This window comes from Notolabrus celidotus, chromosome 4, assembly GCF_009762535.1.
Source record: "Notolabrus celidotus isolate fNotCel1 chromosome 4, fNotCel1.pri, whole genome shotgun sequence".
NCBI lineage: Eukaryota > Metazoa > Chordata > Actinopteri > Labriformes > Labridae > Notolabrus > Notolabrus celidotus.
In genome coordinates this window covers 28,135,674-28,408,649 of record NC_048275.1, presented here as the reverse complement: position 1 = coordinate 28,408,649, position 272,976 = coordinate 28,135,674, and the positions used below count along the sequence as shown (strand labels likewise).

At 40.1% G+C, this 272,976-nt stretch overlaps 2 protein-coding genes and 1 long non-coding RNA gene across 4 annotated transcripts; 1 reads left to right on the top strand and 2 right to left on the bottom strand.

Annotated features, from left to right (window-relative positions):
• Window positions 1-3,756: 3,756 nt before the first annotated feature.
• On the bottom strand, window positions 3,757-6,267 carry LOC117811377. Its single transcript, XR_004630990.1, has 3 exons — window positions 6,124-6,267; window positions 4,517-4,656; window positions 3,757-4,336 (listed from the first exon to the last, which is right to left on the bottom strand). It is a non-coding gene; the product is annotated as an uncharacterized LOC117811377 (long non-coding RNA).
• Window positions 6,268-42,788: 36,521 nt separating this feature from the next.
• LOC117811363 (inositol polyphosphate-5-phosphatase A) lies at window positions 42,789-247,918 on the top strand. Of its 2 annotated transcripts, none has more exons than XM_034681599.1 (16): window positions 42,789-43,359; window positions 94,600-94,641; window positions 117,883-117,983; window positions 118,245-118,332; window positions 159,106-159,169; window positions 161,398-161,501; window positions 172,521-172,573; window positions 174,238-174,357; window positions 187,915-187,999; window positions 212,927-213,022; window positions 214,159-214,233; window positions 223,890-223,963; window positions 238,727-238,838; window positions 243,269-243,337; window positions 244,895-244,931; window positions 246,260-247,918. In XM_034681599.1, exons 1-16 carry the CDS (start codon window positions 43,282-43,284, stop codon window positions 246,307-246,309), a joined length of 1,248 nt encoding a protein of 415 aa, XP_034537490.1. In that variant the 5' UTR covers window positions 42,789-43,281; the 3' UTR covers window positions 246,310-247,918. The 2 variants fall into 2 exon arrangements, with proteins under 2 accessions (XP_034537490.1, XP_034537492.1); XM_034681601.1 differs by having other exon boundaries at window positions 42,790-43,359; window positions 244,895-244,982.
• A 1,602-nt stretch (window positions 247,919-249,520) lies between these two features.
• nkx6.2 (NK6 homeobox 2) lies at window positions 249,521-253,141 on the bottom strand. The gene is made up of 3 exons (XM_034681607.1): window positions 252,228-253,141; window positions 251,464-251,636; window positions 249,521-251,136 (listed from the first exon to the last, which is right to left on the bottom strand). The coding sequence occupies exons 1-3, from the start codon at window positions 252,658-252,660 to the stop codon at window positions 250,888-250,890; spliced, it is 855 nt and encodes a 284-aa protein (XP_034537498.1). The 5' UTR covers window positions 252,661-253,141; the 3' UTR covers window positions 249,521-250,887.
• Between the last annotated feature and the right edge of the window lie 19,835 nt (window positions 253,142-272,976).

Here is a 272,976-nt window from a genome sequence, read left to right as displayed (position 1 = left end):
TCAGTGCAGCCCAAATCTGGGACAAAAAACAGGGAGGCACATGGCAGTGGGATGCTGTGTGCAATTACTGCTAATGATATGCTTCCATGCAAGCTGTGGTCATAATTACCTCAGGAGGAAGGCCGGCCTGTGTGAGCTACGTGTGAGGGGACGCTCGCAGGAACAGGCTCAGCGCTGAGAGACAGAGCTGAGAAAGTAAACCTGCGCTGACATTATTCAGACGACATGTCTGCCTCCTCAGATTAGGCATGTTGGGTGGTCTCGTGTGAGGAGTAACATGAGGCGGATGTTAATGGAATTGTCCTCCGGAACTTCAGCTTAGACTGGGTTTACTCAGGAGGGCGTGGAGGAGCAGAATGGTTTGGCTGGAGGTCAGAGAGTGAGTGCAGGACTGGGTGTTGACAAGTCTGGAATAAGAATTCTGCAGGACATGGCGACCAAGTTTTGAAAAATTAAAGTCATCATAAGACATACTGAATACACTGCTATTAAATAACACTGAGAGAAATAATATACAAACAGCGAGCATTGTATAACACCCTGAATTCTTTAGATATGTCCTGGGACATGAACTGAGGTGAACTGGAGACAAAACTACCTCAGTAAGGGATGCTGAATAATCCTGAATGTACCCATTAACAACAAAGACAAAACATTCTTGTGTCTTTGTTTTTGTTTTGTTTTTGCAGGAAGAATTTTTTAAAAATCATAGCTAACACAATATAGGAAACCAGAATACTTTATGAAACTTACATTTTACACCAGCACCTCGATGAGCCCTCTCTCCTCAGCTGTGCCCCTATTTAGTTTTTGCAGTTAAATGAGGAGGCATCAAATAAGTCCCTTTTCATATTGCCAGTTTAAGGCACAATATTGACACCCCTGTAACGTCTCACCTTCAATTTGAATGTCACAGAGGTATGATGGTGGTACAAAGTAACCCACTGCAATGCTGACGTTACATTGGCGACACTGGATCACTGTGAGCTGGCAGAGCAGACAGAGAAGAAGGGTTAGAGCTGTGAAGCGCTTGCTGTGTGCTTCCACTGCACCGTAACACCATGTAAAATCATGCCTGGGGTAACAATATATGTTTTTATATCACCACTGTGAGATTGATATTAAGTACGAAAGTCAAAGGGCTTCCAAGACAAATTCCAAGATAAACCAGGAAAACCTTTCAGTGGCTGTTGGCAGTTGATTGAGTTGTCATATTTTATTCAGTCTACTACAGAACAGCCATCTAGAGGGATCAAAACAATGCAAATAAGTTATGTGGTTTCTCATGTTAGCTTGCATCATATTCAAGTGAGGCTGTTACACAAAATGATGAGGGTAAAAGTCCAAATTAGATCAATGAAAGAGTAAATCATACCATCTACTTAATAATCCAGAGTTTGGCTTTTCATATAATCAACACCTGGTTGGAATTTTTCTTTTAATATTTTCCTTAAGACTTACTTATTCTTGTTTTGTAACAAAATTATGTCTTTAAAGATTATATTTTTTATCAGCTGTTTTCAAATATATCAAAAGTATTGACTTGTCATGAGCATTTTTGTGCACTTTTTTCCATGACACACATTTTGACACAGAAGGGGAATTTTGTCATAATGAGGAAGTAAACATTTATTTTTTCTCTGTTGTTGGTAGAAGTTTCTCTTTTTACCGTAAAGAGAGCTTCTGCACAACCCCTACACCCTTACTCAAAACCTGAGACTTAGTCACAAAGTCATGAAGAAAATCCAGCCTGACGTGTGTACATATGACGTGTTGCACCTGTCTCTGAAGCTGCTTTATGGGTGAAAACATGGTGGCTTGTTTTCATTGCTGTGTGTGTGTGTGTGTGTGTGTGTGTGTGTGTGTGTGTGTGTGTGTGTGTGTGTGTGTGTGTGTGTGTGTGTGTGTGTGTCCTCCTTTGTCCTTGATACCTCAGAGTCATTGCTCACTCCTGTCATCTGTATTGACAGTTTGAGTTCGCTGGCCACGCTTTTCAAAGTGGGTCGTTTTATTGATCTGAGGTAATCATTCAGGGTTTGATTACTTCAGTCTCACATTTACATTCAGCAGTAGAGTCCTCACCCTTCTTTTCTTTAGGCAACTTTTTTTATTTTCCCATGGTTGCCAAATTTCCAGCCTTTCCCGAACGGTTCCAGGAAGACACAGGATATATTTCTCAAGGACCAGGGCGTGGCTCATTTTGACAATTTACACAACAGCCTGTAGGTCAAACCATGTAACCTGCTGTCATCACAGTCTGGGTCCTAACAGGAAGCAGTCATCAGTTATGCTGGACTTCAAAACTTTCAATGTTTAGACAAATAGAGCAATGACTGACCCCTTTAACTCTGCAATGGAGCTTCTTCAGCAGTGCATACATTGGTATTTTTGCTTAGGATGACTTTTCCTGAGAGTATCTGTAATTGCTACACACTCATACACTTTTACAACCAAAGCCAAATGGTTATGTAAGGTGCTTTCACATCAGGGTTGGTTGGATAAATTGTTCTTAAACAGGGTGCCTTTCTCTCCTTGCACAGGTCATTAGGACACATGTGAACATAACCATCACAATCTGAAGCAAACCAAAACAAGCGAGCCAAGCTCAGAACAAATTGCTGCTTGACTCATCACACTCCAGCAGTGATTGAGGTGGCACAGCAGTTGGTGTTGTTAGCAGTCGCAGTAGAAGGGTTGCCAACTTTTTCATACTTAATAAGAGGCAAATGATATTGTTTGGAGCTTCGCGTCACAGTGGTGTGGGTATGAGGTGTGAGTGTAGTGCAAAAACAAGAAATTTGTATTTAATCTGTATTTTTATTAAAACTGTATTATTATGTAAGTTTATGTCAATAATCAACTTTTTTTCCCAAAGGGACCCTGAAACAGACAAATTATACCACAGGCCCCCATTTGAAAATAGTTTTTTAGATATTTTAGCACTTAAAGAACCTCTAACGAACCTTCAAATAAATGTTAAGATGATCTACGGGTTGGGGCCTTTAATGTCCCAACACAAGTTCATAACATTCTGTATCTTTATGTGTGGTGTCCAACATTTGACAAGTGTGCTCATCTGCCCAAATGTTGATGAGCCATTGGCTTTCCCCACTGCTCCAAGTCAACCCATGGCTTATTTTGTTGGTAGGCTAACTAGTTATGATTAGTTAACATCTTTGAGCAAGCTTCCCACAATGCAAAGTGCAACTAGTACGCATGGCCCATGTTTGTTTACCTATGCTATGGTTAAGGAGGCTGTAATGTAATGACATAAGGACAGCCCTGCAATTGTGTCTGCTTTGGCCTTCTTCACAGTAACGCAGTGTGAACACATGAAGACCCAAGGGAAAAATGCAACAATGTATCATTTTATCACCTGAAGCGGAACTAAGCTAAGGAGCTACAGGTGTGAAAGAACCCTTTGTTAGTCTACCAAAGTTATTGTGTCTGAGTAACGTGGTATATAAGACTATACAAAAAATTGACATGCTTTTCATTAGATTTTGCTTAAAAGCACACAAACATAAAACATATTGATCCTAAATGTATGAATTTGTCCATCTAATGGACTTATCTGTGACAGAGACACAAATCCTTTATTGATGTTTCTGTCTATTGAATCATTTCTTTGAGTTTTGTGTAATATTTTAAATCCCTTAAATCTGCAGAAACAAAACATTGTATTCATATGTTATGCTCTAGTAACTTTTACTTCAGATCATTTTAAATGGCAATAATCTCACAGCCCGCCGTGCCTGCCTTTTGCAGTCATTTTCCCATTTTATTCCATATATAACGTCACATAATGATCAACAAATGCACAGTTGAAAACAAACTCTTAGATTCCTGTTGCATTGAGAGTAAAGGCTGTAGTTGTTCAAATTTTTAATGCAGGTCTTTGTAAAATAACCTCTCTCTGCTAAATTACACACAGAAACTCAGTTCTTACTGCAATTTATGTTACGTAACAATGTCATGAATTAATGAACAACCCGGTGTTGCAGAGGAAAGGAGTCTTACTATTCAGCTCTGTTCTTATATCTTTTAAGGCCCGATAAAACAGACTCATGTGAGACAGGGGGACCCCTTCTGTATTTCTGTTTCCAAAGGGTTAACACAAGTGGACAGACTGAGTAAACACTCGGTCGTCTTTGTGTTTTAGCTCGCTGTAGATTTTCCTCCGTGAGCATGCATGAGCTCTGAATCCTGCAGGATGTGGTCGTGGTTCTGCCTGGCGGTGAGCTGCAGCCTCAGGCCTCCCTGAGCAGCTGTCAGCAGACTCCAGAGACTGAAAGAAAGAGAGTCCCCCTCCCCCAACTCCACCAGCCTGCTTGCACTGCAGGGCAGAGGGGGGAGGGGCTCTCATGCACAGAGACAGATAGCAGGCAGAAATTATGAGCAACTCCTCTGCATTTTTCATAAAATAAATGATGTCGACCTGTATGAATCAGACTCTCCTTTACAGACAGGTCTGAACAGTAGAGAGTGTGCTGAATGTTTTGTCTCATTATCTTACCATCTGTCTTCTTCTCTTTCTTCTCATCCTCCTGTTACCACCTCCTCTATTGTCCTCACACTGTAGCTCTGTTCTCTAAAGTCAGGCCAAACATCCTCCAGGGTTTTAAACCAGCAGAATGTCACTGCAGGAAGGAGAGTCTGTAGTGTGACATCAATAAATGTATTACTTCAGACCTGTATTTAAGCTTCAAAATTCAGCAATTTGCCCTGCTTTGCAGTGATGTAGATGAGGAAAAATGGAGAGCTATAACAAAGCAGAGAGGACAACCATGACTGAAAACCGTCTAGCACAGAGGTTCAACAATTTGAGATCAGGACTATTGGTCTTAACGGTGTAATGTATTTACTTCATAATGAGTGGTGCAAAAACCCTACTGAATGACGTGATAATTAAGGGATAATCCATCATCAGGGTTTCATGGACGTCATGGAAGCCAAAACCACCCGATGCATAGCAGAGTTCATAAAACCTGATAATAGACAATTCAAAGGGCATTATTTGGCATACCATAAAATGCAGAGTATAAATTAGAGGCTGAGCTTAGGCTACAATACATTTGATAGTTGTGAGGTAATTACCCACTGACCAATTGACACCAGCCACCTTCACTGGAGTTAAAGAGTATTTTCAATCAAACCAGCACTCCTCTACTTCATCTTGTACCACAGTTTTCCTTAAACACATGATTATGATCTAAAAAGGGACAATAGCTGTTGAAATATGGTTTCTGCTGGCCTGGTCTCTGTTGCTATGTATCACAGTATGCTTCTTGCAGCAAAAAGGCCACATACAACAACAACTGACAGAGGTGAAGTGTCAGTCCTGTGTAGTGGGTGGCAGTCATGACGGTGTTATGTCTATGAGGAAGGTTTAGCTAGTATATTGCCATTGAATTAAATACGTTAAATACCACAGCACAATAAAACACCTCTCTGCATTATATACTGGTATATTGGTCACACATACACAGTGTATAAGATGCAGCCCACTTTTAAGAACTATGTGTAACATAATTTCCCTGTAATGCTAGAGGTCTGCCAAATACCCTGAAAAAAAAGTCTATCAGCGGTCCAATGAGATGAAAACATTGTTCACCACTCCTTTTCACAGAATACTTCTAGCTATGACTTAGCAACATGCTATACTCTTATTGGTTAAGCTCATGGGAAGATACAGCTCAGCTATTAGCTACCAAGCTAATGATATACTAGCATGAAGTCAATAACATCCGTATCTTTATCGTGAAGTAAAATAATGTTAGCTAGCTAAGAGGCTATGTCATTGTCCCTAATAAACACAAAGGTTTTGACCAGCAAATAGTCGGCAATGTTTACTGTCATCGAGTCTGAAGCAGAGAGCTGAACAGGATTCTCAGGATTTAATTGACAACTTTCAACTAGTCTGAATCAAGTATTCACCCATATGATGTACCGTACATAAATCTGCTTGCTGTGGTAGCTGCATGATCAAAGAACGCTCTCTTGTGTTTTATCAAGTGAAAGTAGCATCAAAAAAAGAGCTCTGGAAGGTCAGGCTGTTTAAAGATACCTTGCTGCATCTTAAATGTTAACATATTATAGAATCCTTTATGAGTCATGTCTGACCTTGAATTAGATTGACTTTTGATGCTCTCAAACTGAGACTCTCCAGCCTCCACTGTTGAGCTGTTAGAAATAGTCCTTGGCTTGTCCCTCTATCAATAATGGGTTTCTTCAAGGTTACTGTACATATTTCTGCTTTCAATTCAATAGAAGCTGATGTGAGAAGAGAAAAGATGGAAAAAGATGAGTCATACTTAAACTGAAGATGCAGCTGACACTTAAGATTGCAGCCCACACATACAGTGTATTTAATGAGTGTATACAGGGATAAAATACTAAAAGAACACAAGGTCAAAAAGTGTTTCTAAGTACGGGGAAAGAAGCCAAGTTTTAACAAGTAAAGGTGCATTGCTACAGCACTACTGCAGCATAATTATCTATTGTAAAATGTATTTTCTAAGTAAGTACAAAAAAGGGATCTATAGTGAGCAGGTGGTTATAGCAGATTGGAATCCTGACAGGGTGAGTCGGTCTACAATGTGAAAAACATAATCCCGCTTATAACCCAAAGAAAAAAACTTGATAAAAAATACTGTAATGGATTTTCTTTTATTTGAAAATGATTTGTTTATACAATTAAAAAAATAGTCCTTCCAGATCAATAGTTGGAAGTGCGTTAAATATGTCACTTTCACTGCAGCTCTTGTGTCTTTAAACCTCTCTGGTCGTTTTGTGCTGTTCTTTTTTCTCTGCTGGTGAGTAGTCATTATCCACTAACCAAAAGTTTTGTACTCCCCAAGTACATTAAAATAACACTCTAAATATTATCCTTGTTTTTTCACCAGCTTAGAATAGTCATGAAAAGTAACTTGTTTGCCACAGTGTCAACTGGCGGATATGCCACATCCTCTTTTTGTGTATTTGTTTGATTTGAGGCATGGGATTGAGAGGTCCTTGTCCCTGCAAGATATAACACACCATTGTAGTGTGGTACTGACCAATCAGAATCAAGTATTAAACACAGCTGGGTAATTAGCCAATAGAATAGATGCTTCTGGTGTTTACATTGTGTCGGTGATGACAATAAGGCATACAGTATATTTCGAAAACAAATCATTCCTTTAGTTCTGGGAATAACTGTGATGTTTTTGTCTGATATATTTCTGCTCTCACCAGGCTACACTGTGATTGGCCAAGAGAGACAAATTGGTCAAATGGGACGTTCCATAAATCCTGGTGCCATTGTTTAGAAGAAAGAATGTATACATGTGCAGAAAAACAGCTCAAATCTTTAGAGGAATTTGATATAGATGAATTAGATTTACATTTAGATTTGATTAATTTAGTGGTAATGGGGTCCTATTGGGCAGGAAAAAAGCAAACTAAAGTGAATGTGAGGTTGAAACTTTTAAGCCCTTCAGCAATTTTTTTTTTCTTATGTAATTTATCCAATGCTTAAAGATTGCAGCTGCACATTGATAATTATATACAATTACACAGATGATTTCTGAGCAATATAATGGAACGTCTCTTTCTATTTTGGCTCTGTGTTGTTTTCAGATTGAAGTGAACTAACACACCGTAGTCAAGAGAACAACTCACAACAAATGAGGCAATCCAAGAAGCAGTTAAATGTACCATATTGAACTGCTGTCCTGCCATACGTGAACCCAAATGTTAAATTATATATTTATCTTTTTCTAGAAATAACCAGGTAGTATTTATTTTCCAATCACATACGTCAATTTACATAACAAAGGCTACCTGATCTGTTCTCCATAGAAGTCAGTGGAGGGACTGGAATCTCACCTGCATGCAAAGTTTTACTTTGATGTGAGTTTACACTGCATGCTGTTAGAATGTGTGCAAGTTTTGTAATTCCTATGCAATTCAGTGATGAGGCAGTGTCTTCATTACTTTACTAACAGCAGGCTACCTTTCTTTAAATATCATGTAGCTGCCAATCACAGAATTATGAGCAACGTTTCTTTTTAACCTTCTTAACTTTTGAATTTGTGGTATTTTCATTCCTTGAAAACCCTCAAAGTCTTTAATCCAGGTCTACATCTAATTATACATTCACATCTTAACATTTTTAATTTTCCTTCAGTCCTTTTCTTAATGAGCAAATGCCAATCAAATGATTCTCTGGAGACCCGACCCAGCATTATAACAGGTTGACTGATGAAAACCAGGTCTACATAGGACAGAGTGTGGAAAGAGGGGGAGGTTTGTTCCTTCACTCTGATCAGAGTGTGTTAATATTTTAATATGTGACCGATCACAGCGTCTCTCATGCCACTCTTGAGTCACACATTCCTCTCATAAGCTGGTTTTTACTGCCTTACTTATCTACGGCTATCTCTTTCAAACTTCTCTATTGACTGTGTGTGTGTGCGTGTGTGTGTGTGTGTGTGTGTGTGTGTGTGTGTGTGTGTGTGTGTGTGTAAGTGTGTGTGTATGTGTGTGTGTGAATGTGTGTGTGTGTGTGTGTGTGTGTGTGTGCCCTCTGGCTGCTCCGCTCCTTCTTTATCTGTCCGCTAGTTTGAACCTCAGCATGTTGCCAACATCAAAAGCAGCTGGCACAAAAGAAGAGGACATTCCAAGAGCACTGACTCAAATGCACGTGCGCACACACTCACACACACACACGCACACACACACACACACACACACACACACACACACACACACACACAAGCACACACAAAGGTCCTATTCTCTATGATAACAATGGAAATCGTGTCTGTAAAAATAAATGGTTGAGATGATCTGAGACTAAAATGTTAATGCCGTCTTTACTCTGAGTATGTTCCCTTTTAAAGATGTTAGAAACACAAATTGTGCATTAATGAAAAGACAAAATGTGTTCAGAACTGTTTGTTTCTTCACTGACTAGGAAAAGATATAAACTGAACATTCACATGAGAACCTAATTACTCTGGGATTTGCAAAATTGACATATTTCATCCTCCACAATGGGCAAATAAAAGCCCAACATCATTTTGAAACTTAAGAAGAAAAAAAAACATCTCTCTGCTGGAAGCCTGATTGCAAATCCCATTTAAGTACAGTGAAATAAAGGTAGTGAACCAGAATTAGACTTCTTTTTGACAGTGACCACAACTGCTTTTCAATTGTCTTCTAAATTTGGAAGTGCTATCTGTGATTAAAGTGTGGGATGATGATTTTTAAAGTGTTTATTCAATGCATTTTTTTTTTGTCAATACACTACAGTAACTTCTGGAGTAATTTCTGCAAGTTTTATTTTACTTTCCCGTCAAAAACAGACATCAAACAAACTGTATGTGTCGTAGAATAAGGGAGTCCAGCCAGTTAGGCTCATGTTCAACATTAATAAATATGGATATAAATGCTACTTTTGTTGATGTAGTGCACAGAAAACAAACAGAGGATCCAAAATGCAGACACAAAATAAGATTAAATAAACTAAAACTAAGACCAATTTAAACAGACATATACACACACTGGGTAACGAGACACAGGTGAGAACAACGAGGCACAGGTGAAGACAATGAAAACAGGAGGGAAAATACAGGAAGTAAAACTAAACCAGACACACGGGGAGCAACAACTAGAAAAGTAAAACAGGAAACACATCATACACAAGGATCCAACACAAGACATGAAACACTAAAACAATGAGGAAGACATAAGATCAACTTATAACAAACACAGAATACACACAGGGAGGAAACAAGACTGCAACACAAGCTAAATCTAGAAAATAAAACAGGTGATCAATGACATATGACAAAACAAGGAAAACACAAACTAAGCGAATGCAACTCATGACATTTGTTAATAAAGAGGAAGAAAATGTTTATTTATCTGCATACAATGGACCTCAAGCTTTTAGCCTGTTAAGAGATCAGAGAGCAGGACAATGGCAGGATTAGGAGAAATAATGGGCACAGGACACTTGACGTTTAAGAGCAATGAGACCCAGCTGAGAATGGTGGTGTGTGAGCAGCGTTAGCTAACAATATTTAACACTGTGTTCACATCTCAGGTTGTCTAGGGTGGCCTTGAAATCTCGAACAGCAGTACCTGTAACTTTTGTTTTACATGTATGTCAAAAATGTCTCCCATTGAGATGTCTTGGAAGTTTCTTGATGATGGCAAATAGCCAATTTGAATAGTTTTTAGCAGATAAAGTAAATAAAATAAGTCAAAAGGAAGCAATGTGTCCTAGTGTGGTCCACATTTTCTACCACTTTTGATGAAGGAATAGAACTGTTACTGATCATCACTATCCTTATGCAGACATTAACATATGCAAAAAGACATGTACGTGTGTTAATGTGTACTTATATATATGTACACATTTAATGTATATTTTTGGACACTTGGGGCAACTCTTTTTGTCCCAAGGGTATGTGTGCATGCCGTCATGTGTGTGTGTGTGTTTGTGTGTGTGTGTGTGTGTGTGTGTGTGTGTGTGTGTGTGTGTGTGTGTGTGTGTGTGTGTGTGTGTGTGTGTGTGTGTGTGTGTGTATGTGCAGCCCTGCAGCTACATTCATCCCATCTGTGAACTCTACCTCCTCACAGCTTGAACCCACATCGCCTCCATTGTCTCTCTAATCCTCAACCATTAACACCACAGAACCACGACAGGCCCTGAAACTCTCTCCTCTGAACAGACTGCAATCTAATTAACTCTGGAGAGGGGGTTGCATGGGTCCAGTGTGTGTGAGAGTGTGTCTGTGAGTGTGAGGTTAACAGGATCCAGTGGATTAGCGCCTCTTGATAATGGGGTGAGGCCTGCTGGGCAGCTACAGGTGCCAAATAAAAATGGTCTTCACCAGGATCAAAAACTTGCACTCACACTCCACTTCTGAATGTTATGTATCTATTTATTCAGTTTAACATTTATCAAAACATACAATAACAAACCCTGTGGTGATTCATGTCCAGTAAGATGATGTTGTGACTTAAAACGAGTAGATCACGTTCCACAGTGCATCTCAGATACGTCTCAGCTTTGCTCAGCTAAAATTACACGTAGTCTATTTTCAGCAGAGCCCACATCCAGCACGAGTCAAGTTGAACATAACAAATCCACCAGAACAAGAATTCAGACACAGTAACAGCATAAAGCATTTGACTACATTAGATTGGATAGATTAGAAAGAATGATTGATCAAAAATGTACAGGAAAGACAGTTTACTGATCAGAGGCACTCTCTCTGCTAACCAAAACACACATTACACTCACTTAAAAAAATACAGAGCTCCCTTAGGTGGGTACAGTTCACAGCAGAACAGACTCTTGAGATAATCTGAAGCAGACACTTGTAGCCATTGAAAGTTAAATGACTCTTTTGTCAGTGTTTGTTAAATTTTCTGTCTCTGATCCACGTCTACTTTGATAATCCAGTACTTCAGAACACTGCAGGAGCAGCATTTGTCAACAGAGCTGTCAATCAGTCATCTTTAAAATCAATTAACTCATTTGAAATACACTTCTTAGAATATTAACATTTGAAAAAAAATCTGCTTATAAAATGAATTCGACGTGTATTTCCAATTTATAGTTTGACCTATGTTCCATCTGTTAACATGGGGGAGGTGGGGTTTATTACCTACACTGCAACCAGTCAGCAAGAGGGGGGGGGGGGGCAGCAAACACATATGTGGCATTCACACCAAATGAGAACAATAGTTTAATTTGTATACCAACATCAGAATGTTTTGTGTTCAATCTTAATTCACACGAATAACTCGCTCCATTTGCGTGTACCCAAGAACTCAAAGTTTGCGAGAGCGGATGTTGAAGGTTCCCTTCAAATGCTACTTTGGTCTGTTTTCATCAAACAAGGCTGAGCTTGGTTACATTAAATGGTGAAGCTTGTTGTACTAAAGGGTGCAGTGCTAACTTGCTACTACAACTGATAGCTGGAATCAAGTGACAGATAAAGGTTTTCTCAATTTACTAGATATTTGACCTCCTCCAGCTTCCTCCAAGTGAGCTCCTGTTTATTACTGTTCCCATAATAATAGGTAGTGTGACAAAGTCTGTGAAAGCTGCACAGAGTTACAATCAATTTGTACAATATTTTCCAGATGAATGAACCTCTGGCGAACAGTTTTTCCCATCATACGTCATTGGTGGATCTGTATATTTATTAATTGACTGTTGCGGCACAAATGATTCCGAAGTTCTGATTTTCAACTCTTGCAAACAAGCAAATGAAGTGAGTGCAGCATTGAGCGCATCTTGGATTAGTGCAATTTGCATGTATAACTCGCTTAATTTGCAAACATTCTACAATTTGCACCACCCAATTTTCGTCATTCGGGCCACCCAACAAGAATTTCTCATCTACTCATGTCCTTACATTGACTTTACATGTTATTTACTCACTCAAATGATTAAATTCAGGTTTGGTGTGAACGCCCCATGATGGCTTCCATTTTAATATAAGATCTATGCTAAGGAATACTTAGTAGTATTTGCAGTAAGACGTCAAAGTTGTATGATGAAAAAGGAAGTTAAGTTTTTACAGATTTTATTTACAGCTAGAGCAAGATTACAGTCCCACAAGATGTGATAGGACAGACACACAATCAAAGTCAATCAGGGTCCATTTAGCCCAAGCATTAACATATAAGTTCAGTTATCAAGATAACATTGCCAGATACAGTTGGTTGGGGTTGGTAAAATGATCTATAATTTAAATCACTCCATCAATAAATGGAAAGGGATCACGCATGTTTCATCTCTACGAGCCCTTGTCCTCCTCACAATACTCCACTCATGTCCCTGCATGAGACCAGAAGAAGATATTTATACATCACTGTTTGTCCAGTTCTCAGTATTCTGTAGCTTCAAAGAGAATCTGTGTGGTTTGAGGTTAAATTTTTCTTCAGTGTCCCTGTTTTGTACTTTTGGACACCTGCTTTATTTTACTGTGTCAGGACCGTGATAAATTCCTTATGCTGGATACATGCCATTTTCCTGACATAGCAGGGGATTTTTTTGTGAAATGATGAACATGTTTTTCCTCATATTAAATCAGCTTTAGCAAAGCTACATTTAGTGATGATTTTCAGGAGTTACACTAGTTACAGTCAGAAACATCATGCTTCTTTTAATCAACTTGGACTTGAAACAAGCAAGGTAGTTATCAGCTAAAACATACCTTCAATCAGGTAAACTATGTGTAATGGAGATCACAGCTACACAAGGCTTTAGTCGAACCATCCATCCATCCATTATCTTAACTGCTTCTCCTGTTCTGGGTGGTGGGGTTTAGTCAAACCAGGTTTAAACTGGGAGAGACGGTATCCCGAAATCCATGGTAGAGTGTGACAGTGGTGTACTGCCCACTCCAATACCAATATAAAGTTTGTGATACTAGATTTTGAACGCCAATAAGATACCAGGAAAAATCAAACCATATGGCTACAGACAACAGACATATACTGTATGTAAAGTATTTACTAGACTTCACAAAATGTTGATATTTGCCCACCTGTGGATGGAAACAGTTAGTGGTGTACTGGCTCTGATGGGCGGATAGATAGACATACAGCAGGCAGGAAGAAGTGTGTCATCAGCAGCTAACGAACAAAAACTGACACCCTCATGTATATTTCTGTGAAGGTGTGGAAGTGTTACTCATTTTTTCAGAAAATAACATCTTATTTTTGTCTGCTTCTTCACAGGCCCACTGTCACTCTTATCTTCATCTCTTTGTCGATTGACCACCTCTGCTCTCTCTCTCTCTCTCTCTCTCTCTCTCTCTCTCTCTCTCTCTCTCTCTCTCTCTCTCTCTCTCTCTCTCTCTCTTCTTTGCTTACAGCAGCTTGAAGTTGAAATATGTCAGTAGATCTGTTTGTAAGTATTGAAAAGCAGCAAAGTATCAGACAATTGGACAAATATGTACCACATATATATGAAGCTAGGGTTGAGGTGTCATGGCTTACTTTCTCTCTAGTCTACACAGGGGCTGTTTCCGAAACGGCCTGCTACATACTACTTACTAATGTAGTAGGCAGTAGGTATTGCCTACTACATACTGCATTTGAATTTAGTATGTAGTATGGCTGTTCTGTCCGATCTGTCATGCAGCATGCTGAGCCAGACTTCGCTGGATTTCCGGTTTCGGAAAGCGGAAGTAAACAACGGCGAAGCCGATAAATAAAAAGCTTATTTAGCATCCATTTATGATTTAAAAAGTTAGGAAGTGGTTTATATGTAATTTGATAACTTTCACAGCACCCAAAAACGGATTTCCTCCCGTCAAAAAATGAGGAAAAAGAAAAAGCAGAACGAGCGCTATGCATTATGGGAAACAGTACGCGAGGAAGACTGGTCCGATGCACACTGAGATATTTTCCCGAATCAGTAGACATCCGGGGAGTTTTGGCATACTGCAGATTTTTGCTCTTGTTCACATACTACTTACTACATACTGAATTTTGGACATATCAGTACATACTGCTAGTATAGTAGGCGATTTCGGAAACAGCCAGGGTCTCCAAAGAAACAAGATGGTGATGCCAAAACTAGAGGCTTTAAAAAAAGTAGGCTACGAACGGATGTGTAACAACGCAGTGACTTTGTCCTTTTCTTGAATGCAGTCTAAGTCATAATAACATCTGATGATTTGAGTTATTGTCTCACATTTAGCTGTGTTGAGGAGTTAATTCTGCCTTCACGGTTCTCCGACAACATCCTCTGTCAGCTCGTACCAGCTTAAACACAAACATCTTCCCCCAATGGAGGCCTGTGGTTTTACTGCAGCTTTTTTGCTAACACAAATACTTCACTTAGATAAAAATCCCATAATCAGACGTGGTACAAGCTGGAGAGAGTTTGGCTGTGGAGCTTTGCAGGTTTGTGCTGACGGTCTTCTCTCAGCTCTGCGAGGAAAAGAAAACAGATCTGCACTCAGGTTGTGGTTAAGCCGAGGAGCTTTCTCGCTCACTGTAAGTCAGAGCAGCTGAGTTTGCACAGCTTCACCTCCCGAGGACAGAGAACTGTTGATTCTTCAGGATGTCTTTGTGTGTGTGTGTGCGCACATGGATGTCTGTGTGGATAGATGGGAAAGAGCAAGCTTTTCTTACACTCCCTCATATTTGACATTCTTCGGCCTTGTACGGCAGATCAGCATCAGCTGGGGCTCTGGAGGAGAATAATAACCGCAGACCGCTGAGTTTTCTGCACGCCAACGCCCCCTTAATGCTGCTCGTGTCTGTCCACAACTCTCACTTCACATTCAGGCCCACAGCTGGAAAAACACGCAGACATCAGCACCGAGGACTATGTTTAAACATTTGAACGCCCTCCATATTCTCATAAAGGTAGCATTTGGCTTTGAAGAAATGCTAAACATGCAGAGGAAAATACAACTTCTACCCTCTCCTCCATCTCTCTCTGTGAGTCCTGATGAGTCAGAGTTTCAGGCCCTGATTGCAGCTGTGTTCCCAGAAGGAGGAAATGCCGATGTGTGCATTCATACCCTTAGCTGCACAGTCATTATCTCTGCTTCACCATATGACACGCACAGACATTTTAAAGGGTATCTCTGCCTCATCATCCTTAACTTTGGTGGAATGACAGAGGTGAAGTGTGTTTGTGATAACAAGCTTAATTTGTGTCTGTAACGGGACTTTGTGCCTCAGGGTGGAAGAAATAGTTAATGTAAGGTTTCCATTTACTCTGGTGTGTTCTTATAATAAAGATCATGGTATCACAGCTATGAAAGGGAAAATAATGAGATGAATAGTTGGGAGCAGTCAATCACTTTATACATCCTCTCACAGCATTCTTGAAATTCTGCAGCAAATTGCTCTCTTTAAGTTTTTACAGTCTCTTAAATCTCCAGAGACTTGGATTAATACTGGAATGAGGATGATAATATTTCAAGACTGACTTTCAAACACCCACTGCCTAAACAGTATCTTTTGATTTTTCAGAACCTTCAAATCATTTTTTAGCTTTATAACTTCTTAAATCTTTAGATAAGGTTGTTTTTTATTTCAAAACTGGAACAAAGACGGCCATTTTATTTCCCCTGTGCCATTTTCATGCGTGTTTTGTGGCCTATTGATTAAAGTGTCATTGAAGTCACATGACAGGATGAAGAGCTGATCATCTGTCCTTGACAGCAGTCTGAGACCAATGATGTGTCAAACTAAGACAGGTAATTTATCTAAGACACAGGAGTTCCACTTTTCATACATGACTTCAAGTTTAAGCAAATATACCTTAGTTATGTTAGGTCATGTTGGTTAATTGTTGCTGTAGCATAGATTAATGCTAGCAAAGTTGTTGTGTTTTTATTTGGGCAAAACAAAAAAAAACTGTTCTGTGTTTGTGATATTTTGGTTTCATTGATGGACAGTAGACAAGAAGAGGATGCAACAACCCCGACATCATTCATTGGATTTTTTCAAACAATGTTTTGATGCAAGCAGAAACCCCCAGTGTTGAGAAATGACTCCAATGGTGAAGTGCAACAAAACGCAGTTCCTGGAATGTCCACTTAAGGCAAGATGCAAACATCAAGGAATCTGTCATCTTTGAAAACAAATCAAAACTAAAGAAGAAAAATTAAAAAAGGGTTTAATAAACAAAAGCCAAGAGGAAAGCCAAAACGTACTAGTAACAAAATCCACAAGAAACACTAGAGATCATGAGGAACACAGGAAGACGCAGTAAAGACCCAAACAAGACTCAATGAACTGACAGAGTAGAGGGGAAACAGAGTAACTAAACACACACAGGGTAATCAATGCAGGCGTGACAAAAGACACAGGTAAAACTAATCAGAGTATATCAAACAAGAGGGGAGCACACAAGGGCAGGAAGGAAGACTAAAGCAGACAAACAAGGAGCAAGTAATCGAAAATATAACAGGAAACACAAGAGACTAAAGTAAAAATCGAAAAGTGAAAATACATACACAAGGAATATAGAACACAAGACATGCAACACAGGGAATGGCAACTTATATGCACAACATGACCAATATAAAAGAGAACCACAGTAATGATGAACTAGACAACACAAGGCATGATCAACAAAATAAAACAGCAAGTGACTAGGAAAGACAAAACTAGGAAAATACAAGACTAAACAAAACCCACTCATGACTGAATCCCAAGTAGGTCGCAGGTTAAAACGCCCAACCTCAGAGCACAAATAAACATGTTGACATCATGGTTCAAAGTAGGCAATGTAGCTCAACTCTTTAGCCACACACTCTGTACAGGAGACTTTTTAAAAACACACCAGCTAAGATAATTCAAAGGCTAGGAGTGAAATACTAATTTGCATAATTAGGGGCATGGTTAAGTGACAGGTAGGCGCATTGGAGGCATTTGTAGGGAGAAAGCCCACCTCAGCTACACCTCTTTCTCAATTAGGTTTACTCAGCATATACAATATGTCAGATGCCATCGTTTGGCTCTCCACTGAAACCAATAGGTGACGTCCCTGAGATCCCGTCAATGTTATTTACAGTGTATGTGTTCCATCCTTGATTTTGGCACTTTGCCAACCTGTTAAGTGAGATTGTATTTAAACGAGACATGAGAGCTAGAGAGAATGCAAGGGTTAGCTAACATAAATAATCAGCTGATGCCATCAAATGCTTGGGGATCATGTTGTGTCTGTAATTCACGGTTGACAGGATTTTAATCATGATACTCATTGAGGTTAAGTTCAGGTTGCTGTTGGAAGCACTTCTCAATCACTGGTGGCCTCGCCCTAAATCATCATTTGGCTCTAAATTGGAACATAATTTAGAAAATGAACATCATGTTGTATTCGAAAGACTTGAAACTAGATATTGAAGGATAATATGAATATATAACATAAAGAAATGTTTACTTTGGAAATAAATCACGTGAGAAGTCTGTTCATTTCCTCATACACTTGTTGAAAAGATACAGAGAAGCTAGCTGTAACGTAAAGGCTAAAAACAGCTGCTGAAAAACAGTCTCTCTTTTTCATTGTTGAAGGAGATGGGTGAAATCCAGCAGAGAGGCAGCACATTTCTCACCCGCAATTCCCCTCAGGCCTCGTGGTGTCTAACTGCCACCTCTCTCTGACAGGTTTCCACTCATCTCATTGACAGCTCATAGTGACACACACACACACACACACACACACACACACACACACACACACACACACACACACACACACACACACACACACACACACACACACACTACAAAGTAATCAGCGGGGAAGAAATCAATAGCTTTCTCTGTCAGAAAGAAGCACTGCGTCTCTGCTAAGGCTTTTTCATCTGCTCCTCTTTCTGCTTCATGTATTTGAATGAATGAATTTATCTGTGATTGAGTCTTAATTAGAGCCCAAATTAATGACCCCCTAATTAAATCCAGCACAACCAGTGTTTAATTTGATATCAGATCTGAAATAATTATGTTTCCACCTCCAAGGTTGAGTAGAGAAGGAGTATCTTAATGCAATAAACCCCCTGGTGCACTTATAATAAAATAATAGAATAAAGAATCTGGAAGTTAGCACACATTCAGTCACACACTTAATGCAGCAGACATCACAAGCATGTTATGTTAGAGTTATTCAGGGTCTGATTCACAGTGCTGTAACCTTTCAGACAGATTTGGTGCCAGACTACCTTGATGCCAGCTCGGTGACTCATACAGAGAGGAATTATCCAGGACAAAGGTTCAGTGAACCTGCAAGCACAAACTAAAAAACCTCGACTGCATGACATTTTGCACCTTGACTGGTTCTTATCTTGTACCAGCACTCATTTGATGTTCCCCTTCTTACTGATGAAAGTGGTTTCTTTAAGGTTACAGGATTTAAGAGGTAGTGAACCTTGTCAAAACCACAGGACTTAAATGACAGTGTTTCAATCAGCTGTAAGGTTTGTAATGGATCAGAATTGGTTCATTGTGAGTATAATTAACAGGTGTTCACTGTTTGGACAAATCTTCAGCATGAAATTAAGTTAAAATACATTTTTAAGTTTGTTTTGTCGCAGAAATATAGACTTAACTTTGGTTATTATGAAAAACACATTACTTTTTCTTTTTTAAATGAGCTTTCGGGCTTTATGCGTTTGGATGACAGGATATTGGAAGCAGCAAACAGGGAAAACATTGGCGGAGATATACAGCAAGGAGCCAAGAGTTTGAGTCAGATCCGGGCTGCTTACTCAGAGAAGTAAAGCCTCTGTCAGTATACAATTTAACGGCTGAGCTAAACAGTTCTATGACTGGTTCAGAGCCAGTACCTACTCTGGAACCAGTTCTTTGTGTTTGAACCACCAAAGAAGTGGCTCTCTGCCAGAAAAATGGTCCAAAGATAGTACCAACTCCACACTGTGAAACCTACCAGTAGGCTCAGTGACATCACACACTGGTTTCTGAGGAGGCATTATGAAACCCAAAGATTCTAGTCGCCATGTTGGAAATGCTGACTAACTTTTCAACTAAGCTAGAAAATGGCAAGGACATGTAGTAAAGGTCATCACCTTGCTACCTGGCAAACAGACGTGACCCCCCACCCCCCTGTCAAATCAGCCCCACCCTGATAATGTCTTTTATAAAGGACGTAGTCTCTGTGGCGTCACCCATCCTTCTCTGAAGAGGATTTTGAGACCTATTGTTGGCGGTGGCCATATTGAAATACTCAACCTAACTTTGGTCAATCTAATATTACGCAAAGATTTGAAGTTGAGGCGGGCTCTGTGCCAACAGCTCCAGGGTGCCCACCTGTCAATCAAGTCAGCCTTGTCCTTATTTGGGCAAACTTGTAAGATTAACATCTTCAAAATAAAGAGTTATATAAATATCCATCCTGTATAGTGTGTGCCGATAGAGAAATGAGCTAGTTAAACCAAAACCTTTTTTTTGAACCAGACTGTAATCATGTTTATTATTGCTTCAGAGATTGGCTTTTAAATGGACGTTCAATGGACTGCAGCTTTTAACACTTCCACATTGCCTTCATATTTTAAGTACGGAGGTTTCAGCTTGGTCTTAACCTTATCATAATCAGAACAGATGAGTTATGAAAGAATTCACCCCCAACAGTTTTTATAAACAAGGAAATGAAGTATTGAGACTAAAACTGTTTATTGTAGCAGGCTATAAACATGTTTAATTCTGCTGTAAAAAATGATATTTTAGCAGAAGGGCTACTGGAGATCAACTTGTTTTTAGGGCCAGAAACGTTGTCCCCAAGTCATCAATGATGAGAAAACTTCCTGTTCGACTACGTTAAAATGAAATATGCAATAAAACATTTTATACTTAAAGATTCATGCAAGACTTTACAGGAGATAAACAGTGTTCAGGGTGCGTAGCTTGTTTTTAGTTGATGCAGCAAAATTATTTGGTTAGAATCAGTAGGAAGATCAAAGTTTGGAAACTACTGACACACATTACATTTGTTATGTGAAAATGCCATGTGTTACATAACATTCATTGAGTAATAAACTACTTTAATGACATTGGCTATCGTCTCTTGGACGAAAGTCCTGTTTTTGTTTGTCAGGTCCAGTGCCCTTGGCCTCTTACACAACAACCCCACTTTTACCCTGTTGTTTGCATCATTCCACAGCTATGAGGACCTTGTTTGTCATTAGCAGATGATGGTGATGAACTGCATGAAAAGACATGAGCCGTTTTTTTGCAGGACTTAATTTTGCTTTGAGTATCCTACATCACTGTGAATTATGGACACAAATAAACATACAGACCTCATTGGTGGCCGTGGATAGACTATTAAGACCTGAACACCAAATCAAAGATGGTGTCTGTTCAGAATTGCACTCCTGGGGCAAACTATGACGAGACCTCTGGGTTCACTGGGTATTCAGCCCATAAATACTGGATTTGGAAATCCTATGCATTTCATGGCTACCTTAGCAAAAACAAGAAAGAAAGAAAGGAAATGGTTGTCTCAAATTCCAGGTCAGTGATATTGGATTTATGTGTGGAGTAATGAAAACTGTCAGGCCTGAAAATTTGAGGGTTGAAGTTCATGAAATAAACAATGGACATTTGACCTTAGGAGACAATATTGAAGAAAACAGAAAAGATGTTAACCTCCCCCATGTATGTCATATTAAGAGGAAGTACAGGCGGGGAATATACTGTAGATATATGTATGGAGTAATGAACATTTTATTGCCTCTGGAGCAGACTTATGTGTGTGTGTGGTTGTGTGTGTGCGCGTGGCATAAGGTGACAGTGCCAGGGACTCTGTGGACAGCAGGCCGTGACTCAACAGGACGTCGGTTTGACAGGAAGGACTGTGTCATCGCTTCATTGGATTAACCTCCTCCCTGAATTAACAGATCAAACCGTGACTCATCACACTAACTAACCTTTTACAATATTAACCCCTGTTCTACCTTATTTTAATACACTTTAGAATAACTTCAGATTCTCCTTTACAGTCACTGATTCAAATTCAAGGCGTTAGAAAACAGCGACAAGACTATAAGTTTGTTTGCTCTGTCTTAGATTCAATCCTCATGTATTAATGGAATAAAGAAGTTAAGTTGCTTGTATAGCACATTTATCTAAACTAATAATTAAAGAAAATCGAATGGAGGCAAAATATTATACATGACCCTCTACTCTGTTTTGAATAACAATCTTTCGCAAAATCAATGTAACAAAGTAAGATAATAAAAAGTAAAATAATGTGTTTTAAAAGAAAACTTACATCAGAAGTGTCAGCAGTAGAAAAATACTTTTCAATGAATGAAACAGAGTAAAAAGAAATTCATTACAGGCACTTGACCAGGGGTGTGTCCAGACTTTTTAGACTGGGGTGGCCATGGCATAAGCAGAGGTAGCCAGGGTATGTGTGCGTGTACACAAAATCAAGAGTATATACCTTCTCCGTCTTCACCAAATCAGCATGGGCTTTTGGCCTAATGGTTGAGTCATGCACTCATATAGCAGGCGCCCCGGGTTTGATTCCAGCCTGCTGACCTCCTCCTGGCATGTCATTCCACCACTCTCCTCTCCCAGTTTCCTCCTCCATCCACTCCTGTCCTTTTTTTAACATTAAAAAGAAACAGAAAAATGGTAACACATAAATCTTTCCAGCTTAATTCTTTAAGGACTTAAAAATGATCTAAGTCACAATTGAAGGCACTAACAAATAAAGTGCTACAATTAAATACAAAGAAAGCTACTGCCAGCCTGTTAACACGTCCCAAATGATTGTTTTTTACATAAGTCCCGCCTCTGACAAGATAAAAAGACCACGGTTACCAATCAGATTTCAAGGGGACCAGTGCCACCTGGACACACTCTTGCACCTGAACCCATTGATAAAAAAACTAATTTAACCACACAAAGAATGCAGGAGTTGCTGATCTACCACTGTTTTACAGATTATTTCTTCAAGCTTTTGAAAAGTTTTGGAATCCAAATTAATGATATAAAATGCCAAAGTCAGACAGCAATTCAAGCAAACAAACAAAAAACAGACATATTAAGTCAGCATAGATAAGGAACTCACATAAAACTGATGTATATGTCAATTAAAAACAAAACCACAGTGTGGTTGAAGTCTGTGGCCTTGAAAAAAGCAATGTTAACGGCTGGGTCTGGTTAAGAAAAAACATCCCTCACTTAAAAATAGAGTTCATATCTGTAGAGATTTTTTGTAACGTTGTCAGACTCATATAAAAATAATCTGAGCCTGTCAATAGAAAAAAATTTTATATTGAAAATACGTGACACAAAAGATTACAGTCTCTTTCACAGCACAGTGCCTGTTAGTCTTTTGGCCCATAAATAGGTAAAAAGAGTTATATCAGAATTCCTCTTTCAGTGACAGGCTCCAGTGTTACAGTATCCGGCTGTGTCATCACACTGTGGATCCATAACGATAACAGGAAATTATTCAAATTCTAATAAAAGCCAAGGTTAACATTTTCTGACCCTGTAGCTGTTATGAAATATCTCATTGCTGTATATACGCTGAACATCTGACATGTCCGTGTGTGACTCCTCCTGTAATAAAACACATCTTCTATCTCAAGTGTTGTTCCACTCCACACCTGAACTTCCTCATCATCTCTGCCCAGGTCTTTATTTCCTGTAAAACTACAATGGATGTTATCTAATCTATCAAGCACCTTTATGACAGGCCTCAAGGATGACCCTGCTGTCTAGAGGGGGGAGCATTAAACCGTTTAACTGTTTAATGTGGACATGAGGAGACATATAAAGCCTGATTGTGTTTGAACCTGGACAAAAAAGGAACTCATAACCAGTGACTCCTAACCACAGGTTGTGTACTAACAGTGGATCATGAGAGTTGTGAAATATACAGAGTTTTGGGAATTTTTTTGGGGGGGGGCGGGGAATTGGATAAAAATAAACACAATTCTATGTTTTTTCGACTCATATCTTTAAAAGCTTTATCATAACCAGAATTTCCCCCTGAGGATGAAAGAAGAAAATATCTATCTCTTCACTTGGCTCCAGTAATGGCTGTGTTAGTCTGTCTGCCAGCTGGACTACCATTTCTGTCCACATTACAACATCTAAAAAATTTGTGAAAGAGTGGCATGAAATTTGGACGAGGTATTCATGGGGCCCTGAGGATGAACCCACACACTGATGAACTCTTGGCTTTCCATTTAGTAACACCAGCATGTAACATCTCAACATCTACTTGACAGACTGACGCAACATTTTGTGCAAACATTAGAGCTCACATGAGGAGTTTTAAGCTGGCTTAGAATCAAAATTGAATTAAAATTGGAGGCTTATGTGTCCTTTAAAGACAGACATGAGCATTACTGAAAAGACTTATTACTTCAGTGTTGTTATGTTCAGTGCTTAACTACAGGGTTGTCCTCTAAAGGCACAGTGAGGAGTTTTTTAACTGTTTTTAAAATAGTCTCACTCCTACTCTGATGCCTGTTCATGACTTGGAAAATGGAATTAATATTAAGTCGGACACTGAAGCACATATAGCAATAGGTAACGTCAAACCGGTACCTCTGATCGCCCTCTGTAAGCTAACTAACAGTAATAAATCAGAGTCTACAAAGTTTCATTGTTGTTACGTTACACTTTATCATTTTTCATTGCTACAAACAAAACATGACCCCATCACTCTGCATTACCGGCATATGAACAGAACAAGATCAGCAAAGGGACAAGATAAACCACATTGTCCACAGGGGGCGCCAAAATCAATGTAAGCCACAAGTTCCTCATTGTAGCTTTAATGGCACTTACGCCATGTTCAAAACAAAAGCAAGGACAACAACTGTGTGTGCTTGAAGGCAGGATTACTCTTGTTTAGCATGATTTTGTTAAGCACAACCCTGTACATGTTTATAAAAGTATTCTACTTTGGGTACAACAAGATACTCATTCCTGCTCAATAAATCCCAAATTCTGACTATCCAGAGAAGTAAAGTTTCATAAAATGTTGGTTTTAAAATGGAATGTGTTTTTTAAATATATGTATAAGGAAAAAACTGCATAAATTGAATTATTGGTGAAGGACATCTATTTAACTGCACTTCTCCATTTTTGGGGCTTATTTGCTGCTAAGTGCTTTTCTCTGGGTTATTTTTGATTTACGTCTTAAATGTCACCTGTCCATCAAACTAACTGTGCACAGAGTCACATCTTTCCCCCTGTATTTTCTGTTAAAAAGGTCTAAGCCTCTGCAGAGTTTGTGTGTTTTTTGGCACTCATTATGTCTCCTGCTGGTTTGATTATTCAAAATAAAGTGCTTTGATTGAAGGCTGTGATTAATTGCTTGAAATGTCTGAAGACTTTTTTGATTTTTACTACTTGAAATGTTGTTTGTGTGCAGAGATGTCTCTGTTATTGACAGGTTTGAGGGGACAGCAGGTTGTGTGAGAGGTAATGATGTGGAAATCTGTGCAAGAGGGAGGGGGTGACAGCTGTCACACAGTGACATAGGCCTCTGTGTGTGTGTTTGTGTGTGTGTGTGTGTGTGTGTGGGAGAGGGAGTTGTTGGTCCCTCAGTACACAGCTGCCACAGACCTGTCACTCAGGACGTTATCGTGGCCCCTCATCTGGCTGCTGGTCAGTGAGCATCAGAATGACATCCCCACATGAAGCCACCAACAACTCTGAAACCTTTAAAAACTGTTGAAGCTGGACTCCAACTTCAGAGGGGCCTTGGGGATAATCTGTAATAAACCATATGATTACCAATACTTGATCACTTTGTTGCATCTCTCTAGATTCGTAGGATCACAGGGTTAAATAAAAACAGACTGACCAAATAACTAAGAATGAAATTAGCTTGGCAGCATTACATCAAAAATATATGTTCTTGAATATATCTATAGGTTTCTATCAGCCAATAATCAAAAGCAATATTAGTCCAACACTGCCATCCAGTGGTGCTTTGAAGGTGACTTATAGAGTATAAACGCATCAAGACACAATTCTTTCTAGTACTTTTACTTCTATTTAATGTGAAAAAAATTGTAAGTATGCCCCAAAACACATCAGATGTATGCCATAAACACTAGCATGCAGTCAGGTTTAGGTAACAATGTGATTAAAACTCTGCCAAAGTTGTTCCAACAACAGAAAACATGACACAAGGATCAGCTTGTTCATATAGTGCCAAAGTTTCTTTATAGTGTTTAAGGCATGCTACTTTGGAGGCTTAGATATTAGAGACTGTATTGTCTAAACTCAAGTCTGCAGCCTCAGTCAGCAACTTTGATGGTATTATTCTGTTTTATCATCCCAAAACAGACCAAATCAAACACTAAAGTCAAATACAATAAACAAATACAAACTAATAATAATAATAATAATAAAGTTACAGTTTTTGGCAGTGTAGTCTAGTGGCTTTGAAAAGAGTGATTAGCCTTGAATATATAAAAATAACATGTAATTATGAGGTAGACTATGAGAGATGGTCATAGTGAGGCTCATATAGGTTGACGGTTTGGGATTTACAAAAACAATGACAACATCTAATCAATGATAACAATGTCCCATTGTGAGTTTAAATTGTTTCAGGATTTGTGTTAAAGAAGATCTAAAGGGAAAAAAGAGAGACCTGAACAGTGTTAATACTTCAGAATATGGAGGTTACTTTGTTAATTTGTGATAAATAAAGAAGTGTTGATGTTAAATACAAAAGGTACCTTGATGTCTATTTTCAGCCTTAATGTCGAGACATCTACTAATTCAAATGGTGAATGGACTTTTCTTAGGTAGTGCTCTTCCAGTCTTTCTAACTGCTTTACACTTCTTGTCACAGTATTCATATACTGAGGGTAAATGCTGGAAGGAGTTTTGGGTTTAGTGTCTTGTCCCAAGAACACTGCCGAATGTATATGGACTGCAGGAGCAGGGATTAAACGGCCAATCACAATGCATGAATTCATAAAAGAAGCATCAGCAGAGAGTCTTATGTATGTTTTATATATGTGGGCACAGATATTGCATGAAAAGTTATGAAGTCTCCTCCCTGACAGATTAAAGTGCAGCCCTTTGTCTAATGTGAATAAACCTCATACTCGTTTATTTTTACAAATCCTTCTTAACTATGTAAGTTACAGATTTTGGAATGAAATCAATGCTGCAACATGTTTTTCAAAGCATTAACCTCTACTGCCATCTTCTGGAAGAAACTCAGAATGCTTCAGTCATTATTTTTTCCCTTCACAAGAATTTCTCAATATAATATAATATAATATAATATAATATAATATAATATAATATAATATAATATAATATAATATAATATAATATAATATAATATAATATCATATCATATCATATCATATAACATAATATAATATAACAATATAATATAATATGATAATATAATATAATATATTATAATATAATGTAATGTAATATAATATAATATAATATCATATCATATAATATAACATAATATAATATAACAATATAATATAATATGATAATATAATATAATATATTGTAATATAATATAATATAATATAATATAATATAATATTATATTATAATATAATATAATATAATATAATATAATATAATATAATATAATATAATATAATATAATATAATATAATAATATAATTATAACACTATGGGTGTAACGGCAGATTATGAATTAATGTGTGTGTGACCTGTGTGCGTAATTAAGGCCGTACAGGGGTCATTGTCTATTTAAGGTAGGAACCTTTGTTGTGTGGTCAGGTGTTCCGCCCGGATGATTATACAGTTTTTGACCTCTCAAGCAGTATGGTGCTGCGGGAGTTATGCATGTATGTTCGTCTGTGCAATGTCATGTTTTTGGACACTTTTGGAGCTCATATCACGAAAATTATTCCAGGTGCAGCACCTCGGTGGCTTAAAGCTTTGGCTTGGCCTCTACAATGGGGTTCCAATGTGAGATGGAAATGAAATGCTTTCCTCACAATTTGCATGAGCTGTGCTTTTGAACTACTTTGCTTTTCATTATTTCAAATTTGTGTCATATGGACAAAGGGTTCAGCCCCATCTCCAGTACATTACTTTGTCGACTTTCACTCAGGTTCCGGTACCCTTTCATCATACTGTCTCTAGGCAGTCAGCTTTCTCTGTGAAAGCCACAACTCAGTGGAACGCCAACCTGATGACCTCCACAGCTTCAAATCAAATCAAACAATCAGTTGAAAGATACTTAGCTCTGTAACTATTAATTTAACATCACTGCCTTTAAATTGAAAAGCATGTTCTTGTTGCTGGTGTGAATGTGTGTTTGCATGTGTTGGAGTTTGTATGTATGGGATGTGATTCACTCTTCTGTGTTACTGTGTGTTGTGTCTTATGTTGACGTCCCATTTATCCATTGCTGTTTTATAACTATGTGATGTTCTAAAGCTGCGTTTCCACCAAGCTGTTTGGTTCAGTTCGGTACAGTTTGGTGCGGTATGCATGTCATACAGTCCTTGTGCAAATATCTGACTGTTCTCAGGTACTTGGTTGGTTATAATGTCTCATAGCTTGGTTTAAATCGTACCTAACAGATCGATCTCAGTTTGTTCATATTAATTAAAAGTCCTCAGTGCACACCAGGGTTAGCCATGGAGTTCCACAAGGATCAGTGCTAGGACCAATTCTTTTCACCTTATATATGCTTCCTCTAGCTAGCATCATGAGGAAACACTCAATTAATTTTCATTGTTATGCTGATGACACTCAGCTATATTTATCAGTGAAGCCAGAAGAAACCAATCAGTTATCTAAAGTAGAAGCTTGTCTTAAAGATATAAATGACCAGATGACCAGACATGTCTTACTGCTAAACTCAGAAAAAACTGAAGAGAAGGTCTCTGAATGATGTTGCCAGATGTGTCTCTTCTTGCTGATTTACCTGCTCACAGGCCTGCACCCCAGAGCACAAGTAGTCTAACTGTGCCATCACACTGTTCATTTCTGGTAAGAGAGAGACTATTTTCCTCCTCTAAAACCCATGAAAACAGGGCAGACAAAGTAGCTCTGTTATGATCTTGAAAGCAAACATGTCAGTCACAAGGTGGAACAATTTCATCATTTTCAGTCTGGTCTGAGGCCACCAGTTGATGTCAATTAAGTTGCTCTCTGCTGGGACATTTACATAAGGCTCTGCAGAGCAGCACAGAGCGCGGTCTGTTTCCCAGCTTGGCAGCGGCTGTCTCCTAGATACACACAGGCCTGTTTTCAACACCTTCAGGAGCTTTGTGTTTGACAAGCTGCAAAAAAAGGCCTAATCCACTCAGCTTATATTTAGTCCAGACCTCTTATTACACCAAGAACCACGAGGTCATAGCGTTGACTTATTGCCAGTTATGGTTTGAATGAATAGTGGAATGAGTGGGAGAGGGATCTTGGCCCTGAGTGGGGCGCCTCCGCACCCCCACCCCACCCCCCACACACACACACACAGACACTCACACTTGATGGCCTGCTGCTAAAAAAGTTTTCAGTTTGGTGACTTTAGCACCAGTGACGCACGAGTGTTTCTGAGTCGAGCCAATTTAGTGAAAAACAGTCTGCCTTTGTACAAAAGTGCTTTGTCATCAGGATATAAACACTCAAGAAGCTTTGCCTATTTAATGAAAAAATAAATAGGATTTAAGTTGCAGCCTGTAGTGTAGTCTGAAACTCAAAACTTCATAATAAAGGTAATTCATTCTTAATGACAAAAACAATGATAGCAACACCATGAGCACACACATCATATCAAATCAACCCGCAGAAAGAAGTCCCGGCACATTTCACCTCTGCCTGTTGACACTGTGGTAAAAACATTAGCTTCTGTTTGCACTATTAATCGTAAACATTGTGGCAAAAAAGTCTACGGCTGGTAATGTCAGCTTGGACGTTTTTTAACGCTGAGGTTAGCTGAGTTAAATTCATTATGATGTTTCAAATGTGCCGTTATTTTTCTTTCCCATCACTCTGTTATTATATGACTAAATGAGAATATTTAGCAATATCAAGCGCTCAGATTCCAATTCTTCTTTTTCCTCTTTTTTGAAATGGTGCATTTCCAGCTGCCACCCACTAAGTACACTAACTCATATGTTACCAGTCTGTCCATTCTGTGCTACTGTAGAAATATGGTGGTGCAAAATGGCGACCTCGGTGGAAGGGGACCTGCTTCTTATGCAGATTAAAAAACCTTATTCTAGGTTAAGAAAAGCAAAAGGTTTTTGATTTCAGATAATTATACATTCATTTAAACATACTTATGAATATTGTAGAAATATGGTGGTGCAAAATGGCGACCTCGGTGGAAGGGGACCTGCTTCTTATGCAGATTAAAAAACCTTATTCTAGGTTAAGAAAAGCAAAAGGTTTTTGATTTCAGATAATTATACATTCATTTAAACATACTTATGAATATTTTATTTTGACATGTTCAAAATAAATACACCAAATCAAATCAAATCAAATAATATATTGCATTTCTACCAAGTCTGTTCTACTAAATGGTGCTAAATTCTACATGCGGCACCTATAATAAAGAAATCAATCATTTGTCACAAAATCTGACTTGCACATGTTTTCATGGATTTAAAAATGATGATTTTTTTTTTGCTAAAATGAAGGTGGGATGCAAGGGGCTATAGCAAGTGTAAACTCTAGAGCCTTAAAAACAGTCTAATAATCTGTAATAACTCATATTTAACATAAAGTGTCCACAGGTTGTGAAGTGAGACGAGATGAACAGGACAACAGAAAAACTCTGTGGCACCTGATTGCTAACTTAAAATCTGTAGACATATTCTTGTCCGTTCGTCTTTAAACATGATCATATCTCACAGCATGTTCTGTTTGGACTTTACTTTGTGCATCCTCTTCACTTTGGTCGATTCCATCTGAGCTTCTCTCCCTGGGTGTGACATCATAGGAAAATGGCTTTAGTGTGGATAAGGAGAACATCAAATCATCAAAGGTGGACAGATTTGGGTTAAACATAGCTTATCATGGCTAATCTTTTTGCCTCAACATGGCTCAGGGCAATCAGAGGGCTGTTCACTTACATCAAGTCTATTGAGGCAATTTTGAGATCACTTTTTATGTGGAAGTCCAATCCTTCTTGATGGTCAATGTGGCAAATCTGATGAATTCAGTTAAACATCAAGCTTAAACACTTCAAAGTTTCACAGCTAGTGTGCAATACAACTGAAGTTAGAGACAAGAAGTCCCAGCTAAAACAGTCTTTGGTCTAGACACCTGCTTTGCGACGTGACTTGAGAGACAGATTGAAGAACAACTGCAACAAATTTTGGGATGGTGAGAGAAAACGTAGCTAACACTAAGTCACTGAACTTTCAGCACAAGAGTAGAATCTGTTCAGCTGTGGACTGTATGGACCCAATGTTTTATCTGTAAGTTAAATGTGTGCTTTGGTTTGCAGAAAGGGTGTGACATTAATCCTGCAGCTCTACCAGCCAGATTGCTTTTGTATATACCTTTTTTCCAAACTATGTAACCAGTGCAATACGTCAGCACCAAGTGGCAACCTCCAGTCTCAAAATATGAAGCCCGTGCGGACGTGTTATAAACTGCAGTTCATTGAGCGTCTGCTTGAGGCTGGCTGCAGAAACACCAGACACCACATACACAACAATTCAAAAAGACGATTTTTGCAGCATTAATAAACATGTTTACAGCCTGGTTCAATAACGTTCCGCATTTCCAATATGGCTCCCGCCAACGATTGGTTTCAAAACCGAGCTCAGGAACAGACAGGTGACGTCACGAATACCACGTTCATTAATTACAGTCTATGATCAGCACCCATCACAGTGGTATTTTGGCTTCACATCTTACATGAGGAGGAGATGAAGGCACATCATTCATGTCAATACACAGCTAATGTTATGTACACACAAAACTTGAAAATTAAGATGAGACAGCTTACTGTGACAATAACACCACTGCAATAAAAGTTTATGTTGATGTGAATTGGTCCATAACGTTGATGTCTGAGAGGCATGTGATCTGAATTCAATTCACCACCTCACAATGTGCATGACCAAATCCTCCATGCATCCAAAATGTTTGTACGCATGGATGAATGACTTACTCCAAAAAAATTGTAAAACTAACTACAAAAATGAAGACGAGTTATCCTCACAGCTTTCCTCTTTTATTCTGTTAAAGAATTATTTTTTCTTTTAACCAAAGCACTCATGGAAGACTTAGGGTGCAACACAGACCACTATGTCATCTTATATTTATAGCTTTTAAACAAGAAAAATCCTTAGAGCTTCTACCTATTGAGGGTTTAATCTTCAAATATTCTTATCAAGAACACCACAGCTCAACTCAGCCTACAGTCTGCCTCTACTTTCCCCCAGCATCTAAACCCTCTTATTGTACACATTGAAATGCCTTTCTAGTTGGAAGCACTCAGTTTTCACAGAATTTCAAAGTTATGATTGGAAATGTTCTGAAAATAGTTTGAGTAATGAGTTGAAGCGGGGACAGTCTCACCAGTCAGTCCCCCCTGAACTAAAAAATGATTTAGGCCATGATCGGCCTCTTTCAGAAAATAACTGACCTTTGTCCCTGAAGATTTCTGTGCTCCAAATTAATTGGTGAGGGAGGATAAATTAGTACAGTGGGATATTATAAAGCACCCAGTGGGAGCTCCAAAATAGGCCTCCTCGCTGTGGGATCCACTGTGGCTAAGAGAGAGAGGTGGAGAAATGTGCCAGAGATTTAAGGCTATAGCTCTCTTATCTTTAGAAAGCTATACAGAAGCTATACAGACACTATGTGAACTGACAGAGGAGGAATAATAGGTCAGGACTAACCTCCTCACATAATAACACACAATTGTTCATGTCGCCCTCATGTCTGCTTCATGTACTTGTGTATGTTTTACTTTTCTTCTTTTTTTTTTCATTGGACAGTATTTGGTCCCTGTGTTTCACTACAGCTTTGTACTGCTTCTTGACTTGACAAGCACACGCTTAGAGGCAAATTGTTGAATTATATTCATTTTTTAATGTTTTGGTTTTTTGGGGTTTTTTTTGTAGTAGAAGTAGTAGTAAGTTTGAAGAAAATAACCATTTTCTGAATGAAAAATTTGTCAGTAAGTATTCCTGTACATGGCTGTGCAAACACTGGTGCCTTGGGGCTTCTAATGCAGTTACTTTATTGCAAACAAGAGAAGTTTTATGATTGTGTTGTTGCTTTACCTGTTTAATGATGATGACGAGTCAGGTGACCATGGGATTCAGACCAATCAGATTTATTCTCTGTAGTGGAGGAAGTAACTACATAGTTTTTGTTTTTTAATTGTAATAAAGATACATCGATAAAAAAGTCTGGTTATTTTTGGAAATATATTTAATGTTAGTAACAAAGTATGAAAAGACTGGGGTTTTGGGGTTAGGGGAACAGACTTCTGTGTAAATCAACACAGTATAGCTAAGGCCTGCTAAACAACAAACAACTTTTCACAACAACTCTGCACACACTAAAGCAGCTGCACTCATTCATTCATTCATTCATGAATCTAGTCATCTTATTCACTGTGACCCGGCAACGCAGCTGGTATAGGTGAAGAGAGCTAGCGGTCTTATTAGTTAGCAGTCGGCCCAAGATAGAGGTAACATCAAAAAGCTTCAAGATGAGTCCACCTTATAATGCCAGGTCTCCACGGCCCTATATATCATACATGATAAATATAAAATAGGCACAGCTTACACCAACTCGTCGCTACATGAGAGTCCTCTCTCGGTTGGAACATAACAACGACTGCGGTCTCAGAGAGTAGCAACATGTCTGTATGCAACCAAAACAGAAAGGTGGCATCACCTTGTGGCGCTGCCTGGTACTGCAGCAGTATTACAACAACTAGATTCTGGCTGTTCCACCTTGTGATACTCAATCTTTATAAAATCTTAAAGTTGTGACTAAAAAGCCTTTGTGGTTGAGTATGAGGAGGAAACGAGTGATTGAAATAGTCTTCTAGTGTAGGGTAAAGTAGGGTAGAATTTCCTGAATGGAAATTAAGTCAGTTCTCTGATTTCACAAATTGTGATACATACAACCAGTAGTGATGTTAGCAAACATATTTCAGTGTTATATAGAAATCAGAGACTTAAACTGTCTGCAGAATGACTTAGAGATTAATCTTAATCACACACACTCACTCTCTCTTTACTCTCTTCGCCTCTCTCTCTCTGCATCAGTAAAGTAAAAACAGACCTCCCTAATGAAAACCCTTTCTCAAGCTAAATTCCCATGCTAACAAAGCTGACTCCCTTGGGATCCATATATCAGGTCTACATGACTGATTCCAGTGCAAGGCTGCAGATAAAACTTAACTTCCAGCGAATCTTAGTGCATCATTACACGGCTGGATCCTTACTCCTTCAGAGACATGAGAAAGCCTGATTATTTCCAGGTTTGCCTATTTTTAGATAAGTGAATTTCAGCAGGAGAGAGATTGGGGTCAAAGTGCACATACTTGCTTGCAGTCTGGAATTCCAACATAATTTTTTCCATTACCCAGAGTGCAGCAGGAGGGGTTTCTGGTCAGTGTGTGGAACTTCTTTATCAGCGCACACACACATTTCATTACCCCCTCCTTGTGTTCCCCCTGTGGGATATCCTGCAGAGCTAACAGTGTAGTATTTACTAATCCTCATGGAACACATTACTTGAGCAGTTATCCATTTGAACTCACAGACCTCCACTCATGTTTGTTCTGTTATTTTTAGTTCCATTTCCATTTCCACTTTCTTTCCCTCAAACAGGAGTAAAGTCTCAGAGGTGTAAGCAGAGACATTTTAACTTTTAACCACCCTGATGTCAGTGCAATAACAATGGGGCTGCAGCCAGGAGGTGGTTGCATTAGCCTAGCAGGAGGAAGACTATCAAAAGATTGCTCGTGAGGAATAGTCCAAGGTAAACAAAAACACTTCTAAAGCTTGCAAGTTAACATGTTTCTGCGTTACTTATACGCACAATCAGAAACAAAATATACAAAATCTGACATAGGGCAGAGGCTAGCTGTTTGGCATTGCCACCAGTGCTCATGCTGAGGTTAGCTTGGAGGGGGCTAGGCGAAGCTACATTTTTGTTGTTTTGACATGAGAGTGGATCAGTACTCTAGATAACATTTGGCAAGAGTGTGTTCTACAAAAATGTCAAACTTTTTTTCAAACTATTAGTATCAAACAGAAGCATTTTGGAAGGACAGGAGACAACTTAATCTCTAACCACAACTACCATATAGCAAAATAGCCATAACTGCAGGTTTGTCATCATAGGAGAGTTTGGAAATGATTGGATCAAACTTTGTGGAGATCTTGAAAAATGACTAACTTTGTCTCAGCATGGCAGCGCAGTGTTAGCATACTGAAAGTTATTGCAGAAAAACTGTATACAGACAATGGACTCACAGTTAATGCAGAAAGATCCAAACTCCACTATTACGTACAGTACCTTACATTGCAGGTGGGGGACTTTCTGAGACCACCAGACTTTCAAGAGGTTTTAACGTTAACATTAATGTTAACTTACGTCATTTTGAAAAGGACTAACAAATTAACTTTTTCAAAGTTAACGACTTTGTTAACGGCTAACAGAGTTGATTTTTTGATTGACTGTGCCACCTCTGGTGAGTAATCAGAACTGCAGAGTTTCCCCCCACAGTATCTGGAACTTTCTGTCCTATGGACTACTTTTCAAAGAATACAAAGGTTCCTACTTTTTTGCTTTTTAATGTCATCTTAAAACCCACAAGCATTTGGCGAATGCTTCTGCTGGCACACAAACAAACACCACTTGATTTCTAACTAACATTTTTTCTCTTGACCACTCTCAAACAGAACCCTCGGTCAGAGCGAGAGATCTGACCAGAAATGCAAGACCCATCCCCAATGTTCCCTCCCAGGAGGAACTTTTTGTGGGGTAGCATAATGTCCATTGGACTTTTGGTCCATGCCACAGAGGTCCTCTGAAGGTATCTAGTCCCTTGGGAAAGTTTCTGCTGTGGTAACACTGTTATGTTTACATTTGGAGACAGTGATTTTGTATTGTCATTGAAAATCATTGTGTCAGTTTGTGGTATTTCTGAAAAACACTCTTCTCTCAAAAATTTGATTTATTTGTTATCTCATGCTGACTTGCTCTACTTAATTTTCCTCCCCTCGGCCCTCTGTATCTTTTTTCAAGCCTTCTTCTTCTGCCTATTAAGGACACTGTAAATGGTTTTATTTAGCTTTGCCTCCTTTTAACCTCCTGCTGGTCTTTAAAAAATATATATTAACTCTCAGTTATCCAAACCCGGAATGACTTTCCTAAAGCTCATATGGCAGAATAATGTAAACTTAACGATAAACATGAGTCAGTCAGAATGTTCCAGCACAGTTCCATCAGTTTACATAGCTCTAATGGTTATCTGATTAGTATGAGCTTACAGCCCTATCAAAGACATTATCTGGCTTGGACTGTTTTCAAAGACTGTCTGATTTGGTTTTAATGTAGCACAAACACGCAAATACACACACTTATCACCGCCTCCTCTTCATCCGTCTAACTGATGCCTGATTATAGATATTCTGCATCAAATCATGTTCACACATACTGAATATGGCCAAATCCCATGTACACAAACATGCAAACACAGTTATGACACAAACTCTCTCCAAACAAACACACACACACCTTCGTAACACACTCCCTGCCATGCCAGACACAGCTGTGAGCACTCTCGTTTCAGTGATAATCTCTCAGCCTCTTCAAAGAGTCTCAGTGAGCCATGACCGCTCCTCTCAATACGCACACACACACACACACACACACACACACACACACACACACACACACACACACACACACACACACACACACACACACACACACACACACACACACACGTACACACACACTAATACTGTTAACATAATAGCTACTTCCTTAAGCCATTTGTGGATTCCTGCCTGTCATCTCATCACAGCTGGATGTGCGCTGACATACTAGACAGTTCACACAGATATTACTGAAACATTAATTCAGTGTTTATTTTACCCTCTCAAAAGTTAACACTTACTCTGTTTGGGTACTTGTTTTCTTTAATCCAGCTTGCCCTGCTCTGTGGATCTTGAAATTCATTTTCTTTTTACCTATTTATGGTGCCAGGCTCTCTCGGAACCATCAGTGGAGATAACATCATGCTGCATTAGAAGTTATGTCTCTAAGTGATTGATGATCTTGAAACTATAAGCAACAGACATGTCAGGTTTCTGCAATGTAGCCTCACACAAGGATGTGTGTGGTTCCAAATGGAAATGTGTTCACTTTTTTGTGCCTGACAGATGCAGAGAAAATTTTCATTCCCAAACCAACCCCACCCTGTGGCTTTGTGTACTTTTTAGACGCTGTTTAAGAATACCCTCCATTCCTGATTTAAGGTAGCTACACTGAAGTACTTCAAGCATATTCACGTAAGCTTTAAGTGTCTGTTTTAAGGTACCCTATTGTTTAAAGGTATTTTTTAGTGTATGTTTCAAGATATCTTAAAGGGTACTACAGTTTTGTGTAGCAGTCTTTTAAAAAAAAAAACCTTAAGGTCCCACTGGTGTCTGTTTTAAAGCATTATGTTTTATAGGTGCCTTTCAGTGGTTGTTTCATAGTACCCTTTAATGTTCAGTGATTTCAAGAACCCTTTGAGATTTGTTTTAGGGAACTTATTAGTAAATGATGTAAGGTACGTTTTAGCTAAGTTTAGGGGTACCATTCAACATTGCTTTTTAAGAGGTCTTGATGGATGTTTTCATTAACCCTTTAGCATATGTTTTCTGGTACTTTTTGAAGGCCTGTTTCAAGGATCCCCAATGGGTCTGTTTTAAGGAACCCATAAGATGCTGGTATAATTTTAGCACATTTTTACAATTTTATCACATTTTAAAAAATACTGTTAGCATCTGTTGGATCATACCATTTAGTTTATGTTTTAATGTACCCCTTAACATCTGTTATAGTTTTGACATCAGTTCCAAAGGATCCATCTATGATTTTGTTTGTTGTGCATTCATCAGATGGTTTAAGGCATCTTTTACTGTATGTTTCCAGATTCCCATTGGTGTCAGGTTTAAGTAACCTTTTAGATTTTGTTAATAGTACATTTTAGAATATCTTTTCAGACACATAGTAGCATATCTTTTAAGGGGCCTTGTAGTTATTGTTCCAAGGTTTCCTCTGTTTTGAAGTCCCTTTAAGAAAAGGTTTAGGGTACTTTTGGCATATGTTTCAAAGTAACCATTTATTGGTGTTGAGGTACAGTTTGGACCATTTTAAGGTGTCTTTTAAAGTATAATTCGTGTTTTCCATTGATGTTAATTATAAGTTATGAAAAGTTTTTGATTCAAAGCAGTATTTTTCTTTACTTATAGGTCATGTTAGGAAACAGATCTGGGTTGTGGGTAACCCCAGTCTCCTGTGAGAAAGTCTTGTTTTGTTGACTCAGCCATCACCTCGACTACTAACCCAGAGCAGAGTATGTCAGTCTTCGGTGTCAGCTACCTTCAGTTCAGGTCAATCCTTCAAACTCAGTCACAAATGTTTGGGTTATATTCTAATTGTAGCACACTACTTCTGCTGGTATGACAGTGAGTAAGAGCAACATAGTTTCTGCCAGATGATTGGTTACAGGAGCTTAAAGGTGACAGGAAGCAACATTACTAACCATTTTTCCTCCCAAGATTTGGCAGGGGACCAAAGCTGCCAGCTCACTGAACTCAGCGAGGAACATTTAACATTAAACACACATTTTCAGCTCGACCTTTCGTGAGTACAATCTAACAGTCAGTTTTTCATTATGGTTACTCCTTGGCGCAGTTCTAAGCCTTGTTCCAGTAAACAGGTGAGCTCATGCTGGATGAGCGATTTGTTGTCAACAAACAGGTTTTGTGAAACCAGGAAAACAATCTATTCTCATTCACAATAATCCATTACACATGGGCTTGGCTGCGTCTCTGAGCAACCTTTGGCATAATACGGTCATGCACACTGATTTAGTTTCCAGTCCTTTAATATGAAATTTTCCAAGATCCTGAACCTCCAAGCCTAAAACCTAAACATGAAATCTTTAGATCAAAGAGTGTGTGTCCATATTTGGCAAAGGATGTCTAAGAGCAAGCCATGGAAAGGGCAATTAAAGTCTCTATTCTGAAGCACAACCTGGTAGGACACGTACAGTACATCAGGTCAGGACTATTTTAGCTGTCTGCAAATGGCTGCTAATTAAGCTATTTAACACAGACTTATAATAGCTACAAAAACACTGTGTTATCCTAAAAAAGTGCTCTGATTGCATTGTTTTGTGAATAGTAGACTTCTATAACACTTGTTTTAACCCTTCAGTCAAGCTAAGTGATGTTTTTTCAGGCTTTGATTAACCTGTCATGAAATACATCAGTTTAACACTCATATCCTGACAGATTATTCAAGGAGCTCTCAGGTTACTTTTTATTAATCCATTTATTTCGACAGAGTTGCCAGTACCGCCCATCCCTGTGTAGATAAACACTTCAGGCATCAGCTGTCTCAAACAATAGCTGCTCTGGTTTACTTTACACAATGTGCAGTCATCCTCTCATTACACATGTTAGATTACATTATGTTACCTGTCTAGTGTGACATAACAAAATAGTATCTGATGCATAAAGCAAACTGAAAGAAGACCAAGATGCTTCAATTTCAATTAACATTTGACAAGACATATTTTATCCATATTGCTCTCCCGGTTGAATACTTTTGTCAATCAGTTGTGGGTATTTAGCTGAATGTGCAAGACAACCATAATTCAGTGTGACAAAGAAAACTGTCCTCAGCTGTTCTTGAAATTCTGTTTAAGTTTATGTTGTCAAGTTCCCAGATTCCCAAAAGTCCTCTAAATGTGTCACGCTCAAGATTCCTTATCGCATAACTGAATATTAAAGGGATAGTTTGTTGTTTTAAGTGGGGTTGTATGAGGTACTTGTCTGTAGTAAGTAGATTACCCACAGGGGAGCACAGTCTCAGCCCCTTTTTTGACAAACTGTCTGGAGAACCATCATGGTAACTACGCTATCAGCTAAAGACAGAGTTAACTTTAAGAGACTAAAAAGTGTTCCCTCCAGACATTTTTCAGCTCTTTACTTTGCAGTCAGGAAGCCAATTTGTTTTTGTACTCTTCACGTCAGCACTCAGTAACGGCTGTAGAGTTTGTTATTTCAGCTCAGTCTTCCCCTTCACAGCTAACAGAGTGTATTTTGATAGGGTAAACATATCATGTAGACCATGGATTTAGTCATAATGCAGTATAAAATCAGTGAGAGACGAACATTCTGATGATGCATTTCCATTTGATGTTCGAGTATTTTTCTAATTTAACCTCTGAAAATTGAAGAAGGTCTGTAAAAAAGAGCTGTAGCTCCTAACTTTGAAGATAAAATTATGTTTTCCGGTTGGTGTCAGCAATTAATAGCTTGTGAAAGGAGTACACTTCTAACTACAGATATCACATCATATAGTATTTTAAATCAGAACTTCTACATAACATAATATTTCAGTTAAGGTAGAAGTCAAGGTAAAAGTTATTGTAAATACCACAGCTCTTCTGAAGTAGCCAATTTCCTAGACATTTAGAAGGAAATTTACCACTAATTTTACAGACTAATCAAAAGGGAAGAAAACACTTAGATAACAGTCAGAATTTAGCGCAATTTATTTGACACAGCTAAACACAGGATTACTTAGTCTGCAGGTAAACTATGGTTTATCTTGTGTAGCAGAGCTAGCACCACAAGCCTCTTATGTTCTTTGCAAGTTAACATCCAAAGGCCTGTGCTGGTTACACATTGGTCAGCCTACAGACAACTTCATCTCCATTATTAAGTTCAAAATACTGCCAAACCAAGGGGTGATACAAGATGGCCTCTATCACCTGGCACTACATTCGGGTAGTTGAGCATTGTAGCATTATGGCAGTAACCATTAACCTGAGCTACAGCCCTGGCTAGTGGCAGGTGGCTTTGCTACAGCTTAATCACAACATGAGAGGCTTTTGGGGCCCACAATAATAAAGAAATGTTAATTCTTCTGATAATTATGGTACTGACTGGTTGACAATGTTCAATCATTCTGACACCATTTTTAATGAGTCCTATTGTGATGAAATCAGACCCATTGGCTGTTTTTTGCCCTCCTATTTTACTATACACAGAAAAAAATCTCAAATAATATATGTAAGGAAACTCCTCTTGGCTGGTTGTTTTCTCTCGCTTCACAGTTCCAGCTGGCTTGCAAATTTTCATAAGTACCTTAGCTCATGCAAATACCTGAGTATTACTGAGGGAAACGTTCCCTCTAAGCACCATCACTTGTTTTTACTGCTATACCTTCAGATTTCTATGGCTTCAGTCAGTGGACTGCATGTGTTCTGATGTTTCTTTGTGAAGCATGAAACTGTACGGCTGCTTGTGTCAGATTTAAACCCTACTGTTTGCATTCTCTGAAACATCAGTGGGATTCATCTACAAGTATGCGCTTACAAGGACACTGCATTGTTGTTCTTGTGACCTTGAAGCTGTTAACTGAAATTCAAAAAGGTTCAGGCTTACATTTTTTCTTTTTGAAGCATGCTGTCATTCCATGCTATAAATCCATATATTTCTCTGCTAAACTTTTTTTTAATATTGTCTGTGAATTAAAACTAGGAAGAGGTAAAAGTAAAGCTGTAATCAGAAAGTAACAGGCAAGCTCTGCTTTATTGTCACTGCAATCAGAGATAAGTTGTTTGTTTGTGATCACACATTTATCAAGATACCCTGCAGTTTATGCTTCATATATTTTCAATCACTTGTTTTATCTGACTCTTGGTGAATTCTCTATGTCCAGCTTAATTGTACAAAAATATATTATGTTGGGGCATCAGAAGGTCTTTCCATTATTGTTGTAGAGCAAACCATGACCTAAACCTAATCAAGCTGTTGGGTTTAAAACCAATGAAATGGATGATGAATAAGTCAAAGGTGATTCCTAGATGTTTGGATTTGATTACATCAATGATAAAAGTTTACAAATTGTTAGAAAGTAACACACATCTAACACTTATCAATAATATCCATCATGCATTTGTGGAGTCATAACTGAGAACATTTTGAAGAGAAGAATTGTTACACCTCAATCTTGGTTGTCATGGCAGGTTGTCAATGCTGCACCCTGTCAATCACGGGTAACCTGCTTTATGGTCTATTTTTCTCTGCGGTAATTGAAATAATTATTTACTAAATTAACATTTTGCTGTATTTAAGAGGATCTGAAACTGGAAATTGAGACAATAAACTCAGTAGGACATTTTTTGCAAAATAAATGACTTTAAATTGGGCCATTTTCTTTTAGACTTCAATACAATCAGAAAAAGGTTGATGCCTCCTACTGGACATTAAATACAATGCAGGTTTCATGCACTCCAGCTTTGCCTTCACTTAAAAAAACCAAACTATATCCACTTTTTTTAGAGACTTTGTTTTTCTTTTGTTTAAAATAGCATTAATAAAAATGCAAATGTTTGTGTTGTTGAACCATATTGCAGTCGAAATTTAGCAGAAATACAGCTAAACACACAGAGAAGTAAGAAAAAAAAAGAATAAACAGTTTGAAAAGAAATGATTAGAGAACCTAAGATCCTGTTAGCATTGATAAACAAGCTCATGTTCTCATTTAAACCCTTCTCAGGCTTTATTCCTTTATAGCTGAGACAAATAAGCCAACAGTTACATGCAGCAAGAAAACATCATTAAGTGTTTTTTCACTGACAAGGTCCTTGCAAAGAACATCAAACAGTGATGGTGTATTGTTCCTTATTACATATACGTAAGTTTCAATGTATATATATTCACAGCTGGTCAGAGGATACTGCCGGAAAAAGTCAGAGAACCACTGGTCCGTGCAACAAGAAAACATCATTAAGTGTTTTTTTTTTTACTTACAAGGTCCTTGCAAAGTACATTAAGCAGTAATGGTGTACAGTTGTATAGTTCCTTTTTACATATGCGTAATTTAAGAAATATATATATTCACAGCTGGTCAGAGGATACTGCAGGAAACAGTCGGAGAACCACTGGCCCATGCAGTGCAAACACCCCGGGATAGCCCAACTCTGTCCGACAATGGACACAACGAGCTGCTGTGTTTACGGTGCACGGCCCCTTTAAGACAGCGCCGTGTTTCCATTGGCACAGTGACGTCAGAGCACAGCCTCTCCTCTCTAAACAGTGAAGGCAATGGTCCTGGCTCAGAGTCCTGCTGTCGGAGGGAGACTTTTACACTGCAACATAAAGCCAGGGGGAACCCGGGTCATTGATGTGAACAAGAGCTGTCTGGCGCACGCCGTGGATTAAACCGGAAACTTTTGCGATGGCTCTGAACGGGAAAAAGTGACGCGAGAAGCAGCAGCAGCAGCAGCAGAAGCAGCAGAAGCAGCACGCTAACCAGCGCCAACAGAGGAGCTTCTACTGCAGAGCAACTCCTGCTTAGATGATCGGCCACTGCTGAAAAATATGCTCCAGCCGAGCCGCCTCAGCCCCGGCTTCAGTCGCACATTCCCACTCTTATAACCAGTTTCCTGACACGTTCTCCGGCTTCTTCTTCCTTTTGTTTTTTTGCTCGCTTCTTACCTGTAAAGTCCGCTGTCGCTGTAAGTCCCAGACCCACCTGCGAGACAGAATCATGGCAGGGAAGCTGACAGCAGCGCAGGGCACAGGAATACTGCTGGTGACAGCCAACGTTGGATCTCTGTTCGAGGATGTGAGTTTGTCCATTGATACATTCTCTGTCTGTCCGCTCACACTGATGTTTGTAAAGCTGTCAGTGTGTGTTGTGCTAAACCTGGTCACGACTCGTGTTTGTGTGTGAAGTAAACACTTATACTCTCTCTGCACACACACACACACACATGGGCCTCCCAGAACCGCGCACACCCATGCTAGCTCTGTGTGTAAAAGGTTATGTCTTCTTCGCGTACACTTTTCACTGCATGTCTGAATGAATGACAATGTGTTGTTTATTATCTTTATTTTCTTTGATGCAACCTGTAACTGAGGGAAACATTCGTGCAGCTGCAGTTTACCTCTGCAGAGAGCATCCTCCTTACAACACAAACTAAAGTGATCAAAATGAGGATCTCCAGGTACTTCTCCACCTTTACATCACTGGAAATGCAGTTTTATTATTTTAGAGTTCAGTTATCTCTCAGCATACTGTGTGGTAAGCTGATGTTTTATTTCAGTTTTCCTTAACAGTGAAGCTTTATACTCCTAGAAATGACATTGTTTGCCATTTGATATCAAATAGTGTTTTTAAATCTTGTTTTTAAATTCAGTTCAGCCCTCCTGAAACCTTTGTGTCTGAACTTTTTGATCAAATACGCATTAATTGTGCGTAGAAAAAGCAAAACAGGTATAGGTAACATATGTCATTAGAAGACATTAAAATGACTGATTTAATTTTCAACATTTTCTTTATACTTGAAAGAGACGATCATGATCAAATTCAGGTTGTCAGAGGACCAGAATTGCCTTGTAGTCATTTTTTTCCATTCATGTCTGCAGCATCTCACTGATCAGGAGGAAGGGTATTTCCTAGAGTGGACGCAGTGAACAGAAACACTCACAACATCCTTTTGCAACATCTTGAGAATGCTCACATATTCACTCCAGATAAATGTACCTGCTTGCTTGGCAGCAGAAAGCAAACTGCTATGTGTGGCTGTAGGTGTGTCAGGCCTCATAAGGAGTGTCTGTCTGTGAAGCCTGTTGAATGATATCTTTAGCTGTTATCATGTATTTGGACTCTGTGTTTCAGGCTGTAACTTGGTACCTAAAGGCAAAGGCACTAACTAACTGTTACAGTGACAAGCTTGAAGTCGAAACACTTTTTGTCACTTTTGTGTTGTGTCAATAGAACCCCCCCCCTCCCTACTCCCCTTCCTCCCACCTCTCACCCATGTGAAGAGCTGATCCCAAACATGAGGGAAGAGCCGTCTCCCTCGCTGGAGTAAAGACTATAAATAGCCGCTCACAAGCAGAACACCAGACTTCTAACAGACGGAGCCAAAATGCACATTAGAGCATGTTTCCTTCTGGTCATGTATGAGGCTATCTATAATCTACCGTGTTTTGGCTTCCCCTTATGTGTTGAATGAAGTCTTTGTGGGCTGATGCTTATGTTTTTCCACATTTAGATCTTTTATAGATGAAATGATTTTGTGTTGTGGCTTAAAGAACCATTTGAGCTGCATCAAACCTCAATTCAACCTCATAAAGAGTTTGATCTTTAGATAGAAAATACACAAACATTTTGTTGTTAATGGGGTCTCAAATTGCACGACTGACGCTCCTGTATTAACAGTGATACAAATGTAAACATGGACCATCCAGACAGCTGAAACATACGGTTTAAATGTGTTTTAACAAATGTTTAAGTGCCTGCGTTGATCCATGCCTTAGATGTTTTTTTTTTTTAAAGAAGAGGACAAATGACTGCAGACAAGTTTGGAGTTTTGATTAATACATTTCAATTGGACTGATGGCGTTTGGACCCTCAGTGCAGATGAAATGGTTAAGTGGCAGAGAGCAGAAAGTCAGTTTCCGCTCTCTCTAAGGCTTGTTTCATTGTTGGAAAAGGGCCGGGCAGTAAGACAGTCTTGATACTGAGATGTGATAAAATTTGCTATGAAGCTGATGAACTTTTGATGTCACTGCACGAAATGGACAAAATGAACAGCCTGTCACTGAACAGTACGGGAATAATAATAATGAAAACAGCCAATCAGTATGCTTCCCGGTAAAACTTTGTAATTGAACTGCTTTCTCTGTGCTTCAAAGTCCGAAATAATAGAGATGCATAGAGATGTAACGTTAGAGCTGCTCAGCTCCCAGACCCTTAAGCACTTTGAAACAGCATCAGAGAAATACAGATTTTATTTATTAATTTTTTTAAGTTATATTTTTTGACATTCTCACCTTTATTGGATAGGACAGCTGAAGAGAGACAGGAAATGTGGGGAGCAGAGAGTGGGGGAAGACATCAAACCTACGACCTCTGTGACAAGGGCTATAGCCTCTGTACATGGGGCACGCACTTAGTCCGCTAGGCCTACGGCCCTGAAACACAGATTTTTAACATGAAACTTTTATATTATCGTAATCAGAACTTGAACAATTAAGACCGCACTATTGTAACTTAAATCTAAGTTTGTGACGTGCAGTAGCTCAGCTTGCAGCCCATTTTGATGTTTTGTCCACCAGAAAGCATCTTTGTGTGTTGATGGTTTAATCACTGGCTCGGTTGGCTTCAAAGAGGAGGAGACGTCTGCTCGTTGGTCGGCTCCAGGTATGCAACTGGGATCTTAACCAATGAGTAGTGAACAAGTAACAGAAAAGGGTTTTAATGAGGCTCAGTTTGTAAAGTTTACAGCTGGCCACATTGTTGCTTCTCCATTAGTCTGGGTACAATGATGCAAGTCCATGTTGAATCATTTTTTTTTCTCCTATATTGATTAAAAATATTGACTTTATAAGGTCAGCCCTCCGTTTAGTAATGGTTCAACGCTCTTTCAACCACAGCTGAAGTAATACCAAACAGTAAAAATAAAACTTTCTTTAACTCTCCTGATGGAGGAGCTAAAGAGAACCGTTTCAAACAGTCAAACTGACCCGCACCATGCAGTGCTGTTGTGCCATGAAGCTGCTTTCCTCTGTAACTTTCCCTGACAGTAATATTTCTCTGTGAAAACTAATCAATCGCTCTTTTTTTTTAATAGCACTGCTGTTGCTCATTTATGTGGACTAAACCCATGTTTTGATGGTAAATTATTCTTTCTTTGGAGCTTGAGACATCCAGCCTCAAGCACAACACCTCTGAGCCGTTCTCTGTGAATCTGACTATGACAGCAAACACCAGTTTCTAACGCATTCACACATATGTCATGAATATGCCAAACAACTCTTTGGCCTGTATTTGCTTTTTGCAGTTTGACACCCTTTCTTTGTGTTGTGTGTTTATGTTGTGCCATACAGACCCCCTCCAGCGCAGAGTTTTATTATCTGTTTGCTTATTTTCACTTTGAATAATTTTACTAGGCTGAAAAGCAAAGACGGCTTAAGCATTAGCTGTTTTATTCCCCAGCTATGCTCTCAGTTGATCTAAGTTAAAGTTTTGGATCACTGTCATGCTTAGCAATGTCTCCTTTCTCTCACCAACCAATGATAAATCAAAAAGGGGTGGGACTTCTGGCATTAACTTGATCAACAACATTAATGGAGGAGAAATTGACCACACTTTTTGTGGGTTCAACGTCTGAACTGCTGCTAACGCAAGGACATGACTCCTTTCCATTGTTTTAATGCTTTCTTGGTAAAATTCCTTTCAATAAAAGCAAAGCATGCAGAATAATTTAAAACAGACTTAATGGTCACTACTAATTGCAAAACCTAGCATCTATGTGTGTGCATCTTTCCTTTACAAGACGATCCGATTCGACTTGATTTTCGATGGTTATGATCTGATTCAGGGACGAGTCATTAAAAAACAGAGGGATTTTATCTGATTCAATCCAGTCTGTTTTGAATTGATGACTTAATAAAGTATTTTGTTCTTCATTAAACTGAGAAAAAATAAAGAAATTGTGGGATTCCAAAATAAGTTATCTTTATTACTTTTCTAAGAGACAAAAGATAGGCCAACTGTACAAACAAATATTTAACATTAGATTTATGAATTGATATCCCAACACACCCATTATAGAGTGTCGCACTTTGTGTGCTTTGCAAAGCCTTGAAAACACTTGTGAATAGCTGCTGGTTCATAGTATGTTTTTTTTTCCGATACATGGCCCCATGGGCGGGGCACCCTGATCATTAATGTTGAGATTGGTAACGGATTTAAATCTTAACCTACCTTCTGTCAACAGTAAGCACTGGTGAGAGGTGCTGTGAAATCAAGGTTTGCCGGTGCAAAATATGCCACTGGTGGACACAGGCCCTTAAACTTTTTGGTTGGTTGTTAGCAATTCTGTTTCTGAAACATTCAAGAGATCATGCTCGGACTTAAAAAACGTGCCAACTATGTTGCAAATTTCCTTTATTCCCTGAATCCCAATTTCAAACATTTGATCAATTCTCATGATTTATTGACAAGCAGAACCTTCAAGCGTAGGTTGGATAGATTCCATGGATATTAGGCATGAGGAAATATGAAGAAGAAGTGTACTAATGTATTCACTGGCACACCATTTATATTTCTGATTTTTGTGCCCTGATTTCTAAACAGGCAGTGGTATTGACCTTCAGCTGACAGAGTAAAGATGATGAAGCTTCAACATGCATTATCTTACATGATACGTTAATTCCTACGAAGCCCCAGGACACTCTCCAGAAGTGGCTTTATGTTCTTTTCCCATCATGAAGCCACAGGAGGAGGGCACTGTGGGAATCCCCCGAGTCCTGAAGGAATCTTGATCCCAAGTCAGCCTGTAGTACACAGCTCAACACATATGGAGCCAATAATGACTTTACTAAACTGCTTACTGTGTCATTCCTGCTAATGGCTATTACAGTTAAAGCACAGATCAAGTTGATGATGAACTTAAGTCATTATTAAATTATCTACGCTGCTGAGTTGAGCCCTGACAGGAAACTCGAGGCAGTATGTGGGCATGTTCATATCCGACATGTTTGGAGAGCTCTGGTGTGTTTTCCTTTCAGTATTAGTTTTGTTTTAACAGGTGGAAACCATGCCCGCTGGTCCTGGGTGTCACCAAATGACAGACAAATGGCGCCCAAGTGTTGCTTTTTAAAAGACGTCAGAGACATAGTTGTTGAAGTGTGAAGGTACGGCAACAACAAATCAGAAACCACCTCGTTGACCCTCAAGACCTTAATGAAAAGAAACACAGAAGTCTTGAATACTAGCTAACACCTATGATCAAAGATTTTCTGACCTCTGATAAAAGTCTGAGACACCAGTTAAAATATGTCCATGTTTGAGTTGCAAAGTCAAAAAGTAAGTGTGAATTTAGCCTGTTCCACAAGGCTCGCCTTTTTTAGTGAATTCTTTCCGTTGAAAAATTACAGACAAAAAAAGTTGTTTATTGAAATTTCTTTGGCAAGAGTTGTTGCTGGTACCACAAGGGATGCACCAATGTATCGGTTGAACACCGATATTCCCTGTTGATGGATATCTGGCAGATTGGCATGACATGCAATGATGTTAGTGGCGTTAGCTGGAACGCTACTATACCTAACTTTTCCGTTAACCTACCTCGCACATCACCCAACACTTCAAAGTGGATCTTGAAGCATAGCTTTCCTTTGACTGGTCAATAGAATTGCCCCTTCTTGTGCCACAAGTAACTCAAAGCACAATCCCACCATTTGTAACTATAACACACATTTGGCAATACTTTTCATGTTGAATATAAAACAGAGCTACTCTGTGTTTCTTGAAGAGAACTCTCTGAAGTTGAGATTCAAAACAGATGTAAGGTGTACAAACATGTGCGGATGGGATTCAAGGGTACTTTACCAAATGTGGCCTCTGGGTAGATTTTGGAAATAGTGGATTGCAGCCTTCTTTTTGGGTGCAAGTTACTGCTAAAGTGAAGGAGTTCACATGCTCAAGTCTTGCTTAGTTGAAGATTTAATCAACTGAAGCAGAAGTAGTAGTACAGGACTTAACTGCTGTGTTTAAGAGGGAGCTGACCTCGAAGGCAAAGCTTTGGATTCGATCTTGGTTCAAACACTCATCTCTGGTCATGAGATTTTGCTTATTTTCTGAAGATTGAGTCAGAGAATGGATGCTTCCTCTGGTGGGTTATCTGGCTAAATCTTAGAGAAAAGGCAATCATAGAAGGATGACAGTCATGGGGACTGTCGTCAGACAACGATACAGAATCTGCCTGGTGGCTAACTTTTTGGGACTTCCGGAGTAGCTGGCAGTCCGCGATTGAGGGCGTCTGGCTATGACTTCCATTTATGTGCTCTATCATTGATTACAATCCAACTAGCAACTTTGATAGATTTGCAGTTGAGATGTGTTGTCTTGAAGCTTCTCTCATGTCTCAGTCTTCAATGAAGATGCCTGAGATGGAACTAGATTTGAATTTTGGCACCAGGATTAGATCATGATCCTTTCTGGGCAACTACCTGTTCACTTTGGAGGCATGTCAAAATTTTCGAGATTATACATATAGATTGCAATTTGGCTTTGGAAATTTGTTTAGCAAAGCCAGGAGCCCTCAGATAGGGCTGGAAAACATAACAGTGTAAGAGGACATATGGACCAACTTGCCTACTTACTACCACTGAGACCTGTCTGGGATAAATGAGGAAATGGATATACCAAATGTTTCTTTGTGGGAAGCAGCTTTAGAAGTCTTTGTCATTCCTGTTTTTGGTTTGCCTGCATTAGTTCAGTTTAAACCCAAATGACCTCAACAAAAACAGGTAATCACTAAACTTTTCCACTGGGGTTCAGCCAAGAGAAAACAAGCTATAGGTGTGATATGAAAGATGAAATCCTCATGAGGTTTGGAGACATTCCAGTGGAAAGCTCCGTTGGATTCATCCCAGTAATGAAAATCAAACAGATGCCAACAGGATGTGAGCTGCTGTGTTGTTCTGCTTTCCATGTGGACAGACTCTCTCTGCTCAAATGATCCTAATGATGATTCCTCCATTCTCCTCCAGTGCACTCACTGCAGTAAACACTGGTCAGAGCTGGCTGGCTCTCTTGATTACATACACCTCTTGGTTGTTAAGCCAAGATGACCATATGGTGATGCAATGGATTTCTATGAATAGCCCCCCTTGAGAGTTTGGTCTTCCAACTTATTTCCCATAATGCCTCCCTGTTTCTCTCTGTGCTGTTGCCTCTCCTGTCCACTGACAGCTCATTAACTCAGGCTATCACAGCCAAGACCCAGCTGAGCTCGCATATTTACACCAACACTTCTAAAAAACAGAGCAGAGAAAAAAAAAGAAACCTGGAAGCTTTGCAAACACTGCTCCAAGTATTCTGACTTCAGTGACAGTGTGTGAGTGGCTGGGAGGTCTGTGTGGTCACCAAGCATAGTCAGCGGAGTAGTTAAACAGAGCTGTGAGATTCAAGAGTAAGACTGGGCGAGTTAAAACGTGGACTTGTTTTGCATATTTTGAGGTCTAATTCGCTGAAAGGCGTAAAAAAAGTTAACAGCGTTATGTGTATGTGCATGTCTGAGTGTGTATGTGGCACGCCGCCGTGTCTTTACAAGCATTGTCTCTTGCATTTTTGCAGCACTGTAATGCGATGTGAAATTGCACACTGGATCACCAAACTTACACCATTTCAGGGTGCAATGTTTAAATCCAAAGGCATAGTGATGGCGGACCTTTGATCCAGCGCTGTTTCAAGTTCGCAGTGTATTATAGGCTATTGCGCATCCTTTAAAGTTGTTGTTCTTTGCCACTGACAGATCCAAGTTGTATTTTTGACATTTGACCTTACATAAAGACATTTATGACCTTTTTTCAACCGCTCACAGGACTCCTTGAAGCCACCAGACGCAATTCTCAAGACTAGAAATTTTACCTTGGAGAACACAGGAGTTCTTTGTCTACTGCTAACTTTATCTGTTAGTTTTTATATGTTACCGTGCTGAAGAAAGAAAGTCACAGCCATACTGTCAGACGGATAGACTGTTTAGGGCAGATGTGGACCAGCAACTCCCATATTCTGTGAGGTACACTGGAGTTGCTAGACTGCTTTGTCAATTGAGTCTGGTGGCCTTGAAGAGACTGATGTCTGATCACAACAGGAAATTTACCTTGTAACAAAAGCTCCTATCATCAGGTACAGAAACATCTGATGAAGTCAAGTCAAACTGATGAAGGTAGTGGGAGACCAGCAACTCATGTGTTTGCAAAGTAAGATTTTTGTCAATGGTTCCTGTTTGCATTGTGACAAGTATTGCGGAGGCTATTTCTTTTTTTTTTTGAACGTTTTTATTAGACTCGGACAACATCTCAAAACAACAATGCAGCCATCAGACTCAGAGACAAAAAAAACAAAAACAAACAAGATTTTTGAAAACACCTAGTCCATAGTCAGAAAGTAAAGATATAAATAAATAGATAGTACACAATTAAAAATAAGTGAATACAAAATAATAATAATATTGATTGTAATGATTAACACAAATTAAAAAATATGAATAATAGCAATAATAACAACAATATAAATAATTGTATAAATAGTAAATAGGATAATAATAATAACTAACAATAATAATAATAATAATAATAATAATAATGATATCAACAACAACAACAACAACAACAACAATAATAATAATAAAATCCTCACAGTAAACTTCAAAGAAAATAAGTCAATAGAATAATAGTAATTATGTATATCACAGATCAGCCCATCAGAGAATTAGCCAAAAAGAAACTAAGCAACAGGTGCCCACCTTATCTGGAAAAGATCTGTTTTTAATTGTAATCTTGCAGTTATACTCTCCATATATGTGAGTGTGGGGGGCTGTGGCTTTAACCAGGAGATTGTGATGATTTTCTTTGCAACTAGAAGCAGGACCCTCAGCAGAGCTGCATGGCTACTGTACTCCTCATCCCCTGGTAATATTCTGAGTGGGAAGCGGGAGGGTTCAAATAGCAGATCTAAACCCAGACAGTTTTTAATTTCAAGTTGAATACCTTTCCAATATGTTTTTAGTTTTGGACAGTCCCAGAATGTATGGTCTCCAGGCCACAGCCCCTCCAGCACTTATTTGAGGATCTACCAAATTTTGAGGTCACCAGAGGGGTATCAAAAAACCTCATCCTAATTTTCTGTCAAATTCCCTCCAGATGGGGCTACCTGTTGCTCCATGTCCCAGCGGAGGCTATTTCAAGCAAACAAAACCATGTCCCTCCTTAAATAAGGTGTCTTCTTGTAGGGATCCTTTCTGTATTATTGTCAGACAAGAATAGCAATCTGGGTGTTGATGGCAAATAAAGCCCCTTTAGTGGACGCACTTTTATCGGGAACGTTTAATTCCAAGGATGCAGTTGCAGCCACTACAGCGTGTTTCATTGGTGGAGTACTCGCAGATGCACCCACCAGTCACTCAGACCCCAAAATAGAGCCCTTTAAATTCCCCTTTAATGTATCTTGTTAGCATGTGAGGATGTCTCTGCAGTTAGCATAGTGCCTGGAGGCTATATTTAGCCTTTGGTCACACAGCACATGATGGTAGTGAATTCCCTAAATAAATAAATGTAATTGAGCATTCAGGATGTGTATTTATAGAGTTGGCAGGAGTAATGCAAATGTGTGATAGCGAACATAATGCTGTGCTGTCAGGGGGTAAGTTTACAATGTGAATACAGCTTTATTTCTTCTATTAGGTCTCAACTTTGAGACTTTTTTAGCTCAGGTTTTATGAGGAATAAGCTCAGCTGCAGAGGCTGTGACTAAATAATTCATCTGACAGCTGATTTTTGTGTTTCTTCCTCTGCCAAAGTCTGTTCCAGTGTTGCTGCAGGACTGGAAAAGTTTATGAAAGAAAGATCAGATGATGCTATTTTGGTTTTCCTCCCTGCTCTGCCCTCCTCCATCCTTTCATAACGCAGAGTCAGAGTTTCAGAAGGGAAAGATGTTGGAGAGAGCTGAACACATTTATATCATCAGTCTGCAGCATAATACAGTAGTAATGATTCATGAAATAGTGATTGGTGGTACTGGACTTTTGAAATGGCTGACAGAGCAGAATCTTGCAAAATCTTGTTTGCAGAAACACGACTAAAGAAAAAAGAGTGCAGTGAGAGTTTGCTCCGCTGTTCAGTTGTAGGAGAGGAAGAATAAAAATCAATGACAAGTAGAGAAAAAGTTCAAGTTGAAATGCTCAGAGATTTAAGAAGTTTCAGGATGTGATGGTGTTGCATTAGCTGCCGCTGTCTTGCCCTGTTTTGTTCACCTTCAGCGTCACTGTTGTTGCTTTGCATGCAAAACCCTCAGCAGAGATAGTAAGGATGCGAAATGGCTCACTCCACAGCAACTCGTCTCCAGAAAAATAATGTAATGTCTGCACACAGCATAAAAAACATACACGGTAACGTAAACAACCAATAAAAATAGTTAAGAACTTATTGTTGCACCTTGACTTAGAAAGTTTACAACCAAGCTTAAATTATTCAAAGTAGATTGACCAGAATGGTTCATTAAGATCTTGAAATTGTGCCTTTAAATATGAATGTGTGTGACGCTTCTTGTCTGGGCCTTTTCTCACCATGTCAGGATTCTATTAGGCATGATTACTTACTTTATGTTATCCCGTTTTGCACCCGGCAACCAACTTAGGTCACTAACATAATTTCACTTATTATTAATTTAAAGACGATTTTATTGATTAAAAATGATTAACGTAGAAATAAAAATATAGTCCCTTTGATTCCCCGGTTGGTAGCACAACCGTGGCTATGGATTCTAATCCTCCTTCTTGTAGCAATGAAAAGCGTCCAACTAAACACTTCAGCTAACATAATAATCCTTTAACTGATTTAACTTCTATTGAAGGTTGAGCTAGACAACATGAACAGTAAAAAATTGGACGTTTTTACAAATTCTGATTTCAAAGTCAGAATTTTAAAATAATGTCAGAAAATATACATATTGGCCTAACCTACAAAAATTGCTGTAACATGTCCTCTGTAGTTGACAGGAGCACAACTACACACATAACATGAGGGAACACATGCATCATCCTGATTGCTTCCATTGCATCATTGTTTGTGTACCACTGGATCTTGTCTCCTGTGAGACTCTAAAGAGTCCTTCCTCTTTGCTGGTGGTGGGTAAAGAGAGGGTCCCTGGAGCTTTCCCATCCTTAATCATATGGCTCTTGGATTGAACCCAAGCTTCAACAATCCCACACTTATCACAGGTCCTTATCTTGGTTCAGAGGGTCGAGCTCTGCATGCACACATACAGTCAGATTAGGCTGTAAAAGCTCATGCTATCTATGATATGACTGATAAATGATCTCTGTGCAGATTCAAATATATATCTGTGAGTGTGTCATTTCCCCTCAGAGCCCCCCTCTGTGAACCCCCCTGGTTCTTTGGTGAGTGCTGCTTTTTAAATAATCAAACCAACGTGGGGAGAGACACGTCCACATACCTCTGATTAGAAAAACAGAGATACACTCAAAGTTTTCTTGAGAAAACTCTAACAGCTTTGTGAAGTGTCAAAATGAATGCGAAGACTTTTTTCAGGCCATTTGGTTTCTTAAATCTGAGTCAGTTGAGTACTCAAAACAACAGAAGCAATGCAGAAAATGGATGTAATGACCCCAGTGCTCTGAGCTGGCTACATGTTTCAGTTTTAAAATCTTTTTATAAAAGTGAGAAAAGCCAGACTTCTCCTTGTAAATTTCAGTGTCCTCTTATGTTATGTCACAGCCAGATAACTCAGATCTCAAACACTTTCAATGTTCCTGATGTGAAAAGTAGTGGTGAGAGAGCCTCTCTGTTTGTGCATCCTAACCATAGACCCCATTGGTATTTCATTGTTTTAATTGGTCATTTTTAAGTCTGTACTATCTCATCCGTTTCTGTCTAATGATGTTCTGAGGTGACTAATTTCCTAGTCATTTCAGCGGAAATTTAAAATACTGACTGACTGACTTTTCTAAATGCAAAAAAAGCCATCAGAAAAATGGCAAAAAAGTATTAAACATGGTCAAACACAGTCTGCTAATTGGTTTCCTGAATGTGGCTAACATTAGCAGAGCTGGCGGTTAACAGTATTTTGATCTTGAATATGTGAAGATAAAGTTGTTTGCAGTCTGTGTCAGTTTAAACTGGCTCATATGGACGTTAACCTGCAAGCTACACTGAAGGCTGTTGGTGTTAGCTCTGCTAACTCAAGCCACACTCAGCAGACCATATTGACATTGTTTACTGACGGACTGTGATCCTGTGTTTACCTCTGTTAAATAAAAATTAGCTCAATTTTGACAGTTTTCTGAGTGTTTACCTTTAGACCAGTCGGTCAGACAAAATTAACATTTCTGTTTAAATACAACTAGGATATTAGTTGCTTCTGAACATCCCTAGCATTCACAATCCTATTGGATACAGAGACAAGCTGTTTATTTTGGACAGAAGTGCAGTTTCATGTATGAAATACAGATGTGTACAGATACAGACGATGTGAATGATGTAGTAAATAATATTACATATAGAGAATTGGAGGTACTGTAGTCAGTAGATGCTACTTCAATGACTCTTGTGTTACTATGAACAGCAGAAGCTCAGGGAATTGATTCCTAAACCGCACCAACATCACGCTCCTAAAGTGAAAATTGATTTCAACTTTTGGAGATCATCCCAATTGATTACCATCCACTGTCCTGGATGGGTGCATGCACAGCTTCCATTTGAGAGCTGAGAACCCTTGTACGTGATGTTCTGTTGCAGATAGTTCAAACTCATAATGCAAAACTTACAGATAGGTGTTATTGTGTGGTATTAGGTTGAAAGGAGTGTGACATTCACATGGATCCTGACAGAATCAGGTTTCATGAGTAGTCAGGTGAAGAGAAGAACACTTTGTGCTCTGAGGAGAGTGAATGCCACAGTCTTTCACACATGCTGAATGTTAGCTGACATGCTAAAAGGAGTAATCAGGAGGAGGTTCTCATGTCTCAATACCTTCCCGTACACACTCATACACATAAACACACACAGCAGATTTCCCGAAGCTACACCTCCATGTCTAGACCTGCCCGCCTGCTGAGTCTGTCACTGTGTTTGAGGGTGTAGGTCGAGTGTTTAGTGTATGGAAAGTATTTTTAGATAATGGATGTGCCTGCATTAGGATTATTAAGCATTTGGATGAGATTCTCATTGATTTGTGTCTTAAAGGTTCTTAAGTAACTGTAATTTCTCACCTGACTGTGGTCTTATCTAGCTACACAATCTGCTGCCTCACCAAGATGAACAAGATGAGGTGAATTCTGCTTGCTCAGGTACATTTCAAAGAATGGGTTTGTGTAAATTGATGCACCAAAATCTTGCAAATTCTTATTTGCAGCAGAACGCTTTTATAAAAAAGTTCTTGCCTAGTTTGTTGATCATCGTGCAATTTTTATGACTTGAGCGTTTATGGTTTAAATTACTTTGTAGCTATCAGCAGTGTCAACAGGCAGAGACGAAAAAGGCCAGTCTCCATTCTGGGGATTGATTTGACATGATGTGTATGATCAGATTTTTTGCTTGCGTATCTTTTTCTGTTAAGAATTAATCATGATTGTTTTGGGGTTTTGACCAAGCGGCAACGTCCGGTCTAAAAATATGAGTCCAATTTGGAAGTGTTAAAAGCTGCAGTTCATCGATGATCCGCTTGAGGCTGGCTCCGGAAGTACCGGAAGTCATATATACATGAATGGGAAAAAGACGATCTCTACAGCAGAAATAAACATGTTTACAGCCTGGCACAAAAGATGAGTGTAGTCTGTATAGCTAATTTCTCCATGTGCTCTCACTGTGAGGGGGGTGACTTTTTTTCTAAGGCGGCAATTTTGAAGATATTGAGATTACTAGTCTTCCAATGAGAGGCACAGCTGACTGCGGGTACACTGTAGCTGTTGGCCAGGAGGCTCAAACTCCGCCTGGCTCGACAGTGGCAATATGGCTGCTGCCGCCGATTTGCCTCAAAACAGCGCTTCAGAAACAGATGGGTGACTTCACGGATACCACTTCCATATTTAATACAGTCTATGGTTTTGACCAATCAGAATCAAGTATTTATCCCAGTAGGGTTTAATATCAGCTCATGCTCTCAGTGTCATCTCCTCTGTGACTTTGCTTATATCAGCTTCATGCACAGAGGATTCTAACTGTGTGTGAAGAGGATCATGACCTGTTTCTGTGTTCATGTCTTGCTGTGGTTGGAAAGTTCTCAGCTCGTGTACGCTCTCTTCACTTTTTTAATGAAACTCTCTGCTGGAGGGGGCTGACCCTGTGGGGTCATGAAGCTGTTGATATTTATACCTGGAAATGTGTGCAGTGTTTATGTGCAGTACTTCAGTGTGCGTCAGTGCTGTTTATCACAGGAATTTGGCTCACTTTCATGTTGTAAACCCAAAGTGTGTTTAAAGTGCTCGCTTAGCAACAGCAGGCCGTCAGTCCACTGGAGTGTTTGTCTCTGATCCTCTTCGGCTCCATACAGTCCGTCTGTGATGATTCATTTTGACACTCCTCGCTGTTTGTTACTTTCACACATGCACATGCTTTTCTCTGTGCTTTGAGACACAGACGCACAACCTGAGTGAGTACAGGAGCAGCCACAACTCTTTCATCTTTATAGAGAAGTTATGAAAGAAAGAAGCAGGATGTCAGAGAAGCTGGACCATCAAACATCTCTAAGCCAGCTCTGCTCTACATTTCACCACAGAGAGCAGCAGCTGTGTTATCATCACAAAGAGAAATGCATGAAATCTTCAAGTGATTTTCCAGATTGGATAAAGTAAAGGGGAAATGTATGGAGATCTGATGTGTTTACAGGCTCAGGAGTCCCTCAGTTTCATCCAATTATTTCTGTGTTAACTTTTTAGTGTCAGGAATCGTTTGGCAAGCTGTGTTCTACTCAAACTTATCCCAAGAAATGTTATGAATAAGGTTAGGTTGAATAAAAGTTCAGATCTACTCAAATGACTTCCATTGTTATCTAGATGAAATCATTTTATTGTGTTGGACATTTGAAGCTATTTTTGTGTCTTCATTCAAAGTTTCACTTTCTGTCATATCAACTCAGGGCCTGTTGCGCAAACACAAGTGAGATCCAAACTGTGAAGTTGTGTTGTTGCAGATACTACAGAGCTGAAAGGAGATGTTATTAGTGTGACTGCTCGTCATCGATCACACTCCGTGAGTGTTTTTGTTCATTTCAGTGTATTAGTGAGCAGCGCACAGTCGATATAGAGATCCCTGGAGCTACCTGTGCGTACTTGAGATGACCCTTTGGGTAAAACTGACATGTTTGATTGAGTGTTGATAGATCTTTATTATATGTGTTTTTGTTACAAGTTCAGCAGTGTTTTGAGACGTGCGTTTTTGCTCGAAGATGAGGTAATGGATTAAACCCTCACAACTAATCACCATAAATTAAAGCCAGAAAAAGTTAGCATAAACACTGCTTAGCTATTTTTTTTAAAGGAGTTATACCAACAGAAGTTTATAAATTTTATCCTCCATTTGTCAATAAATAAACACCATCGTTTCTTGGTTCCATACATCTCCAGGATATAACAGAGAAAAAAAGTACTGGCGTCTGTTTAAGCCGAGTAGTGCCCGTAAACCATCCTCTGTGAGTCTCAGTTTCACTGTAAATGCAAAGTCACATAGAGACTGCACACAGGCTTTATGAATCCACACAAATCACGCATTTTCTTGTGATTTCATTCTAATTAATTAACGGTTTCAATATTGATGATACAAATGTGTAACAAGTCAAACCGCATGTTTTGCCAGGTCTCAATGTAATAAACCAACTTTTAATAGCACTTGTTTTTTTAAATGGAATACAGGTCACTCATTTCTGATTCATTCAAAATGATACAGTGATTTGTCATTTGAGTTCAAGTCTCCATAGATTCACTGACTGGTTGTAAAGTCGTGTTACCTGCCACACATTTGGTCTTCTTCATGCCTTTCCTGGCGCACCACCTGCTACACATCTATGTCTTTGCAATACTCGTTATGTAATTTGCCCTTCTTAATCAGCATTCAGCAGTCACCATGGCATGATGGCCTGTCGCTTATATCACCAAGATGTAATTAAGTGCTTTTGAATGCCTTGTTAAGATTCCAGTCACACAAGCATTCAATCTTCTCCACCCTTTTACTACAACATTCTCCACATTATGTTATGTGTTTATGTGTAACATTTTTCCTTTCGGTGGTGAAGGCTAAAGTTTTAGTTCTCAAACTGCTCCACCTTCTTTGAAATCAACTGAGCAGGTGAAGCAGACACACTTGCACGGTCACTGGGTCTACACCCTCTTTTGGTGTGGCTGTTTTGTTTGCTTTCTGGCAATTACACATGAAATAGGTTAATGTTACAGCGCTGTTGATTCACTTATGCTCCAGCTGATCCAGACTCTCAAACTTCAAACCGATGTGATGTTTTTATGGAAGGAATTAAAGGCAGCTTATGTTCAAAGTTGAAAACAAATACTGATTACTTTTGTAAAGTTAGCCATGCTCTGTTTTAAAATATCTTCTCTCTACTATTATAACTTCTAAACTACAAAATCTAGAGGCTTGTCAGCCCTTAAGGAAAGTGCTTGAGTTTATCAGTCTCCCCCTGTCAGGGAAGTGTGTGCCGACATATCTGAAGAGCGAATGATGATCGTCACATGTCAGGTCCTGCATGCTCTGCAGACGCGCTGGGATGAACTCGTTCTGCAGGTTAGACAGAGACATAAATTTTGGACACTTGGGGAGGTCTTTATGAGCAAACTTTCACCAGAAGGCTCACGCACACTGCAGTCTGGATTCTGTGCAGGCTGCAGTCTGTCGCTGTATGTTGTATTAATGCAGAGAAATGCAGCAGGGTTCTTCATTTTCACCCCTGCAGAGACTTCAACACTCAGCAGCTCTCTTTATTTTTTTCCCCACACACTCATGAGCCTCACACTCCCAGCAGAGCGGCTGTTTATTTAACCCACGGCCTTTGATGGAGAGAGCTTATTGTCTCTGCTCTGTGGGTGAAAATTTCCATGTTAAGGCCTTTGTGTGTTTTTTCCACCCTGAAAAAGGCTGAGCAGGTCTAGTCGAGTCATTAAGCAGAGCCGGGTACTGACTCTGATTCTGACCACTCTTTTCCTCAGGCCTCTGTTGGTTCCCTGCCATGGATCTATCTCCTAATCAGAGCACCTGGATGGTGTTACTGTACTGTGGGCTTCTGTAAATATCAGCTCTTCATAGGCATGAATTCTGGGTACATCTACAAGTGTTCAACAATTAAGAGTTCAACTTCTGGGGTACCGGTTTCAGCGCACGTCACATGAACAGAGGTTACAGTACTTGTTGCAGCGGTCGCTGGTTCAGCTCCTGACTATGACCCTTTACTACATGTCCTCCCCCTCTCTCCGCTCCCCACTTTTCCTCTGTCTCTCTCGAGCAGTTCTTTCAATAAAGAAAAAAAACGGCCAAACATAACTTTAAAAAAAAGACGAGTTCATCGTCAGTCGATCTGCATCTGGGTTCTCTCAACAATCTGCTGAGCCTGACTAGGAAACTCCCTTCCAATGAACCTCCACTATTTGACTGTTTGAGACCCTCTGGTTCCCATTTAAGGCAAACTGAGATTATAGAGCGACACATAACACACACTCTCATCCACTCCATCTCTACTGAAATAGCCTGATAGCTCCTGTTAGCCGTCACATGATGCTCAAAAGAGTTTCAGCTTTGCGTTTATCATTTTAGAGAGAGCAGAGAGTTAGATACTGAGAAAATAAAGAAATATACATTAGAGTAACGTCATATTATGTTTTTTAAGTCTATATGGATTTATAGTTTATATGTAATGATTAAATTGTGTAGTGGATTATATTGTGCTGTGTTTAACCCAAAAAAAGATCTGCAGGAAATTGATTTAAAATAAGATTAAAAAAGAGCATACTTGCAGAACACAAATGGTCTGAAGATTCTACAGTATTTTAGGATTTAAAAATTATGAAAAAACCCTAAAACATGACATCACAATCAGCAAAAATATAGATGTCTGCTGCATTTCTCCTTAAATGATCAAAACCTTTTGAACTTTCCCAGTGAAATGCGAGTATCAAAATCTAATTTTAATCTGATTTTTTAATAACTTTTACAATTATGTCAATGTGTTCTTTATTCTGGGCTTAGGTGATTAAAACAATCACACCAGGGAATGGTTAACAATACCATAATTGCCATTTAGTCCCAAGTGACAACCTCTGGTATTCAAAATGACACCAATGCTGAGTGCTTAAAACTGCAGTTCCCCAAATCTCCACTTGAGGCTGGCCCCAAAAACTCAGGAGACACACATTTTTACAACAGAAATGAACATGTTTACAGCCTTATTCAAAAAAAGTTTTGGGTTCGAAAAGTTAATTTCTCTCTTTGCACACATTGCACCAGGATGAATTATTTGTACAACAAATTAGTTTTAAAGATATTACGGCTAGAAGCTCTGCGTAACTAGGGACGAACTGACTTAACTGACAGGTCGGCGCATTGTAGCTGTTCATCAGGAGGCTAGCAAGGCTTCTTGCTAGATCAACCAGAAGTTAGGTTGGGCAAGCATTTCCATTTTGGTAACCACCATTGGCAGGCTTAAAAACCCCAATCAAAATCCAATGGATGAGGTCACTGAGACTGCATCCGTGCTTTGTATAGTCTTTGGTTAGTCCACAGCTCGTAACGCACACTCCTGATATCAAAACCCTTAGAACAAACATTTCCTTGTTGTTTCAAGTCTTATCATTTAACTGGAAGGCTTTTTTTTTGTAATCTGACGTCAATAGCCAAGTTAAGTGGTCACATTAGCTGAAGCCTGTCAACGAAAAAAAAACAGATTTGAACCTGAAATGGCTTTACTTAGTGATTTACTGACATCACCAGGTCAGTTTGTTTGGAGAAAACGACATAATGGACACATTATGCTGCGACTGTAGAGTCATCACACACAACATACATTGCAATCTTCCATCTGTGGTTGTTGCTGGTCGTTTTTTGGTGATGCGTCTAATATTAATAATAAAAAGAAAAACTTGTGTGGCCTTTCTTTGGATGCAAATAAAGGGCCAGCTGCACTAGGGGGTGGATGTTGAGGTGTGGGGGGTGTGGTGCTGCAGCTCAGCGTCTGCTTTAATTGCTGCATCATTAGTCCTCCCACTCTCAGCCTCAATGCTGGAGAAACTCAGACTCACAGCAGTTTGATGTATCTTTTTTTATATAATGTTGAATATGAGATTTGTACTGTATCTGAACAAAATCTACTTAAAGCAAAAACACAAAGAAAGAGAAACCTGTTAGCACTGATCTGTGACAGGACCAAAGACACAAGCAGGAGGATGCAAGTGTGCAGCATTTTAAACTTTTCCAAAGCAATCACATACACCTGACTTTTCCATTCAAACACAGACATGTGGTTATAAACAGGTAGAATAAGGGAGTAATAATTTATATCATTCTATAATGTAGGCACATATAGGGACACCTTGTCAGAGCTGTAACACCTCATCTGTGAAGCATACATACTGACACATTATGTAACACTGGTGCCCACATACAGTATATGAGTACATTTTTGAAATGAAAATAAAAAGGTTGAATTTGTGAGTCATAAATAAGGTACTTTTTATGATTATGTGGATTCAAATTATAAATGTATTAATTCATTTTCTACGCTCTTTGTTTTTAAGAACAGACTTCATCTGCTGGATGAAGGTGACGTTGATAAAAGAGAGATTTGAAAGAAGTTTAATAAACCTTGTATAAAGATTTTTTTTTCGGCCTACTACCTTTTATTTTGAAGGTCAAGAATGAATCTTTAAAGCTACTGTAAGGAGTTTTTAACTAGTTATGAAATTCACTTGAAAATTGTATAGATGCCTGTTTATGAGCTACCAAAGCATCCAAGACCATTAAGATTAAGACTGATGTTTCTATACACTTATTTTGAAAGCCTGAAGCTGCAGACGTGTGATAGATGTCAGACAAAATGCTAATATTCACAGCTTAAACAGCCTTCTAACATACTCCATGTCAATGATGCTCAATGAGCAATATGTTTGACTGTGAAATAAATGCAGGATAAGATTATTTATTTTACAACACCACTGTAGGATAACATTAGCAAATAGAGAAGACTTTCCCTCCTCGTCCACAGAGGGCGCCAAAATCGACACACACTAAAACTTCCTCACAGGAGCTTTAAGCTCAGCTAGTTTTAATGAGTTTCCAGAACTGGTTTTGAAATTAAATACCCTTTTTATTTTCATTTAGACCAGTTACTGGTCCCTCAGTTACTGAGTTGACTGAAGGTTATCAATTTGTGATCCATTCGCTCCCAGTCTAAATGCTTAGTGTTAAACTGCCAGCGTGTAGCAGCAGATCCAGCTCATCTGCAGGCTAAGTTGACGGTTAAATGAAGTTCAAATTCTGCCCTCTTTGTACACATCCACCAAGAATGCCAGTCTGATAACTTTGAAAACCCTGTGACTTCTATGACTCACAGATGAGTTGAGGAACTTTGTAGGCCTTAAAAATCAATACTGCCTCATGTAAAGTAAAGCTAAATCATTTTTACTCCTCACAGCTTCCTTTTTCCTGATTCAAAAAATTATTACATCCATGATTTTAAAGATGAATTGTTGTGACTTGTTTAGTCCAGACCTGCAGGGAATGTTAGCATGATGTGATATGAATGGGTTTACTGAGAGTTCTTGTTGTCTTGTGCCTTGATGTACACATTGCATTCATAGTAAGGGTAATGAGATTAGGATGCAGAGCAGTGTGTACGCTGGTTCATCAACTGCACAGTCAACTACTAGGCTTCTCATTTTCACTTTAAGCTCTTGATAGCATTACACCTCATTAGAAAACTGTAAAGCAGAGCTTCTACCAATCCCATTAACAACGGCTCTGCTCGATTCAAATGTAAGCCGTGACAGTGAGCCAGCACGTAAAATACCTGGGGCCGTATTCATAAAGCTCCTTTGTGCTGAGAGTCGCTCCTTGTAACGGCATTTTAAGAAATTCTTTGAATCGTGATGTTTCCTAAGAATGTCTCCTTAAACTTTAGAAGGAGATAAAAGTAATTCACAGAGCATTTTCACCCTGAAGAAATATCGTAAGGTGAAAGACTGTCAGGAGTAGTGAAGGGGACTGTTAGGTTGACGAGTTTCACATGATGAAGAGAAAATAATCTCCTGAAACGACAGTGGAGGCTTCATATCACAAGACATCACACTTCAATCGGTGTATATAAGAAGAGACAGAACAGGGGGTGCCACTCTCTCTCTCTCTCTCTGTCTGAGGGGTGCAGGGGTGAGTGCCATCCATCTGGGTAAAATGCAGTTACATAATCAAACACCTTTCTCTAGATATATTGGACGCATCCACCTTTTTAGACGGGGAAAATAAGTCATTGTGTATGCATCTTATACGCTAAATCTTATGGTGGTAGCAGCTCTGTTGAGTCATAAAAAGCTGGTCGGGATTAGGACCCCTCCTCGCTGAATCTCGTTTCTGAATTTGTCACTGGGCCTTTGCCAGTTTTCCAGCACATACGTGTGTTCTTGCACACACTCATGTGTCGTATGTGTGTTCTTATCATCCTAACCTCACAGAGGGTTATCTCTCAGTCTTCCCCTGAAGTTTCCACTGCTCACAGCTGGAACAATGCAGACCCTCCCTCCTCTCTCTGCAGCACTCTGACTCTCCTCCAGCAGCTAAATTTAGACCTCCAACCACAACTAAATCTTTGTCTAAGACATCCTATTATTTCTTTATGGTCCCCGGCTCTGGGAAACTGTGTGACACTTAAGAATTGAGCCTCACCCACATTTCCTCTTCCAGTGACAAAAACAGTGAGAAGGCAATAAATCAAAGAGGGGCTGGGGGGCGTTTGAGGGGTCAGGTTGTGATTGGAGCGGTCTAAATAATGCTCTTCCTGGTGCCTTTTGTGGCAGAGTTTCCTCAGGGAAACATTTCACTGAGTTCATGTTGCTATCTGTGGAAACATTTCCATCCACATGTCTGGGGTATCAGAAGTGTCTCTGTGTCTCTAACCATTATAACAACACACCTGCAGATGACTGTAGAGGTGGCTGTCACCATCCGGCCTCTGCCTTTGTACACTTACTGTAACAACTCATTCAGATTCCTGCCCAGTGTGTCATTTGTTTTGTACGTGATTTTTAACACCACAGAGTTAGAGTCCAGTGTGACGTTTAAAAAAAACTTTGTGCAGACCATAGACTGTATAAATAATGGACAAAGTATCCGTGATGTCATCCATCTGTTTCTGAAGCGCTGTTGTATAGCCAATCATCGGCAGGAACCATATTGGAAATGTTGAAGTCAACCTAACTTCTATTGAGCTAGTGCGAGGTAAAGAGGCGGGCTTTGAGCCTTCTCGCCAACAGCTACAGTGTTCCCGCCTGTCAAACAAGTCAGCTATGCCCCTCTTAATGGAAAACTCGCAATCTCAATATCATCGAAATTGCCGCGTTATGAAACAAATCCCCCCTCATACAGTGTGTGCCCATCAAGAAATTAGCTATGCAGGCCACACTTGTTTTGTACCAGACTGTTAACATGTTTATTTCTGCAGCAAAGATTGTCTTTTTTTGAATTTGTGTGTATGTGGTTTCCAGTACTTCCGGAGCCATCCTCAAGCGGACACTTGAAGAACTGCAGTTTTTAACGTTGGCTTAAATTCTTGCGGTGGGACGTTGCCGCTTCGTGCAGACACATTATTCTCTGTGCAACAAATATTACCCTTAAGGCGCCTACCGGTCTAAGCGAGCGTCCCATATACAGAGGCTATAGCCCTCGTTGCAGAGGTTGCAAGTTTGATTCCAGCCTCAACCTATACTGCATGTCCTCCCCCACTCTCCACTCCCTGCATTTCCTGTCTCTCTTAAGCTGTCCTGTCCATTAAAGGTGAAAATGCCCAAAATTATAACTTCAAAGAAACAAACAAACTCCTTTGTTTTCATAGGATCCACACAAATCCTCCCAGATTTAACGTCAGTACTTTTTGCAAAGGAGAGCACTGCAGATTTAACATATTTAATAAAAGGATCTTCTTTTTTCTGGCTTTTACTGATGGTTGAGCTGCAGATTTGTCTCTGTTACAGTAAACAGCTGTTTGTAACGTGCCTTTGAGCAGTAAGCTGTAAGTGGTCCGTAGACTGACAGGCTGTGATAAAAGAAATGACTCCTCACACTTGGCTGATACACACACACTCACACACTCGTTTGAAGGGTTGCCCTGGCTGTCGGCCTGAAGCCTGTCAGTGCTCCTTCACACAAGTGTCCGTTTGTCTCTTGGGGTCCCTGCATGGGACAGCCTGAGATGATAGTCCACGTACCAGATGAACAGATGGTAACATCTCCACCTGCCTGCTTCACAGGTTTTTATTGGCTGGTTCAACCGGTGAGAGAGCAGATTAAAAGGAGGGACAAAAGCTTTTAAAAACAGACCCCATTTACCCACCTGCTAATGCTCATCATCATCTTTTATAAGTATTTACTTTGACTGCATGACAGATGGAACCCAGGTTAGAGACTGCAGGCAAAGATTGAAACACAAGGTCCTTAAAAAGCCCTGCTTACAGCATCATCTTTCCTGTACCCCTGAAGTATGGCAAGAGAAAAATCCAGCTCTATATCTTGTTCTATTTCAAGCTGAGAAATACACGTGAAACTGTCAGACACTAAACAGTACAAAGGTTTACAAGGTCTGGCATCTAGTCTGTGCTTCTGTCTTGTAAAAATAGTAAAAAATGACATCCTGGCCCAGTCTTCATGTGGCACATCTTTATGGCTTTATATGGTGATGACATGCAGCGCAGGGCAGCCGTAATGGATCCAGTGATGAGTTCATGTATTGATATACTTAAAATGATCAACTGTAAGTTAACAAAGACTCACTTTGTCAAATCAGATTCATAACTGTTAGTTAGTTTACAAAAGGTAACCAGACCTACCGGTTTAACGTTACTCGTCAAAGTCCTGGAGTCATGTTGTGTCTTCTGGTGTCCCGACAGGTGTCTGAATAATGTGAATATGCACATGGTTGCAGATTTTCTCTGTCTAAAAAAATAGGTTAACAGTAATCGTGAGTCTTTTTGCTAATCCTGCTTCAGCCTCAGCTGATGCTGGCTTACTGACGAGGTGTATGATGTTCATCGCTTTGTAAATTAAAATTACAAGTTGAAACCAAGTGGCATCCCCCGGCCATGAGAAATGAAGCTGATGGGGAAGTGCTAAAAACTGCAGTTCCTAGAATGTCCTCTGGAGGCTGGCTCCAGAAGTAATGGAAGCCATTACAATATATTCTGGGCCTAATACACTCCATTCTAGTCCTTAAAATGGCATGTGTGTATTTGATAATAAAGGGCTTCATATTTACAGAGACTGAAAAAAGGAACAGATTTTAAACATCAGATGAAAACTAATATGATGTCTAAAAATAGAAATGCCACCAAAGAAGACAGAAAGGAGTTATCATAATGTGAGGAGATTTTTGTGATGGTTATTTATTTAGAATGCTTATTATTTGTGTGACATGAAACCATGGTTACATAATGGTCCCAATTTGGCAGGAGTGAGTTTGTCCCAAAGTTTGCTGCTGTGATCTCTCCACCTTGATCTTTATTCAAACAGAGTTCACTGTAGAGGAGGGGAATTGGGGAGGGACCAGACTGCATCAACAGCATGCGTTACCCAGAAGGCCACCAGCCTTAAAGAGGGTGACCTTCTGGTAGAGCTTTACATCTCTAATGTAAAGATATGTCTCCTGAGTAAAGAGTATTTGATTGTTCGACTATTTTTGGGGCACTGTGAGTAACAATAGCTGAACAAGATACCTCGATGAGCATTAAACTGTGTTTCCACTAACATCCCTGTCTATCTCTGTTTCCATCCATGTGTGTAGACTAGAAAAAGAAATCCTCTCAACACTCTGTTTATTCAGACAGTCTAATGAGCACACACAGCATGCTTAAACACACAAACACACACACACATGAGCACTTGAACAGGGTTCAGCGCTTTTCCAAAGGTCAACCTGGAAGTATTTGATTAGAAAGACTAAGCACTGGGTCAAATCTGCATCCCTAATAGATTTATCAGAAGCTAAATGACTCGGCGACAGGGATTGTCCACGTGATGGAAGGAAAACCTTGTGCTTATTTTCAGTAGATAAAGTTTGAGTAGGATCAGTAAATGAGCATCGATCTGCTGCAGAGCTGAAGCTCTGACTAATACAGACTCCTCATGTAACCATCTCTGCTCGTGTTAGTCTAGTACATAGTTTGTCACTATGGAGGCGTTGGCAGTAACACCTGTATTAAGTCCGTTCAGCAGCTTTGCATCAAAACTCATGCCTCCCTTAGGCCTCCCTTATACCTTTGCGTTGACCCTACGCAGCATTGGCCGAAGTGGACATGAGCATTACATAGTTGTGCGACGCTGTACCCGTGGCGCGCAACGGAAACTAACGGTTTCACCTCACCTTATGGTCTATGGTGTCAACAAGCAGAAGCAAAATGTGCCGGAACTCTTTTCCGCAGATTGATTTGACATGACGTGATCAGTTTAACTCTGGCATTGCTCATGTTAGCGAAAGTTAATAACTGTTGTCAAAGGGTTGTTAAGGGGGTTTAACCTATCAGAATCAAGCATCTTACACAGACTGAAGATCAGTAAGAGAGCCAGGTAATAAAATATGATATTAAATATTGTTGATTTTAAGAAATGCATGTTTACAACATAGATATCAATGAGTCATACATTGAATCAGATTCTCTGCACAGTCATATCTATTGTATGATACATTTTTTGCATAAACACAGCCCTATTATTAAAGTGTATTTGGGCATTACTTCAGTCATAATTCACCCTCTGTTCTGTTATTGTTGTAGGGGAGATGACACTAAAGAGAAACTGTGTGAAACAGCCAAATTGGACTAAAAATAACCAGAAAGTACACGCTTGTGTGCGTGTGTGCGTGTGTGCGTGTGTGCGTGTGCGTGTGCGTGTGTGTGTGTGTGTGTGTGTGTGTGTGTGTGTGTGTGTGTGTGTGTGTGTGTGTAGAGAGGCCAATTGTGAGTTTGTATGAGTTTTGCATCTGGAGCAGCGAGATTACAAAGAACTTTGTCTCTCAATTCCTGTTTACACGTCTCTCATGATGACAAGTCTACACTACTCATCCTGTGTGCGCGAGTTTGTATGTTTGTATGTATGTATGTATGTATGTGTGTGTGTGTGTGTGTGTGTGTGTGTGTGTGTGTGTGTGTGTGTGTGTGTGTGTGTGTGTGTGTGTGTGTGTGTGTGTGTGTGTGTGTGTGTGTGTGTGTGTGTGTGTGTGTGTGTGTGTGTGTGTGTGTGTGTGTGTGTGTGTGTGTGTTGCTCATTCTGATGGAGTGTTACCAGAGAGCGACAGGGCTGATTTGTTATCTGAGCTGATGAATTGGAGCAGACTGACGTAAATAGAAACGCTGTTTGTGCGTGTGTGCGTGTCTGTTTTCTGTGTGTCTGTGTGTGTTTGTGAAATCTGATCAGCTGTTTGTCAGATCTAAGGGAGATGAAGCTGAGCAGACCGCACTGACTGTCCGGTCTCCTGCAGAGAATTCAAACCTGAACACAGATCTCAGATTTTACAGTTTGCTGAGTCTGAACTTGTTTTCCTTTGTGTTCAGGTGATCATTGTTTCCAGCGTGTGCCCACATCACAGCTCCCACTCATCTATATGATCTAACAGTGTGAACACATCCCTCTACATCAGGCTGCATCACACTCAGTGTACATCACACTGATTGATTTACTGCTGTCAAAAAAACAGACACACATTGGGTTTGTGCAGTAAAGAAAATACAACATTGAAGGTATAAACTCTTTCTTTTCATTATTTTGTGAACCATTTAGTCTTTATTTGATCTAATAGCTGAAGAGAGGCGGGGAAGGTTGGGAGGAGAGAGCTTTTCTTTGAGAATCTGCAGCAACAGGGCCAGAACGAAACTCAGCCGCCTAAACACTCTTACACAAAACTAAGCAGCGCTGTCATATCAGTTCCCCTGTATGTCATTTTACACTTTACACACAAAGCAGTGTTCATATCTCTTACTACCTCTGATGCTGACTCAGCAAAGGAATGATTGCACCCTGTCATTCTTCCTCTGTACCTTTTAAACAGACAGCGAGGCGTTACAGAGACACAGTTATGATTTGAACGGGCTGTGAAAGAGAGAAAGAGGCTTTTGGTGAAAGGATCTTTTGTAAGCATGGATCTGCCGTCTGAGAGGTCCATCACAACTTCACTCTTAGATATCTCAACAACTAAATCAAAGGGCTCTGGGTTTGTTTTCAACATAATATGTTCATTACCTCAATGTATTGTTCTGAATGAATGAATTTTCAATGTGACACCAAAAGTTCATTTTGGCCCCTCCTCATTATGTTACATTGTTTGCATTGAGAAGGAAACGCTTTACGTGGTTGTTTTCTAAGAATGAGCTTAACTTAACTCTCAACTCATCTTTTATTTATATAACACCTTTCATACAAGCATGCTGCCCAAAATGCTTCACAAAAAACAAACCATTGACCATTTGCTGCATGTCTTCCCCCCACTCTCTACTCCCCACATTTCCTGTCTCTCTTCAGCCGTCCTGTCAATAAAGGCAAAAAAGCACAGCAATATAACTTAAAAGAAAAGGATAGAGGAGAGTTATATGAAATACTTCAAAAGACAAATACAATTACTGAAATTAAATCAATACAATAAAATCTGATAAATACCGGAAAAATAAAATCCATCTATTCAATAAATTAAATCATATAAATACCTAAAAATAAAATAAAATAAAAATAAAATGACATAAAATGATCCATAAAACCGCTGCCTGATATGACATCAGAGCAGCCCTTCAACAGAACTTGTGTTGACATTATGGAATGAAAGACAAACTGCGGAAGAATTTTTGAGCAAGTGACATAAAAAAGCATCTGCTAAAAAAAATGACATCGTAACATAATTTATGGTGTCAGAAGGGTTCTAGTTTTGCTTTTCATATGAAAAGTGTTTTTCCACAAGTGTTTCAGCAGGCCTTGGTGGTATAAAGCAGTCTTCTCATAAAGATTTATTTTAAAGAGACATAGCTGCAAGTGTATTTAACAATCAGCTGGTCAGCTGACTTTCAACTCAAACTCCACTCTCACTTCTGAAGTTGCTTGTCAGACAAACAAAGGCAACATTCAGAAAAGAAAGTCTTGGACAGAAGTTGGTCATTGGTGACCACTGGCTTAAATAAAAACCTGGAAAAGCTGTCACTCCGAGAGAACACATTGTCTCAAGATCAGCATGGGTTCTAAGTTTGATATCAAACTGACCAATGAGCATGTAGATATTTTCTATAACCTGTCTGTCAACATGCATGTGGTGTTGCTGTCACAGTCAGTGTTGGCAGGGTCTGAAAAACCTTGAACCTAGTTTTGAAGGAGTAAATATGAACATGTTTTTGTTTGTGGTTTTTGAGCACTGTGGGCATTTTTATTTTACATGAAAATATCACATGCAAATCACAGGGTGATTGATGAGATTATATAAGGAAGGGTTTTCTGTTTGTTAAATGCTCCACCTGCTCTTTGGTCACCTGTTCATGTTGGTGTCAGACTCACAGGCAGAGAGGAGGATTTTTGTAGTATGCTTTCAAAGAGTCAAAGTAATGACGGTCATTGTTGTATTTGTAAATTAATGAAATGCTGTATGCATCTCACTAGCATTCCTGTACTTGGAGGAAAACAAGATCCTAATGTGAGGTTGTTTAAGTTTGCTGTTGCCCTGTTTGGTGCAGACCTTCTAAGAATAAAACAAATGACCTCTTTGTCCTCTGATTTTCAATATTTATGTCTCCAGTTTTTGGATTCATTTCAGCCTCTCTAGTGAGTTTGTATTGATAGATCACTTGGTATAGAAAATACATGTTCATACCTATATTCTGACACATCTCCCTCTCTGCCTGTCCTTCAAATGACCTACATGTCCCTGCCGCTTCCTCTCTGACTCTAAAATCAGCCTTCACCTCCTCTCTCTGCCAGATCCGTGGCACACTTGAAACGTCCTCTGAAATGTAGGCCACAGCCTCATCGCTTTCCCCACCGAGGCAATGCGAGTTCAGTTCGAGAGAAAGTTGTGAAACTGGATTGTGAAATTGTTGTTTGAAAGTGTTTCATAAAAACTGTGAGTTTGTGAAGCCAAGAAAAGGGGAAATTAATGACGAGGAGCAGGGCTTCTCAGATAAAGAGGTGCGTGAGACGATGCAACCTGACTCAATGTTGGACAGATACATCGTGTGTAAAGTGTTGAGTGCTCTGTGGAATTTATTCAACATACTTTATTTTTATTGCAGAAAGGTTTAGAGTCAGTAAAATATAATGTCACAAATAAAAAACTTTGATCAATGAATATAAAATAGGCGTGTGCGAATGGCAGTCAGTTAAAGGTTTACAAATGACATCCCTCATATTCACGGAACTGTATTTCTTATCTGTAACTTGTGTATTTTGAGATCTGCTCTTTGTTTCTGAAATCTTTCTATGGATTTAAAAATCTTTGTTCCATATTTAGTAAGGTTTTTTCCCCTAACACATCACATATTTCCTCACACAGATAGTAGATCTATAAAGACAAATCTGTGATGTCTGAGAGAGAGCAGACATTTCTTAAATAATCCCGGGAAGAGCCAAACAGAATACATTTCTCTGCAGGAACAGAGAGAGAGAGGAGGTGAAAGTGGAGGGTGAGGGAGGATTCAGAGAGTTCAGCCACAGAGACGAGTCATGGAGAGATATTATGTTATCTATCTATAGCTGCACAGCTGCAACCTTCACCTGCACACAATCATTTTTAACATTACCTACGGTGTGTCTCTTTAAGGTCTTACCGAGCTGAGTATTTTATTTACTGTGGAAAGTTTTCTGGAGGATTTTAAGACACGAAAGATAAAGATATTCAATAGAGGATCAGACAGTTGATTAAGTAGAGAACTGGGATGAGAGAGTGGAGCAGTGGGATGTTTCTGAACCTTGGCTGCCCGCTTCGAGGACTATAGCTTCTGTACATATGGTCCACAAATGCTGGTTTTCTTAAGTTTATTCTGGAGCTTTAAGACATTTTACAGGAAAAGAACAGTGGATGTACAGAAAGAATCTGGGAAGACAGATGGGTAATGACGTGGCAAAGGGCTGTAGATTAGAATCAAACCCAGGCCACCTGCCTCAGGGACTAAAGCCTTTGTGCATGAGGGGAGTGAGCCAAAATATATGTTTTATTTTTTCAATTAGATTTTGATAAATTAACTCATAAACATTTTGAACCACAAATATCCTTGATTGCAGAAACATGCAAAATATTCTTAAGACCCTAGAAGTTATTTAAACTCAACGCTTTAGTTTTGTGAGCAGACTTCAAAGACATTTCAATGTTTATCTGCAAAATAAATACCACGCCTACATTTACTTTTTGTCTTATTGAAATGAACCTTCAAGTGATTCATATTTTAAAATCTGCACATCCTTACAATTATGCAGAGTTCATAAGCTACGCTCCAGCTGTTGTGGTGTTCATGTGAAGTTGAAGTAGATTTTGCTCAAAACATTGTCCTGCAACAAGATCGCAGCCAACTCCCGCTCCCTGTAGATTTTTCCACATTTGGGACCATTTGTGAAAAACAAGGACGTCATCAGCAAACATGCAAACATGGGGACATGAAATAGAGGATCCTTTGACTGTCTGATGAAAAAGTATGCAAACTCTTGCTGTAAAAGTTAAAATTTTAGATTAATTTACTGAAAATAATACAAACAGTGATGCATCATAACCAGTTAACCTCTGAAAACTGCTGTTGTGTCTCTGAGGGCCCACTCTGGTCCTGGTTTGGGTCTTGTCCTGGTCTCTGTGTTGCAGAAATCCATGGCCCTCTCTTGTGTTTATTTTGGAAGTCTTGTTTTCTTGCTGTCTGTAAAGGTCAGAGCTGAGGGGAGCCATTAAAAAGAGCAGATATATCCTGGATTTGGACATATCTTGGACATGCCTTCAGTCTGGTGTGTCCCATTTTGGACTCTGCTGATGATGGATTTCACCTATTTCTGCTTGTCGTGGATCCTGTGTTGATCTTTCTGCTCCACATAGAGCATGACGATGACAGAAGGGGCTGTGGCTTGTTTCTTGGAGACATTTTAACAGGGTCCTGGTGGAAATGGAAACTGACCCCTCCGTGCCTCCCCCCTCCCTCCCGCTTCCTCACTCCTTTTCCTCCTTTTTTTCCATTCTCACTCTCTCTCCCACAGCAGGAAGAACCCAATTACAGAGATACCAGGTCCGTGCTGAAAACGTGATAGGCTGTGAAATGTCTTCGGCGTCAGAGACAATGTTTGTCCTGCACCGGAGCAAACAGGAAGCTGTGTGCAGGAGAGCGGCGCAAGATAAGAACAGACAACGGCAAGAAGGAAAGACAAAGAGAAAAGGGGCAATTAAGGGGGCAGAGAGAGGAAGAAAACAGCTGGAGAGTGATGATGATGATCTGATGACTGAAGGAGAGGCAGAATGAAACACAGTTACAGTATCACTTGAACCCCCACCCAGAGGAAATACATCTTGTGGTCTCTCTCTCTACTCTGAACCACTTCCTGTTGCTTCCTTGCTGCTTAAAAATCGACAATGACTTCACTAAGCAAGGAAAACAAAGGTGGATCTGCACAATGACTCATAATCTGCGTTACAAGGGAAAACTGCAAGTTTTGTTAAGAGACACTTGTTTTAAACTTAAACATATTTTATAATGGTCAGCCAATTTAGAAAAAACGAATTTGATTTATAGTGTACCCAAGGATAAGACAGTGTTCTTTATTTTATATAGACCGATCCAACATGATTCGCTATGAGCAAACATGCGAAAAGATCAAAAGAAAAGAAGCAAATATACAATTTACACCTATCAGCCTTAACATCATGACCTCCTGTCTAATACTACGTAGGCCCCCCCAAGTGAGAGGAAAACAGCCCTGATCTGGGAGACATGGACTCCACAAGACCTCTGAAGGTACAGTATGCAGCACCAAAACGTTAGCAGCAGATCCTTAAAGTCCTGGACATTGCATATTGGGCCTCCATGTACTGGACTTGTTTGTCCAGCACATCCCACAGATGCTGGATTGACTTCAGATTTGGGGAATTTGGAGACCAATTCAACACTCTTGTTTTTCCCCAATTTACCTTCTTCCATTGCGCTGTAGTCCGGTTGATGCTAAGGTGTTCATTGGAGGTTCTTTAAGCTTTGTACGGGGATCAGCATCGACACCCTAACACGTCTGCAGCTATGTAGCTTCATTCTCAACAAACTGTGATGCACTCGTGTGTTCTGACATCTTTCTATCAGACCCAGCATGAACTTTTTTTTTTACAGCAGTTTGAGCTCCAGTAGCTCTTCTGTTGGAGTAGTCATTCACTCATCAAGTGCATCAATGAAGCTTGGTCTCCCTTGACCTTGTTTTTTCCCTCCTTGGATCACTTTTGGTTGGTACCCGTGCAGACCAGGAACCTCCACAAGAGCAGTTTTGAAGATGCTCTGACCCAGTCACGCCATCATAATTTTGTCCTTGTTAAAGCCGTTCTCCGTGTCCTCTTGACACTTGGCCATATTTTCTGCTTCAAAAACTTCAACTTTGATTACAATATGTTCACTCTTATGATGGGTTGTGATCATGATTAGTCAACGTTTTTAAATCTTGCCGCACTGAAAACCTTATAACACCGTTAAGGGTTTTCACTGATTTATGGGTGTTATAGTATTTCCAACCTCATTTACAAGCAGTCCTCCCAGCTCTCAGCTCATTACAGAAAACATACAAATCACAAAAGAGTTTCTGAAGAAGAGGATTGATTGATCTTGCTTTTAAAGGACAACATTTTTGACATTTGCAGCCAATGGCAACAGTGAAAAACACAGCAGTCTCTCATTTATGTTGCTATTTATGTGGCTGTTTGGAGCCTGTGTTTGCAGTTGCTGTGACATTTGTCCGTTTTGTTCTCTCTCTGTTTTCACACCAAAAATCTGCCTTTCTTTGTTGGCTCATTTGAACCAATACAAACTCCAGAATCGATATCTGAATCAATTTTACACTTTTAAACTTTACACATGCACAGAAGTGAAAAAGCAGCTCCCTGTCATCACATGTTTCTGCAGATTTCTCCAGAGACGATGCATCTGAGCGACATATCAAAGCTTGAGAAAGTGGAACGAGCTTTTTCATCTAGAAACTGTGACAGCCTATTTCTCTCTGCCCCTCTCTTCCGTTGCTAAATTATGCATACATGTTTCTAAGTTTGTCCTTCCTGCAGATTGGGGCCTCCTTTTTTAAAAAGTGTGAACAGATCCAGTTTGATGGTGTCCCTCAGGACATCCTCAGGCCATCAAACACAGGGGCAGATGTTAAAACTATACCAGTGATTGAGATCGGGTTGACAAAAAAGCAGCTGTGTAGCATTACTTTACTGTAATGTTGACTTTAATCTGCAGTTGAGTGGATTTTCTTGATTTTGCACTTAGAAAGTTACATTTATAGAAGTATATGAATGTAACAGGTTTTCCGAATGTGGCACCACCAGCCTTCAAAAAATGGCAAAGACAGGCTGGCATCAGGGCTGATGTGATCTGGCTTCATTCCGTCATTAACTGTGTAATTATGGTTAAGTTGATCTTAGATATAATCCTTAAAGAGGGGGAATAATGCTTCATACTATCTCTCTGGTACCTCTGTTGTAAAGTTCCATGATTTCAAAGCATGATCTCAAAGCAATCCCTTTTTTTTCTCACACTGGTGTTTTAGAAAACCCTCATTTCATCCTCTGTCTCATCCCCTTTGTTTTAGCTGCTGTCTCTGTAAGGAGAGGAGTTTGAGCTGATTTTAGGATATGAAACATTTGAAGAAGCTCTTAAAATGTCTCATCAATTAAACAGTCAAAGCCAGTATACTCACATTTTTTCTATTGCAGATGTCACCTTAAGTTTCAATAACTTCTAAAACCTTATTAAATAACTTGTACATGCATTATTTTACATTCGATTTTTTTATATTTTGAATGGCTGTTAATGTGACACATTATTTAAGTGTGCCAACAACAAGCTTCAACATGTTGTATGGAAGTATGTTGATGTGTCTGGAAAAGAAACAGCAGACACATCACTGAAGGCCTATTTTATTCTATTTTTTAAGATTAATTTTTAGGCTTCTTACATTTATTTTGAAAGGACAGCCTGAGAGGGACAGGAAAGGTTGGGAGAGAGTGGGGGATGACATGCTCCAAATACTGTCGGGACCAGATATCGACCCTACAACCAGTGGCCCGTCAGAGTTTCCAAGATACTAACATTTCTTTGAGAGTGAAATGTTTTGTCTTCAGGTTCACTAACCAGCCGTTCACAGAGTTTCCAAAATAGTTTTCATTGTGTTCATTTGGTTCAAGGGAAGTTTTTGTCGTTCTTTGGAAAATAATCCGTATTAACGAAGGAGTTATTTTTTTGGACAAACACTAAATGTGCATCACAAATATAGAACTGATATAATCTTTACTGGGTTCTGTCTCTGCAGCAGTGCCACCGTCTCTGCTCCTTCTGCTGATTTATTCCACTAAGGAGCAAAGTAAACACGAGGATTAACCTTCAGCACTGTGTCTGACATAGCTTTTAAATCTCAGAGAAAATGTGTTTTCAGCTCAAAACAATAAGAAATCCTCCCAGTTATCTCAGAAGAAGCCCCACTGATCTTTTGAAATCCTCAGCTCAGTATGTTTTCCAAAATTAAAGCTTCCACTGCCTTAAGTTTGAAACTTCACACGTTATACCTCCAGTGAAACAACCTCCGTACCTGCGGTGACAATATCCAGAGCTTTGCAGCGTTTTATTACCTCTACCAATCACTGATGCCACGCAGAGCATTTGTTTGATTCTTCAGGAAAGTGTCTGGTGCTTGTAAACGCTTTTTATTTCTTTTCCATAGAAGCTGCACTCGTTCAGACGGGGATGTTTTTGAGCTGGCTGTCACTGTTAATGAGCCGCTGCACAGGAAGTGTGAAAGAGGACTGCTTCACTGCACTTTATCTTTTTAAGGACAAGACAGAATTAGTCCTTCACTTTCTGTGGCCCACATACACAAGATGTGGAAACTTGACCTTGAATCCAAATGAAGCTAATCTGTTTCTCAAACTGAAAGAATAACTTTGGTTAGGATTATCTAACACTTTGTTGTGTGGCATAGCTAGACGTCTAGGTTTGAAAAGCATTCTGTTTTCAGCTGAGTTGAGATAAACAAGAAATTGTAGCGACTTCAAGGAACAAAGCCACTGAGAGGTAGAGGTCAGGCTCAGGACAGGAACAGAAAAATATGCCTCACCTTTAATTTATAAAAAGATGAGCTACATATAATAATGTCCACAAACTGACTTAAAGTAATGAAAGTGATAAAAAATAGTGGCCAACAAAAATAAAGCGACCCAGCTCACACTCTCCTATGAAATTACAAAAGGTAAATAAGTGGCTTCATCAATGTAACTTCCCTGCTCAATCCATGTGATGCCCCATTTCCCTTCTCAAAAAAAAATGGTGACACACGTTAATCCCTAAAATTAAAATCAAATACCTTTTTAATTTACTCATAGCTCCTACACACATAAGAAACATTGTTCCCTCTATCATTATCAACCTCTCTAGCTTTGCTAAAGGTGCGACCATTATCCTGGTGCCAGTAGGTGTGACTAAGTACTGTTTTGTCCAACTCTGCTTGAATATTGAGATTTCTGTAGTTGACACTTTGCTGCTCTTACATTTAAAAAAAACTTACTTTAATCTATCTGACAAGTACAGCTAACCTTAGCTAAACAAACTTTAATTAAGCTAATGTGGAAAGCTAATGTCAGTTCAGTAATTCAAACAGTTTGTTTTAAGTTTGCTGACTTTACAACTAAGATGAAGCATCCTACAATAACAGCTTTTGTTAACTTTGCCAATGCAAACAGGCAAGATTAATTTTGCCTGTTTGCATTAGCCAACTAAACAAAAGCTGTTAACAAAAGTTCATGTCAGTGAAGTAATTCAAACAGTATGTTTTAAGTTTGCTGACTTTACAACTAACATTAAGTATTCTACAATACAGCTTTTGTTAGGTTGTCTAGCCGACAAGGAAAATTCATTTTGCTGGTATGACTAGCTTAAATTCACTTGGCTAACATCTAATGCACCATTTCCAAACTTAAGAGTGGTTTTGGCCAGTTTATTAAAAAATGTAAAAATACTCTGGGTCCACTCCTTAATCACACAACCCTCAGCTATATTCTCAAAATAATTGCGGCCTACCTGCAGTACCTCAAAAAGCTAACCATGGCACCTTGGCCGATGCTCTTGGAATCACTAAGCTGATGTCAGATTGGCTGGTTTTGACAGCTTGCAACATCTTAAGCTAACAGCTAACAATATGTTGGCTAATGCAAAAAGCTGACATCAACAGGTTACATTAAGATTGCTAATGTTAAGAGCTGATGTCAAGTTTGCTAATGTTAACAGCTAACGCTTAATTAGCTGTCCTGTCTGCCTGCTTAGAAAGTAGCCCTTAAATCAGTTGTGGTGACAGATTAGTTGAAATTGTTGGTCACTTGTAGAGATAGATAGATGATTTGGCAACTTATGAAAATGTAGGACATGCTGTGAGTTTCTGAGGTGGTTATAGTTGGCCTACAATCTGGGGGACAACTGGAGTCTTGGCAGGTCTGGTGTGAAGATTTTAGTGGTCCACAAAGTTTAGAGATATTGTAAAAGTATTACATTTCTTAGTATATGTGGTCACAGCTGTTTTTAATTACTCTTCTGTCTCTTCCATTCTTATGTCACTTATTTTGAAAGACCATAAAAGTGATGTCATCAGCTTGAAGCTGCTACCATAACCCTTAAACCCTGTAAAGTCTGAATGTGCACAAAGTTACTGAACAATTTAAGTATAGCAGTAAATGCTGTATATTAGCGTACTGTTCATTGTTTCTCAGGGTAAACTGACCTTTGCAGTAGACCAGGACCAGACTGTCTTTGCACGGATTAAAAAAAGTTGCTGTGGATGTGAAAAGCCTCTTATCTCCATGAGTAACAGCGCTTTTATTTTTTTATTAGATCCATAAAAAGCCAAGCAGGGCACCACCCAGGATTAAGTCACAGGAGACATGAACGTCTGGAAAATGTGTTGAATCAGGAACTTTGGTTTGGTGTATAAGAAGACAAAAGAATTATAGTCTGTAGTGTGTGTTTTGGTCATTTTCACTCAGTAGATTCTATGGTAGCTCTCTTGAAAAACAGAGATGGAGTGTCCAGGTGGCTAAATGTGAATAAGCCAACATAACGTGGATCACAGCAGGCCTTTGCTGTATGGATAGTCTTTATCTGTGTTGGATTTGTGACTCATAATTACAGTGTGGTGGTGGGTCTGAATCCTCAGACACTCCCTTTTCTCCCCGTCTGCTTTTGTTTAGCAATTCTGTTATTCTGTCTTACACAGATCCAACGCTTTTGCAAAGTCATAGATTTTCCTTGTGATCAAACTAACCTTTCCGAAAAATGGTTCATCTTGATAACTTTGTAGTGTTGACATGCAAAGAAGCAAATCTAGATCAGAGTGAGTTCAGAAAACCACATGGGCAAGGTTAGTGTTTGAGCACAGTATCTGAGCATCATGCTGTTGCAGTGAGTTTGGTGTGTGTGTTGAGTAACACATGGCAGAGGTGTGAGTGGGAGAGCTCACACTGTTGAGAAAGCAGTTCAGCTCCCCATGGACACAATGTGTTCACCTTTCATATAATTTTGCAGTTCAGATCATCTTAAACAACACTCTTCATACCCTCAAATCTGTCCTAACAGATCTTTCAGTCTAAGATAACTTGTTAAAGATAAACTGCTGTACTACACACTATACTATATATGCCTTGCAGTGTTTCCTTCACTGTACAGTGTCACCTTCGGTAATAGGTGTGTGGGCTTTTTGAATAGTGTGTGTGTGTGTGTGGTGGAGAGGAAAATGTAGTCGCTCTGAGTGATGTCACTTCCTGTTTTCTGACAACACTTAACCTACACAAATCCCAGCTGATTGCAGTGCTGATTCAATCTTGGTCTCCACACTACTGCTCTGTGTATATGGGGTCTAAGGCAAGATAAAAGTGTCCCAGCATGCATTGGGCTCCCAAGCATTCAAAGCTACCAAGAAGAAACATGAGAATTAGCAATCAGAAGCAAAATTATAAAGAACCTGGAGGGAACACTAGGCCTTCATTTATCAACTGTTATGCACTAACTTTCAAGAAGAGGTTAACTCGGATACATCCAAATGTTCATGTAAATGTCTAAACCGTCATTTGGATGTATTAACAGTAGGTAACTCAGTCATCATGGGAAACATTTGTCTATACAAAGATCATGTTATTTTCACATTTCTTATTAAAAATTAAGAGGAAAAACTGAAGGTTGGATTTTTGCTCTTGACCAAAATGTCTAAAGTAATCCAAAATGTTGATAATGGCCTCTTGCTGGTTGTCCAACCAGTTCTTAAAATTAAAATGAGTCTTCATTGAGTCCTATGAAAAAATGAAAGCAGCAAATCTTCAATTTAGAAACTTGAACCAGCTAATGATCCATATCAGCCATCCATGCCGAATTGGTCTTGCTCTAAGTGGCACAATCATCCAGGTGTTTTTGAGACCGAAGGAGAATGTATGCTAAACTTAAACTGATCATGTCTGTAAATGTACATTTTCATGGCCTCCTCATGTGTATCCATGAGCTTAAATAGACACACCACTGTTCTCTCTGGTGTAAAGACTCAGGATTGTTTCACTCTGATTGCTGTCTGTGGTTAATGCGGCTAAAAGTCTGCTGTGTTAGAGCAGAAACGACGCCCTACAGTGATGTCACAGTTAACCAACACGCCCTGGAGAAAATCATTCAATCCATATTTCCGTTAGGTTGTTGCCTCCCTTTTCTTTCATCCGACTTTTAATTACTTCTCCCATCCATCCCTCTTTAGTGACTTAATGTCAACTTGCTAAGAATTAGCACCACCAGCAGTTGAAAGTTATGTGTCAACGCCTGACGTTTAGTTGTGGTCTTAATCAGCGAGACGTCTCCAATTGGTTTGTAGGCTACACTGTTGGAGCTCCCACTTTGGGATTTTTGTCCATCACCATGTCATTGTTATTGAACCCTGAATAGACCATGATTGGCTGAAGAGGTGAATATACATTGCTAAGTCTATATCCTGGTTGATTAGCGGTGGTAGCGACTTGGCATCACAGGTATCCCCAACCCACATCTGGCCTTGTTTTGTAGCATCACTGACTCTAAATTGAACCACTAACATTGAGACCATAGGCTCATTCTCTCGTAGACTTATACAGTCTGACTCCTTTTAGCCTCCTGCTGGCCACTGAAATGCAGGTCCTGTGCACCTCTGCATTGACATCACTTTTAAACCAAAGGTTATTAGAACTTCTTCAATACTGTTATTTTTGTATTAAGTCACCATTTCTTAAGCGGTTTATCTTGAAACTCAGTTACATTTTGCACTGAATTGGAAGAAAACTTGATGATAGATCATTCTTTTTGGACACTTGGGTTTTCTTATGATTAAAACCACAGTGAGGCACCCACATGTGATGGAAGTGTAAAGATAAAAGACTTCAAAGAAAAGTTTTGGTCCTGCCTTTCATTTCGTGGGTGATCTTGTGGGAGGGTTTCTTTCTGATAGTTTCAAAACGGTGGGAAGCAGCCCCCCTGAGTCAGGCATCAAAACGACCATCAGGGGCTTCCAGCTCTTGAAGGCAATTCACCTGACACTCTGAAGCATATGCTTCCTCCTCTGGATTATCAGAGGCATCCCTCAAGAGTCGACTTCAGTCTAATTCAGAGTTTCCTCTGAGTGAGTTTGCTCTAATTAATTCCATAATGAGCCTCTTTGATGTGGAGTTAAATAAAAACGCTGAGAGGACACACCTCTGCTCTATAAGGCCTCCACCAGAGGACACTTGTTAGGAAGCGTGACATTGGGAGCAACCTGTCGAAGGGGAGTCAATCAGACAATCCTCCAGCTGCTCTCCTGTCCCAGATCTCCCCCTCCTCTTCCAGTGAGCGGCCTCCCCCTATAGGCGGGTATTTTTAGCCGTTTGTACGCTCCCCTGAAAGCCACTAACCCTCTTTTTTAACAACACACAGGATGCCCATACAGGAGGTACCGGGCCACGGGGTTAAAAACAAAGCTTTTCGGCTCAGTTATTCCTTATTCTACAAGAAATGAAATCCTGTTATATTAAGAGACCTTTGTCATTCATTTTAGATTAAACTGAGATTTAACAAACAGTGCAGGCTTCTCTCTTTAAAGATGTGTCTGTGGTTTGTCAGAGAAGCATTTCCTGGTAATAAAATCTGTCGTGATTCATTCCCTTGTTTTGCATAACAAATCAGGAGGTTAGGATTTGGATTGAGAGGAAATCTTCTAATAAAGTCTCCTTTATAGTTTAATCTAAGAGAAAACGAGGGATTGAATATCTGTTTGACTTTTAGATGTTTTATTTTGGGCTGAATAAAGAGTTGGACTAAGCTGAATGTGCAGAGCAGGATGTGGGTTACCTTGAAGCTACAATTACTAAACCTGAGTGTTAATCTCTCAACAGTAAATCTGACACATTTCAAAATCAGCAGAGGATAATCTTTAGTTTGGTGTTTAGTGCTTTGTGCCTTTTTATCGTTTTAATTTGACAGGAAACAACTTATTTATTGTCACTGCACTCATCAAACATGTTTCCAGTCACTGTGGGCAGATTGAAGTCAGGGATTGGTGATTTATTTTACAGTTTATAAAATTCTAAGTCGATGAGATTGACAAAAATTGCAGAAAATTGTAACTTGTGTTGCATGTTTGTGATATTAAAAGAATAAACTGGGAGATTAATGTAACTGTTTGGTCAAAGCATTTCAGTGGTGAAATCGTAAAGTCATGATGTTGCATCACAAACTGTCAAAACCAAACTACATTAAAAAAAAAAGCATTTTGCAAGTTGACTTCCTGTCAACTTGCAAACAAACATGACAAAGCACGAAGTCAGACTTTTCACAAATCTGCATCATGATGTTAAACTTTCTGCATCCTTACATCCTCACTTACGGTGAAATGTGTTTGTTTGGTTTCATAGTGCTGTAGTAAGCTTACAGCCAGTGTTTGACGTGTTGGATACAGTAAAACTGCCACTCAGTGGAAGCAGACAGGCAGACGGCCGCAGGCTTCACAGCTGAAACATAACGCTCTTAGTTAGTCCATCAGAGGAATCCTGGTGCTGATCCGATCAGACAGGTCGATAACAGAGCATTGGTCAGCCTCAAGCAGCAGGAAAGAGAGAGTCCAGGACATGTTTTAATTTGTCAGAGTTTATTTATGGGACTTTTTATTCCTTTATGCAGAGAGGAAAGTGGATAGAGTAGCAACTAGGGAGAGCTGCATATAAGGCAACAAGTTTGAATCAAACCTGGGCCACCTGCTTTGAGGACTATTGCCTTTGTACATAGGGCCCGCTATGCCAAACAGAAACCCCAGAGTCCAGGCAATGTTTATGAATCCAGACAAGACAGGGTTGATTTTCAGACGCCACTGTTGCTGTGCTTTGTGTCACATTTATACACGTCTAAAGCCTGATTTATACTTCTGGGTCAAATCGACGGCATAGCCTATGCTATGCCGTACGCATCAGCTGTGAATTAACATTGATACGCTCTGAATTGCTGTAAACTAGTAAACAGAAAAGGCCGGAAACAGGCTACCCGACTATCAGAGAGACCGCACTGCCCTCAAGCATTTCGGCGGAGAATTGCTGTGCGACACGGACACAACGACGCACAAGTATGTGGTGCTCAAGTCTGTGTCAGCCACTGCTGCGCAAAGAGGACGCAGAAGTGTAAACCAGCCTTTAGAAATAAACAGTTGGCAGCTTTCATTCAGAAATGTTCTCTATCAGCCGTCATCATTTAAACCAGTGCGTCAAATAAACGTGTCAGGCTCGTTCCCCTCATAAGTGTTAAGATGTCCTTGATGTTGGAGGTTGTTCTATTTTCAGTCCTGTGTCTGATTTGCAGCAGAGCGACGTCCACTCGTCTCTTTCCACTTCCGTCTCTGACATACAAACTGCTGCCTGAGAAGCTAATTGTTCTTCATCTATTAATAGTTCCACCTCAGATACATCTTTTTTCTTCCTGCGTGTGTCTGGTGTTAGTGCCAGGTGTAACCAAGCAACCGTTCCTTTTTTAAGACTCCTCATCTTCCACTCACTTCTGTTCAATTATGGAGATTGCATGGTTTATCTCCGTGACCACATACCAGTCTGAGAAAGTGAGCGCACGCAGGCTGGGAAAGGAAGAATAGTAGGATTGTTTAGAGAGATGAAAATAACATCCAGCAGAGCCAGGAGGATGGACGAACCTGGACAACGGCAGAGCCTAATGAAAATAATAACATTGTAGTTGAAACTGAAGCCAAGAGGAACAAGCCAGAGGATAAGTTGGAGTAAAAGGAGTGGGAGGAGGATAAAACTCATGTGGTGGCCATGTGTTCCCAGCAGATCGCCGCAGGGGTCTTCAACAGGACCGGCCTTGACGTAATTTCCCCTCCAGTCTCAGTTAAAACCGCCTGCTGTGATACCAGGACGGGGAATGCGGCTCCGTTATAAGCCAAGGAATGCCTCAGTGAGGGCTCACAGGGGGCAGACTTCAGGTCAAGACCTCTGAGGGTCTGTAGCATCCTGAAGGTTGTGACCTCAGCTAAACGTGTAGAGTTTCATGTAACCATTTTAAAAAGAGAGAAGATTAAAGGAGAAGTCTGGTATTTTTAAACAGGGAGGCATATTTTTTCCTTACTTGGGTTCTAAACTAATAGTAACAAGAAGTTTGAGAAATGCTCCCATAAATTGAAAGTCTGTAATGGTTGGGACGTGATTTTTTAGCTTACAAAGTATGTCCAATAAAAGTTCTTGTTTTTGTCACTGATAGGCTCAGATTGTTATTCTAAGTGTCTGACAACATTACAGAAATAACTCCGACAACGAGAGACTTTTTGTGAAACAAGAAACATTGCTTTCTTCAAAGTTGCCAGACTCCGTTGACAGAAACAGTGATTTTATTTTGAAAACACTGAACAATGTGATGTCTTATCGTCCTATGCTCCAAATATATCATGCAAGATTTGTACTATCGAGGCCCAAAAGTCACCCAATAACACAAGCAGAATAACTATTCGAGGCAGCAGTAGAGCACCATCTATTGTGTTCTGTGAGGTTAAATGTTTTTGTAATGGGGTCTTGTGTCTTTAAAGAGAGTGATGTCTGGTTAAAAAAGCATATTCCAAAAGGTCTACCTACGTAAAAATGTATTTTTATAATTACTTTCGGCACTTAGAATAACAATCTGAGCCTGTCCACGACAAAAACAAGAACTTTCAGTGAACACTTCCTCACAAGGATTACACTGCTGCAGGCTGAAGTGATCTACTGGAGCTAGCGATGTTCTGGAGCAGAGTATCCAATTTTTTCGAAACAAAGAAATGTATGTCCAGTTAATTGATTAGTCTAGGTAAGAAAACACTGAAATTATTTGACACAGCTAGACACAGGATCCCAAAGTCTGTGGATAAACAACATCAAACTAGTTTGCCGACTGTGGCAACCATTAGCAGAGCTAGCCTCCCCGCAGGCTAACATCCACATGCCTGTACCAGCCTTTTAAATGTTCCTCGTGTGTCTCTCACAGGTACCGGCCAGAGGGCTTTCTGTTTTTATGCCCCTAGGCTGTGGAACTCTTTGCCTCTGGACATGAGAACAGCGAGCTCTCAGGGTGTTTTTAAAAGTAAACTTAAGACTTACCTTTTTAATCTAGTTTTTAATGTGGAGTAATTTATTTTAGCCCTGGACTGCATTATCAGTATCATTATTATTATTATTATTATTTTATTATTTTATTATCATTTTTATTATTTTTATCATTATTATCTAAACCATTGTTTTAACATGTATTTATTTATCTTATTTATTTATTGTGTTCACCTGATCTCTTTAACTCTACCTTATTTTTAACTTTTATTTCCACTCTTACTTATTTTATTAATTTTACTGTGTTGATTTTCTTTTCTTTTTTAAGTATTTCTTATTTTTTCATGCCTTCTATAATTCTACCATCGCTGTTGTTTTCTCACTGTCTGTGAAGCACTTTGGGCTACATGTTTCTATGTATGAAAGGTGCTATATAAATAAAGTTGAGTTGAGTTGAGTTGTACTGATAAGGCATTTTTCTGGTTGAGTGGTTTGACGCCAGTTTACTCAGACAGCCTATACAAAGTTATCTCCAATTTCTAGATGAAAACACTGACAAATCATGCTACACTACAAGATATCATCCGTTATCTGTACTTATTTACATCATATGGAGATTTATAGCATTGTAGCCATAGTCATTATCTGGAGTTACAGTCCTGAACTGGGTTGTACCAGCTGTGAGTAAGTTCAAACCAAGCAGCAACCTTCAGTCTCAAAATACGTATTACATAAGTGTTATAAACTGCAGTTCATCGAGAATCTGCTTGAGGCTAGCTGCAGAAACACCAGAAGCCACATACACACCCATTCAAAAAAGACAATCTTTACCGCATAAGTAAGCATTTTTACAGACTGGTTCAAAAAACGGCTTCGGTTTCCATAGCTTATTTCTCTATCGGCACACACTGTACAGGCGGTGATTTTTTTTCTATCTTGACGGTTCAGAAGATATTAAGATTATAAGTTTTTGCCCAAATTAGGACATGACTGACTCGATTGACAGGCGGGAACACATAGCTGTTGATGAAGAGACTCAAACCCCCCCTCTGTACGTCACACTTTTCGATGAGTTCAGCCTTTCCAATATGGCTCCCGCCGACGATTGGCTTCAAAACAGCGCTCAGGAACAGATGGGTGACATCACAGATTCGACACCCGTTATTTATACAGTCTATGGTTCAAACGCAGTCTAGTTTGAATGTAATTTCTAATTTAGGATGGAGTTCACACTCGAATAACATTTTGGGCTTTGCACCAGCTGAGATATTTTCAACGTTAGCAAAACTTACATTTAAATTTTACACCAAGCTCTGAGTCGGAGTAAAGTCCTCCGTTAAAGACCGTTTTTCATGGCGCACTGTTTTCAGAGATGGGATCATTTGAAGGATGAGGAGAAGCAGAGAGTTCACCCAGCTGTGATTTGTCGACAACACGCTCTCTAGGATAGAGTACATGAACGAGCAGAGATAATTACCGTATATCTGCACAGTATTAGAGTACTGTAGAAAAGGTGACAAAGTTGAACGTAAAGTAATCAACAAGTGATCATCATCAGCAAGACTTTTGACTCGTACTGACATGTGGCAACAGTGCTTTCATGACATAACTTGTGCACAGGAGTTTTGATTCGTCTCTTCCTGCTTCTTGTCTCAGAGACGTCAGCACTCACTACACAGGAATTTCATTCTCTCACTCAGTGATGCTGTCTGTTGTGAAACAGTTTCTCACATTGATCTCACTGTGACACGTTGGTTTTGTGTTGCGAGTGAAGTGATGTGAAGAAAACATTCATGCAGTTGCTTTACAGAAAAAGATGTTCACAGGACTGTCAATAAGCGGTTATTTCACAGAAGCCCTACACTTGAAACTGAAAGTAGCCGCACCGCCTCATGCTAATAGTGGTTTTAGAGAAAGGCCTCTTTAAGAAACCTGTTGGTGTATTTTTAAAGTGTTTCCTTGTGTAACTTTGTAATATTTGCGGTCAAAGGTCTATCAAGTTGTAGAATCTACTTCTGCTCAGAGTGAGAGCACAATCTGGCCTGGCTGCGTTGCTTTGCATCATATTTGTTAAATTCAAAGATCGGGCATTTGCAGGCTGCAAATATCTGGTCACATGGCGGTCACACCAACAACCAGAGCTCCAGGAACATGTTTGGATTACTGAAAAGGGGAGTCTTGTTACTGATGTTGTGAAAATGTTCAAAATATAAACTGAACAGTGAAAGTTGGTGTTATTAAAGTCAACCCATACAACACAGGAGAGGACAAAGGCTAATAGACAGTGGGTGGATTTCATTCTCCATAATTGATGCTTTGTTGATATCCCCAGTACAAGACCACTTCAGATCTACTTTTCTCTGGGCGAAAATCTAAAAACATCTCCACCAGAGTCTCTGAGTTCCCCACGCTGTCTCAAAAGTAGGCCATGGAATGAGAAAAACCGAGGCAGAGAGGAGGCAGAGAGGAGGTGGAGAGCTCTGAGCGGAGGAAGAGGAGGTGTATGAGGAGGAGGACGAGAGGCTGGGAAGGGGACAGGTTTATTTTTACCTCTGACAGTGAGGACTTTCTAATTAACTGCAAATTAACTTCTGATCAGCTGAGGGTTGCAGGGTGCCGTGGTGACAGATATAGACTTCCATTATAAGTGCGTTTTTCTCTCCAGGGGCCTCGCTGGCTCTCCTCTGAGCTGCCCAATCCAAAACGGACATCTGTTCCCCAGAACCGTCACACAGAGACGGGTCAGCCTAAATCTGAACACCCCTGGTGCTTTCCTTTGGATCAATGTTTTACAAGAGCAAGCTGCTGGGGCTGGATTCTAGGGCACATGTTCTCTTCAGTTGAGTAACTTCAACACTTGTTATGAAAACAGTCAGCATTGTAGTTTTATTGCCTCATTACCATACCATCACCTCTCCATGGAGTCAGTGTCTGCTCTGTTGCTTTATCAAGTGAAATTGGAAGAAGCTTTTTGGCTAATTAAATCTGACGTCCTTGCACCTTCTTGAGTGTGAAAGCTAAAACATCAGCTAATAGTGGTCCTCGGAGAAAAAAACAAAGGCGAGAGCTGTTCTCTGGGTATTATGTGCCAAATCTAAGGTCATGTGTTTACTCTTTCAGGATTGATATTTTCACAAATGCAGCCATAACAAGAAGAAGGTTATTCTGCGGCCGTGGTGTCCATTTCACTGTCTGTGATGAATCAGTGTCAGATACGGGCTTGAGAATGAGGCTGGTGGCAGGTGTGGAAGAAACAATGTGTTGTAAATCAAATCTCTTGAACCAAATATGAAGACACAGAAGAGAAGAACTCCAATGCTCACCCTAAAGTATTCTCATGCTGGGGGGATAAGCTGTCCCATAAGCTCTATTCTCACATGCACAAAAAACTCCTGAAACATCATGACAAGTGTTCATGTGCCAAAAGTTTTCAACCTGCCTTTATCTAGATTTCTTCCTGCAAATCCCTTGAAAAATGTATGTGAAGTTGGGGTGAGCCAATGTGATAACGCAGCATTCTTGAAATTTCACTGTGTGAGAGTTAGTGGAAATGATTACGTTTATAAATCTGAGGGAAGAGCTACTAAAAGTTTCTTGAAATTTCCTCTCTGAAATGTCTCAAAATTTTCAGGAGTGCTAAACTGGGAAAATACAAGTAGTTTGATGAAACGCAACAGTGCCCTCAGTTTTGGTGCAGAATACCACAAATTGACACCCAACTACATAAAAAACATGAAAAATACGAACGACAAGTAACAATTGCATGGATAAAACCTGCACATGAAGCTGGAGAAACCAGGCATTTAGTGCAACATAAGGTTTGATGGGAAATGATGCATGATGAGCCATAGCTACAATATTGTCGTATGGTAAATGGTGAATTCAGTGATGTGGTGAAAAGGACACCACTATGACAGTTGTGTCTGTTCCTCTAATATTGTGTTGAGTTTTTTGAACCTGAACACTTTAAGGTGCTTATTTTGCATTTTTAATTCCCTCCGGCAGACTCATTACAGCCAACAACTTCAGATTTTACAGATGAACTGGCTTAGTTTTTAAATATCTTGGACCTATCCAACCAAAGTCTTGAAGGGATAGTTCATTTGTGGAAACAGGTTTCATGCTTCTAGCTTTTAGCTTGTCTTAAGGACTATAAAAACATCTGTGATGCGTTCAAGACTGTCATTTTACTGGATACTGATTGTCGTCAGCATTTTATTCTAAGACACACAGAAACATTTTCAGTTTTGGTTTCAGTCTGCCAAAGATGCACTTCAGCCCAGAAAGACATATAACACCCAACCACAGCAATCTGCACCTGCCAGTCTGACAGCTCAGTTTTCACGTACATGAGAGTTATTATGATGTTCAGCTGAAGCTCTGGTTTGAACCACTCCGTCCCTTCGTCTGTCTCTGTCTCCCCTTTCTCTTCCTCCATCCATGTGACTAAAGACAAGGTCCAGTGCTCATGTCCTTATATAGACCTGCACTCTGTGTGATCTGGCTAAGGCTGGGACCATGGTACACACACACACACACACACACACACACACACACACACACACACACACACACACACACACACACACACACACACACACACACACACACACACACACACACACACACACACACACACACACACACACGAGGCATTTAGGTGCCCCTGGAAAAGTCAACATATATCAGGCTTTAGTGCTTGACTGCATTTATTATCTGTTAGTGTTTACGGAGCGTATCAGATTTCTTCAATTAATGCTGAAGGGAAAGTTCATTTTGGGAAGTCCACTGATGTGTGCTCTTTCCAAGACTAAAAGGGTAAAACAAATATTTTTGAACCTGGGAATTTTATTTTCTATATTGGGGTCTAATCGAGTGGCAGTTACTAAAAAGTTGAAGGATTGCTCCAGTAGATTTCTAAAGCCAGCAGCAATGACACTGGCTGCCATGGCTGCAGTGCTACACTAAATCCGTCCAATAAAAGTTCTTGTTTTTGTCACTGATAGGCTCAGGCTCTGACAGGATCCCCACAAAATAGAGGGTTGATGTTGTGAGCTGAAGAAGGTGTGTTGGTAGAAGTTTTGTTGTAAAAACTTGACAAACAGAGGATCACATTCATCATGCATCACAGGAGCTTCTTGCCCTTAAAGGCCAGTTACCTCATTGATGGGAGGAGCTAGGGAGTGTTTTAGTCTAGACTCTGACCGCTAGATATCGCTAGAAATTCCCATTTCTACAAACTGTACCTTTGAGCTAAAGACAGACACAAGGCTTTGAATAGAGACAGGCATTATCCCTATTATAGCCACCAGACTCCATTAATAAAAACAGTAGTTCTACATCACAGATCATGGGGAGTTGCTCATCTACCATTGCCTCAAGCGTTTTTTCATTTTTGTATTGTGTGTCACACAAATATGGCAGACCACCAACTCCAGTGTTCATCAATTAATGTTTCTGTCAATGGGGTCTGGTGGCCTTAAAGATAACTATGATGTTCCTGGTTTATACAAGCAGATTAATGTTGATACTGATTTTAAGTACGTACTTAAACTATGCTGCCGCATTGTAATGGCATTTTGTTGGCTACATGTTGTTAGCATTTTTTTTTTGCCATCTGTTGTGGTTTACCGTTATTTTTCAAATTATGTCTATTATCATCCAACATCAAACACTCCTGCCAAGGCTGAATTGGAAGAGGCGCCACCAGGGATTTTGGGCTCAATTAAAAATATCACAATACGTATAAAACCTCAAAATGTTCTTCCATTTTTAGATACTCTGTCAGTCATTGGTTCTTAGAGTTGACCTAACTTTTGGGATCCCTGGGAGTTGGCATACAGATGTATTGCTTTGATGTAAAAACTGTTCATCTGTGAAGTTTAAGAGTGAACATTAGTATTATTTAAGTGTTTGGACTGTTTCTGTCCAATAGGTAAATGTTTTCAGATAGGGTTGTCATGGCGACACAGTGTTTGTTTTGCTTAGTGTCCTGATGCCTTGCAAGGATACTTCACCTCCTGCAGTAATAAACCAGGGCTTTGTTACAGAGCCTGCAGATCCCTGCTGTATTCTTAATATAGACTAGATCTGTCAGGATGGACACACACACACACACACACACACACACACACACACACACACACACACACACACACACACACACACACACACACACACACACACACACACACACACACACACACACACACACATTCTCACACACATTCTCACACACATTCTCACACACACACTCAGAGCTGTTCATCAGACCTAGTTATCGACATAGGGAGATCTCTCCTTAAATGGTAGACTGCCCAGGGCCCTCTCTCTGTTTCCACTCCACAAACCAGTCCAGGTCTGGGAATAACCTTTTCCAGGGAAGAGAGAGAGAGGGAGACGAAAAAAAGGGAGTGACAGATATAGGCCGACCAAACGCAAGTAATAGAGAGAGTAATGTGAAGAGACTTTCTGACCCTGAGAGAAAGTTGCTGAAACCTCCCTGTTTTGGGGATTCCCAGAAAACAGACCCCTTTGAATGCATACACTGCTTTATATAGTTACTGCACATGTACCCATACATCTCTTACCCATACATCACTGTGATTGTCATTGATTAAAAGATGTTTTCTCCTGATTACACCTGGCATCTGAAACAAGCTGTAACTAGCCTGCTCTCACTCCCATCTCTATAAATGTAGCAGCTTGGTCGGTGACACAAGACTACCAAAATGTGAGGCTGCACGTTCCCAGGTAGTGTCGGTTCTGGGTAGCTTGTTGTTTGGATATGCTGGTGAAGTCAAGTGATGTAAACTAGAGGGTGCAACAGTGTGATCTGGGTGGTTAATGTTTGTGATAGAGATATTTCAGTCATGCAGGATATCAGGGTTGGATTTTGGAGACATCAACGCTGACGTCTTTTCGAAGATTATGCTGGATTCACACATGAACCTAAACCCTCATGTGTTCCTTTAAGTCGAACATGTAGTTTTGGTGCCTAAACATAACCCAAGATTTTCTACTCCTGCATGTCATCACCTGTTAATAACTCTTTCATACCAAAACTGAAACGTTTCACAGCTTGAAACTTACCAGACGGTGCATATCTACTCTGTTACTTGCGCTTGGAGCTGAGTGCGAGCAAAACTGTTGCAGGAGTATGGCCTTTGAAGAAGCTGCCATGTTTCACACGTTGGGAGTCAGATGAACTCACATGCATTGCACCTTGCTGTTTCTGTGATGTTATAATCATCTCTAATCATCACTAATGTCTCTCTTTTTTATCTCTGTTTCCAGCCTGAAAATCTACAGAAGACATGGCTGAGGGAGTTTTATCAGGTAAGCTGCAGCATCTCAAACAAAGGAGATGTCATTCTCTAACCTTGTTTGTGCATCATTAGAACTGTGGTGAGGTTTATCTGGTTATGAAACAGACTGATATTATTTCTGATGACTTTATGCAACTTATAATAGCAAAGGAAACAAACAGCAAGAAGACTGATTATTTGTATGTAGTTATTTTTAATGCCTGGAAATGCTGCTGCTGGTTTAGGTACAAGACCAGGAGATGAACAGCATTCTGACAAACAGCCTTTACAATGGCAAGAATTCAGTGTGTGATACATTTGACTGAAAAGGATACAGGATGAGATTTTCACCAAAAACACAACTCATACTACATGTACAGGACAAGATCAGCTAAGATGTAAGAAGTTCAGCTTTTTCCCACAGGAGACACCAGAATCAACACAAATCATTTTTTTTTTGCAATAGCTTCAAGGAAGTAAAACTTTTACAGAACATTTCTGAACACTGTCTTGTTTGGGTCTGTGTTTTGGTAAATGGTGCTTTTGAGTGCGTGTTGTAGAAAGTAAAGATAGCCAAAACTGGATATAATATGTATCTACTTCTTGTTAATTACTAGCTTCACATCAACCTTATAAAGCTTGGTTGTACGGCCACTACATCATCATACAAAACAGTAGCAAACAGTAATCACATGAACCCTAATGTTACTGCTGTGTTGAGAAGCAATAGGAAAAACAGGAGCTTGGCTACAGGTCCACAGCAAGAGCGCAGCTCAAAAGCTAACTTCAAGGATGAAAACACAAGAGCCACATATTGACGTTGTTCATCTAGAAACTCAGCAACACAGTATGTCTTAAAAATAAATTCCACAATTTCAACTGTTACAACAAAAATTAAGACTTTTGAGAACACAAAAGAAGGTATAAGGCGTAAGACATAAAATGCAATAATTCTATTTTATGTGATTTTTTTTTTAAATTTATGCTTTGAGTTTCTTCTGTTAATCTGCCAACATCTTTAACATAAATTGCCTAGCCATATGAAACGTCAAAAACTTTAAAACAAACCAAAAGTTTCACCGAGCCTGAAGCAACATCTTAAAATGTCTTTTTATGTACAACGAAATGTTCATACACCAAAGATTTACTGTTAAAGAAAGGCAAACCCTGGCACTGAACCAACCAATGGAACCAACCAATGGAACCAACCAATGTCTTGCTTAAAAAATGACTGTGAAGATGAATCAGACATCAAAATAGAATGAAGTAACTGCAGTATTAGTTGCAGCTTGTCTAGTCTTGTTCAGACAAAAAGCTGTCTTGAATTTCCCACAGTAGCGTTCTGGTCGATGTTGTCCCTGCAGGCCTGGCTTTGGTTCCTATAGCTTCAAGTGTTGTCATGGGACTGTGACCGAGAACCCTGAGGCTACTTCACGTGACCCCCAAGCTCTGTAGATTAGGTCAACTGAAGGCATGTGCTTTCTGCAGCTACAACATCTTTTCTGCTGATCTGTCTTAATCATCAAAAACTCCATTGTAAGTCTTAAAATGTATTTTATTATCGCCATCGACTCACAGTATCTAGTTGGTCATCTATCTAAAGAAAAATGAACTTGCAGACTGGTGTTGAAGCCGCTGTGATCTTATTCACTTTCTCTTCCCCCTTCTAAGTGCATTGTTTATTCAAAAAGCAACAGCTCAAGCACAGTCATGTTTCATATCGTACCTTCTGATCTTCAGAGGAACCCCTGACTAACCACAACTCTTTCCACTGAGGTAAGGGAAGTGCGGCAGCTGTAACTGTGAAAAGTGACAGACAAAAAAGAGCTGAGTTTGTGCCTGTGAAACGTACAAAATACACTGTGCAAGATATTTTCATAAAGTTGTAACCCTAAGGGGGAATATTTAAATGCAGATTGGAACAGTTTAACTTGGCAGTACGTATGTCCTCTGAATTACACTGCTGGGAGGGAAAAGGAGGAGGCAAAAAGATAAATTAAAGTCAATCAACATCTATTTTTAAGCAGCAGTTGAACAAAGAATTTTGCAGAAATAAAAAGCAATATACAGGGTTCCCACGCGTCCTGGAAAACCTGGACAACCTAAAAAACAGTTGACCAGTTTTCCAGTACTGGAAAACACCTGGCAAATGGGAGAAAAAGTAAAATGTCCTGGAAAATCACATATAGTCCTGGAAAATTATTCCAACATGGCTGCGTGCGACCTGACCCGATTAACAAAACACATCCCCATTCATTGAAAGTTGAGTGCACACTGTGCTGGAAAAGACAACGACACTGCGCAACTTTTTTCACATCTTTTCTCCTTCACTTCATACTCATGCATTCACCGAAAACGGGGGTATATTGTTTATGTTTTATGGTACATGAACCTTGTAGAGTGCTCTTTTGATTCAAAGAGTCTTATATTTAAGTGTTTAAGATCAATTACTTGAAAAGTATAAATGCTGTCATGTTGAGTCCACAAGGAATGAAATGACCCTCTGTTTTAAAGTATACAAGTGGTATTTACTTGATTCCAGTTGAAGTTTTATCTGTTTATCACTATGGTACAGGTCTGAAGTATTTACATTGATACGTTTTACAATACAAATAGTTCCAAGGGCAACTAAGAGTGCAAATGGTAGTAAGCATGTGCTTTAGTGATGGGAAGTTCGACTCTTTTCAGAGAGCCGGCTCTTTTAACTCGGCTCCCAAAGAAGAGCCAGCTCTTTCGACTCCCGGACGGCTCTTCATTTAGGATATTTTGTAGCCCTAGATTTTACCTTAACTTTGCAAAAAATTATGGTTTGTGTTGAAAACCCTTTTACGTACAGTGTTTTTATGAGAAGCCTTATAATTGCCCAATTTTGTGCATTTATTCTGTTACAAACCATTCTTACCCTAACCCTAGGGTTAGGATTAGGGTTAGGGTTGGGGTTAGGATTAGGGTTAGGGTTAGGGTTAGGGTTGGGTTAGAATTAGGGTTAGGGTTAGGATTAGGGTTAGGGTTAGGGTTAGGATTGGGGTAAGGGTTAGGATTAGGGTTAGGGTTAAGATTAGGGTTAGGGTTAGGATTAGGGTTAGGGTTAGGATTGGGGTTAGGGTTAGGATTAGGGTTAGGATTGGGATTAGGGTTAGGATTAGGGTTAGGGTTAAGGTTAGGGTAAGAACTGGGGTTAGGATTAGGGTTAGGGTTAGGGTTGGGTTAGGATTAGGGTTAGGGTTAGGGTTAGGATTAGGGTTAGGGTTAGGGTTAGGATTGGGGTAAAGGTTAGGATTAGGGTTAGGATTAGGGTTAGGGTTAGGGTTAAGATTAGGGTTAGGGTTAGGATTAGGGTTAGGGTTAGGATTGGGGTTAGGGTTAGGATTAGGGTTAGGGTTAGGGTTAGGATTGGGGTTAGGGTTAGGATTAGGGTTAGGATTGGGATTAGGGTTAGGATTAGGGTTAGGGTTAAGGTTAGAGTTAGAATTGGGGTTAGGATTAGGGTTAGGGTTAGGGTTGGGTTAGGATTAGGGTTAGGTTTAGGATTAGGGTTAGGATTAGGGTAAGGGTTAGGGTTGGGTTAGGATTAGGGTTAGGGTTAGGGTTAGGGTTAGGATTGGAATTAGGGTTAGGATTAGGGTTAGGGTTAAGGTTAGGGTAAGAACTGGGGTTAGGATTAGGGTTAGGGTTAGGGTTGGGTTAGGATTAGGGTTAGGGTTAGGGTTAGGATTAGGGTTAGGGTTAGGGTTAGGATTGGGGTAAGGGTTAGGATTAGGGTTAGGATTAGGGTTAGGGTTAGGGTTAAGATTAGGGTTAGGGTTAGGATTAGGGTTAGGGTTAGGATTGGGGTTAGGGTTAGGATTAGGGTTAGGGTTAGGGTTAGGATTGGGGTTAGGGTTAGGATTAGGGTTAGGATTGGGATTAGGGTTAGGATTAGGGTTAGGGTTAAGGTTAGAGTTAGAATTGGGGTTAGGATTAGGGTTAGGGTTAGGGTTGGGTTAGGATTAGGGTTAGGTTTAGGATTAGGGTTAGGATTAGGGTAAGGGTTAGGGTTGGGTTAGGATTAGGGTTAGGGTTAGGGTTAGGGTTAGGATTAGGGTTAGGGTTAGGGTTGGGTTAGGATTAGGGTTAGGGTTAGGATTAGGGTTTGGATTAGGGTTAGGGTTAGGATTAGGATTAGGGTTAGGGTTAGGATTAGGGTTAGGATTGGGGTTAGGGTTAGGATTGGGGTTAGGGTTAGGGTTAGGATTAGGGTTAGGGTTAGGGTTGGGTTAGGATTAGGATTGGGGTTAGGGTTAGGATTGGGGTTAGGGTTACGATTAGGGTTAGGGTTACGATTAGGGTTAGGGTTAGGATTAGGGTTAGGGTTAGGATTAGGATTAGGGTTAGGATTAGGGTTAGGGTTAGGGTTAGGATTGGGGTTAGGGTTAGGGTTAGGATTAGGGTTAGGGTTAGGATTAGGGTTAGGATTAGAGTTAGGGTTAGGGTTGGGTTAGGATTAGGGTTAGGGTTAGGATTAGGGTTAGGATTAGGGTTAGGGTTAGGATTAGGATTAGGATTAGGGTTAGGATTAGGGTTAGGGTTAGGGTTAGGGTTAGGGTTGGGTTAGGATTAGGGTTAGGGTTATGATTAGGGTTAGGATTGGGGTTAGGGTTAGGATTGGGGTTAGGGTTAGGGTTAGGATTAGGGTTAGGGTTAGGGTTAGGGTTGGGTTAGGATTAGGATTGGGGTTAGGGTTAGGATTGGGGTTAGGGTTAGGGTTAGGATTGGGGTTAGGGTTAGGGTTAGGGTTATGATTAGGGTTAGGGTTAGAACCAATACTAAACTTAAGCAAACCGAACCAGAACCGAACCAGACCCGAACCAGAAACAAACCACAACCTTACCCACACTGAACCAGAACCGAATCACAACGGAAGCAGAACCGAACCGAACCAGAACCGAACCAGACCAGAACCAAACCAGAACTGAACTCAAGCAAACACAACAAGAACCAAACTCAAGCAAATCCAACCAGAACCGAACCAGAACCGAACCAGAACCGAACCAGAACCGAACCAGAACCGAGCCAGAACTCAAGCAAAGCCAACCAGAACCGAACCAGAACCGAACCAGAACCGAACCAGACCCGAACCAGACCCGAACCAGAACCGAACCAGACCCGAACCAGAACCGAACTGTACCAGAACCGAACCAGAACCGAACCGAAACAAAACGAACCAGAACCGGACTCAAGCAAACAGAACCAAAACCAAACTCAAGCTAAGTCACCAGAACCGAACCAGACCCGAACCAGAAACGAACCAGAACCGAACCAGAACCGAACCAGAACCGAACCAGAACAATACCAGAACTGAACCAGAACCGAACCGGAACCGAACCAGAACCTAACCGTACCAGAACCTAACCGTACCAGAACCGAACCAGAACCAGAACCGAACTCAAGCAAACAGAACCAGAACCAAACTCAAGCAAACAGAACCAGAACCAACTCAAGCAAGCAGAACCAGAAACAAACTCGAGCAGACAGAACCAGAACTAAACTCAAGCAAACAGAACCTTCACCAACTCATGCCAACAGAACCAGAACCAGAACCAAACTCGAGCAAACAGAACCAAAACCAAACTCATGCAAACAGAAGGATTCGGGTTAGGGTTATGATAAGGGTTAGGGTTAGGATTAGGGTTAGGGTTAGGGTTAGGATTGGGGTTAGGGTTAGGGTTAGGATTAGGGTTAGGGTTAGGATTAGGGTTAGGATTAGAGTTAGGGTTAGGGTTGGGTTAGGATTAGGGTTAGGGTTAGGATTAGGGTTAGGATTAGGGTTAGGGTTAGGATTAGGATTAGGATTAGGGTTAGGATTAGGGTTAGGGTTAGGGTTAGGGTTAGGGTTGGGTTAGGATTAGGGTTAGGGTTATGATTAGGGTTAGGATTGGGGTTAGGGTTAGGATTGGGGTTAGGGTTAGGGTTAGGATTAGGGTTAGGGTTAGGGTTGGGTTAGGATTAGGATTGGGGTTAGGGTTAGGATTGGGGTTAGGGTTAGGGTTAGGATTGGGGTTAGGGTTAGGGTTAGGGTTATGATTAGGGTTAGGGTTAGAACCAATACTAAACTTAAGCAAACCGAACCAGAACCGAACCAGACCCGAACCAGAAACAAACCACAACCTTACCCACACTGAACCAGAACCGAATCACAACGGAAGCAGAACCGAACCGAACCAGAACCGAACCAGACCAGAACCAAACCAGAACTGAACTCAAGCAAACACAACAAGAACCAAACTCAAGCAAATCCAACCAGAACCGAACCAGAACCGAACCAGAACCGAACCAGAACCGAGCCAGAACTCAAGCAAAGCCAACCAGAACCGAACCAGAACCGAACCAGAACCGAACCAGACCCGAACCAGACCCGAACCAGAACCGAACCAGAAACGAACCAGAACCGAACTGTACCAGAACCGAACCAGAACCGAACCGAAACAAAACGAACCAGAACCGGACTCAAGCAAACAGAACCAAAACCAAACTCAAGCTAAGCCACCAGAACCGAACCAGACCCGAACCAGAAACGAACCAGAACCGAACCAGAACCGAACCAGAACCGAACCAGAACCGAACCAGAACAATACCAGAACTGAACCAGAACCGAACCGGAACCGAACCAGAACCTAACCGTACCAGAACCGAACCAGAACCAGAACCGAACTCAAGCAAACAGAACCAGAACCAAACTCAAGCAAACAGAACCAGAACCAACTCAAGCAAGCAGAACCAGAAACAAACTCGAGCAGACAGAACCAGAACTAAACTCAAGCAAACAGAACCTTCACCAACTCATGCCAACAGAACCAGAACCAGAACCAAACTCGAGCAAACAGAACCAAAACCAAACTCATGCAAACAGAAGGATTCGGGTTAGGGTTATGATAAGGGTTAGGGTTAGGATTAGGGTTAGGGTTAGGGTTAGGATTGGGGTTAGGGTTAGGGTTAGGATTAGGGTTAGGGTTAGGATTAGGGTTAGGATTAGAGTTAGGGTTAGGGTTGGGTTAGGATTAGGGTTAGGGTTAGGATTAGGGTTAGGATTAGGGTTAGGGTTAGGATTAGGATTAGGATTAGGGTTAGGATTAGGGTTAGGGTTAGGGTTAGGGTTAGGGTTGGGTTAGGATTAGGGTTAGGGTTATGATTAGGGTTAGGATTGGGGTTAGGGTTAGGATTGGGGTTAGGGTTAGGGTTAGGATTAGGGTTAGGGTTAGGGTTGGGTTAGGATTAGGATTGGGGTTAGGGTTAGGATTGGGGTTAGGGTTAGGGTTAGGATTGGGGTTAGGGTTAGGGTTAGGGTTATGATTAGGGTTAGGGTTAGAACCAATACTAAACTTAAGCAAACCGAACCAGAACCGAACCAGACCCGAACCAGAAACAAACCACAACCTTACCCACACTGAACCAGAACCGAATCACAACGGAAGCAGAACCGAACCGAACCAGAACCGAACCAGACCAGAACCAAACCAGAACTGAACTCAAGCAAACACAACAAGAACCAAACTCAAGCAAATCCAACCAGAACCGAACCAGAACCGAACCAGAACCGAACCAGAACCGAACCAGAACCGAGCCAGAACTCAAGCAAAGCCAACCAGAACCGAACCAGAACCGAACCAGACCCGAACCAGACCCGAACCAGAACCGAACCAGAAACGAACCAGAACCGAACTGTACCAGAACCGAACCAGAACCGAACCGAAACAAAACGAACCAGAACCGGACTCAAGCAAACAGAACCAAAACCAAACTCAAGCTAAGCCACCAGAACCGAACCAGACCCGAACCAGAAACGAACCAGAACCGAACCAGAACCGAACCAGAACAATACCAGAACTGAACCAGAACCGAACCGGAACCGAACCAGAACCTAACCGTACCAGAACCGAACCAGAACCAGAACCGAACTCAAGCAAACAGAACCAGAACCAAACTCAAGCAAACAGAACCAGAACCAACTCAAGCAAGCAGAACCAGAAACAAACTCGAGCAGACAGAACCAGAACTAAACTCAAGCAAACAGAACCTACACCAACTCATGCAAACAGAACCAGAACCAGAACCAAACTCGAGCAAACAGAACCAAAACCAAACTCATGCAAACAGAAGGATTCGGGTTAGGGTTATGATAAGGGTTAGGGTTAGGGTTAGGATTAGGGTTATGATTAGGGTTAGGGTTAGGGTTATGATCAGGGTTAGGGTTAGGATTAGGGTTAGGGTTAGGGTTATTATTAGGGTTAGGTTTAGGATTAGGGTTAGGATTAGGGTTAGGGTTAGGGTTAGGATTAGGGTTAGGATTAGGGTTAGGATTAGGATTAGGGTTAGGATTAGAGTTAGGGTTAGTGTTAGGATTGGGGTTAGGGTTAGGGTTAGGATTAGGGTTAGGGTTAGGGTTAGGGTTAGGGTTAGGATTAGGGTTAGGGTTAGGATTGGGGTTAGGGTTAGGATTAGGGTTAGGGTTAGGATTAGGGTTAGGGTTGGGGTTAGGGTTAAGGTTAGGATTAGGGTTAGGATTAGGGTTAGGGTTAGGATTGGGGTTAGGGTTAGGGTTAGGATTAGGGTTAGGGTTAGGGTTAGGATTAGGGTTAGGGTTAGGATTAGGGTTAGGGTTAGGGTTAGGGTTAGGATTGGGGTTAGGGTTAGGGTTAGGATTGGGGTTAGGGTTAGGGTTAGGATTATGGTTAGGATTAGGGTTAGGGTTAGGATTGGGGTTAGGGTTAGGATTAGGGTTAGGGTTAGGGTTTGGATTAGGGTTAGGGTTAGGATTAGGGTTCGGGTTAGGATTGGGGTTAGGGTTAGGGTTAGGATTAGGGTTAGGATTAGGATTAGGGTTAGGGTTAGGATTAGGGTTAGGGTTAGGGTTAGGGTTAGGATTGGGGTTAGGGTTAGGATTGGAGTTAGGGTTAGGGTTAGGTTTAGGGTTAGGGTTAGGGTTAGGGTTAGGATTGGGGTTAGGGTTAGGATTAGGGTTAGGATTAGGGTTAGGGTTAGGATTGGGGTTAGGGTTAGGGTTAGGATTAGGGTTAGGATTAGGGTTAGGGTTAGGATTGGGGTTAGGTTTAGGGTTAGGATTAGGGTTAGGGTTAGGGTTAGGGTTGGGTTAGGATTAGGGTTAGGGTTAGGGTTAGGATTAGGGTTAGAACCAGTACTAAACTTAAGCAAACCCAACCAAAACCGAACCAGACCCGAAACAGAAACAAACCATAACCTTACCCACACTGAACCACAACCGAACCACAACGGAAGCAGAACCGAACCGAAGCAGAACCGAACCGGACCAGAACCAAACCAGAACTGAACTCAAGCAAACACAACCAGAACCAAACTCAAGCAAATCCAACCAGAACCGAACCAGAACCGAACCAGAACTGAACCAGAACCGAACCAGAACCGAACCAGAACCGAACAAGAAGTCAAGCAAAGCCAACTAGAACCGAACCAGACCCGAACCAGACCCGAACCAGACCCGAACCAGACCCGAACCAGACCCGAACCAGAACCGTACCAGAATTGAACCAGAACCGAACCAGAACCGAACTGTACCAGAACCGAACCAGAACCGTACCAGAACCGAACCAGAACCGAACCGAAACAAAACGAACCAGAACCGGACTCAAGCAAACAGAACCAAAACCAAACTCAAGCAAAAACACCAGACCCGAACCAGACCCGAACCAGACCAGAACCAGACCCGTACCAGAACCGAACCAGAACCGTACCAGAACTGAACCAGAACCGAACCAGAACCGAACCAGAACTGAACCAGAACCGAACCATACCAGAACCGAACCAGAACCAGAACCGAACTCAAGCAAACAGAACCAGAACCAAACTCAAGCAAACAGAACCAGAACCAACTCAAGCAAGCAGAACCAGAAACAAACTCGAGCAGACAGAACCAGAACTAAACTCAAGCAAACAGAACCTTCACCAACTCAAGCCAACAGAACCAGAACCAAACTCGAGCAAACAGAACCAAAACCAAACTCATGCAAACAGAAGGATTCGGGTTAGGGTTATGATAAGGGTTAGGGTTAGGGTTAGGATTAGGGTTATGATTAGGGTTAGGGTTAGGGTTAGGATCAGGGTTAGGGTTAGGATTAGGGTTAGGGTTAGGGTTAGGGTTAGGGTTAGGATTAGGGTCATGATTAGGGTTAGGGTTAGGATTAGGGTTAGGGTTAGGGTTAGGGTTGGGTCATGATTAGGGTTAGGGTTAGGATTGGGGTTAGGGTTAGGGTTAGGATTAGGGTTAGGATTAGGGTTAGGGTTAGGATTAGGGTTATGATTAGGGTTAGGGTTAGGATTAGGGTCATGATTAGGGTTAGGGTTAGGATTAGGGTTAGGGTTAGGGTTGGGTCATGATTAGGGTTAGGGTTAGGATTAGGGTTAGGGTTATGATAAGGGTTAGGGTTAGGATTAGGGTTAGGGTTAGGGTTATGGTTCGGATTAGGGTTAGGGTTGGGTCATGATTAGGGTTAGGGTTATGATAAGGATTAGGGTTAGGGTTAGGGTTATGATTAGGGTTAGGGTTAGAACCAGAACTAAACTTAAGCAAACCCAACCAGAATCGAACCAGACCAGACCTGAACCAGAACCGAACCAGTACCGAACCAGAACCGTACCAGAACTGAACCAGAACCGAACCAGAACCGAACCGTACCAGAACCGAACCAGAACAGAACAGAACAGACCTCAACTAGACCCGAACCAGAACAGAACGCAAGCAAACAGAACAAGAACCAAACTCAAGCAAAGCCAACCAGACCTGAACCAGAACCGAACCAGAACCGTACCAGAGCTGAACCAGATCCGAACCATAACAGAACCAGAACCGAACCATACCAGAACCGAACTAGAACCATACCAGAACCGAACCAGAACTGAACCGAACCAGAACCAAACTCAAGCAAACAGAACCAGAACCATCTCAAGCAAACAGAACCAGAACCATCTCAAGCAAACAGAACAAGAAACAGAACCAAACTCGAGCAAACAGAACCAGAACCAAACTCGAGCAACCTCAAGCAAATGTCATGATTAAGCAGGTATATTTTGAGTTTGAGTTGAGTTGAGAAACATTTGTGGCCATTTTTGTCATTCAGTTCTATTTAAGTCATTAATGCACTGATCCTCTGATCATTATTATTATTAAATTATTTCAGTAAGGCAGCTTCCTGATTCTTTTGCTGACTCTTTTGTTTTTTTCTTAGCTCATTTTATATTTTTTGAGAAAAGAGAAAGCTGAGATGTTGCCCATCATTGTTACTTGGTTGCACTAATAAAGTGAAGTGATGTACAGCTGTGGTTGCATTATTCTATTATAAATTTGCCATAATTTTTAAATATGTAAGAGATGATTTCATTGATAGCCATAGACTACATGTCTTTCAATGTAGACTTCCACTGAGAGGAACATATTAGACTATTTAGGAACTAAATTAGGAACTAAATTTAGACTGTCATACCAGCCTGATCATCAATGAAAATGTCCTGGAAATGTCCTGGAAAATGATCTCTGGAAAAGAGTGCGAACCCTGAATATAACAACATGATTTAGCAGACTAACAGATTTTAAAGACCAAAGAAATGCAGCTCATAAAGGCAACAAACCAGAATAAATTGGGGGCAATTCTCTGACTAAGCTACAAAAAAAAAAAAAAAAACGTGTTTAGAGTCACTGACTTTTTGTAGATGTTTTTGCATGAAGTTCAAGAAACCACATGCCTGTAAGAAAACAATGAAAGGTACATCCTGGTAGAACTTTCAGTACCTTAAATTTACTTCTCTGGTAGCCCAACAAAATAGTTTGAATCGTTCAGTTTCAAAGCAAGGTGAAGTTAAAAATAATTTAGCACTGGGTAATTCCTCAGCAGAGGGACACATGGGTAATTCCTCAGCAGAGGGACACATGGAGGATTAAGAGTTACATGCTGATAGAGAAACTTCAGTAAAAGAAGACCTGAAGCACTCCATGGCATAAACATTAGTCACAACCACGTGAGAACTAAAGGTGCTTTGGTCTCGAAAAAAGCAGTATGATCTGAAAGCATCAAAATTCTCATGTTCCAAGAGTAAGAGCTTATTGTCTTTTATCCTATTGTATCAAATAGTGTCCATTCTTATAAGATCATTCTACCTATCATACGGTATTGTATCGTGTCCTGTGTCGTATTGATTGTATCATATCTTACTGTATGGTATGGCATTGCATTGTATCATGTCATATCGCATCCCACCTTATTGTACCATATTCTTTTTTTTAAATTGCGTTTTATTACACTTCATATTATTATTGCCAATAATATCTTAGCATCGTGTATCATAGGATTGGATAGTGATTTGTACATCCACAGTCCAGAATGTCCCTTTAGAGGATAGAAGGTACATGCTAGTTTTCGATCAGCTGATATCTTCTTAGAGTGTTCAAGTGCAACTTTGTGGCCCTGACAAAGGTGATGTGAAGTGACACAAGTTTTATTTTATGTTCTTTGATGTTGGTTTTAGTGCTTCTGGGACTTTACTAAAACTGAACAGCATCACAAGTCTTTCCTCACATGGACGCACCACCAATTTATCCTTTTTTGAAAAAATAAAAAAATACACTGTATATCTGCAGATGATTTTAATGCACAGGAAGTGACAAGGATTTTCAAATTAAATCCATCCGAAAACAAACAAACAAAAAACTGCTAATAAAGAAGCTGCAAACTAAGCTGTAGATGATGAACATGCCAGCCAATAGGATGACAGAATGAATGCTAGAACTGGGCAATTCTCGCAGCCTTGCTCAACACTTGTCAGTAAACTATGAGCAACCCATTGGTTTGTATTTCACTGCCAACCAAGAAACAATACAGATGTGAGTATCTGTAGTTTTTATAATGTTGCTCTGATGTCCTGGCCAAACAGAAGGAGGATTCTACCCGAGTACACACAATCAGATACCTTACTGTACTAAGGATCACACTTTCACTCTGAAGCTCAGGATGATTCAGTCATCAGGAACTGATTTGACGACAGGCAAGTCTCCAGTTGTGTCTTGATTGTGTAGAAGTATCCTGGAATAAGACTGTGACCCGGACATTTATTTTTCCATTCATATCCAAGCTGTTAGGCTTACTATAGTGAATGAATATGTTGCTGTACTGTACAGCAGTGTGCTAACTGTCACTGCTACTGAAGGACAGGTCCTCAGTGAAAGAGAGTTGAGGTGAGGACAGTGTGTGGCCATGATGTATTCACAGAACGAGTGGTACAGACTGCTGTAAACACACACACACACACACACACACACACACACACACACACACACGCACATGCACACGCACACGCACACGCACACACACACAGCCAGAGGTTTCTATTGAAGGATGTTGCACCATGTTGCTCCTCTATACCTCATTCATACCTTCATTCACATAATGTAGTTTCAGTGATGGATTCGGTTTCTGTTGGCAGAAAAACATACTCTTTGATTTGAGTGTTCCTGGAATAGGTGCTTTTAATATGAAAGGGGGATTCAAACACTTTAAAAGCTGGATCCTATACCTAATCTAATGACTCAAAAACAGCTGCAACTTGATTTGAAGCCACCAGATTTTACCTTACCTTGGTCTACCACTGCTTCAATCAGTTGGGTATTATTTGTTGTTTTTGTGTATTGAACAACTTTATAATGTTGCTATGTTGCATCCTGAATAAGTATTTAAAACACCAAAGTCAGACTATAATTGAAACAAAGCAGCAGTAGACCAGTAACTCCCATGTTCTTTCAAGTTAAAATGACTAATTTTGTCAATGAGGTCTGGTGGCTTTGAAGAGTGCTGTAATAATAAAAAAGCAGATAAAACAGTTAAAGCAAGAAATCAGAAGACAGAAAAATATCCATGATTTATGGATTTAAAAAAGCCTTCCAATTTAAGAAAGTTTTAAGAGACTTTTTAAAAGAAGCTAAGTATGTAACGAAAGGTGACCGATCTTTTCAGTTGGAGCACCAGACTGTGGAACTCTCTGCCATTAACAATAGGAGGATCTCGGAACATCCAGCAGAGCTGCATCCACTGATCTGAGAGCACGCCCAGTTACGTAGGGGGTCAAAGTTTCTCTTAGATGTTTTGGAGCAAGACCAGTTAAAGCTTTAAAAATTACCAATACACTCTTAAAATCAATACGATAAAAATTGGGCAACCGGAAGCACAGGAGTGATGTGTTGGCACTTGGTTGTGCCTGTTAAAATATAAGTGGCAGCATTTTGAACCAGTCGGAATCAATGGAGGAAGCTCAGACTGAAACCAGTTCAAAACTTTGTTACAATAATCTAAATAAGAAAAAATAAAAATATGAATGACTTTGGACCCATCAGAGGGAGAAAGGAGATATCTTATTTTGGAGATTTGCTTGAGATGGAAAAAAATGGATTTCACAGTATTTTTACACGAGTATCAAAACAGATATCTGAGTCAAATGTCACTCCCAAATATTTTATACAAATCAGGAATATCTTTTTTTTTTTTATCATACACACAGTGAGTTTTAACATATTTATAGTGTCCTACCATAAATGGCTACAGAGCTGTGTCTACACTAGGCAAATCTTAAAGTGTGAATTTGATTTCTCACCTGTGAGTCATAGAATAAAGAATCTGTTTCCTTATGGCATTCAACATGTGGGCAGACTCACTGAGCTTGTATATCACTAGGAAAAGACAGATAGCATGCTAGGGTAATAGGCTGGTCTGGCTTTCCACTGTTTCCTGAAAAAATAAAGTTGAGGCATGAGAAAATGCACAAGAGTGATGTTTCCTTATTTCCAGAATGAAGTTAAAATGCCAAAAGAATCTTCCTCCCTGGATTTGGTGCTTCTTATACAAGCTGCAAAAATACTGCAAGATCAAGTCTATAAATAATGTGAAGAATCTAACCTCATTGTAGTCTCTACAGGTTGTTACTGAAGTCAGAAAACAAACATCTGTTAGCTGAGAGGCCTCCAAGAGTCTGTTATCTCTGCTTTTCTCTCCTTTGTAATTATTTCTGTCACTGACGCGTCGAGTCATGTTGACTGCCAGGAGATTCCAGCCTGAATGATTAGTTTAGCTTCAGCACTCAGGTTATTAGACACGTATAGAGCGTGTGTGTGTGTGTGTGTGTGTGTGTGTGTGTGTGTGTGTGTGTGTGTGTGTGTGTGTGTGTGTGTGTGTGTGTGTGTGTGTGTGTGTGTGTGTGTGTGTGTGTGTGTGTGTGTGTGTGTGTGTGTGTGTGTGTGTGTGTGTGTGAGAGAAAGAGAGAGAGAGTGGAGGAGCATGTTCTGGTTATGGCTGTTGAGGAATTCTGTTTACATTGTACTGCAGGCCTGCACACAAGGAGGGAGATATCATGTCTGCTGCTGTGTGCGCAGTGACAGAGAGAGAGGGAGAGGAAGAAGGCATGCAGAGAGAGAGAGAGAGAGAGAGAGAGAGGTGTGCCCCTGTGTGAACCAGCAGACCTGCAGCTTCATGCCAGCCCTGTGTGCTGCCCGGCTGACGTCATGGAAACAAGCACCAGACTCTGAACTCTGCAGTTAACTCCAATCAGCCACGCTGCGCTCGCTCGCTCATCGTGACCTCTCTGCACACACAATGTGCTCACTGTGTCTCCTGTAACATCACCTGCTGTTTGGGCCTGAACTCATCAAACTGTGACGCGTGTTTCACAGAAAAAAACAAAAACCTCAGTGGACATGAGAAAGAAACATTAATTTGAAGAATATCATGATATAATGTTCTGACTCTTGCTTTGGCATGAATCTAAAAGTTGTTTCACATTCAAAAGTCTTCCCTCTCACTCCTGATCGCTAAAACAAGTTCTGTTACTTAAATCCACCCTGTCAGTTTTGAAGAACATGATCCTCGCACTGCAGCTCCAGAGCTACTGTTTGCATTCCTCGGTGTAAGGAAGGAGTCAGATTTTATGCGTCACAAGGAATCACCTCTCAGTCCAGCTGCAGCATCCTGGAAAATACATAGTCAAAGTTGTTAGACTGGCTTTTAGAGGTGTGAGGAAAGAAAAGACTTAAGGTAACCTGTTGGTGCCTGCTCTCCTTCTACAAGTCTTCCTCCTTTGTCTACATGTCTTTGTACATGTCAAACAAGATTCAACAACACACATTCATATTTTTAACTTTGCAAACTTGTTTCCTTCATCTCAGCTCAATCTGGAGCTTGAGGGAATTCCCTGAGGAAATAAAATGACTTATCTTACGACACACCTTGGTCAGAGTCTGTCGACATGTTTGCACACTTTTCCTCATCCTCTCACTTTTTGTATCCTTCTTTCTCTTAGGCTTCTGGGCTGAATTGTTTTGATCAAGCCCTTTAGACAATCTTTGCATGGTGAACTTGGTTGGTTGAAGTTTCTGTTGGCTGTTGAGAAATACACCAAGGAGACTACAAATCTCTTTAATGAAAACTTTAGTGCAGATTGTCTCTGTCATTTACGGTAATCTAAAGTTTTAGGGCTGCAATGAAATACATCGACATGTGGCAGTCAGCACTTACTCTTCTACGCAGAGGCTGATAAAACAAAATGAAACAATGTTTGAGCTCTAACTCATTCAGCTGTTTCCTTATGTTTTTATTACCGTGTATGTCAGGGATGGCAAACTGCAGGAATGACAGGTCTGCAAGGTTTAGTATCAGGCACCCACACCACAAACAGCCGTGCCTGAAACCAAGGCGGGGCTGTTACTGAGCAATAAAACAATCTAGATAAGGGTATGTAAAAAAATAATGCTGATAATAATGCTAAACCCTGGGCAGTATACTCTGTACGGATAGATCAAACATCCTATTACTCAGCAAAACTGTCAGTTAGTTTGGCGGTTTTATGCGTGCATGCCTGAGTCCACACTCCCTTCTTCCTCTTAAGCAAAGCTGGAAGTGCAAAAAGTGAATATTTTCTATAAGAGAGAAAAAAACAGACATTGGTACTATGGGGCAAAAAAGAGACCATTGAAGTCATCACCAGATTTCCTCTAAAAGTGAGGGAACCGCTGAACATCATGAGCTTTATGGACATATATGACAGCTCGGTTCGCAGCCCACTACCAGATGTTTTTGTCCACTGAATGATAGTGGAGATACACTGATTTTTCACCAGCTTTAATGTTTTAAATGGTTTAAATGACGGAATCTGAAAAAGAAAGACAGATGGGATCCTAACCTTTTAGCACCCAGAAAGAAGCCTTGCTAATGTAAGTAGCAGCTCGATTCGTAGCCCCATGCACTTTGCTTCCTGTGTTTTTATTTGGGCATTGGAAAAACACAGATTTTTTTTTTATGAACTGTTTATTTCTTCATATTTTTGTTTTTAAACCAGTTTCCATAACCCCATTGGTTCTAATAAGACAAACCGGATGTTAAGACCCTCCTTCCATTCAAGATTTTTTTTAAATTATTCTTGAAGACCAAATCTTGTTTTTGTAAAGAAAACAATTTCATTAGAAAATGATATTAATAAATACACATTAATAGTAATCATTGATAAGACTTATATTGTGCTTTTCAAAGTACCAAAAGTCGCTTTACATGAAGTGCAAAAAGTAAAAACAAATAAATAAAGTACAAAATGAAAAACTATCTTTTTAACATTTTTGAAATAATGTTAGATATTTTTCACATTAAAGTGTTATTTTCAAAAGTATTTAAAATATAATAACATGTGTCAAGTAAGCAATTGTGGTACCTGTATAATACCGTAAAAATGAAAATAACCTGCAGTTTGTTATTTTTGAGGCTATTCGTCTCAGTTCAAAAAACAATCATATGTAGCCTCAATGATGATGTTAAAGGCTTTCAGCTGGATGACGGCTGTGTTAGTTGATCTGTTTTTTTAGTAACATACTCACACTCTCCGGTCAATCTCTTTGAGAACTGCAGTAAGCTTTTCTGTCTGTTCACTCATTTTTTCAGATGTATTTTAAGGGAAAACAAGATTTCTTTTGTTTAAATCAGACGGTATCTTTACTGTAGAAAATGCATAAAGCCTTACAGATGTAGAAAAGACAGATTAACAAAATGCTTGTTAGCTGTTTTCCATAGTTTAACTAATGAATTATCTGGTTTCTGTTGGCTTCTGTCATCGTCTGGTTATTGACATTATCAGATTTGATTTTATGATAAATATCAAAATATAGAAATAAATGGTGCCTTTTCTTCTTTTCAGTCATAGGTAGGCAAGGCTAGTTGTGGTAAAAAGTTGTCAAGGCCTATTCCCACCTAAAAACAAATATTAATGGTAGTGACCACATTCTATAGAAATATACACAAGCAAGTGAAAAATGAACGTTCTAAGTATTTCAAGAGCCTGTGGTAAGGTGTTATTTTATTGGTTCACGCCTCTTATTTATTACTCCTCATAAGCCTGAATCCAATCAGATCCTTTATGAGGACTCTCAGTCAGTGTCAGGGCAACCCAGACATTTACATCTAAGCAAAGCAGGTCATTTGCCTCCTGCACATGAGATCATTAGATTGTGTCTAGGGGAATCCGGCCATACTTCTGCAGGAGGATAAACAGTGCTTTGCATCACACCACACTGAAGAGAAAAATCCCACAGCTGTTTTGCATTGGAAACTTCTCTGTCGGTCACAGGCCAATGTTAATGTCAGGACTTCACAGCAGCTCTGTGATCTGTAAACTGCAACATGTTGAAGGCCATCAGACATAGTTTGATTTGATGTTTCATTAAAAGAACAGTAATTAAACTAAACACCAGGAGCCCCTGATAAACAGCCTCATGGATTTATTCAAAGTAAACTCTTATGACTAAACGTCATGTATCTTCATAAAAAGATTTAACTCAAGATTGTATCCTGAAGCTTCAGATTTCCCACATTATGTTCACAGAGTTTTCTGAATCAGTGAATGCATGACGATCGGACAGTAAACTGAAGAATCCTTGTTGTGGATCAGTCCCCCACAGATATGTGCGATGATTTTCCACCTCTGAAAAGAGAGCATGAAATACGATTCAGGCTTTCCCGATTAGTGCTCATAAAGACGCTCTCTGTCTAACAGAGGGTATTTGATGCAGAGGGCAGCTTTGACGCACTTTGCAAAGATTTGACAAACTATGAAAATGGCAATTATTTTTCTTTAACACAAAAACAGATTAGAAGTTGTTTGGATTTATGAAACATTACACTTCAGTGACGGCATTAAACAGAACATAATTAGACGACTTTTGACACATGAAGTGATATTTAAACTACAACTTTTGATTCTCTTTTCTCTTCAGCTGGATTCTCCTTTAGATGGAAGCTCCTTTAGATGTTTCAATTTTGACTGAACTTAAAAGTCTGGGTAAATCCTTCATAAACAGATTATTCACAACTTTCCCACAAAAATACAGTTGGGCATTTTGGCTAGTGAAGTTGGCTCGGAGGGGCAGGAATCACTCATGGTATGATATGATCTCTTTCGTATCAAGGTTTATTCTGCAGCGAGTGAGGAGGAGGACTTTCAGTGTGTGGCTTCACTTTTGTGGAGCTGTGAGGTTGCCCATCATTTTACACAGTCTATAGCTGTCCCAGCATCCTCTGAATAATCCATCTTTGTAGCTGATGAAGTCAGATATTTTTAAGTTTCACTACCTCTTTAACTTTTTTACGTATTTATAGCCAGGCTTTTCACTGAGTTAGAACTAGCAGTAACTTAAAAGTTTGACGCACAATGAATCTTGTGATATGTTTAGATTGGAAACAAAGGTGATGAATACACCTAATGCATTCTTAATGGCCCAGGAAAAGTTGACCGCATTTGACTGAATCTGTAAAAAGAGATTAGCTGTAGTTGGCTCTTGTCTCTGATTATGCGGCATGGATTGGTGGCAGAATATTGACGGATGAATAAGATGCCTTCTTTGAATTCAAACAATGTCGATAATCAGGTCATAAAAGACAATATAGAGAAAGATGGAAAGAGAGAGGATGAGAGGACACACCTCCTCATCAAACTGATCAGAGTGTGACATCCTTGTCAGGTTGAGAAACGCTCCGTCTGGCTGAACAGCAGCAGCAGCAGCAGCAGCAGCTGTCCCTGTCTGAGCGCCAATCATAAACTCAGCTTTTATTGATACAATATTTGTCCTGTCAATATTTTGACTGAAGTGTCAACAGAGTTTCTTGTTAACCACAGTAGATGTAATTGGATGTTGGTCACAGAGTAAAGTCAGGTCACTGTTTGGTGACTGTGGTAATGAAATGAGCTCCTGGAAACTGTGTTTGCAGACGCAGAGCAGAAGTTACAGCCTGGAAAGATAAACACAGACGCTGGACACAGCGCATGTTGGTGCGCACACACACACACACACACACACACACACACACACACACACACACACACACACACACACACACACACGTCACTCTGGAGTCTGACATTAGCAGTGAGCTCCTTGAATGTGTGACCTTTTCCATCATGAGCTGATAGCTCCACTAATCTTTGTAACTTTGAGAGTGTCTCAGCCGGGTCACCGGGCTAAGTGACGAGCCAGAGGTTGATGGAAAATCCATACTGTTATTGCCGTACATTACTTTTATTTGATTGGGCCTGCAGCAAGCAGAATGCAACACTGAGGTGGAGTAGTATTGCTCCGTTCGGGTCCAGGGACTATTTCCTGCTTCTACACACACACACAGTTATACACACACGCACGCACGCACGCAGGCACGCACGCACGCACACACACACACACACACACACACACAGCGAGTGACAGTGACGTACGTCCGCTTCCTTCCGACCCTGTGAGTGCTGTGAGTGCTCTAAATCACTGTGTGGTATTGATTCTCCATTAGAGGTCGGCCTGTCTGAACACCTCTGACAGCGTGCTCACAAACACCTCGCTGTGTGTGAGATGGGATGTTAGAGGAGAGCAACATGAGGTCATGTGACTGACTGTGGGAGGGAATGAGCTTACTGGAAGTCTTAGGCTGCAGAGAGTCTGAATGGAAAAAATGAAGCAAAATATCGTCAGCCTATAGAGAGAAAGCAAGAACATTTCACCAAAATGATTGTTTTACAACAAGCCAAATGTTCAAGAGTCAAAATATTTAGTCAAACAACAAACTGATATCATTACAGTCAAGTAACCAGACTTAGAATAAGTTAACTTGGTTGACTGTAACAAAAGATTCAGGAATTATGTTCTCTGTATTGTGGAAGAAGTCGTAGTACCATCTTGGAATGAGGCTAAATGTTTAGGGAGTACAGACGGTGATAAAACCAATATACTGGTACTGATGTTGAAGTTAATTTTCTACGCAAGTTTAATTTTCAAATTTTTAGAAAACTGTTTTTAAATTCAACCGGTTGGTGTTGATGGACGAAAGAGCACGGAGCTGGACTGCAGCGGATCAGAGACATATCGGACACAGATCTAGTGGAAGTCTGATGTTACAGTAAATTACTATTCAGATATCCAAACATGACCAGATATAGACAGAGAAAAGATAATAATAATAATAATAATAATAATAATAATAATAATAATAATAATAATAACACTAACTTTATTTATATAGCACCTTTAAAACAAATGTTTACAAATTGCTTTGACAAACAAAGCGTAGTTCAATAGCAGAGTAAACAATTTGACAGACAGGGAGGAGAAAATGTGATCAATGCAAAACAAAATGCAACGCAAGAGGTTAAAGGGAATACACGTCAGTTAAACAGTATGGAGTGGTGTGACAATGGACCAGTAAATCATTGTTGAGAGGTTTTTCAGGGTAAATAGATAATATAAATAAATAAATAAAACAACATCACATTGGGAAAATTAGAAAAAGCACAAAGGATGAATAAGGAACATTAAAATAATCAAATAAAAAAAAAAATAATAAATTATAAAAATAGATAATAAACAATAAATAATAAAATAAAATAATCAAATAAGATTTAATACAATTAATTAGTTGGATAAAAACTAAAATTAATAATAAAATTGATGTAAAGGGGTTTGAAAGATAAAGTCACATAAAAGCTAGTCTGTAAAAATGGGTTTTAAGAAGAGATTTAAAAGATGTCACTGACTCTGCGTGCCTTGTTTTCTCAGGGAGGTCGTTCCAAAGTCGAGGAGCTCTGACGGAGAAAGCACGATCCCCTTTGGATTTGAGCCTCGACTTTGAAACGACCAAAAGTTCTCCACCCGAGGATCTAAGGCCGCGAGATGGCTCATAATTTATTAGCATTTCTGCAAAATAAATCATATGGTTTACTTTTTCTGGTCATAAAAAGTCCTTCATAGTTTCTGATTGTGTTCGTTTCTGTGTCCCCTGTGAACAAAGTGATATCCGTTAGTTATTTGCTGATGTGTAAGCAGAGTTTTCTGACAAAATAATCTTACCCTGCTTTCTTGAAACAGTCAGATGTATCACTCACTGTGATTAATCGCCAAGAAGTTGTAATGACATAAACACACAAAGTGATGTGGTCGGACATCGACCCTCTCGCAGCAGTTTAAGGCATTAAAAGTTGCAACACAGACATCGTCAGTCTTGTTACTTGGGGTCTTGTTTGGTTTTTAGGTCACTGAAGGCTTCACCTTTAATTTCAGTCTGTTTCATAACCAGCTACAAACTCGCTTTATTATTATTTTATGCCTTATTCCTATTCTTTTTACAGATCAGTGACTATTTTATGCAACATTTCCCTCTTTTTACTGCTGTTTAAGTCTTGTTTATAAGAGTCGACTTTAAGCATGTACCACCCTGTCTTTACACAACACTGTGTAACCTCCAATTTGTCTTAATTGCAGAGCATGCAGCTGAATTACATTACGTTCACCACATCTCTCTTCTCCTGCAGCCTGAAGTGTTTCCCACATTCACATTACTGCTCCTGACATTGTTCCTACACAGTTTGTGTTTGTAATGTGAGAAATATGTCCGCACTTGTGCGGATGTGTGAACATCTGTCACACCCTGCTGTACACACACAGATGCAAACACAGACACACTTATCTGCAGACAGGTCCTCGCTGCAGGATGAGGAGTTGTCCACATTTCTCGTTACAACAAGCTCTCTCAGTGTCTCTCCCTGCATTAAAGCTTCGACTCAGGCAGCGTTATGATATAGGTTTTGTGCTCGGCTGAGTAATCATACCTGTGGTTTCATAAGAAGAGCAGATTGAGTCGCTGTGCTGTTGTTGCGGATGCACTGAAGCACAGAGAAACTGACCTGTGTGTGTTTCTGTCTCCTCTTCCAGACGGTGCAGACGCACAGGCCTCACTTCCTGGCCGTTCACTGTCAGGAGGTCGGGGGGAAGAACTACGAGGCATCCATGTCACACGTGGACTGTTTTGTCAAGTAAGTGAAGTGCTCATGATGTGACTTAAGTTCCGATGAACAACTTCAATATGCTTCTTATGAGGAGAGAGAGACCCACCTGGAAATGCTCTGAACTGGCTTCATATCAGGATGGAAAAATAAAATGTATATCTTTCAGTCTATTATTAACTGTATTTAATAAATGCTAATTTATCTTAAATGTAGTTTATGTGTAATAAAACTTGATGCTTTGTATTTGATTGAATTTCTTTAATTTTATCCTCCATTTGTATCCGTCAGAGAGCTGCTGTCCAGTGATGCCATGAAGGAGTACAACAGAGCCCGCGTCTACCTCGATGAGAACTACAAATCCCAGGAGCATTTCACAGTAAGTGATGTAACACTGCCTTCATGTGGTGTGAGCAAAGTTAGAAAGTTTTTGGAAAATGGACACAAACTTCATTGCTTGTTGTGTTGCAATTTATGACACAGAAACATGGCTGAAGAGAGAAACTAAAATATGATTTCATATTAAGTTTTTACAAGGTAGGAGTGGTATGGTTTTTGGTCGCTGTTCATGCAGAGTGAGTTGAACATGTTAAAGTTGTTAACAAGCTTTTAGCCTGATAGAAAGTCAGATTGAGAATATCTGAGTGGTTTAAAGGATTGGATTGAGCGCATCCACTGCGTAGCACCTTTTTGATTTACATCCCTGTAACGTTTCACCTTTGTTATGCCTCAAATGGTTGGACCAAACTGTCCCACCTCTGTACTGGCATTGTAGGTAGCAAGAGAGGCGTTGCACAGGTGTGACTGGATCCCTGTGAGCGAGTAGGGGCAGGTAGGACGGAACAGTGCTGGGTGTAAACAAGACTGTGTGTTTGCGAAGCTCCCACTGTGTTTACCAAGCTCCCACTGTGTTTACCTCTCAGCCTTTAGCAGTACATTGACACCATGTCAAATCACACACCAAGACAAGAAAACCAAATCTTGCACCGTTGCATGATCAATATGAAAGGACAGAGGCATGATGACCAGGGAGCTGAGTTCTGGCACTGTAGTGGAAAATAGGAGCAACTTATTCCAACTCCTTTGCACTGTTATGTATATTCACATCCATCAGCCTGTTCACATCAGTGTAGTTAATCTTAAAGTATTAACTTAGTCTTACTTGTTACTTTTGTTTTTCAGCACATGTCTAGTCTTGTGTCTGTACATTGAGAGTAATGTTAAAACCAGAGCTAGCACCTTGTTTGTGCACACTTACTGGCTCAATTACGCTGCCAATAAAGCCCTGCATGAGTCCAGTGAACCTACAGGACAAGAATGCACCATATTATGCTGCATTTGTGTCCTGTGAATTAGTACATGAAACTCAAAACTAAGATCTAAATCATATGTCAAACAGAGATGCTTCACTTCTGCTGAAAGATAGTGCTTTGAGTTTTGCATTCTCTCTCTGAGGTTCAAAACCAATCACTGAAACTTGAGTTTTGTCTTGGTTGGCATGTAAAAAGTAATCTGCCACCCATGACTTAATACCTAAAATACAGTTACAAAGAGTGTCAGTCCATCCTGGGTCATCAGGAGAGAGGAATGTAGAGCTGTGTTTCATTTGCATAGCAATTGAAGTTGATGCCAAGCCTCCTGATGACATTCCCGAGAGGTAACATATAAAGGTTTAACAAGAGTAGGACCTAAAAATGAACCATGGGAAACAACAGCAATTCATTTTGTAACAGCTTGGTGACTATTTAAAGACTGGAAACTTCTGCATGAGATTGAAAAAACTTATAGCAAATAAGTTTTGCACTGATGTGCAGATGTGTGTGATTTAGTTTAGAAGCTGTAGCTCTACCAGTAGAAGAACAAGGAGCAGCAGCAGTGTTAAAAGAAGCAATTTTTATAAGTCCCTCTTATACCACGTTGCAGTTTACCACAATCTACATTTCTGGGTCACTTACAAGGAAACATTTCAGAGTGAGCAGGTGTCTTCACACGCACGTCATCTGATGATGACTGACCTTACATTTACCCTCGGAATCTAAAACATGAGATATAATCTAACCACAGTCAGTGTTCATTTGACTGAAAATGGAAATCATGCAGTCACCCACTGCTTATCTTGCATGTTAGGTATGACAAATATTATTTTTAAAGGCAGAAAAGGTGTCTAAAAGTAATGACAGGTTGTTTCAGTTTGTGAGTGACAGTAGACTAAAGTTTATTCAGAGGGTTTGGTTCACTTAGATCTTTATAAAGACATTTCTATCGGCTCACTGAGATCTGAATTTAGCAGTAAAGGAAACCCTCAGATGAATGATTGAAATGATGCGTACAATTTAATTTAAGCTGACAGAGTTCAGCAGTTACCCTCACTGTGTAGTTCCAGCTGATGGCCACCAGATGGCAGCACAGAACAGGACATCGTCTTGTCAGAGTTGAAGTAACACATGTTCACTGATTTGCTTATGTATTGATCATCTGGATTCATTAGCATTACATTGACAAATACATATAGAGGGTTTTGATTGTATGTAAAGCAAATGACACAGAGATTACAGAAAATCTTGGCTCACATAATAGTAAAGATTGAATCAATGAAAATGTTTAAATAAGGTCAGTTTTTGAAGAAGTGTCCAGTCCAATAGTGCAGTGATGTGACTTTGACTGATGCATGAGATATGATCTCACAAAAAGGTAGAGCTTTGAGTTAAAAATGAAAAGGCTTTATAAAAAACAAATCAGGCATACTCAATTTTCAAAAAATCTGAAATTGTAAATTGTAGATAACATAGGTTGTTGGTCCCCTGTTGCCCTGTTTGTAAATGTGATTGTGTTATTATTGTGCAAATATCATCTTGCATTCAAGTTAACTATTTAAAGCCTCAAACTCACTCAATAACATACAAAGTATCAGGTTAAAGCTGCAAATCAGCAACTCCAGTGTTCTTAAAAAGAGAAAAGGGGTACTGGTGGCCTAGTGATCTAAGCGCCCCAAATACAGTGGCTAATGTCCTCATCGCAGAGGTTGCCGGTTCGACTCCCGGCCACGACCATTTCCTGCATGTCTTCCTCCACTCTCTACTCCCCACGTTTCCTGTCTCTCTTCAGCTGTCCTGTCTAATAAAGGCAAAAATGTCCTAAAAATACAACTAAAAAAAGATTAATAAAAGGAAAAAAATACACATTTTCCTCACGTGGCTTTTCCATAAAGAAGGCAAATACAGGAAAAAGTTAGTAGTTGAAAAAAGAACTACTCTTAAACTACAACACCTCTCTCTTTATCCCGTCAGACATTTAGAATCTGAACAACTGACCCAGATGTAAATATTCAACCTGAAATAAATTATGCCATCTTTCAACTCTTTTTAATTTAACCAACCAATACCCCTAGTATCGAATATGTCCAAATATTGAAATGTGTCCAGAGTTGCTGAAGTAGCCTCAACACACATCATTTCCATCCAGACTTGAACAGCTGTTCCGTGTTTGGCCTCTTGGTGGAGCCAAACACACAGACTTCACAGCAGCAGCAGAGGAATTTACACTAATACTTGGTTTTCAGAGATTTTTTTAAATCTGATGCTTCACTTCAAGAAGGCATGCATGGCAGGTGATCATCTCAGGAGATTATACAGATTGGAAGACTATAGATTAAAATATTAAGACCGGTCTAGAAGTGGGCTTTAGTTGCAGTTTGTCTCTGTTCACTGAGTTTAGTGTGGTTCTGAGTGTGTGTCATCTCCATGCTACGATGCACTTCCAGAAACGCTCGTAAATCACAGCTCCCACAGAGTCACATTTGCTCTTTTCAAAAAAATATTACAAACATTGGCCTTTAGAAAATATAATTATCTGCCATTCCCTATAATCTCCCGGCATTATGAGCTGTTTATTTAATGGTGTTTGTCTATAGATTAACCTTTTTGTTGTGTTTGCGGGCAGCTTATGTGTCTCTGTGTGAGGCAGTGAGTGACGGGAAACATCTGATGTGCTTTCTATGATGTTGGTATTGAAAAGGTGGAAACAGTAAATATGAAGAGACTGTGCAGCGTTTCTCACACAGGGCATAACATTTGGCTTTGATGACATCACTCCTGTTTGTTTTCTCATTATTGGATTTTCTCCCCTCCTCCTTCTCGTGCCCTGCGCCTAGTTGTTTGTTGTCTGCCCCCCCACCTCCCCCCGCCTGTCAATTTTCACATCTTGTAAGAGGGAACACTTTTCAGGAGCTCAGTCTGGTGTGTGTTTGTCAATGTGTGTGTGAATGTTTTGGCTGAGTATGGGGGCAACTATGTGGCGAGTGTGTGGTGAAGGTCGCTCACATTGTTGACACGCCTCCTCACTGTGAGAGTGTTTGAACTGCTTTGCTGAGATGATGAATAAATGTGGGAAGTTCTTGTTGGAGAAGTTATTTTTTTATTTGAAAGTTATTTACCAACAATTTAGTAAATAAATGTTCAAAAGGATTGACACAAGAAGTCCATCAGCAACTCCAGTTTTAGTCAAAAATACATAAAAATGGCGTAAAAAAAACAAAACAACAAAGATTACGACTAATTTAACAATAATAAGATGGCAAAATTTAAAAAAGTGTTAAGACAAATAAGAATAAGAAAGGAAAGAAGGATTTAAAAAAAGGGAGTTAATTCTGAGCCAAAAGTCAAAAAATTGTTTTTAGGTTTGATTTAAAAACTGGCAGTAATGGGGACACCCAAACATGTGGAGCCAGAGCCCTCAGGAGTTTTTCAGCTGCAGCTGAAAACGGCTCGGCCCACCACTGAGCTTCACCTTAGACCTTAGGACGACCAGAAGCAACTGGTCAGTGGATCTGAGTGCCCTCAATAGAAGGTGTGGTTTAACAGGTCTCAGACAGATAGGTAGGAGCTCCCCCATTTATTGATCCATATGTCAATATTAAAATCTTAAAAGCAATCCTAAAATGCACAGAGAGCACCTGAAGGGAGGACACATTAGGGGATTATGCTCCTGTTTTTGTTTACTGAGCTGCAGAAGAGACAGAGCCTGACGCAGGAGATATGGTGTGTCCAAAAAAGTCCACGAACCATGAAGTCCATGCAAGTCAAGTAAATACATCTTCCTCAGTCGGCTCCTAGTGTGAAACTGTTCTTTCATCACTCTCAGTGAAGGATCATCGTCCTCCTTTCTGTGATTTCTGTAACAACAAAATGAAAATTTGCAGATTATCAATTTTTGATTGACCAGAACATTTTTTTATTGTATTTTATTTAACTTTTAGAATCTCACTGAGATTAGAACTCTCGTCTTTTTAGAGTGTCCTGGCCAAGACAGGCAGCAGAGCACAAGTTTCTGACACACAAAGAGCAGCCGTACATACTGTACAAACCTAATGCAAGATAGGAGGATATAATACATTAAAACATATAATAACAAGTTGACTACAATCATTATTATATCAGACAGAACACCTTCAGTCAGATGTGTCTGCCTCCAAGTCATTTAAAAGCTCTTTAAAAGCATCTAAGGAGACCAGATCCTTAAGTTTTTAGATCTTTTTGTATTTCATCCCAATAAAGGAAGCAGTCAATTTAACACCTTTTTCAAAAGATCACTTCTAACTTTTGGAACAGACAGTCAGAAAGTTCCTGCACTCTTCAGTCTGATGAAGGTTAAGAAGCTTAGACTTAGAGTAGACTTCAAGGAAGACCAACCAACATGTTCATAAAGCAAACAGAGATGAGTGAGGGCTTTAAAGTTAGTGATGAACCTCTGTGCTTTGTGATAGAGACATCACCATCGTCCATCACAGACATAAAAGTGTCAGCTATCAGTCTCTTTTTGGACTCAAAAGAAAGGCAGGGTTTGATTCTAGAATAAAAATCTAGTTTCAGTTTTTACAAAATAGAGGGATTTGTTAATTAAAATACCAAGAGATCTGCAGCGAGATGCAGGCTCAATCTCTGAACCTTGAGAAGTGGAGATTGAAGGCAGATTTGATAGCTTGGACTTTGCAGTAACGTCATATTATAAAGATGGAAATTAGACCCTTTTCTGATATTTATGAGTCAAAATCATCTTTCCAATAGTTATTTAGCTGAAGCCTGATAAAAATTTGACAATTTATAACAAACATGAATATATATTCAATTACTTTGTCATCTTGTAGTCTCATTATTTTACATCATACAGTGTTGGACAAATCGGATCCCCTCTTAAGTATTTGAATATTTGAAAGCTATCATTTTTAAGGGACTGGGTAGATCAGAAATGCTTATTTAGTCAGAGAAGATGTGGGTGAATGATTTAGATGTCACTTATGGAAAAAACCTGATTATATTTTGTTCAATTTGACATATTTTTTCTCATCAGAACCACTTTCAAACACTTCTAAATGCAAATGCACAGCTGGTAGCGGCTACAACCTCATCTGAGTGTATTACATTATAATAATAGTTGAAAAAAGGTTAAATGTCCTGAAAGTTTTGCAACATATTGGCAAAAAGGTATTGTAATTAGTGTGTTTATAAATGGAGCTTGTATTCTATGAAACCATCGGGCCATCTTAGTGCATTGACATTGGCATTGCAGTATTTTCTACTAATAAAATCTTTCCACTGATCCGTTTCTCAAGGATGATTTTTTCAGATGCTCCCGTTTCAAGCCCTTCTTCATCCTCATCTTTTTACTGCCTCTTGATTCCTCCTAATTAAACTGTAGTCATACCTTGGAGTTAAAATGCAACATGTCACACCTCAGTGCTGAATCTGAACAATGAGAACATCCTCTCTCTCCTTCTCCTCCCCCTGAGGAAGGCAGCAGTGACGGGGACGATCTTGACTGACACGTCCCCCCTCAGCAGAGCCCCGTCCGGCTGTTTTACCGCCCTGTTAAGGTATACAGCAGGTAAAATGTCAATTAGGAAGGCCCGCCCTGATAACTCAACTCCCAATCCACTGGCTCCTGCACATTAATATTTATCCTGACGCTGCTGCAGCCTCCCACATCCTGCAGGAACGTGAGCCGCTGTTCCTGCTTCCTGACACAGAGACACACACCTGAAAAGTGTCACACAGTCTAATCAAGCTGTCCACACACAGAGACAAACACATATAGTGACGCACAGCAGCCCTCTCTTGTTCTGGGGCATTTTAATGGGAGATTAAAGGCATCGCTCATGTCTGTGGTCTGCAGGACGAGAGCAGAGACGGAGGATAAATCAGGCTCAGCACTCTGACAGGGCACCGCTGTCTCATTTTACCCTGTGTGTGTGTGTTTGTATGCATGTTTGTGTTGGTCCTCTCCCTTAAAGGAGTAGCGTTACAGTTAGCACTTTGTCCTGACCAATCTGTGTCATGGAAGTGAATATAAGAGTTTTTAAAGGAAGCTTTTTTAAGGATCTGAGCTCAGAGGAGGTTACAGTGACACAGGAGGAGTATTCTTTTTACTACGTGTGTTAGAAATAAGATAGGTGAAACTGGCTGCATCTGATCAAGTTGCACTTCTCACTTTCAACTTAATGAGGCCTCACCTTTCCGATAGTAATTGTTAAAGACATATACACTAGAGACAGTGTTCTTTGAAGGGCAGAAAAGAGAAGACTGACAGAAAGACAGAAGGAAACTGGGAAATCAATTTAGGTTGAATTTGAATGAGATAGCTTTTATAAATTGCATTTCAAGTGTCACACAAAGTCATAGAGATGGAAATAAAGAGAAAAGACAACCATTAGAAACAAACTAAAAAACCTGGATCCTCACTGAAAATACAATCTTTTATAGATAGAATCATAAAACAATGTTTCCCATATGAGACATTCATTGCCAGGGCCTTTGTTGTTGTTGTTGTTGTTGTTGTTGTTGTTGTTGAATGAATAACAATGTCAGAATTGATCATTGTGTTTCATTGATTGCAGTGTTTTTGTGTGATAGTGTATATGGGAATCACAACGATTAAGATACAGGGAAAAGACCTCAAATGAAAGAAACTGAGTAGATTTTTTTTCAGTTCTTCATCTCTCTCTTTTCAACTCCTCTATCCTTCTTTCCAACCCCAACTCAGTAGAGGCAGATGTCTGTCTAACATGAGTCTGGTTCTGCTCGAGGTTTCTGCCTGTTAAAGGAAGTTTGTCCTTGCCACTGTAACTTGCTAAATGCTGCTAAGTGCTCTGCTCTTGGTGGATTAAGATGAGTCCTGTCTGTAAGATGGGACTGGATCTTATCCTGTCTTGATGTTGGTTATAATTTAACATAGAGTGTAAAAGCGCCTTGAGATAACGTTTGTTGTGATTTGGCGCTATATAAATAAAGACTGATTGATTGACTGAGAGTCCTCTGATCAGCAGATACACTATCTGGTACTCAAAGAGCAATACCTATAAATGCAATGGGACCAAGTTTCAAACATTCTGCTGGGCACAGATGACAGCTAGCAGCTAAGAAAGTAGTAAAATGCTGTCAAAGATTTGTAATAAAGATGGAAGACAGATCAGTATGGTAGTATATGTTGTTTTTTTCTCTAACCTCAAGGGAACTTACACTGTCTTTTAAAAGCCACCAGACTACACTGACAAAACCCTTTTTTTTCCTTTGCAAAATACAGGAGTTGCAGACCATCTACTGCATTAAGTGTGTTTGTTTTTTCATGTGTTACACTAATGATGTGTTGAACCAGAGTTTAACTTTTAACAATTCTAAATTGTTGCAACACTAACAAACCAAACAGATAAATGCAGCAGTAAACCAGCAAGTCCTGCATTCTGGATGGTAAAATTGCTGGGTTTGTTTCAATGGAGTCTGGTGGCCTTGTAAAGGGCAATTTGGATGACTGTTTCATGTTTAAAAAAAAAGGGGAGGGAATAAGAAAAATATTTCTCTGTAACAAAAAGTCCTGTGTCTGTATGAAACCCTTCTGAAATATTGTCTAATACTTCAAACAATCTGAGCTTGTCAGTAACAAATACAGTAACATACTGAGAATTCTTACTTTTGGTAATTTAGACCCCATATTGAGAATAGGGCTCAGATTTCACAATAAAATACTCAACCTTCATAATCACAGAAATCTTTAAATTTCTCCCTCTGATCGGTGCTCAGCAGAGCCGTCCTGTTAGTGGCACCTCGGTCTCTCTCTCCTCCAGAGGTGAGTCCTTAATTCTCCTGCAGGCAGCAAGCTGTAATGCAATCATCAGTGCCGCTCTGCTTGGCGAGGAATTTATGAACACTTAGTGTTCCTCTGTGCTGACAGCGCCTCAGTGTGAGTGTGTTTACGGTATTACCCAGAAATTCATGTCACTCGCATTTATCGCCCTCTTTTTTTTACTGCTTCTTATATGACCCCCCTGTTCCACCTTTTTATGACGAAACAAAACCAGGTTGCATATAGAGATTATGTACTTTGCAGAGAGAGTGGGGTCATAGAGGAAGGGTCTCTGTGTACAGTCTGTTGGTTTTACACACAGAGGTTAACTAGCAGGAGCACCCCCCCTCCTCTCCCTCTCAGCTCTGTGTTTAAAAAGACTGCAGCGGGCGAATAAGCAGGTTAAAATATTGCTAACTAAATCTAAGAGAGCTCTTATTTCAATATGGTGAGAAGCGCGGCACCCACTGAGGCCACTTGAATGGAGTAGATGTCAGCTCGGTAATATCGCCGGGCCATAACTCTCCACGGCCATCACTCATACTCTCAGGGCAGACATAAGTGCACACACACACATATATATATAGTGACAAAGCTGAATAAACACTGACGCAAGCACACACACACTCAGGACAAGGGTTGAGCGACAATCAATGAATCTGCCATCAGACGTGAGTTATGGCGCAGAGAGAGTGGGCATTCCCAGTGTGAAAATATTTGGACTGAAAATGTAGATATAATTAATAGATTGTGTAAAGAGGTGGAGAAGTTGATGCATTTATTGCTCAGAGTCAGATGTGGGGGAGCTGAGCCTCGTACCTCCTGGATCCTCGCTGCAGTTTGAAAAAGCTGCTCACACACACACACACACACACACACACACACACACACACACACACACACACACACACACACACACACACACACACACACACACTGACACACACAAACACAGAGAGAGAGACTTACAAGAATACACACTAAGAGTCTCCTCATGGCACAGTGAAAAGGTGTTGAGGAAATAATGGAACATTTTAAAACAATTTTTGCGTATTTTGAGTTGGGATGTTCTCAAGGGGACTCATTTCGTAAACGTTTAAACCCCAATTTACCAACCAGAATAAAGCTAAGCAGTCAAAATGGACCACCTTTTATTAAACACAGCAAGGATCACACAGCCTGTAGGTTAAAAATATCAAATTAGTTTTCCAAGGTAGGCTACCACTAGTAGGGCTAGCACCATCAGCCTTCAGTCCACATGTCTGTGCTGGTTTACCCATTGCTCCCATCGAGTGGTTATGTGCCAGTTTAACCAGACACAGCTTATACACAACTTCAACTCCATTTTCTACATTAAAATACTGACAAACCACACCACACCACAAGATACCAACATTTGTGCTTGTTTACATAAGGTTTGTAAAGCATTATACCATTATTATAGTAGCATAAACTGGAGCTACTGGCCGGTCTGTTGTGAATGGCCGCACTAGACGCAATACAAATATAATAAATATAATGAAAAATAACCATCTAGGGACTCTGATGCCAACTAGCATGGGTTATGACATTTAATTGTGTACTCATGTATTCTGTGATTTCAATTTTCTTATTTTGTAAATGCAGTTTGGTGGCTTTGAAGAGAGTGATGCAACAGCAGTTTCTGGTTTAGAAACACATCGGAAGAGATGCTTTCATTAATGATGTCAGAGGTTAAGACTAACAATCTGAGATTGTCAGTGACAAAACACTGAACTTTTAGTGGTTAGGGTAAGGGTTGGGTAGCCCTAAGCAATTATACTGCAACCATTACAGCCTGAAGAAATCTGCAGACACAATAACAAAAATGTTTATACCTGTAAGTCTCTGAAACCCAACATACATTTAAAAAATAGGGCCTAGGTTTAAAAATAGCAGAGTTACTCGCTATAACCAGGGTGTCTATGTGTGTGAGACTGTGTGGGAGAGTGTGTGTTTCTGTGATCTAGCTGAGGAGAGTAAATCAGTTGAGGAGGAAGTGATGGTGTTGTTGTCCTGCCGTGGAGGGTGGGGTGTGTGGTAGTGGTGGTGGTGGTGGTGGTGGTGTTGTGGGGTCTCCAGCCACAGATAATGATGTGATTCCAGCATGAGGCGGGCCGGGTGTACCTCGCCACCGTCCATTATGATGTGCGGCCCCCCGCCACCGAGGGGGCAGAGTGAAGGTGAGCCTGTCATATCGATCTTTTTAGTGCTAAAATATGAGCCACTTTACTCTGCTCCCCGGCGCAGTGATGTGAAAAATAATAACTCGGACCCAAATTAAAAATATTGATCGCTTAGGAGGTGTTGAGAGCAAATAAACACCCTCTGAAAGATTTTTACCCCCCCCTTTCGGCCTCTTCCATCTTGCCCCCCCCAGCCCTGTGATGGGGCCAGGTCAGGGATGGTGGCTGACTGAACTGTAAACATTTCACACCGTCTTGTTGCTCGCTCGTCTTAATATAAACCATGCTCTTTATTGACACAAATAAGGAGGCAGCCATGTTTGCAGCTCTTCTCGTACACTGATTGATTGGGTTTTGACTCCATAATCTGGCTTCATTCAGGTACCCCCCACCCCCACCCTGAGTCATAATTTTTTGCACATCCGAGCTTGACTTTTTTATTCCTCCCCGCTGTAACAGATGAGCTGACACAGGGCCATCAAACGGGTGGGAAAACAATTGCCACAAGGTTAATTTTATTGCCTGCTCCATGCATTTGTGAGCGGGCGGGAGGTGTCCTCTGCCCGGGTCCTGATGAATGGCTTCCCCGAGCGGTGCAGGAATGAAAATGAGAGGGGAGAGGCCAGAGCCAGGGAGCCGGAGTCCCACCTGAAATTGAAATTTTTCTGACACGCTCAAAATTGGTATTCTGATATATAAGAGAGGGGATGTTCCATTTAGTTTGATGATGAAAGCCGCCGCATGTCCCACTCAATTGCATTTTACGACACCCACTTTACCTCATACATCCTAAGAAGGTTAATATCCACACATCCTAAATGGCGGATGTCAGATTGTCCAGAGTGTGTAGAAAATAAACTACTCAGTGTATCTAAACGCTGTCGTAATACTTGGCTGTCCTGGCAGCAGCACTTATTGATTGTCCACAAGGACGTTTGTTCTGTTTTTGAGCCGAGGCGGGATGAATAGAGAGATTTGATGGAGCGTGGAGAGCCGGGCTGGTCCAGAATCTGCATCCTGGTGCTGCTGTGTCAGTGTGGATGAGAGCCAGGCGACGGGCAGGATCACATACCGCCTGTTGACATCAGTGAGAGCGAGCAAACCGGAGCTGGCGGTATCCTGCACTTGAGCTAGGTCTTGCTGCTGAAAGCTCACTCCTGTCTGTTGGCTTCAGGCCCTCTTTCTGTGTGTGTGTCTGTGTGTATGTGTGTGTGTCTCATACTCATGTGTGTCTGATACAGCGCTATCTCCAGCCAGCACTTTGTCCTCCTTACATATCGATTCTACCTCCGCCGCTGGCTATCGCTGCTTCATTTGCATGGCCCAGCTGACCGGGGCAGTGAGGGGCCATTATAGTCCCATTAGCTAATCTCCCAGCTTTGATTTCCATAATCCTCTGTCTATTGAGAGCCCTCACAGCTCTCACAGTCCCACTTTCCAAGGAGAAAAAAGACCCCAACCCCCACAATTCCAGTCACTTTACTCCCCAGAAACATTCATCATATGAACCCACATGCTTATGTATACTTAAACACTGAATTATCACCCTCGTGATTACCTTTTTAAGGACAACTCCTGGAGTTATTAACCTGTGCTTATTTCTCTGTTTAGTCATTTCACATATTTCAGGGTCTAAATGACTATTTGGTACAAAAAGTTTTGGAATCACTCTGAAAAAATTGTTGACACCACACTCTTACATACCGCCAGTTCAAGGTGGGATATGTTCTGCCATGTCTGCAACATGTACACAAAGAAGAGGAATGGTGGGCCAGTCATTGTCAGTCAAAAGTCATTGTGCCTCTGATCCTCCCTTGGAGGTAGTGACAGAGGCAGAAAGGGGGGAAGATGGTGGTAATGTGGAACAACCAGGAACATCTTACAACGCTCTCTTTAAAGCCAACAGACTCCATTAACATAAGCAGTCATTTTACCCCATAGAGCATGGGAGTTGCTGGTCTACCTCTGACTAGACTGGTTTTTTTTGTGTTACTAGGTATTACCTTTCTATTTTAAAGGACCTGATCTTACCATTCAAAACACAAAAGCCACACAACAACACAAACAAACAAGCTAACTGGCTGGATCAGTGAAGACCACACGCTCCGGAAGAAGGAGTCGCTGGTCCACCTGCTGCCTAGACCAGTTAGTTAGTTTGTGTTATTTAAAAATACTTGTGTTATTTTATGAAGTAAGAAACTCATTTTTAGAGGCTTTAAATGGCTTTATGAACCTCTGTACATGAGACATGCAATTTAACCACTGAGCCAACATGGTGTCCCAACAGTTATCTTTGAAATCATAGATCTACAATGAAAAAAATCCTGCTTGACTAAAATGTCAACTATAAAGTATTCCACTGTTAAAAAGAATACTTGCAATGCAGAATGGTTTTGGTTGGCTTGATTAATTTAATTTTAATTAACTCTAATTGATTGTTACCATTAAGTTGTCATAATCTGAACGCAAATATTAAATGTATGTCTTAGAATGAGCAGTTCACATCTGTAAAGAGCAACCGCGACTAGCTTCTTTCCCCCCGCTGTCGTCTTCTTCTTGTTTTATTTTGCTGCTGTCAACTTCTTCGGCCAATTAACTGCTGTCAACGTTAACCTTCATTCATGTCCTTAGTGCCACTGCGTAGAGTCATGAAGTAGAGATGCAATGGCGTGGTGGCGCGTTGAGTGAAATCTGTTTAGAGCGCCATGTTTTTTCAATTGAAATATCAATACTTCGCTGGCGTATTGATTATTGAACCACACAAGTCAGGACGTCGATATACGCCGTGTCAATATTTTGTCCCACCCTCCAGTACAGTGTTGTGTAATGTGAACAGAATATGGAATCACAACTGGTCGGTCCGTATGATACTCTTGGGATTGCACTTAATGTGGGCGACCCTACACTCAAGTCAAATATGGGTTGAAGGTGGTGTGGTAGAAGGTTTAAGAAGGGCATTTACAGTTCTCTTTTTATGCCTGCTACATTTATACTTATCGGGTTTGATTTCTGAAGGTCTTTGGGATCTTTATGTTTCAGCAAAAAGCTAAGTGTATATATTTATTGCACTTTGGACATTGTAGTGTTTTCCCTCATACTATGTGTGTGTTTGACCCTCCAGGCTGTAAACTAATCACTGATGCCTGTCAATAGCAAACAGCCATGTGGATCGAGTGCAGCCAACACATCCACCTCCCACTCCTCCATCCCCTGAGCATCCACTCATCCTCTCCTTTAAGAGACATCCTCCTCTGTGCCAGGCTAACCTGACCTTAATCACCCTCAGTAGAGTTCTCCCACAGCTATTTCTTACATTGATGAAAGAGGACCGACCACCTACTGCCCACACTGCACCCCTGACACCCCCCCGCCTCCCTTTAAACGAGCTGATAATTAATAAGGGCTGGCTCTGCAAACAGCAGTCGACAGACAGCATGATGGATCGGACAGCTTAGATGCAAACCGATACAATGCCAAGCTTTGCTGCGTCCTTTACCCCGCCTGATCAGGCATGCAGAGGAGCCCATCCCCTGCTAATTAAATACCCACAGGTTGCTGCTGTTTTCTGTTCACTATTGGCAGGCTTTTAATAATTCATGGGGCGACACCTCTGAGCTTCTCAGCTGTGCTGCTGCAGACTTTGTGATACACTCTGTCACATTTTAAAGGTCTAATAGTTCACAACATAACAGTGGCATAGTTTACACTTTGTTTTATTAACTTAATTAAATGTTTCTCAACCAACACGTACATTCAAAATGCTTGTCATGAAAGATAAAGACGTGCAAATTAATAATAATAAACGTTCAAATAGTTCTTATCATTTGTGGGGACTAGCAGTTACACTAATGCGAGACATTTGCTGCAGAGCTACCAAATAACAGCACCTCCAGACCATTTCCTTTGACTTTCACAGAGCTGGTTCAACATCAGTTTAACTCAGGGTGTTACATCTCTGCTAAATAGATCAAAATGAGAATTTAATTTTAAATATTACCCGGCTTTCTTACTGATTTTCCGTCTGTGTAAGATGCTTGATTCTGATTGATCAAAACCCCTTGATAACCCCTTGACAGCGGTTATTCATTTTCACTAACATGAGCAACACCAGAGGCAAACTGATCACAGGTCAATGCAAATCAATCCGCGGAAAAGAGTTTCGGACATCTTTCCTCTGCTTGTTGACACCATAGGCCGTAAGGTGAGATAAAAAAGTTAGTTTCCGTTAGCATCATATTGGTAAACAATGTGGCTAAACGCTAGCAGGGTGGACAAGACACCCTCCACCTTAGCATTGGTGTCTTGTCTCACCCTGTCAGGATTCTATTTCCCATAACTAACTGCTAACCATACATTATCCCTGACTGATTGTATGTCTGAAGACAAAACAACACTGTGTAGCTGACCAAGAGCAAGGAAGTACACTTTTGAGACAACATGGTGACCAGTGATGACAGAGAAATAACAGAAACAGTTCAGCAACACAAGTGGGAACAAGTATCCACTGTGAGACTCAGTAATACAGCAAGTGACCATGTTTTTATGCACTAAATATTCCAGTATTGGCCATGATTCATACCATGTTGGTTAAGTGGCTAATTGAAATAAAATCTTTACTAATTGTCTTGTTTACATGCTGATGTGCTTTCTGTCAGTAACCCAAGTTCTGAACACAGAGCTGACTGTGAACAAATAAGAATCCATTTGCTTCAGACTAACAGAAATACACTTTTTGAATGAGCAATTTGTACAGACCAAATCACTGTGGCATTACTCCAACAATATAAGTAATTTAGATAACTGCAGAGACTATCATATAGCAATGATGTTCTGAATTGACTTACTTTCCAGTTGTTTAAACAGATGTTTCAATTCTGATTAACCTACTTGCGTATACGCAAGAAATTCCACAAAAAAACAACAATCAGGATTAATGACTCTTTGTTTGACACTACTTAACGATCACAGAGTCAGCAGGTAAAAGATCCCACACTTGTATGAAGAGTGTGGCTAACACTTGCAGAGCTAGCACCACCAGCCTTCGGTCATCCCTTCAGGTTAACTTCCACATGCCTGTGCTGGTTACACATTGCTCCTATCAAATGGTTATATGCCAGTTTAACCAGACACATGTATCCAAACAGTTTCATGCAACAAGAGTCCACCCGTCATCTGTGCTTGTTTACATCCGGCTGGCGGAGTATTGTAGCATCATAGCAGTAACCACAGCTACATCCCTGTCTAGTGGCGATGGCTGTGCTACAGCTTAGACACAGCATATGACCGGCATTTCAGTTAAAAAAACATGGATCATTTGGTTTTCCGACTTGTTTTAATTCTAGTGCTGGGAGGGTTTATGATTATGAGGGTATTATGATAAATAATTTCCACTACTGCCATTTTTTGCGCTGGCAGCACCTATGTTCTATTCAAACCAAATGTGATCCAGTGTTTCCAGCGCCAACTTAATTTTGTCGCAGCGCTCTCAGTTATAAACAGTTCAACTTTTGAAATGCTGCTGCGCTCATCAATGTCACTTCTTGATCACCGACCAATCAGAATTAACAAAGGGCGGGACTTCTGATATCTGCTTTGTCAACAGTAATGGCGTAGGTCCATAAGGAGGAGTTATCACATCCCTATTTTCGAGGTACAATTTCCAAGTCTAGCTGCTGCTAATGCTAAGACACCATTTCTATAAATAGTTTTTACAGTTTCATGTGGAAAAACCATTGAATGAAAGCAAGTGTGAAGCATACAGAGCATTTTAAAAAAGACCTGATAGCCAGTACTTATGTAAACGGAAGTGCTGCGTGACAATTTTCGTGAACTAGCCACAGTAAACGCTGTGGGAAGCGCTCTGAAATTGAGGTCGTGGGCACTCCCAGAACAAAAAAAACACCATAGTGGGCCATTTATACTAGCTTTTACACAATCTTATGTTAAATGAACTAATCTGCTGTAGTACTTTTGAACAATGGATCTCACGGTGTCTTTCTTTAATCTAACATTCATTTAGAAATAGAGAGTTATCTTTCAAGCCCTAATGTTCAAGAGTAAATAGCATTAGTCTTAATTATATCTGCATATCCTACACGTTTTAATCAGTGTCACATTTATAGAGCCTCATTTGAGATTTCAAAAGAAATACTGTTTACATGTCCAGAACATTGTCTGTAGTCTTAATAAAGAAAACAAAATTACAAACATAATAAGTAGTAAAAATTCCAGAAGAAGATTTACATACACAAACAGAAAAAAATACACAGTGTCATATAAAAGCACAGCAGTGACAAACACATCCATGAATAATCCGTACTTCCGCTCTAATGACCCCCTTTTAATCACTTCGTCTTGTTAGCTAGCTCGTTGGCTGCTAAAAGCAACAGTTGAAGTCGGAAGTGTGCTCGTCTGGCCTTCGTGTGGCCCCTGTGATTGGGAGTAATTGGTGAAACTGGTCTAATAGGAGAGCGGGGTCGCAGTCTGTGGGATGTGAGCCTGTCATAATAACAAGCAACAATGCGATCATTTCATTTCCTTTTCACTTACACATCACCTCACTTCACATGAGACAGGATAACACACACACAGACAGACACACACACATACACAGCAGGGGACAAGGTTAACGTTGGGCCCCATTTATTTCACTCCAACAATGACTCTAAATAGCCTTTCAAAAGCGGAGACAAAAATAATCGAATCACACAATTACTGCTGGGCTTCATTCTATAGTTAAGTGCATTTTTATTGTGTAACGTTTCTTTTTCCCCTGCACCCTCTCCCACCCCCCTGGTATTTTTCCTGCCTCCCTCTGCAGGCGTTCTCTCCCTGCCACTTCTCATCTAATACGGCTGTAATTAGGTTTACTCGCACAAATCAGATTTCCCCAATTGGGTTATCCTCCTCTGAAATTGGAGAGGTCTGTGGGCCGGCATGGGTGGACAGTTAATCTGCTTTTGTTAAGCCCCCCTGTTGGTTTCTGCAGCGGCAACACGAGGCTGTGCCAGTTAGAGCGTTTTTTACCTGTCACTGTGGACATGACTCGTAATTTAACCCACCCTCACACACAAACACACGCGCACACACACACACATACACACACACAGATAGTACACGCATCCCACCATCTGCTCCTCCTTGTGCAAATAATGACATTTGAATCGAGCATTAACAGGCTTAATTACTTTAAAATTGTCATTTTAATTTACACTGATATAGTATTGATCACACAGGCAGAGATTAAGGCCCTCAGTGGAGCGGTTGATGTGGAATTAAACAGGGCCGGGTCCTCCTGGGGCCTGCCTGGCCTGTCCTGCTGCAGCCAGAAGAGGAATGACATCCCCCCCCTAATGAACTGGCAGCATGCGCAGACATGAATTTCAGGCCCCGCTGGAGAAGGAGGGAAATAATGGGGTTTGGGGAGCCATGGCGGGTTATTCATTCACTGCCATGCACCAATTCTCTTGTGATTCATCCCCTCAGACCCCCGCTGCCTGTTTGCCTGCCACGCTCAGCCCGCCTGACCTTTCTGCAGCCTAAAGTGTATATATATATATATATTTATATATAACCCCCCCTCCTCCTGTGAGAGCACCTCACTCACACCAGGTATCATGTACAGAGGGAACAGAGGGACCTCAGAGAGGTGGGGGGACACCTGCAGCCATCCTCTAGTCCAAACATCCCCCTAGTCGAGGAAGAGTCGCTCTGCGGTTCTTTCTCTGAAGGAAACACACACACCTTCCTCTGGGATTGATCTTCTCGCTAAGGCACAGTGTCACGCACGGCTGGTTAATATCAAGGGAGGAAATCGTTACATTAAATCTGAGCAATTTCTCCCCAGTTTGAAGAAAGGCTCCTGTGTTGTGGGGTAATTACAGCAGTAGAAACAACCTCTTGACACCTGTCTCCTATGAACACACTCAAACAAGTGCCTTTAATGACTGGCTCTCATAGTGTGAAGCCAAGATAAAAAACAAACCTGTATGCAGGGATAATTCTTGTTAGAAAAATGTATACTGTTAAAAAAAATGTTGTGGAAGTAGGAGTAATAAATGTTGCAATAATTGCACACCCAGCATATACAGAATAAGTCACAGGCGTGTGACATGAATGCACATAAAAAAAAAATTCCTTCACTTTATGCCTGAGCTTTAAGAAAGGCTGTTTGAAACTCAAGCAGGTGCACTCTACAAGACACTGATTTCAGTGATAAGCAGTGATTTCTTCACTCCTTTTTGTACAGACATTTCTACAGATTTAAATTATATCTTATATTGTAGATGATGAAAACCCCAAATTCTTTACAGTTTTACACTGAGGTACGTTGTTCTGAAACTTTTTGCTCACGCTGTGTCTCACAGTCTCTCTTCAATCTTCACTCCTGAGAGACTCATCTTCTCTGGAATACCTTTTTTTAATACCCAGTCATATTTACTGGCCTGCTACATTTCAACCATATTAGTTGGGAGATGTTCATCTAGATATTTTTTAAGCAGTGCACAACTTTTTCAACATTCTGTTGTCCCTGTTTTAACATTTTGAAAACGTGTTGCTGCCGTCAATTGAAAAATGGTCATGATTTGCATAAATATAAATCTTCAGTTTCAACATTGTCTTTTCACTATTTGCAATTCAGTATAGAGTTCACAGGATTTGTGAACCATCAAAATCTGTTTAACCCGCATTGGTGGTAGCTCCACCACGTCTGGATTCACATTGTTGCAGCTGTACATTAGGTCTATGTTTCATGCCCTCCTCTTCGTCTCTAACTTTCTCTGACCTGTCAGGAGCTTTAGAAATGATTTATGGAACCAGGCTCACATCATGAAACTAGACAGTGACAGCTCTGTGGCAAAGTCAAAAACAGAACCGAAGTCTGTGCTCGCCCTTGAACGAGTTACCTACCTGTGTTTCCTGAGATGGCCTTAAGGTCCCACAGCAGATTGAAAGAGTGTGTGTGTGTGCTTGTGCGTGTGGGGTTGTTTGTGAGGTTCTCATTTGATTGCATTACCTACGCGAGGTGGAAGCCATCTTGACGCTGAAGGCTAAACAAAACAACAACCTTTTCTCTCTCTCCATGACGGATATCAAGACGTCTCCAATACGGGTAATGGACTTGGCACGGCTCGGGTCGGCCGGGCTTTGGGCCTCCTGTTGCACTCTGTCATCCAATCACCTTATTCTAATGCTGCTGCATTGTTTAGTCAACCAGCCGTCCATTTACATCAACCCATACGCACACGGCCACACCACACAGGCACTTAATAGAATTAGCAGGTATTGTGCAGCACATTTTAAACACATAGGGCTTTTTAAACACACACACTCAGTCACTCCACCTCCCCCTCCACGCTGATGATCCCTCGCTTTCTGTCCCAGTAATGGCATCACAAGCTCTCAATTCAGAGCCTGCCTCTCCTCTTTAACCATCATAACTCTGCCCTACATAGACACTATATTCAGATCTGTAAAGGTTCAGCCAATACTGTTGTCATGTTTATGTTATGTACTACATATTAATAGCTCATAAAGCACATTTGTTGCTTTATTAAATCATTTTCCTCTCGTTAGAAATCAGGAAGCCGCAGCTCTGGACTGAAACAGCACCTTAATTATGGGGCTCATAATTTCATAATCTGATTTGGAGGAATGTTTGAGAGTCTGTTCGGCTAGTTGGCATAAAAAAGAAAACAAAAAATGAAGCATTCACGTGGCTCAAAATTCGTAGTCATATGCCCTCTCTTGCCCTTGGCTGTGTGCATTATTTTCCTGCGCAAACATCAACACTCCAGGGACATCTTTTTAAACTAATTATTCTCATATGCTTCCCACTTTGTGATAAATACTCCAAATAACAACAGAATTGTCTTAAAGCCATGTTTTCTAATGATATTGAATGAGGCGCATGTGTTCGGAGTGACTCATCTTTAGGGTCACAGGAAATGAGCAATCTCTTTGTCCCCAAGCCGCCACCCCCTGTTAAACTATTACCAATAAAAACAGGCGCACACTCCCTGTCGGAGGGTGTGTCTGCCCGCTGTAATAACGAGGGCCTTCCTCCGTCTCCCATTCTGCAGCCGATTGATTTTTGTTAGGAAAATTAATGCAGCGGCTGTGAGGTTCTGGAGGTCAGAGGTATACGGCTGCAGCAGATGAGAGGCGGAGCCGGGTGAACAAACAGGCTGTGGGACCTCCAGAGTCCGCCTGATGAAACTTACCATGCATTTGTTTGAGGGCGGAGCATGCTATAGCTTATGATGTATTGTCTCCATGCTGTTTCATACAAACATCAAAACACACCTCCTATGATTGACCAAGGAAGTATATGAGCTCATTTATTGACTACACTCATTCACCCAGTGTTTGTGGTGTGTTGCCCTTGTTTGAAGTCGCATGATCTTTGTTTGTTGTGTTGATAACAGTGAGACACAATACGGTTTAGTTGTTTAGCCTCCCCCCCTTGAACACAGAGGATTCATATAACTCCAAGTCTGCTCATACTTTGTCCGTTGAATATTTACCCTTTGTTTCCATTGGCTGCAAATCGTAAAACCTACTGCATGTTACTTTCAGCCATCACACCCACCTTCATACACTTATGGATTAGGCTGCCATACATTGTAACCATCAGTACTGACTAATCCCATTCATACACATTCAAACACTGATGGCTATGCCACCAGGAGTCCCTTGAGGTTCGGTCTCTTGCCCAAGGATGTGAAGCAGTTCAGAACAGGCGAAGACGTGGACTGCCATAGCTGAAAAAGGATCTCCTAAACTTTAGGAGACTATCAAATCTACTACTAAGTCATAGCTACCTCTATATCAATGAACACTAAGCAATATAGGAACATGACAACTTTACAAACCATGTCTCAAAAATAACCCCTCAATGATCATCACTGATCAAATTTAGATTTTATGCAGAGGTTTGCAACTTTCCAATCACACAGACTCACTAATTAAATCAATGAAAACACAGAATAAAAAGCGTCACATAAAAAATCTGTCACATACTAATGCTATTTGGCTTCAGGATATTCATGTTAAGCTGCCGCTAACTTTAGCTAACCTCGTAAGAATCCCTGGCCACCATGACATGTTAGAATTTAGGATGTTCTGAAACAACTAATTTCCAAGTTTTCACAAATTTAAATTCTGATTAACTTACTAGTCTTAAGGAAGGAAAACATACAAAAGTAGTCAAAATTAAGCTACATTTATTTGTCATAGCCAAACACGGGATCACAGAGTCTGACGGTCAACTGTGTAAAATTGGTTTGCTGGTTGTGCTACCATTAGCAGAGCTAGCACCATCTGCCTTCAGTCTGTGCTGGTTCCACATTGCATTTCCAGTTCCGTGTTTGAATGCCAGTTAAACCAGACACAGCCTTGTATATAAAATGTAAAACTTTATCTTCATTTTCTAGTACAAAGTACTTCCAAACCACGCCAAGAGATCTAGACATTAACCAGAGCTACAGTGTCGGCAACTTTGTGTTTAATACTGTAGTAAGTCAGATTCCAGCCAATGTCTGGTATTGCCACACAGCGATGTCAGATAGCGCTGGTGGTTTGTGTCCATCAGAGAAAACCCTGGTATTGATCTTAGCTATCAGGTCATCAAACTGGGCACTAGTTAGCCTGGAGTAGCTGGGAGCATCGGAAAAGTTGATCCAGACACAGCTCATGGAAGAGCAATCCAGCTGTGTGCAACTCAATGTCTTGGCTATGAGCCAATTGCTTCTTGATCTACCTAGAAAGGCAATACAGGTTTTGTTTAACCAATCCATAACCCAAGGAAAGGGTTAATTATGGTTATGATTTGCTCTGCCCTTGATGTGAACTCACCATGATATTTTAAACTTGAGACTTCTGTAGGATGATGTAGGAGTTTGGTGAACACTGAACTAAAAATAAGGAATGAAAAGTCAAAGCTTTGTGAGCTAAATCTAATTCAACTGACAAAACACAGTGGGGTGCAACCTATGAGTTTGGGGTGAATGCAGATTCCTTCAAAACTTCAGTTCATGACAAATTCAGCTGGTGTCCTATAAGCAAAGCATAACCATATTTCAGCGAGTAATTCTCCCCAAGTGGGAACCAATCTAACACAAAGGGTGCCCCAGTCAGCAGGGTCCCTGCACAAGTTCAGACCACAATGGCACTCTGTGTGCAACACGCTGTGGCTAATTACCAGCTCATTAAGGGCCGCTCTAATTAGATTGGATGTTATGCTCTTTCAGTTAAATTCAAGCTCTTAATTTTAACTGCCTAATTACATTTCTGAGGAGAAAAAAAAACACTTTTCAAAGCGCCTTGGCCAGCTGGAAACGAAGCAATTCTCAGAAGGTAGGGTTACAGAGAAGTGAATCTATGAGACTTCAGGAGCATTAATCCGTTTAATGAGCTTTAATGAGAAATGTGAAGATAATCGTTGATACCGATGATTGGATAGAGCTGATATCGCTCTATTTCTGGTTGACTAAATGGAATTCAAAGCTTTTGGGCGAATGTAGAACAGAACAGCTGATAAACTTTCCAAACCACAGTACACCAAGATCTCAAACAAGTAAAAAACTGTCATGTTTAGAGCAGACATTTAGAATAAAAATATTTCCAGTAGCGAATCTAACAACTCAGGTTAGCAAGATGTACTCATGAAAAACAGCATGTTGTTTAAAATGTCAAAGTCAAAGAAAGAAAATACTAATACATGTAAATTGATTTGCTCATGTGGAGAACAAAACGAGAAGAAATAACCTTTGCTTTTAAAGAAGCTTTTTTCAGATATCTTTAACTTGTTCATCGCCTATCTTGAAACCAGTCAGTGATAATTATCTATCACCATCTGATGACGATAAGGAATATGCCTCAAGTAACATTCTAGTCATTCTTGGGTAGCCAGCTGTTAGCATTAAATGATTAGCTCCTGTTCTTGTTTGTGGTGAACCTTAGTTTAAAACGATATAGTAAACTACACAGTGGCTTCATCCTAGTTTTAAGTTAAAGCTGAAAAATAAAATAAAGATTCAGATTCAGCAAAGTAAAATTGTCAACTTTTTTCTTTTTCATGGGATTCTTCTGGACTGACCATTGAATCACTGACTTTAAGAAGGCGGCTGAAATTTTATTTTATCCCATTTGTGATCCATTTCAGTTCTGTCAGTCATGGGTTCCTCTAATTGACGACCTGGAGTGTTCTGAAACATCACAAAAATGTAAACCCAGTGATAGAGTATCATATGTTGTTCACCACACCTCAACTCAACTGTCTCAACAGGTCAAAGGTCAAAGAAACAAGGGTTATCACTTCCTTTATGTGTGCTCTGCTACATCTTAATGAGGCGAAATCATGTCTCACATTGAGCCTGATATTTTTCAGATAGAACAGATGCATTGTACATTTCTTATTCTTCTGTACTCAATGTACAATACAGTACCACCTGGTCATCTGCCAGTAGACAGAGGGGCGACCCCGCAGCCCTCCTGCGGACCTGCATGGGCCCCTGCAAATCCTCTTTTCTTCTCTGTGGGTGTGATATTTCCAGGAGAGCAGACGTGGGTCGGCTGCCACTCTGGCCCTTGGCACCGACCTCCATCAACTAAAGGCTGTCCTTTTTAAAGAGGGGCCAGAAATGGCCGGATGCTGTGATTGTACGGATAAAAAGAAACATCTGCGCAAGAAAAGTCCTCCGTTGTTCGCTCTTTTTTATTTATTATTATAATAATACAATAAGAGGGAAAAAAGCCATGACATAATTTCTTGTTATCTAAGAAGCTGAGGCTGCATTTACATTTGCTTTTCATGCAGCGTCCATGTGCTCTCAGGGGCGATGCACTGGAGTATAACTAAGCTAGCATGCAGGATATCCAACCATTTAAATCAAGCCTCTGGGAATTTTACATAACACATCATTGGCGAGCATTGGTTTTTACATAAAGACAAAGAAGGCCACAAAGAGCCACCGGACGGGCGTCTTAGCCTGAGACGAGCCACTGCGTGTGTTTTTGCAGACTCCTCTAAAGCTTCACGCTCCTGTGCTCACTGTTGTGCTGCGAGAACGCCTCTGCTCATACCAGACACAACGCAGACAGAAAGCTGCTTATTTTTTTTATGATTTTTCTGAACTGAACCCTCTGCTCTGACCGGGTGACTGCTCAGCTACATGTTCAGAAGAGCGCTCCGGGCCCGAGAAGACACTGTAGACCTCCATCGATTGTCTCCGTGCAGAGGAGCTGTCATATTTAATAGATGTTTCACTCGCTGGCTCGTGATCTAGACGATGTTGTCTTCATTTAGGAAGAGTTGTGTTTGCACTAAGGGAGGAGGAAGGGCTCCTGATACAGAGGAATGAGCTCCTTCCTGATAAATTCTTCTCACAAGTGACAAAGTAATGCCACTAAGATGTAGCAAACTAATATATTTCATTATGGGACTCTGCGATGGAGCTGTATCTCATTGGGCAGCCAAGGATGCCACTCTGTCAGCACAAGGCCACAGAAGCGAGCATCATGAGCGAGCTGCAGGCGGCACGGGACAGAGTCCTCTGAACTGGACACAAGCTAACTGATTACTTTACAGCTCTGACAGATTCCCAGCATCCTCAGGGAGAGTCGCTCAGTACTGATAAATTGACATCCAAAGTTGCCCATGTAACTTATCACTGTAACCTAAACATTGACATGTGGTTGGCTAATTTAAAAATGCAAGGTAGTATGCACAGGAGAGGTTACATTAGACTTTTATAGACAGGGACTTACAACCACCACCACAATCTATCACCGCTGAAGACACCTAGATGAGTTTAATTTCAATTATTTTTGTAATACATGGACAAAAAAAAATAGATTTTGCATTTATAAGAGAGAGAAGATGAACAAAAAAAACATTTGTCGGTTATTTTTTTATTTTCAAGTCACACAAAGTAGATGGATTTATGTTTTAAGTAATCGTGCGTGTATATTTACAACATTTGTCATCAGTCAGTGCGGAATTCAGTGAACAGAAGTCAGAATTAACATTTATGTTAAGTCTGGGCGCAGATTTAACCTAATGTTAAGTTGCATGCTCATAACGCCGGCGGCCAAGATTCAATTCCAGCCTGCTGCCCCTTTCCCGCATGTCTTACCCCAACTATGTCTCAGTTTTATACCCTATCCACTGTCCTCTACCCTATAAATACAGGTGTAAAAGCCCCAAAATCTAACTTAAAGTCTGACCCCCATTCCGCTGAAACGAAAAAGGCCCCCACCATCCAAGTTGGTAAAAGATTTAATCCAAACCCGGAATAAACTTAAAGATCCACTGATTACCTCATATCTTCTATGGCCATACATCCTTGTTCAAGTTGTCTATGGTCCATCTTACCATGTAAGAGCAGGATTTGGCTCTTTATTCTATCTCAGGTAGCACAGATGCTTACAGTGATGGGAATGTAGGTTTTTTGCATAGACTGTATAAAATATGGACGTAGTATCCGTGACGTCACCCATCTGTTCCTGAGAGCTGTTTTGAAGCAAATCGACGGCAGCAGCCATATTGGAAATGCGGAACTCAACCAGGCAGAGTGTGACGTAGTGTGAGCCTCCTAGCCAATAGCTATGTGTTCCCGACTGGGAGTCACGTCAGTCATGTCCTTATTTGGGCAAAACTGGTAATCTTAATATCTTCTGAACCGTCACGTTAGAAAAAAATTCACCCCCCGTACAGTGTGTGCCGATAGAGAGATTAGCTTCATAGGGCCAAGCCGTTTTTTGAACCAGGCTGTAAACAAGTTTATTAATGCTGCAAAGATCTTCTTTTTCCCATTCATTTCTATGTGGTTTCCGGTGGATTTTCAATGTATTGCAGTTTATAACACTGCTGCATTGGCTTCATCGTTTGAGACCGGAGGTTGCCGCTTGGTTTTTTGTAGCTTTCCAGCTCATTTGGCTCAGCAAATTCGATGCCCAAACGCCTCTTGATAGTACCATTTTGGACTGCATTTTTTGTGACTGACACTTACTCCAAGAACTGAGATATTCAGACCAAAGCTGTTCTTTGTACCAGGCTGCAAACATGTTCAGTACCATAGGTAACTTCATGAGAGCTCTAAAGAGGTTTCCTTGGCTTTTGGAGTCAGCCTCAAGTGGACACTTTTTGAAACTACAGTTTTTGTACTTTTGCGTTTGTCTATTTGTTTAGCACTGAAGATTGCTACTTGCTTGAGAGACAGTAAAAAAAATAAATACATAAGACAATTGAAACAGCAATATATTTTACCCACTGCTGCCACCAAGTAGAGTGGATGGTCTGCTACAGATTATGTCAATGTTTTGTGAGTGTCAATTAATCAACATTAGGTGAGACTGTCCCATTCGTAATCAATCAAATTGACAGGCTTGTGTTGTTTTGTCTTCTCAGCCATATTTAAACAATGCAAAGATATTCTGTTAACTTGACCCCTGGTTTAGAGTAAGAATAACGACCTTGAATGAAAGAAAACAAGTTGTTCAATCAGCTGGTATAAAAACTTTCCAAACTTCTGTACAGTCTTTGTTCAACCACAGCGATCAGTTAAAATTACATTGCTTCCACTTTCCGTGCAGCCTCTATAATCCTAATTCAATTAATTCTTTCACAAATGAGACCACATGAATAGGCGCAATATTAAATCAGATAATAACACAGATTGATGAACAGTCCATGACAACATTAGCGGCCTCTCCAAAATGCAGAGATGAAAAAAAAGGAGAAAATCAATGGGCTCATAGACCTGTCATTTGCATGGGCCTCTTCCCCTAATGGGAATACTTCTACAAGCGGAGAATTACAAGCTGAAATATTCTTTTTGATTATTGGACATCCATAGCCAAATATGATTTACATTAATGAGCATAAGTATATTAAATGCATTTTATCCCCTTGAATCCGAAACAATTGAATAATGACTCTGGCAACTATGAGGGGAGGTAATGTCACTTTAATTACTAATGGGTGCCTCGATTGTTCAGACTTTGATTTTGCAATCTAATAAGGCAAATATTCATCATCCTTGTATCCCTTTTTAAAATGATGATCAGGTCGAGGCCAGACAGCAAAGTTATTTAAAGAAAGTGGCCGTTTACCAAACTGACCTCTGAGATCAACGGTTTATTTGAAGATTGCTTTCCAAAGATTATTTTTGCTGTGAAGAAAGAAGAAAGGGCCTTTCATGCACATGTCCAATGCACTTAGGTCTGAGAGGCTGACCTTGTTAGCGGGGACAGACGCTGTAAAGTTTCCCACAATAGTTCCACATGCTGTTCGTCGCTGAATGTTGTGTCCAGTTTTAGTGCTGCCTGTGGTCGGGGTATGATTAAATTGTGCACAGTGGTTTTGTGACCGGAGCTTTATTATGAAGTTAAAGAACAATGATAACAAAGCATTGTGTAAATCCTGAAGTCACTCGCCTTAAGAGAGCTCTGCTTAGATGTCTCTGTCCTGTGCTTTTTCTTTAGCTTGAAACAGAGCAGGAAATTCATGTATGACAGGATCAGAGTGTCTAAGATATATTCAGAAAAATTATATTTGAGTATTTTAACTTTTAAGAGATTTTTTCCCACTCAGACTTTGGATGCAGTGTGCACTTAATCAGAATGATAGTTTTCAACAGAGCAGAAGGTCAAGAAAAAAAACTGTCTGATAAACAGATTACAAGTTGGCATGATGCACAACTCTGTAACTTGTTCACACACCCTGCAGTTCGAAAGATAGGTTGTTTTTGAGGTGGTAGAAAATTAAGATTTTGGGTATTATTCTGAATCATGATTGAAGAGCTGCCCAGGCATTTAAGAGTTGCTTTACGTTAATCTGAAAGACTCACGTTTAAAAAAAAAACGTCCTCTTCAGGTCCCATAATAAGACGGGTCATTCACCCAAGAGAGAGAGTATTGCATTGGATCCTGTCTCCTAAGCAGTCCTCTTTATCACCACACCCCCACCCCCACCCCCGTGGTCTTCAATGCAGTCAGGGTTTTGTGACATTTTTAGTTGCAAAACTGTACAGAGATAACCCTGAAGACATTTAACATACTGTGACAAGTTAACCTTAGAGTTAAATCAGGAGAGTTTCCCTTGATTTGAGCTAAAAATTTGGTGCGGGGTCAAATGATTTATACAGTTATGACAAATATGCAAGTGAGGCTTTGCTGAACATTCAGGTTTTTACTCCTGGTGTAAGTAGGGACATCCTAATCTAGCTACTTGAATCACACCTGGATCCTGCTTTAGCCTCATAATGTTGTCCACTGTCTTTGATCCGGTCTCTTTCTCATTAAATAGCTTCTTTTAAGTTTCAGACTTCCCATACATTCAAAGGACACGGTGCCCAGCCTCCTGAGGAGGTCAAAGGCAGTAAAGGCCCCACAGGTGTAATCCCATTTACTTCCATCCTCCGCTTTTATGTCCTCGTTAAAAACTGCTGAAGTAGCAACATGGTATTAGTAAATACACTGATGTAATACTGGAGCATTAATCATTATCTGTGGTTACAGCAGATTGGAAAGGATGCATTGATTTAGATTCAGATTGTTATCCTTGAATTAGGAAACTTTCTTACATGTTGCACATTTAACATCAAAGCCTTATGATTTTATTGCTTGATCAGAAAACATGAATCTAGACCACTATCTCTGAAAATAGAAGCTAGGTGCTATTACTGTGTGCGTCTCGTATGTTAAACAAAGTTATCGGAGTCTTCCATCTGGATTACGCTGAAGAACCAATGATGTGGTCCCGGCATTGTAAAGCAGCTCTTTTAAAGTCTGAGTCATATCATGTATGCGCATATTCACTTTTCCTTTTTTGTTGGATGTCATTGCTGTGATGGTTTTATTGCTTTAGACCCCTCTGCCGGGCAGGTTAGAAGAGCGGCTGCACGACTGATGAGCGTGGCAGGAAATTGGCAGATGGAAGCATCCATTTCACCGCTAATTAGGGGGTCCAGCAGCCCGCCGACTGACAGGGTTCAACCGGGCAATGTAGTGCCTGCCAGCTCCCATCCCGTGCGCTTTATAAAACGCTCTTTAATTCCCCGGCACAATATCATTAACTTTGTAAGTGGATGAACACAATGGACAAGCAATTTAATTAACTTCTAGCATTGAATGTTGGAGGGGAGACTAAATGAAATTAATGCACAATATTTCCCAGGGAGGCAGCCAACCTTGGGAGTGGGTCTGGATTGTTGGCAGGTCAGGCACTGCCGTGGGTTTGGCCAATTATGCCTTGTTTAGACCCATCCATAATATTTTCCTCAAAAGAAAATAAAATCAGTGGTTTTGAGATCAATCATGAGCGCATGTCGCTCTGCATTCTGGGAGATTTTAGAATAATGAAGTGGAAGCCAGGAAATACTCTGCCAAAAGCCTCAGGAGTCTGCAGAGCTAAAATACAGATACGATAACTGATCCATACAGAAGAGGGGATTACTCGAAATAGACAATCAATAAAGGGATGGAGAGGGGTTGGGTTTGGGAAATGTACTTAATACTGTGGTTTCCTATTATAGATCTGGGCATGGAGAAGTTTGCTCATCCATTGCTTTGGGTATAATGAAATATCTTACCGGTTGGAGGCACTGTTCTGAAATTGTCTGCAGTTTCACAGTCCTCAGAGAAATCCTGATGTCTTGCTTTTCTCCCAAATGTATCTTAAGTGCCACCAACACATTAAAGCTTTGGATTGTAAGATACAGTAGATGCCTTTGCGACTTCCATTCAGTTATCCATCCTCAGAGGGTGAATGTCTCTTTGAAATTAGCTGCCTTGTGCTTCAAACTTTTATAACATTCAGTGAAAATATCTACAGGATGGATTGGGAATAAATTGGGTAAAGTAACACATGATCCCAAGAGGATGAATCTGACTACTTTGATAAATCCTCAACTTTCTTTTATGTCAACTCTGAGGTGAACATGATGTGTTTTTAGCAAAATGCCTCAACAAATATACCAGAGATAGCAATGTAGAAATGTTCTCTGCTCTCTGTGTTTTGAGAACAAATGATTAAATGTCATCACTCTTGCTAGTTGGTACCAGAATTATTAGTAGGTTAAAAAAGAAGCTCATATTTTTATTATTGTGGCCCAAAAATGCTTATGTAAAAGCTATAGCATAGCCAACTACACTAGCTTGGACCTTATAGGCTGTAGTTAAAGTTTCATATGACCGCTCAAGCAAAGCAATGTGTAACCAGCAGAGACATGTGATACAGTTGTAGTGCAGCCACCCACCACTAATGGGCAGCAGCTAGTGGGTGGTGATATTAGTTTAAACGATAATCTCTTGGTTTGAGTTTTTTAATAAGGAATTAAGTTTCTCTAAGTCTAAAACATGTATTGGTAGAGGCATTGATTGATGAACAAGCTTTTTTTTGTGTGAAATGCCTTAACAATGTATCTATTTTTTACATTGTTGTTCTTTTTTAAACTCTGCCTAAATAAAAAATACAAATAAATGAATAATAATTATTTACATATACAATAATATTTAATAATGAAATATTTTATAATAATATTTTCTTTTATTATTATTATTATTATTATTATTATTATTATTATTATTATTATTATTATTATTATTATTATTATTTTATCAGGGCCCAGGCGATACAATGCAAGGTGCCTGTCAGAGCTCCATAGTGCTTGGTCTTGCAAAATGTTTCGGTGATGTATTTAAAATCAGGTGGAGTTGAACCTGGAGCCTAACTCTGACGTTGGTTTGGGACTTTCTTGTATGTGGATTCAATTGGCTGAAGCACTCCCAAGTAATTTCCTGTGCCTTTAAATTTGACATAGAAATACAAAGTTTGGTAGGTAGATAAAAAAATCTCCAAACTTGAATGAGTTCCTTGGAGCGAAAACCTGAGCCCTGGGTGCAGTAGAGCCTGAGACACTAAAACGAAGCGGTAGTTGATATCTGACCATCTTTGTTATGCTGATATCAGAAGCTGTTGAGTTGTCATGAAAGTCCATTAAAGTGGCTTAGCAGTCAGGTTTGCTTTAAAAAATAAAACAGGATTTTTTTGTTTTTGACTGCAGTACTAGTCAAGTGCTCTAGGTGTTATGCAACTATTTAGATTGAGAGGGATAAATACAAGTCATGCTTCACAATGTAGGCCAAAACCAATTCCCTCGCAAGCTTTGCCACGAGGTGAAAGTCTCGGGGTAGAGGAAGAAATTGAGGAAATAAAACTTAAATCTTAATTACTGGAACAAATCAGTACATTTATGTTTCCCTGTTCCATATCTTTGAACTGTCTTATTTCATTCCCTGGATCCTTATTCTCCCCTTTACAAACACACACACACCAATACACACCCCAGAGACAAGAGCTCCTTCAGGACGTGACTGATGGCTCCAACACTCTGGGCCGCTTTCAAATCACAGGAAGTGACAGAGGAAGTTTTAATGAGAGTTTTGTCTGTGTATCCAGTCAGGCCTTCCAGGCAGCTGATGAATAATAGACACTGTGGCTCAATACTCTGAATACTCAATCAATGGCACTGGGAGAGGGCCTTGGCAAACACATATGGCAGCTCAGGGTGGGCGGTGGGCTCAGGAGGGGCAGAAAATACTTCTCCATCTGTATCTGCGGCCTGAAAAAGCATCTCTATTGATGCCGCTCACTTTTGTGCTGCCGTGTTTTCCTTCCCTGGGATGACAAACAGGCTGTTTGTGCAGTATTGGAGATTTGTGCAGAGAAGGTGCTCCTTGAGCCCCAGACACTGCATATCAATGGCTCCCTCGCTGGGACACAGAGGACTGAAACAGATATGTGCACTCTGACATTCCCATAGCATGCTGCTCTATTGTGTGCTGCAGGATTCAGCCTCAACACTCTGATTTGAAGTGGAATTCAGCCGCTGTTTAGTGACTAATGAGGATATTATGCAGCTATTAGTCAGAGCTCATGTCTCAGCCTCCTCCTCTGAGCTGTTTTGACACAGCATGTGTTTTCTGATAGATCGTAACACCATTTCTTCATGACAGCTCATCTGATTGACCTTTGCGATAAGACTCTGTGTGCGTGTGTACATTTTCGACTCGTTTTGGTGCTTGTGTTTCTATGTGCGGGTTTATGTGGGAGTGTGACATAGCTGTGACGGATGAGAGGACTCCAGGGATTTCTGAGCAATGAGAAATAAACTGGAAAACAGCCCATTTTGTCTCTGCTGCCTGGAGAACAAAATGCCACAGAGATATTCCTCTGAGGTGGCTGTAATGTGCCTTGGAGTGAACATTAAGATCACCCTGATCGTGGCACAAGTAGTGTATCACTTTAAAGAAAATGCTCTTTGAAGGTAATAGAGTTTTATTATAAATCCTTTTATATTCACCAGATTAGTTTCTGAAATCTCAAAACATGTCAGGAGTGCTTAACCCTGAAAGAAAGGTCGGGCTTGCCTTTGTGTTCCCAGTGAGGCTGCAAAGCTGTTGAAAATAGCGCTCAATAAATAACATTGCAATGTGCATTGCAAAAAAAATATTACAATTAAAAAGTAGAGTATACTAATGTGAAAAATCATAGATCATTTGAAAATATGAACAAGACACAAAGTGCCTAATGTCTGTGTCATAACCAGTGAAGTGCTAAAAATAGAGATTAATTTCTAGCTTCTTTTAAAATAGATAGATTTTTATAGTTTAGAGAATTATTCTGATCAGGAAAATTATATTCAGCCATGTCTTTTGAGTCAGTTTCCCATGTCAGGGTGCTTTGTGAGTGCATCATCTCTCCCGTTAAAACACTCACACACATTCATCACCATGCTGCACAAAGCCATCAGCCTGCACTCTGTAGAACATTACCCTGTACAGTACAGTGACACTGTGATGACACCTCAGTGTGTGTGTGTGTCTCTGCTCTCCTGGGACCACACACTCTCCCTCTGCACAGATTGGAGGTGAGACCTTGAAGAAAAATTATTACTTTTATGTTTGCTTTATGGCTCATTTTTCACATTAAACGCAGAAAATCTATGTGGGGGTCACAGAATTCCTGCTTCTGGCTGCAGCCAGAACTAATTTTTGCAGCCCTCTGTATCGATAAAGCATTCAGAGGAGCACAGTATGCAGGCTATGTACTGCTGCTCGCAAGTCTCTATTTTCCAGCAGCCAGTCTATTGGGACTTGTTCAGCCCGTATCTGCTGGGGCTTTTGGAAATGTCAGCTACACACTCATACCAACACACACCCGTGCACAGCAGGCATTGTGCCCTTATCTGTGCGGCGGATACAAGCTGTGATAAGAGATAGCACTGCCAGGACGAGTCATAAACCGGCCTTTATGGTGCGCTTATTGTCTTTCCGTCTACAATTACGGTGATTACTCATCTCCCCTCTCTCCCCACCCCGCAGCCCCCACGCTTCACTTAATAGACTGCATTTTACTAATGGAAAATTAAGTAGCCACCATGGCAGCGGGGTTTATAAATATGTAAAATATACTTTTAATTATTTCAAGTGAATCTGGCAGCTAATCAATAAAGAGGGACGTGACAAACATACGTTTGACACGGACCATTGTGGAGCTCGGGGTAACAGATAAGCTCGGCCTGTCAGCACAGAGAGGCCATAATGAAGATTTTGAGGCTGTCACGTATCAGACAAATGGATTAATTGGGCCCTGCTAATATAATAGCTTCTTCATGAGGAGTGCAGCAGTGAGGAAGAGGAGGGAGAGCAGCTGATGTCAAATAAATATTTATCAGGGTGCAGGGTTAAGTAGATTTTTGCGATTACATGGATAGCCACTTAAGCAGAGCTGTTTATCATTTATTTGAGGATTGATTCATGCTGATTTGTTTAATGTCATAATCATTTAATTTTTTGTGAGGGTCTAAGGAGGGATCAACATACTCTTTAAGAGAGAGAGGGAGAAAAAGAGAGACATAGGGAAAGAGAGACTGTCGGTTTAAATGAAAGTGAGGGGTTTCATAGTTGAGATGTTTTAGTTAGTTGACTGATAATTCTTATTTTTACTGTTGAAGACTCATTGCAGGTGTGAAAGGGCAAGTTTTCTGGAAGGTGCAATAAAAAAATCACATCTGTTCCTCCCTTATTTAGTCTTCTTTTTTTCTTATTATTACTCTTTCTCTTGGTCTTATCCTCAATTACTAAAGAGTTGTGATGCTGTGTAAAAGGTTTGTTAAAAAATATTTTGATGGTTTGCAAATCATTTTAACCTTAAGTTTGATTGAAAATAATGCAATGACAACATATCAACACGCTGAAAGAAAAAAATTATAATGTACTACGTTGAGTATATAATTAGGCGCCAGCAGCATTTTTCAAAAAAGTTGGGACAGTGACACCAAAATGCTAAAAAGTTGTGTTATGCCAAAAAACATAAACACCTGGAGGAACATCTCCCAACTAATTAGGTTAATCAGCGACAGCTTAGGGACCGGACTGGGTATAAAAAGGACTCTCGAGACAGGCTTCGTCCCTCAGAAGTAAAGTTGGGAAGAGTTTCCCCGCTCCTTAAGAGACTGCGTGAGCAATTAGTTCAACAATTTCAGATTAATGTTCCTCCTGCATAAAACTGCATGGAATGTGATTTCGCCATCTATAGTTGTATCCTTAAAGTATTTAGAGGATATGGAAAAATGTATTTACAAAAGGGACAAGGCCAAAAACCAATACTCGATAGCTGTGATCTTCAGACACTCAGGCAACACTGCATCAAAAACAGACACAACTCTGTAGTGGAAATCACTGCATAGGCTCAAAATCACGTCCACAAACCATAAACACTGTGCTACCTCAACAAATGTTGGTTAAAACTGTGCCATGCAAAGAGGAAACCATGTCTGAACACGTTTTGTAAATGATTGCTACTCCTCTGAGCTGGAGCCTGCTTAAAGTGGACTGAAGCAAAGTGGAAGACTTTCCTGTGCCTGACAAATCCAAATTTGACATTCATTTTGGAAAACATGGACAGCGCAGTTTGAAAATTGTTATCTATGATGTATGGGGATGCATAAATACACATGGTATTAGTAGCTTACACATCTGGGAAGGCTCAATTAATGCAAAACAATATATACAGGCTTTGGAGCAACATATGCTGCCATCCAGACAATACCGTTTCAGGGAAGACTTTGCACGTGAGACAATAAAAAACAACATGGCTCTGCAATGGAAGAGTCTGGGTGCTAAATTGGCCTGCCAGTAATCCTGATTTGACGCACTTTTAAGATATTTGTCCATCATGAAAACAAAAACACAACCAAGTATGCATAGTAAAAGAAAAGATAATAACGCTTTACATCAAATTGGATATCAGCATATATTTTTTATAGGACAATCCTTTTTTTGGATTTGTTGTCTCTGTACTATGTTCAATGAACAGTGCAATTCATTTATGAATAATCATATTCTGATTTTATCAACATTTTATAAAATGTAATAACTTTACCGGAATTGGGCTTTTAATCTTTCTTCTTCTTTTGCCTAAAGTTTTTGTTGTTGTTGGTTTCTCATCTATATCGTCCTCTATCTGTTTTTTCTCACCCCATCTTCTCCTTTGCCAAATGCTGTCAGTTTAATTCTCTTTTCCTTTTTCGTTTTTTGCTTTTCTTCTTGTTTTTGTCCCCTTCTTTTTCCCATAGTAGTAGATTGATGACCATTTCTTCTCCTTTCCTTCTCCTTCCTTTGTTATTTTTTCACTCTTCTCTCTCTTTCTTTTTGTTCTTCTCCTCCTCCATCTTCTTCTTCTCTCTCTTCTCCTGTTCATTCTTTCTTCTTATTTCCTTCCCCATGTTCTTCTTATTCTCTTTATTTGCACTTTCCTCTTTTTTTCAGTTGGTTTATGAATTGTTTATTACATATGACCGATTGATTTGTTTGTTTGTTTGTTTGTTTGTTTGTATGGTAAGAAAGGGGTGAAAAGAAATCTTTGTTTTGCCCTTTCAGTTTTTAGATTCTAAAAATAAGACACAATCCATTTTAAATTCACTGACAGACTGCTAAATCTATGAAATTATATTTAGATTTGAAGACCATCACATTTAAAAGAGCAATCATTGCTTTCATTGGATTATGTCTGAAGTATTTCTTTGATTAACTTATTGTCCATTTTCTCTTAATAATAATTAAAAATAAGTGAAATAATCCAGTTTCCCATCAGAAATATGTTTACCGTTTTTTTGGTTCATTTTTCTGATCAGCTTTAACCACTGAGATTTTTTATATTTTCTCCTTAAAAGCCATTGATCAAAACCTTTTGCATTTAATGCTTTTAATGTTGTGCGTCTCATCTAGCACCTGAAATCATTCATTAAAATTTTGCCTCTCAATGTCAAACAAATTGATTAATCAAGTTCTTATTTCAGTGCTCACACTTTGACTTTCCAGAGCAATCGCTGTTCAGAAATTTAATTTCTAATAGAGAGGAATATATCATTTTTTCTCCATAATTCCTCATATGTCATTTATCTGAACAGTCATTCTTACTCGAGTAGCTGCTGAAATATTTCCACAAACAGCAGCAGTTAGCATAGTGGCAGCGTTTTGACAAATAGCTCAGTTTTCCCTCCCTTGCTCTGCTTTCATATCCATCTCTGCCTCTCAGTCTGTTGTCGGCACTTAAAGGTGAAAGAGAACATAAAGACGAGCGAGCACAGATCTGTGCAGGGGGGCCTTCCTGGAAGCCGTCCTCTCGCTATGGGAAGCTGTGACCTTGATTTCTGCTTCGCCCAACACTGCAACACCCCCCTCCATACCCCCCTTTTCTCTGTCCTCCGTCAGAGCGGGAGAGGGTGGGGGGGGGGTTCTGCAGGGGTCCGGGTCACCAGCCGCCGTTCTCATCAATTAAATGTGCGACAGTGTTTTCCGTCGGCTGAACTTATATGTCAAGGAGATGGGCAGGACCTCATGTTTGTGCTTTTGACAAATCAGCAAATGTTTAATCTCAAGATGTGCCGGCGCTCATAAATAATGCAGAGAGCGGGCCAAGCCGGCCCAAACTGTCCCCTAGCATGCCAGGGGAGAGGCGTCTGCAGGAAAAACCCTCCAGACTAAATCCTTCCTCATGCACAGAGCCTTTTTCTGCTGCAAAAGTCTCCTCCCTCTGATCACACTGCTCCGACCTCCCTGCATCACTCCCTCTTACTGTACCTGAGTTTGCAGATACCATCTTTAGCTTCACATCTTCTGTCTGACCCTCTTTTCTAACTGTGGTAGAGGATGCAAAAGTTTACATAATCTTTTTACAAGAACAAGTATAGATACTCTGTGACGTCCGCAGTTTCTAAAAAGGTGTTATGAAGCCCAAAGATGGCAGTCACCATGTTAAAATGCTAACTCCAACTAACTTCTGGCTGTTCTAGAAGCAGCTAAGAGGTGAAGTGGAGTTCATAGCCATACCCACCTGGCAAACAGCTTGCACTTACCTGCCAGTCAAATCAGTCATTCATTAATAATGCCTTCTATGTATAACTGTATACATAACCCGTAGCCTTAAAATAATCAAATGGATGAGGAATTAAAAAAATTCATCCCCTGCAGAGTTTTTACAAATATTTAGAGGGTGTGTACAGGGCTGTAAACATGAGATTCCCTTGGCTTTTGGAGACACTGGAGAAACTTCAGTGTTTGCCCTTCCACACTGGCAATGTCTTCACGGTACAACGTTTCTTCAGAGATTTGCGTGTTGAGTTGACTAAACAGTTAAAGTTGACACCCTCAATATTCGGCACCAGTTAGCTATGGAATTATTGATATTTTTATTATTGGAGGCCCAAAATGCCAGTCAAATGTTGTGGGTAAGCACCTGCAGCTAGCCAAGGCTGTAGCTCTGGTTAATGGTTATTGCCATAATGCTATAATCCTCTACTATACCTGGATGTGATCAAGTACAGATAGCATCTTGTTGCATGTAGTTTCTTCTTTAAAGTACAGATAAAGTTGTAAGTAGGCAAGGGGTACCAAAAGCTGGTGGTGCTAGCTTTGCTAACTTTAGCCACACTCAGCAAACCATATTGATATTGTTTACCCACAGACTCTGTGATGCTCTGTTTAGCCATGATAGAGAAACTGTTTGCGATTTAGATTTTTCGGAATGTTTTCCCTTCCTATGGACAACTCGGTTAATCAGAATTTAAGTTTCTGAGTCCCTTTGAGAAATGAGTCCCTTTGGAACATCCTCAGGTAAACAAAATATTTCATAAAAATACAAAATTAAGTACCGATAGATTATATCTCTACTTAGGATGTAAACAAGTATTTGTACTTTGTTGCTCTCCTCTGTATACTTATGTTTTATTAAAAGTTCTTCTCCACCCTCTTCCTCTCCCTTTGAGGGCAGAAGGAGACAGAATTATCCTGAGCTAAGAGTCTGCTGCTATCTGGAAGACAGAGCGGATTGAGGCTGAGCTTTGCCTCCGTTTGCCCTAAATGTAAAAAGGGCGACAGAAAGCAGTGTAGCGGACTGTGAACCGCATCAAATCCCCTCTCTGCACCGCTCTCACTCCTTCTTCTTCCCACACACTTTGATTGGCTCGTCCCCCGACTGGGAAAGTTTCCTGATTGTTCACAGGGAAAATTAAGATTTTAAGCCTATTGAAGTCGATCTTTGCTCGTTCAAAAGTCCATCTGAATGTGTCCTTTGAAAGCTCAGATTGTTGACTTGACACATTAGAGGAGTCTGAGCCCTGAGCGTACTGTACTCCGAGCACAGTGCACCTGTTGTTGTGTAGCTGATGGTGTGTAGAGTGTTAAAGAGCACAGTTTATTAGTGAGGCATTTTGGCGTTGGGTCAACGGTTTGTACACTGAAAACAATAGCGGTAAAACTTCTGCGAGTTTCTCAGAAACTGGTGAAATGGTGTAATTAACTACGCGATTTTTTTCTTTCCGTTAGTTGGCTGCTATGGAGAACCCCTTAGATATCTGTGCAATAAAATCTATGTATGTTTTGTAATTATTATTATTATTTTTTTTTTTATTTAACAGCTGTCCAGTGTCATATAAAAGGCAAAAATCTAAAACAAATCTTAGACACAAGAAACTAAGTTGAACTAAGGAGCAGTAGCTCAGCTCTTGGCCCCTCCTAATGTCCTATATGAGCCATAAAGTGTCACAAAACCCAAACTTTTCCAATAAAACTGCTTCCTGTTTGTGTTCTTACCCTTTTCTATTTTCTTAACCTCGAATTAAGAAAAATACAGCCTCTATATCTGGTTATATAACATGGATGTCTCACATTTTGCTATCTCAACCAAGTTAGTCTTTGCTACAGTGCAGTGTTCGTCTTTGCAACTTTAAACTGTCGTTGCTAGCTCAAGACAACATTTGCATTATTACTTTGAAGGCTAGTGTTTTGTAGAAGATGAAACAAGTTGATTTTCTGGGAGGCCTATAAGCCGCATTTTCGGAAGCTCCAGGGGCAATACCATCGATATCGGAAGAAATACAGAAGTAATATAAGATGCACCTTTTGAATTTTGGCAAAAATAATGGATGTTTTTTTAAACATTTATTTACAACATATTGGTGGCAATTAGATAGGACAGCTGAAGAGAACTGTGTGGAGTGGATGGTGGAAAGTAGGGAATGACACATGGCCGCAAAATGGACCAGCAACCCCTGGTAGTGAGGTCTAGAGCCTCTGAACATGGGGTGCACTCTTAAACTGTTCGGCCAACCTGCGCCCACTGCTGGAAAATGTAGTGTTTTTGCCCAATTCGATTTTTCAGCTGGTTGGGGACTGATCCGGATTCGTCAAATTTGAACTTCTGCCAATTATACAAAAAAATAACTAAAGGCTCAATCTCACAAATCCTTTTTTTTGTCTCTCTCTTGCAGGCTCTCGGAAGTTTCTACTTTATCCACGATTCTTTGAAAAATATCCACCAGTTTGATTTCAAAGGTGAGTGTCCACCATCAAACACACACACACACACACACACACACACACACACACACACACACACACACACACACACACACACACACACACACACACACACACACACACACACACATCATGACCACTGTGTCAAAACGACAGCCCTTCACCATGCCCCCTCATCCCACCTCCGCATATCACATGCAACCATTTGCAGGCTATTCCTGCTTCCATCAAACGCAGTGCGCTGAGATTGGCTCTGAGGATAATGTAAAGGCAGGCCCACAGAATGGTAATGCTTATTAATATTAGGATTTAATTCAAAGATTTCGGGCCTGTAGTAATGGTGTGCGCCGGGTTATTGGACAGTTACGGCAGTCTCATCAGCCTGTGGTGTCAGAGGGCCCCGGGGTCCGGCGGCCGTGCTAATTAAAGGAGGGATATAGATGTGGAGGCGCCTTGCTTCCTATTAGACCAGAGTCAGCATTAGCACCAGTTACCCCAGTGAAGGACAGGGCGCAGGCAGGGAAGGGGTCAGAGGGTCATGGTGTACACACATGTGTTTAAAGATTTGATTTAAAGTCAGAAATACATAAACTACTGTTCATGTAGCTTCATGCTCTGGAGCTGTTCTGAGGTTTCTGTCCTGACAGTGATTTTTAGAATTTAGATGGAGAAAAGAAAAGATGTTAGGCTTGGTGATAAAAACATCTCAATAAGACACTGTGGGGGAAAAAAAGCAAGGAAGAACTTTGTACATTTAGACTTGTTAGATCAAACAGTCCATGACAAAACAGACAGCCCACAAGTTTGAACCTTTGCGTGCATGCTTGATATTTGAACTTTTCCAGTTAACTTTTCTTTACCATCTTCTCACCATCACATCACATTAACTACTGTCTTTAAATGGCTGAACAATTGTATGTATTGGATATCAGGGAGTACACTGAAGAAAAACACAGAGCAGCAGCTTAGCTAGCAGCCCCTTCACACTACACCAATGAGAGTCAGATATTTATCATGCAACTGCTTTTATTGGTTGTTATTACTCAGTCTGCTTTTTCTGGAGAAGACTTTGTAGATAACTGTATAAGCTGCAGCTCAGCTTGCAGCCCCTTCTGTCCTCTTGTGTTCATAATACTTATTATTTACAACCTTTGTTTTTCCTGCTAACAGGTCAAAATGTTGTTTTACACTTAGAAAGGGAGACTTTACTCTTTTGGAGGTTTTCTATTCATCCAATTTCCTGAACAGACTGAAAAAACTGTCCGCGTTCACAAAATTGTAAATGAGACTTTCATAAGAATTCAGATGTTGTTTTTATTAGATAAGACAAAATCAAACTTGAGGCCTTTATAAGGGGGATTAGTCCTCAACCCAGTTGACAGAGGATGATAATAACACACACTAGATAAAAACCCTCACATCATCAGCATCACATCACACCCCAACAGGGTGCATACACATATTCTGAAAGTAGCAACATAACTCAAATTAAATTATCCTACATTAACTTGTATTAAAATAATGTCTGTAGTGCTTCAGCTCGAAGGGATCCCGAAACCTCTATCACAGGTTAAATTACTGTCATGGTTTTATATGGTCTTATTACCCGGCTTCTTCAGGCTGTGTAAGATGCTTGATTCTGATTGGTCAAAACCCCTTGACAACCCCTTGACAACAGTTATTAACTTGCACAAACACTTGTATTCCTTTTTAACTTGTGCTTGAGCTTGAATACAGCTGTTGTTGTCACATGACTTCAGCTGAACTCTAAAGTTTATGTATGAGGCCCAAATGAATGAATCATCATCATCAGTATGACTCCTACAAAAACCTTTGATATAAAAGCTTTCTTTCTGGGTGACCCAATCACTAGATATTTATGTCAGAGTAAACTCTGGAGCATCCTTGACCTGATGAAGAACTTGACTTGAGAATATATTCAACTGAAGTATTTCCAAATTGAGAGAATCCTCCTGTGAGATCAGAGATAGAGTCGTGTGTATGTTTTCATTTGCTGTGACCTCTCAGGCTGGCGTTTCAAGCTGTTGTTCTCCACTCTGACCAGCAGGTGGTGCAGTTGTCTGAGGAGGTGTAATTTAATTTATCAGGACACTCAGACTCACACAAACACACCAGGCCCTCAGGAATCAGTCGACATGTTTGTAAAAGTAAACTGTAATTATCCCCTTTGTCTGCTATGTTCCCTCATCCCTCTTTCTGTCATTTCTTCATCTGTTCTTCAGCCAAGAAATTCAAGAAGGTCGTGGGGAAGGAGACCTACTCAGAGACACTAGAAACCACCCCAACGCTGGAGAAGGAGAAGTTTCCACAGGACTACTTTCCCGAGGTGGGTGGAGTGATTACCATCACACCTGACTGTGACAGAGGTGTTGTCTTTTAAAGAAGGCTTAGTGTGTTAGACAAGGACAGACAGATCTCAGAGTGGGAAATGGAAAGTGGAAGCATTGCATCTTTTCGGTTGAAAATATAGTAAAAAAAATGCACAAATAATAATGTATGTCACCTGAAGAAGAGCGCAAAAGACTTAAAACTATCAGGAAAGAAAAAGATTAAATGATTCAATACATTTTAAAAAATATATTTTTATGGCTAGATTGTTCCAAAACAGTTTTATTTTATTTTATTTTTATTTTTTTCTTATATTTGAAGGTTGAATTTTCATTTTCTGCTGAATGAGAATTTATCAGAAAATTGTCTGATTCCAAAATAAGAAATAATATTTGAATTCTGAGGGGGAATATCAGGTTTAAGGTCAAATCAATAAAAAATGTAATAAGAAAACATCCTCAAACCTTACTAATAATTCATTTAAAAAAGAAGACTCCATAAAGGTGTCTAAAACTTTTTATTTTTTCAGTTTTCTTCTTTTGTATCAACTTCTAGTTCAAGTCCAATTTATTTTTATTTCTGATAAAAGACGTCCCTGCATTTAAAGACAAATCAGTCCAAAAAATGTAAATCATGAATCTGAGAAAGTCCTGGTTGTGTCCCATGGTGCAGCTCTCTGCTCATTACTCTGTGTTTCAGTTTCCTGCCTTTTTTGTGTGAGTGTGTGTGTGTATGGGGGGACGGGGGGGCTGAGCATGTCTGTGCTGATATAGTAATAAAGAGCACGGCCGCCCGTGTGTCATCCTCGCACTCCCCACTCATCTGTCAACCATGCTCTGCCGGCCGCCGCTGCAAATATATGCAAAACAGACGGATACGGCCCCTTCACACACTTCCCCCCAATTTCCGTCTCTTTCACACGCTGCAGGACTCCCCCCACTCACAAAACCACCTCTTAGGTTTCCCCCTTTTTATTCCACAGATGATCTAAAACCAATTACACTGATTGAAGCCAATCAGAATGATTACAGAGAAAGCATTGTTCTGCATTTAACAGGACGAGGGGAGAAAAACAGCAAACAAACCAGCGTGAGAGGGATGAGGGGAGACAGGGGAAGTGTGTGCGCGTGTGTGTGTGTGTGTGTGTGTAAGGAGAAAAAGTTTTGCCAGGTGATTTATGCTTCTTTCCCGGCTGCGATATGAATCTGGGATGATGCTCCAGAGAGCAGCACTCCAGATAATGTTAGCCCATTTAAAAAGAGCAGATTTGTGTAGTCTATCAGGGTCGCCGAGTATTTTTTCTCCTCCTCCTCCTCCTCCTCCTCCTCCTCCTCCTCCTCCTGCGTAGTGAGAAATTGGTTGTTATCATAGATCACAGATACTGCTCAAACCTCTTATGAAAGATGAATTAATTTCACTAATGCTTTAATGCAAAGCTCTCATGAGGGAGGCAGACTGGTGATAACCCCTGCCTCGTCCCCGCTTCCTCCGCCACTGATTTATGCCCTCTTTTAGTAGATGAAACCGCCTAGATTTGCCATCCATCTGCAGCTTTGAGGAATCCTATTACACGTGGATCCTGGACCGGACAGACCGCCGCACACGAGTCCCGAAACCAGTCGCTTGAGTCCCTCGGCTGTGGGTCACGCAGACGAGTAATTGTTGTAAGAAATGAGGGAGCAGGATGATTTAAAGTGAATAAAAAAGACGCAGAGGGCGGGTATCTTGTTTACATGCTCATAACTAATCAGAGCAGAGGAATAATGTGTGTTTGAGATTCACAGGATCATCACAGGAAGGTTAGAGAGTGACAGCAGACAGCACAGGTGCATCCTGGGAGACAGATGTGCGTGTTTCTCAGCTCGTGTCTTACCTTTACAGTCGACCATTAATAAAGTGTCACTGAGCGGGCTGCTGATGACATCATGCAGGGAGGGGGGCAGTTTGGTTTGTGTGTATGTGAGTGTGTTGGTTAGTGTCTTAAAGAGAAGCAGGTGTCACATTTCACTGCACTTGAGTGGTTTAGAATCAAGAGTGAATATCTGCATAGATTATTTTGGTGATGTAGTCATCTGTTGATTTATCTGTCGAATGTTTTTTTAAATTATTGATTTGTAGTTTGGTCTGTAAATCATCAGAAAATGATAAAAAAAAAAATGCCTAAAATGAAGAGTCCTGACTTCCGACCACCCAAAGAGTTGACTGTAATTTAGAACGATAGAAAACAGAAAAAAGTCACAGTTTTGCAACTTATATTTTACCCGGAAATACTAAATACAGATTAATAAATAATACATATTGTCATAGATTAGTTACCGATTATTGGGCTGAAGAAGTCACCGGTTGAACAAACTCTGCTGTGACATAAGAGGGCATGGGATGCTGTGCACGTGTGATTGTTTACATGGTCAGAAGTAAAGAAAATGTCAGGAGTGTGGAAGTGTTACACCGTCTCTCAGATATGTTACATTGGAATTCAAAGAGAAGGTTACATCCGATCTTAAAGCCTGTTTGAATAATTGACACCAAGAATTATGAAGAAGTGATGAAAAATAGGCAGCATCAATTCCGCTAAATTTTTAATTTAAACAATGCTAAGAAATGATAATTAATTAATTAATTGCAAACATTCTTCAGTTTCTTTCTACTTTATTACAGTCAACTGAAAGCCTTTGATTTAAGGACACGTTAAGACATTTAAGGACATCTACTGGACTTTTTTAGGATTTTCTTTCCATACAGGTTATCTCCAAAAGTTTCTTTATTGCCTCCAGCTTCAAAAGTTATCAAATTGGCTTCTAACTGGGTCAAAAAGTGATGTCTCTACACCTGTGTTTTCTGCTTGACTATTCCTGTTACATTTCAAAATGTCTTCAATGACTAATTAGGCACCTGTCTGGTTGAGCTGCTCTCCCCTGATGACTATAGGTCTGTTATGTCTTCAAAGTCACAACTGAAATCTGAGAACACAAAAGAGTTTGTTCTTCACGGATTTGCATTTCTCGGTTTGCTTCTTTCAATGAGTTGTCTTTTTTCTTAAATTTTCAAATATTGCACCACCCCCACCAACATGTTGTCCTTTTTCCCATGTTATTTATAACTCTGAAGTCTTCATTTTCAGGTTATAACTACTTTTCTTTCAAATGTCACTTTCACTTATTTGAATTATCTAATACCTTATTGTAACCATTATTTTTTAAGAAGATAATAATAAATGAGGAATTATTAATCATTGATATAGATGATTAGATTGATCAGATTGATCGTAAGAGAAAATAATTGGTGGTTGCAGCTGCACAGAGAAGAGTTGGCACTATTCAACTTTTTAAAAGCTTGATCAAACAAAGTTTTAATTTTAAAAACAATCATAGGAATAGTTGTTTTCTTGTCAGTGGAAATCAAATATTTGACTGACTTCTTATTACAGATCAGCTTTTTAAAGTCAAACTACTGCAGAAAGAGAACAACCAAAAATCAATCCAAACAAGTCTTTCTTTTCCTGAATAATAATTCTTTGATTAGAGCCATTTTCATTTCCATCATGCCCCTGATGGCTTTTTCTTTTAGCTTTTAAAAAGTGTCCAGACTCAGTGTCGTAAAATAAAATATTGGATAAAATCACTTCCTGCTTGATTCTGATTTAAGTGACAGCCTGTCCATATGCAAAACATCCGTTCTTTCCGTAATCCGGCCTGAGTTATAGCTTTGAGTGAAGGAGAGAGCGGCCGGGACATTAATTGAAATGCTGAATAAGAAGGAAGTGGACAAAATTGTGGGTCCATTTCTTCTGAAAGGTCGGCATGATGGATTTGGCGGCTTGTCATTTCCCGTTGTTCCGTCAATCTCTCCACCTCCCCAGCGGGTATTAATATATTTATTTGTTTGGCGCAGTAATACATGCCTCCAAAAACCATTGCATCATAAGGATTTGTCATTGCCTTATATAAATAAAGTATACGACCCAGACCTTAATGTGCCCTTGCTATTGATTGTTTTACACCGAAGAAAAAAGAGAGAGGGAGTAGTGGACAGGCTGTAGATCAACATCCATAAGAGTTTGTATTTGTTGTTTGGCAGCGTGAGCGTGTCCATAAAAGCATTGACTTTTCATGCTGCCCTCTGTTGTGCGCTCTGATACAGGGCTGTGATTACTTTCAAGTTCTGCCCCCGATGAAAGTTAACTTCCCTCATGTTTTCCTCCTTTGATTTAAACGCTGCACGTGATTCATGGACGCAATGTTAAGGAGATGAAGTCATTTAAACTGGCATCGCTTGTAAAAAGCTCTCTGCGTTTATCACCGGAGAAGACACCTGTGACACAGATGCTGTTCTCTCTGACGGCTGTGATGCATACGACTGCAAGGAGCTCGTAAACGAGGACGTAATGTTGGGATGAAGCTCATTTATTCGAGAGGATCAGGGAAAAAAACTCTGTTTTTAAAGTGAAACTGTGATGCAAACATTGAGTAGGGATGTTCTACAACCACTAGTTTCCTAGTGATTAAAAAAGACATTTAAATTCTGACGGACGAACTAGTTCGAGCGTAAGAAGTGATCATGAAAATGACCAAAAATGTCAATTTGGTTTGCTGAGTGTGGCTTAAGTAAGCAGAGCTAGCACCATCAGTCTTTGGTCTACCTTGCAGGCTTACATCCACATGCCTATGTTGGTTACATATCTGGTCAAGTGGATATGCCAGCTTAACCAGACACAACTTCCATACATGTTTATCTCCATTTTCTAGATCAAGACACTAACAAACTGCGCAGTGCTGTGACATACCATCTATGATTGTTTACATCCCCGTAGTAGTGCATTATAGCATTATGGCAGCAGCCATTAATCAAAGCTTCCATCCCCAACTGCAGGTAGCCGCGCTACAGCATAGACTCAACGTATGACCAGCATTTTTTCTGTAATAAAAATATGAATACTTTGTTTATCCAAACAGTAATTCTGGTGCTGACTAGTCAGAGAGATGATGTTAGCAGACCTAATTTTGAGGTGTAAATGACAAACAGGTTTACAAATGTGCGGAATTGCTCACTTTGATTAAAGCTCCTGTAATGCCCTTTTGGTATTGTAGATTTCGGCGCCCCCTGTGGACAAAGCAGCCTTTGCTGATCTTGTCTTGTGTAATAAGTGTTATATTTTACTCCCCAACAAATCCCATGCTGCATTCTTTTAACACCACTTATGGAGAATATTGGCAGAGGAGTTTTAAGATGAAAGAGTCAGATGCTTTTCTAAACCAGAAACAGTGGGTACATCACTCTTAAATCATTATTGTGTCACTTCAGTCACACATTAAGATAAACAAATTCACTGTTAAGGCTGCTCTGGTTTAAAAAGCATCTTCCTCTTTAACAGAAGGGTCTGTCTCCGTGGGAATCGTCTCTTTAATGTTTGTTTAATGTAAAGTAACAACATGAGTCTCTCGGTGACTAAACAAGAAGTTTCATTGGACATTGTTTGGACAAAGTGCCCCCTATGTGCCAGCTATAACAGACCCTTTAAATCATTCACTCTCTATAAATGTACCATAGGATTTTTTAAGCAGTCTGTGTTTTTTCACTGGTTCAGCGCCATATTTGAGTGGTGACAGTGACAAAGACTGTTCCCTGGACATGTCCTGCATCTTTATCAGAGACATACACACATATATACGTACGTGCGGTGTCCAGTCATATAAACCCACATGTGAGGCCCCCCTTTTATTTAATGCCCCCCTGGATGATGGAATAAAGATAAATGTGAGTGTCCAGCAGGGCTCGAATCAATCAGCGTTTGTGTGTATTACTTATTACTCACAGTGCATTTCTGTCACAGGGCTTTTGTGTCACCCCCACCTCCCTCCCTCTCTCTCCCCCTTCTGCCCACCCTGTACTCCTCTGTCACCCCCCCCCCCTCCTCCAAGCATCACCCCGCCATAATATTATTTATGGGGTCGGACTTTGAGCTGAAATATAAGAAAGGTCAAAGAATCAAACGGGATGGACCGTGAAACGTGGCAGGAGGATCTTTTGGACATGGACTTGGATTGTGTTTGCGTATATGTGTGTGTGTGTGCTGGTGTGTGTGTGTCTCGTTTGACATTTTATAGGAGCATAATTTTCCATTGGTCACAACTGGGGAGGTTTATGTAGTGGTTTACAGTTTCCACTGAATCTGATGGTCCATTTCTTCCTCCATCTTGTCTTTTTTTGTCTCTCTCTGTTTGTTTGTCTTTTTTAAAGTGTGTGTGGTTATGTGTGTCAGTGTGTGTGTGTGTATGTGTGTGTGTAGCGGTCAGTTGGTGTATGTATGTGTATAATGCCTGACACCCCCTGGATGTGACCCTCTGTGTAGCTGCCGTTCATCACTGTCATGGGCGGAGACGCTATCGCTGACCTGTGGAGGGTCAGCCAATGTCACCCCAAGACTCGTGACCTTTTACCGTCGCCCTTTGACTTCCACCCTCGCCGCCTCCTCCCTGCTTCCCCCTCTCCCACCTGAGTCTTTACAACCGCCAAACTGATGTACGCTCTGATTACACCTCACGTATCCCATTTCCAAATATGTCCTCTTTTCTAAGTAACTCTGACATATCAGAGAGTTTATTGGCCAAATTCATCTCTTTTTAGGAGTGTGTGATGTGTGTTTGTGTTTGTGTGTGTGTGTGTGTGTGTGTGCGTGTGTGTGTGCGTGCGTGCGTGCGTGCGTGCGTGCGTGCGTGCGTGCGTGCGTGCGTGCGTGCGTGCGTGTGTGTATCGGTGTGCGTGCGTGTGTGTGTGTGTGTGGAGAGAGGGGGTGATGATGATGTTTCAGTAGCAGATTAAATGGAGCTGGACAGCATCTGTGTCATCATCTCTATTCCAACAACAACCAAATCATGATGTCATCATGTCAGCCAATAGAAAGCATCTGTTTTCTTCTTCTGCGCTTTGATTGATAGCGTAAGATAACCATCCTATTACAAAATAAAAGCACACAGTAGGTGAAGAAGATAGCAGATTGTATCTTATTTTCAGATATGCAGATGCCCGCTCTTCCTGACTTTAAGATGTGTGTGTTTACGTGTACGTGTACGTGTACGTGTACGTGTGTGTGTGTGTGTGTGTGTGTGTGTGTGTGTGTGTGTGTGTGTGTGTGTGTGTGTGTGTGTGTGTGTGTGTGTTTGTGTTTGTGTTTGTGTGTGTGTAGTGGGCATGTTTATAAGGAAGCGGTGAAGCGTGCGGGTCAATCAGTCATACGTGCAGGAAATGGGGCAATCTGGGACCGGGTGTCAGGGAAATGATGGATTTTAATGCTGCGATTGTAGTTAATGGCTCTTTAAATTAAACCGAGATTAAACGTCTCTTAGTCAGAGCGTGTGCAGGCACGGAGCAAGTCCATCCCTCTCTTCATCCTGCCCCTCCTCATCCTCCACACCACGGCACTTTAGTCCCTCACTTTTGCATCTATTATCTCAAACAGTGCAGATATTCTGAGCAAAAGAGTATGTGTAAATTGAATTTTATGATATTATGATTATTAATTTAGAAAAAATACAGCTCTGAATATATATTAGCAGCCTAGTTTGTAAAGCTGCAGTTCCTCAGGTGTCCACTTGAATCTGGTTCCTAAAGCCCATATTAGTGCCCATATTTACAGCAGTATAAAACATGTCTACAACCAGTCTCCATACCTGATTTCTCTACTTAGTACAACTGCATGGTCGGTGAATTTTGCTTATAACTCATCTATTTTGATTTTATCAGGGCTGAGAGTTAAGCATTATTATGTACAATTAAAGGCACGGCTGATTTTGACTGACAGTTGTGTGGTTGTGCTTTGTCAGCAGTCTGATTATCTGCACCTGTATGCTTAGCTCACAGGTGACAACCCAAACTCAAAGTACTTTGCTGATATTTTAATTCAGTTTGACACAAAGTGCAAATTACGTTTGACTTGTCAACTGAGCCATCAGGAAAGCCATCAGGAAATGTTTAAAGGGAAATGTGCTGTTCAAAAGCATAGCACAATGAATAACGCTTCAGTGATGATATTTCTACCTATAACATATTTGAGTTTTCATCACTGCTGATGTGTTTGCAATATTCACAACATTTTGAGCCACTTAGGAACTGAAAAAGTCATTTTACCTTGCAGCATGTAAAATAAAGAGGGAGAACATGTCTTACTTTCAGCAAGGTCACTTTAGGTCATGACCTAAGACAGTAAATTAAACGTACAAATCGCCTTTAAATTTTAAATAAACTTAGATTGCCCAAAACCGCATATATAATAAGTGATTGAAAGTGATAAGAGAGTTGTTGAATCTGCATCTGTATAAAGGAAGGAGTGAATTTTTGACTCCTGAACTCAACCCTCTGTTTGTCTTTTTCACTGCTCCTCTTCAGTCGGTCTAAAACAAACATAATCATCAGATGGTTCAGTAATGCTGCAGTGTGAGACTCATCTGCTTTCATTTGCTCCTCTCAAAGTCACAGGATTGGGACAGCGAGTTATAATTGGGCCTATACATCCTGCACAGGCAGTATGGATTAATTCAAGTATGCTAATGTAATTCAATTTGATACAGTTAATCTTGCACTAATGCAGATTGAAGGATGTGAGGCGCAATCAAATACCTCTTAGCCTTTTAATTTGCATCTGAGTTTTTTAAATAAAATTAGTCAATTTGTAATTATGTGACCTGGCCCATAATTAGTTTATTCATCACCACAGTTAACTCCCCATTAGGAGAAGCAGAGAGAGAGAGAGGCAGAGAAGAGAGAGACCAAGAGGAAAGAGACGTATTTATCTATTCAGAATGAGAACACTCACAGCATCAATTTGTCTCATTTAATAAGCAGCTTCACAGTGAATCATGTGCTGTTGGAGAAACATCTTGGACTTGTGATTGGATAATAAACTCGAAGCTGGTGGGATCTGATCAAACAGCCGCTGAAAAGATTTCTGCAGCGTTCACAAACTCAGGTTAAGCTCTGTTTGTTTATATAACTTCCAGCAAACAGGCTGCAGGGTTTTAAATTGAGCTTCAACTTGGCACTTAATTTGAGAAACATTTCTGTCCAATGCTGTCTGCTTGGTGTCATGTTACTGTGATTTAATGTAGAAACCATGTCACAAAGCCATCACACGAAATGACACAGTAAGGTCAAAAGCCACAGTAACAAATCAGACCATAGATGTCATGATAACCACTGACTTTCCTACTCTGTGGCTGAAAAAGTATTTGATATTAGAGGCTGCTTGTGCTGCTGTTTGCTAATGCTAGTACAGGTTACATCATAGTGTCTTATCAGGTGAAATTTGTCTGGCATCATATGTCCCTAATCAGTTTTCTATAAAATGTACAGACAGTCAACCTGACTTGCTTCTTGAGGTAGAGACTATCGTCAACTAGCTAACTAACGCTACCTGACCGGCCACCTAAGCTAATGTTACTCTGGTAAAAGTTTGACATCAGTCCAAATTACTTGTTACTTATCCAGGGTGCCACAGGCCGTTAATGCTACTAAATGTTACGATGTTACTGGTTCAAGCAGGTGAATTTTTATGTCTCCAAAGGCAGTGTTTATGTTTCGAGGTGAAAAAAGCGCTTTGTATCTTGCTCATGATAATAATATTATACTTAATATCTTTGCTGATAAAAAAATGACTAAAAACTAAATCCATAGTGAAATGATTTGCTAACGGGCTAACAGCTACAAAGGTTGTTAATTAGCCTTGTAGAAGTAAAAGAACAAAATGTCAATGTAAATATTCCAGCAGAAGTCCTGTTCACGTCTAACCTTAACTTCGATGAAAATGTTCAGTATAAGGTGAAATATAATAAATATGGTGGCTAATTTTTTAACTTGACCGGTATTTGAAATGTTAACTAAATGTTAATTTATCCAACAAAGACACGGAGAAGAATCTGTTTCAATGGAAGTACTACCTACCATGAACAAGGAGTGCTATTTCCTAAGTTGTGGATATATATATTTGTTTTAGTTTCTAATCAAGAAAATCATCTTTGCGTCAAATATTTACAACTTTTTTATGGCTGCAGTTTGTAGTCGGGTAATAAGCAGGATAATATGGTGAACAGGTGGTTATGTGAGTCAGATGTCATGGTGGGATTCTAATTTGCATGACAACCAGCTCACTTCACTATCTTTATCTTTCTCATAATTGACCATTTTCATCCCCTAAATTTTGATTATTTTTTTTTATTTGTTGTAAAATAATTTTCATAACTTATTTCAACTTGTTACAATATAACAGTTAAAATAAAAAAAAAAACTCAAATGGAGCTCACACATGTTGAACATTCACTTTCTATGAAATATTTACATTTTTTTTATCCCCCAGGTGTTATAATCTACTTTTTCCATGAATGCAATGTTTGTTTGTTTTTCTCTGTTAGTTAATAGAAGATCATCTGTTTGTTCATTATAACTATACAGCGAGATTGAATCATTTTAAAGCTCACAGTCGGTACGAAAATACCCATGCCTGTGTTATATTCATGAACATTTCACTGTACTGTAAATAGATTGAAAGAAGCATTTTAACTTTTTCATTTAATAACCTCTCACACCAAGCTTAAGGTCAGTGCAAAGATGAACAGGGCAACATGTGATTTTTCACAAGTTATTTTATCTTGATCAGTAAGCTCAACTCAAAACTGTGTCTTTGTGGCCTCTCAGTGTAGACTCTCCTGATTGAGTCTGAAATGGTCCATCAGAACCTGAAAGCATGAACTCAGACTTTTATTCCCCTTCAAATCTGCATGATGAATTTATTATTTCAGCTTCTTTTAGACAACTTTATTGAAATTCAATCACAGCAAAATCAGTTTGCTGTAACTTATGTAGGGCCAATATTTGCTGTGTAAAGTTGTGTTTGTAACCATCACAAATAAACCCAAAGGTCCCATGGTCAAACTGGCACTTGTAGCTACTTTCCCTTTAAGTCTAAATACATCTTAATAAAGTCAGATTCTACCTGTTACACACTAAATAGAGTCTCTTTGTTCTGCAGTGCAAGTGGTCCAGAAAGGGATTCATCAGAACTCGATGGGCCCTGGCTGACTGGTGAGTTGTATTTTTTTTTCTTACAGTGACTCATTACATATCATTTCTTATCAACCACGAATCGTTCTAACTGTATCACTGTGATCAGAGATGAAGATCAGACCATGTCGATCAGGACTAACTCCCCCTTCTGCCTGTGTCTGAACCCTCTGCGGACAGTTTGCTGCAGAAACCAGCAGGGATTTCATTAGACATAATCACATTAGACAAGCAGTTCCATATGACAGATGACAGAAAACATTACATGCAATTGAACCTGTGTGCGATGAATACAAACGCTGGATCCAGTGTGCAGAGCAGGGGATCGGACAGGAGGAGGGGGAGGGGGAGTGAAGGGTGGAAGACGGGGATTGTAATCTAATAGAAGGATGACATGAGAACTAAAGAGCTGAAACGGTAAGCATTTAATAGGGGCATGACGTTTGACAGAAGAAGTGGGGTTTGGCGGGGAGGGGGGGTGTAGACGAGGGACATCGGATCAGAGATAGTCAGAGCTATGCATGTATTCATTTGTTCAGGATGTCACTGCTAAGTAAACCTCGGGAGATAAGAGTAATTCCTCTGGGTCGGCCTGCTGAGCACCGTGCTAACAAACAGCTCAGACTGATCGGATCAGCAGGAAGGTGTTCATCACTCTGCATTGAGCTATCTCGCTTTCCCCTGACAGGACAGACTGAGAGGAAGCAGATTAGTGTTTGTAATGATATCCAGGCTGAGATTACAATTAGAGAAATCTTTCTGCATTCATTCTTCCCCTGGAACGAGAATCCTTTACCATCAGATAAATTCAGATCATGCAAGTTTTTCGTATTACCTTCAATTAGCAAATCAAAATCCATGACAAACAAAATTATCTCCCTCTCTTAAATGAGCCCTTCCAGGTGAACATTTGTAAAGGTATAGTTAAACCTAAAGCCACTGAAAGGTTCAGTTCAATCAGTAACTTGTATTTATGTAACACCAAATACAAACGGTAAAAAGAGCATTTCTGGACCTTTTTCTCTGTCATATTAGACCCAACATTTATCCATCATAAGTAAGCTTTTGTCATTTGGAAGCAGGGGCGTGTCCAGAGTTTTTTGGGTTGGGTGCCCCAAGTTATACTGAACAGAAACATGGCGGTGCGACCGACGTTTGCGGCGGCCGCTCCTAGTGATAGATCAGTGCTTTAACGTGTCTTTAAATGTTTTAGCTTGTTTTGAATGTTTTAGCCTGTCTTTAGAGTCTTTTTATTTTGCGCTGTCAAGCTGGTTGAGAAATGGTATTTCGTTTCACTGAGTATGAAAATACGAAAGGAAATGACAATAAAGTTAATCTTGAATCTTGAAGTTGGGCACTCACATAGGCAGGGGTGGCCAAGGTATGTGTGCACATATAAATTCATATAATTTCCCTCTCTTTCTTTACTTTCTATTAGTATTGTAAAGCTGTTGTACCTGTGTATACATTTTTTGAACGGTGACATTTTCTAAGCTTAATTCCTAAGGGACTTAAAGGGAACATGTCCAAACAAAACAAATTATGCTCCCTTGAAATACAAAGAACTAATTGTTACATTCTATCATTCCTTAAGTTGCCAATGGTGAGTTGATGAATGAATGTATTTAGAAACCGGTGAATGTCCTGCTTGATTCAGGTCTCTGATTGTGTTTCTTTCATCGCAGTGCCTTTGATCTGGTCAACATCCACCTTTTCCACGATGCTTCCAACTTGGTGGCCTGGGAGAAAAGCCCCTCGGTCTACTCTGGGACCAGGTCGAAGGCTCTGAGCTACGTTTTAGACAGGTACAATACACACCATCATGTATTTGTTCCTCCTGGTTTTTAATCCATACTCTGGGAAGACTGTTCTCGTGCAACCATAATTTCCATTGATGACCATCGACAGGCAAATTAAAAAGCTATATGGACGAGTAATAAAACTTTTGTCAACAACTTAGAACAAATATTCTGATTGTATCCGAGGCTCACAGTGTCACCAAGCAGGAGAGTTGCAGAGGAGGAGATTTTAGTCCTAGACCAGCAGGATTATGTCTGTCTGTAAAGTTGGGGGTCTTACTCACTACACGGTCTGTGAGCTCTCTTTAATCTGTTCTTTTTCCTTTCTTACCCAACACCCCTTACTTTGCAGTGTTTTCTGTTTTTCCTTTATTCAATGTAACCCCACATTCATACAGGCACTGAAGAATAATTTGCTATCAGTCTTCTATCATCAGTCTGGATCATTCGTCTAAAGTTTTGTCAAAAATATGTCAAAGAAAAGCATCTAGAATGCTGTGGTCTTAAAAGTCCTGTCCATAATAGTTTTGATTTACATAATACTTGTGATGGATAATGCTGTTTCCCTTCAGATGAAACTTGGAAATGGAGCCTCTACCTAAATTGATGTGCTACCTCTAAGTGTTTTCAAAACTTTATGGTAGGCAACATCCTAATTACCCTAATTTTAATAACATTTATTATGGATCTTGAGGGCACATGGAGCATAAACTCTAAAACTTTAACTTTGAAGTACAAAACATATGTCTTAGTTATTAAAAGTTTGTGAAGTTAAAGTTTAGCTGACCTCCTGACTGTTTCAGTTACACCATTGACCAAGATTTACACCTTGAAACAACATTTGTCCTCAAATACACAACTACAACTCAACTCAGGATGGAAAATATTACTCCCCAAAGGCTGAATCTGAATATGGTTACTGTTAAAAATATATAGAACTAAAATCAGTGTCTTAAGATGACCCTTAACCAGCTTTTACCTCATGATCTATCCGTTAGGTTTGTTAAATAGATGTTGAAGATCATTATCCTCATTTTGATCAAATTTACTGTCAGTAATCAGAGTCCGCTGAGGATGAACCCCAAAATTCTTGGTGGTCCCTGACTGGACCTGATGCACCATCATGAGGTCAAAGTGTCCAAATCTATCTCAAACATATCAAACTATTACCACAAAGGCAGACTGCCATGCACATTCTTACTCCCCAGAGGATGTACATTTATCATATTTAATTACATGGCACGGCTCTGAGACTCTAAATAAAGACTTCTTCACCCAGCACTGTGTAAAGCCAGCCTCTGTACAGCAGGCCAGACCATCCATTCATAGGCCACACTATGATTTATGGGATATCCATTTACAGCGGAGCAGAATGAGAGAGTGCACAGTGCGACCCCTGCTCCTTACCTGAGCGTGCTAACACAGAATAAAAGCCTCACAGCAGGTGACCTCCCATTCAAACAGCATCAGAATGCACGACGTGGCTCCCCCTCCACCTCCACTTTGAATAAGTACATGCACATATGGGTGGCATTCATTATCACCAGGAGCATGAAATATGAGGCTTAAGTATTCTCTACGAGGTCGTATTTCACCTGTGCTTGATTCTTGATTTGATGAAAGAAGGGTCTGCACTGAATGGACGAGGAAAGTGTTAAGGAAATGGCAGCTTTTGCATTTTTTATTACCTGGATTTACTGTCATAATGAAGTTTCAAAAGGGCCTTACATTCAAGTGTTTCCTTTGTATTTCCTCTGCCTCCATCATGCTCTTTCAGTTGATTTATTTTTAAAGGTTCCCTTGTAAACACACCTAAATAGCGGAGATTTAGTTGGGTGTCTGAGGGGGTTGAATAGAAGTTGTGTTGGCTGAGTGGCAGTTTCCACGCTCCCTCTTTCTAAATCCCCTTGTGTTGTGAATGCTAACCCTGTTGTTACTTCTGGGCCATATCATTTAAAGGTTCTCTTTTTGACAGGGGTGGGGATGTGAGACAAGGTACTGGTGGTGGTGCTGGTGGTGGGGGGGGGGGGGGGGGGGGGGGGGGGAGTGGGGGGGTGGTCGCTATATGTTCCTGGTATTCCTTGCTCGGGGCACAGGGGTGGGGTTGTGGTGGCATCGCGCCTCAGTCGCTCACTTTGGGGGAAACCGTCGGGCGCAGATCCGGAGCAGCAGAGTGAGAAAAAGCTGGCGGTGCAGAGGGAAGAGAGGAGGAGCACAAAGGGTGCTCGGGCTCTGTAAAGGGCAGTGAATAATGGGTCGGTCCTTTCACAGTGGCTGCTAACCTTTTGGCAGCCACCAGCAAACTCCATTCTCCTCCGCCGATCCTGGAGGACAATGTGCCCGGGCCGCGCTTTGAATGAAGCGCTACCACCAACAGTGTTCCCATTCAGCGGCTGGTTGGGAACCATCTTTTTGGCCATTGTCCTGACTCTGACTCCTACCCCCAGAAAGCAGAGCAGGAAAAGGGGACAGGGGGAATAACTAAACCCAAACTCCCCCTCCTTTCCTTCTCTCTCTCTCTCTCTCCTCTCTCCCTCTCTGAGCTCTAATCTCTCATTGCTGGATCGAAGAGGGGAGGAGGGGGCTGCTGAACCCACCAGCTGAGCTCCACGATGCAGCCGGCACAGGAGCCCAATCACACAGTAGCGTAGGGGACGGAGCTCTGCAGCCGCGGGCTTCAAACTTCCACCTTATCTGGGGCCCAGGCTTCATAATGCAGCTTACGGCCCATTGAGAAGACATCTGATAAGCCTTTTCCTCTGTGGCCCTTTTAACTGCTAAACGGTGTTTATCTCCAAAGTGCTTCAAGGCCTCAGGGGAACAATGCTGAGAAGGAACAGCGTTTAGTCGGCCAGACCTCACTATTGAGTCACATCAAAAAAGCTCTGCTCTATAGCCTGCGCTGATGTGTGGGCCGCTTCCATGAGAGGAAAGTAGAGCTCTGCTTGAAATGCATCCCCTGCCTGTTTTCCTGTCCTTTGAAAGTGCACATATGTGCTCAGGGCTGCAGAGAGCATTATTTACCTTGTTGACTTGGCTGTGCCTTGATGTGGAGAATCATTGTTTTGCAGTTTTGTCATGTTAAATACATTTAAAACTCTACGAAATGAAAGAATAATCACTTTGCTGGATCTTTTTGAGGAAAAAAGTATCCCTCATTTTAAGGATACTTTTATACCAGGGCCTTTTTTCCCCCTACATTTTAGGGGTTTGAATAATTAAAAGGTAAGAACAGGTGGCTGTAATATCTTTCAGAGCAAGCCCCATTAAAATGCATCCACTAAAAGTTTTGTTTTTATAACTGACAATCTCAGATTACTATTCTGAGAGTCTGACAAAATTGCAGAAAAGATCTCAAGGGACCTTTTCTGTAAAAGAGGAAAATGACTTTTCTAAATCAGAAATGGCCTTTAATTAACTCATTTCAAAGGCACCAAACTCCATTGACAAAAACACTGATTTTACTCCACAGAACTGTTAAGTGGTGTACTGCTGCCTTTATTGAATATTTTGTTCATGGTATTGTGACTTCTACAAACATTGTGGTTGATATAAATGAACCGTAAAAGTGTGCCAAAGATACATGATGACAAAAACTAACTGACAGATCATACACAGGTAATTCTCATCCTCTGCAGGGTAAAGTGACTCTTTTGTTCATGGAGTCTGGTTGCTTTAAAGAGTGATATCTAGAGGCTGTTTCTCAGGCATCTTACCCTGAAGCCTAAAGTTCTGTCTCTGTTGGGATTTGTTTTTATGTGAAATTAGAACTTTGATTTAGAAATGCAGGAATATCTTCAGTAAAGTTGCAAAATCAAGGAGATGTGAGTGCAGTGAAAAAGGCTTGCCATTTTACATTGTCCTGTAAGGGACCATTGATGTTTTGGATCTTTCTAGAAGAAAGAAAACATGGCCACCAAATGAGACCGTGAAATGATAGCATGAGATAAAATCAACAGTTTTTTTTCCCTCGTCCTTAAAAAAGATCTCTTTTGTGCATGCAAGTTTGTTTCTTTTTCCAGCCTCCATTCAGAGCGGCTGGTCCGGTTCAGGGGAGAACAGTTTTACATTACAACTGTGAAATCCTGGCATAAAGGAGTCCTTTGTGGCCCGCCATTATTTTCACACAAATATAGTCCATTGTCACAGAGCTGAAGTTAATTTGATCAACATTGGGGACATTTAACTGTTTTGTTCGCTGAAAAGACTTGTTTCATGCTCATTTTCGAGGCATTGAAAAGCAATGATTGGCAGAAAAATAATGTTGCCGTTAACAATTCAAAGCAATTAGTTTCCCATGGGGAGGCAGTGGGCCGCACTGGCCACCACACAGCGATGCTTTGTCATTTTATGGACGGTCATCAGTCAACTGTCAGAGCGTCTCAAAGAGCCCTCCAATCTAAATGTTTCCCTTTGGGCTTTTCCCAGAACAACAGGCTGAAAGAGCAGAGAGAGGCCGGTCGCTTTCCAGCCAATAGACATGTTGAGCTGCAAGAGGGAGGACTGGATAATCACAGGAGATCCTCCATAATGCCAGAATGAATTTATTAAACAGAGCTGTGTGTGTGGATGAGTGTGCATGTGTGGATGTCAAAATATGAGGTTCATAATTTTTAGTTAAATTTCACCAACCTGTGGGATGTCCAGATCAAACTCTTGTTTCCTTCTTCCACAAAGTAGCATCAATATATGTGTGTGTGTGTGTGTGTGTGTGTGTGTGTGTGTGTGTGTGTGTGTGTGTGTGTGTGTGTGTGTGTGTGTGTGTGTGTGTGTGTGTGTGTGTGTGTGTGTGTGTGTGTGTGTGTGTGTGTGTGTGTGTGTGTGTGTTTCGCTGTGTGACTCTGAACTGCCTTCTCACCCTGGGAGGCCTACAGGATCAGAGGTTAATCTTCCCCAGTGTCCCTCTACTCATTGGGGCCTGTTTATTTCTCTCTATCTCACACACACACACACACACACACACACACACACACACACACACACACACACACACACACACACACACACACACACACACACACACACACACACACAAACTAAGCATACTTCAGCAGTCCTCAACAGAGACTCCTGATTTTTTTCTACAGAGTATTGTACAATTTAAAAAACAATCTAATATTTTTGTTTCTGTAAACATCGCTTTGAAAACTTCTGCGTTTACATTTTAATCTGTAAGCTAACTGTTGTCAGTCTCTCAGGATGTGTCAGTCTCACCTCTGTGTTCCCATAGCAACCACAGTCACATGGGCCTTGTGTAACATAGCAGCTACAACTGCTCAGAAAATATGATGTTGGGTTCTTAATTTGAAGCAAAGTGTTTCGCAACATATTTAAACCAACTTTTATTAAAGCAAACTTTTCTGAATTATATATTGTTGGATGATTTTCCTGCTTTCCAGGGTTACGTGAGGCCTTTCAGAGATTTGTCTGGCAGCGTCTTGCCTCTGGTCTTTCTTCATCTGGACTTTCTTACTTTCAGAAACTAACACTGACATGTAATACTTGTGATAGCAGCAGTTACTAAATTAACTCTTAATAGGTCAACTTTTTGAAGATGATTTAAGGTTTAATAAAAGTTGTATGCATTGTAGATGTGGTTCATCCAACTACATCAGGAATTTGAAGCTTATTTACCCAGTGTATAGAAAGTGTTACTACAGTGCAAGAATTTCTTTGATAGGAAGTGATATCTTCAGTGTTTCCAAAAACCATGTGGTCAGATTTTAGCCCTTCCTGCTTGATGAATAACTGCAGCTTTTTTTTATTTTATTTTTTCTTTAATTTTAGCCACACGTGTACAAAAAAAACAAAACAAACATATACACATACACACATACATGCATACATACATATACACATACATACATACATGCATACATACATACATACATACATACATACATACATACATACATACATACATACATACATACATACATACATACATACATACATACATACATACATATACATAATAATAACAGAAAGAAAATAAGTACAAAAAAAATAATAAAAAGCTTTTCAACTGGCTTCAAAATATGACTCCATTGATTCCCCCTCTAGCATTTTGCTTAGATTGTATGAATGTAATGGTGTGCTTATATACCCAATTTGTTTTCCTGAAATCCCTTTACATAGAAACGCCAACAGTTTATGTATTGACAATTTTTCAAGTTATAAATGGACCTTAATCAATAATCACCTAAAATTCCGAACCTGGTGTTTTGTTAATTTCTCTTGAAAGGCAGAGGGAGGTTTCTATCTTTGCCTGTCTGATAGTTCTGTCCTGAGTTAACGTCATCTAATGTTCAGTTCCAGACATTGACCTCCATGCAGTATCATTCAGCTGACACCTCTCTCCCTGTCCACTCCTAATATTAACTGTTTTCATGCTGCCAGTTAAAGGTGTGACATTTACGCCCCTTTAATGTCCCCCCCTTTTGTATGAACAGAGGCATGATAGTGTGACCCAGTAGTCCCACCGCTGTGCCGGCATCTGAGGTAGTAACACAGTGGTTACAGATGCAAACAGGACCACTGTGAGTCAGCAGAGCAGGGGAGACAGCACTGTGTGTGTGTGTGTGTGTGTGTGTGTGTGTGTGTGTGTGTGTGTGTGTGTGTGTGTGTGTGTGTGTGTGTGTGTGTGTGTGTGTGTGTGTGTGTGTGTGTGTGTGTGTGTGTGTGTGTGTGTGTGTGTGTGAGAGCATGTGTAAGCTCCCGCTGTGTGTTTACCTCTCACAATTCTGCAACTCTGAAAAGCAAAATGAAATCAGACACTGAGACACCAATATTACACTGCTTAGGGATCACTATGAAAGTGTAATGATGTGATGAAGGCGGAGCTTTGTTATGGCATACTCACAGTATGAAAATGGCTAATATCTCACACGCTGGCCCCACCTTTAGGACTCCTCCCTTCCTCACTGGTGCTGTTAGCTCTCGCTGACTTATCCGTTAACCTCTGCGTGACCGCAGCAGTTTCCTCGCTCCCCATCAGCACTGTCTTTCCGGCATTGGTCTTCTTGGTGGGGTGGGCGTCACTGAGGAGCACGATGCTAACGTGGGGACGAAGGGAAGGCTGTCCTGCAGTGTCAAAGGTCCTGTCAGGGGCCAGCCCCTACCCATTCACTCAGACGTCACCCAGCACATTCTTCACAATGTTAACATTCTCCCAAATTCTCAACATTTACTTACAATGGATGACTGCGCTGAGCCCGGCCATTGTGTGCTGAGTCCAGTCTGAACGGTCAACTTATGGTAAGTCATCTTGTCAATATAATCATGACATGGCCCCCCGTTTCACCCTCATAATCTCATATAGACTGTCTATTATGGCTCAGTTTAGCTGTCAATCACTGGGTGTAATCTGGAGAGGAGTCAGTGAGGGATTGAGGCCGCTGAGAAGGAGACACATTTAGGAGCAAGCAGGTGTTTCTGTCTTTCTGTATGAGTCAGATGTGTTATCTGCAGGTGCAAGATAATGTCTCTGTGGGAGTCTTGGGAAAAAGCAAGTTTTTTGTGCAGGATTTTTCCCTCTCTTGGGGATACTCTGAAAACATCTTAGTGATAGAGAAAGTTCAAACAATATCAACCACTAGATGTTGACTGGAGGTTTCAATAAAAAAGTTGAACCAACATCAGAGGCTGCTGTCTCACAAGATTTGGTGTATTTCCTTGACTGATTCCAGATTCTGTCCATTTTCGTTCTCTAAAAACCAACACACAAAAAACTAAATTTCTCAACATATTAAAAAAAAATCAACTTCCCAAGTTGCAGAGAGTAAATGTTGCCACTCCATATCTGAGTCTTTTCTTTCGGCTTCTCTCCTGATGTGTTGGTTCTCCTTTCTTCCCCGTCCTCTTACTTTTGCCCTGAAATATTTCTTGGCATATTTAAACTTTTTGATACTGTCTTACTTACGATGCAAGCATCACTTTCAGACTGCCTATTGAAGCCCTCTGCACCACTTTAAGTGGATGAGTTTAAGCTAAACAACATTTTCTTAACCTGCTATCATTTGGACCTGAAAGAGAAGTTTGCAGTGTTTGTGTGGGAGAAATGAGGAGAGAATGTGCTGCTGTGGCTTTGTGCGGCTGGTTTAAGGAGCCTGGGAGCAGAGTCGGGGGCCATGTTATAAATTAGCGTCTGACCCCTGTCTTTGTGTGGCCCCTGAGGAAGGCCCAAGGAAGGCCCCGGCTCAAACCTCAGTGAGAACGGCCCCAGTAAGAACCTCTTTCAGGGTGTCACTGTGCGATGAATGTGCCAGCAGAAGCATGTTTATAGACTGTGTAAAGGAGTGCGTCTTTGTGGGAGAATGTCACTGACACTGTTACAGTTTGCTTGAATGAACTGTGATGACGAGGCTAATGGGGCCCCCCGCCTAGGGTGAGGGTCAGCGTGAGGAGGCCCCCCATGCTCAGGACCCCCCACCTTCAGGCTCCTTTCACGCCCAGTAGCTGTAGCTAATGTTGCAATTCTTCGTTTCCCCCGACAAAGGCCAAGAAAAAAGTCAACTTTCACACCCGCGGGTCACCATGAGTGCTTTAGGAAACGATCGTGTAAACAGAGCGTTACCTTCTGACCTGAGGCTGATACCTTAGAGCAGCAGACAAAGCAGCCACCCTGGGGGTATTAGACATGGCTGTTAGTGGGATAAAGCTACAGGAGGAAGAGGAGGAAGACCTCAACACTTTGGAGAATCACACGGAAGCTGTGTTTCCACTGAGAGAATTCAACTTTTAGTCACAGGGACTGCTTTTAACCATCTCTTGCTTTCCTCCACAACATACTCCTCACTCTCTGTCAGTCTTTATAACTCATTTCTATCCTTTAATTTGATCTTTTTGTATACCTTAAGTTTGATAAATTTTACTGATGTAAACCTTGGATGGATTGTATTCTGTCTACCTTCGCTCTTCTTTCACTGCAGCTTTTGTGGTTAACTCTCTGTTGGCACAAGGAGTTCCCACGCCTGTAACAACTGTAATGACGCCTGTGTACGTCTAGTTTACTGCCTGCCGTTAGAGCCCAGTGAATAAAGTGTCCACTAACCCTGTTTGAATAGAGCCGAGTCTCTTAGCACCAGGGTGTCAGGTCATTTATGACATCACTGCCACTCATAGACTTCCATACTCACTACTAGTTTGGTGACTACCATTATTGGGTATTTTCTGTTTTTAGATTGTCTTGTTTGTCTCTCTCTGTGTGTGTGTGTGTGTGTGTGTGTGTGTGTGTGTGTGTGTGTGTGTGTGTGTGTGTGTGTGTGTGTGTGTGTGTGTGTGTGTGTGTGTGTGTGTGTGTGTGTGTGTGTGTGTGTGCGTGTGTGTGTGTGTGTTTGCAGGGGGGTGATGATACTTGCATAACAGGGTGGAAATGTTTAATGTGTGGAACGCCTCTATCAATGATTAACAGGTTGCCATGGTTGAAACTGTCAATCTCAGGTTGGCATAACCCTGATCATCTCTTTGACTACAAATGGGACCTATCATTTAAAAAAAGAACATAACGCTGTATAAGAGAAGACTTGAAACTACAGATCGAGACCATAACCCCTTTTAAAATATGTCAGCTGAGGTCACAAATCAGGAGTAATCTTGTTTTCTAATAGAATTCTGCACAATCAGACTTCTCTTTGCAACCAGTGGTGATCCTCCTGCTGGACTTTAAAATAATTCAGGCTTCAGAAACTTCTGCATGGGCTTTACTCCTGAAAACAATACGTAATCTTCTGATAATCAGCCAAGTGAAAGAAGCAGCTTCACACAAAACTGCCAAATAAAGGAATTATTGTTTACGTCAATATCAAAACAGGATTATTCAGCACAGATAAATCAAATGTGTTATAGTCTCAGTGTGGTTCTCATTTCATAACATGTTAAACATTTTAGGATCTATTATCATAAATAACAATTTCTTTATGTTAGCATTTTCAGTTTTTGAGATCTCATGATTCAAAATTGCATCCCATTGACTTTGATTCAAAATTGTAATCTCCTTCATGAGCTGTACGATTGATGTTGGTAGCATGTTTCTAGCATGTTTAGTTTAGGACTGGCTATGCGCCAAAATTTTGCAAAATAATAAAGTAAGAAGAAAGAGCTAGGATAACACGAGTGTGAGAACTGCCAGTTCTCACTGTAATAAGCCAGAGTAAGGCAGGTAGAGTAGATTTTACCATCCACTACTTTCAAAAGTAAACATTGATGATTGTCAGAGTAAAGCAGGAAAAAGAAGAAAACCCAGAACCTAAAGATGGCATCACAGTTACCATGTCAGTTTTTGAATACCAGTGTGGTTCAAGTTGTACGCATATAAGTTTAGCATTACATGAATCCAACAAACTGAAATGGTTCCAAATAAAACAAGCTTTTTGAGGACATTAATTCAATCATTGCATGAATTCAGATACTTCTTTTGACTCAAATAAATGATCATTAGTTTTTTCCAAGAAACAACAATATTGAGATTGCGTAAAAAGGCACTATGAGCATGATGAATATAACCCTGAGTGTATGAAAGAATTATTGATGCCAATTGGGCAAGTTTTAATGTACGACGGCGTATTAGGGCCATTATGAAAAAAAAAATGAAAAAAAAAAGTAAATTTTGAAGTTTATAAAGTCGCAAATCTATGAAAAATCAAACTCGAAATTTTTGAGTTTTTAAAGTCGTAAATTATCGAGAAAAAACTCAAAATTTCTGAGATAATAAAATCGATGAACGAATCTACAAAGTCCAAAATATGAGCTGACAGCAAGATGTGACTCTACAAAACATCATTTGTCACTGATCACTGATTTGTCTGCCGAAATATGCATTCACCTATTATTCAGCTACAGAGACAGAGTTTTAAACTGTACATTGCCGTGGACAGCTCTACTATGAGCGATGCGCGTTCCCGCGAGGTGCAAGCAATTCTCGGCGTGCAGGCGTTTCTCGGCACAACACCTGCAATGTCTTTTCAATGTCCTGATGCTTCTAATAATGTGACGATTCAGTAGCATCAGTAGTATCTCCTTATTGCTGAGTCCCAGTAGGAAGTACAATTTGATGAGGCTGTCAAGTAGGTCCATGATGCAGTGAAATGGGCAAAGGGCTACTTGAGTTCGATTTCTCACAGATTTATGTCTTTAAAAACTTGAAATTCTAAAGTATTTTCTCGAAAATCTACGACTTTAAAAATTCGAAAATTTTGAGTTTGATTTCTCACAGATTTGCAACTTTGTAAACTCGAAAATCTCTAATTCTTTTCTTGAAAATGTACTCTTTTTTTTTTTTCATAGTGGCCCTAATACACCGTCGTATTAATGCACCCAAAATTTTACTGGAAATTCTAATTTTAACTCAAAGACAGATATTATACTTTCAAACTTTTGAATAAAATAAAAAGTGAGAAAATTGTCTTGTAGTTCAATGATCAGAATATTCCTAAAGACATATCATTTCCTTTGTAAACCACAGAGAGAATGTTCCCATCCTTGTGTTAAGAATCCTCAGGGATATTAATATGATTTAGCTTCTATTTGATATAATGAGATGTCAAAGTTACACGTTCTCTATTTAATATAATAGCAGTGTTCCCGCCTCCTTACTCCAGTCACCTTCCCCTCCGCGCCGCTCCTCATCCCCGCCCCACAGAGAAGAAGTGTTCATGCTTTACGACAGACCCACCACTAAGAAGAGGCTCCTTCTCTCTTTACGGCCTCATAAATATATTGTTATCAGGCCCGGGAAGTCCTCGGCGAGATTTATCCGCGCGGTTAGTGGAGATAGCAAGCCAAGCATCCTGAATCATTAATTACACAAGAGGCTGCACTGCGTCCACCTTAATATCCTATCTGTGCTCTATGGAGGAGCTACTTTGAAGTGGGTGATGAGGAAGAGGAGTTAATTATTTTTCACTTAGGTGCCTTTTTTTTAAGAAGAGGGATGCTTTAAAGAAGTTGTAGAGATTTGGAAGAAGTCCATGACGGAGTGGATGTATACTCTATGAATCCTCTGACACTTAACACTCAGTTTTTTCAAATACAAATCTATGCTGCAGTGTATTAAAAAAAACACCTGCAAGATGAGGAGAGAATAATTTCCACCATTAAAATACCCTCAAGAGACATTCAAAGAACTACATCAAAGTCAGTTTACATACAATCCATCTGCCTGACTCTATTTGAACCCAAATAAATCAGTGTTTTCTATTAGTTTATCTGTTGGACATCCATCAACCAGTCAGACAACATTATTTATCTCATTAGGGGCAGTTTGAGCACAACAGTAGCATGTAAACAACAACTAACTTGTTCAATATCCACTTTTTTTTATTTTGCACAATTTATTTGTTGATGGTATGCTGCTGTTCCTCTAATGAGATAAATAAGTTTTTTTATGACGGGAGCATTGCAAATCATCAGTCTGATTTCAAGGTTTTTAAAGATTTAAAGAACAGCTGCTAGTTTGACATGCACTAAGGCTGTGAATGAAACAGATTAACCTGCACAAACATGTCTAGAAGATGCACACAGTTGGAGACTGTCAAGTCGGATTAATTCTCAACCTATGGAAATACTCCAGAATATACTGTAGTGAAGGATGGTGTCTGAATGGAGCACCCATTAGTGTGGCTTTATTTGTGTTCCTATCAATGAAAAATGTTCTTTGGAGTATATGCAGTGAGTGAGCACAAAGTAGTTACGCTCTGAAGTCTCTTAAATGGCCACAAAAAATCAGACATTATCTTCTTTACATGCAGCTTCTTCATGTGATGTTCAGGAGTGTGTGCATTGAAAAAAAGGAGCTTTAAAGGCAACTCAGTGCTGTGAACGAGAAGAACTGAGATAATATCTCCAGGATTGATCTCTGCAGAGTTTGGATGCTTGGCTCTCACTTTGATCAGCTCAGTAAAGTGAATTTTCTTTGCCATCAAAGCAGATCATCAAAGGATATTTCTTAATGTAATAATGGAGTCAGCTGAAAATTAACTGTCTAAACTTATTTCCTTGAAGCCTGCAAATAACTGCTCGTATCTGGTCTTTTTTTAAAGTCTTATGCTTTGGGATTTTGCTCAGATAGTTAAACAGAACAAAATGATAAACATAGTCATGTAACACTGGATTTGCATAAAACATGGGGGGGAGTGCTGTTACATTTTGAGAAGGGTTTTTTTTGGTTTTTCAGGTGTTTATATCAAGCAATTATTTCTAAAGATGTAAGCTGTTCGAACACCTCCCTTTTTACACTTTTAAACACTATAGAAAGTTGGCTAACAGATGTCTGCCTCGTCTTTACCTCCACACATGTTGTTGTGTGTACATTTTCAATAGATATTTTCAGATGATAAGGACATGTCAAAAAGTATCATGGAGCCCCAGAGAAGTTGAAAATGTTTGACTCAAAGCGGTCACTCCAGCAGGTGGTGCTGTGGCCCTCGTGAACTAAGTACCCTGAGGTCAGGGACATCATCACATGACAGCTTACAAACAGACTGACAGCTAATAATGTGTGTCTCTTAAAGCTCATGTTTAAGACCTACAGAAGTTACAATAACCCGTTGTTGTCATGTTTTTCAGGATCACAGACCAGCGGTTTGAGAAGTTGCCGTATTATGTGTTTGGAGATTTTAACTTCAGGCTTGACACGAAGCAGGTCATTGAGGTGAGTTCACATTTTACTTTACATATTCATTTCAGTCTGTTTCATAACAAGCTTAAAACTCCTTACAGGAGCTTTAACAAAACAGTACAGATCTCTGTAGGGCTCCTTATTCGTGGAAATACTTTTGCTTTTAAGGATTACATTGCAGCCATCACTGCCACTTTGGCTGCTACTAGCTGCAGCGATCTCTTGAATCGTATGGGTTTGCACCTGTTAGTACTTTGGACTTGGATCTATGAAAAACTAGAGCTCAGTTTTAAAAATGCCAGAATCACCCTTTAAGTACTATAAACTCATAGTAATATAAAGTGTTTGTGTATATTAGAGACACTGCAGTATAGTAAAAATGGTTTAGTGGCCCACTGTCTCTTCAGAGTTATGACTCATTAAACGCTTCACTGTTGGCGGCCCAGCTGTGTTTGCCAACCGAGCCTCCAAGTGCATTGTTATGTTATGGTGCCATTCACTGCTCTTTCTCCCTCCTTTCCTCTCCTCTCCTGCTCCCTCCCTCCCTCCCTCCCAGCCTTCCTTCTCCTTTTCTTCCTCCTCCTCCCCTCCTTTTCTTGGTGCAAATGAGGCCAGTGAGAGCCAAGGTAGCGCAGACATTCAGTATTCTTAATGAGGAGATTGGAGTGCAGGAGGGTGAGGGGAGGGTTAGTGGCATAACTAGTCATAAAGGCCCACCACAGACGAACAGTGGTGTCCTGTGATAACAGAGCAGGAGAGCCACTTGTTGGCCAGTCCTCTCCCTCCTCTCCGGGACAATGAACCCTCGAGTCAGTGGGCTGTTCAAGGTGTGGGCATTGTTCACTCTAACCAGAGCTGCATTTAAGCGAGGGGGGAGAAGAGTGGAGGCTTTTTGTATGGAGGAGTTTTTCTTAAATGGCTTCTGGAAGGCTCAAGAGGAAACATTTTGCAGTGTCCGGCCACTAGGGCTACAGTTATCACCATTTCTTCTGTGGTCTATCAGGGCCTTTGATTGATTTTATCAAAGTTTGTGTAGTACATTTGATTTTACTTTGTAATGAGGTCACATCAACTGATGATCGTGTGTTGCTTTGGAGGTAATATATCCAAGTACAGAGGGCACAGACACAGATGTTCAGACACTGAGTCCATTCAGAGGAGAAATTAAATGTCACCTGACTCTCATTTTAGGTCACCAGTGTGTTTATTTATTTAAAAATATAGGGCAGAGAGTGCTGGAATGAAATAAAAAGGTCAAAATCAACAGGTTTTTTAATGAGAAAGTCCGTGGTAGAAATGAGTCTGTCAGTGCCAGGATTAGTATTGTTCTTAGTGTATAAAACCAACCTAAAAAGATATATACTGTAGGTCAGCAAGTAAGGGAAATGTAAAGTGAACAGGTGGTAATACCGATTTAGAAAGCTACCATAAACTTGGGTTTTTGCCACAGTGTCAACAGGCAGAGAAGAGTTGTACCAGAAACCTGTATGCTTCTTTATGATTGAGTTTCTATTAAGTGTGGGATCTGTGAAATCACTTTTTCTGTTGAGAACAAATTAGGGTTGTAAAGGGGTTTTGACCAATCTGAATCAAGTTTTTCACTCAGCAAGGTAATAGACAGTAACACTCTAATTTCAGTCACACTTTTAATACTTTTCAGTCATCTAAAAGTCAGCTGCGTCCTGGACACCAGTGCGACCATTATACCTCTATAAAATGCAGAGCGAGGTATTCCTTTGTGTTACAGTATTTTACCCAGAAGATGGCGCTTGAAGAAACAAGCCAGTGCTTCAGTGTGCAAAGCTAGCTCGATACATGGCAAGGCTAACCAAGCTAGCGGCGTCACTTCTTAACACCTTGCTCCTTCATTAGGCCATAATCATGCATTTAATGAAAACAGTGTTATACCATTAAATTAAGTAAATAAACCTTGTAGAATCATGGTCTTAGTAAAAAGACTCTTCAATTTAAGACAAGTGACCAGCAGAAGGGGATAGCATGACTAATTATCGCACTGTAGCTGGCAGTGTGGCAAAGACAGATGATACTAGAAAGAACTAAACATCTGCAAAGAAACTACGTAAAGAAAGTGCTCACGTAGGAACAGAGTCTAATCACTTTTCCCTCTAGGAGCCCCCTAAAAACAGACAGCACCGTACACTACCAGTCAAAAAGTTTGGAAACATCTTCTCATTCAAGGGTTTGTATTTACTTTATTTATTTGAAACACTGTAGATTAATACCAAATGCATCAACCCTAGTAAAGAACATATATGGAATTATTTAAATCACCAAAAAGTGTTAAACAAACTAGAATATGTTTTATATTTTTGATTCTATAAAGTACCCCCCTTTTGCCTTGATGACGGTTTTGCACACTTTTGGTATTCTCTCAGTCTGCTTCATGAAGTGGTCTCCTGGAATGATTGAATTGAATTGTGCTATTTATTTTGACGTGTGCTGCTGACCTCTTGGCCAGGTCGCCCTTGTAAATGAGGTCTTGATCTCAATGGGTCTCATCTGGTTAAACAAAGGTTAAATAAAAAAAATAATAGGTGAACCTTATCAAGGCTTAATTTGTGGAGTTACTTGCCTTCTTAATGTGTTTGAGATCAGTTGTGTTGATCAGAGGTAGGGTTAGTACACAATGGATAGCCCTATTTGACTACTGTTGTAATCCATAATATGGCAGAACCATATTATTTCATAGTTTTGATGTCTTCAGTATTAATCTACAATGTTGAAAATAATTAAAATAAATACAAACCATTGAATGAGAGGGTGTATCAAAACTTTTGTCTGTCAGTGTATATTCAGGATATTATGGTAAATGTCAAAAGTATGAATTGTGTTTCATCAATGAAATGAATACAAACACATTACCTATTTAAAATCATATTTTGCTTAATAAACACAAAAAACAACAATATTCATATATTTCGAAGTCATCATTTGAAGTATCTTTTAAAACTTTGATTTTCCCCATAAATTGTACAACCTTCATTTTTTGGAAGTGATGTTAACTTTGCTGTTTGTAAGTTTTCAGCTAAAATATGCAATGTAGTAATGTAAAATCATGACATTATCAATGAAGGTACAACATCATGACACAGGAGCCTTAAGCTTCTGATGAAAATAATGAAGACTCTGGCACATTGTAGATTTGATTTTTGATTAATTAAACGGGATAGAGTCAAAAAAATCTCTCTTTGCCATTTTGCAGCAGCCCACACATCGTAACACTGTTTTTATTTTATGCAGTATGACAGCACAACACAGTCATCAACGAACTTACATCATGATGACAGGAATTCCTAGTTTTCAAGAATGCTGTCCCTTACTTTTAGAGCCTTTATTTTAAAAAGGTTTTAACAGAATCATGTGGAAAAATAAATGAAGGAAACCATCCCATCAAACAGTGCGATGAGATGAGTTTGTGTTGATCCCGTAAAGCTCATCTTGATAACTCTCCCCTCATGTCTCCTGTCCATGCTGCTCTGTGGTAGGTCAGCACTCTGTGTGTCTCTACCACTCTGAAATGCTGTTTGAGTGCAGGAGGGGGTCGTGACCCCTTTTCCAGGGATGTGTAAGGCTTGCATCGGTGTGTGTCCATCTCTGCCCCCTCTCCCCTCCACACAGCTCCTTTCTTATGCACCTTGGCCCCCATTCGTATCCACCGACCAATACACACACAACCAATTTGTTAGGCCACATGAATCTGATTGATTCAGCCCATTTAGAGGGGAGTGGCAGCAGAGCAGGGGGGCCTTTTAGACCTCCCCCTCAGGAAGTTAGAGCTGTAGGCTGTGGTGTCTCTCACACACACACACAAACACACACACACACACACACACACACACACACACACACACACACACACACACACACAGAGAGCTAGACATTTAATTCCCTATCTTAATGAGAGGTCCTCAAAAACTCAGCGTGTAATGGGGACACCAGAAAAGGCCGGTGATGTCATCATATAAAGCCGTCCTGCTCGGTGTTCGACCTGTGTGATTTAACAGTGCAGAGCTGTGATGTCACCAATAAACAAATGGGTTGCAACCTCGGCGCGGGGTGTAACTCACAGCCGGGAGGCCGTTTGAAGCCCTTTAATGACAATTAATGTCAACAGGACAATTAGTGCTCATCCAGTGAAGTGCTTAACTGTAGATGGGCTGCTGGGGGATCGATCGTCCATACTTACCCAGAGATTGATTCAGACACAGAGAAGCCGGCTTTCGTTGTCCCTGTCCGAGAGGCTCATTTTTCTGTTGTTTTTTCTTCACAGTTTCAATCGATAAGAGAAGAGCCAAAAAGGCAACAGATGAATTTGGCTCCTTTTGTGTTTAGTGGATGTAATAATCCCAAAATAAACCACTTTTCTTGTGATTTATTTTGAAGGCCCTTCTCATCCACTCTCATAATTATAACTACAAGCAGGGGCGGATGCAAGGTGTGGACAGGGACAGCCATGGCCACCCCTGAGACCTGATTGACCAACTCAAAATCCAATCCATGATTGACAATCTGGCCTTGTCAGATGTGGGACTTGTATTAAAATCAACTATTTGAACGTGTTTCAACAGGCTGCTATTTTAAATTGTAAATTGTAACGCTTTCTCTTTTGTTAATACTTTACTTTTACTTGTGACTTGGTAAAAGTGTGCACATATACTTCATGCCACCAATGCCAAAGTCAGTGCCCAGTTTGGCCAACCCAGTCAAAATGATCTGGCTCCACCCCTGACTCTGAGAATACACTGTTTCAGGTATAACCCACAACCTCATGGGAAATTGGGAAGTCTTTTGGACGTCTGCATGGGACATACTTGGCTTTGTACCAAGTCTGATGTAAATCAATCTGAAGTCACATTTGACACTTAAAGGAAGTGCTCTATCTTTCAAATGGCAATAAAATGTTGAGTTACTATTTAAGCCCACCCAAGAACTTTCAATAAACTCCTTTGCCCAACCAAACAAACATTTCATGTTAACCATGTGTTAAAAGGAAGGACAAAAAACAGGTGCTAAAGTAACACTAACTGTGAATCTGGATGAGATGCCAAAAGACAGCTATGACAACTTTCATTATTATCAAATTGGGTGTGTCATGTGAAGGATCTGTTTAAAAAGTTAGATAACCTTCTGTGAAATGAAACACAGTCTGTCTCATAATAGTAGGGGGTCGCCCTGGGGATCCGTGGACCCCACTTTGGGAGTCACTGGATCAGAAAATACTGCAGTACATTGCTGTCTAGCTGCACGCTACACCACTTCTCTTCTTCTCTGTCTCTGCTCCATTGTGGGTGACTAGACTGTGGACAACCACTCGCCACTCCCCCGTCACCCATCCTGCCTGGTGGGTGGGTGGGTGGATGGGACAAGGGGGCATTTTAGGATGTATCCATGTGTGTACAGAAAAGGAGGTGGGTTTGGAAGGGGGTGGTTTGTTATTGTCACAGGGCAAATTCCAGGTGGCAAATTCCTGGCATGCTTGTGCGGCAGGATCAGTAACCAAAGGCCTGCAGCCCGCCCCCCTCCTGCCCGGACCGGGCAACCCCATTAATTGTGTCCGACAGAGGGAATTGGTTTCAATTGACCCCCATTCAGCGGCCCTTTGACTGGCAGACAAAGGACACAGCCACGTGGAGACTAATGCTCAGGCTGAGCAGCCTGGAGGTGGTCCAGGCCCCTCCATGTCCCCTCTGCTCTCCCAGGGGTCTGATCAGGCTTCAGCTTGATCATGCTTTGCAACGGTGCTGATAAAACAGGAGGAAGGGTTTTGAAGATTTGGTCTGGCGAATCAGATACTTCACAGTCCACTTGTCGATGTCCCGCCTGTGATTTCTTTTAATCCAGTGGAGATTAACTGACTAAAGATGCAGCAAACCAGACCGGGGTTCCAACTGCTGAGCCTGCCTCTGAGGCCTCACTCTCAAGTTTTTAAGGATGAACAAAGACACCTCAGTTTTTACCTGTATGCAAAGTTGGAAAGATTTTTGCAGAATTTAACATTTATGATACGACGCAGCAAAACTCTGTCAGTTCAGGTGTTTATTCTTTAGGACAGGAGTCAGATACTTTACCTCAGGTTTGTCTCAGGCACATTACTTCCACACTTAATGCTACACTACACCAAATATGCATAATCCTCTACCTTTTACAGGCTTGCAGGGAGCGCAGTTTTGGAAATACACCAAATTCAATATGAGAAATTTGGTCCAAGTACCATTGACATGGTTGCAACAGGGGAAGCTAGACTGATCTCTATAGTGCTGTACCAGCTCTGGAGAGAGGTCTGACTGGACCCATTAAATTATGTGCAGCCTTCCCCCTCAGTTTAACCGATTGAAATTGTCTTTGGCAGCAATGAGCCGGGATGCAGCAATGGCTCCTTTAGCAAAATATTGGTATAGGGGAACTTGCTCTGTATGAGAAACATTGGCATAATGTGAGGCCTTGTTGCTTGTTGCATATTTCCATCAAAACTTGTCCTCACATAGTGAACGTTGTCACTGTTTTCAGTAGGGATGAAGATTTTGATAACCTCTACATGAAGATAGAAGTAGGCAACCAGTGACTACCTCTGCATTTAATCAGAGTGTGAGTCAGATTGTGCACATCCAATCAAATTGGAGGATTTTGTTTGTATGACAAAGATGGACGAGTCCAGGGAGCATCCATTAAAAGGTTGCAAATTCTGATCTCAATCACAAAATCAATATGTCAATGTGCCAATCTATTTCCCTCTTGCAAATTAAAAAATCAATTAGATATTTTTCTTTCATTGAAGACTAGACATGTATTCACTCTCACAATATGCATTAAAACATCAATATAATGTCATCAATCCTGTCTGATGCTCCAGATTATGTATAATCTGATAGGAATAGTAACAATAATTTTTTTTTTTACATATTAGGACTCCACTCTCTAAACCCAAAGCCTTTTTTCAAGGCATTAAGTCTTTATTTCTACATCTTATCTTATCAGCACATTCAAAATAAAAATAGTAAAGGTTATTGCAAGTAAAGGAACTACAATCCCTGACAAATATCTGAATGAAACTCATGTCCAGCCTTTTAAACCAAAGCGACATAGTACCAGCTCCTGGGTCACATGGCCCTTGTTGGCACCTACAGCAAACACAGTTTTTACTCCATGTTTCAGTCAGAAGGTGGCATGAGGTGTACGGCGATGTGTGTGACAGAGTGCGTGTGTTTCCCTGGAGGTGGCCGGTGGTCGTGAATCAGCAGTGTCAATGACAGGCTCAGGGCTCCATGCCTGCACTCCCAGTATATTTAAAATCCCTCCTAATTAAACTTAATAGAATGTAAATTTAATATCTGCAGAGATGGTGTGCTGCTGGCCGGCCGGCTCACATTTCAGGATTGATAGAGGCCAGCAGGAAGGTTAATTGCTGACTTGATCTACTGTCCCTGTGACATGGTGTGGGGCTGCTTTTAATTGGGCCTGATCTGCTGCTACATGGTCAGATTTCATTACTGACTGCAGAGGAGGAGGTCCGTAACAGCGCCCCCTGTCTGCATCTGGAGGAGGTGCAGAGGGCCGGACCAGGCATCAATCTTCCTCCTTTGTCCCGTGTCCTTTCTCTGGCTTGAGCAGCATGAAATTAAGGGTGGGGCTGAAGACTAGCCCCTCTCTTAATGAATGCTGTAAAATGCTTAGTGATGACAGGCAGCATGATAGATCAGTCATGTTTCACACTGTGGAGTCACTCAATGCACACACATGTCACTACAGTGATAGAAATCTAAACAAGACGTGTTAATGATGACTTCTCTTTTGTACGTGCTTATTTCTGATCCAGAGAGGAATATTGTGCTATTTCTGGAAATGTGTGATCATCTCTTTATTTGCTTGTATTAACAAGAAACAGTCTACACCTTGCTCGTATAGAGTCTACCATCACAGACCACAGGAGTTGCTGGTCTGCTACTGACAGGATTGGTTAGATTTTGCATTTTACGGAGTTTTGCTTAAATGTTTTGCTGGATCCAAACAAACCATTTAAAATACCCAGTAACTAAACACAATAAGAAATATTTTCCAGACCAGATATAGCTGTTTCATCACTATTTTTCACAACAACCAGATTCCAGTAAAATAAAAGCTTTATATATTTTACATTCCAGGACTCAGGAGTTGCTGATCTACTGCTTCTCTGATAGAGTCATATAATTTTTGAAACCAGAAGCTGTTGTAACATCATTCTTAAAAGCTACCAGACTCTACTGACAAAAACACTTCAACGCAAGTGTGCCTTGCAGAACACAGGAGTTGCTGATCTACCATGGCCTTGATTGGTTTGTGCACTTGAATGATTGTGACTTTGGTGTTTTTAGGGCTTGCTTTAGATCCAAACACAGAAACACAAACTGGCACAGTAAGACCAACAACTCCCCTGCTCTGCAAAGTTAAATCAATGGAGTCTGGTGGCTTTGAAGAAAGTGATGTAGCGTGAGGGAGCATCTTCCTGTTTTACTAGAAGGTCTATGTCTGTAGGAGCCCTTTTTGTAAGACACTCAAAATAACCATCTGAGCCTGTCAGTGGAAAAACTGGAACTTTCAGTGGATGTAGTTTTTCCCTGAGGGATTATGTCACAGACTAAACGACCTTGCTGCTAGCTGAGGTAATCTATGAGAAAAACTCCAATGTTTATGAACTTCAAGTCATTTGGATGCTGTAATAAGTAAAAACAGGGCCAAGCGCCAAAATACCTGAATTACTATTTAAGCATTTTAAACGCATAGCAGTAAAGTCTGTTTTTATAGGAATCATTTTATGTAATGTTGTCAGTCATTCAGGAAAAAAATTGTTAGCCTGTAAGTGACAAAAACATGTGCTTCATTCTCCTAAAAGATTATGTAGTGTCTTCTAGCTACTTATGAGTCAAAGACCCATAAAAATGCAATAATTGGTGTTAAAATTTTGTCTTTCCCCCTTAAATTATTATTTTTATTACACCATAATTTGCTTCCTATTTTGTTTTTTAGTCCAACGTCTACATCAACTGTCAGTTTAAGTAATTGAAGGAAGCTGTTTATATTGATGGTCGTTGTTCCGGCTGCTGAACCTCGTCCCTGTAAATAATTTGCACTAGTTATATGAGAACATTTTTCCCTTTTTAGCCCTGACTTTGACTAGCATGTGTGTGTCTGGTTTGGCTATAAATCAAAAGACGGCCAGTGTAATTAAGTGTACACTACATTAGTCAGGCTAATTAATTTTGGGGGCCATCCATCCATTAACCAGCGGGCCAGCACTGATTGGGCCTCTGTTCTGTGGAACCCCTGACACTGGGGACTGCGACCCTCCTCAGCTGCATTCAGCTTTCCAGATACACTCATGCATTTGAAACAAGATGTACACACACACATTGGCTCACATGTGCTCCATCCGATTTTTATCTATAAAGTGATGCTTACCATAGTAAATGTGACAGGTTTTATGATATAATTCTTCAGGATAGTGTTGCAATTTCAGCTCAAAGTTTTTGCTTTAGACGTCATTACTTGCTGTGATTAAAAATGACTTGATCTCTGGAACCTGTATTACCTTAACTCAAAGTGCATGTTAGTCACTGCACCATTATGATTGATAAAAGTATCTGAAATCCATTATGAAATAGGATAATCAGTTCTTGCATTTCAAAATAAACATACAAAATATATTTATATGAAACATGTTTTTAAATGTAGACATGGTTTGAGTAATTCTTGACACTCTGGAAGTGATTTGGACTCTTGATTTTTATTTTATCCTGAGGAATGCTCTTATTTGGGGGCAAAGTTATAAGGTGCTTGGATAGTTTAATCTACAACCATATTTAAAAAAAATTGGTACAAAACTGGTGTACAATATTAATAAAAACAGCCCTCATTTACTTGAAACTAGAGCAAAGACAACATATTATATTACATAAACTTAAAAATTGAATTGTTCTATAAAAAAGATACGCACATTCTCAGCATCTCGTCTTTTAACAACTCTCTGTAATAGTTAATGATAATAAACCAAAGGGACCAGTTTGAGGAGCTGAAAGTGAAATATTGTCCCATTATTGTCTGATATAGGACTTCAGCTGCTCAACAGTTCAGGGTCTCTTCTGTTTTATTTTTTGTTTTTTGATGCGCAAAACATTTTAAATAGGAAAAAATTCAAGACTGCAGGCCAGTTTAGCACCTGGACTCTTCTACTACAGAGCCACATTGTTGTAATATGTGCAGAATGTGGTTTAGCATTGTTTAGCTGAAAAGGTCTTTGCTGAAAAGGGCATTGTTTGGATGGCAGCATATGTTGCTCCAAAACCTGTATATATAGTTCTGCATTACAGTTTTGCAATAAGTTATCTACAATTTTCTCTATTTTAATTTAGATCAGTTTAGATATATATAGTATATATATCGTTAACGATACAGTTATGACTTCATCAGCCAATGCACAATAAAATTCACTGTAGCCTTAGCTATTTTAATTTACTGTCATTTTAAAGATGATAATGCAAGCACAGACATGCTGCAGGCAGATCTTGTGCTACATATGCTTTGTCAAGACATTTTAAGCCACATCAAATGATGACATCATCACTGAATTTACAAGCTGATGAACACAAAACAGGAACTCAAGCTTTCTGTTTCAAAAGATAGATGGTTTCAGTTGTAGTGATTTTTATTTTAGATCATTTTAACGTGATAATGCAAACAACCTCCCCTACCGCTGCTTTTGAAGGTACAGTATGCTGATCCAACGAATGCACAGTATTAATCTGACAAGTTGCAGGTTAAAACAGAGTTATTAGCATCAGTAGTTGACCCAGGCCTGTCAGGTGAAGTCTGCGATGGAGATGTTTCCTTCTAACACAATAAAAGCATATTATCTGGCTAGTAGAGTCCAATCTATCACAATAAGGGCCCATTATATCACAGATAACCATCTGGATATAGAGGGAGACTATTCCCTGCAGACAACAGCTTCGTTCAATCTCTCTGTTTGCCTTCCATGCTAATGAAAACGGCGCTGAAGAAACAGAGGAGGAGGAGTGGCGTAACATTCAGCTTTGATGGCAGCGCTGTCCATATCATTAAAACGCTGGCAAATGAAGAACAAGCAGAGGCTTCTGTTGGTGCTGCTCATTAACAACAGGCCGTTTGAGCCCGGCGCCAGCCATGCTATTACCATTGTGTACTCTGAGGAGGAGCGGGGGGTGCACTGTGACTGGCAGCTGGGAACACCATGCCAACGGTTGGGTGGTGTGACAAACCAAGCCAAGGATGAGCGCAGAGCCTGGCACTGACAGGGCGGGGAGGGCACGGCGCCCCCGGGGGTCGCACTCGGTCAGTGATTTAACCTGAGTTACCCCCCCATCATTCACCGCCCCTGTACACTCCAGTTTGAGTCGTGGGTTTTACTCAACTCTTTGCCCTGCTCTCCACACCTGCACAGCTTCATACTCTTAGAAAGATCTGGCATATTTTCATGTCTTCAAGTGATGGGCTGCATTTTTATTAGTCGCCTTTGTATCAATGTGGCCATGCATGTCATCCATCGCACCATTTTAACTTTCACTCTTCTGATGTATCAGCTCTTCTTGTCAATTTGTCACCTTGCTGTGTGGGAAGGTAACGCCTGAATTTGCAACAAAATTATCGTTGGTTCTCTGTCCCTGTCCTTAAACATTTCCATAACTCATTCTTTCAGTTATTCATCTTCTTTATTTCTGCATGCTGTTAAAGTTCCAAAATGCTCTCTCCTCCCTGAACTGTCTTCAGGATCATCTCCAACATTTACTCTTTATCTGATACAGAAGTAATCGCTCAAGCTTTATTTATGTAGCACCTGTCATAAAAAAGTCAAATGCAATTCAAAGTGCTTTACAGTGAGTATAATTAGTATAATAATGGTAAATCATACTGAATATTAAAAACAAAAAAAGATTTTGTAGAAGAGACCAATTCACACTAACAACAATAGAATATATGAAATTAAAATATATTAAAGCTTCAAAATCACATTAAGAATATAAATATTTAAATAAATAAATGAATATAATAGGGTAAGGATAAAAGTTGAAGATATATAAGACACTAAAAATATCAATAAAACTGAGTAGACGTTGCTCCAAGTCCCTGTTCAAACCAAGTCTGTAATGTGGTAGGCCCAATTGGAAGCGGTAGAGGTGTCACTTCACATCCAGGATGCCTTTTAGATGCTCTTGAGTAAGGCACCAGACCTCCAACAGCTCAGGGCACCAAAGAAAACTCTGTGTAAGGATAATGTATGGTTTGCAGATAGTTATGCCAAATAGAATCCAGACAGGGAGAGACAAGACCTTGACCACAAAGGGGTTGTTAAGGAGTTTTGACCAATCAGATTCAAGTACTTAACACAATTGAGGGATGTAATAAGTATATTTAGTCACTTTTATAAGAGAATACCTGCTGAACGGGTTCTCTAAAGCAGGATAAGAATAATCTTATCCAAAAGTTTCTATTACGTTGAAATTACTTGGACATAAACGAGTATGGGTCTATTCTATTGTAAGATGATGAATCCTTAAACATCCCTCAGTCCTCTGTCTGTATATTTTACATAATCCAATGTAAATGAATCAAAGTTAAATCAAACAAATGAAGATATGTTTCTGAATATCTTACATTTATTAAAAACCATGATGTGCTTTTCAGGATTATGCAAACATTATACATATTTTAAATCTTATTTGTGAATAATCCAATCAGTCTGTGAGTTCTAACAGCCTCGATACTCCATCTGTGTCTTTTTTTATTTAATCCAGCACTTCTTTCAAACAGTCTAATCTCTCTATAAATCATCAATAATCAACTTTGGCTTCCAGCTCAGTCTGTCTTTATCTCTAGTTTTATTGATGGTTTGTCTTGTCGTCTGTTGGTCAGAGTGGAGCGCTGCCTTTGAAATCACAAGAGCAGCTAACAGAGATGCTATTATTTAGTCCAGATGAAATGTGGCATAAACTGTGAGGGATAGGCGACTCTTTGTGCCTGGTACATAGTGTCCGACTTGTATGATGTCAGTCTATTTTTGACTAATGCAGTCCTCAGTTGTGGCAGAACAGAGCACAATAAATGTTTTTTCTCTCTTTGAAGGATGGAGTGGTTTTCAGAAGAAAGACAAACATGCAAAAAAACAGGTCTCATTCAGCATGTTCGTCTGTATAGTCCGTTCTTATGAATATGCAAAGAGGCAGACTGTATAAGAACACATGGCTGAATTCACTCAACGAGTCAGTCACAGTTTCTGTTTCAATCTGAAAAGATTGGGATTTCACTTTTTAGACCAAGAACAATTTGATTTTATATTTAAGTGACTAACTAACCAATACGTACAAAAAGTTGCAGAACTGCTTCAGTAGATTGCTTCAGGCAGCTGCCATGAAATAGGTTGTAATAGCTTTAATAAATCCTTCAGGGCAAATGTGACCAATCAGAGTATGTCCGCTTAAAGTGTTTCTACCCAATGAAGGCTTAATCACTCTGTTTAAATGCAATCATTGAACTATTAATGTATTGTAATGAGAAAAGTTAACAGATTAGTAGAGTTACTGCTTTTGATTTTGGATATAAAGAGAGCAGTATAAACCTCATGTCTCTCCCATGGATACTGTTTTTCATATTTTGCTGGTCTTAATGAAAAGGTTGTCCAGTAAATCTGTCTGTAAGGGCTGCAAAAATAACACTGGGTCAGAAGCATGCCTGATAAAAGTTTGTGTTTCTATCCACTGATAGGCTCAGATTGTAATGTTTAGTGTCTGACAATATTAGCGAAAGGATCCTAGCATTGAAAGATGTTTTTTGGTAGAGAGAAGGTGCTTTTTAAAGCCAGACTCAGCCACTAAATCACTTCAGTCAAGCCAAAAAGGTCAAAAAACAGTAACAGCACCTTGCTGAACAGGAGCCGCTGGTCTACTCCTGCTTCAATGTAACGTGACTTTAGGGATTTAAATGGTTAAAGCACAAGACTGGTCTAAAACAAACTAATCAAAGTCACACAACAACACAAACTGACTGATCCAAGGTAGCAGTAGATGAAAATTTGAAAAAGTGAAGTTACTGGTTCTGTCAAATGAATCTGGAGGAATTTAAAGAGAAGTCATCTTTATCTCTGACAGAAGGGTGTGTCTGGAAAGAAGAACAGTCTAAGTTTCTCAATCTGAGTTACGTCAAGCAGCCTGTAGTCTCTACGCTGCCTGCCTGTATAAGAAAGTACCTTGATCACCTGAGGTCTTCTTACTTTTGCAGCTTCCCAACAAATGCGATACCTCACTTCCTGTTTTATCTCTGAGTTTAGCCATCTTTGTCCTTTTGTCCCTATGAATTTATTGTCTTTTAAATCCACATTCAGTACTTTCTTTGGGTGGCTGTGGCTTGGTGATCGAGTGGGTCATCTCTCAATTGGGGGTTCAAGACCCTGCTTCCTCAGTCCACTTGTAGAGTTGTCTTTGGGCAAGATAACCCCAAAATTGCCCCAAAGTGGCAAGGCCGGTGATTTGATAATGTATGTAAATGGACATAGAATCCTCTGCCATTAGTGTGGATGTGTGAATGTGACATGTAATGAGGGCTCAAGATGACAAAAGCTATATAGAAGCCATTTATCGTTGACTATTTCTTAAATGTCTTTTATTTGAGTTTTTGTGCCCCTTTAAAGTAATATTTGTTTTACCAGTTTGTCATTTAGATCCTGGTTTTTGTAAATATTAGGGCCTATAGGCTAAAAGATAGCGCATAATGAGTTTCCTGTTGTAGTTGGGGGACCCAGTAGAAGTGTTTGGATTATTCAAACAGTGTTTCAGTGTGAATCTTTCCTGTCAGCAGGAGACGGATGTTCCGACAGACCATCTCATTGTAACTCAGCTGTAAACTCACTGTTGGCACCATGAGCTTTTAAACAACTCTGCCCTCTGACATTCAAAGTCGCCAGGCTCCATTCACAGCTGCACACAAATATCCCATCATATTTAAGAGGGCCCATTAAGGGCCACATTGAGAATTCATGGGCTTTTCTCTCACTCCGCCCTGTGTGATTTATCTGTGATGGCCATATTGCCGGGGCCTTTCAGAAGGAGTGGCTCCACTTTTTGTCTTAGAGGAGGACCAAAACAAAGCATCTCAGGCCCATTCCTCCTGCAGGGCCTCCTCTTTCAGGGGGCAGAGAGAGCCGGGGCCGGCCTAACATCTGTTTGTGTCCAGAGCCAGGCGGGACCGGAGCACAGCGTGCCTCGGCGGCCCCCTTCTCCTCTCCCTGGGGGTCTTTGTTCCCGATTTCATGCTATCAGAGCGGCAGCATGTTTTCCTGCGCAGAGCTGTCAGGGGCATAAAGGGCCCTGAGTGGGGTCACATCAAGAGGGATGGGCATGAAAAATTGGTAAAATGTATCACAAAGCCCACCCACTAGATGGTTGCCTAGCGCTCTGTGGTGGGGTTTCAAGACCCCTCCACCCCCTGTACCTTCCTCTTCCCCTTTCCCTCAGCTGAATACACCTCTCTCTCTCTCTCTCTCTCTCTCTCTCTCTCTCTCTCTCTCTCTCTCTCTCTCTCTCTCTCTCTCTCTCTCTCTCTGTCTCTCTCTGTCTCTCTCTCTCTCACTCGGACAGGTTTGTCATTTGGATGAAATGGTGCAAACAAATTAAAGGGTGGTTCTCTAAATGAATCAATGTTCTTTGTGTGGGAGGAGGGTTTTGTGCCTCTCTGGGGCCTTCACACTGGGAGGAAGATACTGGTCACCTGCTTACTGGAAAAAGAAAGAGCTTTTAACTGCTGCTTCAATAGCTCAGTTGTTGATGCAGAGACAAAAAACTTGAAAACTTTGTTAATTCGTTATTTATCTGCATGATTATAACATGGGTCTTTATTTATCATTATAAAGTGCATACTAAAGCCTTAATCTGACCTTATTCCACAACTGCTGACTCATTAAGTACCCCTTTCTTTGATAAAAGTGGCCATAGTAAAGTAAATAAGCATATTTTATTGTCAATGACATCATTCTTAATTTGGCACAGTAGTTATAAAACAGTTATGAAAATTGGGGCATTAATAAGTGCCTAAAAATGACAAACAAAGAACCAATTTTGCTACAAATATCCGTCTTATCCATCTCTGAATTAAGGTGCAAAAGTGAAGCAAACTTTTCATGCTTGTCTTTAATATAAAGTAGAGTCAGATGCAGAGGAAAATCTTGCAGGATAATATGACTGATAGACCAACAAGTGTTTGCTGCGTTTGTGTTCTTTTCACAAACTGAATTATTTCAACTCAAGTAAGAAAATGTGTGACACCACATTAAAAAAACCACCATAATCATTGAAAGTTTGACCAACAATTCTCCCCCCATTTATAATCTGTCATCCAAGTCATCTAAAAACTGCATTTTACCAAAGCTAAAAATCTCTTGTGGTACCTTTTGTACTCAGGCAACAGTCATCCTCCCCCTCCACTCAAAACAGCCGTGGTATGTGCACCTAGACTTAATAGCAAGTTCTGTTTTTAAGAAATAATCATATACAATGTTGAAATTGGTGTTGAAATTAGCAGGATACAAGCTAGTAAGCTAATTAAACAAGGTGACCTAAAGTCACATGATGGTGTGTTCAAGGTCAGGCCAGTAAAAATGACTATTAGGCAAAGGTAAATAAAGTGTCAGCAGTAAAAGCTAACAGTTCTGTTAGAAAGGTCTGATCATCGTCTCTTCTTGCCTCCAAACACTAAAAGTATCAGTAGTGGAATCAATAACGACTCAGATTGTGAAGGAGGCTCAATAGTGGTAACAACCTCAATAAAAATTAACAATCCCCATCCTCACTCATCTTACAGATGACCTGACATACCAGGAGTTTTTTTTCTTTTTACTAATCTTCATCATGAAAGTTGATTCATAGTGTTTCATAGCACTAGAGTTAGCTAGATTCCAGCTGTGCAACTTACTAGATGCAGATACATCTCCACTCAGTGGAGGTGGATTGATGGGTGCTGAAATAGACCAGCTGTAGTTGTTGTCCGTCAGAGAAATCCTGGTACTGATCCCAACAGGTCATCAAACTGTGCACTGGTCAGCCTCTTGCATAGTGGGTTTGAGCACGGTTTTATTAGAACATTTCTAACATGCAGGGCTCTTCTATGTTTGTGGTCTGTCTTGTTTACAATGCTAACCAGGCTTTATGGAACACCAGAGTAATGAACTCCAAGGACTCTTCGTTGCTATTGGACCCTCACTAATCACCAATCACTGATTGGGTCTTCAATATTCAGTAATTGACTCAGCAACAACAAATAACCTCTCTGCTTGTTTCCTGTTATTGATCCCCAGCAGAGGAACAGGTAAATTAAATGAGCGCAGTGTTGCAGGTGCTTAGTAAGAGTTTATCCTGTGTTGTAATAGCTCCGCTTTCGACCAGGGTTAAAATTGCTTCACGGTTTGATGTTGGATGTGAGTTAGTTTCCTCATTAGCAGGATAAATGCTGTTTAAGTCTGAGGCGTTAAAAAGAAAACATGAATAGCCACAGCACTGCTGCAGGCTGCTCCTTCACATCACAAAGCTCTCAAGCTAACAACATTCAAATGAGTTGAGTAATTTAAGCATGCATGGCCTTATTGAGAGGTTAAGAGGAGCTGGTACGTTAAACAGTCTTGCAGACATCTGCCGCGGTTGGTTTCAAAGTGCTGACTGAAAGTGGCAGGGGAGGTTTCTCAGATTAAATCTCTCATTAGGTTTTCTTTGTACAGGTGGCAGTAATGTGTCAAGAGCCGGCCTGAGACAATGTCCTCCTCTTACTGCGACTAATACGCCTCAGGAGAGCCCTCCCTCCTTTTACTGCCTTTACTTTACACACAGGCACGGTCACAATGAAGCATCTGGTGGCCTTTTCCTGTGTGGAGGGCTTTTCTCTGGCCATTGTGTCTGCTGGTGAGCATATGTGTGAGAGAAAGAGATAGAGAGGATTAGTACATTTATGAAACGCGGCTTGTTTTAGTTTCTGTTTCTAATTGGAATCCTTTCTGGAAATGTTGGGAGATAATTTCACAATTTTTTGCTCCCAGCTGGGACCAAGTTTGGAGGGTGACCAAGTGCGTGCTCATGCATTTTTGTGTCTGTGTGAGTGTGTGAGTGTGTGTGTGTGTGTGTGTGTGTGTGTGTGTGTGTGTGTGTGTGTGAAACCCCCCAGTAGTGGGAGGTCACCAGGGTCAAAGTGATGAATTTTTATAGGCCTGTTCCTTGTGTTTCAGGCCTGTCCCTTTCTCTGCGCGCTGCACTGCCTCTCAAAGACAACCATGCAGGGCAATTTGTCCTGCGGGGCCCTGCAGAATGGGCCAGCAGAGGAGTTAAATACCAGGGGGGAACACACACACACTCACACACACACACAAAACATACACATACATTGAGTTTCTCTCTCACACACCCCTCCGTCCTGTTGTTCTGAATGATTTGTGGCCTGTCCATTATCCATTGCGAGGGGACAAATGCTTTTGGTTCCGTTTCTGGAAGTAGAGCCAGAATGGCAGCTCTCAATGCGTGTCATTGTTTTTAGAGAAGTTTCCCAGATGTTATAATGCACAAGATAAATAGGGCACATTAACGCCACCTTGCACGCCCTCTTACCTCTCCGAGCTGTGGCGAGGGCGGAGCAGGTTAGGAGACCTCCTACGACGCACACACTGCCATCAGCTCTCACACAGCTCCGAGGGTTCATGGGAAGGGGTGAGGGTCTGACACAGGCCAGGTTTACTAGGGTCACTTGCTGACCAGCGGGTCACACACAGGCTAACTCTGCCAGTGATAATGTGGTCAGCGCTCTCACCTCGCCTTCTTCTTGCTGTGTGTGTCAGTGATGAATCCACCGTGTTTGGAGGCATTAAATTAGCCGCCACACTGAGAGAGGAGTGGATAACTCTGGCTGCTGTCCAGTCAGATCGGGTGGAGAGGGTCACTGCTGATTTACTGGCTGTAGAGGAAAGCAGGAGGCCGAATTTGTTGTTCGATGCCCCTTTTTACCCAGGGCGGGCAGATGTCGCAATCAAGCATGCAGGATGGACATGATGAACGACGGACAGAGAGAGAAAAGTGATCAGAGTGCTGAGCAATTCACGCTGAACCTGCCAGCCCCTGCTGGCACACCTTAACTCAGCTGGCAGCTCCCGCTGTGTGTGGCAGCGGGAAAATAATGGCGCATTCTGACAATGCCACTGCCCCTGCTGACACAAAAGGGAGACCCTGTCTCCTGCCTGTGGTAATGAAGAATGAATAGTTAGCTCATTGTCCACTCATCCTCTGTGTCTGTCCGAACACACTCTCATACTCGCTCTGCCTAATTGAAGTTTAATCACTGAGTTCTCAATGCAGTCATGAATTATTTATATATTGGATAAAAAACCATTGAAGAGTTCTGTTATTTTAAAATCAGGGTCCTATTTGAGTACTTTGGGATCTAAATGAGTAATTTATCACAATAAGATTTAAAAGTGCTTTGTTAGATAGCAGCCCAGAATTTAGCTAGTGTGACTAGAGTCATACACCTAACCAAAGTATGTTATATCCACTGACAGGCTCAGATTGTTATTCCAAGAGCTTTCTTTTTAAGAGGAGCATACATTTTTTAACCAGAAAACTTGTAAACCTATACTTTGGCAAAAGTTTCACAAAAACCTGAATGCTTGATTTGTAAGCACATCAGCACCACTTTTTCATAGGTGTCAGGATTCTGAATGGAACGTGCAAAAAGCTGAGTCTGCTATGAAGAGCAGGCTAACAGGCAGCCTGAGCACACTTGTCCTCAGCTGTTGAGTTTAACTTCACATGTTGATCCACATTCCTAATTTTAATGCAGGTGTCTGTGCTTCTAATATCACTATGTATGTTGTCTTATCCTGAATCCTGCACATTGTCCAACTTGCAAAAAATGTAATGTATATTGGCAATGTTTCGTTCATTGACCTTCATCAGGCAAACCATTACGACTTGTTCATGTAAATGTATAAGTGTATCCTTGTATATTTACAACTTGAATCTCATAAATGATTAACTCTTTTCGGATTAATCTTGGATTTTAATCATTCAAATTTGAAATTTGAAATTTTTTCTTCATAAAATTAGGACTTTATTCTTGTAATATGAAGGTTTTATTCTCCTAAATTTACAGCTTTATTCACAAAATCTCTAAATTATTTTTATTTCTTGATGTGGCCCTAATCTTCTGTCATACCTCATACATAGAAGACGAGTCAAAACATATGAGATACATAATGTCATGTCATTCTTTCTCTCTGTCTTTAAATCTGCTATTTATTGGGCTAAGAATTTTAATATTTTGAAGGAAATGTTTGTTTTTATGAAGAAAACAATGGTATTTGAAAATAACGATGATAGAAACACACTGAATTAAAACCTTTTAACACTTTTTACATGAAAAGTGTTTCTTTTAGATCTTCATCTCACATTGAAATAAGATTAAAACGTTATATCATGAGTAAATGAAGCACTTGTGTTACCAGTTTTTAACCATTAATAAAACGAAAATGAAATAACCTGTAGTTTATTCGTCAGTAAGTCACACGTCACAGTTAGAAAACAACTTTATGTAGCCTCTATGGAGGTCTTCAAGGCTTTCAGCTGGATGGTGGCTCTGGTGGCTGACATACCTTTGATCTTTTTTCAGTGACATACCCAATCTGCAAAAAAAACGGCAGTCCTTAAACGTCCTTATATTTGAGTCAGGATGGTTGATATGGCTCAACAAAGATTGTAGTTGATAAATTAAATATTGTTAAACTTCTAAAAATGTTTTGAAGTAATTTCAGTTTCATGACCTTTCATGATCTTTTCTAAATTGAATCACAGCTTCAGCAGCGTCATGGCTTTGTGTGTATTTTTTTAGTGTTTAAGTTGGACATAGTGGATCCCCTCCATCTGTTGGACCCATCAGAGACAGAAGGCCGTGTGTGCGTGTGTGTGTGTGTGTGTGCGTGTGTGTGTGTGTGTGTGTGTGTGAGAGAGAATGTTTGGTCTTTGAAGTGGCACAGATTGCTTTAACCTCTCTTCTAAGGAGAGCAGCTGGAATAGAGAGCTCCTTTAAACAGCCGCTTCCTCCTTCGACAGTCATGAGATTATCCTCCATTGATGCACAAAGACAGAGCCTTCCTCTGCAACCCCTCATCTCAGCCCCTTGCCCCCCCAGCCCTCCACAAACACTCAGTGATGACCTTTGACCCATAATGCAGAGATGTGATGCAGAGTCACTGCAGATGAGTTAAAGTGAAGACATCCTGACTGTCCTCTGCTCCTGACAGCTGTCTGTTAATATTCTCCCCCAGCCTGTTTCCTCTCTGCCTTCGTTACACTAATTGTCCTGTATTAATAAGGAGCCTATTAAAAAGAGTTAACATCATTTGAGGTGGACAGAGAGATCATATCTTACTCGGCTGGTTTAAGAAGTTCTCATCAGTTCAAGGACGTGGTCTAAGCCACATCACGGGGTTCTTATTTTCCTCATGTTGGTGTTTGGTGTGCTGATCTTATGACAGAGCAGCTAGGATGAGCGAGGACTGTGTGTGTTTGTGTGTGTGTGTTTGTGCTGGATGAAGGGATGAGCTCTGATCAATCGAGTGCAATCAGCCGCCTCCAACTGCTCTGAAGCTCTGATTGGTCGGTCAATGAACTTATAAATGGATCAATCAGCTGCATGTCGCCATCCAAAACTAAGCAACAAGAAAGAGCTGATCACATGAGAGGTGATCTGCTGCACACGTGAACTGAAACAGCTTCACCCTGACATTACACTAAGGCTGGGTGCTGTTGAGGACATAACAAAACATGGATCACGATACATTAATAATAAACATAAGATACTTGTGCTATAATGAAAGCAATCCATCCCATTATGCCCTCATATTCTGTAATGATGTGTACGTAGCCTACCCTGTGGCTCCTAATGTCCCTAACTACCCAAACATGGAGATAGATGGGGATAGATGGGCAGTGAGAGGCAGTACATCACTGAGGTTATCAAGTGAGCACCCCCCCTCACCTACCCCACCATACCCATTCATTAAAATAACAAAGGAGAAAGAACAAGTAGAGAGAAAAGTATGTTAGATATATTTTAGAAAGAGGACAAGAAAGTAAGATCCAGGGTGAGAAGCCCGTTTGGGCCAGAGCTCACCATCGCCAGATTAGGCTGTGCGCTCTACCCCCTCTTCCTCCCATTCCCATACTGCAATAAACTGCAATAAACTACAATACTCTTCATGATTTGCTGAAAATATAAAAGTGGAGCTTAGAATAAAACCTACTGTGCAACTTTGTCAAGACTATTTAATTTACATTCTAGTTTTATGATCACAGGGTTGTATCAGAATATATAACTTCACTATGATATTACACGATAAGTAAATACCTGTTTCATTACAGCAGAACAGAAGTCATGGGCACCCAGAATCGGGAAGTTTCTTGTTTTTAGTTACCGGCCTGTATAAGGTACTGGTTCAGTTTAAAGTCTTTGAACACCAAATCATCTGAAATACTGTTAAAAGTTGCTATGGAGGGTGCTGTTGGACTTGTGGGTTAGGCATGCACCCCATGTACAGAGGCTGTAGTCTTATCACAGTGGTCATTGGTTTGACTCCTGGCCACCGTCCTTTTTGCTGCATGTTTTCCCCTACTCTCTGTTCCGCACTTATCCTGTCTCTCATCAGCTGTTCTATCCAGTAAAGGCAATCATTTGTTTTTGAAAATAAGAGTATTGAGCATTTTTCAAATATTCCATCTGATTATCACCGAATAATCCAGAAGACATGTGGGGTGATGACCCTGAGACCTCGCTATCTGCAGTGTTTCTAGTTTTTAAGATATTCTCAGTTTCAAGAGTGCAAAATCTATTGTGATAGATTAATCTGCAATGGGAAAAAAGGCTCTGTGTGTTGAAACTATTAATTATGATTAGTTGTTATTTTTGCCTTGCATTCAGATGATTTATATCCCTGAAATTAGTACAACTTGAAGATTATAAATTATGTGAGTTATTCTGTAGCTGACATGGCTATGCAAACAACAATCACTTACAGTCAAACCACGGCCACCCCTTGATAGCCTTGTGATGTCCACACATTTAATACTGTCATCAACAAACATACAATGTGATGATGTGAAAGGCCAAATTCCTATCTTTTCTGCAAAAAGACTGACAGTTTTTGATTTTTGGATATTTAGTTAAGAAGGACTCCAACAAAAATATTCAAAAAATCATCTGTATAATCTGCAGAGTGTCAGTGTTCAAAGGGTTAAAATCATCAGGTATCCTCCGCTTCTTGAAATTTGCTAAATATGTAGTCTGCAGGTGGAGACATTACTTTCCCCTAAGCTATAAAAGTCAAATTCTCCCAGATTGTAATTGTTCTGGGAAAAGACATTTGTCCCACAAGAACAGGCAGCATAAGCTAATTGTCCTTTTGTCTGTAATTGAACCTTCCCTACAGCGACACTTTTGGCACTAAAATAAATGTTAACATGGAAACCGGTGGTGGTCCAATTATCTCTCTGAGAATGAAGTCATCCCAGTCTTCTTTCTGTTGAATCTTCTGTCTGGTCATATCCACGAACATTTACGTGGACTTCTTTTTGTAATTGTAAAACTGCCAAATGTGGAGGACGTGTCGGGTCAATTCTCCATTTCCTGTATGATCATAGAAATTAGCACATTTATAGAGAGGCTGTTTCTTTCTTTAAGATATTGATGCTTGTTTTGTTGACCAGTATGGGCCTCTGAAGGGGTTGGAGGTTACGGCTTGACAGACTTTTGGATTTGAAAAGATGGACGTTCACTTGTGAGAAAAACCTTGACAATTATAGGATTCAAAAGAATAAACGTGCATTTAGAAAATACGATGAAATAGAGTTTAAGTGTTTGTCTTATACATCTAGAATTGATATAAACTAATAAAAAAAGAAGTGAATGCTACATTTGTCACCATTTTTCTTAATCAAATTGGAAACTTTCTGTGCTTTTCTTTGCTGGTTGTGGCTACAATGACTTTTTGACAGGGAAAGTATCTCTTGCCCTTCTCACTAGCTCCTTCTTTGGCCTATTCATTGCACAAAGCTGCTTAAGCGCACTTAAGCGCATTAGCATTTGGCTGCCAGGGGACCATATTGACCCTGCATTTGGATGGCCTAAATGAGTGAAAGATGGAGCGATTTGTTAGGGCTTTAGAAAGTTGCCTCTGGAGGAGGGGAGGGGGGGTAGAGCATGGAGGAAAGGGGAAGAGACAGAGTATTGGGGGGAGCTACAGCAGAGAGTTGTTCCACTTTCTCTCAAGGCTCGGTGTTTGTTCTAATCTGCCGTGCCGTTTCTTCGGACTGATTTGTGACATTTCAGTCTAAAGGGCCCTTTTCTGCTCGCTATATTGGCTTGACCCGATTATCTAATCTGTGCTTTGAATTTCAATCAGCTCAGCCGCTCTCTGCCGTGTGGGATGGGAACCACTGGCTGAGGGATTACCTCATTCAACTGTCTTCAAACACAGATGGTCGAATGTTTAACTAATTGTTAAAAGAGTCCACAAAGGGGAATTTAACCATGCACACAGTCCATGGGGTCAGTACATAGAGGCAGATAAAGAGGAGAGACAGTGAGGTGGGACACTGCTTTAAAAATCATTCAAATGCAGCACAGTGCCGTGCATGCTGTCGGCTACAAAGGCTGCTGTAACAGTTTAGAAACAAAGCATTTCAAACAACTGTAAGAAGTGTGTGTGGGTGTGTTTAAAGTGCAGGGTTAACAAAGTGAAATACATAAATACTGGTCCCATCTGGTGTCTTCTTTTGTCATGTATTTGACTTTTAAATCTTCACCTTCTATTTTGTATTTTTGTGATCACTCATCATCCTCTTCCTCTGTCTCTTGCAGACGCTCTGCCCCACAGCTACCTTGCAGACAGTCCGAGCTGCTGACACCAACGAAGTCGACAAGCTAATATTCCGAGAAAGTGACAATGACCGAAAGGTAAGCTGTACCGCACTGACGCCACCAGTCACATCGCTAACTGGATATAAATCATGTTGTTTTCCTTTCACCCTATTTTCTCATGCTTCTCTCAACTATTAGTCCCGTTATTTTTATACCTGGGCCCTTTTTTTCATTTGTACAAATCGCTGTGAAACAGGCTGTAACGGCTGTAATACAACCCTCCCCAGTTAACTAAACACTGACTGGAAACAGCCAAACCATCGCTCTCTTTAAAGCCAACAGGCTTCATTGAGAAGGACAATACTTTACCTCACAGCCCACATGAGTTTAATGTGTGCTGCTTAGTCTTTGTATTAATGTGTAAAACATTTGTTGGATTCAAATTAACCCCTCTGAACATCCAAGTCAGTGACATTTGAATAAACAAACAAACAAATCAGCAGCGTAAGACCAGGAACTCCAATTTTTCTACAGTTTTTTGTCAATGGAGTCTTGTGCCTTCATAGAAAGCAATGTAAGGGCTGTTTCATGTTCAGATAAAAAAGCATCTTCTTTAATACAAAGGTTTATTCCTGTAGGGATCCTTGCTGCAATGTAGTCAGACACTTGGAATAACAATCTGAGCCTGTCAAAAACAAGGACTCTCAGTTGAAGTACTATGATTTGATGTATTTGCCTCTTACAATGCAACCATTACAGCCTGTTTTACGGCTGCTGGTAGTCCGTTGGAGTCCTTCCAAATCCTTCTGTATCAATGAGTTGTTTAGATCCCAAATTTAAAGATTAAGCCTCAGGTTTAAAATGATGGAATTACCCTTTAAAGCTAAGTCACATCAAAAGTGTCAAGTTGAGACTGAAACATGGTACTAAGATCTGCACATATTGGGAGTTGTTAAATTACTGTAGCTAGCCAACATAGCAAAAAGGGAAACATTCTAGTGCTTCATTTTTCTCTGTACTGTGTTGTATCTTTATTTAATGAGGAGTTATTATTGACCTGAAAGAGTCCATATATCTGTCTTGTCCTGAGGTTTGAGTATCATGTAGTGTTAACATGCAGTGTGAAGAGGTGTAGAGTCACCACAGCTCTGACTGCTCTTCATTAGTGCTCTAATTACACAGTGCACTGCACATTAGTGTTGGTATTAATCAGAGTACCGTTTTTCTCCTAGGTTGTTCTTCAACTTGAAAAGAAGCTTTTTAGTTATGTCAACCAGGACGTTTTCCGGGAAAACAATGGGACTTCAGTAAGTCACCTCTCTGCTTCTTAACCCTGCATGTATTCATCTACTGTCTCATTTAACCACCTGATCCTATCACGTACACAGTTAATTCACTATTAAGGTTTTATTCCACTGTACTAACAATAGCTTCCATTAACGACATTTCACACTGAACAGAAGATCATCAAAGTCTGAAGACTTGTAGCAGCAACAACATTTTAATGAAAGTGCCTCTTTTTATATAAGAATACAAGTCAGAATGGTAATTGTTGCGCTAAAAGCTTATGAACAAATAGGTGTATGTCGACCTGAGTCATGCAGACGCTTTTGTTGCTGCCTTCTCGTCACTGCTGCCTGTATCGATCGGCCAAATGTCTTGACGATAACTTTTAAATGAGACTGAGTGGAGATGATGAGAGTGTTAAGTGTCTGCAGAAGAAAAACACCCTGCACACACTTCCTCTTTTATAAGGCTGTTTATCACATTAAAGTGTTCAAAGTTAGAGCTTGTTAAAAACCTCATGATGGACATAAACACACTTACAGCTATACATCAACAGATAGTGTGTGTGTGTGGTTACTCACAGGTGGACTTTCTGTAGATGTTCTTGCCACACTGATTAAAATTACATTTACCAAGAACAATTTAATATTATTTAATAATACTATATTTAATTTATTTGTGTCACATAGCCATGATGTTATCTTAAAAAAATCTAGGTATGGTGATTTGGGTATAAATGTAAATGTAAGTGTAAGTTGAGGTATTCTGTATCTGATTTAACATTTATGTCCTGATCAAACATTCATACCTCTGTATGGCTGAGAAATTTGAAGAACCTGTAAAAGAGTAAAAGATGTAGGGGGTGTAACCTTAGATTTCAGTCACAGGAAAAGGTACAAAAAGGCCGTTTAGTTGCTCTCCTGTGATTGTTTAAACCATTGATGTGGTATAATGATGAAGAAAAGCAAAGTTTCTAAACTTCAATAAATCCTGACAACAAACCAGCTGCCATCTTGGTGTGGGCACAATACACATAAACAACAACTGTCATGCGCAGGTATTTCAGCATTCCCCAAAACTTTTTAGAAAAATCTCCATCTTGTTTATAAACTCCCCAGTTTCAGTCACCTAAAGCTCTGTTAACATGTGGACATAAGGCAAATCGCAGAGGAAAAACTCTGTCTTCAAAAACATCCACATGTGGACGGGGCATTAACCTGTCAGTTACAAGAACCATTAGTCGACATACTTTGATTAGGAGTGATTTGCAGGGACTGCTGCCCATTTTGTGCAAGCATTGTACTGAAAAAACTCCACAACTATTGTAACCATTAGCCATTAACAAGCCAAAATATGTAAAAAAAAAAATAAAATAGAGCCTAGATAATTACAAAAATAACCTTTAATTGCACATGGAATTAAAAAGATTTGCGGTGAAAGATGTTTACTGTCCACATTTTACTGTTCTGTGCAGGGATCGATGAATCTGATCAGTAGAAATATGTACGAGGTAGTAGCTGTAGGAGGCTGATGTCCCCCCCCCTCCCTCTCTGCCTCCCCTCCTCGTCACGGCGCCAGACAAGATGGATGACATAATGGGGGCATCAGAGATAATCTGATGGTCATGGTCTAGTTAAACACACCATGTTATGATCCTTTTAAAACAAACTACCTTTCCGAAAGGATAAATGTCCCTCCTCACACTCCTCCACCGGGATAGGGGAGAGAAAAAAAATCCATTGCATCCTTCATCAACTGCAAGACTTGTACCGGCTTGACAGAAATTTAATTCGAGGCAGCTCTTGAAAATAATTATTGTATTTTGAGAGGAGTAATCATTGGCCAGGACATGATTGAATGTGTCCATGCCTATTGACTTTTGCTATGATTAATAGGTTTGTTTAGTCGATATTCCCATCGAAATTGTATAATTAATTATCCCCGGTGCTGTCACGGCGGGACGATGGAGAGCCCTGATGAGTATTTGGGAAGATTAAATTTTCCGGGCACTCGTGGCGTCAAGGGGCACCGCGGGGCCTTGCTCTAGAGGAGAGATGGGAGGAGTAAGGTGTGTATGTGTGTGTGTGTGTGTGCCTGATGTGTATGTTTGTGCTGTGCGTCTGTAGATGAGCACACACCCGCGGGGCCGTCCCCCTCCTCCGTCCACATTGATTTTGTTTCAGTATCTCTTTATTGTAACTTTATCAGTGTGGTGTCGGCAGATGGGGGAGCGGGAGGAGAGGTGTGTTTGTGTACTCGCTGTAGTCAGTGATGAACCTTCCTGTCTGGTCCGCCTCTGCTTGTAATGCCAGCGGCATCGTCCTCGGCATTACTCAGAGGCACAGAGACGTTTTAAACATGAGTGGACGTAAAAGAATAAAGAAGAAATGCTGCTCCAGCCTCAAGTTTCTTCATATTTTACCTGTCAGGGCTTTAAGAGGCAACACAGATGAAATACTGAATGAAATGTGACCTTTATACAAACTGATGCAGTATTGAGTCTTTGCTGTCTCTTTGTTTAGCTTGCCTCTGTTTTGAATTGTTCAGGGGAGCATTGACTGCTTACAGAAATGACAGCATACACATACAGAAAGCTTTACTCACTGTTATATGAATATGTCCAACCTGAGCATTAGACTATTCCAGCTCTTCAGTGAGAAAACAAATAAAAAATATCTCTTAATATCAGAATTTAGTGACCTTCCTCTGAAATGTATGAATTATCAGGCCATTATCATCTCCAACTGGTCCAATATAGCCACTTGGTCTGTAGCCCACAGCTTCGAAATTATGCTTTAGTTGCACCATTGTGTCGTTTATTGTTTTTGTGACCTCCAGTAGTCAGCTGATGTAGCAGAAGTACAAATAGGGTGGTGGTGGATAGCTCAGTCAAACATAGGACTATTCATCCATCAGTTTGAGCACATCCTCCAACCCAAACAACCCCGATGGTCCATATAGTTCCCTCCCTCCAACACGACCCAGGAGTCTTTTCAAAGTGTTGCTACTGATGCAAGAGAACACATCTTTTTACCTTTTATAAGCTAAGCAAAATTTTGCCCCCTGCGTACCTGAGGTTATGGATTGTTATGTCACCTACATGGCTTTACCTGAGAGGCAGCTACAGCTTTTGAGCCCCGTTCACACATGAAAATCTCCGGAATGATGATGTTGGCAGGTTTCCTTTCACACATGCCTAGCTATCAGTCAGTCCTAATTATGTAAATCTATGCATGACCCATAGCCCTAGAATAATCAAAGCAGATGAGTTATTAAAAAGTGACCCCCTCTACATTGTGTGCTAATTAAGAAATGAGCGACTCAGACTAAATCCACTTGGGTAGAGTGTGCAAAGAAGAGGAGGGGGTAGTCTTCTGTAATAATGACTTTTTCTGTGTTCATATCACTGCAACAAAGATAAGGATGTTTCCACAAGACAAACACAGCAAGAGAAATCAATACACTCCTAACTAAGGCAAGCTGAGAGTTTAAAGCAGGTTTACCCCATGCACTTATGCACAGTGAAAGTCCCAGAATTTTACCTGCTGCATTCACACCTTGATTCACTGTGGCTTTTCACAGACTTGTAGGTGGCTGTCATGTAAAAGTCCTATTAAAGTTGGGGTGAACATATTCCGCACATTTTGTTCACACATGAAACCAACAAAGACAATTTTGCAAGGTTTGGAGGATTGCAGTCCATGTGTCAAAGGGTTTCACATAGGACTCAAACTCTGATCTCCTGGATAAAAATGCAACACTAGTTTATGATGATGATCCATCACTTCAGTTACATAACGTAGGTTAATTATTACATTAACATTTATTTTTTACCCAGCTCCCTTACTGATCTTCTGGCTGTGTAAGATGCTTGATTCTGATTGGTCAAAACCCCTTGACAAGCCCTTGACAACGGTTATTAACTTTCACTAACATGAGCAACGCCAGAGGCAAGCTGATAAATGTCATGTCAAATAAACAGCGGAAAAGAGTTCTGTCACATTTCTGCTTGTTGACACCATAGACCCTAAGGGGATGTAAAACCCTTTGTTTCCATTCGCATACAACATGGTGGGTAAAACGCTATTTTCGGTTAGCATGCTAAACAGCAGACGAAGGACATTTCCATATTAAATTCTGTCAAGCAATATTAGCAATGGCAGCGGAGCAGGTGAGTGAAACTTAAGGTTACCGGTCGCTATGAAGAAACTTAGACCATTAGCGGTGGTGATTGTAGCAGCAGGGTTCAAAGTTGTGACATTTGCCGACGACAGTTTCATGTTAAATCGACCGCAACAAGCAGATAAGAATCCATTGCCATGGAACAGTAACTGCTGCGGAATCACTGGGACTATTTTTAAAAAACTGTGTACATAAATCACTTTAAATCAATAAAATGATCTGTTAATCATGTTTTATGCAAACATGTCTGTATCTTAGGTTAGTAGCCAGGTAATAAGCAGCTACTTTGCGTCAGGGTCTTGTCTCACCCTGTCAGGATTCTACTCCCCTTTACTACTTGCCAACCATACATTATCCCTTACTTAAACTTAAACCAACAAACCTGCACAATGTAATTATTGTTACACCTCAAAAACCTCAAGCTTTATTGTGAAGGCCTTACCAGAAGATGCAAATTCATGACTGCTAACTTTGCTTTGCAGAGCCCTGCATATGCAAACTAACCATCATCATATTTTGAAGCGTAGGGCTTCTGAATGAGCTTCTGTTTTTGTTTGTTGCAATATAGCTATATTAAACTGACTAAGATTTTCAGTCATTGTCATGCACCAAGTGTTTGGAAAAGAAAAGGTGCCATGTTTTGGAAGTCAGTGTCCTTCATATAATCAACAAATAGACACAAGCATTCAGAGGTTCAGTGTTCAACACCAGGTGTTGTTTTGTTTGGTGTTGGCCTCTCTCTACACTCCTCGACCCTCCCCGCCGTCAGTGACAGTTTATAGCTTTACCACACAAAATAATGAAGATCTCATAAAAAGCAGGAAAAATATAGCTTCTGCAATGAAAGCCAAGTGTGCGGTGTAAAAATCAAATTAAATGACCTTTCACCCCAACATTTATTGATGGCTTTTAATGGCAGCAGGTGTTGTCACAGGGGATATTTGACAACGCGTAAATCAAAGCACAATTACAGGTGGTGGACACGCAGCCCGCTCAGTGAGAGGGACAGCCGGGGGGCGAAGACCTCGTATCCCCCTATTTTTTAACCCTCTCAACTTAACCATCTTAACCATCACCCCCCTCTGATTTAAGGGAGCGCTGATCATCCAGGCAAAGTCCCAAATGTGAGCCCATGACAGGGTAGTTTTTGTCCACACACTTCTTCATCTTTACCCCACTATTAAGCTGCAGCACCACCTCCTCCCCTCCTCCTCCTCCTCCTCCTCCTCCTCCTCCTCCTCCTCCTCCTCCTCCTCCTCCTCCTCCTCCTCTTCCTCAACTCCCAAGGTCACTCCTGGCTGACAAACGTCCCCTGGCGTTGTAATGTCGTGAGGCCTTGAACCAATAGAAGCTGTTTTTTCAAACCACTGACCCAGCACAGCAGCACAGCAGCACAGCATTATGCGTAATTGACCTGAGATGAAATGTGGTGTGAAATTTGTAGCTGTGGGTTTTTTTCTCTCACCTGAATGAATTACTCAACACTCACTTAACACACACTCGTTAGACACACACAGCCATATGTTGCTTATTCCTGCTGTTTAAACTGTTACACTCTTCTACCTTAGACGAACAGCATCACACCTGTGAATAGCATATGAATGACCGGTGGGAACTCATGCATTATTGATTTGAGGACTCACCATGTGCAATGCTAAGAATATTTTTTACTTTCTTTGCCTCCATTAAAGTGAGGCAGATAAATCAGCCTGACCAATACATCAACTGATTTTTGATGCTATCTGTTTATGTGACAGCTACTGTAAATTCAGTGTATCAGTGTGTAGGATGCTTTTTTAATACCATTCATTCCAATACTAGTCTTAAGAGTGGGCTGCATCCTACATGACCAATGAACAAGTATAAAATGCAGAGACAGGTATTTGATTGTGTTACTGTATTTTACTCAGAAGAAGGTGCTTTATTAGCTAAAGCTTCTTTACAGATACGAGACGTCGTGACTACAGTCGCCCACAACACGTAAACTACGCCACAAAAAATTAGCCTCCATTGTGTATTGCGCAAAGCATGGGGTACATAGCTACACAGACTTGGATGGGGCACAGATTTTACGAGCGTTCTCTCGTCATGCAATAAAGGAATACTAAATGCGATATAAAAAGTGTTATACCTTCAATGACAGACTGCTGGTTTGATTGAAAAGTTTCCTATGTTTTTTAAGATAAAAAGTAACTGGCCGAGGTGGGTGGAACGACTCTGGCGAATCACGCTTGTAGTGGGTTTGCACCTCATAGCAATCAAAGTTAGCATATAGGCTGAGCTCAGATACCATGCTAGTAACGAGCAGGATCACAAACTCCACACGGTGAAAGCAGATGGTATAGAAAGACCTACACAGCTGCACAGAAACTGCACGTTATGGGCATAGCTAAATGCAATGGAAATCGTCGCACAGTACAGACAGTTTAAACTTTTTCCCTCTTAGAGCCCCCCCCCCCCCCCCCCCCCCCCCCAAAAAAAAAAAAAAAACCACAGATGACCTCCTGTGTACCAATGCAACCTACAATCTGGGTTTTACAGTATTTAGGAAAAGACATTTCAGAACAGAAATGGTAAAAACATTTTTAACATGAATTAACTGCAATACTTCCAATTCAATGTCTGATTGACAAGGGTATTTTCCAATTTCTTAATTTCCCTCACATCAAACAGTGTGCTGCCAATACTTCAAAAATGAATTGAAATCATTACACAATGTTTTGTATTTGTGCTAAATCTGTCCCCCACATACTGGTGTAAAGCTGCATGATGGGCGTTTCAATATTTTGTATCCTCTATTCATGCACATACATCTTCTCAGGAGAATACTCAGTGTAAAAAGATATTTTGATGTTTTTTTAAAGCTCTCTCTTGAACTAAAAACTTAAGAGCTTCATTTTGAGAATGTCATGAACACTTGTGCGCATAATTGTAGTCGGCAAAACGTTAGCATGTGAGGCTAACTAGCTCACTGCCACAAGTAATAACAGGCAGTATTCTTAAGCTGGCTTTAATTTGTCCTCCAAGATTTTTCTATTGGTTAAGAGTTAATAAACATTTAAATATATATATTTATTTTTTATACCTTAAATTGATGGTTGAGCTTTTTAGTATTTCTACACCACTGTAGTTTAGCTTTAAATTTATCAATGGAATTTGAATATTCTTTAAACTCAAACGTCAGTATTTCTCTTGCCCTCAGAGATCCAACATAAGTCAGGCAAACACACACATAGACACACATTGGAGGGTGGTATGAGTGTGTGGATTGTGGGACGGGGTGTACAGTGGAGCGTGGGGTTGCATCCCCTGCTCAGCCATCCTTCATCCACAGTGTGTGAGTCTCTCCTGTGACCCCGGCTCTGTGAGTTTGATGAATGCAGCACATCTGCCCTCCTGAACCTCCGAGACTGTCTGCGAGCCCACCTCCCCAAACACACACACACACACTAACACACACACGCTGCTTGCAAATAATGGCCACTGTTCTACATCGCTGACACATAATCACACTCACACAAACACTCAGACTGTATACATGTGTACTCAGCAGAGCTGTGGAGACAAATGGGCAGACATGGACAACATAAACATGTCAGTGTAGATGGAAAACTGCAGTTACCATACTTACTGATATAATAATATTCATAAGATGCCCACTTTCCTCCTTACAAATATGTTCACGGAGTAGACTCGGCTGATATTCATCATGTATCCATCAACATATCCTGCATGTATTACACCAATGTAATGTCATTAAGCTGCTATACAACCACTGTCAGACTGGTAGCGTCAAGAATAAGGTCTTCATCAGGACATAATCGTTTGAAACGTGTACAATGGGCCAATTTACCACCAAACAAACATGTCTTCCCTTCATCTCCATGTCTTCCTGTCTGAAAGGAAAGGGGTGGGGCTAGTGCAAGGTCCTCAGGGTTGCCGGGAAACGTCGCTGTCAGTCTCTCAAGGAGGCAGTGATGCAGGTGCCCAAGCTACCTGTTCATCTCACAGATAATTAATGTGTACAAGGAGCCGCTAATTGCACTTCTCACTAATGATTTATGGGTTTTGTGAAAGGGGGAAAATTGGGGGACGTGTGTGTGTACACTCTAGTGAGTGAGTACAGCTGGGTGAGGAGACATGATTGATGAAGAGTGTGTGGATGCACTGTCACTGTGGGGAGAGAGACCCCCCAGTAGGACAGGGAAAGTAACCCACGCTCAATAACACACACACACACAAACACACAATCAGTGAGTGGAAACATGGAGATACATGCATGGTGGCTTCCTGCTCTTCTCTCTCTCTCTGACCTTATTCCAAACCACTCCTCGCTGAGACTGAGGCCTGATTAGAGACAGCAAACACTCTGTGGTTCATTAAAAGAATAGCTACTGTGTTATAAACTTCAGGTCTAAAATAAAAGGTACAAAATGTTGCTCCAGAAGATCGCTTTCAGGCATCAGTTTTGAATGGGCTGCAATAGATGCAACATGATCGCACTAATTGAAGTACATCCACTAGACTTTTGTGTTTTTACCAAAACAGGTTGACTGTTCTAATCTTACAGAGTGAAATCATTTTTGAGACCAGAAACAGTTCTGTCTTCAAAGCCACCAGACTCCGTGAATGAGAACCAGGGTTTCAGCCACTTTATAAAATCAATTTGAAGACGTTGTAAGGCCTTTTATAAGACTCAGAAAAAACTAATACCATTATTGCACAAACACCAATTGACACATACTTTGCATGTAGGTGGGATATGTTGGATGGGTCGAATATGTTAGGCCACAAGTGAACATTTCATAGTCTTAGTTCATGATGGGCAAAAATGATATCCAATAGTCACTGGGAACTATTCAACGATCAGTCGAGTAGTCGCTGCCTCACTTCTGCTGGGTGTCTCACTCTGTGCATAGTTGTTTTAGACATATGGAATACTAATTTGACCTGTCAAAAGTTTTCCCTTGACCTCAAATTTTGCATATTGTTGGAGAAGTTCCTCACAGAGCCTTTTTGCTATACTGCCAACCATTCCTTCCTGTATTTTTTATCTTCAAGACCTCTTGAACTTTCACGTTCACACGTTCCTCTCCTCCTTTCTGTTCGTGTTTTTTGTTAATGTACAAAAATCAAGAAACACGCACAACCAAACAAAGAGGGCAGGTGCAGGGCAGGAAAAGAAAGCTTGCACACTTCAGGACTCCAATATTGGAATACTGGAGGCCTTCAGTGTGCAAGCCTTCTTCTTTGTTTGTTTTTTATAATGCTGTCAAGACAGTGTAGATATGATATGGTGTTCAGACATGTCTCAGACATAACTCATCTAAAATTTAAGACCTCCTACGAGTAAAAATAAGACTTCCTAAGATGTCTTGTCTTTACATTTTCATGGTTCTAAAATAAGACTGTCCAGAACAGACATTGTATGACAATGGTGTTACTTAACCTGTTTTCTAACCTCCTTCCCATCCTGCTTTTTTTGTCCACACAGCTCTTAGAGTACGACAGAGAGCTGGCATTGTTCAAGGATCGGCTGCATGAGCTGGAGATCTCCTTCCCTCCCAGGTATGGAGATATGTTTACCTCTCACTCTGTTTTGTGTGTTACTCTTGTGTTCACATGTGTACTGCTCAACAGTACCCTGTTAATTACTGTATTTGTTTCCACAATGATCTAAGACACACTCCACCAGCAGTGTTGAATACTGTTGGACTTAATCAAAGAATCCACTGCCTTTTGTTATTTCCTGACTTCTTCTGTGAAGCCACCAAAGTTAGCTTATTTCTGACTGGATTTATTTCCTCAGCTAACATTTTCCTGATGAGTTTATAGTCTCATTCTGTAGTTTCAAGGCTTTTTCAACACAATATGATGTTCTTAATAAATAATAAATAGTAAATAATGTTCCCATTGAGAATCAAATAGATGACACAGCAGGGTATGCTTTAGGGAAGTCCTTGTAAAAGGAACCTGACAAAATATCTTGGTTAAGTTAGCATCTCAATGAATATTACCGTTACTTTGGAAAATGGATCCACTAAACTAGCACTAGAAGTAGCTGATATCTTTTACTGAAACCTTCTACTCTCTAGCCCCACCCGCTTGTTCAAATGTGGTCACTTTTGGCTCCAAAAGAGCAGATGGTAACAGCCAAAATCCTAAAATTGAAGCTTCCTCTAAGAAATAGGTGTTTCTGTGACTACACTCACTTCCTATATACCACCTATGACATATCAGAACAGGGACAAAATGGTTAGTAGAAGACAATAACATCAAGAGACGTTTTCCTTAAGCTTAAATTTTCCCCCACAGGGCGCTAATACACATCAGTGACTTCTTTAGACAAGCTGAACAGGACTCATTATTAATATGTTAAATCCTAAGGAATGAATCAGCCCTTATTGTGCAGAATGGTTTAATAAAAGCTACTAGATGTGTGTTTGATGGCTATCAGTTGTTAAGTATGCTTGGATATGATCCCAAACTGCTCCCATGTGTGTTTTTCTTCATGAGCGTGTGTGTGTGTGTGTGTGTGGCTGTATGAATGCTTCGGGCTGCATTGATATTCTGTCTCAGCGGGACTTGTGGGAGACCGGAGCGGGTGGTCTCCTCTCCTCTCCTCTTCCTCAAACAAATGCATTCGCAATTAGCCCTTTCAGAGGAGAGGGAGGGCAAACACGCAGGCCGGCGTGGAAATATGTTTCGGGAGCGGCGCGTTAATGGCGCTTGACCTTTGCCGTCGGTTGTGACTCAATCAGTGCAGATAATGAAACGCTGTAATCAAACAATAATTACTTGATAAACTGCTCTAGTGGCAGGCGCAGGGCGGCCGGGGATTTTAGTGTGTGTGTGTGTGTGTGTGTGTGTGTGTGTGTGTGTGTGTGTGTGTGTGTGTGTGTGTGTGTGTGTGTGTGTGTGTGTGTGTGTGTGTGTGTGTGTGTGTGTGTGTGTGTGTGTGTGTGTGTAAGAGAGAGAGAAAGCTAGAGATACATAGAGCTATCAAAGCGTGTGAGTTTGAGACTGTCTGTGTGTGTGTGTGTGTCAAGGTTCTGCCAGTCCCTGTTTTTTAAATGACTCTGTGTCTTAATCAGGGACCCCATTTACATCACTTTGCATAAGTGACAGGTGGATTTATTGTCCTTTTACACTGGCTGACTTTTTCACCTATCCATATAACACTGAATCATCTCCCCGCAGGGAGGCATGAACGAGCTGCTGCGCGCGAATACAAATGATTCTCACATACTTGAGGTGATGATGAATCAAATAGATGAAACCCGGGAGCAGCATATGAAATTTGATTTGATCTACTCGGTGCGCGCGACAAACCACATCATTGTCAGCCTTGTAATGGGTAGCAGTGGCCTAGTTAAACTTAAACAACCCCCTCCTCCCACTTCACACACACACATACACACATGGGTCCCCCCTCCCCCTGTCAGGTCTGCCTTGTGCTCCTTGAGCAATCAAGCCTCAACGATTGTTCTCCATCACATAGCCTGCTCTGGACCAGCCCCTCGCCATCTGTGAGGTTATTACTCTTTTTAATGCAGGCCATCAGAACACACCCTCTCTGACACACATGCACGCACACGGCTCACTTTAGTTCAAATCTATAAATCAATACAAGTCACAAACATTTAATCTGCAAGTTAATTCTGCCTGTTGTCTGCTGGTGGATAAGACGTTGTCACAAAATGAGACAAGCTGTCAAAGAAGAAGGTGTGTTTTTGTTTACTTTCTGAGAGCTCTGAATGCTCCTCCCTGCACGCTGCTGAGGTGTCATGTTTTTCAAATGCATATCTCTTTACTTTCAAAAAGCCTTCCGTCAAAGTTGACCGTGACAAGTCTAAAGTGTTCGGGCACCGGGGTGAGGAATTTGTCCGGGCCTCGTCACAGTTGGACCTGGAGCCAGTCGGCTGCTGCTGGACGAGTTGTACACACTCTGACACAGGAAACAGCATTGGGTTACTAGTTTTTTCAGTGTACCAAGACAGAGCAGAGAAGTCTTGTCTTTGTAAACTAATCATGTGTATGAACAAACCGCAAGAAGAAGTCCAGTATCTTAAAATCTAAGCCCCAATTTGATTTTTTTTCAAAGTACAATGATTTTGGATCTGTCGTCTTCTGTCAGTTCGCTTAAATCCATCCTAGCAATGTAAACTGCATCCACTCTGCCACCTCTCTCAATACTCTCTTCCTGTTATGTTTGATGGATTACAGAGAAATCCACCATGAATCTCCGCCAGGTTTTTTTTTATTAACATGTTTTGTAACCTGGTTTTTACTGAAGAGGAATCTCTATATTTTTAACACATTATTTATACACATATTGGGGCTTCATTGAAATTAAACAGAGAGGTCTTGAATTGCTCTGCTATATTGCTTCAGCAGTGAAACTGCAACAGCTGCAACACAATATAACCAACAGGTTTAGGCAGCAACTTCTGAGTCCCTGGAAGTAAAGTAACAACTCTATCAATAGAGTCTGGTGACTGCAGAGAGAGCATTATGTCTCTGAAATAAATGTTAAAAATGTCTTTACCTTCAGGGATCCTTTCTGAAATGCTTCAAGATATTATGAATGACAATCTGAGCCTGTCACTGCCAAAAACAAGAACTTTTAGATGTTGTGTTTTGATCAGGCTGAGGTTTTTGTTGCAGTTTGCTTTGCGGCTGCTGACTGAAGCAATCTACTGGAGCGCTTCTGAAACTTTGTGTACCTATCTGTCATTTAGAGCCCAAAATATGCAGAATAAACAGCTAGACAAATATTCCCCTGTATTGCATGAGACTGCAACAAGCAATCATATCATTATCCAAGCTTTGGCTGCAGAATGACCGAATGACTGAAAATAATGGTAAGTTTTACTCTACATTATGGTTCTTTTGATTTCATATTAGAAATGGCATAACTAAGGTAATATTCCCTAAAACCTACAAAGGGACTGGTAACTTATTCATGTATTTTGATTGATTTAGGGGAAAGCTTTTAGTACTACTCTGATCTGATTTCTTTGCCTTTTTTTTGCACGAGATCGATGCAAAAATTGAATCGGGACTCAAAGCTTCAGGAGGAAATTCAGTGGACAATGAGGGAGCAGTGGAAGAATGGATTTGGCTGTAACATGGTTACAGGGAATGGGCTTTGAGGGAGATTTTGAGTGACATCAGAGCAGCAGTACAACTCTATCAATGGACAAATCATGAGCGATCTTAGAGAAGGGAGATGGTGAGCAAGATCCGTATGCAAGCAGGGAAAAATCAGGAGTTGAGAAAGATTGCAGCTGTTTCACAAGTTTGTTTGTAAGAAGAAAGGACCCACGTTATAGATATATACAGCACAAAATGTGGGTACTGGTAAAAAATGATCAAAATTTTGGCAGGGCAACTAAGAAGTTTTGATTTCTTGGCCAGCTTTGGGCACACAATGTGAAAGTTATCACGTATCAGTCTTCATCCTGCATTATGGAATAAGGACCAGCACTTAATTGGTCTCAGTTTCTTACCTGTCAGTGCAGAAATATCTGTAAATTCTCTTGAGCTAAATTCCTTCAAACATAGCTATGGATAACAGGCATATTCCTTACAGACCCACAATGATCATAAAACAATCAGTGCTATGTGTTCCAGAACTGCACATCTGCATCTTTACATTTTAAGGCTTTGTAAGGGAGGCATGTGGAATCAAACTGGGTTTTATTACCCCAAAAAGCCCAACTTTAACTAATTATGAAAACCCTTGTACCAGAGAAGAGGTCAGCTAATCAGAACTGAGCTTAATGTAGACTAACTTAACATTTACTGACTGAAATACAAAATTTAACACAAAGACCATGTCTGAGTTAAAAGGTGCTAACACCAAGACAAACGTTTCCAATTGAACTAGATATAATTAAAAACAGCACTATTTATCGACCTGTTTAAATGGTGTAATACTTAGTAAAAACCAAACTCCAATCATATAGAGACTAATGAAATTGACCAAATATCTTAAATACAATCACCCAATGAAGTCTGTGTTTTACAGCAGAGCCATAGTGGGAAAATCAAGACAACAGCAAGATGTCTTCTTTTTGGCAGCAGCAACCAACAGCAGCACTCTAAATGAAAATAAATGGGAAAAAAGTTATACCGAAAAACTTTAGCAGACAAAAGATGGCAAAGCACTCCTCTACAAAACACTGACCAAAGTATGACTGTACAGAAGTTTGTGCACATTACAAATATAAACTCCTGCATATAATACAAAAACATTTATCTGTCTGCAGATGTGTACATAATATTCATACATTTTGCATCATCAAAACTTCAAACCGAACCCCTCTAAGTCTGTCTGTCTTATTTTCTACTGTTTCGTTTATATTACTGAAACATCCTCATATGTTGTGTGGATATTTGCACATAACAGTCACCATTATGGGTGAGGAAATTCCTTCTCCAGTTCCATCACCAGTTCCTGAAAATGTTAGGGCCTACATGTCCTGAAATGATCTTGAAAACATCAGGAACGTGCTTTACTGCAACCATCAACAGCATCATGGATTAAAAACACTGCAATTGCCCTTTAAGCACAGACAGACAAACCTTGGGTAGGTTCTAGAGAGAGCAACCTGGCTCCACTCCCATGAGTCTGTGTTTGTGGAGTCTCACCCAGGGGTCAGGAGGTGAGGACGGTCAGGAGGCAGAAACTGATAAACAGTTGTGTCCTCACTGTTTGGGTTGGTAAGCACCCTGGCATGTTAGTGCTCATTTTCCAAAGCTGCAGGTCTGCTCGCCAAAACGTGACGAGTCATCTGGTGAGAGCAGCAACATTCACAGGTTCATGGGAGAAGAAGGAGGGGGAACGAAGCCTGATGCCAGGCAGAGAGAGTTTGCCCTTCAGTTGAGGGGAAATTTTGGTCTCTAATGGCTCACTGCCAGTTCCTCAATAACTGTTAATAAGTTGGTATGAGAAGATTGTCAGGGAGGTGGAGAAATCCTGGTTTGAGCTCATAGGAAGTGCTGCCACAGATGGCTCTCCTGTCCACAGTGACTGTCTTTGTTCTGTGAACAACTCTTAACACAACACCAGTGCAGCCTCTGAAGGCCTGAACGGGTGATGTCAGCCTCTGTGTGTGTGTGTGTTTATTTCTCTGTGCATACATTAGTCCTATAGCTCTGCTGTTTGAATCCTGCTCCAATGAGGCCTGTTGTTTCAGACATGCCATACTGCAGAGGAGGCGCGTGACTCCATTTAAGAGCAGCACAGATGTACTTGAGCGCTGATGTTGGGTTAAAGGACTTTGTCTGAGCGACTGTAAGTGTGCGCCATGTTACAGGCTGATCTAGTGAACAGGAACATTGTTGTACAATCAGCAGTGCATCCATCATTCTAACTAGCAGAGAGCAGTGAAAATGATGAGGGGCCATTGTGGCGATAATGGCTTCAGATTGTCCTCCGTCGTGTCTGAGATGATGCCACTGAGAGTGAGGCTTTGTCAAAAACAATCTTACACACAGAGGATTAAATGGATGCCATCTGCGTCTCCTTGTCTTCATTTAGAGCAGCTAAAGGCAGAAACATGTCAGAACCGAAGCGCTGCAGGCAGAGAGCTGCTGATGGCATTTCACTCTGTTTGGACTGCGCTCTGCCAATGTTGTGCCTGCGAGCCTCCCAGCTCTGCAAACCGAAGCAAACATTCAGCTTTATTGATAGTGTTTGGCTGGTCTTTCTGAATGTCTGCATGTGTGTGTGTGCGTGTGCGTGTGCGTGTGCGTGTGTGTGTGTGTGTGTGTGTGTGTGTGTGTGTGTGTGTGTGTGTGTGTAATGTGTGTTGTTTTTTGCCAAGCCTCCCCTGACAACGGCAAACAAACATATCTGCAGAGCCTTTTGAAACCCACACTTTCTGATTTTTAGCCGATCCCTGTTCAGAAATGGTGTCACTGATTCTTTGACTGTTATCTCTGGCTTCCTGCCCTGCCTGTATTCCCAAGTTTATATTGCCCTCATTAAATACTGAGCACCCAAACAGCCCACTGTTTGGCCTGTCACTTATTCATCATTCTGTTGAACAAAGTCATATACTATGACTGAGAGATAAGAGAGCGTGGGACGAGGAAGTCTGGACAGGAGTGGTCCATTCCAGGAATAAAGAAGCTTGTTGGTCAATAAAAATGCTGGATATTGATAAAACCAAATTAATCAATCAAACACCATTTTTATTTAAACAATGTATGTTGTCAAACTTTATTAACTCCATGTAAACTTCAAAAATCACTGTACACTTTGAAAACTTCCCCGAGTGATGGTCGTCTGCATTAAACTGTTTTAATTCATACAGGATAAAAACTTTAGTTTTTTCATTTTGCATTAGAGTGCTTTGTCTTTAGTCTTTCTGAAATCTAGATCCCCTTTTTGCATGTGTTTACAATGCTGTGTAAAATAAATGAAATCGTGAAGGTAGTGTTTCCTAATATGGAATATCACTGTTCGCGTATTCCTTGTTAAACGCGCAGTGAGGAGTTTTCATATCCAAATCCAAGATTTGGCATTTACAAAAGCGTGCATTCATTGTGGAAGCAAGTTAGGGATGAAGCTACGTAAAATAATTAACAACAAAACTTTATAAACTCTGATTTACTACCGTTGGCTGGCTTAAAGAAAGTGATCAGGCATACTGGTTTGCCACCCGCCACAGCCCTGGTGTCATGATGTGTACTCCAGTGTCCCAATAAATGTCTGAATAACGCCAGCATGCACACAGTTTAACTTCTTTGTCCTCAGAGAGCAGTGAGGCACTCGCACACTGGCATAAACATTAGGTCCTGTCCCTAAACATATTTTTTCTTTTACTGAGCAAAGCCCCGGGTAAAGAGTTTCTTTGTCCGAAACTTAGCTAGATGAACAAAAAAGATGTATGTTTTCAACAGAAAACACATCTTTTTGTTGATCCTGCTTCACTATCAGCCATAAGTACAAAACATCCTCCTGTGTGCTTACTTACTTTTCACTGCCAAACTTTACAAGCAGAGCTCTAAACATTGACACTCCGGGGTGAGTGGCAAATATCAACTCAGCTTTTTTTGCAAGAAACCTGGCTACACAGACACTAAAACTCAGTACAAAGAAAAGACGCTGATAAAATGTCGCTAATGATCTAATTTTACTGTGTAGGTCATAAAGAGGCATCAGGGTAAGAGTGAAACTATTTCAAAATTAGTTTAGAACTTCTCACAGAGCCTCTAAATAAATCTAAAATAAAACTGAAAATAGCAAGAGCGCAGCTAATATTGCTCCTAGCCTTGAGGATGAAGACATCTATAGAAGGTAATATAAATCATTTAAAGATAAGTATAGCAATGACAGTAATAATACAAAATCCAAAGTAAGCAGTGTATTTCTACTGCATACGCAGCAATCATTATGTCATGCTCTCTACTCATAAAGATGAGAACATTTGAACAACAAAACAATGTTCACATCACTTTTTGACTTTGTAAATATTTTTGTTTGTCTACATTCAGTCATCAACTTGTTTGTCTATTTTTTTTAAATCTTGTTCAACTTTAAATCCCAACCCTTTCTCTACAGTTAAGGTCCATTGACTGACATGAAACCACTCAGTGAATAGACATCACAATAAGATAAAATATTAATTTAGATACTGGAGGATTGTTCCTGTTGTGGAGTCCTGAGGGGTCAGGGGTCTTCATATGTGATATTTTGACAGGAAAGCTATTATTTTCTCTTCTTTCAAAACATTAAAACATTTATGATGACTTATCTGTAGGTGGTGCATGAATCAAATGTGATATTTGGTGTAAAACTGAACAGCCAATCATATACTTATCAAATACTTTATGATGTCATATCCATATTGCCATGACTTGTGGGTCGATAAATCAGTCTTGTGTAGTTGCCTTGATCAAATTAACATTTTTAGCTTGATGCAGTGTTTTAAATACCTAAATAAAAACACAAGTTTAACAATCAAACTTCTGAATAAAGTTCACAAACTAATAAAGCACAGTTGTTTCATACTGTGATGTGTTGTGAGCACAGCCTCTCCCTCTGCTGGGTGAGGCCAGATGACACATCTCAGGTTGGATCAACATTCACCTCACCTCTTTTTTACTGTCGCAGCACAAACAAAGAGACAGCAAGCAGAACAGAAGTGAGCGATGTGTCAGCAGCCAAGTCAAACATTAAACCCCAAACTGAGCATGAATGAATGGAGGAGGTCTCAGGTGGTGCTGCAGGGTCTGGCTATGAGACCGCACATGTGTTTTTATCTGAGAGGAGGTCAGAAACATAAAGGATCACAGGGACAGAGAGGAAACTGTATTTAATGCCAACTTTACACAAGAGGTGGCTGCTGTAAAAAAAAATGTAAACACCAAACACACCTGGCAGCACAAATGATTCAGTCATCAGTCAGTCAGCACAGTTGTGTTGTTATGACATAAGATAAAGCACAGGAGTGTCATAAATCCACTCCCCCGAGTGGACAGTTCATTGGAAGGTAATTCATAACTTCATTTAGTTTATGGTTGCAATTTCTCTTTTACATTTTTTATGTGACTACTTAAAGTTAAGCATGTTGCTTGTTCCCAATAAATTCCATCAGTCCTCTTCCTCCTCAAATTGTCACAGCAGTAGATTCACCACTCAACCTTTTGTATGATCAGCTGGATAATTATCTGCATTACAACAGTGCAAGAAAGAAAAATCTTTTCAAAATCTGCATACTCGATGCTCTTAAGAAATAGGTAACCACTGATGTATCTTGTTGTTCAGACAGAAATAAGTTTCACTGCTTGTCCTTCTCAACCTTGTGCTTGAGTTTTACTGAAATACTTCAAACCAGCATAGTGATGCCTTCTGGTTGCTCATCAAGAAAGAACGAGAGATGACGGGAGAAACATTGAATGTTATCAGTGGCTGCATAGATTTATTTTTTCTGTTTTTGTTGCAGAGATTCATATAGAGAGTTTCAATCAAGGCCCCCCACTAAAAATATGCTATTGCATGTTGTTTGAGAAAGTAAGTTTGCCTTTTTAACATAGCCATTTATAAGACCTCTGATCTCATCGACTCCTTCAGACCTTTTACATGCACAGTTAAGTCAAGCTACAGTCAAAGCTCGATTAAGATAAGATAAGATAATCCTTTTTTCGTCTCACAATGGGGAAATTCATGGAGTTACAGCAGCAAACAAGAAGGTGTCCAGTACAAGAATTTCAACAAGAATTTATATAAGAAAGAAATGTCCATCCGAGATGACAGCTTGGCCATAATGCTCCTGTCAGCCACCACCTCCACATGGTCCAGGACTGAGCTGGCCTTCTTCACCAGCTAGTTCAGTCTCGCTCTCCTGTATCCTGTCCGCCCGCAGCAGGTAAAATCATGATTAAGCAGTTTAGTTGGACAAGCACTGGGTGAGAATCAATTCATTAATTTTTAGTTGAAAAAGTATGTCAATGCTACCTCTAATATGATAGGTGGTGATATGTCCTCTTTCCTTTGGACTTCAAGTTGACCTATATAGAAACAATCTGTACCCCTATCCTTACAATGGAATAGCTTGTTTACGTCCCTTCTTCTTCTGTTGAGGTTTAGTTCACTACTTCCTTATACTAACTGTGAAGCATGCACAGAACTGCTTGGCTGGTTTAGGTCTGTTTGAGGTGTATACATGCAAAAGAAAGTCGATCTCCAATCTCATTATCACTGTGTGTTCGTCCAACTTGGAGAGATTCAGCCAAGTGCAATGTCTGTCAGGCTAACATGTTTAAATGTTCAGTTTTAGTTGAATTAACACAATGAATCATTTTTTTACATTGTGAACTGATTGTGTTTTTAATTTCTCATGCTCACTTTTTGTTTTCTAAAAGAGCTTTCAATGTTTTGGCTCATCTTGGTGGGAGCTACATAGTGGTTTCCACGAGTGCTCTTAAAAAGTATGATACAATGTATCATAGTGTTAACGCAGGCAGGAAAAAAGTCATGGTACAAAACTTTTGGGACGTTTTCCGGATTTCAGTGCATGCGTCAAAAACATAGGATTTGTTGCTGAATACTGATAATTTATAGTTTTATGTAACTTATTTTTGTGTTGTTTATTTCTTTATGTGAAACTTTTGATGCTGATGTCTTTGTCAGGGCTCCCCTCTAAAAAAAAGTTGTTTCTCTATGGTGTTTTTTTCTGTAAAATAAACAGTTAAATGTAACTGTTGTTGCTTGCCAACCTGTTAGCTGTTGGATCACAGTTGTTAAAGCTGAGTGTGTTTGGATACCTTTCAGTGCAGCTTCACCTCCTTTACCGATACACAATAGTTGGAGTTATCAGCTTGGGCCCATTAATTAGTGTAATTAGTCTTTCTGTAGGCAATAAGAGTCTGATATGAGCTGATGGTCTGAGGCCACACGCCCTCTCGGACCGTTTACCTTTCACGATAAGTTTGCTCTCTCGCTAATCGGACACATTAATCACTCCGTGCTGTTGGACTGTTTGCGGTTGCATTAAGACGTGTTATCTGTATGTGGTGAAGCCGAGGGTGCGGTGAAACAGAAAAGGGAACAACCTTTACCTGCACACACAGAATGGCCCTTTAACTGCCTTTGTTGAGTATTTTTAATCAGCTTTTACGATGGCTGGCTGTCACTGAATTGACTGAATGATAGCAGAGTTTTGTTGCTGGAGTGCTGGAGGAAGTTGGCTATCAGGAGTGAGTTAATTGTTTGAAGGAGGTGAGGGGGAAACTTGATTTTCTCTCAATCTGTTTAACACCAAAATGACCCCGAGCTTGTTAGTCAATAAAGGTCTCAGAGGTTCCCTGAAGGAGGATTGTTTGAGGCCGGGGTCCATCCCTCAGGAAGCAGCAGAGGATTCAGGCCACCCTGAAGACTTTGAAGACTTTGCTCTTTTTTTTTTTTTCATCCTTACTCTGCCTCTTTCTGTCTGATCCGTCTTTATCCCCTTTCCTCTGCCTCCTTGTCTATCTCTGTTTCTCTCATCCTATTCTTCATGCTCTCTTTTATCCCGGATCACTCCTTCAGCTCTTTGATTAGCATACCAAAACCCCCCATGCATTTCCCCCACTGTTTAAGTGCTATTAATGCTAATTGGAGGCAGGGAACTTCTTTAAGTAGCTTTCTACAGGTCTGTTTGTTCACCTGGTGGGGGGGCTCAGTGTGTATGTGAGTGAGTGTGACTGTTTGTGTGTGTGTGGGAGCTAGATAAGGGCAATTCAAGCATCTTTCCTAAAGGGTTATTCTGGTATTTTTTAACCAGGGCCTTAACATTTACATGTTTTGCGACATTTCAGAACTTTTGCTCAAAATTCACACCCATCAATTAATGGAAACACTTCTACTTTGATGACTTGTTTCCACCTTGTTTACTGATGTTCAAGTGATAAAAGGGGTGAGGGGTCACTTGCATGTCACAGTGATATGCACCTTACATCTGAGGCCATAATGGCATCTGATAAAAATCTCTGTTCAAATAAAAACATTCAGATATGTCAGTAGTGTTGGATGCTTATTCTGATAAATCACCCTCTTACTATCGGCGGGATTTCTTATTGTGCCGAGAAAAACCAAGGCATCAGTTTTCAAATGCAAAAGTGTTGGGACCATGATAGTCCACCATGATTTAAGCAAGGTTTGGATGTATATGGGAGTGAGAAGAGCAATAAGGACGGAATTCAATCCAACAAAATCAATGGATGCAGCCCAATACAGGTTGTCTATTTAGGACTGAACTATATGTCTAAGTAAAGGATAATGTAAAGTGAGCAGGTTTTTATTGTGTATAGCTGCTGTGTAAAATATTTGATTCTGATTGGTCATAACACTAAACAAAGCAAGGTTGAATTTCCAGGACTTCTCCTTAATATCAAAATTATTAGTTAGTCCTTCAAAGTCAGTGATTACATCCCAAGCGATAGTTTGCTCTTCATATCAACTGTCTGTTATCAAGAAATAGCAGGCTGTTGCTATAAAATGCAGTTATGCAATGACCATTGAGAATCAAGCATAATAACACAGCCATACAAAAAGATCTCTGCATTGAAGTTGTCTCTTAGTACCAATTCCATTCTTGCTTCTCAAGTTGCTTGTTGGACCGTTAACAAAGGCAACACACAGAAAAGGAAGTCTTGGGTGGAAGTCTTTACCTCTAAGCACTTAAACACCCAAAGAGATTGAGGCATTGCTGATTTTATCGTTTGAAAACACACCAAGAAATGGCATCATGACAGAGAAAAATATCAATGAATGCAATTGCGGGCCATTTGTTCAGCTAACTGTGCTCTCTGCAGCAGAAGCAGCCCAACACTGCTCATAATACTCACACAGATACAAAGCAGCCAGCACTTCATAGTTATTAAATTAATTCTGCTTTAGCACAAATTCTAATTAAGCTATCAGAGCTGTGCGTATGTGATGAATTGAAGTCCAGATGAATGTGTTTATTTTATCATTAGGATCCTCACAGAAGAGGCTCTCTCTTTATGTTCTGCTACAGTTAGCACTTGCTGCACTGAAGGAGCAAATTGGATTGGTGTTACAGTACGCCCGCTCCACATCCTGATGAGCACCCACAAACAAATTGGATTGTGTGGTGTGTAAATCTGAAGCCATTTGATGAGCGAACGGGCCAAATTGAATTCTCAACAATGTAAATCTGAATCAGCTCGCCTCCAGCCGCTTAAATCATGTGATTGTTCCTGCTGTTTCCTCAGATAGGATCTCTCTCTGAGCCGTTTGCTGCGGCTCCTAATCTGTTTTTGATGACCATGTGGGGATGTAGCGGTGCATATGGGCATCAGAATCTCTCTCTCTCTCTCTCTCTCTCTCTCTCTCTCTCTCTCTCTCTCTCTCTCTCTCTCTCTCTCTCTTTTTACTCTCACAAACACACACTCCCAGCCTGTACAGTTGGCAAAGTGAGACACAATGATTGAGCCATCGGTGTGTGTTGATTCAGGAGATTACTCAGACGATCGGTCAGACTTATGGACCTCCTGTTTTCTCAGGAACACTTTCTGAAGTCCCAGATGACGTGATGTGTCACGTTTATTACTCCTCTGTTGATCATACAAATCATATTTATTGCTGTACTTATTACCTTTCCTCTGTCGTCTTGTTCTTTGTGCAGGAAAACAGTTTATCATTAGTCAGATAGCAATTAAACATGTTTGAATTATTATCTTTCCTGTGAGTAAGGTGCATTCATAGGTGTGAAAGTGTCCCTCTTGATTTTGCAATTCTTCTTTTTCTTCTTCCTCCTCCTCCACCACTACCTCTGCTACTTTTCTTCCTTCACTGCTGATACAACTTGTACCTGAAGTTTTTTTTCCTTTTCTTGTACTTTTGCAGCTACTTCAACTTCCTTACCCTCATAGAGGTCTAGCTTTAAACAAAACTTTTTCATCTTGCAGTTTGTTCTCGTATCTCTTGCGTTGCTGCTTCCAAGCAACTTTCACCAGTATGTGGTGCAATGGAGCATACATTTTCAGATGCTGCACTGCAAACAAAAACCAAAACTAAGCAAGTTCTTTCATCTTGCTAATCATAGAAATATATTATTAGGCTTAGAGTAAGACACCTTCACCTGACAAGTCCAGATAAATATGTCATTTCAAGACATTGCAAGCCAGAAGTAAGACCTGAAATGTTTGGAATGAGTAAAAAATCTGCCAATTGGGTAAAAAATGGGGACATGTGAAGTTTCCTGAGATAAGAACGTTTCTTTACCTCATTCGTCGATTTTTTACTCATTCCAAGCATTTCAGATCTTATTATCAGCTTGCAATGTCTTGAAATAAGATGTTTATCTTGACTTGTGAGTTAAATGTGGTGTATGATAAGTTGGATAGATATTTTTACTAGAAACAAGACAAAAAGTGTTAAATCTTTCAATTGAAACAGCTACTTCATATTATAACTTTATAAATCTCCAGTCTTAAAGAGGAAAAAGAAAGTTTGATTCATGGTGTATAAAGTTTCTCACTTTTATGACATTCAGTCTTTTTGAAAATAGATATCACATCCTCAGGTTGTGCTCACTAGTTTTCAGTTTGTCTTGATAGCTCTGATACACCATAGGTCAAAGGTAACAAGTTCAAGGGTTTACTGATAGCTTTAACATCCTTTGCCCACCAAGTCACTGTGCTGTTTAGTATCTATTTGGTCTGCACAGTGTTTCTGATTGACCCTCCTTTGTTTTTCACTCTGGTGCTCCTTTTCCTTCAACGTCCTCAAATCATCGGGCCCTGACTCACAGTCGTGAAGAACATACATTAACTGATTGGTTTTCTTTTTTTGCTTGTGTGTCTCTTCAGTTATCCGTACAGTGAAGACAGCAGTCAGGGGAAGCAGTACATGAACACCAGATGCCCCGCCTGGTGTGATCGGATCCTCCTGTCGTCCTCCGCCAGAGAACTTGTCCTAAAGGTGAGCCTAAACCTGACTCTTTTCATCCAATTCACAGGCTTTCTTATGACAAAAATACCCCCACTCCTCCCTCCACTAAGACACAGGCATCTTCATTAACATCTCTGTCCTTTTATTTCTACAACTCTATCGTCCTTGATCACCCCCAGCCCTCTGCCGCCTCACAGATGGAAGGATGAGGTGTCTGTGAATATTAATTTGGCGAGCTAAGCCAGGGGTCCATCCAGACAGTATATATATCCCAGCACTTCACCCCAGCGGGCTCTGATCTTCTTCATTAAGCCACAGATCTGTCGTCTACCTCAGGGAGTCAAACCCTACAGGCCCTCGCTCTGCTGCAAATCCATGGCAGCACTGTAAACTGCAGCCAATCTGCCACCTCTCTCTATACTCTCCTTCTGTTATGTTTGCTAGATTACTGACAGATCCACCATGCAGCTCTGCCAAGCTCCTGCATTTTCTGTCGGTCTTCACTAAAAGGGAATTTTTATGTTTTTATTCATAAGTCAGCACACTTTTTTTGCAAGTTTTGGGGTCTAACTCTGCCATATCAAATTATGTCCATTAAAAGTTATTATTTTTATATTTTTACTCAGTCTTAGATTGTTATTTTGTGTCTGAGAACATCACAGGAATTATCCCTGTTGGTTAAAAAGAGGCTTTAAAATCCAGAAACAGTGAATCATGTCTCTCTTTAGAGTGATATTCTCTGATAGTCCTTCAGATTTTCACTATCTTTTGTCTGTTCAAATAGGATCATTGTGGTGCATTGGTAGGACAACAGCACTCTCAGTTCAATTTGTGGGGAACACTGTTGCCGTGTGAATCTTAGAAATTCAATAATTCATCGTTTGGGCCAAGGAGTACCAAAACTGTCTCAATTTTCATATAATTTTAGAGTTACACAAATATTGTGTTGGAATGGATCCAACCAATAGAAATCACACCGATCAAATAATACATCAAGGCAAAGGTAGACCAGCAACCCCCATATTATTGGAGGTAAAAACACTCCTTTATGGTGCTGTTTCTGGTTAAAATAATCACCTCCCTCTGAAACAAATGGTCTGCTTTTTGTAGGGATGCTTTCTGAAATGTTGTCAGACACTGTAAATAACTGTCTGAACCTCTAAGTGACCAAAAGAAGAGCTTTTAGTGGACGTACCAATCCAACACTTGGCCCCATAAGAGTACATTCCATTCATTACAGCCTGTTTCATAACTGCACACACCAAAGTAGGTTATCTTCCAAATCGATTCATGACTATACATCCATAACACCCCAAAATATGTAAACGTGGGGCCCTGATGTAAGAAAAACAGATTTGCCCTTTTTTATTTCTACACTACAGGGAACAGGTTCAGCTTTTACGTCCGACTCTGTGCAGTGCAGAACACACAGCTTTCATCTCTTAACGCCTGTGAAATAGATGCAGCAGTGTATTGTACAGTTACTGGTCACCACAGGGAGCTGCTCAGGAAGTTTGGCTTTCTTTTGTCGGCCTCAAATGAGAAATTCCTTCCTGATCTTTCTTCTTTTACTGGCTGGAGCAGAGCAGGAACAATAAAAAAAAAACAAAGACTGTAAAACATTTTAAAATGATAACACCCAGTTTGTTTCAGCCACTTAATGTGTCAGAATTATATAAAGACTGATTCACACACACGCACACACACACACACACACACACACACACACACACACACACAGCTGGTTTCTGTTTGCTCTCCTCCCCCCTTCATGCTCCGGCTAATTGCTTGTAATGCAGGGACCAAGTGGAACAGTTAGTGTGTTCGCAGATTGGCTGATGATTCACTGAGCACACACTCTCCGGCTCCCAGCGTTACAGATTGTTGAGACATAGGCCCGTAAACAGCCCGGCGTGTGGCGTCATCTATCATGGCATGGTCGGTTAACTCGCCATCATGTTATTTTCTGCTTGCCGAGCCCTAACACGCCAAAGGTTGCCCGCTGGCTGCGCAGCGCGGCACCAGCTCCAGGAGTGCCGGTAATGAATGTTTAGCCGAGCGAGCGCTCCTTCTCTGCTGCAGGGCCCCGGGTAATTTGTTTATCTGTCTAAAGATTATGCAGCCCGAAAATCCACAATTTTATGCTGCCTTTGTGAATTATCAAGTGTGTGTTTGATGAATGTATCTGCGGCTGTGGGAGACGAATGGAGAGGTGGCGGTGCGAGGCCGCTGCAGGAGGCAGAGCGAGGTGGAGGTGTGCTGACCCCGCTCAGCTGCAGGATTGGACTGAAGTTAATTTGGATTTCACTTTATGGTTCATTCTCGAGCTCTCTGTCTCTTTCTTCTGAAGCGTCAGAGCAGCTCCTTGAGTCACAACCCAGCAGCCCAGTGTGTGTGTCTGTGTGTTTAAAAAGTCTTTAGTTCAACCAGACAAGTGTGATTTATTCTCCAGTCTGCAGATCCATGTGTGAGAGGGTAACAGCTTTCTTTTGTGCAGATATTGAAACATGATTCCCTCTGATAGGCTCTTAGATTACACTGAGAGTTTGTGATGCAGAGGCAAATGTCCACTTTGTGAAACCTCCAAGCTTTTCATTCCTCCATGATGCACTGTGCATAAGTTTCAAAGTAAAAACTGTGCTTATGCCCCTGGGTGGGGAGGGTAAAGCAGATATTTTGAGTCATGTATTTCATGGTCCAAATGACTAATAATTGCTAAAAGTTTTCAAATTGCTACAGTGGATCCAGCTGGAAGGGACACAACAAATCTGACAGCAATGGCTGCAACAAAATCTTTGGGGCAAATTAACCCAAATCAAAGTACATCCACTTAAATTGCTGGATTTCCACTGACAGACTTGAATGTTATTCAAAGTGCACAGAAACAGACAAAGACATCTCTGTTAAAGAAACAAACTGTCATATTTACCTTGCCAAACCCTGTCATTGTAGGATCATTGCCTCCCTGCCTCCTCCCCATAGCACCCTTGTAGTTAAAACATTGGACATCATATCAGATATTTTTTTCAGGTTCTTATATTTTCAGGACCAAACAAGCAATGGATTAATGGAGAAAATTAACAAACAAATTCTCCTGGTGAATCACAATACAATTGTTAGTTGCAGATGTCATGCGTAAGAAAAATGATCTGCATCATAACATAATCAGAAGTTTTATTGTCCCAGTTGATTATTTTACATTTTCCTTGTCAAAATTTTGTAAGTTATGTTTGTGTTTGAACCCTGCATTGGAACCAGTTAAAGCTAGGGCTTCCACTGTTAGTGTGTTAATGGTATTGCGATTAAAGTAAAAAATTAGTTTTTTTTTCATTATTTGCTTACCATAAAAAAAAATGTAAAATGTTCCTGCTGTCACTATGGCGCAAAAAAAACAACACTGCTGTGCTTTTGACTGGTGCATTCAACTTAAACAAAACTTCCAGACCACTCAGTTGATAAGCCAAAAGTAATATCCACTTTGTTGCAAAAGGAATGAAAATATCACTGAGTTCAAGTTCGAGCTTCCACAAACGATCTAAGCATACAGGAGCAGCTAATCGGACTAATGCCAGAGTGGCAACTACATTACAAAAGACACTATTCTGAGCATCATTTTGGAGCGCTTCACTCGCCATAGATCTGTGGATAAAACGTTTATTGTAGAAACAGAGAAAGCAACCAAACTGGAACTCCTGAAAAGTGCAAAGGTTGTTGCAGTATCCAGGGATCACTGGCAGTGGTGGATAACCAAAATTATCTTGGAATAACTGCATACCATACTAAAAATGATTGAACATTTTGTACATGCACCCCTACAGATTTCTTAATGTGTAACAGTATTATCCTTAGAAATAAAAGAAGCACTTTGAAGCTGTTTCCTACCTCTATGTAATGATTTCAGACCACACTGGTGTAGAAGTGCAGCGTTTAGTTGAATAATAAATCTGAAAGTCAAGATCATAAGGTACATTTCATTGTATTTATTTGATTGCTGAATCAAGGCACTGGTAAGAATTGCTTTACCTTGTTCATTTGGACTTAAAAACTAATGCAATGAAAAATAATGGAATTTTTTTAAATGCTGGTAAAAACTATTGAAATTCTATTAATCTCAATCAAAAGAATTATTCATTTAACAGACCAAAACTCAATTTCCTTGCACATATCAATAACGGGTTTTAGTCATGATTATGTACCAATGTATCCTCTCCTGTGATTTTTTTGTTTTCAAATAAACAATAAAACCCCTGCTCTGTGTGTTTGATGACACTTTTGCACAATGAATGTATCTGAAAGCACAACATGAAGTTGTAATGATTATAACACCATGCTGCTGCTGACTCTGCACCATGTGTGTTTGTAACTTGAGCAGCTCAGTGTTTAACATTTGTTTCATAGAACTGATAAAACATGTTTTATATATATTGTTTTCATCACTAAATCTATTTGTGTCTCTGCAGCCTGAAAACGAAGAGAAGTCGATTGTGTATGATAACATCGGGCCAAATGTCTGCATGGGGGACCACAAGGTAACCTGTGTGTGTGTGTGTGTGTGTGTGTGTGTGTGTGTGTGTGTGTGTGTGTGTGTGTGTGTGTGTGTGTGTGTGTGTGTGTGTGTGTGTGTGTGTGTGTGTGTGTGTGTGTGCGCGTGTGCGTGTGTGCTTGTGACATTGATGTATTGTACAACACCTTTTCAGATTCTTCACAGGAAGAACAGTTAAAAGCTTAAACAATGTTTGCTATAAAGAGCTTAGTGTTGAAACTTGTTGGGTACAAATACATTCGATGTAGGGCTAGGAAAACTTACAAAAATCAAATGATCTTCTATTAAAATGACAAAAAAACTGTTATTCTGTAGTTTTAAGCTTGAATGTAAAGTACAGGCTGGAGTACACACCTTGAGTTTAATTTTAGTTTAGTTTAGTTTTGGAATTAAGTAGCTTGGCTAGCACCCCCCTTCAGTCTCATAGATGTGTTATAGAAAATGTGAGAACATGTTCCTAAACTTTGAATAACTCATGAACTTTGTTTTTTTCAGCCTTCTGTCTTTATTAGCCCTCTTCAAACAGGCAGCTAAATGAAATTGTATTCTAAGACTAACACTTATATTGATCATCATAGAATAATGTATTGTGTTGTTGTTTTTGTCATATTGCCCAGCCCTAACTCAGACATTATCCTGTATTTAGAATGATAACAAGAAATATAACCAAGACTTTAGAGACACTAAGTTTGTCTGAGAGATATTAACACGCAGCTCATCCAATAAGATGTGTTCTGTAGGAAATGTGCTAACATTTTTTCACCATGGCTAAAAGTGAAATCTCACTAGTTGCATTTGTTCAAAACATTTTTCTTTTGGTTTCACATTCAAAACCGCAATAATTTGACAACACATTTCCCACACCTATCAGACATATCAATAAAAGAGCGTTAGAGGTGCTAATAGATGGATTTTGTAACCGTGCTAAGCTAACCAGCTGTAATATTTTAAGAGTACTCTTCAAGCAGGCAGCATTATCAAATTCCACCATATATCATGATGAATATCAATATAAATGTAATTCTGTTTATATAAATGAGCATCATTAACTTCCATGCCATATCAACTAACAGCAGCTCCTGTGTCTAGCTGAGTCTTAGGTAAGGCTGTTTGTGTTCAATGAAGAAGCTCAAGAAGCACAAAGAAGATATTTTTTGAAGCTGACTGTATAGAAAGCGTTTAACACCCTTGCTTCAGTCTCCTCCGTGTCAGACAGAAGGTCTTGCACTGAAAGAGAGGCGCCTTAAGTCAGGTCTTTTATCAATACTCAGAGTGTCACAGACAGTAGTGTGTGTGTGTGATGTGACCCAAGCACACTGAGAGACACTGCAGCAACGCTCATCTCTCCACCACACACTGCTGCTAAAATCACAGACAGCTATGTTTAAAAAATGTCCAATGTAGTTAGCACACGGGCACAAAAATGCACGGCACTGCTATGTGAGTTTAACCTGCGAGCCCTCTGCGCTCACACACACACAGAGAGAGGGAGCATCAATAAAATGTTTTCTCTGACTTTGCTCTGTCTCTGTTCCCCCACCAGCCCGTCTTCCTGTCCTTCCGAATAACAGCGGGGGCAGGTAAACCTAATGCAAATAAGCACAAGTGTTGTGTGGTGCAGTGATGTCGTGGTAAATATTAACTTTTCTTCATTATAATACCTCACACTTGTTGCTATTGTTTGCTTTGATTTGCTTGATTTTTCACTTCAAGTTGGTTCTGATTGGAGTTTTATTCCAAAATAAAGCATCAATTTTGGAAAAAATGTGATTAAAATGCTTCAGACATTTTAAGACATTCATGGAGAATTTCCCTATTTATGAACCTGGACCCTGATTTACATGCTTGGGGGCTAAACATCCGATAGGTACAAAGAGATTAGACTGCTTCAGTCAGCTGCAGTGAAACAGGCTGCAACACAATCCGAAGTATGGACACTAAAAGTTCTTATTTCTTTAACTGACAGGCTCAGATCGTTATTTTAAGTGTGTGACAACATTACAGACAGGGTCCATACAGATTTAGAACTTTTGTTAAAAAGAAAGCTTACGAAACACTAATGTAGCTCAGTGGTTGAATCACACGCCCAGAGGCTGTAGTCCTTGGACTGGGTGGCCTTGACTGGCAGCCTTTTCCCCATTTCTTTCCCCATTCTCTCGTCCCAGTCTCCTCCTCTGCATTGTTCTGCCTCCTCAATAAAGGCATGAAAAGCCTCACAAATGATCTTAAAGGAAACAGGAGGAATATACTTTTGTTTTGAAAGAAATATCTGTTGCATTGCTCTTTTTATAGCTACCAAAATTAATTGACAAAATGAGTCATTTTTACTTAAAAGAACAGAGGAGTTACTGGTCAACTACTGCCTTACCTCTTTGTTTTGTTCTGTTACAAAAATAAGAGGTGAACCTGAACAACTGTTTAAAAAAGCAAAGACCCACATTAGATTAAAAAAACCACAACCAGTCAAGTTAGCAGTAGACCAGTTACTCCTGTGTCAAAAGGTCAGATTGCTGTTTTTGTCAGTGAAGTCTGGTGGCTGTGAAAGGAGCGACTCAACGATTCGCTCTGCCATGTCTTAAAGTTAAAATTATGATTGACACAAGGTCTATCTCTGTAGGATGCTGTCCTTTCATGTTGTCACACACTTAGAATAACAATCTGTGCCGGTCAATGACTAAAACAAGAACTTTCAGTGGAAATCTTAAAGATTTTAGGACCAGGGATTTAGACTCCAAAATGTGTTCAAAAGGCCCAGGTTCAAAAGTACAGAAAATCACCCTTCACTCACAAACTAGAGCAGCATCTTTTTTTTCTAACTTGACTAAAAGTTGGCTCCAGGTCATTTTTCTTTGATAAACCAAATGCTTGTCATTTAGAAATAAAACATTTCCTTTTTTTCCCTCCACAGGAAAGTGTTGCCAAAGGGGGGAGCAGATATTCCGTGAAGCGCCTCTGTGAGAAGAAACAAACAGCACACCATAATACACTCACACATACACACAAGTACAAATACACAAACACATACACACCCACTCACACAAACAAATACACACACACTTTGCACAAGCGTACACTGAAGACAAAGTTTTTCAGCAGTGCTGACCAGTCACAGTCGTCCTGACACCTCATCCATACGAAGCTGTTTTCTCTCCATAAAACACTTGTTGAGACGTGGACGAGCACCCGAGGGCCCGGCTCCAGACAAGACACACATCGCTGACCTCACTGTTGCCATGCAACCCCCATTCCCCAGAGAAGAAGAAAAACAGGACGGACAGACGGACGGACGACTCTTTTCCATGCCACAGCCTCGTTGCCAAAACTCTAATTGAAATCAGTCTACTACATGTTTAGACACCGTACTCGCCATTTGTAGGTTTGCCTCTGTGTATAGAAGCTACTCTCCACACAGTGTGTAAGGTGTTTTAAAAAAAGAAAAGTGCAATGCAAAAAAAGTTGTATATCTATATTGTTAGGGTTATTTGTACATTGGACAGTATAACATAGAGTTGTTGATGGTTTTAGTGCCGTTCTCTTTCAGACCAAACTTTGAGGTCCTTCTGTTGGAAAATAGATTTCAACAAATTCTATATATATTTTTTTGTTTTGTTTTTGTTGTTGTGTGCACAACACACTGCCATGCCTGACACATCAGTTGAGTCTCATTTTGTATACTGTACTTTTTAAAGAGATAATTTATAATTCTTACCAAATGTTTGTGCAGACTGTGTGGGTGTTCCTGCAGCTGCAGCAGCAGCACCGAGGAGAGAAACTCTTTGTGATTTATTGCCTATCCAAGAATGTTTTAAGCAGTGCCATAGACCATGCAAGTATATAAGATAATGTTTCATATATAGCACTCTCACATTATTTCATTATTACTCTAACTTATTTCTATAATATTATGGTTCTGAATGTGATATTTTAGATAGGCTTGGGTATCCTTAAAATGTATTTTTGTTTCAGTTTTTATTACTGCATTTTGGTGCCAAGTATCCACACAGACATGAAGTGTGTCAGAGTTTAAAATATTAAGTCAGACTGTTTAAGGTGTTGATTTTAAAATGTAAAAAAACTAGAAAGAAACTCTAAACATGGGAAAGAGCAGCAGCGGGAGAAAGAGGAGGAGGAGTTGCTTTTTATTCGTCTGTTTGTTGCCTTCATCGCAGATCATTTGAGCATTAAAGGGGAGCTCGGAGACGCCAGCGTTTCCTTTTATCGATTTAATTTCCAACACTACAGATCTCAGACTGTGTGAAACCCTCACATTGATCCTCCCTGATCTTTTTTTCATCTAAATCACTGAAATGATTTTGTGCCTGCCGCAGGATTTCTGTTGTCTTCTGCTGTGATTTGGTTCGTAAGTTTTAAAAACAGAGAAATTCCGCCTGCTTGTTTTTGTTCTTTCTGCTCTGTGTGAGTTTACTGTAGGAGTATAAGCTGCAGTTTTTTCTTCTTCACTCCATTTTATTAAAGCAGATAGAGATTTGATTCTATAGCCCCTCTGACGGCCTGGCCTCTACTGTAGGTGATGCAGTTCTCAAGCAATAAAAACCATTAGAGCTCATCGGCTGTTTGTCCTCATTACCTACACACTCATTTTACCTCCTTATTACACAATAATCAATTAACCTTCCAGCACATTATAAGTGTGTTATCACTATATTATTACAGAATAATCAAGTCATACAACACGGGGGAGAATTACACATTTCCCACCGTGTTTTTCTCTGCTTGGTCTCGGATCTCCTCCATGTCGCCTCAACAACAAAGATGAAACCTCCTTATAGGCATACCTTTCGGTATTTTATTTCTGTTAAATTTGGTACCACGAAGTTTGCATAAAATGTCCTAAGGTAATGTAAACAGTATTTTTATTGTTCAGTAAATTTTAAAAGAGTGGTTCTTCAATTTTTTCACAGAACCAAATCAAAAAATGTAGCCGTGTGACAGGCTGAGGTGTGAAGCACATTTGAATCACTCTAATCTATTTTTTTTGGCTCGGTTAATTGTTTTTTGGAATGAAAGTGAGCTATGTTTAGCTAGGAAATTCTTCACCTGAAGTCTCCAATGTGGTTTAGGCTATTTGATGTTTACTCTTCTGGCAGAATATCATCTAAATCTACTTGTCAATTCTGAGGTAACACCAAAAAAGGGTTCATTTATCAAGGATATGACAATCCCGGAAAGATTTTCAAAGCAATTATAGAATTCAAAAACATCAAAGTCACATTGAATGTCTTAGTTAGGAGTTGAATGTCACTATTAAATATATGAGAAGAACATCAATGAATGAAATGATGTATTTTTCGTTTTTTCAGTCAGCCTCATTGCCTCATACTCAGTTAATCATAGAAACAAAAGTTTGACTTTATTTGATGAAAGCTTGTTTCTCATTGGATGAACCGTCAAGAGACAGCGCGCTCAAATGTTCAGGCAGCAAACAGAAAGACGCAGTACCACCTGGAGACAGAGAGGGTGCTCTTCTGACAAAGCGCTTTATCATCACTGGGTTTCATTGCAAAATAAGGGAACTGTTTAAATATTATAAATACTTATGCAATAATATTCATTAATGGGATGATTTTAACTACACAACATAAACTACTGAGGGTCAAAAAGTGCTCGATAGACCTGATGTCTGGGGAGTAAAATGAGCACAAAACAAAAGATACACTGTTAAAAGAGAAAAAACTCACTAAAGTGAACATGGCCTCTTTGATTTGCAATAAATCATGAAATAAATGCCTATAATACAACTTACAATAATAATAATACTACTAATAATAATAATAATAATAATAATAGCTTCAAAAGAGTGCCTTCTTTGAGCTAACAACTATTCAAGTAACGTATTTGTCTTGGTAAATATATAAATAAAAAGTGACGAAAAAGTTAAACTTTCATTTTTGGTGCACACTTTAGTTGCAAAATGCAAAATTCGAAATAAACAAATGATACGTGCAGATTATAACTACATCATTAGTATTGTGACTTTAAACTCTTCTACTGAATAAGTTGTTTTAGACATAAATCATTTTTATATCAGCATTTACCCTTCGAAACCACCTTTTTGCCAATAAAGAAATTCAATTATGATAGTCATGAATTTGTCTTTAATTTATATTAAACCCATACATCCAAACAAAACCCATGAGAAAACAAAAAATTTTGTTAAATAATTTATTCATTATACAAAGTGTTTTTCTTCCTTTAACCTTCCTGGAAGTGATAATACTCTCTTTAAATCCAACAGAAACGAGGCTCCAGTCTGCTGCTCCGCTGTGCTGATGAGGTCAAAAAAAAAAAAAGACAGACACTTTTCAAATGAAACAAAAAAGTCCGTGTGCTGTGACGTTAAAACAAGCTTTTGATATTTTTTACAGTGATTATTTACAGCATTCTGCGTCTGTACATTAATGTTCCGAACTGAACTGAAAAACGAGGAGGAAAGAGACGACATTATTCTGCAGGAATAAAAAGGAAGCAGCAGGTCTATCAGAGAGGGGAATAAGCGCGTCCGAACATAACTTATTCAGTAAAAAATATATACAATCCACACACGTACATTTTCATCGTCAGGCTGCAGCACGATTCATCCATTCATCACAAACCTGCGCCATCTCTGAACATTCTGCTCTCTTGCCTCTTAGGACAGAAGATACCCTGCTTAGACTGAGCTTTAGAAGCATCACAGGCCCCGTTTACACCTGCCATTTTAACATGCGGCCCGGATCCGGATCAGTGTCGGCTGCTGATATTGAAAAAATGACGATAAAAGCTCAAAACTGTGCAAAATAATATTGACTTTTTAGAAACCAAAACCAAAAATGTTTAAAAAGGAATTATATAAACCGGTGCACAGTTGAGAAATAACTGAGTGCAATACTTGTCATTTACCTTCAGATTAAAAATAAAGTTATATGTCCAATAAAATACACCATTAATGATCTCATTAACAGCAAAATGAGCAGCCTTCATAGCCCTAAAAGGTGACAGAGGTTTTGGGGGGAGTTTGGGACTCACAATATTGTAGGAATGGTAAAATAAAGCAGCTTTATGTGTAGAATTAAAGGTAATTAATTACGCTCATAGGCCCAACACTGATCTGAAATGTGTGAGTATGTATGAAGTTTAGTTACATTTACACCTGTTGTTAAAATTCCAGTTGGATGCGTACAAACTGATTTGCGTCGCCAAAACTATTTTATGTCCCAATATTTATTTTCCTTTCAGCTGACATGAATATCAGCCTTCTTTAAGCCCAGTTCTAACAGGAGTTACATCTCCAAGTACACAGAGTCAGTAAAAGTTTGGGTTTGGATGCAGCCAACCGCGCGTCACGTAATGGTGAGCGCGTCTTCCGTGCGTCATGGCACACACTCCGAATTTCTCGCTCTTCTCGCTATTTCTGTGTGAAATGCATCCCAACAGGCGCATGTTCATAATGTCAGGTGGAAAGGGGGCCAAAAAGAGTGCGACAAGTCTCTCTTTTTATTAATGGACCCCCTAGACTTAACCCCCCAGGTATGTGCATCACAAGGTGTCCGAGCTGTTACTGCAAGGGCTGATCAGCGCCAGGTTGGTGGCCTTGTGCTTTTTCAACAGTCTCGTGATTTTCTCGTCGTCTGAATTTGGGTCCAGCGGCTTGTTATATTCGTCGTCGTCCTCGTTCTCCGAGCTCTCCTTCATCTTCTCCGTCTCAGAGTCATGCTTCTTTTTAGCCGTGGCCATCTCTGCTGCGTGTCTCTTCCGCCATTTGGTTCTTCTGTTCTGGAACCAAACCTGTGGAGGAGATAGGCACACAGATGCTCAACAGGTCCCCAAAATGATACACTATTTTAAAAAAAACAGCAGCAAGTTTAAATGATATTGGATTCAATACAGTGATAGCATTACCAACAATACAAATAAATAAAATAATGACTACATGTGTTTAAATGTTGATGATGTCAGTGGATTATGCATATAGTTGCTCTAAAATAATGTATTTTCGTGGATGCCATTTGTCACATAAAAGTGTAAACGAAAAGGCAACGTTGCCTTCAGTTGTTTTAGAGTTCAATACAGGTAGTTGACATTATTAATATCATAAATGTTTGTTTGTTTTACCTTGACTTGACTCTCAGTCATCCCTAAAGAATAAGCCAGGCGCGCTCTCTCCGGGCCGGCCAGGTATTTCGTCTGCTCGAAAGTTTTTTCCAGTGCAAAGATCTGCTGTCCTGAAAAAGTTGGTCTGGAGTGTTTCTTCTTTCCGTCCTTGTCCACCATCATGCTCGCCTGAGCTGCAAACATAGACACATAAATTGGTTACACAACGATTTTAATTGTGAATAGCATTTCCAATGTGACGCCTATGAACGTTTACGAATGTTTTATAAGTAAAATGAGGTCCAAATAGGCCAAAGTGTGTCTGAGCAGCATGCTCAGTTAACTGACACATTATGTATCATAGTACTACACATTTTTTTATGAATGTTTCAGATTAATAAGTTTGAAAGTCCTGCCAAGTATCAATAACATTTTTATTATCTATTAAGAAGTTCCAGTTTTAGTACACTGAATTTACGGCGACCACACAGTGCATAATAACATTTTTATCACTTGGTTTCAGCTTTGTTATTTATTGGAACACACTTTAATTTTCTTTAAGAATTAAAGTTTATTTGTGTGTCCGTCCTTATCCGTAATGCAAGGCCTCTTGCAGACTAAAATAATGACTTTAATCACAAGAAGACAAAACAAAAATCTGATGCACCTGCAGAAATGGTGCTTGTTTTCACGCTTCAATTTATAAACGTATTCTAAGCACAGACATCACATTTTTCTCCAAACGCGTACTGAGTCAGTACAACAGGCAGTTAGGTAGGACTTACATGGACAATGAAGGCGCGGGTCCCTCCAGGGAGAACCCTGCATGACCCCGGGCCAGAAGATGGGCGCCCTCCCCGGCAGCTCGGCCAGCGGCTTCGGGTACCGCGACACCGCCGGGCTGAAGTACATCCCCGCTGCAGCGGCAGCAGCTGCGGTGGTCGCCAGGCCGTTTATCCTGGGGAACCCGGAGAGCAGCTGCCCGGCCGTGGTGACGGGTCTTCCCAGGATGTCGCTTATTCCATGTGGGGTGCCAAGGGCGAGCTGGGAGCTGAGGTTGGAGAGATGTGGCGCCTTGAAGCCCGCCGGGCTCTGCTGCAGAGCGTACGGGAACAAGGATGTCTTCATCTCGGTCATGTTGTGCAACGCCGCCAGCGGGGTGCTGCCCAGGACGAACGCACTCTGCCGGTTAGCCTCCATTTGCCCGATCGCTAACATTTGTGAACATGAACCACAGGTACGCGCTCAGATAACAAACGGGAAACACAAATAAATATGAATTTTAAGTTGTAATGTTTAAGTTTAGAAGCCAGGCCACTTCTGCTGCTCTCTCCTGAAGTATCCTGAAGGAGGAAGAAGAGGAGGAAGACTCTGGGATTGTTGGAAAACTTCTCTCCTCTCTGGGGAAGCGAACAGCTCGAAAACTCCCACAAACGTCTCCGCGTGCTGGTGTTGGTCTCGTTCTGTCAGCTGTCTGAGCTAAACGTGCCCGCCACAGGAAGCCGTGCGGAAGTCGGCCGCTCTGATGATGTTTTTAGTGGTTTTGATGGGAACCATTAAGGGCTCGGCTTGTCTTTCCATAAATTGACTCGCTTGCTCTTTAGTTGCGGGGGAAGCGGGACCCGCTGATAATAGCAGAGCCACCTGCACGCGCGCTATTCCCATTGGACGGGGGGCTGAGTGAGACAGCGTCCTGATTGGAGGAGACAGAAGGTCCGCTGCTTTTCATGTGCGTGTGCGCTGGACGGGTGCTGCCTTTACGTGCTGTCAGAAATATCAATTTCCACTTGTAATGACTAACAAGTGTCATTTCGAAGCGGGTAAACAGACGGACAACAGGCAGAGTAAGCATATAGGATATAATGATTTTCAGTGTTCGATGGACTTTTCTTCTTAAATAACCATGGGCCATTTATCTTTAGGCTACTTGAGAGTTTAAATGTTTTCCTGAAGGTAGCTTCCGGGCTCCAGTAAGACATGTACTAGATTGTATTTATCTTCTGTTAAGTGTTAAAAGCCGTGGCGAAGCATTTAAAATCGTGGATCGGAGGAGACCATGAACGCACCAGCTGCGGCCACACTCTATTAAGATCTTTAGCGGTGCCATTAATGATGCGTCTCACAGCGCGGAAATCATTGTTTCCACATATGACAAAGAATATTCATTGACATTATGAGCTGTTCCGCAGACTGTTGGGCTTTATTAAAATAAAAACGGCATCCTGAGGGGGACACCGAAGAAGTCCTGATGTCTAAAGTGAATTCGAAACAATTGAAAGTTAAATTTTTAAAATAGTACCGAATACATTTTTACAATACTTTTAAAATTAATTTTGTTGAAGTTAGATGTGCAACATGGCTTTGATTAACCCAGTAAATTATTTCCTTTGCACGGTCCGTCGTGACTGTTGTGAACCGAGCTTGTATCTACTCTTGTTGCTGTAACACATAAGATAACAGTTTTACTCCACTTTAGACATGATTTCATGCCATTTATTCTTTTTCATTACTTCTATGAGAAAAAAAAAGGCGGATAAACAGAACAGTCACAGGCCTTTCGGATAAAATTTGATCATAAAGTCTGTAAAGGACACAGCTGCGTTTAATTTGAGAGAGATAGTCAATGTTTTGGAGACAAACTGCGTGATTAGAGTGAAAGTGTGAGAGAAAAGACGCGTGCAGCCTCCTCCAGTCATCACTGTGAGTGCTGTAATATTTTATGGAGATGTGAGGAGGTTGTAAGAGTGAAATATGGCCCCGTTAGCATCTGAAAGGCTTCACTATAAATGCACCTTGCTGCCACATTTGCTCACCGGGGAGAGATTGTGGATTTTAAAAGGTTTTTCAACGCGAGGTGATTCACAATTTTGTGTATATTTCTCCGGTTGAAGGATGCAGCAAACACGGTTTCTAATTCTGCAAATGGCCCTCTTTTTCTAATTTATATCCGTATATCCCCTGATCATACATTGATTTTATCGCCTTGTTTGAAAGTCTTTCTGAAATGATCACTATGGGAGGAAAAATAAACAACACCCTGTCTTTTTCTTGTGTGTTTCTTTTTAAACGTCAGATATTTAAATAAAGCAGCTGGAGGCTGACCCGGTGTCAGATCAATGACTGAAAGATGGGCACTTCTTCCAGCTCATCTGCAGCCAAAGACGAGAGCTGCCAAACAGCCCGTCACACTGCACCCTTAATCGCAATTTAACATAATGAATTATTTCATTTATTATCTCATAAATTTACAAGTAATTTAAAGTTTAAACTCTTAAACTCTAATTTGTTACACAGATAGACGTAAGGGACTTTAATGTAGTTAAAACCCATGATGGATAATTATGAGGGAAAGTATTTCACCAATAAAATATCATTTAACGAAGGCCGTATTTCGACGATGAAACATATAGTGTCTAAAAATAGTCACAATAATGATACAAATGTAGAGAATATAAGATACCAAAAATATAGGTAATAAAAAGCCTGACGTTAGTAATGAAAAAAATAAAGAAAAAGTGTGAAATAGTATTTTAAAATAATTAATGTTGTTATTTGTATCAAATGTGAACCTGTTGCGCACAGTGCGCATGAATCTGATGTGTGCCTAAATTCTTCTGTTTTCATTAGGCCTGCTGAAGGCGCGTTGCAGAGGCCCTTTGTCCACACATGAAGGGAAATAGGTTAATAAACAGCGCACAGATAATCTTATCTGAGAGAAACCTCCGACACAAATGGGAATTGACAGAAGAGAGAGAGAGAGAGAGAGAGAGAGTGAGAGAGCAGATAAGCAGATGTTTTGACAAAAAGACGCTTGTTGCTGTCAGTAGATCTGCGCTTAACCAATGAGGCATTCAGGTGCAGAGATACCCAGTGCTTTTCTGTGCTTTAAACACAGTCATAATTATCAAAGGAATGAGAACAAATTACGTATCAATTTCATAAAACGAGACAGACAAAATAAAAAAGGGGCTTCGAATATTACTATTTTAAGAGTAGTCATTAAAAAAAATCCCACTCTGATCAGTCAGAGTGTAAAATATTAATTTACTCTCCTCAGAACTTTTTCCCCCCACTGAGAAGTCCAGTAAAGAGATAAAAGGTAAATTAGCTTTTTGTCCAACATATGATCACCTACAAGTGAATCCGTGCAAAGGGAATCTGAATGACAGTCTGTATAATCTGTACAGGAGCGCCCTCTAGTGGCACAAAGTCAAACTCTGTGCTCAGTCAGCCTTTTTCATCAAACATCCATTGACTCCTCTAACTTAGGTACTTAATACGATACTACCACTACTACAACTACAACAACAACAACTACTACTACTACTACCACTACTACTAATAATAATAATAGTAACATTCTTGTACTCTCTGATAACTGGAATGATAAACCAAAACATTTTTATTCAAACAAAATCTTTCACAAAGATGGAATAATTTATATTTTCCAATAGAAGAAAGAGGCCCAGTTGTTCAGAAGTTTAATCTGATTCAGAATAATGCAGATATGTCAATACTTTTTTTTAGCTATCAAGGATCAGCTGATCAAACTTACTTTTTGTGCTTGTATTTAAATAAAAACTGAATAGGATAAATGTTATTTAGAAAGTTTAGTTTAGTTCATGAATGAATTGCTGCTGCACTACAGACTCTGTCCCACAGAGGGCACCAAAATTCACAAAAACTGAGAGTTCCTTGACAGAAAGTAGTCCAATAATGATGCTATTCTATATGAGGACAAATTCCAACATTAATTTGCAACTCTAATATCAAAGCAGATAAACTATAGTTTAATAATAGTTTTATTATTTTAGATGCACTTACATCATGTCTGTTCTTTGACATATTTGTACAGTTGCTTTACACAAATGCAGTTCCTAATGGATAAATAAAGTTTTTGGAACTATATGGAATGAAATTCCAAAACAAATACTTTGTGGCAACATTGATAACTTTAAAGGAAAAATCAAAATATGTTACAGTTTCAACTCTGAGTTGTTTGGAAGATTTCAAAGTTTTATGACACTTTGTTCCCATCTCTATCAGCCCCTCTGCTGTAGGATCAGGATAATCCTGAACTTTTTTTTTTTAGGATGAATGGCATCCCAATCTTACTCAAAAGTTTGCAAACGACACAAACTGGAAGTTAAATCCAGATGAAAAACCTAACCTTGGTTTCTTGATCTAATCTGATGTCTGAAACATTTTTCAACAAACGGATTTTCAAGATCAAGTCTCATCAGATATCTTTAATCTGATTAGATTGAACTACTGGACCCTAGAGAAAAAAATACAAACCTGCAGATTAAAACAAGTGCAAACACTGCTCTGTAAAGCTAAATGATCTGGACAACAGAGAAAACAGACACCAAAAAGCGGAGACAGCTTTATACTTGGAACAAGATAATCGTTTAAGGGTTGGAATAAAACATCAGAAAAGTAACTACTTGTTACACACACTGCTAAACCAAAAGTGTGTTTTTTTCTCAAGTCAGATCGTTTCTATCAGTTGAGGTTTGGACAAACAATCTCTGAACTAAGATGTAAGGAGTGAAATTTTTCTCAGTCTGCAGTCCTGCAGAAAACACATTAAATACATGGTATCATCAGGTTACTGAACTATTGTTAGCAGGTTCAGATTTTCAAAAAGTTTTTTCAAACCCCAGCAGACTCTACTATATACACAGAAAACTACAAAACAAGATGACTCATGTCTGGGCTTTGATGGAGGTTATGTTTGGGTTTCAATCATGAATCTTTTTCAACTGGTCTGTGACAGTGTTAGCAGCCCAGCGCTCCTGTGTCATCTCATCATGGACAGGCTGAACTAAAATCAACATGAATGATGACTCAAACAGTTATCCTGGTGCCATGCATCAGGTATTAAAGATATCAGTCACACCTGCACTATTTAACCTAATCCCCATTTTTATCTAAATTTGACAGACTAGACTTACCCTGTCCTTTCCAGTAAAGGGGCAAGTTGGCTCTTATCAATAAGGAAGCTTTATTGTTTACTTCTGAAACAAATTATTTTAGTTTTTCATCAGAATATGACGTTGTATTAGATGAAAAACAGTTTCTCTGAGATGAGGGCGGGTATTTCTAACAGACTGAATTTGTACATTTTGATAATAACAATGACAGAATTATACATTTATTTAGATAAAATGCACCTATAAGTATTTCAAACGAAAAATTAAGAGAAACAAAAAATCTGAATTAATATTCATGAAATACAATAAATGTAAAAAAAAAACAAAGCAACAAATAGATATTGAAATAAATAAAAATAAATGTGACTCTTATTTTTTATTGACTGTTATTTCATCTTAAATGCATTCCTTTTTTTCCTTGTACTTCTTCTTATCATATGTCTTTGCAAATTCATATGAACTTATTTTTGTAAATGGTAAATTGACTTGTCACATTCACACTTCATTCACACTTATAGTAGAGCCTGCTATAGTAAGGGACTGCCAGTAAGAGTTAATCTCATTCATACACAGTCACACAACGCTGACCATGTCAATGGGAGCAATTTGGGGTTTAGTGTCTTGCCCAAGGACACTTTTGCATATGACTGCAGGATCTGGGATCAAACAGCCAACCTCCCAACTGATAGGTGACCATCTCTACCATTGAGTCACCCTCTACATTCCCACATTATTTCTGGTTCCTTTAAAGATGCATTCTTTTCAGTGGACTGTATAACTTTAGTCTGTTTCTCTTAAGGGCCAAATAAATAAATAAATCACCGGAGGAAATGTATCAACCTATCCAAACCACAAGATGGCAACCTGCATCAAGAAGAAGGAGGACATACTGCAAGAGCCTGCTGAGTCTCAAAGACTGCACCATTCTGACTTTGTTTTTTTTCTCTAAAAATAAATAAATAAATAAATAATAACGATATAATAACAAAAAGTAATGTTATTCCTCCTCTGTAGTCCCCAGTGGTGGAGAGAGTTACCAAACTACATTCGATCAGCAGAGAACCATGGAGAATGTTTTAGATCCAGCTCTTCGTGAACAATGTGCACTTGTTAGTTTGATGCTTGGGATGATGATGATGACAGTGCTATGAAAATGGTGATTATGTTGTTGCTGATGCTTTGATGATGATGATAATAATAATAAAAAAACTCTGCTTCTACACACCCTGAGCAGCGCATCTAGCACTGCATGTAAGCACCACAGACTGTTTATCAAAATGGACTCCACAAGTGTTTACTGACTGACTGGCAGAACATTTTCAGTCACTGTTGCTAAATATATTTCATCAGTTGAAGTTCTATCTTGTGATGCCCCTCAGGGTTCTTTATTGGGCCCTCTGTTGTTTTCTCTGTATCTGCTCCCCTGAGATGTCTGATAAGAACTTTTAAAGATGTCTCTAATCATTGTTAGTTAGTATGGGAGGTCGAGCCTTCAGCTATCAGGCACCTCTCCTTTGAAAACATCTACCAGACAGGCTCTGGGAGGCAGACACCTGCTTATAGTGAGGGCTGGCTCAGGTTTGGGCCAGCTCTTATTTATGCAGCTATTAGGCTCAGACTGCGAGGGGAACTGACACACTGGGATCCTATCTCTCTCCTCTCTCTTCATATCACTTACTTTAACTCTTCCTGTCCCATTAAAGTAACAAACCAAAGACATTTCTGGAGTCCCTGAGCTCCCTTGTCTACTAGGTACCTCTGGATCACTGCCGTAGACGCCCTGCTGCTGTAGATGGCCTGCTGCTGTAGAATGCCTGCTGCTGTGGACGGCCTGAAAAATGAAATGCAAATTGTATGGTTAAATTCTGTTTGTATGATCACAAAGTACACAAGCCTTTCACTTAAAATATCAAATACTATCAAATTCAATTTTGGTAGAGTCCTATGTATGAAAATGATGTTACAGATTTGAGTTAAAGATTTAGGAAACTTTGTTTTTATGGCATGCATCCATGGTTGTTAAATGAAACCTGAATGGAATCAGGAAACAAAGTAAACATTTTCCCTCTGAGGATCTATGACAAGTTGGCAACCTCTCATTGATGTCTTACCATCCTTCCCCTGTTGCAGTACTGAGGCAGTAAAACTAGTTGAAACTTTGTGGATTTATGAGGGACAGTCATCTCACAGTAAAATCCTCTCTGTATTGTTATTTCTGTCAATACTTAAGTTTGTTGCTCAGTGTGATTGTAAAAACAGAGAGTGAAAGCTTCAACTCATGGCAGATCAGGGAGCAATAACCCAGGGGCCTCTAGGGAAATGAAAGTGCAGGGTGATGCATCTCTGCTTATAAAACATTGTTTTTGGCTCAGACCTTCTCTGAACAGCAGGGCTCTCTACTGTAATGGATACTTGAGGATTTTGTAATATCATCCCCTTAAACACCACTGAGATACGCAAAGTAAAAGTTGGTTGAACAGGGAATTAGTTGTGTTTGCAATAAGGAGGAAACTTGTCTTACTTCGAATTATAGACAGACGTCACAATGTGCTCACAATGCAAACAATTGTTTTCTTATTTTTCCACCTTTATTCAACTGGGAGTAAAGTGTTTTTAAGATGTAAAATCTTACTGACCCAGAGAGGCAGAAGCACAACACCTCAGCTTTAGAGATTAACAAAAAACATTATTCTTAGTATGAACAAATGCTTCTTAACCAGCTGCACCCCTTTCTTTTTGTGCTAGATGTCCTACTCTGGCTGTCTGCATGTCTGCTGTGAATACTACTATCTCTGTCTGGGATCAGCGCCTGATTCCTGCATTTCTCAGAGCTAATAAAGATGTTGTGGCTGATCTCACTGATCTGTGTTTGATTCCCCAGAGAAATGAAGGGAAAGCCACCTTGGGGCACAAAGGTAAACGACAGACTGCTTTCAGCTGCCCCCAGCAGAGAGAGATCATGAAAACAGAAAAGACTGGACTGATACTGTAACTGCTGGTTGATGAGAGAAAATATGAAATAGTAACATGCTAAGTGAAAAAGTATGTTAATAAGTTAGTAAGTTCAGTAAAAAAAAAAAAAAACTGAAACAAAGATCAGTTAAAGTATGTATGAAATGTGATTGGTTTTATTGAGTCTATGTTTAAAAATTAAAATATATATATATATATATTGGTCTTAAATCAAGAGTAAAATAGTCCTCATGCATTTCAGCAGGCTTTGGCTGTAGCAAAAGAAGTTGAAAGCATCAGCTATAAGGCAATCATGGAACCCACCCAGCTACTGTCATATAACAAAGACTTTGTATTGCACACTATCTGCATTCAAGTACAACTCACAGTCAGCTCATAGACCTCACCTCTAAACTCCAACTACATTCTTCTTTCCAGGTATGTTCATAAGCAATGGCAGTGTAGATAAAATAGTCTGTACAGGAAGTATTGTATAATTTGCTTCGGGCTACACTCTGAGACACATGAAGCTGGCTCCAAAAGGCTATATCATCGTCCAATAAAGCCGATGGGATTCCAAGATTTTAAATAATATCAAACATCATGTGTCTTCTTCGGCTCCCCCACTAAGTTAAGCACCCAGGCCTCCATCCTTGGACCAAACCTTGTGTCATTGTATATGCTTGCCCTTGGTCATTTGTTCAGCTGCTTTTATTTAGCCTTTATGCTGACGATACACATATGTGTAATAATTTCTTATTTCCACCTTACTCCAAAGGAACTCTTAATTTCACTACAGTTGAACAGTTAATTGACCCATTTCATTTTAATGTCAAATTAACCTCTAAGAATCATGGTATAATCTTTGATCAGTGTTCATCTTGTGTTCACGTCATTTGAACTGTCCAGAAATCTCAAGGTTCAAGTTCAAGGTTCAAGTTTTCTTTATTATCCCCGGGGGGCAATTTGTCTTTCAGTCAGCGGTGACACAAACAGAACAGTACAACACCAACATCAAAACATTCAAGACGGTAACAAAAACAACAGTAACAACTGGATACAACAGTTATGCGGCATTAGTAAGCAGACTAGCTGCTGTCGGTACAAAAGAGTTCCTCTTCCTATTCGTCCTGCTGTTTGGCATCGCAAATCTTCGGCCTGAGGGAAGCCGACGAAATTCAAGAAAAAGAGGATGGCACGGGTCAGCCACGATGGACCAGGCCTTGCTGAGGGTCCTGGCTCGGTGGAGGCTTGGCATGTCAGGCAGGGGTGTGACCGCAACCCTGCTGCATATCTTCTTTCTTTCAATGGTCTTTTTATTGAACAACACTCGTGACAAAACACAAAAGCACATGACAATTGACATACAGAAAGAAATAGCCACAGAATAGTTACAAACGATAAGGTAATAATCAGTTAGTCAAATGGACCAAAAAACAAAAAAAAAAACAAAAAAAAAACAAAACACACAAACAAACAAAAAAACAAACAAAAACAACAGGACACAAACAAACAATCAGTTGTACAGTTCAGTTTTTATAAAAAAGAAAAAAGGCCAGGCTGCGTTTAGCACGCCATCACAATTGAACAGTAATTAATGTATAGTAGTAACACCCCCCCCCCCCCCCCCCCCCCTCCCCTCCCCTCCCATCAAATAAACAAAGCTGACGAAAAAAACAATTAGAAGGCAGAGAATGCACTGGTTTAAATAAATAAATAAATAAATGAATAAAATTATTAATAATAATAATAATATATTAAATTAAATTAAATTAAATTAAATTAAAAAAAACAAAAACAAAAACAAACAAACAGTGCTGGAGGCTACTCAGAAACAGCTGTTGTGGGTTTCTCAAAGTATATCAGGAAAGGGCGCCAAACTCTGTAAAATTTATTTTCTGTTCCTCCTGTGGTGAAACGGATTTTCTCCAGATTTAAACAACTCATCATATCTCTGATCCAGTGTGAAAGAGAGGGAGGAGTGGAATCTCTCCATCTAAGTAAAATTACCCGGCGAGCCAGCAAAGAAGAGAAGGCCAAAACTTCAAGTTTTGTTTTTGGTAAATCATCGTCTGGTGATATACCAAAAATAGCAGTCAAAGGGTTTGGAACAATTTGGTAGTTAAGGATTTCTGAGATGGTTTGAAAATAAGATGTCCAAAATGTAGTCAAGGTGGGACATGACCAGTACATGTGCAAAAGTGAGCCAGGGGCGACTTTACATTTATCACAAGTGGGGTCAACATCAGGGTAAATACGAGCTAATTTGGTTTTAGAAATATGAATTCGATGAACTACTTTAAATTGTAAAAGAGCATGTCTGGCACATATAGAAGAGGAGTGTATGCGTTTCAGAGCTGACTCCCATGTCTTGTCTGTAAAAGTGAAATTTAGATCCTGCTCCCAAGCAGTTCTAATAACAGCCACAGGGGGGCTGTTCAACTTAGAAATGAGGTTATAGATCTTGGACATAATACCTTTAGATTGGATTGGATTGCTAGAGAGAAGTTCATCAATTGGGTTAGTTGGAGGTTCATGAGGAAAGTTTGGAATTAATCTCTGGACATAATGCCTGACCTGTAGAAACCTGAAGAAATGTGTGCTAGGGATACCGAAGGTTTGGCTCAGTTGAGAAAAAGAAGCAAAATTATGGTCCAAAAACAGATCAGTGAAACATTTAAGATTTTTGTTGTGCCAAATCTTGAATGCACTATCGGCTAATGAAGGAGCAAAGAGATGATTAGAGGCAATAGGACTTCTAAGTGAGACATTTTGCAAACCAAAATGCTTTCTGAATTGAGTCCAGATACGCAAGGATTGTTTTACCACTGGGTTACTGCTGGGGCTAATAGAGGATAGTGGAAGTGCAGCACCCACCAGAGCAGGGAGGGAAGTTGGACTGCTTACAAAAACCTCCATTGATACCCATACTGGACGTGACGGTTCAAGATGGAAATGCACCCAATGTAGTAAACAACGTATATTTGCAGCCCAGTAATAATACTGAAAGTTAGGTAAAGCCATGCCACCAGCCTGCTTTGGTCTTTGAAGAAATGTTTTACGTAACCTAGGAGGTTTGCCATTCCAAATGTACGATGTGATCAAGGAATCAAGAGCTTTAAAGAATGATTTTGGGATGAAAACAGGGAGGCACTGGAATAGGTACAAGAACTTTGGGAGGAGTGTCATTTTGACAGAATTTATTCTTCCAATAAGAGAGAATGACAGAGGGGACCACTTTGATAAAATTGCCTTGGCCTGATCAAACAGACTAAGAAAATTGTTTTTGAATAGTTGTTTAAATTCTCTAGTAACACAGACTCCAAGATAATTAAATTGATTTGTCACCACTTTAAATGGAAGTTTAGTGTAATTCAATTTAAGGGATTCCTTATTGATTGGGAAGAGTTCACTCTTGTTTAAGTTAATTTTATATCCTGAAAATTGACTGAAGGTCTCGAACACAGAGAGCGCTTTCGAAAGGGAACTAGCAGGTTTAGAAACATAGAGGAGTAAGTCGTCCGCGTACAGAGAGATCTTATGCTCTGTTCCTCCTCTAACTATTCCCCTAATGCCTTCATTACTACGGATAGCTATTGCAAGTGGCTCTATGGCGATGGCAAACAGGAGTGGACTCAAAGGACAGCCCTGACGAGTTCCTCTATGTAAATCAAAATATTGTGAATAATGGCCATTTGTCAAGACAGACGCTGAAGGAGATGCATACAGTAGTTTGATCCAAGACGAAAAAATAGGGCCAAAACCAAATTTTGTAAGTGTCCGAAAGAGATAGTTCCATTCTACTCTGTCAAATGCCTTTTCAGCATCGATAGAGACAAGGCATTCAGGTTTCTCACATTTGCCAGAGTATAGAATGTTAAATAATCTTCGTAAATTGTAATACGAGTGCCGATTTTTTATAAACCCAGTTTGGTCGGGGGATACGACAGAGGGCAGGACATTCTCCAGACGATGAGCCAGGACCTTGGCAAGGATTTTAACATCTGTATTTAGTAATGAAATGGGTCTATAGGAGGAGCATTCTAACGGATCTTTATCTTTTTTCAACAAAAGGGAAATACATGCCTGGTTTAGTGTTGGAGGAAGCGCTCCTGAGTCAAATGAGTCAGAGAAAACCAGGCTTAAGAAGGGAGTCAACTCTGCAGAAAATTTCTTAAAAAAGTCTGAAGGTAGTCCATCTGGGCCAGGAGACTTGCCTGATTGCATAGATGATATTGCTGCTGTGATTTCCCCGTGGGTGATATGTGCTTCTAATTTATCTCTCAGGTCTTCAGCCAGGGATGGCATATCAAGATTATGAAAAAAGTTTTCCATCACATTAATATCTGATGTGCAGTCCGAACGATACAGGTCGGAGTAGAAGACTCTAAACTTCTCATTGATAATTTTCTGATCTGGTGTGACACACCCGTTATCTGTCCGTACACCCGGAATAAGCTGCTTCGCTCTTAGACCTCTCAGTTGATTGGCTAAAAGTTTACCTGACTTTTCACCATGCTCGTAAAAACTGCTCCTGCTTCTTAGGAGCTGGCCCTCCACTATGTGAGATGAGAGAAGGTTAAATTCAGTTTGAAGTTTTAAGCGCTCTTTATATAGTTCAGGTGAGGGCGAGTTTGCGTATTGTTTGTCAATACTTAGAATCTGATTAGCAATTTCAGTTTGTTTCTGTTTTGAACACTTTCTTTTATAGGCTGCAAATGATATAATTTCACCTCTAAGGTATGCTTTCATGGCCTCCCATATAGTTTTATTTGACATACCTGGTGTTTTATTATTGCTAAGAAATGTCTTGATATGATTTGAGATGTGTGATATAAAACTCTCGTCTGTGAGCAACAAAGGGTCCAGTCTCCAGTGCTTCCTTGTTTGTACAAAATCAGGAAAATTTAGACTGAGAACAGGCGGCGCGTGATCTGAGATAATAATACTCTCATAACTGCAGGATTTAAGATTCGAGATTAGAGAGCTGTCTATAAAAAAATAGTCAATCCGGGTGTAGGTGTGGTGAACGTGAGAGAAAAAAGAATATTCTCTTCCAGAGGGGTACAGGGAACGCCAGGGGTCAGATAGGCTAAGGTCACTTAGAAATGATTTGATAAAGCTAGCAGACTTACTCAGGGTTGTAGGCTTAGGAGAGGAGCGGTCCAATGCTGCATCTAAGAAACAATTAAAATCCCCTCCTAAAATTAGAGAGTGCGAGTTGAGATTGGGGAGTTTGGAGAAGAAATTGTTAAAAAATTGTACATCATCAATATTTGGGGCATACACATTAGCTAGTGTGACTAACTTGTTACAAAGTTTGCCTGAAACAATAATAAACCGTCCATTTCTGTCTGATATAATGTTAGAGGGCTCGAAGGGAATGTTCCTATCGATAAGGATTGCTGTGCCTCTAGCCTTTCCCCCAAAGCTAGAGTGGAAAATCTGGCCTGTCCAACCCCTACTCAGTCGCCACTGGTCAGAGTCACGCAAATGGGTTTCCTGAAGAAAGGCGATCCCAGCTTTGAGTTGCCTAAGGTGAGAAAGTACTTTGTTCCTTTTCACTGGATGGTTTAACCCCTTCACATTCCAACTAATGAAATTGAGATTACCCTTCATCTAGTTCCAGCAAAAAATAAGTGACTGAGATGAGTAGCCTCCGAAACAAAAAAAAAAAAAAAAGAGGAAAAAAAAATAAAAAAAATAAACAAACAACAAAAAAAAAAAAAAAAAAAAAAAAGGAAAGGGAAGGGAAGAGGACCACCCCCCACCCAGACACACACACACAAATACATACCATATCCCATAGCATAGCTCTGAACCGCGAGCACCTAAAACCTCACCAGGTCTAACAACATTCATCCCAAAGACTTGCTTCCGAACCCTGCTGCATATCTTGACTATGGCCTGCAGTCTATTTTTGTTTTTTAGACTTGTTGACCCGTACCAAGACACCATTTCTTCTACTTATAATTTCTCAAAACGACCAAAGAGATTATTTGTTTCATTAGGTCCAAACTTTTAGTTCAAACTTTCATCTCAATCCAATATTGTTGCCTCTAGACATGCCTAATTTTAACTCTCCTAAACTGTTACTTCAGAGTTCAGCTGCCAGGTTATAAAGAACACTACACAAACTCTAAACTAGGCAAGCAATTTGTCTTACTTCTGGCCCAAAAATTCTCATCAGACTTAATACAGCCACATTGATCTGACATATTTAGATTTGTGTTCAATTTCAAGACATTAAAACCAAAAAAGAAAACCTGAATTACTTTTAATGAGTTAAAATAGTTTGAAGATTGGGTAAAAAAATGTTATTGTTGATTTGCTTGAACTACAATGTTATTCTTATTTCAGGAAACATGACTCTGAAACAAGACTCCCGAGTCTTGTTTCAGGAAACTTGCTCATTAATTTTTTATTTCCCTTTATTACTTAATACAAGCAACCCAGGTCTTAATTTTGGCTTATCATTTCTTGAACTTAGACAACTATTTGTTCTTGGCTGGGGGAATTGTCTTATATAACGTCTAATGAGACATCTTTTTATAGAAATAAGTCAAAACCACTTGCTTAGTTATGAGTTTTTGCAGTGAAGAACCTGCAGTCAGGACTGTGTCTCCCCTGTTCCTCCATTCCTTCATTGGCTTTCTGTATAGTTCATGTAAAATGGAAGATGCTATCAATGTCTATGAAAACACAGCACTGCAACCCCTCCCGGCTGCAGCTCATACAGAATGCTGCTGCTCGAGTCCCAACAAGGACCAAAGACGTAGACCACATCACTCCAGTTCTTAGATCTCTACACTGGCTTCCTGTCTGTCAGAGAATAGACTTTAAAATCCTGCTGATGGTTTATAAAGCACTGAATGGTTTAGGCCCAAAATACATTGCTGATCTGCTCCTACTTTATGAACCACCTCGACCTCTGAGGTCATCAGGTACTGGTCTGCTTTCAGTCCCAAGAGTCAGAACGAAACATGGTGAAGCAGCGTTTAGTCATTATGCACCACATATCTGAACACACTCCCTGAAAGCTGTAGGTCTGCTCCAACTCTCACCTCTTTTAAATCAAAGACTAAGACTTTTTTATTTACCTCTGCCTTCCTATCTTAGCTCATTTTAACCCACTTTAAATTAAAATTTTAATGTAATTTTTAATGTATTTCTAATTTTCCTTTTCTTTTCTGTTTTATCAGATTTGTCATTTTAATTATGTTCTTTTATGCCTGTCTGAATGTCTCCAATGCTTTTAATGTTTCAATGTAAAGCACATTGAGTTGCCCTCGTGTATGAAATGCGCTATACAAATAAAGCTGCCTTTTCTTTCATCACTTTGTTCCACATTTCCAATCCTTTGGAAACATTTTCCAAGATCTAAATGGTTTCTAAAAACAAGATGTATAACCTGTTTTGTAGGCTGCTGTTCATTGGTTTGTGTTATTTGGTTGGACAACTAAAATTCCTTTTTATGTCTGTGTTTAAAAATATACTAAATAGAAAACTCAGCTCACTCTTGTGTGTATATGAAAAAACAGTAAAACAAACCAAAGAAATGGGCTCTGTGCCTGACTTGTATTAAATAGCCACAGGACAAAACACAGAACATTGAGAGTGAACACAATTCAAAGTTTATGGGACACCAAATAATCTACTGAACCTGTGCCAGAATTCATTTCCAACTGCAGGGGGAGCTACTGCAACAAAGATCCCGCATCCACCCGCAGTGGTTTCTGTCTTTGTAACACATTTCACACAATGTACAATGTGCAACACACTCTGACACATGCACACACTCACACATGGAGCAGATAGAGTGCAGAAAGGTTATTTCAACGCCTGCACCCATTGCTCTAAGCAGTACATCAGTATTTGGAACACAGACTGAACGGAAGCAAAATATTTCGAAAAATGTAATTATTTTTAGTTATATTTAGGTTCTACTCTTTTTTCTTCTCAATTAAAAAAAAATTGAGTTGCTTCTGGAGATTATTTTATCCTGTAGCAGTGAAACAAGCTGCAATGGCAAATGAACCAGATCACATTTAGTCCTTTAAAAGTTATTTTTTTGTAACTAACAGGCTAAGATTGTCAAACTTAGTGTCCAACAAATTTCAGAAAGGACTCCTTTAGAGTGAGAACTTTTTTTTTGTTGCCTAGGAGTGACCTGTCTACTGCTGGTTCAATCAGAAAGCTTGCCTTTCCTATCATTTTGTATAACATTGAAATATAGCATGATTTACCTTGAGATTTTCACTATCCACTGTCCTTTTACTGTATTATTATTACTATTAAGTCACCTGACTCTCTTACTTATTACCTGACTGTCTTAAATACTGAATCTGGTTCACCAAAACCCCATAAGAAGAGTAATTCATTCTCCATAGTTAGAATGTCAAAAAAGCACATCAGATTAAGAATTGAAAGATTTCCCCTCTACCTGTTGAGAATGTGGCAAAAACATCAGTTTCAAATAGCATCGGTAAACAACATTGAGGATATTTTCAATACTACTCCCTCAGTCTGTTTGGAGAGCACAATGGTTGATGACCAGTCACTAGCAGAGAAAATAAGACAAGAGGAGGAAAACTATGCAGAAATTAGTGAGGGATGTTACGACTCAGAAGGAGCTGAGTGAAAGAGACGTTAACCAAATGAAAGAAAACAGACACAAACCACCACAAACCACAACATGGTATGAACGTTTGCAGTTACAGGACTGGTTGAGTGATAAAAACTCCCCACAGAAAAGGTATGAGGAAGCACCTGATACAGGTGCTGCTGTTATTTCCTGGGCAAGACACCTCCCTACCTGTCCTCTCTTCTTCACGTCACCCAAGCCTCATACCACACTAGGTCCAGTGAATACATCAAGTTCATCATCCCCGGTACTTTTACTGTTTTCGGACATAATTCCTTTCGTTTTGCAGCAGCTAACGACTGGAATAACTTACAAAACACCCTCAAACTCTCAACTTTGACTCCACTCACAACCTTGAAGCTAAAACTTCAACAGATTTTAGTTGACTGTTCCTCCTGCTGATCACTTCGGACACTACTTACATGCATACTTTTATACACATACTTTTTCACACCTTGCGCACATTGCTTGTTACTTGTACACTTTTGTTCCATTTTATGTTTATATGTCTGAGTGTGTATGTGTTCCTGTTGGCGCCTCTTGGTCAGGTCATGTTTGTAAATGAGAACTGGTTCTCAAACATTTTTACCTGGTAAAATAAAGGTCTAATACATTTCCTGCATCGTTTAAGAATGCCAGCAGAATGATGCTAAAGTTATGATTTTACTGTGAATGGAATTGTTCAATTCGAACCAATTTATAACAGTAAAGCTGACTAATATGAAATCATTGACATGAATGAAAATATTCAGTTCAATGTTGATTTGATTAGTTATAAGTATGATGATGTATAGTTAATTTGAGATAAGCCTGCTCTTCTTTACCTACTCACCCTTTCAGGATTAGAATTTGAGTAACCATAAGTTCACTTTTCATTATTCCTTACATCATGACGTATTAGCTTCCCACTCTTTGTGCTATTTATGGGGGAGATGGGTGCCTTGTGAAAATGGTGAACTTCAAGAAGGTTAAGACCGAAGAAGTTTAATTTTGTATCAAAAAGAACAATATCTGAAGATGTGTTTGAGAAAAATGAGGACGGATCATGGGGAAATGTTGGCATGTTCTGCACTGACAGCAGTGTGAAAGTCATGATCAAGAGAGGATCAGGTAGAAACTCAGGTCAGGTGAGATCTGTGTTTTGTTTGGATGACAGTCAGTAATAATGTGAATAACACCAGCTCACATTCAAATGTTCATACAGCTATGATTCAGTGATCACAGTGAAGGTTGTGAAATAGTTTTTTCTGTTTTGGGGGATGGGGTACTTGGCACTGGAATAAAATGTCTGTCAATCATGAAACATTAACCTTTTCCTAAAATGTTAAAGCCTCGAGAAAATAAACCTGCTTTTGAGCAATCTGAAAGTTCATTTGTGATTTCAAACAAAAGATGTCTGTGTCCTTTTGGTGAGTCACAGTTTTCCAACAAACTCGGTTCAGAAGAAAATCATTTTGTCTCTGTGAAGGCTTTTGGTTCGTCCAAATGAATAAGGAAACAGTTACATACATTTCAGAATAACACCTAAAAGGAGGAACCCAAAGAACCTTGAGCTCTTTAATAACAGCAATATTTTAGTGAAAGGGAACTGATTATGTTTTAAACATTGTTTAAAGTTTCTGTGACAAGTTTTTATGAGGTTATACAACAGATTAAAATTGATGCTGATTCTACTAAATTACCCAGACCATCAGAATAAAGTCTGATATGCTAATGCAGGGTTTTACACAGGATTATTAACAGCAGGATACAGAAAACCCCCTTTTTACATTCTCCACAGCGAAGAGTCTTAAAGAGTGATGTAAACCAGCATTATATTTTTGGGAGAAGAACAGGGAATGTACAGGGCAAAATCAGCAAAGATATTACAGGTACCACTTTGTCTACAGGGGGCGCCACAATTGACAAGAACCAAAAATTCCAAACTCCTCCTACAGACTACTGTATTATGATATTGTATGACTGTACTTTTTAACTACCCAGGTGGCTGAATATACCAAGGTGGGTTCCACAAAGAAGCAAAGTCAGGTTAGACTTTCAAAATGTAGTGAACAGATTATCGACATTATATAAAGCGTCTGTGAGTAGTCTTTCAAAATAAAGGTAGCGGGGTCCAGATTAACCAGGTTAAAGAAAGTCTAGTCAGACTGTCAAATTAAAAAAGTCAAGTTATCAACAAACAAGCAACATGTAGTTAGACTTTCAAAATAAAACTTGCTGAGAGACGTTTAAAGCCTTCTGGATATGCAACAACAGTTTACTCATTGAATGACTGGAGTTTGGCTGTATGTGCACAGAAACTACTCGGTTCAGGGTAACAGTCTTTGGTTTGTGTTAGAATAAGTACTTCATCTAAGTAACTTACATACTGTTATAGACATTAGTAACTCACAAAATGTATGTAACTACACTATCTAACAAATTTTACATCACGTAACTAAAAATCATGTCAGCTTCTTTAAAGAACAAAGCATTGCTGCTCAACACTGGATGATCTAGGTCTACTTTATAAAAGTCAACCTGGCCGCACCCCAAATTATGCAAATGTATGAATAACTCATAGTCATAATAGCTTTAAACAGAGTTCTATAACACCATTCCTTGTAATGTGTACAAAACAAGAAATTAGCTGATCAGACACATTTTTTTCTTTTGTACCAAACAGTGAACATGTTAAATTTTGCTGTAAAAATAGGCATTTAAACATGGCTGTGAATGGGGCCTCCTTGGCTTTTGCAGGCAGCCCCTTGAGGAACTGCAGTTTTTTGCACATTGGCTTTGGTTTTACAACATGGGCGATTTCCATATGGTCCGACAAGTTTGAGAACAGAGTCCAAATAGAAATCTACAAAACTAAGACTGTCATATTTTGAAGAGTTGTGTCACTGACCAAGCTGCTGTACTTGATGACATGGGGGTGAGAACGTCCTGTTAAGCATTATTTGAGCTTGTAAAGCTTGTCGGCACAGGAGTGATTTTAGGTTAAAAGTGTGAGAGCTGAGCAACAAGGAAGTTCGACACAGTTTTTAGTGTTTTGTAACCTTTCTTAGCAGTGAGATAAATGTAAGGTGGCCTGCTAGGTAATTATTATTGGTGCAAACTTAGGAGAGCAGTGTAGGCTAGCTTGTCCACAGGGTCAGACTGATTGATCGCTCCAACACCCAAAGGTCAGGCTCCTGCTGCCTCTGACATAACCTATTTGAATTTACTCCACTTTGAAAATATCTTGCCTTAGTTGGTCTTTAGGAAATTTGACAGGGACTAATTGTTAATGTCTGCTCTCCTTAGCTGTTGGCCAGCCTCTCAAGCTCTGGGGGCTACAGGTATCAATGATGCAGCAAATGAGAAGTGAGAGAATTAAAAGCAGATGATGGATAAGGAGGAGTCTATCTGGATTGAGACAAATGGGTGTTCAACATTGTCTGATCTCTGAGCTTTTATTTCTAGGTCAGAAAGTGGAAGATGTTTCACGAGCAGTGCCCATTGCTGTTACCAAAGTCCTCCCTTATGAGCAAGTTTACAGAGCTAGAGTTTAAATCAATGTTTTTAAGTGGCTTATAAAGGCTTACTTTCTCTTTAAAAGAAGCAATTAGTGTCTTGGTTATTTATCGATCAGTCGCCTCAGTGTGCACAGTGGAAGGTGCACTGTCCATACTGGGGTGACAGTCTCCTCTACAGAGGCCTGGGCCCCATTCTTTGTCTGTCTGAGCACCTCTGTGACCAGCCTGACAGCTCATTTGATCGCTAATAGAGATGAACTGGTGGGAATAGTCCAGGAGAGAGGTTGAAGCTGCTTTCTGCAGACATGAGGAGGAATACAGCTGCAGGTTGCCTACTATCACTGCTGTAATTGATTACATTCATCACATTGTATCGCAGACACGTACAGTACTGGGTAAAACTGCTGCTTGGATAGCGTGTCCATGTCAGCCTTCAAATAAAGACGTATGAGCTGGCAGAGTGTGAAAAAACTGTCCAAACTCTTCCATCTCCATGCAGTAT

Excerpts from the sequence above, each read along its gene's own strand:
- LOC117811363 (XM_034681599.1), top strand. The coding sequence starts at position 43,282 with ATGGCAGGGAAGCTGACAGCAGCGCAGGGCACAGGAATACTGCTGGTG. Across the intron at positions 94,642-117,882 it reads GGCTGAGGGAGTTTTATCAG|ACGGTGCAGACGCACAGGCC; the intron begins GTAAGCTGCAGC and ends CTCCTCTTCCAG. Across the intron at positions 174,358-187,914 it reads CTGAGCTACGTTTTAGACAG|GATCACAGACCAGCGGTTTG; the intron begins GTACAATACACA and ends CATGTTTTTCAG.
- nkx6.2 (XM_034681607.1), bottom strand. The coding sequence starts at position 252,660 with ATGTTAGCGATCGGGCAAATGGAGGCTAACCGGCAGAGTGCGTTCGTC. Across the intron at positions 251,637-252,227 it reads CCCGCGCCTTCATTGTCCAT|CTCAGGCGAGCATGATGGTG; the intron begins GTAAGTCCTACC and ends CTATGTTTGCAG. Across the intron at positions 251,137-251,463 it reads TGACTGAGAGTCAAGTCAAG|GTTTGGTTCCAGAACAGAAG; the intron begins GTAAAACAAACA and ends TCTCCTCCACAG.